At 43.2% G+C, this 288,358-nt stretch overlaps 2 protein-coding genes and 1 non-coding gene across 9 annotated transcripts; 1 reads left to right on the top strand and 2 right to left on the bottom strand.

Annotated features, from left to right (window-relative positions):
- The first annotated feature begins 65,487 nt into the window (after positions 1 to 65,487).
- On the top strand, positions 65,488 to 221,680 carry MYH10 (myosin heavy chain 10). Of its 6 annotated transcripts, none has more exons than XM_030800300.1 (43): positions 65,488 to 65,715; positions 72,904 to 73,279; positions 91,656 to 91,812; positions 107,443 to 107,470; positions 119,489 to 119,591; positions 120,212 to 120,241; positions 127,083 to 127,175; positions 142,835 to 142,898; positions 144,712 to 144,810; positions 146,571 to 146,714; positions 146,949 to 147,044; positions 148,694 to 148,812; positions 149,759 to 149,911; positions 153,048 to 153,221; positions 159,904 to 160,077; positions 160,334 to 160,448; positions 165,124 to 165,186; positions 174,484 to 174,677; positions 174,770 to 174,891; positions 176,792 to 176,861; positions 176,951 to 177,111; positions 181,802 to 181,910; positions 182,017 to 182,148; positions 183,032 to 183,238; positions 185,564 to 185,701; positions 186,830 to 186,953; positions 189,195 to 189,366; positions 190,839 to 191,051; positions 194,766 to 194,910; positions 196,255 to 196,461; positions 200,483 to 200,587; positions 201,837 to 201,989; positions 202,711 to 202,959; positions 203,227 to 203,439; positions 205,181 to 205,393; positions 208,140 to 208,301; positions 211,495 to 211,623; positions 214,382 to 214,470; positions 215,306 to 215,429; positions 215,513 to 215,721; positions 217,418 to 217,526; positions 218,814 to 218,986; positions 219,923 to 221,680. In XM_030800300.1, the coding sequence occupies exons 2-43, from the start codon at positions 72,935 to 72,937 to the stop codon at positions 220,065 to 220,067; spliced, it is 6,024 nt and encodes a 2,007-aa protein (XP_030656160.1). In that variant the 5' UTR covers positions 65,488 to 65,715; positions 72,904 to 72,934; the 3' UTR covers positions 220,068 to 221,680. The 6 variants fall into 6 exon arrangements, with proteins under 6 accessions (XP_030656160.1, XP_030656161.1, XP_030656163.1 ...); XM_030800301.1 differs by having other exon boundaries at positions 120,215 to 120,241; XM_030800303.1 differs by lacking the exon at positions 165,124 to 165,186.
- On the bottom strand, positions 184,505 to 184,566 carry LOC115831603. Its single transcript, XR_004027128.1, has one exon. It is a non-coding gene; the product is annotated as a U7 small nuclear RNA (small nuclear RNA).
- A 6,369-nt stretch (positions 221,681 to 228,049) lies between the features above and the next one.
- On the bottom strand, positions 228,050 to 261,051 carry NDEL1 (nudE neurodevelopment protein 1 like 1). 2 transcript variants are annotated; one of them, XM_003274661.3, is made up of 10 exons: positions 260,858 to 261,051; positions 252,148 to 252,245; positions 250,345 to 250,498; positions 249,307 to 249,455; positions 247,535 to 247,671; positions 245,268 to 245,441; positions 241,318 to 241,409; positions 236,059 to 236,210; positions 232,895 to 232,929; positions 228,050 to 229,281 (listed from the first exon to the last, which is right to left on the bottom strand). In XM_003274661.3, exons 2-10 carry the CDS (start codon positions 252,231 to 252,233, stop codon positions 229,274 to 229,276), a joined length of 987 nt encoding a protein of 328 aa, XP_003274709.2. In that variant the 5' UTR covers positions 252,234 to 252,245; positions 260,858 to 261,051; the 3' UTR covers positions 228,050 to 229,273. The 2 variants fall into 2 exon arrangements, with proteins under 2 accessions (XP_003274709.2, XP_003274708.2); XM_003274660.3 differs by lacking the exon at positions 232,895 to 232,929.
- Positions 261,052 to 288,358: the final 27,307 nt, after the last annotated feature.

Genomic DNA, 288,358 nt, shown 5'->3' on the forward strand with positions numbered 1-288,358 from the left:
CTCCCCCAGGCCTGCCGTCTCTCCCTGGTTCTCATTTGAACATCGTTTTTCTTCTTTTCTTCCCTTTTGCTAAATGTCCTTGCTTACGTGATGTGGCGTTGAGTATACATCTCCAGGCACATTCGTGTGTGTATATGTGTGCGTGCCTGTCCTGACCCATGCTCCGCGGTGGTGGGCTGAGCTGTGAGATAGGAGGCTGGGAGCTGGGAGTGGGGGGTGGTGACAGAGACCCAGTCCCTTTAACATCTCCTGGAAAAAGGCTCCATGCTCTGGCCCCTGTTTACCTCCAGCCTCACGTCTCTCCACACCCGGAGGCACTCAGCCCCATCTGGTCTCTCTCCCCCGCTTTCTCTCCTCAGCCCGGGGTTTCCGGTTCTAATCCCCATCCATCATTAGGCTAACTACTGCTTGTTCTTTAAAATTCATCTCAAGTGTCGCCTCCTCCCAGAAGCTTCCTTGAGCCCTTGTGTCTGGCTGGATGCCCCATATGGCAGCGGTCCACTGCCTCATCCAGGACATGCTGCGTGAGAGCCAGGATCTGCTCTATCCTGGTCACCTTCCTCTGGCCTCCTGCACAATGTCTGGCCCAGAGTGGGTGCTCCCTGCAGGGTGGTGCACGCAGCCATGCATCAGGTGTGGATGCTGGGGACAGGGCAGAGCGGAAGGAAGGAAGGAAGAAAGTTTGGGGAGAGAAAAATGTGTGTGTGTGTGTGTGTGTGTGTTTAAACTGTATTCTATTTTGTTCCCCCAGATAAGCTATGTGGACTGAACTTTTTTCCTGGCAGGTTAAGGTTCAAGGGAATTTAAGGGATGTTGGGGGCCATTTGATCTTTGGGATTGGGGGTGGACAGAACCCCAGTGGAACTGTGCCCCCCACCTCCTACCCACATACATACTGGCGCCACACTAGGCTGCTTTCTGGAAAGAATGTGAGTTATCGCTCAGTTTCTAATCTTCCTGGTTTAAGGCCAGAGGCAAACACATTGGCAGCTCAGGCCCTCGCTAATTATCCTCCCCACCCCAAACAAACATTCGGGTGAACGGATGAAGGGATGGCAGCCCCGCCCCCGGCTCCCCGCTCCCCCGGTCAATCTCTGAGCCCCTTTGGTTTCCGGAGCAAAGGTGCAGGGCAGGAGGCTGGGAGAGAGGCTGGAAGGGGCTCGAGCCAGGCAGGCTGCATGCCCCAGGGGCTGACGCAATTGGGGAATTTGACTTCTTTTTATCACATATATCATTTTGCCATATATGGTCACCGAGAGCTACTGGCAGCGAGGCCCAGGTCCAGATGGTGGGCTCCTAGAGTGAAATGAGCTACATACCAGCCCAGAACAAACAGACCATCGCTCACTCCGCTGGACAGGTGGGTGGGCCAAGGGAGGGGTTATATATAGTTCTGGTCACATTCCTTCACTCATGCATCTTGGCCCCCAATTCACAAACAATCTCCATTTCTGGCCCTTTTTACTGAACTTGCTAATTGCTATTCTTCTATAACCAAGGGAATGAAAAAAATCCCAGAAGGAATGTGGGGGTAGAGACACGCAGGCCCTCCTGTCCCTGCCTTGATCTGCAGCCCTTCCGCCCCTCCCCCACCTTCGCCTTCTTCCCTGGCAGGTCCCTGAAGTCTTTCTCCTCCTCACCACCCCCAGAGGGGCCTCCACTGCTGACTCTCCTCCTTTCTCCCCTCGCCAATGCCCCCGCTCTTTCCTGCACTCCTCCAGCCCAGGTGAGCTGCCGAGGTGCAGACCAGCCCCTGAAGCTGAGCAAGACTCCAAGAAGTGTGGAGTCACCGCAGACAACATCCCCCAGCTCCCAGAACCTTTCCTTGTCAATGGTTAGAGGCTCACCCTTCCCAGCTGCCCCGACCAAGCAAGAGATGCTCTCTCCAGCCTTCCCAGGGTGCAGTCGCACCTGGCCTGAAGGTAGCAAAAATGGCGACACAGGAAGCCAGCTCTTGAGATGTTAAGAGACTCAGATAAATATTGGGGATCCCCAGAAACCCCACCAGAAACTCTCCTCTGAATCCCTGGGCCATCTCCCACCCACTGTCAGGACTTTACTTTCTATTTCTAGTCTGAGGCAGTCAGGATTTCCCAGACTTACATCTCCAGCCCAGACCCTCCCCTGAGCGCCAAACTTACTCATCAGAGGTGACACTGTTGACCCACCAGGGCGGCGGTGCAAGCCTCAAATATAAACCAATTGGACAGGGTTTAGAGTAGTTCTTGAGTGGTAGGGGCAAGCTTGGGGATGCTCGCAGGAGCAGCTGCACCTCTGACGTCCCAGGCAAGGTAGGCCACCAGCCTCTCCCAAGATGTCCTGAAACCATCCTCAGAGAAACCACACTCTGGGCAACATACGGCTTTAGTGACCGCTGTCTTCTAATTCACTCCACATAAGAGGAATGGTTCTTCCAGCATTGCACTCCCTGTCCCTCTAGCACAGGGGGACTCAACCCCCACTACACAGGAGAAACGCAAGGGAGCTTTTCAGTAAGACTGGTGTCTGAGCCGAGTCCAGAAATTCTTATGTCTTGATCTCAGGCAAGGATGTAACACGTATCCCAGGTGATTCTGGTGTGTGCAGACCAGACTGACTCTTTCTGGATTGTCTGACCTGAGACCACCAGCTCCTGATTCCCCAACCTGGGGCATCCTCCAGTCTCCTAAGTAAACCCACTGGCCAGAGTGCTAAAAGGGTCTCTTGTTGGAGGATTAAGATGAGCCTTGGCCTGGGAGTTGGAACCCTAACTCCTGCCTGGCTCTGTCCTGAATGACCAGGGGCCCTGCTATTCATGCTTCTGATTTCTTTTTCTTCTTTTGAGATGGAGTCTCATACTATTGCCCAGGCTGGAGTGCAGTGGCACAATCTCAGCTCAGTGCAACGTCCGCCTCCTGGGCTCAAATGATTCTCCTACCTCAGCCTCCTGAGTAGCTGAGATTACAGGTGACCACCACCATGCCTGGCTAATTTTTGTATTTTCAGTAGAGGCAAGGTTTCACCATATTGGCCAGGCTGGTCTCAAACTCCTGACCTCAGGTGATCCACCCACCTCAGCCTCCCAAAGTGCTGGGATTACAGGCATGAGCCACTGCGCCCAGCCTATAATTTCTTAAAACCCAGGTTCTCTTCAACCACAAAATCAGGAGGTAGAGAAGTTTAATAAAGATCAAATATAATCGTTTATATAATAGTTATACTGCTGAACAACTGCTGTGCGCTGAACCATGCTTGGCAAGAAAGACATGTTATTTCCTTTGGTTCTGTTACTCTGCCCACTTTAAAGATAAAAGAACTGAGGCTCAGAAAGGCTAAATCCCTTGGCCAAGGTCCCACAACTACTATGTGAGGAAGCTGGAATGCAATCCCAGAACTTGCCTGCATAAGCAACACCATTGCCTTCCATACCACTCAACTATGAAGAGACTCACTGCCATTTGTCTTTTTCTGGGAGGTCAAGGCTAAACCTGGCAAGACAACTCCAAGAGGGCACTTCAGGTGGTGCAGAGAAACGCCCTCAGCGCAATCCTTGATTTGGCACAAGCAACGTGGTGTTCCTCTTGTCCCCATTGTGGGCCACCCAGAAGTGGGTTTCCATGCATGCTCCTTCGTTTAATAAGAGCACAAAATTGCCGTTGGTCCAAAGATTAGGTGGGGAACGCACAGGGAAAGAGGCCAGCAACTACTCTCTGTTCAGCAGGAAGGAAAAATAGAAAAGGAGGATGGCTGAGTGAACAGTGGAGTGTCTCCAACCCAGAAAGCAAGCAGCGTGTGGGTTCAAGCCTCTGCCCATCTCACCATTCCACTTTCTACATTCTTTTGAGCAGAATCAGAAGGAAGAGGAATTTGAGCTTAGAAGAGGGGTGAGGCCGGGTGTAGTGGCTCACGCCTGTAATCCCAGCACTTTGGGAGGCCGAGGCGGGTGGATCACTTGAGGTCAGGAGTTCGAGACCAGCCTGGCCAACATGGTGAAACCCCATTTCTACCAAAAAATACAAAAATTAGCTGGGCATGGTGGCAGGCGCCTGTAATCCCAGCTACTCAGGAGGCTCAGACAGGAGAATTGCTTGAACCTGGGAGGCGGAGGTTGCAGTGAGCTGACATCGCACGACTGCACTCCAGCCTGGGCGACGAGTGAAACTCTGTCTCAAAATAAAAAAAAAAGAAGAGGGATGACAATGAGGCGAGTGTCTTTAGAGGAGTGAAGGTAGAAGGAGCATGAATCAGAAAGCTGGGGTGTGGGAACAGAGGTTGGCAAATCCAGGAAAAGCCAAGAGGCCAGGTGAGAGAGTCCAGAGAGAGGATTTTGCCCCTGTGCGTTCTCTGTCGACAGTACTTAATGGAATTGGGCTTGAGAGATTGGAGTTCAAGAGGCTGCTGATGTCTGCTGAGGCATCTGGCCTGGATGTAGGGAAAGCTGCCACCAGTGGGACTTTTGTCACAGCGCTGGGACAGTCCAACTGCAGTTAGAGCATGTGTTACTATAAAATTATATTTCTATAAGATAGAATATAAAGTATAAATATAGAACATAAAATAACTTAGAAAATATAAAATTATAGTTATATAGCATACGATTATGTATTATCCCTTTCCTGTCATCCTCTTTATTAAACATATACACATATAGTCAATCCTTAATTTAAAAGTCAAGAAAACCAAGTTTGGAAAGCAATAACTTTTTAAGACAAAATAGAAACCAGTTCCTAGCTACCTTGGGGCTCCTTTTTCACTCAGGCCAGATTAGAATGATTCTTGCTCTTCTCGCTGATGATTTCTTTTCTTTTCTGTTCTTTTCTTCTTTTTTTTTTTTCCCCCTGAGACAAGGTCTCGCTCACTCAGTCTTCCAGGCTGGAGGGCAGTGGGTCTATCACAGCTTACTGCAGCCTCAACCTCCTGGACTCAAGCGATCCTCCCACCCCAAACTCTTGAGTAGCTGGGACTACAGGCGCGAGCAATGGTACCAGGCTCATTTTTGTATTATTTTGTAGAGACAGGGTTTTGCCATGTGGTCCAGGTTAGTCCCAAACTCCTGGACTCAAGTGATCTGCTCGCCTTGGCCTCCCAAGGTGCTGGGATTACAGGTGTGAGCCACCACACCCCGCCTCCCTGATGTATTTCAGTAAGAGACACCTTGTCTTTTTGTTTCACCTTCTTGCTTTGAAGACGCCACACTCCCCTCTCCCCTGCAAGGAATTTGTACAAGGCTCAGCTCCACAGCTGCTCTTGGAATTCACACTCCTGACGTTCCAACTGAGCGCTCCCATGCTGCACCACCCACGGAGCGGATGGAGGGGAGGTCTGAGCTAGGTTTGCAGGTGGGTAAGTCGCCCCACTCTGGTACCAACACCCAGTGTCACTATATTACAGAGGATGTGAAGCATCCGCAGCAAACTGCCTCTCTGGCTCTAGTTTTCCACTGCACTCCCAGGGGCAAGAAGCAGGCAAGGAGGAAAAGTTTGTATAAAGTTTCTTGATCCAATCAGGGACGCCCCGAAGGAACTAAGAACTCACCAAAAGGAAGGGCTGACAAGGCCTGGGGGAGTCTGGATCAGGAAAACTAGACTTGGGAGGAGTTCAGGTCTTCAAATCCCTATGGATGATGTCATTGTTTTAAAATGTTTTTATTATTGAAATGTTCAAACATACACAAAAGTAAATAGTACTAAGAGCCTCCTCATACCTGTCATCCCAGTTTTCACAATTATCAACCCTATGTTCTTGCTTCATCATTTCCTCTCACATGCTTCTTTTTTTTATAAGATTTTTTTTATTCTCTCTCTGTATTTATTTGTTTTGTTTTGAGATGGAGTATCGCTCTGTCACCCAAACTGTAGTGCAGTGGTGCGATCTCGGCTCACTACAAAGTCTGCATCCCGGGTTCAAGTGATTCTCCTGCCTCAGCCTCCCAAGTAGCTGGGACTACAGGTGAGCGTCGCCACACCCGACTAATTTTTTTTTTTTTTTTGAGACGGAGTCTCGCTCTGTTGCCAGGCTGGAGGGCAGTGGCACGATCTCGGCTCACTGAAACCTCCGCCTCCCAGGTTCAAGGATTCTCCTGCCTCAGCCTCCCAAGTAGCTGGGACTACAGGCTCCCGCCACCACGCCCGGCTAATTTTTGTATTTTTAGTAGAGACGGGGTTTCACCATGTTGGCCAGGCTGGCCTTGAACTCCTGACCTCAGGTGATCCACCCGCCTCAGCCTCCCAAAGTGCTGGGATTACAGGCGTGAGCCACTAAGCCCAGCAAATTTCAGATGTATTATTTCACCCATAAATTCATCAGTATTTCGTTCTAACAGATAAGGAATTTGTTTTTCAATCACTGTGCCAATATCATATCCAACAAAAATAATTCCTTCATATCAAATAATCTGTGTTCCATTTTCCCTAAGTGTCTCAAAAATGCCCATTTTTGGTCTGTTCAGATTGGGACCCAAATAAGGTTTACACTCTGCATTTGGTTGACACATCTCAAGTCTTTTGATTTATGACAGTTTCCACCTCCCTGCTCCATATATTTCATGGCATTCATTTGTCGAGGAAACTGGGTCATTTGTCCTGTAGAATTAGTCACATTGGCTGACTGTATCCCCATGGGGTCTCTTCTGTTCTTCAAAGATAAGGCCGTGTGTTAAAATACCTGGGATATTCTCAACTCTGCACATCAGGATCACCTGGGAAGATCTTAAACATTTCAGAATTCCTGACCCTTCCCCCCATGATTCTGATTCCTCAAATCTAGGGTAGAGCCCAGGAGTGTATTTTTTTTAAGCTGCCCAAGCAATTCTGATGTGCATACCCCAACTGAGAACCACGGACCTTGAGCATCAGGCTTTTCTCAAAAGGGCTACTGGTTATCCAGAAACAATAATAATAATATAAAAGAGGAGAAGGAAGTGGAGGAATGGGAAAAAGAGGGGTTGTAGACAAATACTTAGTACCAAGCACTAATTTAGATTAGGATGACTTAGATTGGGATGGTGTTACTGTGAGAAAAATAAGGGATTCAATTTATGGGTTTATAAATTTAGACAAAGCCAGGCACAGTGGCTGACACCTGTAATCCCAGCACTTTGAGAGGCCAAGGCAGGAGTTCGAGACAAGCCTGAGTAACATGGTAAAACTCTGTTTCTACAAAAAATTAGCAGGGCATGGTGCAGTCCCAGCTACTCGGGAGGCTGAGGTGGGAGAATCACCTGCGCCCGGGAAGTTGGGGCTGCAGTGAGCGGTGGTTGCGCCACTGCACTCCAGCCTAGACAACAGGAGTGAGACCCTGTCAATAAATAAATTTAGACTAAGAAACAAAAACCCTGCATATAAAAATGCTATAGACTTCTAGTCCAAGACCTAAGCTGTTTTAACTCCTTATTCTCCCAAGCAAATATAATTGAGAGATTCCAGATCATTGGTGGGAATCAGACCCTCCACCCAGAATGGGAGTCTGCCCTCCCAAAGGCCCTTTGGTCCCCTCATCTTTCCTATCTTTCCTGGTGTTCTCAATGCCCTCCCTTGAAGATGGATCCACTTAGTAGTAGAGATCAACTTCATCCTTTGTAAGTCTACCTGTGAACAACAGAAAGACAGAAATGAAAAATAATGCCAAATAAGTTTAAAAACTTTGTTACATTTTGCACATAGGAAAAATCCCTTATTTAGCATATGAAGAAAGCCATATTCTACTAGAATTAAAAGAAAAATAGTATCTTTCTGTCATCATAAATAAATGTATAACAGGTATTTAAAGAATATCAATTTGAGGCCGGGTGCGGTGGCTCACGCCTGCAATCCCAGCACTTTGGGAGGCCGAGATGGGCAGATCACGAGGTCAGAAGATCAAGACCATCCTGGCTAACATGGTGAAACCCCATCTCTATTAAAAATACAAAAAATTAGCTGGGCATGGTGGCGGGTGCCTGTAGTCCCAGCTACTCGGGAGGCTGAGGCAGGAGAATGGCTTGAACCCGGGAGGCGGAGCTTGCAGTGAGCCAAGATTAGCCACTGTACTCCAGCCTGGGTGACAGAGCAAGACTCTATCTCAAAAAAACAAACAAAAAAAGAATATCAATTTGAAAAGATATCCTTTCTGGCTGCTACATTTCTCACTATTCACCAGATGTTTAATATTTAATAAATATTAAACAAGATTTAAATTGGAAACCCAATAAATTTGACTCATTAAAATATAATTTAGATAATACAGATTGAAAAGATACCATAAACAAAATTAAGTCAAAAGCAACAGGTTAGGAGGAAATATTGGCCAGATATTTGACACATGTTTTTTCCAAAAAAAAATTAAAATCTCCCGTAAATTAGTAAGAAAAATACAAGTAACTGAGTAGGGGGAAAAAAGGACAAAATGCACCAACAAATAATTAACAGAAAAAGATTTCCACCTTGAAAAGAAACAAAACAGGATCAATTGCAGTAGTAATCAAAGGAGTACAAATTAAAACAACAATAAGTTTTTTTTGGGGGGGATGGGGACGGAGTCTTGCTCTGTCACCAGGCTGGAGTGCAAGTGGCAGTCTCAGCTCTCTGCAGCCTCCACCTCCAGGGTTCAAGTGATTCTCCTGCTTCAGCCTCCCAAATAGCTGGGACTGCAGGTGCACGCCACCGCGCCCAGCTAATTTTTGCATTTTTAGCAGAGACGGGGGTCTCACCATGTTGACCAGGCTGGTCTCAAACTCCTGGCCTCTGGTGATCCACCCACCTCAGCTTCCCAAAGTGTTCGGATTACAGGCGTGAGCCACCACGCCTGGCCAGATACTTTTTTTTTTTTTTTTAAGAGATGGGACCTCACTATGTCACCCGCGGTGGAATGCAGTGGCACCATCATAACTCCTGCAGCCTTGAACTTCTGTGCTCAAGCAATTCTCCCGCCTCAGCATCCTGAGGAGCTGGGACTACAGGTGCTAGCCACTGTGCCCGCCAAGATACAATGTTTTAAATTCATAAATTGGATTAAAAGTTAAACTAGTTAATAACATGTTGGCAAGAGTATGAGGAGGTGGATTCTCTTGTATGCTACTTGTGGAAGTATAAACTGGTCAGACTGCAGGTCAATTTGACAGAATCTTTCAAAATTTTAAATGCCTACAACCTTTGATTCAGCCCTTCCACTTCTAGTACCTAATCTGAAGAAACAGTAGCACGTATGGCCAAAGAGCCTTTTACAAAGGTCTTTCATTTATTAATTTAGTCAGTGAACATTTATTGAGTGCCTACATGTGCCAGACACAATTTTAGGCACAGCAGGAACAGGACAGAAAAAGGTTTTGCTTGGAAGAAGTTGAAGTTCTAATGGAAGGAAACAGAACAGTAAACGAACAATCCAACAAACAAAAGATGAAATCAGATAAAGTTAGGCAGTAATAAGTGTTATGATAAAATAGTTAATACAGAATAATAATGAAGAAAAATTGGAACCCACTTAAATGTCCCTCAAGTGGGAAATAGTTTTAAATTAAAATGTCTATATTATGGAATATTATGTTATATTTTAAAAGGAAGAGATAAGTCTACATGTATTGACATGGTGAGCTCTCCAACACATAAATTTAGGTTTAAAAAATGCACAACAGAGCGAGACTCCGTCTCAAAAAAAAAAAAAAATGCACAAAACCAGCTGGGCACAGTGGTTCATGCCTATAATCCCAGCACTTTGGGACACTGAAGTGGGAGAATTGCTTGAGCCCAAGAGTTTGAGACCAGCCTGGGCAACAGAGGGAGATGACTGCTTGAGCCCAAGAGTTCAAGACCAGCCTGGGCAACATGGGGAGACCCTCATCTCTATGAAATTAAAATTAAAAAATTAAAAAACTAGCTGAGGCTACAGGTGCACACCACCTCAGGAGACTGAGGTGGGAGAATCGCTTGAGCCTTGAAGGTTGAGGCTGCAGTGGGCAGTGATGGCACCACTCCACCAGCCTGGGGTGACAGAATGAGATTCTGTCTCAAAAAAGAAAAAGGCCGGGCTCAGTGGCTCATGCCTGTAATCCTGGCACGTTGGGAGGCTGAGCTGGGCAGATCCTCTGAGGTCAGGAGTTCGAGACCAGCCTGGCCAACATAGTGAAACCTCGTCTCTACTAAAAATACAAAAATTAGCCAGGCATGGTGGTGCACACCTGTAATCCCAGCTACTTGGGAGGCTGAGGCAGGAGACTCACTTGAATCTGGGAGGCGGAGGTTGCAGTGAGCCGAGATCATACCACTGCACTCTTGCCTGGACAACAGAGCAAGACTCTGTCTCAAAAAAGGAAGGAAGGGAGGGAGGGAGGGAGGGCAAAACATAAAAACTTGTAATTTAGTATGTAGAATTTAATCCCCTTTAGGTAAAGAAAAAGTACCAAATCATAGACAGCTACATGTATGTACAGAAGTGAAAAGCTCTAGAAGAATACACAGCACATGGCTAACAGTGATCATTTCTAGACAGGGCTTAGAATGTAAAGGGAAGTCAAGGGGAATTTTTCTTTTTCTGCATGCTTTGAATGTTTTTTACAATAAGAATATTTTTATAAATGCCTCGCAAATTAAAAAGAACAAAATAACTGTTAAAGAACATAGAAGAGCATGGAAAGCTTCCCAATTCAATTTACAAAACTAGCATAACCCTGATATTGAAACCTGACAATGTTAGCACAAATGAAGGAGACTAGAGATCAATTTCACTCATGAATATGGATGGAGAATTCCTATGCAGAACATTAGCAAATGGAATCCAGCAGTATATTTAAAAAAAACCATGACTAAGCAGGGTTTATTCCAGAATCACAAGGATGGATGAATATCAGGAAATCTAGTAATACAATTTATCGAGACCATCAGTACTGCCCTTGGATCTGGGCAGCAGGGCCCACCACTCTGGCTCTCCTCCTGCATCCAAAGGGTAAAGAATTCTTCAGGACCAAAGGAGGGGAGGAGAGGTGGGGAGGGGGTGGGGGAGAGGGGAGAGGAGAGGGGAGGGGAGGGGATGGGAGGGAGGAGATGGCGAGGGAGAGGGGGTGGGAGGGGAGAGTGGGGAGAGGAGGGAAGGGAAGGGAGTGGAGAAGAGGGGAGGGGAAAGGAGGGGAGGGGTAAAGAGGAAAGGGGAGGAAAGGGGAAGGGAGAGGACAGGAGGACAGGGGAGGGGAGGGGGGAGGAGAGGAGAGGGCAGAGGAGGGGAGGGGAAGGGAGGGGGAGGAGAGGGGAGGGCAGAGGAGGAAAGGGGAGGGAAGGGGGGCAGAGGAAAGGAGAGGGAAGGGGAGAGAGAGGGGAGAAGGGAGGGGAGGAACTTGTTCTGTGTTTCTCCTCCCTTTTAGACCACACTTCTGGTACCAGGACCCCAGAATTATCTGTCCAAATGGCCTCAGGCCCATTTCCAGGGCTTACAGGGGACTGTTGCCTTATTCCATCCCTCAAGGGTGACTCTTACAGCAGAGTAGTACCCACCCCTAGGCCTGAGGGGTGGCCAAGGTGAAGCTGGTAGTAGGGATGGAGGTGCAGGAATATGGAGGCTAGACTTGTGGGCTGGGTGTCCGTAGCTGTGCACAGGAGGCCCCTTGTGGTACCGGATATTGCAAAGGGTAGGAAGAGAAGGGTGGAGGGCTGCAGCCAGAGGTCAGTGATGGCAGGCTCTCTCTGCGCTTCCATATTCTAGCATGATTTTTCAAGAAGCATGAGAATTCTGAATTCAAACCTGGCCTCTCAGGTTGTTATGAAGGTGAATACCATGGTAAGAAACAAGAACCTATTTTATTTAACAGTTTGATGCCTTGGTTTACAATTTCTAAATATTTAGAAAGATAGCAAGACAGGCCTCCGTTTGTACTGTTGGCCTGGAGCCCACAGTCATTAAGGGCAGCCAAACAATAATAGAACCCAGGAGATGGCCGGGTGGTGGCCCATACCTGTAATCCCAGAACTTTGGTAGGCTGAGGTGAGTGGATCACCTGAGGTCAGGAGTTCGAGACCAGCCTGACCAATATGGTCAGCCTGACCCCATCTCTACTAAAAATACAAAAATTAGCTGGGTGTGGTGGCACACGCCTGTAGTCCCAGCTACTCAGGAGGCTGAGGAAGGAGAATCACTTGAACCCGGGAGGCCAAGGTTACAGTGAGCCAAGATCACACCACTGCACTCCAGCCTGGGTGACAGAGAGAGACTCCATCTAAAAAATAAAATAAAAAATTAACTAAAATTTAGAAAAATAATGGAACCCAGGAGAAAAAAGCATGAAGGTAACCCAAATAGAAAAGACACTGGGGAGATGAATTGAGAGGAAGGAGACAGTGTAGGAGGGAGGATAAAAATGGGGACATTCTAAAACGCCATCACTAGCTACTGGAGGTGTGCTTGCCAATGCCTTCCCTTGGCCAAGTGGGGTGAGAAATGCCAGTGTAAGGAGGGGTGAAGAGGGGACCCTATAAATTGTGAAACTTTGAGGCAGCAAGAGTGGGGACTGTCAGCTAAGAGTTGGAAGCAATTTTTTATCTCTAGAAATAGAAATGTCAATTTATACTTAAGGCCAACCATTTCTATCATTGTTTGTTTTGACAAAATTCACTAGAATTGAATCTTTCTTGCTCAGCGATGAAGCAGGTACCCATCTATTGTTCTTAATTTTTTTTGAGACACAGTCTTGCTCTGTTGCCCAGGCTGGAGTGCACTGGCAGGATCTCGGCTCACTGCAAGCTCTGCCTCCCGGGTTCATGCTATTCTCCTGCCTCAGCCTCCCAAGTACCTGGGACTAGCCTGCCACCACGCCCAGCTAATTTTCTGTATTTTTTAGTAAAGACAGGGTTTCACCGTGTTAGCCAGGATGGTCTCGATCTCCTGACTTTGTGATCCACCTGCCTTGGCCTCCCAAAGTGCTGGGATTACAAGCATGAGCCACTGCGCCCAGCCCTATTGTTCTTAAAGAAATTGAGACACCACCACAACCCAAATGCATTTGTTAGTTATTGTGGTTTCTTCGGGTCAGTCTCTGTGTCTGCTGAGTCAAAGTGTGTCTAAGAATGTGCCATTACTCTGCCTTTTACTACAGAAACATGGTTTTGTGTTTATTTTTAAAGCAAGATTTGATTTCCAGAGATGAAAATCCCAGGGACAAAGCAGGAGACTTCTAAATGGTCTTCTATCTTTAACCTTGCCCTAACTCCATAATTTTTTATTTTCTACACGGAATGTGTAGAAAAATATCTTTTTCTCCTGAACCATTTGAAAGTAAGTTGTTGATATGATGCCCCATCACCTGTGAATACTTTAGTATTTAAATTCCTACAAGGAAACCCCCACAGATGCACAGTGCAATCAACAAGATCAGGAAATTAACACTGATACATTTTACCTTTCAAGTGTCCCGATAATGTCCTTTATAGCAAAAGGATCCACTTCATAATCATATGTTGCCTTCATTCTCTTTCAATCTGGATCGTTTCTCAGTCTTTTCGTAGCCTTCAAGACCAGAAAGATTACAGGCCAATGATCAGACGAAGTCTTGCTCTGTTGCCCAGGCTGGAGTGCAGTTGCACAATGTTGGCTCACTGCAGCCTCTGCCTCCCAGGTTCAAGTGATTCTCATGCCTCAGCCTCCCAAGTAGCTGAGACTACAAGCAGGCACCACCACGCCCAGCTAATTTTTGTATTTTCAGTAGAGACGGGGTTTCACCATGTTGGCCAGGCTGGTCTCGAACTCCTGAGCTCAGGTGATCCACCTGCCTCGGCCTCCCAAAATGCTGGGATTACAGGGGTTAGGAACCATGCCCAGGCATAGGCATGCTATGATATTTCCTCAGGATTAGATTCAGCTTACAAATCTTTGGCGGGAATATCACAGGAGTGACATATGACCTTATTGCATCTATCGAGCGGCACATAATTCCAATTTGTCCCATTACTGATGACATTAACATTAATCGTTTTACTAATGTTGTGTCTGCCAGGGTTCTCCTTGGCAAAATTCCTCTTTTTCCCTTTCTAACAAATGAGATTTTGTGGGGAAGCACTTGAAGACTATGCAAATGTCTTATTCTTTTATCAAATTTTCAATTTATTCATTTTTTGATTTATAGTTTTCTATTTTGTTACTATTCAACTTCCCATGCTTTTTCTGGAACCATGTGAATGTATTCACTATTTTAAGAAATTAATTTCTAAGAAGAAAGGACCTGAAGTCTAAAAGCTCCACTGATCATACGTGTTCACTGAATGCATCCTTTTCTTTTGGCAAGGTTTAGGGTATGTATGACCCAACGTACCCGGGGGGTGTGTGTGGTGGTGGAAGTGGGAGAGAGTGGAGTGTTAGCAACCCCTGTGGGTCACAGGACTGGGAGTGGGGAGGGGTATTTTGCCGGATGGAAATGGGCGACTATTACCAAAAGCAGGAAGAATGGAACCTGGACATCAAAGACAAACAGTGTCGGCCAGGCATGGGTGGCTCACACCTGTAATCCCAGCACTTTGGGAGGCCGAGGCGGGAGAATCCCTTAAGCCCAGGAGTTACAGTCCAGCCTAGGCAGGCAAGACTCCATTTTTAACAACAACAACAACAACAAAAAATTTAAATTTAGCCAGTCACAGTGGTGCACCTGTAATCCCAGCTACTCAGGAGGCTGAAGTGGGAGGATTTCTTGAGCCCTGGAGTTCGAGGTGGCAGTGAACCATGATTGTGCCACTGCACTCCAGCCTGGGCGACAGAGTGAGACCTTCTCTCAAAAAATAATTAATTAATTAAAAAGATAATTAATGCCAAGAAGAGTTCCCAAAGTGCATCGCTCCCAAGGGTTCCACAGGTGCACACTTGTGGAGAAATAGGAACACTTTTAAACTGTTGGTGGGAATGTAAACTAGTTCAACCATTGTGGAAGACAGTGTGGCGATTCCTCAAGGATCTAGAACTAGAAATACCATTTGACCCAGCAATCCCATTACTGGGCATATACCCAAAGGATTATAAATCATTCTACGATAAAGAGACATGCACATGTATGTTTATTGCAGCACTATTCACAATAACAAAGACTTGGAACCAACCCAAGTGTCCATCAGTGATAGACTGGATTAAGAAAATGTGACATATATGCACCATGGAATACTATGCAGCCATAAAAAAGGATGAGTTCATGTCCTTTGCAGGGACATGGATGAAGCTGGCAATCATCATTCTCAGCAAACTATCACAAGATCAGAAAACCAAACACCGCATGTTCTCACTCATAAGTGGGAGTTGAACAATGAGAACACATGGACACAGGGAGGGGAACATCACACACTGGGGACTGTGGGGGGTGGGGGGCTAGGGGAGAGATAACATTAGGAGAAATACCTAATGTAGGTGACAGGTTGATGGGTGCAGCAAACTACCACGGCACGTGTATACCTATGTAACAAAACTGCATGTTCTGTACATGTAACCCAAAACTTAAAGTATAATAAAAAAAAATTTAAATAAATAAAATAAAGTTGGGTTGAATTATATTTTAAAAAAAGAAGAAGAAAAGAAAAAGGAAACACAAAAAACAGGCTATGACCAGATGGCATTCAGAGTCTACTGTTGGAAAATGGGAAATTTTGGGGCCAGGTGTGGTGGCTTACGCCTGTATCCCAGCGCTTTGGGAGGCCAAGGCGGGCGGATCATGAGGTCAGGAGATCAAGACCATCCTGACTAACACGGTGAAACCCCGTCTCTACTAAAAACACAAAAAATTAGCCGGGCGTGGTGGCGGGCGCCTGTAGTCCCAGCTACTTGGGAGGCTGAGGCAGGAGAATGGCATGAACCTGGGAGGCAGAGCTTGCAGTGAGCCGAGATCGCACCACTGCACTCCAGCCTGGGCGGCAGAGCGAGACTGTCTCAAAAAAAAAGAAAAAGAGACGAGAAGAGAAAAGAAAATGGGGTATCTATTGGAATGGAAATGGTGCCCAAAAGTAAAGGAATGAGCCCGAAAACTGGTGGGCAATCACGGGGACAGTGAGGTCCCTGCTTGCTGGCATGTAGCGTTGGAAGCCAGACCCGTTTCCATGGACTACTTCTCCCAAAAACAATTTCTCTTGGTAAGAGACTTTAGATGCTAGCAGGCCTTCCCAGAGGTGGACATCAGCCCAGCATCTGGACTTTGGCAGCAATACTGGTATGGAGAAAGTTGTCGGCCATTGCTGAACTCTTTATAGACTCCATTTTTTAAATGCAGGAAGTATCTGCCAAATTACTCGAATTATGCTTAATGCCACTCATTCTATTTCTCTCCCCCAGGCTTTTCTCTCTCCACCTCACAGCCACAGATCTATGGGGTCTGCTTATCATTCCTGCATGCACGGGATATTTTAGGAAACTGTTTGTATGTTGGCAGCTGTCCCTGGCCTGACCAGAGCACACCTCCGCAGACAGACATATTCTGCAGATTTTGAACAAAGCAAATATGTTGATTTTGGCGTAGGTTAGCCCCAACTTATCAGACTATATCGCTTGGTCGACTATGAGAAAATATCCAGGGAAAACACATTTTATGACTTTAATTGTTGTTATAGGTGCTTTCAAAAAATAAATCTGTGACCCATAATATATTTAAGTGAAAGAACTCACATCTGGTTCCGATTAGCTCTGGAGTCTGTTGGCTGACTTAGCACGGGAGCCTTTTCTGGAAGTCAACTCTGTGTCTAGGGATTTTGTTTTCACCCAAAGAGGCACAGTGAAGACCTTGTTTCAGCACAAAGGCATTAACTGTTAGTGTGACCCCTTGTGAACGTGGAAATGCTAACCAAAGACCTCAAAGTCAGAATCTTGTCCTGGAGGCCTGAGACAGGCAAGTCTAGAGGCAAGGGCGGAACGGATGAGAGAGAACGTTCCAGCTCAACTGACTTGGCATTGAACGTTGCCATTTTAGTCTCCATTCACAAGGAGGACCAGTAGAAGCTTTGCTACAGACAGTGACACCTCTCACCCTCATTCTGAGTAAGAGGACAAAATCAATAATAAATACAGAGGTTTATCTCATTTTCATTATGAGCAAAGTGGTACAACCTGTAACAGACACCCTGGAACCTCTCACTTTCTTCTCACAAGATGGTAAGAGCTGTAATCATGGCTCTCATGTAATAAACACATCAGCATGTCTCACTTTCTTTCTGGGGAATATGGCAGGATTCATCATAAAAATGGGTGAAATGAAGCCAACACAGCCGGTAGCTACACTGCAGCCCATAGATTCTGAGTATTCTACAAAGCAATGTGTAGAATGAGATGCCTTTGACCTGAATTCTCGGGATTTTAAAATCTGCTGACAGTAGCAGTTTCTGGCTAGCAGGGGCATCATAGCTCTTCGTGGATCCCTCTCTGGAGGCAAGAAGAAGATGGCTACAACCTCCAGTTCCTCCCTTTCCCACTCACATTCTCCCCGTAGATGATGGAAGCAGTGAAACTAACCCACCCCAGAGCCATGTAGGAAAATAGCATTCTGGCCTTCTCCTGGGACAGGAGTGGATCTGTTTTGGGGTGGCCTCTTCTCGCTTCTCCATCTAGATGGCCCTCCATCCCCTAATTACACCCTGAACTCCAAGAGCTCCATCCTTGTTCAGCTGCACCACGTTGCCTCTCAAAGGAGACAGAGACCAATTTTTACCAGGTACACCTCTGAACAGAGCGAGGTAAGAAGATCCTTGAACAAACCTAACTTCACAGGGGAAGGACAGTTTCTTTGCCCAATTGCATGCATATATACATGTAATAGACTTCAGCCTTCAAAAAGTCTTTGACAAGTGGTGCCATGTAAGGCTCCATGAATCATTGGATGGTTGGTGGCTTTTTGTCACAGGTAGGAAGCTACCTTAGTGGCAAGGATAAATGGGTGCTTCTCTGGATGGAAACGTATGAATAATAATCTTTCAAATAGCCAATGGGCCGGGCACAGTACTTATGCCTATAATCCTAGCACTTTGGGAGGCCGAGAGGCCAGGAGTTCGAGACCAGCCTGGCCAAGAGACGGTGAAATCCCATCTCTACTAAAAACTGGTGGGGCATGCCTGTAATCCCAGCTACTCGGGAGGCTGAGACAGGAGACTCGCTGGAACCCAGGAGGCAGAGGTTGCAGTGAGCTGAGATGGCGCCACTGCACTCTAGCCTGGGTGACAGACAGAGGCTTTGTCTCAAAAAATAAAACAAAATAAAATAGCCAATGATTATTGAGCTTTTATTATGTGCAAGGCATTGCTCTAAGCACATTACAAGTATTAGCTCATCTTAGGCTCACCACAGCCCTCTAAGGGAGGTAATATTATGATACCAATTTTACAGATGAGGAAACAGTTACAAAGAGTATAAGTGACTTGACTAAGCTAGCTCTAGAACAATCGTTGGTGACATTACAATAATTCATTTTGATTTTATAGTAAAATTTCATAGTAAATATGGTAAAATTGTGATGTTTGTGAATGACACAAAAATACTTACAAGTATTGAAAAGTCCATGAGAATAAATTGCAGAAAGACGCTGTTAGGTCCCTGGTCACATTTTTGGCTCTGTCTGCCTTCAGTCTCCCAACAATTCTAACCCTGCGTCATCCTTCAACAATGTCTCCTCCTTCCCAAGCCCTAAGCAGCCATCCTTTATTCAGGCCTTTACTGTGTCTGCCTTGAACTTGTCTGATGGCCTCTTAACTAGTCTCTTGGCTTCCTATCACCTCCACACCCCAATTCAGTTAACACATCACTGCCAGATTAAATGAACACAGTACAGCTCTGTCCTAGGCAAAGCCTGCAGGTACCTACATTCAAGGTTGTAGCTAACTTTTCTAGTGTGACTTGAGTTATGCTCTTTGATTCAATACATTTTTGTTGAGTGACTATCTTGAGCCAAAGCGCTATTGGTAGGTTCTGGAAATTCAAAATGGAAAGGACACAGTACTTGTCCTCAAATTGTTTATCATAGTGAGAAGTCACCCTTATAAATAAACAAATGTAAAATAACAAGATAATTGTTGCAACATAGGAATGGACAATGAAAGTGGGAGAAGCACCCACATCTGTCCAGAGGCATCAGAAAGGGCTTCACAGAGAAAGGGAGCTTTGAGCTAAGAGGACAAGTGGAATTTCCTAGTGGACCAGCCTGGGGAGTGAGGGCACAGTAAGGAGCATGCCCTGGTGTGTGCTGGTGGAAAAGCAAGTGGCTAAGTCTAGTTAGAGTGCAGAGTTTGATGGAAAGTGCAGGAAGTTGGGGAAACAGGTGACAAATAACAGCCCTTCATGAGTTGATTTATTGTATGGATGCAATTCCAACTCCTAACTATGGAATTATTTTAAAGTTTGGAAACATAAGTGTGAGAATTGCCCATGATTTTTTAAAAAAATGAATAAGAAAGAAATAAAAAAATTTGCTCTTCTAAACATTAAAATATGTTGTAAAATTATCATAGTTGAAACTGTGTGGTCCTGGTGAGGATTAGGAAGATAGATAAAGAAAGAGTAGGAAGTACAGAAATGGATCCAAGTATATATTACTAGACTTATGAATAGTAAACGTAGCATCTCAAATCAGGATCAAAGTGATGAATTATTCAAAAGATGATATTGAAACAATTACATGAACTCTTTTGAACAATGTTAGATTCCCTGCCCTTCTGCATGGTTCATGAAATAAATTCTAGATCAGCTCTGTCCAGTAGAAGTAGAATTTTCTGTGAAGGTGGAGATATTCTACACCTGTGCTTCTCAACATGGCAGCCACTAGCCACAAATGGCTACTGAGCATTTGAAATGGAGCTAGTACACTGAGGAGCCACACTTTTTAATTTGAATTGCTTGAAATTTAAATTTACATAGCCATTAGGGCACAGCATGGTTCTAGATGAACTAACAGTACTAATCTATGAAAGAAAAGAAAAATGCTAGAATGAAATATAAGTAAATATTTATATAATCTTGGGGTGAAGGTCTTTAGTATAATATCAAAAGCAGACATCACAAAAGAAGAGATTGCTCTGACCAACTAAAAATGTAAAATTTCAGAAGACATGAAAGTCAATGTTAAAAGTCAGAAAAAAAATTTACCTCATGTAGGACAGAATTTATATTTATATAAATGATTTATATTTTATATAAAATTACAAATTAATAAATTAATTATAAGTTAACACAATCTTAAATTAATATTGTAAATTAACAAAAGGAAGCCTTAGAAAAATAAACAAAGGACAGGAATAAAAATGTCACAAAAGGGTCGGGCGTGGTGGCTCATGCCTGTAATCCTAGCACTTTGGGAGGCCAAGGTGGGTGAATCACCTGAGGTCAGGAGTCTGAGACTAGCCTGACCAGCATGGTGAAACCCCATCTCTAATAAAAATACAAAATTAGCCAGGTGTGGTGCTGCATGCCTGTAATCCCAGCTACGCGGGAGGCTGAGGCATGAGAATCACTTGAATCCGGGAGGCGGAGGTTTCAATGAGCCGAGACTGCACCACTGCACTCCAGCCTGGGCAACAAGAGCGAAACTCAGTCTCAAAAAAAAAAAAAAAAAAAGAATATCACAAAAAAAGAAATACAATTGTCCAATATATATGAAAAAAACTTCAACCTCACCACTAATCACAAATTCACCAATCAGAACAACAATGAGGTAATTCTTTGAACTGGTGTTGCCTTTAAAAATGTTGCTACAGGCCGGGTGTGGTGGCAAGTGCCTGTAGTCCCGCCACTCGGAAGGCTGAGGCAGGAGAATTACTTGAACCTAGAAGGTAGAGGTTGCAGTGAGCTGAGATTGCGCCATTGAACTACAGCCTGGGTGACAGAGACAGATCTCTGAAAAAAAAAGAAAGAAGAAAGAAAGAGAGAGAGAAAGGAAGGAAGGGAGGGAGGGAAAGAAAAGAAAAGAAAAGAAAAGAAAAAAAAGAGAAGAAAAGATCAAATTACAGGCCAGGCATGTGGGTCATGCCACCAGCCTGGGCAAAATGGTGAGATCCCATCTGTACAAAAAATACAAAAATTAGCAGGGCATGGTGGCACGTGCCTGTAGTCCCAGCTACTTGGGGGAACTGAGGAAGGAGGATTGCTTGAACCTGGGAGGTTGAGGCTGCAGCGGGCAGAGATCCTGCCACTGTACTCCATCCAGCCTGGGTGACAAAGTGAGACCCTGTCTCCAAAAAAAAAAGGGTCAAATTACACATTCTTAGATCAAATTTCAGGTGTTCTTATATCCCTCATGTATATCTTACATGAAAACTCACAAATTAAGACCTCCGATGTAGACTGTATGATGGCCATAATCTGGGTCCCATCTCAGGTTACCTGGCTTTCTTTGTGGCAAATGGGAGCCACGTGAAGTTGAGAGAAGTCCAGAGAGCTCAAGGAAATCATGATCACCTCCGTTCCCTGAGCATTTGTTTAGTTGTATGCCAAGCACTTTGCACACAGCATCTTGTTTAATTATCATGACAACCTAGTAAAGTAGATACTCTTCTCCCCATTTGAATAGTGGGAAGAAGATTCTGTCCACTTTACAAATGCGCAAGCAGGTCTAGAGGGATTCAACAATACCATCGCGCAGCCAGAAAGCCAAGGTTTGAAGTCAGATCTGCGACTCCAAGCTGTGCTCCTGTTGCTGGCAAGGACTCCGGGGCCACGGGGAGCATTGAGGCCCCCCCTTGAGGTGAACCTGTGGCCTGTAAGACCTTCTGATGAGGCGCAGCAACCCTCACCAGGCAGGGAGACAGGCAGACAACTCTGGGGCCACAATAAGAGGATTGCTTCAGTGCCCCCTTCCTGGGACCCGAAGCAAAGAAAATCGATGTGTTTGTAAGTAGGGAGGCTGGGTTTTAACTAGTCTGAAAAGACTAGTTTTTTTGGAGCTGAGACAGGGTAGAGCTCTCAGAAAAGGAATTTGGGGAATTGAGTGTCCTCAGACTTTTCCATCTGCTCTTTCACAAGGACCTGCCAAGTGACAACGGAATGCTGTGTGTGTGCCCGGCCTTGTCTGGGTCATCCGTCTCATGCGTTGGGCTGGGGTGGCAGGTTCTCCCGCCGGGAGGGTGGGGGTAAGCTCCTTGGGAAGGGAGAGCTTGGCTGTCAGCTTCCTCCTGCGGCATAGTTCGAGCCTGAGATGGTCTGACTGCTACTCAGACGGAAATGGGGTGGGCGGGGCAAAAGCCAAACACCATTTGGTCTCCATCAACGCTCAGAAAGCAAGTTGGATCAACACTGCAGTCGGTTAGGTCTATAGTGAGGGAGACAGGCGGGACATTTTCCAGAGTGGTTGGACCTGCTTGCAATGAACAGGACAGGGGCAGGAGAGCCCTGAGAAGTGGTCTCCGCTGGGCAGGGAAGGATGGAATGATGTAGGATGTGCTGGGACAGAGAGAGGAGCATAGAAATCAGTTCTTACTTTAAAAATTAGACCTGCCTCTTCCCTCAAAGAAATGAACATTGGGCTTTTGTTTGTGTTTTTAAAGCCTTTGGAAAAAAGTAGCCGTGTGAACTTGGACAGTCACGCAGGCTCTGTTGAGACTCAGCTGTCTTATCCGTGGGGCAAGGAGCTGAGCCAGAAGGTGTTCTGTTGAGGTCCTTTTTAGTGTGAAGGTCAGGGGTACTCACTCTTCCTCCAAGATAAGATTCCTTGGGATGTTTGTTTAAAACATTCCCAAGTTCTGCCCCAGACTTATTCATTCAGAATCTCCAGGAGGCAGGCCTGGGAGTCTGTATCTTAATCTGCACCCTGGATGAGTCTTACGTTGTCAGGGGTGTATTACATTCTTACGTCAGGAAAAGTCAGGGATTGCTTGTCGGTGACAGGATATCTCTGAGCTTCCCTAGCCCTGTTTTGGAGAAAGGAGGAGAAAAGGGAGACTGGAGCTTGGAGCACTAACCTTTAAGGGGGCCTATGATCCCTGAGTCCTTCTGTCCCCTTTGCTGTTCCCAGCAACCCCAGAGCTCTGAGGCTCTTCTATGAACTTGCTTTGCTTACACCTGGACACCCAGAAGGAGCATCAGGGGATCAGCGTTGGGTTTGGGGAGGCACAGCCCAGGACAGGGTTTAGAAAACCGGGGTTTTGGTGTGGCTCTACCACTGATCTTGGCAGAGCAGCTTTACGGTACTTTGGGTTAAGGCTTGACTTTCCTGGGCCACAGTTTCTTCATCAATAAAATGGACATGATTAATGCCTAACCCATTCACTGTCCGATAGCCAATAAAGATTCTGGAGGTCTAACTGTTAGGGACTGTCTTTTTGGCCAGCGGGAAGTATTCAGTGAGGTATTAGCGGAGGAAATGCCTTGAGCAGTATGAAGCTCTTTATCAGCATTTCCCAAGGGGACGCACCGTGGATGTGGGCTGTTAATCATGTTCCACAAAAATAAAAAGGGCTCTGTGTTCTGTTGAGGAAATGCTTGATTAAATTGAATTAAATAGTCTTTGATTTAGGACTGCTCTGGGTCTTTTATTGAATGTGCACTGTGACTTGCCAGGGCAAGTGTGTGTGTGTGTGTGTGTGTGTGTGTGTGTGTGTGTGAGAGTGTGTGTGTAGGAAAATGTAATCAGACCTCCCCAGACTTGCTTGTTTGGTGATACCATTAATTAGTGAAACACTTCTCTTTTTGTCCTCCTTTTAAAAATTCTGGTAAAATAATATATAACACAAAGTTTACCATTCCGGGGGCATTAAGTATCTTCACACTGCAACAGTGTGCAATCATCACTATCATCCATCTTCACAGCTTTTTCATCTTTCCAAACTGAAACTCTGTATCCATTAAACAGTAACTCCCCATTCCCTGATCTCCTGGCTCCTAGCAAGCACCATTCTACTTTCTGTCTCTATGCATTTGACTACTCTAGCTACCTCATATAAGCAGAATTGTGTAATATTTGTGCGGATGTTGCACTTATTTCACTTAGCATAATGTCCTCAAGCTTCATCTATGTTGCACCAAGTGTCAGAATATCCTTCCTATTAAGGCTGAATAATTGTAGGGCCATATGTATATGCTACATTTTATCTATCCACTTATCCATTGGTGGAGATTAGGGTTGTTTCTTCCTTTTGGCCATTGTGAATCATGATGTTGTGAACAGGGGACCATACATATCTGTTCGAGTCCCCACTTCGATTCAGAAGGGAAATTGCTGGATGATGGAGCATCTCCTGGGCTAGTGTTTTGTGGAGCAAACTTTGGAAAGATTGCTCTCGGCTGGGCGCAGTGGCTCAAGCCTGTAATCCCAGCACTTTGGGAGGCCAAGGCGGGTGGATCACGAGGTCAGGAAATCAAGACCACGGTGAAACCCCATCTCTACTAAAAATACAAAGAATTAGCCAGGCGCGGTGGCGGGCACCTGTAATCCCAGCTACTCAGGAGGCTGAGGCAGAAGAATGGCATGAACCCAGGAGGCAGAGCTTGCAGTGAGCCAAGATTGCACCACTGCACTCCAGCCTGGGCGACAGAGCAAGACTCTGTCTCAAAAAAAAAAAAAAAAAAGATTGCTCTCTATAAGTCTAGGGGAGGACTACTATTAAGTGAGAACATTACTGAATTTTCCAGGGTTGTTCCTGCCCTGGATGATGCAGTGGGAAAGCATGCTGGATTAGGAGTGAGGACTCAAATTCCTCCCTGAGCTCTGCGGGCCTTGGTTTCTGCAATGGTTAAATAACTATGACAAACTGGATGATCTTTTGAAATCTAGGATTCTTTGACCTATTGTGGTTCCCCTCCCACAGGCATCAGGGTGGTGGGTGAGGGTGAGGGCGGCAGGAGGAAGAAGTCTGGGAAGGAGACATTAGCTTGAGACGAGAGATGACTTAATGTCTTCATCCTTCGACCTCGACGTTTTAATTGTTTAACCTACAGTTGACTCTTGAACAACAAGGATTTGAACTGTGCAGGTCCACTATATACGTGGATTTTCTTCCACCTCTGAGACGGCAAGACCAACCCCTCCTCTTCCTCTTCCTCCTCAGCCTCCTCAACGTGAAGGTGATGAGGATGAAGAGCCTTATTATGATCTACTTCCACTTAAGGAGTAGTAAATATATTTTATCTTCCTTATGATTTTTTTCTTTCTTTTTTTTTCTTTTTTTTCTTTTTCTTTTTGAAATAGAGTATAGCTCTGTTGGCCAGGCTGGAGTGCCGTGGCGTGATCTTGGTTCACCACAACCTCCGCCTCCTGGGTTAGAGCGATTCTTTTGCCTTAGCCTCCGGAGTAGCTGGGACTACAGGCATATGCCACTGTGCCTGGCCCCTTATGATTTTCTTATTAACATTTTATTTTCTGTGGCTTACTTTATTGGGTTTTCGGGGTTTTTTTGTTTTTTGTTTTTTTGAGACAGGGTCTGTCGCCCAGGCTGGAGTGCAGTGGCACAATCTTAGCTCACTGCAACCTCCTTCTCCTGGGTTCAAGCGATTTTCCTGCCTCAGCCCCCCAAGTAGCTGAGATTACAGGTGCACACCACCACACCTGGCTAATTTTTGTATTTTTAGATGGGTTTTCACCATGTTGGCCAGGCTGGTCTTGAACTCCTGACCTCAAGTGATCCACCCACCTCGGCCTCCCAAAGTGCTGGGATTACAGGCATGAGCCACCACACCCAGCCCTTGGCTTACTTTAATATATATATATGTGTGTATATATATATATATTTTTTTTTTAATTTTTCCCGGAGATGGGGTCTCACTCTGTCACCCAGGCTGGAGTGCAGTGGTGTGATCTTGGCTCACTGCAACCTCTGCCTCCAAGGTTAAAGCAATTCTTCTGCCTCAGCCTCCCGAGTAGCTGGTACTACAGGTGCATGCCACCAAGCCTGGCTAATATTTTTTATTTTTAGTAGAGACAGGGTTTCACCATGTTGGCCAGGCTGGTCTCAAACTCCTGACCTCGTGATCCACCTGCCTCAGCCTCCCAAAGTGCTGGGATTACAGGCGTGAGCCACCGCGCCCATTCAGCTTACTTCATTGTAAGAATACAACATATAATACATATAATACACAAAATATGTGTTAATTGTTTATGTGATTAGCATGGCTTCCAGTCAACAGAAGGCTACTAGTAAAGTTTGAGGAAGTAAAAATAAATTGTACATGGATTTTCAGCTGCGTAGGGGTCGGCGCCTCTAACCCGCCCCACAGCCTTTGTTGTTCGGAGGTCAGTTGTATTTTCTTTTATGAGGGAAAGCCATATTTTGCTCTTTCCTCACCTTTGTGCTTCGGGATCCAAACACTTCTTGGACAGTTCTCTCTCAGTTGTTCTTTCGCCTCTAGAGCTGGTATCATAGTTGTGAACTTCTCCTCTTTTGACCTTCCCCTCCGCAATCAGTCTAACAGCTACTGGGAAAGAACGAGCTGCTGTGTCTTCTCTTCTACTTTTCTCGGCTTAGCCTGGCTTTCCTTTTCTTCCACTGTTAGAAACACACACAAAAAAGAAGAGTCCCATGTGTTTGTCTCCAGACCATGAGGGTGAACCTCAGGAATGACGCTTTCCTCTAGGAGTTAAGTACTTTTCCTCTTCAAAAGTAAAGTCTTCCCTCTCCCAATAGGAATCTCTGGCTGCTGCTTGAATTTTAAATATAATAACCAGGTTTATACATTAAGCAAGCTTTGCCTGGTTCCCTCAGCAACAGCTCGAACTTGGATAGTTTGCCATAATGTGTTCTAAAGGAACTTGTGCATTTCATTATAATAACATCCCACTTATTCAGAAGGGAAGAAATCTTAACCTTTCAGAAAGACGGAAAGCTAAAATTAGGCCATGAACCAAAACAAAACCCTTTAAGCCTCTCGAATAACCTTCACAATGTCCTGCTCTAAAGACAAGAGCAGCCAGGTGCGGTGGCTCATGCCTGTAATCCCAGCACTTTGGGAGGCTGAGGCGGGCGGATCACGATGTCAGGAGTTCAAGACCAGCCTGGCCAAGATGGTGAAACCCCGTCTGTACTAAAAAACTACAAAAATTAGCCAGGCGTGGTGGTGCACGCCTGTAATCCCAGCTACTCGGGAGGCTGAGGCAGAATGATTGCTTGAACCCAGGCAGCAGAGGTTGCAGTGAGCCGAGATTGCACTACTGCACTCCAGCCTGGGGACAGAGAAAGACTGTCTCAAAAAAAAAAAAAAAAAAAAAGACAGCTTTACTTGCAAGAAAAAGTCTTTAGGCCCTGTAATTCTGTTTACTCTTTTTTTTTTTTTTTTAACACATCCTTCTCCACAGTGAATAAAAAATAGGGAGGGGCTGCTAGAAGTGACACAGTTAGCACAGTGTCAACGCATATGGTAGCCTGAAGACAAAGGAGACAGAAAAGCTTAAAAAAAAAAAAAAGCATAGATCTGTACCGTGACAGTTTTGACAGATTTCCAATCAAAATGGATAAAATAAAGAAAGTATTGGGTTTATAGAGATAAGCTTCAGTTATCCAGAAAGCTCATTGTTTTTTGAAGAATTCAGCGCCACCAGAGCTGTCCAAGGGAAGCATCACTGTGTTTTGAACCAAAAAATCTAGCAAGGCATTCATACAAAGATTTCCAATCTATTCATTGGATGAATCCCCAGTGGTATGTATGGCAGTGGGGCAGCTGGTGAGATCTTGGCTAAGACTGAAGCCCTGGATTTTATGAAAGTTCGATGATTTTGTGTAGGAAAAACTGATATATTAAATGCACAGCAGTCCTTATGTTTAGGCATAGGCGGGGACTTTAGCCTGTAGGCAACTTGCAGTGTTGATTTAGGGAAAATACTTTAATGGGCCTTTGATTCTATAAAGATAAAGTCAACATCCAGTTATGGAATGGGGACTGCTCTGTTCTGCCTAATAACAGAAATGATTATCTTTCCTGAGGGCGGAGCTGTAGGACGGCCCTATTTCTAAAACTATTGTTTCTTCTGGGGAGATGTGTAATGCAGTCTTGTCCAAGACTGGGAGCAGTGAGCAGAAGATGCAGAAAAAACTGCTAGGGCCAAATCTCTGCCCCCAGACTGACAGAGGTCCCCTAAGGCAGCAGGTTGATGACAGCCTGAAGCAACCTGACTCACCTGCTGACGTTTACCCAGACCCAGTTATTCAAGAACAACTGTGCAAATGGGGAAGGGGAATGCGGAAATGTAAAGCAGCACCACTCTTATGGAAAACTGTATGGCAGTTTCTCGAAAAACTAAAAATAGTCCGGGCACGGTGGCTCACGCCTGCAATCCCAGCACTTTGGGAGGCCGAGGCGGGTGGATCACCTGAGGCCAGGAGTTCGAGACCAGCCTAACCAACATGATGAAACCCCATCTCTACTAAAAATACAAAATTAGCCAGGCGTGGTGGTGTGTGCCTGTAATCCCAGCTACTCAGGAGCCTGAGGCAGGAGAATCACTTGAACCCAGAGGCAGAGGTTGTGGTGAGCCAAGATCGCACCATTGCACTCCAGCCTGGGTAACAAGAGTGAAACTGTCTCAAAAAAAAAAAAAAAAAAAAAAGAAAAAGAAAAACTAAAAATAGAATAAGCATATGATGTAGAATAACCATATGATACAGCAATCCAACTTCTGATTATTTACCCAAAAGATTTTTCAAAGAGATGTCTGCACTCCCTTGTTATCACTGTAGCCCTAGGGATTCACAGCAGCCAAATTACAGAATCAACATAAGTGTCCATCAACAGATGAATGAATAAAGAAAATGTGGTATATAGACACAATGGAATGTTATTCAGTCTTTAAAAAGAAGGAAATTCTGTCATTTGTGACAACAGGGATCAAAGTAAAGAACATCCTAATAAGCGAAATAAGCCAGGCACTGAAAGACAAATACCACATGTTCTCACTTACATGTAGACTCTAAGACAATGGAACTTGTAGAAGCAGAGAGTAGAATGGTGGTTACAGAGGCTGGGGATGGGAGAAATGGAGAGAAGATGGTGAAAGGTACAAAAATCTTAGAAGGAATACTTTTTTTTTGAGATCTATTGCACAGCATGGTGAATATAGATAATAATAGTGTATTGTATATTTCAAAATTGCTAAGAGAGTACATTTCAAATATTCTCATCACAGAAATGAAAAGCATTTGAAGTGATGAATATGTTAATTAACTTGATTTAATTCATCTGCATTATATTCATAAATCATAGCATCACCTTGTGCTCCATAAATATATACAATTATAAATTGTCAATTTACAATAAAATAAAAAAGAACAACAATGCAAGATAGACTTCGGGAAATGTGCTGATCCCAGAGTATTGTTCTCATGCCATTAGGAGGGAAAGGACAAGACCACATTCTTGGGCTGGGGGTTCCCCTGAAAGGAATGGCTATTTCATGATCAGTCATCCTGGGGCCAGAATTAGGGACTTGGAAGGAGCCTTGGACTCTTGGAGGGGAAACCTGCTCCCTGTTCTTGGAGCTTTGAGGGTTGAAAAGACAGGAGGGAGGGTTTCTCCAGGACTCCCTTGTTATGGGAAATAAGTTGGATTCCGCAACAGAGGACATGTCAGAGACTACAGACAGACACCCAGAAGAGGCAGGGTTGCCAGATAAAATGCTGGGTGCCCAGTTACATTTGCATTTCAGATAAACAACGAATAATATTATAGTGTAACTATGTTCCAAATATTGCCTGGGACATACTTACAGTAAAAAAATTATTCATGGCCGGGTGTGGTGGCTCACGCCTGTAATCCCAGTACTTTGGGAGGCCGAGACAGGCAGATCACAAGGTCAGGAGTTCGAGACCAGCCTGGTCAACATGGTGAAACCCCGTGTCTACTAAAAATACAAAAATTAGTTGGGCATGGTGGCAGGCGCCTGTAATCCCAGCTAATTGGGAGGCTGAGGCAGGAGAATCATTAGAACTTGGGAGGCAGAGGTTGCAGTGAGCTGAGATTGCACCTTTGCACTCCAGCCTGGGCGACAGGGCGAGACTCCATCTCAAAAAAAAAAATTAATTAAATAAAATAAATTACTCATTGCTCATCTGAAATTCAACTTTAAGTGGGAGTCCTGTATTTTTATTTGCTAAATCTGGCAACCCTAAGGAAAGGACCTCTGTAAAGACCCTCCATTCTGTCCTTTCTGTCACCTTGGCTTTTCTTTAGTCCCCTTATGTGGCAAAGTCAGCCCTAGCCTTGCTGGGAACACTCGAGGGAGGGTGTCTGTGCCCCATGCTTGGGGTGAAGCCATACTGGAGAGAGGGCAGCTACTGCCAGAGGAGTCAGACTTCACACTGAGGAGGGGTCCTTGGTGAGAAGAGGGTGGGGAAGTGACGCAGAATCACAGAGGTGATGAGGGTGGAGTGGGGATCTCGGTGGATTTGTAGCTCTGATGAGCATTTCTGCTAGTGTACTAGAAGACTTGTGGAGGAGAACCTGGTAAAATTGTGTGTTCAAGGGGACTGGGGCCCTTGGCTACTGTGACTTTGACAGCAAATGGCAGTGTGACCTCATAGCTGATGAAGTCTGGGCACTTGGGTTAGGGACATTTCTAAGCAACAGCCTCCTTTTTTTTTTTTTTTTGTGATCGATGTAGTCTCGCTGTGTCACCCAGTCTGGAGTGCAGTGGCGCAATCTCACTGCAACCCCCGCCTCCCAGGTTCAAGCGATTCTCCTGCCTCAGCCTCCTGAGTAGCTGGGATTACAGTTGCATGCCACCACGCCCGGCTAATTTTTGCATTTTTAGTAGAGACGGGGGTTTCACCATGTTGGTCAGGCTGGTCTCGAACTCCTGACCTTGTGATCTGCCTGCCTTGGCCTCCCAAAGTGCTGGGATTACAGGTGTGAGCCACCACGCCCAGCCAGTAATGGCCTCCTTTAACCTCCAAGTTATCATCACAGGATGTTAACATCCAAATTTTCCTGTTGTCTCCATTTCAGATGAGGTCCCAAGCTGAGAACATAAAATGTTAGATGCCCACATGGCCTAAAGAACAGCTCTAAACCATCTATGCAGAGTTCACTTAAGAATGATCCAAAAAGGCCAGCGTGGGGACTCTTTGAGTATCAGCCTCTGGAGGCTATATAGGCGCTGCTAAGAACTTCACTCAGAGATCAGAAAGGGAACGATTCCCCCAAGTACTGGGATGGGGCACACAGGGCAGTGGGGGATGCTCTTTCTGTCCTCAAGCCAAAGAAGCATACCTTCAAGTGCTTAGAGAGCCTGGCCTGTGTGCTCTGGGAGGCCTCACCCTGGAGCCTGCTAGGCCTAGAAAATAAAGGTGAAGCAGCTCAGAGCAGCTGCCCAGAACGTGCTGCACTTGCATTGAGTGGCAGGTCACAGATGAGGGCCTTTCCCATGGGCCCTGTGCACCTGTAGAAGGTGGCTGTACTTAAGTTATCTTGAAAAAAGAGCCCCCCCCCCACACACACACACACCCTATGATGAATCTGAAAGGAATTATGGTGAACGTAAGAAACCAGACAAATCAATGATGCCAGAAAGCAAATTAGTGCTGCCTGAAGATGGGGGAAGGGCAGGAGGGAGGAAATACTAAGGGCCGTGAAGAAACTTTTGAGAGCGACAAAAGTATTCTCTATCTTGATTATGGTTCACGGGTCTCTTCAAAAGTCAAAAATTACCAAGCAGTGCACCTGAATTATGTGCAGTTTATTGTATGCCAACTGTATCTCAATAGAGCTGTTTCACAAAAAAAGGACTGCCTTTGAAAGGTTTTTGTGCCAGGAGAAAGAGGTTGGATGTGGAAGATGGAGTGGAGGAAAGGAAGATCAGAAGTGGTTAGCCACGCCAGGCGTGGTGGCTCAAGCCTGTAATCCCAGCACTTTGGGAGGCCAAGGTGGGTGGATCACAAGCACAAGAGATTGAGACCATCCTGGCCAACCTGGTAAAACCCCGTCTCTACTAAAAATACAAAAATTAGCTGCGCATGGTGGCATGTGCCTGTGGGTCCCAGCTACTTGGGAGACTGAGATCTCGGCTCACTGCAACCTCCGTCTCCCGGGTTCAAGCAATTCTCTTGCCTCAGCTTCCTGAGTAGCTGGGATTACAGTCATGCGCCGCCACACCCAGCTGATTTTTGTATTTTTAGTAGAGACAGGGTTTCACTATGTTGGCCAGGCTGGTCTCGATCTCCTGACCTCGTGATCCACCCACCTCGGCCTCCCAAAGTGCTGGGGTTACAGGCATGAGCCACCACGCCTGGCCACCTGTTGTTTTCTTACACAGAGTCATCTACCTGGTCTCCTCTGCCTACCGAGAAGCAAATGCTCTGCCAGTTATTCTTAATTACCTCCATGGGAAATGAAGAAAAACGGCACGCAGGGAGAGACTGTCAGCTAAAGAAGTTTTGAAGGAAAACAACAGACACTTTCGGAGGCAATTAGTCAAGTGGTTGAGAGTACGGACTCTGAAGCCAGGCTGCCCAGATGTGAATCCTAGTTCTCCCACTTCCTGGTTGGATGAGATTCTTTAAATTGCACAATCTCTGCCTTGGTTCCTTCATTTGTTAAACGGTGATAATGATAATAGCTCATGCTAAGTTGTTCTGTGATAACAAACAACTCCAAACACTCGGTGGCTTACAGGAACAAAGATGTATTTCTTGCTTATATCACATATCCATTGCAGGCTGGCTTTAGCCTTCCCCTCTGGAACCAGACTGAAGGAGGAGCCCTTATCTACATCATTGCTGGTGTTAGGGCAGCAGGAAGAGTGGTTGATGGTGGATCCATGAAACGGCTCTTTAGGTTTCTTCTTGAAAATGATGTAGGTGTCTTCTGTCTACATTTCCTTGGCAAAACAGTTACATGGCTAAGCTTGATGTCAACATGGTAGGGAGGTGTAATCCTCCCACAAAGAAGTACAGAGAACATATGGGACAATAATATAGTCTATCTCAGTACCTAGCTATGTAAAGCACTTAAAAATTGCACCTGAGTGAGCCATGCAAGTGCTATATAAGGGCTAATTAATACTTCTTTTCCATTTGAATTTCTTTCGTCGTTTTCCTAAGGAGGCTGGTTGCACTCAGACCCTGATTTAGAAACAGTCCCCACTTTGGGAACTACCCAATTTGGCAGGAACCACCAAAACACCCAGGAGAAATTCTAACTAAGAAGTAGTTGGAACCTGGACCTCAAAACCTGATTTAAGGGTCTTGCTGAGACATTTTAATGAGGAGGAATATATAATTTGTTTTCCTGGGCCGGTCTCTGGAACTGTCTCCCTGAAAGACAGGCATCAAGGTAATGGATGATCATGTCTCAGCTATTTCAGGATGGCTAGGCCTGTAAAGCTCAGCCTCTGCAAAGTTATTCTTAACTCGCTTGTCTCCAGGCAGACAGCAGTAGCTCCTTCTGTTAAATGCTTAGATCATGGATGGAGCAAGCCCAGGCTCTGGGCCAGCGACCCTGTTTCCTGGCCAACAACTTTTCCATGAAGCTCTATGGGGACCCAGACTACCCCATGGCGGGCCTAACACAGAATTTCTTCCATTTGTGTATTTAGTTTTGAGTTTCCAACAGGGCAGTCAGAGAGTGGGACTGGGGTTGTCACCAGAGCAGAGGGAATGGGGATTGTTCCACCATCCCTGACCCTTGAGGCCAGAGCGGCCAATGAACAGGGCCACTCTTGGGTCTCCAAGACTCTTCTTAGCCCTTTAGAGCATTTCAAAGCTGTCCCATCTAAAGGATGCAAGAGACCAAAACGCCAGCTATTGTAAGTGGGGAACTAAAGCAGGTGAGCTGTATTTTAGTTCTTACTAGGGCAGCTTTCATTTTATTCTAATGGCTTGCAAATCATTTCAGAATGTACCATACAGCTAATCTCTCCCTCACCTTATGTTGTTTCTCCTTATCAGTTCAATTTTAAAAAGGAAACATTTATAGATTATTGTCTTTTTCTTTCCCTTTCTTTCTTTCTTTCTTTTTCTTCCTTTCTTCCTTTTTCCTTTCTTTCTTTCTTTCTTTCTTCTTTCTTTCGTTCATTCTTTCTTTTTTTTGAGACAGTCTCATTCGGTCACCCAGGCTGGAGGGCAGTGGCATGATCATAGCTCACTGCAGCCTTAAACTCCTTGGCTCAAATAATCTCCCAACCTCAGCCTCCCCAGTAGCTGAGACTATGGGGCTACCCCCACACTCAGCTAATTTTTTATAAAAAAAATTGTGTAGAGACAGTGTTTTGCTATGTTGATCAGGCTGGTCTTGAATTCCTGGCCTCAAATGATCTTCCCACCTCAGCCTCCCAAAGTGCTGGAATTACAGGCGTGAGCCACCATGCCCAGCTTATAGATTATTTTCTGATGAGTAACACAGGTACTGACCAAGGGCTTCGGACCATACAGACAAGGTTTGAGTTCAAGTCCTGTCCCTCACAAGCTCTAAATTAGTAAGTTCACAAGTATCTCTACCGCAGGGACAAAGGTGATGCAGCTGCAGCAGAGACTGGGAGCATCAGACATTCATGCCATAGGTAGGTGATGGAGACTTCCTGGAGAATGTGGCAAATTGAGCTGGGTTTCAAAGGATGATGTTGTGGGTTGAATTGTGTACCTCAAATAGATTTGGGGTCCTAACCCCTGGTACCTGTGAATGTGATCTTACTTGGAAATAGGGTCTTTGTAGATATAACCATGTTAAGATGGAAGTCATACTGGATTAAGGTACGTCCTAAACCAGTGACTGGTGTCCTTTTTTTTTTTTTTTGACTGGTGTCCTTATAAGAGGGAAATTTGGACCCAGACACGGGGAAATGCCACATAACAACAAAGGCAGAGATTGGAGTGATGTGTCTACCAGCCAAGGAGTGCCAAGGATTTCCGGCAGCCACCAGAAACTAGAGAGAGGCGATGATGAGTCCTTCCCTAGAGCCTTCAGAGAGAGCATGGCCCTGCTGACACCCTGATTTCAGACTTACAGCTTCCAGAATTGTGAAAGAATACATTTTGGTTGGTACAAGCCACCCAGTTTGTGGTCATTTTTTAATGGCAGCCCTAAGGAGCTAATATAGATGGCTAGGACTTAGAGGTAGAGGGAAGGACTCTGTAGACAGCTATGGTAAGCAAATCTAACAACTCTTGAAAGCATACAGCGTCTTTGGGGAATAAATAGTAATTTGATGTGACTGGAGCAAAGGAGGTGGAAAGAATTCAGAAAGAGCCAAATATAGTGGAAGATGATGATAGAAATATAGGCTAGACGGCTGGACACGGTGGTTCACACCTGTAATCTCAACACATTGAGAGGCCAAGGCTAGAGAACTGCTTGAGCCCAGGAGTTTGAGACCAGCCTGGGTAACATGGCAAAACCCTGTCTCTACTAAAAATACAAAAATTATCCAGGCATCGTGGCGCACACCTGTAGTCCTAGCTACTTGGGAGGTTGAGGTGAGAGGATGGCTTGAGCCTGGAGGCAGAGGTTTCAGTGAGCCAAAATTGTGCCACTGCACTCCAACCTGGGCAACAGAGGGAGACCCTGTCTCAGAGAAGAAAGAGAGAGGGAGGGAGAGAGAGAGAGAGGAAGGAAGGAAGGAAGGAAGGAAGGAAGGAAGGAAGGAAGGAAGGAAGGAAGGGGAGGAAGGAAGGAAGGAGAGAGGAAAGGAAGGAAAGAAAAGGAGAGAAAGAAAAAGAGAGAGAGAAAGGGAGGGAGGGAGGAAGGAAGGAAGGAAAGAAAGAGAGGAAGGGAGGGAGGAAGGAAAGAAGCAAGGGATGAAGGAAGGAAGGGAGGGAGGGAGGGCGGGCAGGCGGGCAGGCAGGCAGGCAGGCAGGCAGGCTGAAACCATCAGTGCCAGGCTGGAGAGACTGGCTTTTATCCAGTCATGTTTTTGCATGTCTCAGTGGACAGACAGGAGCCCTTTATTCTGTCTCTGATTTGCTCTTCCTTGCCAATCATGCCTTGCTGTCATCAGAGGTCTGAACAGTGCTTGAGATACATACTTTTCATTATTCGGGGTAAGACTTTGCCATCCCAGCATGACTTTGAGTTTCTTTTTGTCCTTCTCACTGGTTTAGGCCCCAGTAAGGTTAGATGATGCTGGGCTTAGAGCCACAGGATGGATGACTTAAAGGTAGGGACAAGGTCTCATTTGCCTTTGAATCCTCAGCACATAGCATAGTGTAGGTGACATGTATTATTCAGGACTTCCGCTGTAAGTAAGAGAAACATAATTTTGCTTAAGCAAGGAGGAAATTCATTGGTTCACAAAATGAGGGGGAAAAAGGAAAGGGTGTATTTGTTTCCTAGAGCTGCATTGCTGGTGTTTGTGAAATGATCACAAACACGTGTGGTTTAAAACAACAGAAACTTACTCTCTTACAGTTCTGGAGGCCAGAGGTCTGAAACCAAGATGACAGCAAGGTTGGCTCCTTCTGAAGGCACTTGGGGAGGTTCTGTTCCATGCCCTTCTCTTAGCTTTGGGTGTTGCCAGCAATCCTGGGCCTTCCTTGACTTGTAAATGCATCACTCCAATCTCTGCCTTCATCGTCAGCTGAGGCTCTCCCTGTGTGCCTGTCTCTGCGTTTCTTCTCTTCTTATAAGGACAGCTGTCATCATGGATTAGAGCCCACCCTAATGAAGTATGACATCATCTTAAGTTGATTACATCTGCAGACACCCTACGTCCAAATCAAGGCACATTCACAGGTACCTGAGGTCAGGACTTCAACATATTTTTTTGGGAATACAATTCAACCCACAACAGAGGGATAGCTGGTTTCAGGTATGGCTGGTTTCAGAGACTCAAGCAATATCATCAAGGCTCTGTCTCTTTAATGTTCAGATAGGCTCTCTGCCTTTATGGCCACTAGCAGCCCAATGATATATGTATATGGTGATGATACACTTGGGCTTGGACAGGAGTGGCAGTAAACAGCTCTTGTATTTCATGCTTGTGGAGGCCAAGAGGGATAATGAATCAGGAAAGATGAGAACAAGGCATGCTTGGTGATCAAGAGCAAATCAGAGACAGATTAAAAACAGTCTAGATAAGACAGACAGGGGATGGGGTGGTGCCAGTGGAATAGAGCTATTATGTCCAGGTGCCCTGGACAACTTGTTACCTGGTTGAGTGGGACAATTCACTGTAAAGGGTTTGATAAAGAATAGGTGCCCAATGCCAGGCTTGAGAAAAGCACTGTTTTTATGTAGAGCTTGGTACCTCCTGCCAGGATTGGTGGGCTGGGATCTGCTGTTTTCCCGAAGTGACTTCCACTCCCCATTTCTTTGGTGATAGCACCATCCTTTTCCTTTAGGGTAATCCCCTCCACCACCACTGCCTCCACCTCCAGCTCCGGCTCCTGGGATCTCCAGATAGCACAGGACTGGGCCATCAGGAGACTCCATCCCCTTGACCACAGTGACCGGCTCAGGGAAAGGGCTCCTGTCTGTCTAGCGAGTGCTAATCCCTAGACTTTTTCTGGAACTACTGGGGAAGAGAAGTGCTCTTTTCTGCGAGGAGGTTGTTAAACTGGTAGGATGTAAGTGTGAGGCCGCTCGGAACCATCTGTGCCACCACATGGGAGAGACTGCCTGTAAAGGAAATCAAGACAGAAAAGAGCAGAGCCGAGAAACGCAGAGAGAGAACCTGAGGCTCAGGGACATGGTTTGAGCAAATGCATGTGGCCAGGCCTGAAACAATGTCTTCCCAGGCACCTTGCAGAATTCACATGAGCCACTGGATTCCCTTCTCTGCTTTAGCTACAGCAAGAGTCCAGATTCCACAGGCCTGCTTCTCAAAGGCACCTCAGCCTTTGGTTGGGATGGACCCCAGAGGGTTAAATGTAGCCCCGGTGCCCGGCACATCCAAGGAGTTGGGGCAGGAGGTTGTAAGGAGTTCCACTTTCTCCCCTTTCCCTCAAGTGTTTTGTTAAGAAGAAAGCAGAGGCTGGGTCAGTGGTCCCTTGAGTTGCTCTGGTCTTCCCCCAGGTTCTACGAGTGGGGACCACTCTTTCTCTGAATTTCTTGGCCTGCTGTGGCTAATACTGAGTCATAAGCAGTCACGTCAGCCACCTTTGCTAAAAATAGTCTTTATTTAATTCCAGGTGGATACCTTGCATTTAGCTCTTCTTGCTTTCACATCTCATTTGATCTTTACAACAACCATGTAAGAGAGGCAAGACCGATATTATCATTATTGTTATTTCCACCAACATACAGATGAGGAAACTGAACTGACAGTTTAACGGTGCATGACTACAGCGTGATTGCTGCTGAGCCATAACCACAAAGTGAGACTGGGCCCCATTTGTTCATCTATCCACCTATTCATCCAAAAAATATTTATTAAGGGTCTACAAGAGCCAAACTCTTTGCTAGTTTCCTTTTTTTTTTTCTTTTTTGAGATGAAGTCTGGCTCTGTCACGCAGGCTGGAGTGCAGTGGCGCGATCTTGGCTCACTGCAAGCTCTGTCTCCTGGGTTCACATTCTCCTGCCTCAGCCCCCTGAGTAGCTGGGACTACAGGCACCTGCCACCACGCCTGGCTAATTTTTTTGTATTTTTAGTAGAGACGGAGTTTCACCATGTTGGCCAGGATGGTCTCGATCTCCTGACCTTGCGGTCCACCTACCTTGGCCTCCCAAAGTGCTGGGATTACAGGTGTGAGACACCGTGCCTGGCCACTAGTTTCAATAATGAGTTTAAAATAAGTAAATAAGATGTGAATCTTACCTTCAAGGATTTCACGCTCTCTGAGGAATGATAAAGACATGTTTCCAAATTATAATGTTAAAAAGGAAGGAAAGGGTATGTTTTATGAAAGGCCTTGGTAAAATGCTGTGGAAATTCAGGAGAAAGAGATTATTTCAACCTGTGGGGATTGACATTCGTGGACATCTTTGGAAAGCAAGTAGAATTTGGATGTACATGAATGAGTGAAGTGGATTCCAGGAAGAGGGAAAGCATGAACAAAAACAAAACCATGGGGGGTCAAATGGATAAGCCAAAATCTGGACTTAGCTCAAGCACAAGTCATGTGAGAGAAGGATAGGAGAGCTTGCAAAATTGCGTTCAGAGATCCATAAGGCCGAGCTAAAGAGATTGGGCTGTATTCTGTTGATGATAACTTTTTTTTTTTTTTAAGCAGTAACTCCTTCATGGAAACTAACCTATGCCGTGCAGAGGGTAGTTAGAAGGATAGGAGACTGAATGTAGGGATCAGTTTTCCAGGCAAGAAGTTATAAGGTCCAGGGTAGGGTAATGTTCTGGTTATTTATTGCTGTATTAACATATCACCCCCAAAACTTAAGGACTCAAAATGGAAACTTTTTTTTTTTATTTTAGAGACAGGATCTTGCTCTATCATGCAGGCTGGAGTGCATTGCCTGATCATAGCTCACTGTAACCTTGAACTCCTGGACTCAAGCAATCCCCCACCTCAGCCTCTCAAGTAGCTAGATTACAGGTGTGCACCACCACAGCCAGCTAACTTTTTACTTCTTGTAGAGATGGGGTCTCTCTATTTTGTACAGGCTGGTCTCAAACTCCTGGCCTCAAGCAATCAGTCCACCTCAGCCTGCCTAAGTGCTGGGGTTAGAGGCTTGAGCCACTGTGCCCCGCCAACAACAGTTTTATTATATCTCACAACTGTGTGGATCAGGAATTTGGGTAGGGCTCAGCTGGGTGATTCTTCTGTTCCATATAGCATTATCTGGAGTCACTCAGTGGTATTCAGCTGGTAGGCTGGAAGGCCCAAGATAGCTTCCCTCACATGCCTGGCTTCTTGAAAGAAATGGCTGGAAGGCTGACCTCAGTTGATTTCTTCTCTTTCTCCATGTAGTTCCAGGGTCTTTCTAGCTGTCTAGAGCTCTAAGAGTGAGGGTTTGAGAGAGGAAGTGGAAATTGCTGATCTCTTAAGTCCTAGGCCTGTAGAGTGACACAGCATCATTTCTATCATATGTATTGGTTCAACTAGTTACAGAGCCCACCCAGATTCAAGGGGATTGGGACACACAGTCACTTTTCAATGGGAGCATTGTCAAAAATTTGTGACTGTCTTTCTTTCACCACAGGTAATAATGGGAATGGACAGAGGATAACAGGCAGGTGAATTATAAGGGAAAAGTCACAGGACTTGGCAACTGCTTGGAGTCATTCAGTCAGGAAAGATTTATTGAGCATTTACGATGTCAGGCAATGTTATAGACACTGAAGACACAGCAGTGAACAAAACAGATAAAAACCCCTGGCCCTGTGGAGTTCGTATGCTAGTAGATTGGAGAGTGAAAGGAGGCAACTGACATTTCCAGTGTCTGTTCCTGGCAGCACAGTGTGGCCATTGTCAAATATAGGGACCTAGGGAGGCCAATCCGAATTTAGGTTTGATAACATAACCAAGAAACTAAGTGCTCAATTCTACTAGCACTTGGGTTGAAATCACAACCACAGTAACAGCCCTCCAACTCCAAGCCATTGAGGAAATCCAGGATTTTGCTTCCAACCACAGGCAGCGCCTATGAGATTACAAAGAGAAAGACAGACACTTTAAAAACCTCATAGATTTCCGGCCTTCCTTGGGCTGGAAAAGCATGTGGAATCATGTAAATCCACAGTTTCACCAATTTTTAATTCATGAGCAATCTTGTTTCAACAATAATTCTACCCCTTCCAGATAATTTTGAATAAATCCCAGACATCATATTATCTTAAATATTTCTGTATGTATCTCTAGAAAAGGACTTAAAAAAATAACCACAAGGTCAGGCGTGGAACACTTGAGCCCAGGAGTTCGAGACTAACCTGGGCAACATGGCGAAACCCCATTTCTGCAAAAAATACAAAAATTGGCCGGGCATGGTGGCACGTGACTGTAGTCCCCACTGCTTGGGAGGCTGAGGTGGGAGGATCACTTGAGCCTAGGAGGCGTAGGTCACAGTGAGCCAAGATCATGCCACTGCACTCCAGCCTGGGTAACAGAGTGAGACCTTGTCTTAAAAAATAATAATAAATAACTAACCACCATATCATTATCACACCTGAAAAGTTAACTTTAATCAATTTCTTAATATCATATATTAAACCAATATTCAAATTTTCCCAATATATGGTTTGTTTGAATCAAGTGCCAAAAAAGGTTCATACATTATGTTTGCTGATAAGTATTTCATCCCTTGTGCTTAATCTTGATCTGTAGGTCTCTCTTCCATTTCTCTGTCTCCTTTCCTTTTACAGTGGCCCCCCTCTTACCTGCTGGGGATAAGTTTCAAGACCTCCAGTGGATGCCTGATAACACAGATAATATTAACCCCTATATCTGCCATGTTTTTTTCCTATACATACATACCTCTAAAATAGTTTAACTTATAAATTAGGCACAGTAAGAGATTAACAACAATAAGAAATGATAAAATAAAATAATTAGAACAATAGACTGAAATGAGAGTTATGTGAATATGGTCTCTGTCTCTCTCTTTACAAATATCTTGTTGTACTATATATACCTTTTTTGGGACCATGGTTGACCATGGGTAACTGAAACCTCAGAAACCAAAACTGAGGATAAGAAGGTACTATTGTAATTTCCTTGTAGTTTTTTTGAGACAGAGTCTCACTCTGTCGCCCATCCTGGAGTGCAGTGGCGCGATCTCGGTGCACTGCAACCTCCGTCTCCCAGGTTCAAGCGATTCTCCTGCCTGAGCCTCCCTAGTAGCTGGGATTACAGAAATGCACCACCACGCCCAGCTAATTTTTTTGTATTTTTAGTAGAGACAGGGTTTCACTATGTTGACCAGGCTGGTCTTGAACTCCTGACCTCAAATGATCCGCCTGCCTCGGCCTGCCAAAAGGCTGGGATTACAGGCGTGAGCCACCGCACCCAGCCCCCTTGTAGTTTATTGTTGAAGAAATCAGGTTGTCCTATAAAATTTTCCACAGCCTGAATTTTTCGAGATTGCTATCCTATGGTGATGTTTAACACGTTTCTCTGTCCTCTGCATTGCTGGTAAATTGGTAGTGAGATCCAGAAGCTGAATCCGACTTAGGTTTCTTAGCAAGAATAGCTCAGAGGTGGGATTGCGTATTTCCACCAGGAGTCACATGGCAGGTTGGTTTCCTTCTTGTGACGTTAACGTCCATTGACAATTTTTGTTAAAATGCAGTATTTTCAGGGGTTGTAGAACAATGATGTTCCAATTCTATAATTCCTTTGTCATTTTTCAGCTGCAATACTTATATAAAGAGAAACTTCTCTCTCCTCAACTATTTGGCCGTCTGAGATAACAGTCATACAAGAAAGGCAAGATAAATGCTGGATTTTTTTTTTGCCTCTATTTACCTGTTTTCAAAATGATAACATCGTTCCCTTGCCCTTTTCAAAGTTAACCAATGAGTTAGATTGTTTCTTTTTGTCATTAAAAACCCATGTATTTAAACATATTTAATATGTTTCAGCTCATTGTCCTTATTATCATTGATACATTGTGCCTCCCACCTTTGGTGGCCGGTGGGAGCTTCTTCAAGTTAGTGCCTGAGTTCTTTTGTCACAACATAGTAGTTTTCGATATTTTATTTCCTTGCTGTCTGTCATGACAAGATGTTCCAAGCTCATTTTGTATATTTCCCACCTCAGACTGGACCTAGGCATTTCTCCAAGGAGTCTTGGTTTCATTGGTGGGAATTAATATGTCTAGACCACAATTAGTAGCCACGAGGTTGCTCATTGTTTCTAGGCCTTTTCAGTGGGCAGGGCTAGGAAATACTAATTTTCTTTTTTTTTTTTTTTTGAGACAGAGTCTCGCTCTGTCACCCAGGCTGGAGTGCAGTGGTGCGATCTCAGCTCACTGCAACCTCCATCCCCCGGGTTCAAGCGATTCTCCTGCCTCAGCCTCCTGAGTAGCCGGGATTACAGGCACACACCACCACACCCAGCTAACTTTTGTATTTTTAGTAGAGACGGGGTTTCACCATGTTGGTCAGGCTGGTCTTGAACTCCTGACCTTGTGATCTGCCCGCCTCGAGTGCTGGGATTACAGACATGAGCCACTGCGTCCAGCCGGAAATACTTTCTTTTTAATGACAAAATATTATCACCAGTTCATACTGAAACTTCCAGTTCAATTCAGTACCATCAAATTTTGACTTAACTTCATCTGTCTTGCATATATGCCTGCTTTCTCTGACACTGAAAAATCCTGGTTCTTGACAATATAACAGAATTACTTATCTCTTTTATCTCACCGTATGTGGTCTCAGAATAACATTACCACCAACAATATGATTACTGAAAATAGGTCACCATTTTTTTCTTTCTTTCTTTTTTTGGACAGTTCTTTTTGTCCTTAGGATATAGCCCACTAGGAATGTACACTCAAGTTTCTATGCTTTCAAGTCACTTGGAATCATTTTTCTCTGTATGGTTATGCTTCACATTAGATAAAGAGTTATGTTCATTTTTTTATTTGCTTTAGATTTTTAATTACTCTCTTTTAAAACTTTACATTTCTTATATAAATTATTTACGTGGTTCTAAAGTCCTATCTACAAAACAAGGTATATTGAGAGAAGCTCAGCTTTTATCCTTGTCTCTCTATCCTATTCCCTCTCTTTCCCTATAGATAACTTTTTAAAAATTATGGCTTATCTTTTGTAACATATACATATATAAATATATATAGTCATATGTCACTTAATCACAGGATATGTTCTAAGCAATTTTGTCATTGTGTGAACACCACGAAGTGTACTGACACAAACCTAGATGGCAGAGCCTACTATACACCTAAGCTAGGTGGTATAGCCTACTGCTCCTAGGATAAAAACCCCTACAGCATGTTACAGTACTGAATACTGGAGCCCACGGTAACACAATGGTTAGTATTTGTGTATCTAAACACAGAAAAGCTACAGTAAAAATACAGTATGCAATCTTATGGGACCACCATCGTATATGTGGTGCATTGTTTACTGAGTCATCATTACATGGCGCATGACTGTATATACACACATCTCCTTTCTTAAATTCTATACACACTTTTTCCCATCTTGCTCTTTTCGTTGGAGATGACTCCAGAACAGAACTTCCCCAGGAACCTGACAAACGGGGCTTCTACCCTAAGTCCCTGCTTAGAGGGCCCCACATATCACAAACACAAACGAGACTCTTATTAGAAAGCTCACAGGTGCCTTGGACTCTAGGTAACCGGCATTCAGCACTGGCTCAGTGAGATGCAGGCCCCAAACATCCTCTTTCATAACGAACACCATTCAGGCCCCAGGGAAACCCCATCTCTACTAAAAATACAAAAATTAGCTGGCTGTGGTGGTGCACGCCTGTAGTCTCAGCTACTTGGGAGGCTGAGGCAGGAGAATCACTTGAACTTGGGAGGCGGAGGTTGCAATGAGCTGAGATCGCGCCACTTCACTCCAGCCTGGGCGACAGAGCAAGACTCCGTCTCAAAAAAAAAAAAAAAAAAAAAGATAAACGACATTATCTAATCCTTTCCCCTAATGCAAATGCAGTTGATTATTACATAACAACATATAGCTCCCCAGGAATGTCGAATGTGTCTGCTGTTCTCTCGCCTTGCCAAGAATATGTTGTAAAACTTGTGAGGTTTCACCAATCTGATAGGTTAGAAATAGTATATGTGTCATTTTAATGTTTCATTATTCTAATTATGAGTGAGGTTGAGCTTGTGTGTGTGTGTGTGTGTGTGTGTGTGCGATTAGGACCATTTTCATTTCTTTTTCTGTGAATTATCTATTCATACCTCTAGCCCATTTTCCTGGGGTATTACTGGGTTGTTTTCGTCTCCTCCATTTTTAGGAGTTTCTCATAAACAACAACATGAACTCTTTGTCTGTGAACACCTGGTTCTTTCTCTGTGCTAGACTCCAGATTCGATTTAGGGAATTCAACAAAATATAAGGCATCACCCATGCTCTCAAACATAAGGCATCACCCATGCTCTCAAACTTTAAATGTTAAATGTTAAATATAAGGCATCACCCATGCTCTCAAACTTTAAATGTTACACAACAACAAGAGAGATACATAACTTCATGAAACAATAAGAAAGGAGAGGTCTCAGATGAGAACATAATTTGTGAACAAAATTAGTTGTTTTAACCCAGAAGTTCAGAAAAAGGGAGTTTTCAGGCTACGGTGCCTGGAAGATCTTATGAAGGTGGAAGTGGATCTAAGCTGGATTATGAGGAACAAATTGGAAACATAGGAGGGAAGGTTGGAAGGTGAGGATGCCACCCCTGGCGGGGACAGTCATGAAGCTGGGTGGAGGAGTATGGTCTTATTGGGTAGGCATAGGAGGAGGAGAATGACGCATGCTAAGATATCAAATGAGAGGATGCAGGACACGGCCCTAGGGGCCAGAGGACGTTACACCAACGACTCCAAAGCTTCCCTCTGCCAGCAGGTGAAGTGAGCCCTACACCCTCCCCACGCACCCCAACACTATCTGAGGGTGGGAAACAGAAGGGATGCAAAAAGAGGGACTCTCTTGAGTATTTATCTTAAGGAGAATGAGCGCTACCTAAACGGGCTAAGAAATGATCAGATCAGACAGATTCTTTTTTTTTTTTTTTTTTGAGATGGAGTGTTTTTGTTTTGTTTGTTTGTTTGTTTGTTTTGTTTTTTTATGGAGTTTCACTCTTGTTGCCCAGGCTCTGGAGTGCAATGGCGTGACTTCGGCTCACTGCAACCTCCGCCTCCTGGGTTCAAGTGATTCTCCTGCCTCAGCCTCCTGAGTAGTTGGGATTACAGGTGTGTGCCACCACACCCAGCTAATTTTTTATATTTTTTGTAGAGACATGGTTTCACCATGTTGGCCAGGCTGGTCTCGAACTCCTGACCTCAAGTAATCTGCCTGCCTCAGCCTCTCAAAGTCCTGGGATTACAGGCGTGAGCCACCGCACCTGGCCTGGACAGAGATTCTAATTATATTAGCCACTTAGCTCATTCCACCCTGATCACATGTGAGTGAAGGGGATGGGGGCTGAGGAAGAAGCCAGATGAGTTATAGACAAAGTAAAACGTTCATGTTGGTCTACCCATCTCAGTTATAGTTTGAGCTAACATTTTTGACCCTGCCGTATAAGACTGTAAGGGGCAGAATGTGTCCCCCCACCCCAAGTTCACATGTTGAAACCCTGATCCTCCAATGTGACGGTAAATGATTGGTCCCTTTATAAAAGGGACCCCAGAGAGCTCTCCTGCCCTCTTTCTGCCATGTGAGGATACACAGAGAAGTTGCCAGTCTGCAACCTGGAAGAGGGCCCTCACCAGAACCTGACCAAGCTGTCACCTTCATCCTGGACTTCCAGACTTAGAAACTGTGAGAAATAAATATCCGGAATTCTATTGTAGTAGCCCTAACTGACTAAGACAAATACCTGTCTCATAGGGCTGCTGGAAGGATGACATGGGCTAACACATATAAGGTGCTTAGCACCTGCCTGGCACATAATAATGCTACACAAGTGTAAGCTATTATTATTAGGTGATCGAAAAATAGTTGCTGAGGGAGTGAGCAAATAACTAAGTCAAAGCATGAAAGACTGACCAGTTGGCGACTGTCCTTGGTAGAAAAAGCTTGAGGGTCAGACAAGCCTAGTGTCCCTCACGCCCCTGCTGAGAGCCACAACCCTTCCCTGCCTGCACCCTCACTTGCCCTAGCAGGAGCCAGTGCTGGTCTGGCACACAGATTCTTTGGCTGTGTCTCTTGGACAATTATAACTGAGGAATTCAGCTTATTTTGGGTGAAATCCCTGGAAGTCCAACTTGCGATCTCAATCTGGGCAATGCAGCCACATTTTCCAATGAGTAACTCCCTCCAATATAACTCCTGGCAGACGATGCTATCGGTCGCTGAGAGAATGTGCCGTCATACGTGGGAAATAGTAAGACCACTGCGTGGGGCTTGACTCATCTGTCAGAGACGGGGTATTTTGAAATCTTGACCTCATTTGCAAACATGTGTTTGCACATACCTTTTGTCAGATGCAACTTTTCCATTCCCAATTTAGCTCCTCCAAATTTTCCCTGAAATGAAAGATGTGACAATGAAGAGAGATAAAGAAACTTTTAATAGGTCTTGATCCAGGTATGTTCTGGGAGAATTCATCTGTCTCTAACTTCCTGTTGACCCCAGAGCCAGGTCTAGGGAGACAGAGGAGGCAAGCACCAAAAATGTTAACAACTACCACTTACTGTAAGCATTACCTGTGGGCCAGGCACCGTGCTAACCACTGTACGTACAGAGATTCCTTCACGTACATCATGACGCTAGCGACCCAGAGAGTTTAAGTAGCTTGCTCAATGTCACGAGCTGAAATGTGAATTCGGGCTGCCTGTCTCCAAAGCGTCTTTGTTTAACCACTTCGGTAGACACTATCTGGATACTACCTTGCTTTATGACATCAGCCAAGAGCCTCTGGCCTTCTGGTTGGAAACATGGAAAACGTTTTCAGCCTTTTTTTTTTTTTTTTTTTGAGATAGAGTTTTGCTCTTGTTGCCCAGGCTGGAGTGTAATGGCACAATCTTGGCTCACCACAACCTCTGCCTCCCAGATTCAAGGGATTCTTCTGCCTCAGCCTCCCGAGTAGCTGGGATTACAGGCATGCACCACCAGGCCCGGCTAATTTTGTATTTTTAGTAGAGACAGGGTTTCTCCATGTTGGTCAGGCTGGTCTCGAACTCCAGACTGCAGGTGATCTGCCTGCCTCAGCCTCCCAAAGTGCTGGAATTACAGGCGTGAGCCACCGCGCCCAGCCAAGTTTTTGGCATTTTTATAGGCTGTCAGGCATTGTGGGGAAGAGAAGCTAACAGTAGGTCTCTGTGATTTGTAAATAGACACTTCGGGGGGAAGAGTGGGCAGCCTTCTGTTTAATCTCCCAAAGTCTTCTGCGTCTGGCTCCCCCATCATCCTGACACTCAATGTCCTCCTCTCCACACTCTGTCTGAACTGAACATAAGCCCCATGCCCCCAGGTTCTTTCCCATCACTCCCCAAGCCCCCACTGAAACACACCAGCATCTTCTGAATTCTAGCGATCTTTACTGGAATGCTCTGTATTATTTTTCCAGCGTGTGAAACAGTGCTTCCCGCATGGTAGGTGCACCATAAAATTGCCACGACTGGCAATGAGGACACAGAGAGAGCTGTGGATGGGGAGCGGGCACGTGGCTTAGGGCTGAGTCCGAGCTCTGCCTTGACTTGCTGTGTCATCTGGTGCAAGTCTCCAGCTTGGTACCTCACCCATGAAATGATGTCTAGGTGGCATCTTTGGCCTCTTCCATCTGTAGAGGTCTGGATTCTGTGATGCCACAGGCTCATCTGAAGGGCATACTCCAGCTCTGCTGTCCTTTTGAGAAGGCTGGGTTCCTAGGCAGAACCTCTGTGTCTCCAGCCTGCAGCCAACTTTCATATACCGGGGATGGAAAATAGTGCTATTATTAGTGGGCTCACAACTGTCAATGTGTTAAATGGAAGGAAATTGGAAAATCTCATTTCATGAGCACATTTAAGGACAAAGCAGGAACCACTATGTCCTGATGTGCCCAAAACTGCACAACTAACTATTAAATTTGGGGCGGCTGGGCACAGTGGCTCACGCCTGTAATCCCAGCACTTTGGGAGGCTGAGGCGGGCGAATCACGAGGTCAGGAGATAGAGACCATCCTGGCTAACACGGTGAAACCCCGTCTCCACTAAAAATACAAAAAAAAAAAAAAAAAATAGCCACGCATGCTGGCGGACGCCTGTAGTCCCAGCTACTTGGGAGGCTGAGGCAGGAGAATGATGTGAACCTGGAAGGCGGAGCTTGCAGTGAGCCGAGATCGTGCCACTGCACTCCAGCCTGGGTTACAGAGCAAGACTCCGTCTCAAAAAAAAGAAAAAATGGGGGGCATAAAATGTACGGAAATGAGGGCCTTTTCTTGAGCTCCCCAGTGGTGTTTCTCACACCCAAAAGGTGAGGCTGGGCCAGAACCAAAGGGAAGGCTTCTCAGCACAGTGCACCCAACAGCCCCTAAGGATGGCTTCCCAAACACCTGTGGCCAGGCTCCTTCCAACAAGGAAATTAGCTAACTTGACTAGCAAATCTATCCCCTCACTCTGTGTTAGTCAGGGTTCTCTTAGGAGGACAGAACTAATCGGAACAGAACAGGGCTCTCTTAGAGGGACAGAACTAACATACATCCTGTTAGTTTATTAAGTATTCACTTACACGATCACAAGGTCCCACAATAGGCCATCTGCAAGCTAAGGAGCAAGGAGAGTCAGCCCGAGTCCCAAAACTGAAGAACTTGTAGTCCCATGTTCGAGGGCAGGAAGCATCCAGCATGGGAGAAAGATGTAGGCTGGGAGGCTAGGCCCGTCTCACTGTCTCACGTTTTTCTCCCTGCTTTATATTTACCGGTGACTGATTAGATGGTGCCCACCCGAGTAAGGGTGGGTCTGCCTTCCCCAGCCCACTGACTCAAATGTTAATCTCCTTTGGCAACACCCTCACAGACACACCCAGGATCAATATTGCATCCTTCAATCCAATCAAGTTGACACCCAGTATTAACCATCACACACTCCCAAGTGACAGATACCATACGGTAACTCTCATTGTTATGATTCAAGCCAAAAGAGTCACTTGGATGATGGGAGGTTTGCGGCAGATAGATGGGCAGTGCCACAGTAAACCCATGGGGAAGGGTTTCTGGGCTGATGGGGCCTTGCAACACCCCCAAGACCAGTGATGGAAGCGGCCACATGCTCTGCCAAGACACCAGATCTGCCCTCATGTAGAAAATTGTCGAGAGAGCCCACAGTCATCCCAAGGTGCCTATAAGATGCCATTTGCCCTGGCAGGTCTAATGTTTGCTGCACAATTGGGTCAAGAAACTTGGGGTGCTGAGGATATCAAGGACTTAGACTAGCCTAATGCAAAGTCCAGTGTGGTGTTCCAGCCGCTGCCACCGATGCCTCACAATTACCCTAAGATTTTCAGCAGCTGCACAAATCTGAAAACGGCCCCTTGATTCTGCTCCCTAGAAGAAAAGATGTATGGCCAGGCACAGTGGCTCACATCTGTAATCCCAGCACTTTGGGAGGCAGAGGCAAGCGGGTCACCTGAGGTCAGGAGTTTGAGACCAGTCTGGCCAACATGGTGAAACCCCATCTCTACTAAAAATACCAAAAAATTAGCCATGTGCCATGGCATGCTCCTGTACTCTCAGCTACCTGGGAGCCTGAGGCAGGAGAATCACTTGAACCCAGGAGCTGGAGGTTGCAGTGAGCTGAGAATGTGCCACTGCACTGCAGCCTGGGTGACAGAGACCCATCACCAAAACAACAACAGCAACAACAAAACAGCTCAAAGTTCACCTCTGCCCTGAAGCTTCTCTGAACACTTTAGCCAAAATCTTTTTGAATTCAATAGTAAATATCAGCTCAATTCGTGATCCCAAATCTGCCTCAAGTACATTTGCAGCCTCATCTCGTCCCTCCAATGGATAATCCTGAAAACTGGATCAAGCCGAATTCCTTGAACATACCCCATGCTTTCCCATTACTTAGATTTTGATCAGGATACTTTCTCTGCCCAGGGCCTCTCTGATGTCTCCACCTGTTGAAATTCTGTCCATTCTTGGATGCTTTATCCACCAAAAAGTCCTTCTCCACCAGGAAGTCTTTATTTACCTCGACTCCCATCACACCTGCAGCCCAACCAAAAGTGATCCTGTTCTTTTAATCTCAAAAACAGTATGTTTTAGTGTTGGTGGAAAACAATCACTGAGCACTTTTGTTTTGTTTTTAATTGAGACTCCATCTCAAAAGAAAAGAAAAGAAAAGATATAAAGAAACAAACTGGAAAAGCTAATATGAGCCAGGAGCAGGTTTTAAAAAGCAGGTGGTTGATTACACAATTATTAACATGAATCAATCACCCAATCAGTCGAATTTGACTGTGCAACAAACATTTTTTGAGAACTTAAAATGGATGCAACATTATGTGAGGTGCTATGGGGGATACAAACTTTGGCAAAGTATGCTTTTCACTTTAAGATAATCCAGAAGAAGGCCAGGCGCGGTGGCTCCCGCCTGTAATCCCAGCACTTTGGGAGGCTGAGGTGGGCGGATTACCTGAGGTCAGGAGTTCAAGATCAGCCTGACCAACATGGTGAAACCCTGTCTCTACTGAAAATGCAAAAATTAGCTGGGCCTGGTGGCGCATGCCTGTAATCCCAGCTACTCGGGAGGCTGAGGCAGGAGAATCGCTTGAACCCGGGAAGTGGAGGTTACAGTGAGCCAAGATCGCACCACTGCACTCCAGCCTGGGCAACAGAGTGGGACTCTGTCTCAAAAAATAATAAGCATCATCATCATCATCATCATCATCATCATCATCATCTAGAAGAAAACATCTTATTTACAAATAACGTGAACACCAGAAAGATTGTAAGTGTTATATGAAAGGGAACGAGTCAGGAATTTAACCTGGGTTCATGAGCCTTCCCTCCAAAATCAACTATAACATTGCACGTGCAAACACATGTGCAAATGGGAAGGAGAGTGAGGGTCCATCGTTCCCATGCGATTCTCAAAGTGGTCACTGGGTATTAAATGAAATAAGGCAAGCACAGTAAGACAATACTGTAAATCTCATTTATTTGTGGAATCTGAAAAAAGCTGATCTTATCGAAGTACAGGGTGGAATAGTGGTTACCAGAGACTAGGGAAGTTAGAGGAGAGGGGATGATGGAGAAAGATTGGTCCAACAAGTACAAAATTGCAGTTCTATAGGAGGAGTAAGTTCTGTAGCACAGAAGGATGACTATGGTAAATGATATCATATTAAATAGTATATATTTCAAAATAAGTAGAGAGGATTCTGAATGTTCTCATCACAGAGAAATGATACATGTTTGAGATGATGAATATGCTAAATACCATGATTTGATCATTACACAATGTATACATGCATGGAATCATCAAACTGTATCCCATAAATATATATCATTATTATGGGTCAATTAAAAACAAAACAAAAGGGCTCAGTGATTGTTTTCCACCAACACTAAAACATACTGTTTTAGAAATTAAAAGAACAGGATCACATTTGGTTGGGCTGCAGGTGTGTTGGGAGTAGAGGTAGAGAAAGACTTCCTGGTGGAGGAGGACTTTTTGGTAGATAAGCCTCCAAGAATGGATAGAATTTCAATAGATGGAGACATCAGAGAGGCCCTGGCAGAGAAAGTATTGTGATCAAAATCTAAGTAACAAGAAAGCGTGGGTTATGTTCAAGGAACTGGGTTTAATCCAGTTTTCAGGATTATCCATGAGAGGGGAGAGATGAGGCTGCAAATGTACTTGAGGCAGATTTGGGATCACGAATTGAGCCGATATTTACTATTGAATTCAAAAAAATTTTGGCTAAAGTATTCAGAGAAGCTTCAGGGCGGAGGTGAACTTTGAGCTCAGTTTTGTTGTTGCTGTTGCTGTTGTTATGGTGATGAATCTCACCCTGTCACCCAGGCTGGAATGCAGCAGCGTGATCTTGGCTCACTGCATCCTCTGCCTCCTGGGCTCAAATGATCCTCCCACCTCAGCCTCCTGAGTAGCTGAGACTGCAGGCACCTGCCACCACGTGCAATCAATTTTTGTTTTTTGTTTTTCTGTAGAGACAGAGTTTCGCCATGTTGTCCAGGCTGGTCCAGAACCCCTGGGCTCAAGTGCTGGGATTACAGACGTGAGTCACCATGCCCAGCTGGGGTTCAGTCTTGATGGGTGGGGAGGACCAGGCCTGGTGAATTTGCGGACAAAGGGCCCTCCAGCAGGAAATAGTACAAACAGAGCAGGTAGGATGGCCAGAAAGAAGCAAAGAAGATGACAACACCAATTGGAGGTGATAACTGGGAGAAACATCTGTGTTGAAGGATGAGACATGAATTGAGAAGGTGGGGTGACACTAGATTATGGAGGATTGTAACATTCAAGCTGAAAAATTTCTTATTTTCTCCAGGATCTCATTTTTCCCCACTAGGATTCGGCACTCCCAGTAAAAATCGTATCAACCAAAGTAATTTTTGAGGTTTCTTTTATAGAGAATTTCCAATATATCCAAAAATAAAGAGAGAGCGGTGTACTCATTACTCAACTTCAACAATTCATGAACAAACTTCTTTCTATACCCTATCCCATAGTATTTCGAAGCAAATCCCAGACACCATATTATTTCGTCTGTAATTTTATAGTACACATCTCTAAAGGAAAAGGATCCTTTATTTTTACATAACGATGATAGCATTACCATACATTTAAAAATTAACAGTACTTTATTAATATCATCTAATATCCAGTCTGCATTCAAATTTCTGATTGTTTCATAAATTACTTGTTTTCCATTGTTTCATAAACTGTTTGTTTGTCTGAATCAGGCTCCAGAAAAGCTTCACACATTGCAATTGGTTGATGTATCTTTTAAGTATCTTTTAATCTATAGCATTGGCCCATCTCTTCGTTGTTGTTTCCTTTACTTGCAATTTATTGGTTGAAGAAGCCAGGCTGTTTGTCCTGTGACGCTTTCTACATGCTGGATTTCGCCAATTGCATTCCTCTGGTATGGTTTAACATGTTCTTCTGTCCTCTGTATTTTCTGTAAATTAGTAGATTCAGAGGCTTAATAAGATTCAAGTTTGAGCACTTAAGAATAGCTAGATATGGCCAGGTGTGATAGCTCATGTCTGTAATCCCAGCACTTTGGGAGGCTTAAGTGAGTGGATGGCTTGAGCCCAGGAACTCGAGACCAGCCTGGGCAACATGACACAACCTCATTTCTACAAAAAAATACAAAAAATTGGCCAGGTGTGGTGGTGCATGCCTTTAGTCCCAGCTACCCAGGAGGCTGAGGTGGGAAGATCACCTGAGCCCAGGAGATTGAGGCTGCAGTGAGCCGAGATTGCGTCATTGTACTCCAGCGTGGGTGACAGAGTAAGATTGTTTAAAAAATAAAAAAGAAAAGAAAAGAACAGCCTTCTAAGAGCCCAATGGTAGGCCAAGTCTTTGCATGCATTGTCTTATTTAATCCTTAAAACAATCTCATTCTGTCTGTGCTATCATCATTGCCATTCTACAGATGAGGAAACTAAGGTCTTGAGATGTCATATGGCTTGTCTAAGGACACAGTTGTAAATGGTGGAGCCAATTTAATTGATTGCTGAGTCCAGATGTTTACCTCCTGTATTAGACTGTTCTCATGTGCTAATAAAGACATACCCAAGACTGAGTACTTTATAAAGGAAAGAGGTTTAATGGACTCAGTTCCCCATGGCTGGGGAGGCCTCACAATCATGGCAGAAGGCAAAGGAGGAGCAAAGGCACGTCTTACATGGTGGCAGGCAAGAGAGGTTATGCAGGGAAACTCCCATTTATAAAACCATCAGATCTCGTGAGACTTATTCACTACCACAAGAACAGTATGGGGGAAACTGCCTCCATGATTCAATTATCTCCACCTGGCCCCACCCTTGATGCATGGGGATTACTACAATTCAAGGTGAGATTTTAGTGGGGACACAGCCAAATCATATCACCCCCCATGCCGTCCATCCTACCTGCAGCAGCAGATTGCCACCTGCCTGCAGTCAAGGCACATCATGAATATCATGATTATCCCTTATCCCTTCCAATTTACCTTGTTTAGATATGCAGAGTAAATGCTGCTAAGCATGTACAGGTATCTGCATGTCTATCAGAGTGGATCTTTCTTCATAAGGGCTGTTGGTATGGTCTATTTGGGTGTACAACTTCTAATTAGCAGTCTTTCTGTATTACATTTTTTCTTTACTTTTTATAAGAACTTCGATAGGCTTAGATTATTTCCTCTGCAGTTATGTATTGTTCCTGTATCATTTAAAACTCCAAGCAAGGAGCAACACTCGTTAATATATATCTATAGAAAATAACAAAAGAGCACTACACACTTACTTTGAAAGGCAAAAGCTATGTACAAGTCCTTTCCAAATAGTAATGATAACGATAAGGAATATAATAGCAATAATAAAGAGTGACACTATTGACTGCTAGTTTGTGACAAGATATCTACAAATGCCTCTGTGCTAAAACCTTTACAAGTGTTAGTTTATTGTATTTTACCCTACAGCAACCTTATAAAGTAGGTCTTTTCCTTCCTTCCTTCCTTCTTTCCCTTTCTTTCTTTCTCTCTCTCTCCCTTCCTTCCTTCCTTCCTTTCCTTTCCTTCCTTTCCTTCCTTTCCTTCCTTTCCTTCCTTTCCTTCCTTTCCTTCCTTTCTTCCTTCCTTCCTTCCTTCCTTCCTTTCTTTCTTTTTTTTCTTTCAACACAGGGTTTTGCTTTGTTGCCCAGGTTAGAGCACAGTGGCTGGATCATAGCTCACTGCAGCCTCAACCTCCTGGGCTCCAGCGATCCTCCCACCTCAGCCCCCCAAATAGCTGGGGCTATAGGCACCCAACACCAAACCTGGCTAATTTTTAAATTCTTTGTAGAGATGGGGTGTCTCTATTTTGCTCAGGCTGGGCTCAAGTGATCCTCCCACTTTGGCTTCTGGGCTCAAGTGATCCTCCCACTTTGGCCTCCCAAAGTCCTGGGATAACAGGTGTGAGCCACTGTGCCCAGCCTGAAGTAAGTATTGTTATCCGTGTTTTTCAGACAAGTAAATGGAAGCTCAGACAGGTTAAGGAACTTTCCCAGTATCACAAAGGATGTTTTAAAGCTTTTGATAAAAATATCTTTCAAGAATACAACTGATTCGGATTTTGCAAACAACTTCCAATGAGATGCCCACATACTTTATTGCCTGAAGAATAATAACTATTTTCCACAAATCCAGGACAATATCTTGATTTCCTCTAATGCTCGATGTGTAGGACTGACCAGAAAGGAAGCAAACCAGCCCTGGCTCCTTAAAAATGAGGTGGCAGCAATGTTGTATCATGTGACAACAATCAGGCTTGATGTCAACCTTGGGCCCTCTGTACCAACAAATGCACCACATTCCCTCCAGGTCTGATCCATCAGGGAACAGAGACCAACAACACTATATTATTTTCTAACCACTGATCTACTAACCAGACTTCAGGCTTCTCAAGCTATTCGCCTCCTGTGACCTGTTCTTCTTTCCATCAGGATGGAAAGGATAATGACAAGGGTCCTCTGATAAGCTTTCCTATTTTTTGTTATTTGCTAACACTAAAACCAGTAATTCTTACCACTTTGTCAACATTTTTCTCTCTTTTTGTTAATATTTCCTCCTTTACGTTACTTCTTCCTCTCATTTCTCTTTTCTTCTGTCCCTCAAATATTGACTGAAGCAAACAATGCTAGAAGCTTGGGAGTTCCCTGGTGTACATAGGGTTTGGTGTCAGATTTAGGAATCTCCAGGATCACTTCCTACTTTCTTTTGTGCAGCAGGTATTACATACCTTAACCAAACTCTATTACTTCCCACCATTTCCTGATATCACTTTTCCTTGCCTTTGCCATGCTTTGGTTCCTTCCATGCTTGCCTTTTGCAGCCCATCATCCTTAACTGTTGTCATCCTGCTCATCTTTCAGACTCAGCTACAACACTATCTCTTCCCCAAAGCTGAAAGGGATCTCCTCATCCATCCATCCACCCATCCACCTATCCTGTCAACCTACCATCCAGCTCTTCTTCTTTCCATCCATCCATCCATCATCTATCCATTCTTCTTTCCTTCCATCCCTCCATACTGCCATCAATCCTGCCGTCCATCCATCCTTCTTTCTATCCATCCATCCATCCATCCATTTATTCTTCTTTCCTTCATCCATCCATATTGCCATCAATCCTGCCATCCATCCATCTATCCATCCATTCTTCTTTCCTTCATCCATTCATCCTGCCATCCATCCATTCCTCCATTCATCCATCCATCCATCCATCCATCCATCCATCCATTTCTCCCATCCACCTATCCATACATTCATCCATCCATCCTGTCATCTTTTTATCCAATAAACATTTATTGAGCATCTACTATGTGTAAGCACTAAGTTAGTTCCTGGGGATACAAGCTGGCCCTTCCTGCCAGGAGTTTACAGTCTAGCACTGTGTTGTCCTATGTGGTAGCCACCAGCCACATGTAGCTGTTGAGCACTTACAATGTGGTTAGTATGAATTGACATGTGCTGTAAACCTAAAACATACATCAGATTTTGAATACTTAGCATGAAAAAAAGAAAGTGAACTATCCTAATAATCATTGTTTTCATTGACTACATGGTGAAATGTAACATTCTATATGTATTTGGTTATATATGATTACAATTAATGTGAATGGTGTCTTTTTACTTTTTAAATGTCTCTACCGGAAAATTTTAAATTATGTCTGTAGCGTGATTGGTGGCTCACATTCTCTCTCTATTGGACAGTGCTGGTTTTTAATGAGGACACAGGGATAGAGGGTAAAAAGGGTAAGGATTTTTAATAGGTGTTTTAATCCATTTAACAGGATATGGGGAGGGACTGTTTTTAGTCCAGGAGGCCATGAGAAGAAAGAGGAAGGGAATCAAGTTACAATGTGTCAAGTATTGTGCCAGGCACTAAAAATATCCTTATGCACTATGGTAGGCACTTTAGTATCTTCACACATTGGCTTGGCACTTTAAATATCTCGCTTAATCCTGACAATGGCAATCACCGCAATCTGACCACGTCTTTCCACCCGTTGGCCCCTCCTTAGTCCAAGTCACCATCCTCTCTGAGCTGGGCTATCTGCTGCTGCAACCTGTTAACTGGCCTCCTCCGACTCACTTCAATCCATTCATCCACCTTAGGGCCAGAATGAGCCTTCTAAAACACAAACCTGGTCATGTTACTCCCCCAGTTGAAACTCTCCCACAGATCCCCCATTGAGCTCTGGATAAAATCTCCCGTTGAGCTCTGGATAAAATCTAAGTTCCACATCATGGTTTACATATACAGCCGGCCTGCCTACCCTCTCTGTTCCATATCTCCCTCTACCTCCATGCTTCTTCTCTTTGTTCTAGCTACTCTCAACTTCTTCCTGGGCTTGGAAAGCCCCACATTCTTTTGTCTCTGTGTTGTTCTCTCTGACAGAATTTTCCTCTTTGTCTGGTTAACATTTTATTCTTCAGATTATATATATATAATTATACATATGGTTTTTTTTTTAATTTTTGAGACGGAGTCTCGCTTTGTCGCCAGGCTGGAGTGTAGTGATGTCATCTTGGCTCACTGCAACCTCCACCTCCCAGGTTCAAGCGATTCTCCTGCCTCAGCCTCCCGAGTAGCTGGGACTACAGGCACACGCCACAACTCCCAGCTAATTTTTGTATTTCTAGTAGAGATGGGTTTCACCATGTTGGCCAGGATGGTCTCTATCTCTTGACCTCGTGATCTGCCCACCTCAGCCTCCCAAAGTGCCGGGGTTACAGGCATGAGCCACTGCATCCGGCCCAGATAATATTTTTAATATTACTTTCTCTAATAAGAATTTTTGGAACCCCCACCATTCCGAGTTAAGTGGCCCTCTTGACTCGACCGTGGATCTTGCAACGTTTTCCATAATGTAGCACTGGTGGTACTATATTGTATTCTCGCAGCCTTTTTGGATGAGAGGCATCTATGAGAACCTGCTAAAAGCTAGATCTTCTCTCCAGAAAAAAGAGCACATGATAAATTTTGCACAGAATTTCAGAGGTTTCATAGAACTCTGAAAACCCTCTGGGTTTCTGGGCACTCCAGATTTAGAACTTTTGCTCGACTGCAACTATCTGCCTATTTGTTTACTTTTCCTGCTAGACTTTATGCTCTTCGAGGGAAGGACCATGTCTACGTTATTACAGGTATTTCCTCAGTACCTGGCCCAGCCCATAGACACAAGAGATACTCAATAACTATTTGTCACAGGTATGGCTTGACTAAGATGCTAGGGGGATAGGATTATCATGCCTTCATTTTCCTTTTCCTTATTATTATTATTAACTAATTAATTATTTTTGAGACAGAGTCTCGCTCTGTCACCCAGGCTGGAGTGCAGTGGCATGATCATGGCTCACTGCGACCTCCCTGTCTGGGTTCAAGCGATTCTTCCGTCTCAGCCCCGCGAGTATCTGGGATTACAGGCACGTGCCACCACACTCAGCTAATTTTTTTGTATTTTTAATAGAGATAGGCATTCGCCATGTTGGCCAGGCTGGTCTAGAACTCCTGACCTCAGGTGAGCCACCTGCCTCGGCCTCCTAAAGTGCTGGGATTACAGGTGTGAGCCGCTGCGCCTGGCTTATTATTTTTTTATTTCAGTGGGTTTTGAGGTACAGGTGGTTTTTGCTTACATAATGAGTTCTTTAGTGGTGAATTCTGAGATTTTAGTGCACTCGTCACCCGAGCAGTGTACACTATACTCAATATGTAGTCTTTTCTCCCTCACCCTCCTCCCATCCTGCCCCCATCATCCCGGAAGTCCACTATGTCACTCTCTATGTCTATGCATCCTCATAGCTTAGCTCCCACTTATAAGTGAGAAAATGCAGTATTTGGTTTTCCATTCCTGAGTTACTTCATTTAGCATAATGCATGCCTTCATTTTTCTAAACCAAATTAAATCTGACTTAGCCAAATCCTACACGATTGACGAGAAATGTTAAATTAGCAATTTTCAGGAACCTCTTCTCCTGGGTTTTTTCAGATCTCCAGAGCTTAAGTGCCTCAAGAACATTCTGGAAGTTTCTTTTTTTTCTCAACTCATTGAAGCCTGTGTTTTTACCATCACTCCTTCTGCTCAAGATAATCAGAGTTGAGCACTGATCTTTCTCACTGGTCTAGTGTTACTGTCCTGGGTGGGCTGTGAGATGACCATCACTGTAGTCCACGCCCTGAGGTTCTGCTGCTTCCAGGAATCATGTTCAAAGGGTATCCCTGTCTACACTTCTAGACACCCCAAACCTCCCACGGCCTTACCACCATCAAAGGAACAATTCTTCAACTCAAAAACACTACCCTTCTTATCTCTCTGGGATGATCTCACATGAAGCCCTCCAACAGGTATGGCAGAGACTGAAAACTCAAATAAATACCTAAAAAGATGGGGCAAATAATGTTAATGAGCATAGTGGGTCAGCTTTAAGAGATAACAGGGGCTGGGCACGGTGGCTCGCGCCTATAATCCTAGAACTTTGGGAGGCTGAGGCAGGTGGATCATCTGAGCTCAGGAGTTCAAGACCAGCCTGGCCAACATGGTGAAACCCTGTCTCCACTAAAAATACAAAACTTAGCCAGGTGTGGTGGCACATGCCTGTAATCCCAGCTACTTGGGAGGGTGAGGCATGAGAATCGCTTGAACCCAGGAGGTGGAGGTTGCAGTGAGCCAAGATAGCATCACTGCACTCCAGCCTGGGCAACAGAGCGAGACTCCATCTCAAAAACAAACAAACAACAACAAAAAAAACAGACAGCAGGGAGCGGCAGTGACCGAGGCACTCTGGGAAGCACATACTTTGTCTAAAAATGAGCAGCAGCCAAGGCATCAACAAATTGTTGCTTGAATTTCCATACCTTCCAATTTTTCAAGGGAAGCTAGAAATCTGGATGTTCACGTGATAGCTCTTTTTTTCTTTATTTTTCAAATATTACCTTATTAAGGTATATTTTGCATATTCATATAATTTGCAGTGTATAATAATTTTTTAAATAAATTTACCACATTCTGCAACCATCACCATAAATCAGTTCATCAACTCAGTCAGATCTCTCATGTACATTCACCCTGCTGACCCTCCTCCCCAGCCCCAGTCCTCACCAAAGGCAAATATTCTATTTTCTCTACAGCTTTTTTTTTTTTCTCCTTTTTTTTTGAGACGGAGGTTTGCTCTGTCACCCAGGCTGGAGTGCAATGGCACGATCTCAGCTCACTGCAACCTCCACCTCCCAGGTTCAAGCGATTCTCCTGTCTCAGCCTCCTGAGTAGCTGGGATTACAGGCATGCGCCAGCACACCTGGCTAATTTTTGTATTTTTAGTAGAGACGGGGATTCACCATGTTGTCCAGGCTGGTCTTGAACTCCTGACCTCATGATCCACCCACCTCAGCCTCCCAAAGTGTTGGGATTACAGGCATGAGCCACCGCGCCCGGCCTGCAGCTTTGCTTTTTATGGGCATTTCATATAAATTGGATGATTCAATATGTGGTCTCTTGTGTCCGGCTTCCTTCACTGCGCATGATATTTTCAAGGTTTACCTATGTTTTTGCATGTACTCATAGTTTGTTCCTTTTTATTGTTGAATGATATTCCATTGTATGGATAGATCACTTTTGACTATTCACCATGCTGATGGACCATTCTGTTGTTTTCATCTTTTGGTTATTATGAATAATGCTGCTATAAACATTTGTGTGCAAGTCTTTGTGTCCATATATGTCTTCCTTCTTTTTTGGTAGACACCTAAGGGTAGAAATGTGGGATTATATGGTGAATTTATGTTTAATTTTTTTTTTTTTTTTTTTGAGACAGAATCTTGCTGTGTTACCCAGGCTGGAGTGCAGTGGCACGAGCTCGGCCCACTGCAACCTCCGCCTCCCGGATTCAAGCGATTCTCCTGCCTCAGCCTCCCGAGTAGCTGGGATTACAGGCTCCTGCCACCACGCCCAGCTAATTTTTGTATTTTTAGTAGAGACGGGGTTTCAGCATGTTGTCCAGGCTGGTCTCAAACTCCTGACCTCAAGTGATCCACTCGCCTTGATAGCTCTTTTTTTCTTTATGTTTCAAATATTACCTTATTAAGGTATATTTTGCATATTCATATAATTTGCAGTGTATAATAATTTTTTAAATAAATTTACCAAGTTCTGCAACCATCACCATAAATCAGTTCATCAACTCAATCAGATCTCTCATGTACATTCACCGTGCTGACCCTCCTCCCCAGCCCCAGTCCTCACCACAGGCAAATATTCTATTTTCTGTCTCTACAGTTTTTTTTTTTTTTTTTTTTGAGACGGGTTTTCAGCATGTTGTCTAGGCTGGTCTCAAACTCCTGACCTCAGGTGATCCACCCGCCTCGACCTCCCAAAGTGCTTAGATTACAGGCGTAATCCACTGCCCCCGGCCTTATGTTTAACTTTTTAAAAAAACTGTGGTCAAAAACACAGAATACATTTAACTTTTTAAGAAACCACCAAACTATTTTACAAAGTGGCTGAACCATTTTCCATTCCTGCCAGCAGTGGCCTAAGATTGCTGTCTCTCTGCATCCTCAACAACATTTGTTATTGTCCATCTTTTTTATTATAGTTATTCCAGTAAATGTGAAGTGGGATCTCATAGTGTTTTGTTGTTGTTGTTTTGTTGTTGTTTGTTTTTGAGAAAGAAAATAAAATTTTTTTTTCTTTTTGAGACGGAGTCTCGCTCTGTCGCCCAGGCTGGAGTGCAGTCGCGCAATCTTGGTTCACTGCACCTCCATCTCCTGGGTTCAAGTGATTCTCCTGCCGCAGCCTCCTGAGTAGCTGGACTTGCAGATGCCCACCATGACACCCGGCTATTTTTTGCATTTTCGGTAGAGATGGGGTTTCACCATGTTGGTCAGGCTGGTCTCGAACTCCTGACCTCAAGTGATCCACCCACCTCAGCCTCCCAAAGTGCTGGGATTACAGGCATGAGCCACCACGCCTGGCCCTTCATTGTAGTTTTGATTTGCATTTCCCTAATGGCTAATGATGTGGGATAGTGCTTGGTTTTTAAATGTTGGAATTCATTCAATTTTTTTTAAAAAAATGCTGTATATCAGTCCTGTACAGACGGAACAAAACAAGTTCAGGGGCTGGAACTGCCCTGAGGGAACAAATGTGGACTTCTGACCTAGACCCTGCAAAACAATGGTCTGTGAACTTTTTCTTTTGGAGATAAAAGCAGCCTAGACCGACAGCAAAAATTACTAGAGAGAGAGAGGAGAAAGATTCCTCAGTCTTCTGTAATAAACATGTACACTAGAAAAAGGGACAATTTTCAATCTATAATGCCACGTTTTGTTTACAGGAAATTATGTTACATCTTCATGAATGAGTCTTTTAGGTATACATTTATATCACCTTTTTAGAGATGAGGTTAAGCAATTTGTGAAAGGCAAAGTTGGATTCAAAGCCAGGTCTATCTGCTTCTAAATCCTGTGCTTTCTTCATCAAGATGGCAGCAAATTCTGAGATGAAACTACACGGGTGAAACTGGAGGCAGAGAAGGCTGCCTGGGATGGATGACAGCTAGGTGTTGGGAGAAAAAGAAAGGAAAGAATCAAAGAGATTTCAAGAGCGGTTCCATTCACAAAGAGAAGTTGGGAAGAAAGAGTTTGAGTGGTGGGAAAGGGTGATAGAAGAAAATAGGTTTGGTATCTTCTGCTTTTGCAGTCCCCCTCTCATCCAGGCAGTTGGAAATGTAGGGCCCAAGTGCCAAAGAGCCACCAGGAGAGAGATACATTTGGGAATATTCTCTTTATTATTAATTTCTCATCAAGACTAATGTCTTTATGGTGTTTCCTTCTGGTGAACTTCCTGCCCTCCTCTTCTGATGGTCCATTGAGTTTGTGTTAAAATTATGCGAAAGTTGGCCGGGCGCGGTGGCTCATGCCTGTAATCCCAGCATTTTCAGGGGCCGAGTCGGGCGGATCACGAGGTCAAGAGATCGAAGCCAACATCCTGGCCAACATGGTGAAACCCTGTCTCTACTAAAAATACAAAAATTAGCTGGCTGTCGTGGCGCGCGCCTGTAGTCCCAGTTACTAGGGAGGCTGAGGCAGGAGAATCACTTGAACCCGGGAGGCGAAGGTTGCAGTGAGCTGAGAACGTGCCACTTCACTCCAGCCTGGTAACAGAGCGAGACTCCATCTCAAAAAAAAAAAAAAATTTATATATATATATATATACACACACACACACACACATATATACGCAAAAGTTTTTAAATTATGAAAAACTGACTCTGTGGCTTACAGGGTTATTCGCGAGTGGATGCACTAAGCATAGAACATTGCACTGAGAAATGACTTCGGTGACTGACAGTGGAGACTCAGGCCTCAGAGAGGGAGTCTTTGGTCTTCTCTAAACACATTTTAAAATTCATTAGAGGAATATCATTCATATATTTTGGAAAGTTAATTTGTACTCCATGTGCAGACTGCATTAGAAGGACAGACCTCTTCACAGAGCCAAGTCACAAGACACCTGGACACGGGGTAGTACCCCAGCAGGCAGGTGGGGGTGGGGGACCAGATGCAGCAGGACAAAGGACAAAACATAGCCTGGTTCGGACTTCCCCAGGAAGGACTCTGCACTCAGCTGCCCTCGAGCCTCTTCTGAATTCCACTAACCCTTCCTTAGCACTTCCTGCCTTGTTTTGTTTTTTGCTTAATTCACTTTTTGCCAGACGAGACGTTTCCTAGGCTTAGGCAAACACACCACATGTATTAAAATGCTCCCATAGCCTACATTAATAACTGATTAATAACTGCATCTTGCTGTAAATTTTTATGATCTTGACTTTCAGGTTTTGTATAAATAACTCATTTTGTTCATGTGATTTGGACTTTATTTATGTATAATTATGCAAGAGTTTTGTTGCAGTTGCCTAGATTCTGCAGACATTTCATTAAATTTTATTTACTTTGATTTTTCCAGTTTCCTTATTTTGGGGCCACTATTTTTCAGTCTCCAACGTTTTCATAGGCCCTAGGGGATATGACAGCGCTACAGGAATCCAGCCTTATAGTCCTAAGAACCTCTCATAGCCCCTCTCATGTAGGGAGCTCTGATGAATGAATGAAGGAGCGATTGAACGAGTGAATGAATGAGGTGAATAAAGTTTCTTCCAAGTTTTCTCTCCAAGGTCGGTTCTTTCTCATTCTTCTGGAATCTCAGCCTTGCCTGGAGGCTGGGCAGGAGAGCCTCTCGCCCCCCTAACACCAAAACTGCGACCTTGGAGGACCGTGTCCTGCGCCCGGCAGAGTCCGCCTGGGGCTGGGGTCGGGACAGTGGCCGCAGCGTGGAGCGCAGCCGGGGCCGGGGCAAACCCTGTGCGCATGGGCGGAGCAGCACCCTCCCCCGCGTTCCTTCCCCCACTGCAGGTGAGTCGCAGCGCCGCGGCCCCCACCCCGTGCAGCCCCGGGGGTGACGTCAGGCCTCTGGACCGCGCTCCGCCCCGCCCCTGCAGGCAGCGCTGAGGGCCCGCGACTCCGCTGTAGAACCCCGTCCCTCTGCGGTAGATGCCGGCTGCCGCAAGCAGAAGGGGCGACGAGGCACTCGAATGTGCTGCGGCGGCGGCGGCTGCACGACGCCAGGACGAGGAGTCTGCAGTCAGAGCGCCAGCCTCCTGCCGCAGCCCACCTGCCCCGCGGCCCGCACAGCCAGAGTCAGCGCAGCTCGCCGGCCGCCGCGGGGTCCGCACCCGCCGCCTCGCGGGATCGCCGGGCTCCCAGCCAGCCTCAGCTGTCCATCTACGCACTAGCCAACCAATCGCGCGCCACTGTCCCGGCCGCACCTCCCGGAGCCTATGACGGGCGTAAGAGTCAGCCTATGAGATTGGGGCCTCGGTGGCCTGGGCTGGGAGCGGGAGCCAATGAGCGTCATTCCAGGTGGGTGGAGGGAGCCGGACTCGGGAAGGTAGCTTCGTTCGGGTTGCTAACGTCTTCCCTTGGAGATGGGCGCGCAAACCAACCAGTGGGTCTGGGGGCGGCGGTGATGGGCGTGGAGCTAGCCCAATGAGGGTGGGAGTGGGTGGGGCAGCCCCGAGCAGCAGTGCTAAAGGAGCCCGGCGGAGGCAGCGGTGGGTTTGGGACTGAGGCGCTGGATCTGTGGTCGCGGCTGGGGACGTGCGCTCGCGCCACCATCTTCGGCTGAAGGTGAGAGGTGCAGCTACCCGGGTCCGAGTGCGCGGCCCAGGGCTGGGGGACAGTTTGTGGAGGGAGGAATGGCTCCTGGGCTGAGGGGTCCCGGGCGGCTCTGGAGGGCAGGAACGGGGAACCGAAGCGGGAGCTGGGGAAGACAGAGGGGCTTCTGAGCTGTAGGGTTTGTGCTGCGGGGACCTTAGGTTAGTTTGAGCAGGGTCCTGGGCTGGGGGCACTGGGACCCCAGTGGGTGGAGATGGAGAGACTCCCGGAGGAGCGGGGAATGAGGTCCTTGTGAAACCCCTGCGGGGGTCAGGGCCTGGGTGTGCAGGAGGGCGACCCCTGGGGGGCTGGAGGGATGGAGATCTGGGGGTGGGGACGTGAGGACCAGGTTCTCGGTGGGTGGGATCCCTGGGGGCGCGAGGTCGAGGGGCTAGTGCCCCGGCGGAGGTCTCGGCGTGCCCCGCGAGCCAGTGTCTGCCTCCCAGGAAGGGAGGAGATTCTAGCGGGGCTGGAAAGCGCAGTCCCGGCGGTGGGGTGGGGGGGCGCTGGACAGGAAGGGCCCCTGCGTGGGTTGCTGGGTGGGTTAGACCCGGCCGGACCGGGTCCCCCGCAGCGCCAGAGGGGTTCACCAAGGGCTTGGAAGGCGGGCGGCGCGCGCCCGACCCGTGGGTGGAGGGACAGGAGGGCATTGGCTCTGCGCGGCCGGGGAAGCGCGCGGCGGGTGAGGGGCTCGGGAGCCGGCCGCGGGCGTGGGGAGGGTCGGTCTCCGCCGGCGCTGGGGAAGGAGCGCGGGAGGGGGGCGTCCTGCCTCGCCCTCCGTGGAGCGCCTAGGCCGGGGGTGGACGCCCGGCGAGGCCCAGGCGGTTTGGGGGGGCGAGGCGGGAAATGTGGCGGAGCGCGCTGCAGCAGGACGGCCGGGGGGAGGGTCAGCACTCGCCTCGGGATCCCTTTATTGTGTAAGCGAGCTGGGAATGGCTCGCCGCAGTCTCTTCATTGCCTTCTGCAGTTGGGGGTCACACCCTGCTCCCATAAAATCGGACTGGAATTGGGTCGGAGGGAAGTTGAAGCCGCGGAGTCCTGGCATTTGCGGGGGCTTTGTGGGCCTGTGGTGGGCGGATGCGGCCCTGGGAAGCGGGAGGCCCCCAGCCAGGCCTGTTTGGAACTAGGGCCTTAGGAAGGAGGTTGGCGACTCGGCGGGTCAGACCCGGGCTGGTGAGGTTTGGATAACGTGGCCTCTGCCTACAGCCGTTATCTCTGTTTCTTTAGGGCCTCTGCAGCTCCCTTCAAGATCACTGCGGTGGATGGAAGGGGGTGGGGTGGGCTGGGGTGGGGTAGGGGAAAGCAGGCGGGGTAGATGCAGACTGCAGATGAAACAAAGACTGCTGTTTTCGCTGAATAATGTAATACCAAACATAATACTTTGGCTTTGCTGAGATTTTGTTTTTTAACGTTGAAACTGAGGATTCTTTGAGTCAGGTTTAATTATTCTTGATAGTATCTCACTCTGGAAAACTTTATAATCTATTGTTTTATCTCCTTCATCAAACTGCCTTTATTAATTATTCTTTGAGTCCCTTGCTTTTGATGTTTAAGTATGCCCTGTCTGTCTCGGGTTCTGGAAAAGTGGCCATTTTATGCATCTCCTTACTTCTGCATCTTAAATTCAGTTCTTCCCCGTCCTTATCTGGAGAAAGCATATGGTGTAATTGTGCGATATAGCACGAGCTTTGGCAGCAGAAGGATGTGACCTCTGAGAGCCTGGCTTTTCATTTGGGCTCCATAGGGAAATCATTATAACGAAGGCAGCTGGGATGGAAGGTGAGCTGGAGGAAATCTTGAAGGGCACGTTGTAGGGTGGAAGACTATCCTTCAGCGGTTTATATACTTTGTTATCACATGTGAGGAATTAAAGTTCCTGGTGTTGGATCCTAGTTTTGGAAATATTAAACACAGTATAGAGATATTAATTGGGAGGTGGGGCAGGCCATAAGTAGCAAGGCCTTTTGCGTTTGGTTTGTGTTTGTGATCATTGCGTTGAGCAGGATTTTGATAAATTAGCAGACTCGTCCAGCCCTGTCATGTAAGTGACCTCAATGGTAGCAATACACAAATTGGGACAGTTCTGTTTTAGCTCATCTGTTATAGATGGATGCTCTGTCATGGATAATTTATCCATCCTTCTTGTTTGCCTTTCTATATGCAGGCCGTTCATAAAATTGAATTGTTTGCCTCTGTCCACACTAATAGTAGGTGCTGGGAGAGGTTTGAAAAGTTTGCTGGGTGACATTTCATTGGAAGTGAAAAATGACCTGGGGGTGGAGCCCCAGGGGTGTGTGTGTCAAACCACTGAAAGGGATGGGAACTTCAGCTCTGTAGGGGGCTAATTCATACACAGATAAATGATTTAATTATAATTAGGCAGCAATTTAAAATGACACTAATAACCCTCAGACCATCTTTAGGTCCGCTAACAAAAAGATTCCTGTTTGTCCTTATTTCCCCTAAGTTATGGGTGTCTTTTTCTATAAAATATATAAAACCTTTGCCAGATGATTCATTGGTTAAGCCTGTACTTTTTAAGCCATAATTGATTGGGTTTTTATTTAGTAGAAAGGTAGTATATAGCATTGTACACTACACACCCTTCAAAATTTCCTCCATGTTACCTTCCATCATTGTAGCGTGTACTCTGGAGCTGAACTCTGAGTTTAATCCCAGCTCTGCTACTTGTTAGCTGTGTGACCTTGGGCTGGTTATTGGCTTTCTCTATACCTCAGATTCCTCATCTGTAAAATGGAGATATTAATAGTGCCTACCTCTTAGGGCTGTTGTGAGGATTAAGAGTTGATATATGTAAACTGCTTAGAATAGTGCCTGGCCATAATTAGTGATATATGACAATGGTATCTGCTGTTTTAAAAATCATAGCGTTGTCCTTTCTGCAAAGCAAAGCACTGGTGAGTGGTGCACTGTTAAACACCAGTATTATCCACATTGGGTACCAAATGTATGATGGAGTGAAATAAATGTATTTGACAATCACAAGTGAAGAATTAAACTGAACAAAATATCTCCAATGGTCTCATGAACTCTATCAGTTAAACAATAATATGAACACTTAACAGCTGCAAAGCAGGGTAGGGTAAGAAGAAAGTCAGGAGAACAGTACAAAATGTTAGGAGAAGGAAAAGGATTAAATTGCCACATTGACCTGAAAAGAACTTCTGAAAGGATGGCATTTGGGTCAGGAGTTGAAGGAATAATAGCTTTTGGGTTGTAGAGAAGTTGAATTTCACTATGAGGGTTGGGACCATTCACATAAATATTGATCAATAGGTACAGATCCCCTGTTATATACCAGGGACTAGACAAAATGCTCAAGATACAGCGTGGAACAGACGACTATCCTCATAGTGTTTAGTTGTAGAAGAGACTGAAAAAGTGAAAGTCATTGGTGATCCTACTGCCCAGTAAAGACCCAATGAATATTTGTTCCATTTAAAAAAAAAATACACACGTGTATGTAGTTTTCCCCACAAAATTGGGAACATGCTGTGTAATTACACTTTTGTGTTCTATTGGGTTTTTTTAAAATACTAAATTACAAGCATTTCCCCATCTAGAAAAAGTACTGATAAATGTAAGATGTCCCAATTTGATAAAATAATTTTAAGATATATAATCTACTGCTTCTAGACCTGTTCTAGAAGTTATTTGTTAAATTATTCTAATTTATAGTCACCTGCTAAATTTAAGCATCTAATTACATGTCCAGTATAAAATTTAAGAAGTGTGTGCATGTCTACAGACAGCAAGACGGTTTCCTAAGTGCTCTGTAGGATATGCAGTTTACACCGGATAAGAATAGTAAGAGAAACTTGTTATATTTTGTTATAGTTGAATATTTTCTTTTAATAGATTCTACCCTTCTGAAAGGTGGAATGTGTATCCTATTATTTGTTCTCAAATTTGCCTATGATGTTTCCCACCTTGAAGCCATGACTCCTTTCTTCTTTTTTAAGTTTTTTATTTTACTTATTATTATTATTATTATCATTATTATTATTTTGAGACAGAGTCTCATTCTGTTGCCCAGGCTGGAGTGCAGTGGTGTGATTTCGGCTCACTACAACCTCTGCCTCCTGGGCTCAAGTGATCTTCCTGCCTCACCCTCCTGAAGAACTGGGACTACAGGCCTGTGCCACCAAGCCCAGCTAATTTTTTGTATTTTTTGTAGAGACAGGGTTTCGCCATGTTGCCCAGGCTGGTCTTGAACACCTGGACTCGAGCAATCTACTTGCCTCGCCCTCCCAAAGCGCTGGGATTACAGGCTTGAGCCACCCCACCTGGCCTCCTTTCTGTTTACCAGTGTGCAACGTTTCAGTTGGAAAGAGACGACTTGTTAATAGTGTTATTAGACCAGTCCCTAGAGGTAATGGGTTTTTAAAACTATTATGCAGAATGTACGCATACCTATGAATGTTTTCTGTATTGCCCTCTCCAAAGAGGATGTCTTAGAAGACTAATGCAAGTTTAGGTATAAAATGTGTTAGCAATTTTATTTGTATAGAAGTTTTAACAACATTAATCACATTTTGTGATTTTTTTTTTGTTTCATCTTATTTTGCGATTTTTGTTTTATCCAAATCTATAACCTTTAAGACATCAACATGTTATTTAAATTGTTATGAATTAGTCTAGAATTTGGTTTTCAACCTCTTTTTCTACTCTAACATACCTGCTGGTAGCAGTGGCGCACCATGGCAACCACAGAACTTTGGAGCAATGGTTGTCAAATGTGTCCTGGGACCAGCAGTGGCAGCAGCATCTGGGAACTTGTTAGAAATGCAAATTCTGAGGCTCAGGCTGGGCGCGGTGGCTCACGCTTGTAATCCCAGCACTTTGGGAGGCTGAGGCGGGTGGATCACCTGAGGTCAGGAGTTCAAGACCAGCCTGGCCAACATGGTGAAACCCCGTCTCTACTAAAAATACAAAAATTAGCTGGTCATGGTGCAGGCGCCTGTAATCCCAGCTACTTGGGAGGCTGAGGCAGAAGAATCACTTGAACCCTGGAGGTGGAGGTTGCAGTGAGCTGAGATTGCACCCACTGCACTCCAGCCTGGGCAACAGGGTGAAACTCCGTCTCAAAAAAAAAAAAAAAAAGTTCTCAGGCTCTACCCTATACCTACTGAATCAGGGACTCTGGGATAGAGCCCAGCAATCTGTATTTTAATAAAACCTCTAGGTGCTGCAAATGCATGCCAGAATTTGACAGCCGCTACTATAGAAGATGAGTGTTTGTAATACATTACATTGCAACAAGTAATTTCTGAAGAATCTTAGCTATTTGGTTCTAGTAAATTATTTTTTTAAATTTATTTTTGTTTGTTTTTTTTTTTTTTGAGATGGAGTCTTGCTCTGTCACCCAGCCTGGAGTGCAGTGGCACAATCTTGGGTCACTGCAACCTCCGCCTCCCAGGTTCAAGCAATTCTCCTGCCTCAGCCTCCTGAGTGGCTGGGATTACAGGCACCCACCACCACGCCTGGCTAATTTTTTGGTATTTTTGGTGGAGATGGGGTTTCATCATGTTGGCCAGGCTGGTCTCGAACTTCTGACCTCAGGTGATCCACCCATCTTGGCCTCCCAAAGTGCTAGGATTGTAGGCATGAGCTACCGTGCCCAGCTGGTTCTAGTAAATTATTATTAGGGGTTAAAGGGCTAGAATGTGTAACCACTATCAGTGATTAATCTTTTAGGATACAGGCAGAGCCCTTTAGAATCTAGAGAACGTTATAGCACATATACACACACGCTAAGTGCATAATATTTTTATACCATTTCAGGGATTTTGTTGAAGTTGAGATTAGCTGATGGACTCAAGAACCTCTTAACAACTTTAGACTACTTTATGATTTCCTCTTGCCTACAAAGAACCCCTAGCATTTTTGGCTAGGGGAGTGGAGTGAACGGAGGGGAGAAGTGGGGATTTGATAGAGCAAGAGTAGGTACTCAGTTGGCTTCTTCTGTTGGTTTGAATGAAGTCATGGAAGCCATGCCTATTAAATTTATAATAACCTGGAATTTGGAGTAGCAGCAAAAATGTTTAAGTTGGTAACAAATCCCAAAAAGATCCTGTCAGGCAATCATGATGAGTCACATCAGAAAGATGATGGATGTAAAATCCTGTCATTTGGTCCGGAAAGCCAATGCACAAGTAGAGGAGGGGACATAGCTTAGCCACAAAGTGATGGAGCTTCCTCTCCTAGCCCTTTGTGAGCCAGTGGTAAATGGGTGCTAAATAAACCAATTAGTTCTTGAGATACATTAATTGTAAATGTCACAAAACCAGTACTTTCCTCAATGTGGCCAAGATTGTTGATGGTTCCTTTTTCTTCTGCACTGGTCAGACCATATCTGGGCTATGATGTTTGCTTCTGGGCCATACACTTCAGAGGGAAGACAAGCATGTTGGAGTCTGTTTAGGCGAGACATCCGGCAGGGGAAGGTGTCTTGGTGAATGAGGGGTGGAGGAGCTGCAGGGTGGGAATGGAGGCCTGAACAGCTACCATGACATATTCAAAAGGCTGCTATGTGAAGCCAAGTTATGCTTGTCTTTTGTGGTCCCAGTTGATCACATTAAGACCTCATGGGGCCATAGAAAAGCTAGAGGGAGACTGATTTGGGTTATTCATAAGAAGAACTTTAAGTCTGTTATCTGAGGGTAGAATGGGAGGCATATTTTAGATTCTTTAGATTCTTTACTCTTCTGACAATCCTGTGTTTTTGTAGCTGTTTCCTTGGGGTCATATTAATTCCGGTACCATTTCATGAACCTTTTATTACCCATCTTTGTTTTCTTTTTTTTTCCCTTCTTAACTCCCTGTTTAATTGTGGTGAGGGTGAAAGAGGAGATAAAGAAAAAAAAGGGTCAACCTGTAACTTTGCCTTTTCTTTTTTTTTTTTTTTTTCTTTTGCCCTCAGTAACTGAGGGCAAACCCATCAGACAACCAGAGCCATAATTTGTGGTCACCCCTGAAATTTACCTTGGAAACTCAGTATGAATGTGAAGAGGTATACCCCAGCTCCTTAACACAGAGTTAATGCTTAATCTAAGATTTTAAGTTTCTTAGAAAAGAAAAACGTGTACATTCTTTTACGTTTCTTAAACATCTAATTTTGCCCTCCTCCTCTTCTCTTAGAGGCGATTGCTCTTGGATCCTTCCATTTACAATGGCGCAGAGAACTGGACTCGAGGATCCAGAGAGGTATCTCTTCGTGGACAGGGCTGTCATCTACAACCCTGCCACTCAAGCTGATTGGACAGCTAAAAAGCTAGTGTGGATTCCATCAGAACGCCATGGTTTTGAGGCAGCTAGTATCAAAGAAGAACGGGGAGATGAAGTTATGGTGGAGTTGGCAGAGAATGGAAAGAAAGCAATGGTCAACAAAGATGATATTCAGAAGATGAACCCACCTAAGTTTTCCAAGGTGGAGGATATGGCAGAATTGACATGCTTGAATGAAGCTTCCGTTTTACATAATCTGAAGGATCGCTACTATTCAGGACTAATCTATGTAAGTATTTCTTCCAAATAACCATGTGAAGTGGTAGCTAGGAATTAATGTAAATTATACATCTTGTCATAATCAAATGAGAATGTGGAATACCCAAACTCTCTGTTTAACATTTCTATTTCTATTTAAGATAGAAAGATTTGTTGCTTGCTTACCCATGTCTTGCTTTTCTTTGAATCTTAACACATTAAGTTTAAATAATACAGGCTGCAATTACATATAATAAAATGGCATTTGGAGACTTTTGTAGTGGTGTTCTGGAGCATAATAATGTGGGAGAGAGCATGTAACAGGAAGACCAGAAGGTTTAATAAGGTAAAGAGAGTTGCATTAATAGGATGCAGACAGCAAAATGATAGAAATCAAGTGCATACCCAAGAGAGTAAAGTGGAAGGGCTGTAAGCTTAGAAATTTCTGTGGACAGCATGAACAGCTTCACTGGATGTAGGGAAGTAGGAAAGATGAATGCTGAGGTTTTTAAGAGGAAACAATTAGGGTAAGATTGAGGCTGGCTGGGGTCGTCTTGTGGTTAGCAGCTGACATGAATGTTGGAGTCACCGACTATGTCACTGACCATATAGAAGAAGTTATTGAAAATCATAAGGGATAATGTAGAGAGGAAAAATGTAAGCCAGATACTAAAAAAAAAATCTAAAATGACAAAATAGGTTTGAGGGAATGGTAGACAGGGGTGGCAATGATTTGAAGAAGGTGGCATGTATGGGACTTAAACTGATGATGAAGGGTAGTAGGGAGAAAAGTTGATGGTCGTGGTTTGAAACTGGAAAAGGGTTGTTGAATTTTACGCAAGGAGTGTGCTACTGAAGGTCGTGAATAATTCAAAACTTCAGTAAATCAGAGCTAGTTTTCCCACAGAATTAGTTTAAGGAATATTTATTAAGCACCCCCTGTGCTCTAGGTGCTGGGGATAGTACAGTGAAGAAGACAGGGCAGGTCTCTCTGCCTTTGTGAAATGTCCAATAAGGAAATGAAATAGGGCTATGGAGAGAGTAAGTAGGAGAATGGCTTTCCACAGCGGGTCAGTTAAGGGCTGTTTGTGAAGGTAGCATTCGAGCTGGAGTCTGACTGGTGGGAGGCAGCTAGCCATGAGAAAAGCTGAGAAAAGAATGATTCATTCATGACCTTTGCCAGAGTAGTTTCAGCCAAGCCTGATAGATCTCCCTTATTTTCCTATGAGATAGGAGAGTAAGAGGCCACAGGGTTGGAACAGTGGCTTGAGGAGAATGAGGGCTTAGGAACAACCCTTTTCCAATTTCAGACTAAGCCAGGGATAAGGAAGTGACTGGAGAGTGGTGTTGAGAGTCCAGCTGAGACTGAATAACCACGCATAGGGCGACCACAATTTTGTCTGGCTATGTGATTTTGCCAGACCATGGGATTGCCCCAGGTCTGTAAGTGTGGGGAGCTTTGGATTTCCATGGCTCCCACATTGAGAGGGGATTCAGTGGCCGTCTTTGGAGTCCTGGCTTGGTAGGAATGGGAGTCTGGGTGGGAGGGGCTGATGGATCAAGGCCTGGAGGTTTTCAGAATATTGATGAACAGGGATCATGGGGTGAAGGAGTGAGAAAACTGCAAAATTAGGAGGTTGTGGTCAGATTGTAATGTCGACGTGTAAGATTTGAGAGGTGGATCAGTTTCAGATGAAGCCCATTGCAATAAATTGTGCAGGCATGGAAATGTCATGTCACCATCGAAAGCTGTGCAGTGTGAAGAGAAGCCAGGCTGCCTTTCTGCCAGCCTTCACCTTGATTTCCCACACTGGCAGCTGGAGGTAGCTGCAAAGGGAGCTAAGTAGAAAAGGAATGAAAGAAAGGACAGTTTTTTTGTTGTTTTTTTTGTTTTTGTTTTGCAGCCATTCCACATAATTCAGAGATTTTACAGTTATCTCTTACTGAGTTTGTTGGATTTTTTTCCAACTTAACTCATGGACAACCTGAGTGAACTTCTGAGTTTCTTTTCAAAGCACAGCCTCCTTCTGCAGGAGAATTTGAGTTTTTCTCAAAGTCTCAAGGTCACACAGAGGTGGGGGTTTGGGAGGATCATATCTTCAATTAGTTGGGTGGAGAAAGGGTTCTTACCTAAGGTTCTAGTTGGAGAACTTGACTCCAAAGAAGTCTGTCTCATTAAGAAGATGGGGTTGGGGAGAGCCATGCTAGCATTGTGATAAATATGTATTGGGCTTTGGAATTAACCAGCCAGTTGAGATGATCAGTTGAGGTGTAATAATATAGATACTAGAATAATTTGGGTAGGACCTTTTTTGAACATATTTCTATAGATAAGATATAACATAAATTTCTTTAAATAAATTAGCCTGCTAACAGGTTTAGTTATTTTCTTTTCTTACCTTTTCTTTGGATTTATTCTGTCTGACCCCGAATTTCTCAGGTCATTAATTTTCATCTTCTTTCCTAAATGTCTTCTCTAATACTGTTTTAGCTCACATCACAGGTTTCTATATGTAGTATTTATTCTTCAGTTCTAAATATTTTCTAATTTCTACGATGATTCCTTTAGTGAACCATTTAAAAGTGTATTTGTAAAATTTCAAAATGTTGATTTTTAATTATCTTTTTATTATTGATTTTTAAAATAATTACATCTCAATCACAGAATATTGTTCATATAGGAGACTTTTTTGTGTAGTATATTGTCAGCTTTTATGAGTGGTCTGTATGTGTTTGCAAAGAATGTGTATTCTGTTATTGTTGGATATAGGGTTCTATATATGGCCATTAGATTAAGCTTTTTAATGTATTGTTTGTATTTTCCATAGCCTTGCTCCTTTTTGTCTGCTTGATTTGTCAGTTACTGAGAAAAGTGTGTGAAAAATCTCCTGTTGTGTTTTTTTTTTTTTTTTTTTTTTTTTTTTGAGACGGAGTCTTGCTCTGTCACCCAGGCTGGAGTGCAGTGGCACAATCTCGGCTCACTGCAAGCTCCGCCTCCTGGGTTCACGCCATTCTCCTGCCTCAGCTTCTCCGAGTAGCTGGGACTACAGGCGCCCGCCACCTCGCCCGGCTAATTTTTTGTATTTTTAGTAGAGACGGGGTTTCACTGTGGTCTCGATCTCCTGACCTCGTGATCCGCCCGCCTCGGCCTCCCAAAGTGCTGGGAATACAAGCGTGAGCCACCGCGCCCGGCCTCTCCCATTGTGTTTTATCAACGAATTATGCGTCCCTAAATGACAGTTTAGTTTTGCCTGTTTTTGATTTTGTTTTTTTTTTTGAGACAGAGTCTTGCTCTGTCGCCCAGGCTGGAGTGTAGTGGTGCGATCTCGGCTCACCGCAACCTCTGCCTCCCGGTTCAAGTAATTCTCCTGCCTCAGCCTCCCTATTAGCTAGGATTACAGGCTCAAGCTACCACACCCAGATAATTTTTTGTATTTTTAGTAGAGACGGAGTTTCACCATGTTGGCCAGGCTGGTCTTGAACTCCTGACCTCAAGTGATCCACCCGCCTTGGCCTCCCAAAGTGCTGGGATTACAGGCATGAGCCACCGTGCCCGGCCTAGTTTTGCCTGTTTTTGAATTTTTATATAAATGAATCTCATAGTGTGTAGCCTTTTGTGTCTTTTGTTGTTGTTGGCTTAGGATTACATTTTTAAGATTTATTCTTATTGTTTTACGTTGATGTAACCCAGTAGTTCCCAAAGTGTGGTCTGGACCCCCTAGGATTTCCCTGAGACCCTCTCAGGGGAGCACACAAGGTCAAAACTATTTTTATAATAATACGAATATGTCATCGGCCCTTTTTACTGTTGACATTTGTAGTGATGGTGCAAAAGCAATGATGAATAAAACTCCTGACACCTTATCATGAATAAAGGCAGTGTACTAGTACTAAACTGTACTAGCACCATTTTATTCTTTACTGCCACTTATTGGCAGTTTAAAAAAAATGCAGTTTCGCTCAAGAATGTCCTTGGTAAACCAGGAAAAATAATTGATTTTATTAAATCTCAACCTTTGGGAACACATCTTTTTAATATTCAGTGTGACGAGATGGTAAATATGCCTAAAGGACTTTTGATGCATATCAATGTATGATGGTTGCCTTGAGGACGAGCATGTGGGTAGTTATTTGAGTTGCAAGCTAAACTTGCTACTTTTTAAGTAGAACAGTATTTTCATTTGATAGAGTGGCTGATAAACTATGGTTACTCACACAGAGGTATTTGGCAGACATTTTCTTGAAAATGAACAAAACGAGCCTGTCACTTCAAAGAAAACAACCGACTGTATTTGTTGCCAATGATAAAATTTGAGTTTTTCTGTGAAAATGAGAATTTTAGGAAACTTGTATCTACCACCATGAACTCGACAGCATGTCAATACTTAAAAACCTTTCTGATACAATAATGGTGATGATGATTAAGTGGGTTTTTTGATGTCATATAGTAAAATGTCATCATTTGAAAGACTTGCATAATTTAATGAGCCAGTGTTCTCCAAATGATGTGTGTGTGGTGTTATGAAATCATGCATGGGTAAAAAGACTTATTCAATAAGCAAGGTAAACCATAGATTTTGATGCAGTGGAATATGAGAAGTTCACTGATAGGGTTTGAGATGCTACATTGCATCTAATTTTTAAGAAATTATCACTTGTTGGCTGGTCGCAGTGACTAACACCTGTAATCCCAGCACTTTGGGAGGCTGAGGCAGGCGGATCACCAGAGGTCAGGAGTTCGAGACCAGCCTGACCAACATGGGGAAACCCTGTCTCTACTAAAAATACAAAATTAGCCAGGCATGGTGGCGCACGCCTGTAGTCCCAGCTACATGGGAGGCTGAGGCAGGACAACCCAGGAGACAGAGGTTGCAGTGAGCCGAGATCGTGCCATTGCCCTCCAGCCTGGGCAACAAGAGCGAAATTCTGTCTCAAAAAGAAAAAAAAAAAAAAGAAATTATCACATGTTAAGTTTTAGTAGTATCAAAGATAAATATCCACGATTATCTGAAAAGACTGTTAAACCGTTCCTGTCTTTTCCAACTAAATATCTGTAAGTGTGCTTTTCTTCATATGCTTCATCCAAAACAACATATTACAATAGACTGAATACAGAAACAGACATGAAAATTGAGTTGTTTTCGATTAAGCCAGACAATAAAGGTTTTGCAAGAATATAAAACAGTGCCATTCTTCTCACTTTTGTTTTGGAAAATGAAAAGTTAATTTCATAAGAAATGTTATTAATGTTAACATGTAATGTATTTATTGTTTTAGAATGAATACATATTTGTAAAACTTTATATTTTATATGAAACAAAAGGTCTTAATAATTTGTAAGAGTGCAAAAAGGCTGTGAAATTTTAAAAGTTTGAGTAGTTTATTCATTTTTGTTGGAATATAGTATTCCATCATAATATTTTTGACCCAATGAATTTATCTACCTACTCCACTGTTTTGTACATTGTTTTCTTCTGTCTTGGTAATATTATGATCATTGCTTCAATGAACAGCCATATACATGTATTTGGTGCACAGTAAGCATGCCTTTCTGTAAGGTGTGTAACTAGGAGTGGAATTCCTGGATGATAGGATATGCATAACTGTAAGTCATATCTTCAGCTTTTCTAGATAATATCTGATTTAGTTAGAGTTCCAGAAGGAAACAGAAGGCTGTTAAACCAGCTATTTGAGAGTTTAATAAAGGGTAGATTTACAAATAATGTGGGTAGGGTTTAAAAAATAAATGAGGACTAGTGCAGTATCTCAGCACCAGTGATGGCTGAGAGCCCTTGAAACATCTTGATCTTTAAAGAAGCCTTAGCAAAGAGCTGTTGCCTCAACTCAGAGAGGTATCTGTATGAAGAAGGCTACCTGATAGGAATTGCCTTCCTTAGAGGCATGAAAGGCAGCTCATGGTGGGGAGAGAACCTAGGGAATAAATATCCTGACCTTCTCTTGTCACCCTTAGTCTCCTGCTGATGTCTCCCATTGGTTGAACTCAGTTTGAAGCCAGAGGGGAAGGGAATTTGATGATTCTTTTCTTAGGGTCAGCCTCAATTCTATCTGGAATTGAATATTGTGTATGGTGTGAGGTTGGGACAAGATTCTTTTTTTTTTTTTCCATATGTCTAGCCAGTTAACCCAGTGCCATTTACTAAAACATAATCCTTTTCTCCACTGCTCTGAAGGGGCATCTTAGTCATAAATCAGGGTTCATAAGTATAAGTTTTTGACTCTGTTGTATTTCCTGGGTCCATGTGCCTATCTTTCAGCTAATACCACATTTTCTTAATTATTACAGCTTTATAATGTGTCTTGGTATTTAGTGTGGTAAATCCTCTCCTTTTGTTTTTTAGGATTGTTTTGGCTGTTAAGTTCTTAGCATTTCAATATAATTTTAGAATCTGCTTGTTAGTTTTTCATTTACACACACAGCCTTGTTGAAATTTTGATTGGGATCTTATTGATTCTGTAGATCAGTTTGGGGGAGAAATTAGATCTTTATAATATTTTATCTTTAATTCCTGGGTAAACTCATTTAGTTCTTAATTTTTATTAATATTGTTTTACAGTTTTCTTTGTAGAGGCCATGTACATCTTTTGTTATTTATTTTTGGGTATTTTACTTTATTTGAATATTATTTAAATGGTGTTTAAATTTTTCCCTTATTCATATGGTATATAGATAATATGTACATAATTGTTACCATTATGTAGAAATACTGTATTTTTTACAATTAATTTTTGTATATTGACTTTATCTTCAGTGACCTAAGTTTACTTATTGGTTATAATAGTTTAGCCGAAAATTCTGTTGGATTTTCTATGAGCACATATGTTGTCCACAAATAATGAGTTTTATTTTTTAATAAATCTTATACTTTTTTTTTTTTTTGGAGACAAAGTTTTGCTCTGTCACCCAGGCTGGAGTGGAGTGGGATACTCGTGGCTTACTATGGCCTCAACCTCCGGGGCTCAAGCAATCCTCCCACCTCAGCCTCCCGAGTAGCAGGGACCACAGGCACGTACCACCATGCCTGGCTGATTTTTGTATTTTTGTAGAGACAAAGTTTCGCCATGTTGCCCAGGCTAGTCTCGAACTACCGGGCAAAAGCAATCCACCTGCCTTGGCCTCCCAAAGTGTTGGGATTATAGGCGTGAGCCACCATGCCCAGCCAGTTCACACACATTTCTTTTACTTGCTTTATTGCACTATCTAGAATTTTCAGTACAATGTTTTTTGAACAGAAGTGATAATCAGAGGCATCCTTGTATCATTCCTGATCTCAGAGGGAAAGCTTTCAACATTTCATCATTAAAAATGATATTTGCTGTAGTTGATGTTTTTTTAAATATTGATTCTTTATCAGATTAAGGGAGATTTTCTTGTATTCCTGAGTGGGTGATTTTTTTATCCTGAATGGATGATTTGTTAAAAATTAATGAATGTTAATTTATCAAATGTTTTTCCATTTAATGAGATGATAATATGATTTTTCTTCTTATTTTGTTATTGTGGAGAATTATGCATATTTTTGAGTGTTAAATTAACCTTGCAAGGACCAAATATTCTTTATATATACACAAAGAGAGAGATTCCTAGATTCTGTTTGCTAGTATTTTGTTTAGGATTTTTGCATCTACATTCATCAGTGAGATTAACTTAAAATTTTCCTTTCTTATAATATCTTTGTCATATTTTGCTATAAAGATTATGCTGGTTATATCAAATGAATTGAGAAATGTTTCATCTTTGTTCTCTGAAGAGTTTGGATAGGATTGATGTTATTTCTTTTTAAAGTAATGATAGAGTTTTCTTTGTGGGGAAGTTTTTCTATAATAGATACAGAACTTTTCAGATTTTTATTTGTATCAGTTTTTCTTTTCTTTTTTTTTTTTGGAGTCAGGGTCTCACTGTGTCACCCAGGCTGGATTGCAGTGGTGCAGTCATAGCTCATGCAGCCTTGAAGTCCTGGGCTCATGTGATCATCCTGCCTTATCCTCCCGAGTAGCTGGGACCACGCCCGGCTAATTTCTGTATTTTTTATAAAGATGAGATTTCACCATGTTGGCCAGTCTTGTCTCAAAACGCTGAACTCAAGCAATTCACCCACCTTGACCTCCCAAAGTGTTGGGATTAAAGGCGTGAGCCACTGCTCTTGGCCTTGTGTCAGTTTTGATAATTATGTTTGTCTAGGAATTTATCTGTTTCATCTAAATGTTCAAATTTATTGGTATAAGTTGTTCATAATATGCTTATTTTCTGTAGGATTTATAGTCATGTTTTCTTTTATTCCTGATACTGATAATTTATTTGTATTACCCATTTTTAAAATGAGTATCACCAGAGGCTTATCAATTTTTTTATTCTTTGCAAATAATAGACTTTTGACTTTGTTGGTCCTCTCTATGTGTGCTTTAAAAGCCATAAATTTCATTCTAAGTACTGCTGTAGCTGTATTCTACAGGTTTTAATATGTTGCATTTTTATTATCATTCAGTTGAAATTAATGAGGATGTTTTCTTTGACTCTGTGGGTAATTTAGAAGTGAATTGCTTAGGCTGGGCACAGTGGCTCATGCCTGTAATCCTAACACTTTGGGAGGCCAAAGTGGATGAATGACTTGAGGCCAGTGTCGAGACCAGCCTGGCCAAAATGGTGAAACCCCGTCTCTACTAAAAATACAAAAATTAGCCAGGTGTGGTGGCGCATGCCTGTGGTCCCAGCTACTCGGGAGGCTGAGGATGGAGAATCGCCTGAACCAGGAAGGCAGAGGCTGCAGTAAGCCGAGATCGCGCCACTGCACTCCAGCTTGAACAACAGAGCGAGAATCCATCTCAAAAAAAAAAAAAAAAAGTGAATTGCTTACTTTCTAAATCTAGGGGATCTTCAGGTTTATTTTATTATTTCTAATAGATTCCCCCCTTGGTCAAAGAACATGCCCTGAATAATTTCAATTCTTTTATATTTGTTAGAGTTGCTTTATGGTTCGTTATGTGATTAATTTGGTAAAGGGTTATTATGCACTTGAAAAATACATATACTTTATTATCTGTTGTTTCAGTTACTGTGAAAATCCCTTCCTTTTTAGTTCTGTCCATTTTTGCTGTGTACATGCTGAAGCTATTATCACATATATACAGATGCAGAAATATGATGTCTTTCTGGCAAATCATGGAATGTTCATTTTTAGTGATGTTGTTTTCTTGCAAAGTGGATTGTTGTTTTCTTGCACAGTCTGATATTTGCATTAGCTTTTTTTTTTGTATTAGTGTTTGTGTGGTTAATTGCTTTCTTACTTTCAGCTTTTCTGTGCCTGTGCATTTCAAATATGTCTCTTATAAACTGCTTATGGTGGTTATTTTTGTCCCAAATCTGACAATATTTTTTAGCTGGAATATTTAGTTTATGTACATGTGATGTAATGACTGTTACATTTTAGCTTAAATCTGTCCTCTGATTCATTGCTTTCTTTTTATCCTACCTGCTCTGTTTATTTTTTAATATTTTTTTCCATTGGTTATAATTTTTATTATTCTGTCTTTTCACCTCTTGTTAGCTATCCATTTTTGCTATTCTCTTAGCTATTCTTTTAGTGGTTACATATTCTAACATGGATCCTTGACCTGTTAGACATGTGGAGCTCTTACTCTTTTGTAGATCATGATAGGTAGGGCCTGAGAACACCTGAACAGATTTATTTCCTCTTCCTTCCTAATTTACATGCTCTTGTTGTTTAATTCTCTCTGTATTTTAAAACCCACAAGACACATATTACATTTTAATACTGTCGATATTCATTTAGTTTTATCCATTACTTTTTTTTTTTCCACATCTTTTAGCTTCCGTTCTTTTAGAAAGGGCCTCTTTTATCTGAAGTATCTACTCGTCCTTTATTTTTGAAGTTTTTTTGGTTTTTGCTGGATTTGGAATTCAGAGCCGGCGGTTGTTTTCTTTTAACATTGTGAAAATGCCATTGCATCGGGTTCTGCCTTTCGTCTTTTTCTGTTGAGAATTCAGCTTGTAGTTTGATTGTTGTTCCCTTGAAGGTCATCGGTTTTCCTTTTCCCACCCTGGCCACTGGCTGTCTCTAAAATTTTCTCTGTCTTTGGATTTCAGCACTTTTACTATGATGGGCTTAGGTAAAGTTTTATTTTGTATATAGTGGGTCCTCCTTGTCTTCAAGGGCTACATTCTAAGATCCCCAGTGGATGCCTGAAACCACAAATGGTACTGAACCGTATATATATGATGTTTTTTCCTATACATACATACATACCTATGATAATTTTTTTTTTTTTTTTTTTTTTTTTTTTTGAGACAACAGAGTCTCCCTCTGTAGCCCAGGCTGGAGTGCAACGGTGCGATCTCAGCTCACTGCAGCATCCACCTGCCAGTTCAAGGGATTCCACTGCCTCAGCCTCCTGAGTAGCTAGGATTACAGGTGTGCGCCACCACACCTGGCTAATTTTGGTATTTTTAGTAGAGATGGGGTTTCACCGTGTTGGTCAGGCTGGTCTTGAACTCCTGACCTCGTGATCTGCCCGCCTCGGCCTCCCAAAGTGCTGGGATTACAGGTGTGAGCCACTGTGCCTGGCCATACCTATGATAAAATTTAATTTACAATTAGGCATGGTGGGAGATTAACAACAATAACTACTAATAAAATAGAGCAATTAAAACAATATACTTAATAAAAGTTATGTAAGTGTGGTTTCTCTCCCTCCTTCAGAATATCTTATTGTACTCTTCTTGTGATGCTTTGATGAATTTCTTTTTCCTAGTTCACCAATTCACAGATAGAAGATTGATTCTTACCATAGATCCTAGCAGCCTCAGCATATGATTTTCTCCTTATTAAGTTGAAAACTTACCATATCACTTAAAGGAAGCACTTTGTGGCTTCTCTTTGGCATATCAGAATTGCCAGCATCACTACTCTTGTGCTTGGGGCTATTCTTAAGTAATATAAAGGTGACTTGAACACAATTGATCTGAGATCTGAGAGGGCTACCGAGTGAGTAACAGCATGATGATGCTGGACGAAGGGATAATTCACGGTCTGTGCACGAAGGAACAGAATTGTGCCAGGTTTCATCACACTACTCAGAATACTGCACAATTTAAAATGTATGAACTGTTTATTTCTGGAGTTTTTCAACAAATATTTTTGAACCACAGTTGATTGTGGACAACAAACTGCGGAAAGTGAAACCACAGATAAGGGGCACTATTGCATTCAGCTTGGAGATTGTAGTGGTTTTGACTCTGTAGCTTGATGGCTTTTGTTGGTCCGGGAAAATTCTTAGCCATTATCTCTTCAGATACTTCTTCTGCCTCATTCTCTTTTTTCTCCTTCTTGGACTCACATACTTCACATGCTCCAGATCGTTTCACCTCGTCCTATCTGGCTCTCACATTCCTCTACATTTTTATCCTTGTTTTTCCCCCATGGATCACTCTGGCTGTTTGCTTCTGATTAAAATGTCATGTAACTAATTCTTTCTTCAGCTGTATCTAGCTTGCTGTTTAACACATGAATTCTTAATTGTAGTTACTGGTTTTCTTTTTTTGTTTTGTTTTTCAGTTTTAGAATTTTCATTTGGGTTTTTCCTTTAATAGTTAACAGTTCTCTGTCAGAATTCTCAGTCATGTCTTTAATTACTTGAACATATTGTAACCCAGGGCAATAATACAAGTCAATAAAAATAGACACACAGAGGTTCCAGATATTATCTTGGATTTCAGCCACAACTTGTTGCCTCATATGCCCAGTTATTGTGTACGAGGAATTGTGAAAATAGTTTGAGACTCTGGCTGGCATTAAACTTATTCTAGAGTTTTGCTTTGGGCAGACAGGCTTAGGGAAACTAGGACATGTAGTCCATGCAGGAGTTGACATCTGTTCCAACTGGGCTTCACGCTATGTGAGGGCTGGTCTGTTTCTCATATAGTCTTAACTCTTAGGGTGTAGCCATCAGGGTCCCAGCTGAAAGCTTGGGGTATTTACCACCCCCACACCAACCACTTCCTGGGTAGACTGGAATGTTTTAATTTTTGTTCTTTTAGACTTTTGTACTGCTGAAAGCTCTGCTTAGCATCTTCTCAGCAACAGGTTTTGGGATGCATAACTATTATCTATCTAAGAAAGAAATAATAATTCTCTAATCATCAAATATTCAGTTACTTTTCGTATTTTCCTTATGTCTCATAAATAATCTCATAAATAGTTGGTCTATTCAATTCAGTATCCAAACAAGGTTGACATATTGAGATTGGTTGCTTAGTCTGTTTTGTGTTGCTACAACAAAATAACACAGATTATATGATTTATAAACAAGAGAAGTTTATTTGGCTTATGGTTCTAGAGGCCGGGAAGTCCAAGGTCAAGGGGCTGCATCTGGTGAGGGCCTTCTTGTGGCGTCATTCCATGGGAGAAGGTGGAAGGGCAAAAAGAGCATGCTCAAGAGAGAGCAAGAGATAGAATTTATAGCCTCAAGCCCCTTTATAATTGGCATTAATCCATTGATGAAGGTGGAGCCCTCATTGTCTAAGCACCTCTCATTAGGCCTCACCTCCCAACATTGTTGTATTGGGGATTAAATTTCCAGCACATGCTTTTGTGGGGACACAGTCAAAGCATAGCAATTGTTACATCACTTTTAGTCTCTTTCTCTCTCCTCTTTATTTTTATTTTTATTTATTTATTTTTTTTGCTTCTGGAGATAGGGGGTCTCACTATATTGCCCAGGCTAGTCTTGAACTCCTGAGCTCAAGTGATCTTCCCACTGTGGCTTCCCAAAGTGCTGGGGTTACAAGCATGAGCTACCATGCCCAGCCACTTCCCCCAACCCTTTTTTTTTTTTTTTTTTTTTTCACACCATAGGATTGCAATCAACAAAATCCAGAATTTCTGGATTTTGTTTATTGCAATCCTATGGTGCTCCCTATAAACTGGAAGGAGAAAAATCCATAAATTGGATCCAGGGGCTTAAACGGATTCAGATTCAGGAGACACTTAATGCCCCATTGTCTCTCACTTTATGATGTTGAGATTGATCAGTAGTGAGTCATTTTAGGTTTTGCCAGCCTGGTTTGTGCATAAGGAGTGGCCTCATCTGCCAGTCACCTAATAATTTTAATGGTGATGGACATTGTGCAGATCCACTGTGGCACTGGGAGCTGCAAAATGGTGAGTCTAGTGCCATTATTCCTTCTGCGTTTATTAGCTTAGTGAATTTCTTTTAATTCAATGTATGTTCCTCACACAAAGTTTTCTCAAGTTTTTTTTTTTTTACAGAGTTTTTTTGCTATTTTCTCTCAAAGAAGCAATAGCAACTAATGTTAGTTATCCTTCCTCTGCCCTCTATGTATTATTATTACTGATAAGTTTTGCCTTTGTAACGTCGTTTTCTTTTATTATTTTACCATTGTTCTATTTTTCTTTAAGAAGGATGCTCTCTTAGAATAAATGTCTGCTCTTATCACTTGATTTCCTGAGGTGTCCATTCTGCTCTTTATTTTCTCCACGGTGGATTTTAATTTTACTTTTTCAGATGATTCTTTACAGTCTTTTCTGGCCCTGGTCATATGCATTTCTGTCCTAATATATAGACTCTATGTTATACTACATTCTGTTGCAGATATAAATCTATCTCCTAAAGTTTTCTTTTAGTTATTTTATAGATAATTTCCACAGGTAATTTATTTCTGAATCCTCTGAATGATGATCTTTTCTTATTTTTTTATTTATATTTTAAATATTTATTTATTTTATTATTATTATACTTTAAGTTTTAGGGTACATGTGCACAACGTGCAGGTTTGTTACATGTGTATACATGTGCCATGTTGGTGTGCTGCACCCATTAACTCGTCATTTAGCATTAGGTATATCTCCTAATGCTATCCCTCCCCCCTCCCCCTGATCTTTTCTTATTATATAGGGTTTTTTTCAAAATTTGCATGTGCATTTTAACTAGGTGCAGTGTTTGCAGGTGGTATGGGTGAATTATTCTTTCCTGTCTCCCTTTCCTTCTGGATGGTCGTCTGATTTCTTCTGAGAGCTACAGTTGGGATGTAGGGTTACATGATATTCCCAGTTCAATCCCTGTTCCTAGCAGGAGACTATTGTATCTCTGCTCCATTGCGTTGACATTTGCACCAGCCTCCACTTCCTGTTTCTCTAATCCTTTGAACCTATGAAACAATGCATATACATAGCCCTGCTTTCTTAAACAGAGGACTGGCACTTCCAGGCTGAGTAAAATTTCCCAATCGGCCAGGCGCAGTGGCTCACGCCTGTAATCCCAGCACTTTGGGAGGCCGAGGCGGGCGGATCACGAGGTCAGGAGATGGAGACCATCCTGGCTAACACAATGAAACCCCGTCTCTACTAAAAATACAAAAAAGTTAGCGGGGTGTGGTGGCAGGCGCCTGTAGTCCCAGCTACTCGGGAGGCTGAGGCAGGAGAATGGCGTGAACCCGGGAGGTGGAGCTTGCAGTGAGCCGAGATTGCTCCACTGCACTCCAGCCTGGGTGACAGAGAGAGACTCCGTCTCAAAAAAAAAAAAAAAAAAAAAATTTCCCAATCGTAGACAGAGGAAGATGGGCATTCCAGGCAGAGTGATCAGCATAAGTGGGAGCCTGGAGGCATAAAGCAGCATAGTGTGCTTGAAAATTTGTAAATGTTTCCAACTGCAAATAATTTTGTATGTCTCCCTTAGGTAAAGTATACAGTAGTGTTATTATGCAAACTTATCTTTCAAGCCTTTGCAGCTCTTCAGGATTTTCCTAAGGCTCTGGCAATCCAATATTTCCAGCTGCCCAAGAGGCATCCTGCTTGGCTCACCCACCATACCACAGTGTCAGTAAGTTAAAGGGATTCGTTATCTTTTCCCACAAATCAGTTATTTTTCCATCCATGAATAATGTTTCTGTAAGGCCTGGGGACCTTGGAGTCCCCTTTGACTTCAGTCTTTAATGGCTTTTCTGTGTTGAAAGTTTCTGTGCACTGTGAAGTCTCCAGCCTTCTCTGTTTTGTGTTGCCTTTTCTCTCACCTAGGCCCTGTTGTGCCAGGACCATTGAGCACTCTCCACGTGAGTTCCTGCTTCTCACCTTTTGCCCCTTCAATGTGTTCTCCGTATGGCTGCCAGATTTATACTTTGTCTAAAATGCTTATTTCATCCAATCACTTTTCTCTCCTGAACCTTCAATCCATAGATGACAAAATCTAAATTGTTCAGTTTGTCTTTCTAGGCCCTTATCGCTCACATTCCATGATGGTACAAACTATTTTTGCTATGCTGGTCTTCTCACACTGCCTCGAGTATATCCTGCCACTGTAAGAGTTTTGTGCTTTTACTACTTTAATAGGAATTACTTTATCTCTCCTTTTGACCCCATAGTCTTTAAAAAGAACATCAAAGACCATTTGGGTCTGAATTTTTTACTTCATTCTACACTCTCTGACAAGGTGGTCATGACTTTCAGTGCCTGGGGTTTGTTGTGTTCTGCCCCAGGGCTTTCTGTTATTTATAATACCAGTTCGTCTTTCTCTTTCTCTTTTTGGTGCTTTGCATTGTAGCTTGTTTAGTGTGCATCTATTTGTCTTCATGCCCAGAGTGTATGTTTCTTAAAGAAGCTTAGTATCTTGTGTGTGTATTCAAATACTTACTAAAGTTCATTTGAACTTTAAGGTCTCCAGAATAATTATTTTAACAACATATTGCCTTCCTACCATGTGCCTGGGGGAAGACAGAACTGGTGCAGTATCAATTCAGTGATTAGTTTATACAAGAGCTCAATACTTGAGCTAATTTTTTAGGTAGTTAGAAGTTAGCTCCTTAAGCACTTTAATAATGTTCCCTCTTAAGCATTGATCACTGCTCCATTTTGGCAGGCATGGGATACTGATGATTAGTTAACCTTTTATATTTTTGATGACGAACTCATATCTGTGAGACTTTCTCTTATTGTAGTCCTCAGGTAAGTGCCTAACGCATGGTAGGCACACATGTTGGAATTACTTCTGATTAAATGTGTCAGTTATTATCTGTTACAATGCCATACATGCTGTGGGACACTAAACTGAATTTGTGTATTTTCGCTTTCTTGGAGCTTTTTTCTTTTCTAGTCTCTAATTATATGCCTCTTATAAAATTGAAGAGTAGCTTCATGATAGACTGTGATCTAATTTTTGAATGAAAAAGTGAGGTTGGGTGTACAAAAATTCATCAATGTATGGTTGCGATTTGTTAATGTTATATAAACTCAGTAAAAAGGTATTGAGGTTGCCTCTCCTTGTTTTTCTCACCCTTAATAAAGCCTTTATTTTTATTGTTCCTCATTGCCTTTTTGTCCTGTGGGCAGCAAAGAAATACGGGAGTAGATAGACAAGAGACTTGATTGGGAGAAAGTGCAAGGTGATGGTCTGGGAAGCCCAAGGGCCAGCCAGGGTTTCCCAGGTCTGTACCTTGCAAACAAGAAGGCCAAGAGTCTGAAAACTTGAAGAGTCTGTAGTAATTACTGTAGTCTCAGGCAAAGAACGAACAGATAACCTCCTGGTCTGCTCAGTAGTAAGGCTTTAGCAAACAGCCCAAATCTGAATTTAGGATAGGGGCCCTTTGCCCCTTCTAAACTGCGAACCTGAGTAGGAAGTGCATTCCACATCTGAGCCTGCAATTGTGAGTTCAGGAAAATACAAGGAGGGCAGCTAGAGAGACAGTTCTGATCACTTGAAATTTTTTGGCAGGCTTTCATTCTCTTGGTTTAGCATTAGTAAACAGAGTAGTCTCTGGAGGGCTTTCTGGTGGCAATTGCTGGGGTTTTCAGCTCTTAAGAACACGACTGTTAGTTGGAATCCCTCTTAGTGTTCCCTGGGGAAGCTGGCCATGCAGTACCAATTCTCCAGCCTTTTTTCATGTCCTCTTGCTTTTAGATTTTGGTCTACCCAAATCATCTTAAATAAAAGGTCTATTTCATAATGCAACTGAGTGCCCTTCCAGATGCCTTCAGTCCCTTAGAGGGTTAGAGCATCTGTCAGCGGTTCTGACTGCTCTTGTTTTTCCATAGTGTCCAGAATCAGTTTTGTAGAATATTCTCAGAAGTCATTCTGTCTACATTTAAAAAACCCGCAAGTCATAAGCATTCATAGGGTCAGTTCTGTGTATTATAGTATTATAGTATCGATGATTATAGTATTGATCAGGAAAAGTTTGTATTTTCTAGCCTAGCAGCTTTAATTTACTGAAGATCCCAAGGAGCTTTTGTTTATTTGGCTTATGTTTATTGATATTTACTGTATTTTGTAATTAAAATACATTTTAAAATCTTTATTAATTCATTTAAAAAGAATAGTAGTAAATCATGACAAGTTAACATAAGTAAATACATTTTTAAGAAAAAAAAACCCTGTATTTTCCAAAACAAAAAAAAGTTACACAGATGAAAACTCTTACATTTGTGCAAATCTCTTTAGTATTAACCAAACATAGCTAGAATCTCATATCTACTTTTGCATTCTGTTTTTTTATATGTCATTTTGGGTAAGGCATATGAAGAAAATCCAGCCATAGAGATATTTAGTTGGAAAAAAAGAAGAGTGTTTTTTTTGTTTTTTGGTTTTTTGTTTTGTTTTGTTTTTGAGATGGAGTCTCACTTTCTTGCCCAGGCTGGAGTACAGTGATGCGATCTAGGCTCACTGCAACCTCTGCCCCCTGGGGTTCAGGCGATTCTCCTGCCTCAGCTTCCTGAATAGCTGGGATTACAGGTGCCTGCCACTGTGCCCGGCTAATTATTGTATTTTTAGTAGAGACAGAGTTTTACCATCTTGGCCAGGCTAGTCTTGAACTCCTGACCTTGTGATCCACCCACCTCAACCTCTCAAAGTGCTGGGATTACAGGCGTGAGCCACCGTGCCCAGCCAAGAAGAGTATTTTAATACCCTTTTTAGATAATTGTGGATATTCTTCTTTGATACTGTACCCAAACTGGACAAATGCTGTTTTCTTAAAGATTAATTGCAATGTGGAATCTGAAACTGCATTAACGAGCTTTTCATAGCTTGTGTACTTGCAAGAGAATGAATGTAAAAAAGTAAATAACATATTGATTGTACCTTATGATAGCCCTGTGAAGTCCGGGAGCTCTCATTATTTCTACTTCATGGATGAGGAAATTGAGTGCAGCAGAGTGCCACTTAATAAGCTATCTGTGGGAGAACTAGTTGTGGTTCATAGTACTAAATTGCCCATCATAGGCTCAGTTTAATTTGGGGGATGGATTATCCAAAAGGTAAAGATCTCCTGCTTAAATGACTCTGTGGTTTCTGTCTCCTGATTGGACCCTGACTGATAAATGCAGAGGTTTTTTTTTTAATACTCTATTTTATTTTTATTCTAGACTTATTCTGGACTCTTCTGTGTAGTTATAAACCCTTACAAGAATCTTCCAATTTACTCTGAGAATATTATTGAAATGTACAGAGGGAAGAAGCGTCATGAGATGCCTCCACACATCTATGCTATATCTGAATCTGCTTACAGATGCATGCTTCAAGGTAATTGGAAATATTTGAATACTAAATGCTCAGAATTTCTTAAATGTAATTTACTGTTTTTTAATGTCTCAATGTATTCTACAAAAGTTTTTAATATTATTTTTTTAAATTAATAAAAAAGTAATGTTTATTGTAGAAAAAATTGAGTTTTTAAGATGAAAACAGACAACGTGGCCGTTTTCTGTAAGTATAATAAGTATGTTTGTTGCTCTAACACAATACCTCATAAATTTGTATGTTACAAAGCATCTAGTTTTCATATACATTTGATTCCCACCACAAGCCGGTCTGACCAAAGCTCATTATATTAGGTTTTAAAACCAATAGGAAGAATAATAGGAAAGGTAGATGCTTCACTGGGGAAAGAAAAATTATAAAATATTATTTGTGATTTAAATGCATGTAAAAGGTGACAATAAAAGTTAAAAAGCATGTGTTAAGTTGGTTGATTTTGATTGTATTCCTTTGGATCAGAATGAATATAAATTTGAGGAGTCATTCATTTGAACCCTGGCTTTAGACACAGTGATTTATGGAGGGACATTTTTAAAAGACCAGAATGTAGTGGTTTTGAATGCAATTAATATTATTGCTCTACAAGACTTCATTTAAACATGGGAGTTCCTGGTGCTACGTGAAAACCCAATCTTCTGTAATAACTCTCCCTCTCTCTCCTTTTTAATGTGTTTTTTGTTACTAAATTCTGTAAGTTTTAATAAAAAACATAAGGTTCTTATAAAATCGTTCCACAATCTTCAGAAAACAGGCTGTGCTGCACCCACTTTTCGTCAAATTGCAGGTCATGGCAAGTCCTTTTTGGTGATTAGGTCTGAAGGATAGTGTGAAGGAATTAATAAAGTACAATACCCATGTCCTACTTCTAGTTTTTGTTTGGATACTTATTATATACCAGATCTTCCAGGGCAAACAGGAGATGCTTCAAGACTAGAATAGTGTCATACAGAAGTTGGTAAGGACAGTTTTGTAATTTAAAAATGAGCTTAGGCTTTTAAAGAAAGATTAAATTTAATAATCTTTTTTTTTGGAGTTCAATACAATTTCTTAGTATTCTTAGGGAATACTAAGAAATGGCTAGGACTGTGAAAAATTGCTGTTAGAGATGGAGAATGAAGAATCATCCACTCTTTTTGTTTTTGGTTCTGTCTCTGTTAAGAAGAATGATCTTTAGATGCAGAAGAGTGTTTGTATTAGTGAGCAAACTGTGCCATATGTGGGAGAAGAAATTGAAGAAAATGCCCTCCTTTTCGGATTAAGCCCATATTGTTCCTCATTTAAACAGATAGATCTTCCAGTTGAGATTGTTGACCCTCTGGTCTTTGATGTATTCTATAGAAGGGGAGTTTCCAGAAAGCTAGGGACAGCCTCATATGTATCATTCTAATTTTTAAAAAGGAGAACTTTAAACCAATCCTTGAGCTTTAAATATGTTAAGAGAACAGTCTGAAAACAATGTGAATATATTGATTAGTAACTGATTAATGACTGAGGTTGGCCAGGTCTATCAGGATGTGCACCAAAGGGTGTATGCCACCTTTTAACATTTTTATCAGCATACTTGAAGAGGTGGAATGCATTCCTATAAAATTTGTCAATGGCATGAAACTGGGAGCGATAATAATACATTTGATGAAAAGAAACAGGATTTAAAAATCTCTTGACAGGTTGAATGAGGGGTTGAATCTAACATAATAGTTAACGGGGATAAACATTATATCCCATTAATGGGTTCCCAGACCAGCTGTATGGATACAGTATGAGGAAGAATAGTTGGCTCTGTGGCTTTGCTGGTGAAAACTCCTCTTTAGTAAACAGAATGAGGAAGATATGAGGCAGATGTGGCTTATCAGCATATCATATCATTTTTAGTGCTAGAGTAAACATTTATTGAAAATTACTGTGTGCCAAGCACTGGGTAAAGGCTTTGTTATTATTTAGTGCATGACAAGCTTGTAAAGTAAATAGAATTACTATCCCTATTTTACTAAGGCGCAAGAAAATTAAATAAATAACTTGACCAACAAAGTGTATATAGTGAAAAATACAAGCTAGGATTCAAAACCAGGCAGTGTGACACATTCTTATCTGCAATAATAAACTTCCATGTGAAAGTTAAAAGGAATTAGTTGATAGTTTTGATTACATAAAAATTTAAAAGTTTGATACAGAAAATGAAAACAACCCACTCTAAACAATTTCCCTTTGTATTTGATTTTGTAAGTAGGGGGACACCTGCTGATCTACTACACGACATAATTGAGGGGGCATCTGCTGGGCTAGTCAGACGTTAGCATATGCAGCATTGCTGGTAAAGCTCACACCAGCTACCAATGCCAATCAATCTAGGTCTTCAATTACAAATGTGAATGGATAGCTCAGTGTCACTGGACCTAAGAAGACAATCAGTAGCCTGACCAAGGACCATGTGGAGAATTCAGAGCATGTGGCCCCACTGATCTGTCATTTTAGATTCAATTCCCCATCCAAGCTGCCAAGAGCTTTTAAGATTCTGTTTCTTGGCCGGGCCCAGTGGCTCACGCCTATAATCCCAGCACTTTGGGAGGCTGAGGCTGGTGGATCACGAGGTCAGGAGATCAAGATCGTCCTGGCTAACACGGTGAAACCCCGTCTGTATTAAAAAAAAAAAAATACAAAAAATTAGCCGGGCGTGGCAGCACACGCCTGTAGTCCCAGCTACTCGGGAGGCTGAGGCAGGAGAATGGTGTGAACCCGGGAGGCGCAGCTTGCAGTAAGCCGAGATCGCGCTACTGCAGTCCGGCCTGGGCGAAAGAGACTCCATCTCAAAAAAAAAAAAAAAAAAAAGATTCTGTTTCTTTCATCAAATGTATTTATCATCCTTCCTAGTTTCATATCATGCACAAGCTTTTTGGTCACACATCCCACATCTTTAAGTGTATTAATGAAAAATATTCAAAAGTTTTTGCTTTTTATGTGAAAAAGCAGGAAGCTAGCTTAATTTTTTTAATTGGATTTTAGGGGATACTGTGTCAAAATGCAGTTGTGTGCGTGGCACATAGTAGTTGCTTAATAAATATTTGTTGAATGAATGAATGAAAGCAGAGTTCTTAGACGTAAACTTGATTGCAAAAAATCACACATTCATTAAAAGCATGGAATGGTAGATTAGACACAATTGGAAACGAAAGCAGATTTGAAGACTAGAATGGAGACCAAAAAGAATCAGATGGTGCTTATGAGAGAAGGAGTAGGAAACATGGAATGTATTTGTAGACTCTTTTCATAGGTTCCATGAAAAAAGTGATATTTTGAAAAAGGTCACCTGAACTAAAGACACGCTCAGGTCTTCAGATAAAAGTGCTGGGTGGAAATAGTGAAAGGAGACATGCCTCGTCTTGTGTACCTTGGTGGATAGGGCAACATGACGTGCTGTCCATGGAAAGGGAGTCAGTAGCATCAGGCTTCTCATTTGCAATACTGTGTGTTAGGAACTGAATTCAGGAACACTGAGGCCTCTACCTTGCACATAATCATCTGAGCTCACCTAGGAGTACCCACAGTGAGGCTCACCACCTTGTGGCTTGTCTTCCTTTGTTCCTGACGCCTCACCAACCCAGTTCCACCCCAGCTAGCTTCCATTCAGCAGCAGGCAACCAACACTGCTACCAACCCCTGTTGACCTGGATATGTGGAAAGGAAAGTTTTGCTTGCTGTAACAATACCTGCAGGGGCCACTTTTTTAGGCCACCATGAAAATTTAAGACCTGAGAGTCCACCATCTTCATGGAATCCTGGAATGAAATTCACTGTGTTTCCAGTCATGTTTTCATTTCCATAATATTCCCTTTTCATTTTTGCCTTAGGTAACTCCCACTCTCTGATGTGCAAACTTTCTCTATGTTTAGTATCTTCCGTGAATATTTTCTTTTCCTTCAAGCTTTAACTGAGACTTGGCTTTCCCCCACATATGGGGTATGAGTCCATTTAGTGAAGAGTGCTCCATCACTCAAATCCTATGCACTGGGAGATAGGGTTAGTGTCCTTACTAACACTGTGTCTATGTGTCTGCTAAACCATTACTCCTTTACTGCCTTGGAAAAGCCGCACCTCTGTCACCACTCATTACTTTCAGAGCTCTCCTCACTCCATGATGGACCCCAGCACGTTGTTTCCTTTCTGCCTCAAGCCTTGCCATTGCGCTGTGTTACTTCATAGTTTTTAATGAACGGTCAAGTCCCTTGATCGTAAGATCCTTCATATGAATTCCTCCATGTCTCACTTATGCCACCAACATCTATGGTGATGCTCTAGACTTTGCCATCTTTTAGAATTAACTGATTTTTCAGATAATGTTTCAGAAGTTCTATTGCAGCATCCTTCCATATTGGTAGTCCAATCAAGAAGTCTCCTAAATGTGTTCTTTGACTTAATGTGGATCCCCAGCCCATTACTTGTTCTACTTTCCCCCTATATGTTAACAACACCCTTCACTTTCTTCCTTGTATAATTTAGATTTCATGGCCATCTTCTACCTATTTCCTAAACCCCTCCCTTGTCCCATTGTTCATTGGTTATTTTTGTTTGGTAAAACTCACGCTGGATGAATCAAGAGATTTGTCTCTTTTAATGCTGTTACTTGGGTTGCTGAGACTTCTGGAGTTATGCTCACACAATGGAACAGACAAATACCACTGTAATTTCCTGACCGTGAGCCCTGATTCTACACTCAACTCTTGCTAATCCTACCTTGGTTCTCCCACTCTCCATAATGACTATTTCAAACCTCTGCAGGCTCCAGATCTCTGGGTCCCTCCTTGCCTCTCTAATCCCTGGCTGATGGCTTGTTTCCCATTCCACAGAGGCACTGAAGAGAAACTGCCCCAGCTTGATGAACAGATCATTCTCTCTTGTGTCTACTCCTGTCAAAGGCTGGTCTTACCTAGTCCTTCACCTCTGATGCTGATCACATCCTCTTAACCTTCTTAAGAATCTCATGGTGTTGATTATTCTGGGTTGTGACTGTATCTTCTGCTTCTCTTTTTATAGGCTCCTAACATTAGCATTAAATTTTCCCTATTAGCTAAAGTTTTACCCGTTACTTTAAATAAGAAAGTTAGTTCTTTCCACCTTCCTTTTACAGCCAGATTTTTCAAACCAGTGTTGCAGATGGGTAGGCAGATATGGTTGCTGGCAGGAGCTTGTGAAAATGAAGCAGGGTTTCAGCTGAGAGTGAGGAGGAGGGAGGATTGGAGGTTTAAGATAGAAACAGTGTGCTGTAGTCATCTAGGAGAGACAGATAATACTTACATATACATCACTGACATTGCATCAAATATTTAAAACAGTTGCTATTGGAAATGTAAGGAGAATGTGAACCGCAGTTATAGAGGGAGTTTTAATATTCTCTCAGAATTTGACATATTAGGTAGGGAAAAAAAGAATATTAAAGAATGTGATTTAATACAACTTAGCAAGCTTATATGGAAAAATCTGTGTATGCAAGCAGAAAGCACATTTGCAAACGTGGTGTCAATTCCATATAGCAGGCCACCGATAAAAATCTCAGTTCCTGAAAGAAGACATCACAGGCTACATTCTCTGACCACAGTGCAATAAGACAAGATATTAGCAATAAAAAGATTTCCAAATGGGTTAGTGTTTGTGGGATTGTGTTTAATGAGTATGAATGTTTTGTTATTAATCACTCATCTATATGGCTTTTGGTAAAAGAGGAAATCAAAACTTACAGATTCTTTAGAAATCACTATAACAGGCTGGGCACCATGGCTCACGCCTGTAATCTCAGGACTTTGGGAGGCCAAGGCGGGCAGATCACTTGAGCTCAGGAGTTCAAGACCAGCCTGGTCAACATGGTGAATCCCCAGCTCTACAAAAAATTAAAAAATTAGCCGGATGTGGTGCCATGCTCCTATAGTCCTAGCTACTCAGGAGGCTGAGGTGGGAAGATTGCTTGAGCCTGGGAGGTGGAGGTTGCAGTGAACTGAGATCATGCCACTGCATTCCAGCCTGGGCAACAGAGCCAGACCCCGTCTCAAAAAAAAAAAAGGGTACAAAATGCCACATATAAAAATTTTGTGAGTTATGGCAAAAGCCACTTTTAAGAAACAGTTCATGGCTCTAAATGTTTTCATTAGCAAAGAAAGATTTATAGACAAAGTAAATTTTTACTCAGCAAAATAGATAATAGACAGTTTTTTGCTAATTTATTGAGCTGTACATTGCTTTTTTTCTGTGTGTCATTTCATAATAAAAAAGGTACTTAAAAGTACAACAATGAAATGAACCAAAACAAGAGAGAAAATGTAGGAAGAGATAAGTGGATTGGAACAAAGAACATTTTCTCCTAGAACTGGTAAGTACAGCTAAGAGCTGGTCCCACGAAAAGACAGACTAGACAAATGTTTGGCAAGTGTGATCAAGAAGACAGAACTACCAGAAATGACAAAGAGTATATAGAACACCATAAGCAAAGACAAAATTGACTCAAAATAAGGTGGAAAACTTAACCAGAACATTGTCCATGGGAGAAATAGAAGAGATTGTTGAAGATCTATCTTTATGTCTTCAAGACACAAGGCCCAAACAATTTTAGTGGTCAGGTCTGTCAAATCTTAAGGACTAGGGTGGCATGCGCCTGTAGTCCCAGCTACCCCGGAGGCTGAGGCAGGAGAATGGCATGAACCCGGGAGGCAGAGCTTGCAGTGAGCTGAGATCACGCCCACAGCACTCCAGCCTGGGTGACAGGGCGAGACTCCATCTCAAAAAAAAAAAAAAACATCTTAAGGACTAGGTACTTCCTATGTAATCTAAATGGGTTAGACCATTAAACAATGCAGAGTAGGCCAGGCACAGTGGGTCACGCCTGTAATCTCAGCACTTTGGGAGGCTGAGGCGGGTTGGTCATGAGGTCAGGAGTTTGAGACCAGCCTGGCCCACATAGTGAAACCCCGTCTACTAAAAATACAAAAAAAAAATTAGCCAGGCCTGGTGGCGGGCACCTGTAATCCCAGCTACTTGGGAGGCTGAGACAAGGAGAATCCCTTGAACCTGGGAGGCAGAGGTTGCAGCGAGCTGAGATTGCACCACTGCACTCTAGCCCAGGCGACAGTGAGAGACTCCATCTCAAAAAAAAAAAAAAAAAAAAAAGAGTAACCTATATAGCATCAAGATCAGAATTTGTCAAAGAAATTTGAATACTTAAATTATGTTTTACTTTTTAATTAAGGCAACCTATAAAGATAGTTTTAAAATACACAAATACACAGTAGAGTAAGACAAAACTGGAGATACCCTAACTATTCTGGATTCCCTCTTTAGGAATTTCTTCTTACATATGTACATATATAAGTAAGTATATAAGTATATAAATAATTATTAATAAGTAAGAAGCCTATGATATTCTTTTTCTTTCTTTCCTTCTCTTTCTTTCCTTCTCTTTCTTTCCTTTCTTCTCCTTTCTTTTCTTTCTTTCTTGTCTTTCTATCTTTAGACTTCCTATTATGGAAGAAGAGATTTTATACTCATCTAAACCCTCCCCATATCTTCCTGATAGAAGTTCAATCAACATTTTGCATTTTAACATTCAACATTTAAATTATTATCCTATGATTACATTTCCTTTCTTATATAATTTGTTTTCTTTGTGGTTAGTATTTTTCCCATTTTGGGGACTAGGGTAGTTTTGCAATCACCTACATTAATTTGAACCACAAATCCTCTTTCAGTAGACACAAGTGCATCAAGTAATTTCTCAGGGTCTTTCCCCCTTGAAGGCACACCTCCCAAAGCCTGTTATCCTCCTCCAGTTCGTGCTTGTTTCTTTAGACTTGCCTTTGCCCTTACATAATCTAGAAATTCCTTTTGCTTCTTTCCTTGGTTGTGTTAATTTATGGATCTCATATGCTGTTAAAATTTTTGGATAGAGGATAACCTCTGGTAGCTTCCTGAGAAACACTGGAAACAACCAATTATTATATCAATAAGTAATTAATTAGAGGATGGCTCATCCATATAGTGAAATGCCAAGCAGCCACCTTGAAAAGATGTTAGACCTACTGAGTGATCTTGTGAGGGTAATAGGTAGACTTACTCCCCCTGCCTCCTACTCCCCCTCCCTTTTAAGAATAAGCATTTTAAGAATAAGGTTGATACACATCAAAATGTGAACCTTGAGAAAGCAAGTTGAAGGACCTTGAAACTGGATACAAGTTTCCTACATTAGGAGAAATAAAAGCAAGGAAAACAAACCATTCTTGAAACATCAAGAAGGCTTTAAAAAGTCAGAAAATGGGCCAGGCGCAGTGGCTTACACCTGTAATCCCAGCACTTTGGGAGGCTAAGGCAGGTGGATCACCTGAGGTCAGGAGTCGAGACCAGCCTAGCCGACGTGTGAAACCCCCGTCTCTACTCAAAATAGAAAAGAATTAGCTGGGCGTGGTGACTCATGCCGGTAATCCCAGCTGCTCGGGAGGCTGAGGCATGAGAATCACTTGAACCCAGGAGTTGGAGATTTCGGTGAGCCAAGATCGCACCACTGCACTCCAGCTTGGGTAACAGAGCGAGATTCTGTCTCAAAAAAAAGATAAGAAAATATGTAACACCAAATATAGCACTTATAACAATAAACATAAGTACTTTTAACACCCCTGTAAATAAAAGAGAGTCTAATACACTCATATGCCATTTACAAGAAAAAACGTCTCAAAGTAGCAAAATAAATAAAAGTACAAGACTGGGCAGATACCTCAGCCAAATGCATACACAAAGAAAGCATAGTCTAAAGTCACTTCAGCCTAAAGTAGACCTCAAAGCCCAAACAGGGACAAGAGCATTATTTTATGTCAGGAAAAGGAACATTTAATAATGTTTTATAGTTGTCTTGGATCTATGTATTGAATCTTCTGATGTAGAGATATAGACAGTAGGAACTATCCCTCCTCACCCACCCTGTGAAGCTGTAAGATATGGTAAGACCCTTGCATTGACACCGTTAAACAACTGTTCTTGGGCGGGGCGCGGTGGCTCATGCCTATAATCCCAGCACTTTGGGAGGCCAAGGCGGGCAGATCACCTGAGGTCAGGAGTTCTAGACCAGCCTGACCAATCTGGAGAAACCCGTCTCTACTAAAAATACAAAATTAGCTGGGAGTGGTGGTGCATACCTGTAATCCCAGCTACTCGGGAGGCTGAGGCAGGAGAATTGCTTGAACCCAGGAGGCGGAGGTTGCGGTGAGCCAAGATCGCGCCATTGCACTGCAGCCTGGGTGACAAGAGCGAAACTCTGTCTCAAAAAAAAGAACTGTTCTTGTTGGGAGACAGCATACAAATAAAGACAATATTGAGTAGTATGAGGAAAACGAAAAGAGGGTGAGGGCACACAGACTGAAGGGATTAGGGAGAGTGAAATGGCGATTTCATAGGGCGATTAGTTTAAAAATGTCCAAAAATCATTAGCTTTCTTATGAATCACCCATTATCCTTTACTGTAGCCAAAAATAAATAAATGCTAGGAATAAACACTAGTGCTGCCATTTCGAGAATGTCCTATAGTCATCCACACTTTAACCTTTTGAGTGTGGCTTCTTTTTTTTAGCACAGTACGTTTGAGATTGATTGACCAGTAGTTCACTCTTTTTTAGTGCTGAGTAATAGTCCATTATATGCATATTCCGTGGTTTATTCACTCACTACGTAAAGAACATTTAGATTGTTTTCAGTTTTTGGCAATTAAGGCACTGTACAGTTGGCCCTCTGTATTCGTGGGTCCCACATTTGCAGATTCAACCAACTGTGGATTGGGGAAAATAATGGATGGTTGCGCCTGTACTGAAGATGTACAGACAGACTTTTGTTCTTTTCATTACTCCCTAAACAATACACTATAGCAACTATTTACATATCCCTAAACAATATACTATAGCAACTATTTACTATTATAAGTAATCTAGACAGGACTTAAGGTATTAATATATGGGAGGATGTGTGTAGGGTATATGCAGATACTCTGCCATTTTATGTAAGGGACTTGAGTATCCATGGATTTTTTTATGTGCTGTGGGTTGGGGTTGTCGTGGAATCAATCCCCCACAGATAACGGGGGTCAACATTTGTATACAAGCTTTTGTATGAGCATAAGTTTTCATTTCATTTGAGTCAATACCTAGGAGTAAGATCGCTGGGTCATATGGTAGATGTGTGTTTAACTTTATAAGAAATTACCAAACTATTTTCCAAAGTGGCTGTGCCATTTTGCATTTCTACCAGCAATAGATGAATTCCAGGTGTTCGCCATCCTTGTTAGCCCTTGGTGTTGTCCATCTTTATTAAATTGCAGTCTTTCTAATAGACGAGTAGTAGCATCTCACTGTAGTTTTAAGTTGCATTTTCCTAACGCATCTTTTGATGTGCTTATTTTGCATCTGTATATCTTTGGTGAAATGTCCAAATCTTATTATCATCTTTAAAAATTTGATAATTTTCTGATTTTTCAATTTTGAGAGTTCTTTGTCCTTTCTAGATATAAGTCTTTTATTGGATAAGTGATTTGCAATTTTTTTCCTCCCAGTCTGTGACCTATTTTGGTTTAATTTTTGTATATGGTGCAAAGTATGGGTAGAGAGTCATCGTTTTGCTTATGGATATTCAATTGTTCTAGCACTGTTTGTTGAAACAACTATTTCTCGATTGAATTGCCTTTGTACCTTTGTGGAAAATCAACAAAGGTCTATTCCAGGACTCTCTGTTCCTTTGATCTATATGTCTTTCCTTTTGCCAGTATCACATTGGCTTAGTTACAGTAGCTTTATAGTAAACCTTGAAATCAGGCAGTGTGAGTCTTCCACCACTGTTCTTTTTAAAAATTCTTTATTTTGGTTCCTTTGTCTTTCCATAGGTATAAATTTTAGAAATCAGTTTGTCGCTTTTTGCCCAAAAAATCCTGCTAACATTTTGATTGGATTGCACTGAATCTATAGATCAGCTGAGGCCGAATTAACAGCAATATTGAGTCTTCCAATCCATGAACACAGTTTGTCTCTCTATAGGTCTTCTTTGACTTCTTTCATTAGTGTTTTGTAATTTTCAGCATACAGAGATGTTGCATATACGTTGTTAGATTTATAACCAAGTATATCATATACCTTGGTATAACTAAACATTTCATGTTTTTTAGTTTTAATGGAACTTTTAAAATTTCAATTTCAAATTGTTCATTATTAATATATAGAAATAGGATATTTAAAATATACATTGACTTTTTTTGCAACCTTGCTAGACCCACTTAGTCTGAAAGGGTTTTTTTGTTTGTTTGTTTTTGTGTATTGTAGATTGTTTGGGATTTTCTATCTCCTCTGCAAATACAGACATTGCTATTTCCTCCTTTTCAATCTGTGCTTTTGATTTTGTTTTCTTACTCTGTAGCGTTGAATAGGAGTGGTGAGAACAAATATCCTTCCTGACCTTAGAGGGATAGCATTCAGTTTTTCACTATTAAAAGATGATATTAACTATAGGGTTGTTTGTGACTGCCCTTTATCAGGTTGAAGTTCCCTTGTATTTCTAGTTTGCTGAGTTTTTAAAAATCATCAGTGGATGTTAAGTTTTGTCAGACTCTTTTTTACATCTATTCAGATGGTCAAAGGGTGTTTCTTCTTTAAGTCTGTTGATGTGATGAATTGGATTATTCACCTTTGAGATGTTGAACTAGCCTTGCACTGCCAGGACAGACACCATTTGTTCTTTCTGTGCATCATCTTTATATATATATATATATATATTGCTGGATTTGATTTACTAACATTTTGTTAAGAATTTTTGAGCATTTGTTTATGAGTGATATTTATATGTGGTTTTCTTTCATTGCAATGTCTTTTTTTTTTTTTTTTCTGATTTCATTATCAGGGTAAGGTTTATCTCTTAGAATGGATTGAGAAATGCTTCTTCCTCTTCAGTTTTCTAAAGAGTTTATATAGAATTGGTATTATTTATTCCCTACCTGTTTTGTAGAATTTTCTAATAGAGCTATGATTTCTTTGTGAGAAGATTTTTAATTACAATTTCATTTTCTTTAATAGATAGAAGGCTATGCAGGTAACCATTTCTTCTTGAGTGAGTTTTAGTGGTTATGTCTTTTAAATAATTTAACCTTTTCATCTTAGTTGTTAAATATCTTGTCATAAAGTCATTCTTAATATTTTCTTATTATCTTTCTAATATCTGTGGGTTCTTAATGATACTACTTTTTAAAAATTCCAGATATTGGCAATTTGTGTCCTTTTCTCCTTTTTCCTGATTACTTCAGCTAGAGGTTTGTCAATACCATTGATCTTCTCAAAGAAGGAACATTTGGTTTCATTGATTTTTTTTTTTCTTTTTTCTGTTTTCCATTTCATTGATTTCTTTATCATTTCCTTTCTTCTCCTTACTTTGGATTTAATTTGCTCTTTTCTAGTTTTTATTTAGGTAAGAGCCCAGATCATTGATTCGAAAACTTTCTCATGTTGAGAAAATGATTTGATTCAACATGGATTTATTGCACACCTACTTATGTGATTTTTAGAAGGTGCTTTGGAAAATACTGAGCTATCAAATGAGTCCCTACTGTTTAGAAGGCTAGTTGCATTTTCGAAAGTGAGTTTTTTCCCCTTGAATAACACCGTAAGGCTCTGTTTGGTTACCTGTATAGGGTTTTAGAGTATAAAGATCATTGGAAACTGTCGTAGTGCTGCAGTTGATCCTTGAAGGGTAGAGCAGATTCAGTGAAGCAGAGGTGGGGAGTTGATCACAGAGTTGGAGAGAATCTGGGAGGTTGGCAAGCCCATCCCCCGTGTACTGAAGCCCAAAGTTAATACAAGATCAGACAGACAGATAACAAAAATAGATGGGTCTGGCTAGAAGAGAGTTGGTTTTTTGTTGTTGTTGTTTGATAGGGGGTGGGATAGCAAGAAGCATGGGGGAATGAAGTCTGCAGCAGGTTGTAGTGTAGGTCTCAAATTTTAGACAATGATGATAGCAGGTACAGACGCAGGAAGAACACCATTTTGAATGAATTACGAGGCAATTCGATTTGGGTTAATTTTTGTGTGCTTTGATTTCTTTAATGTGTAAACTGCTTTCGAAAAGCCATAAACAACTTGGTATAGTGGAGTTCTATGGAAATTGCTAAGACCAGGAAAATTCGGGGGTCTGAAGATTCATACTGAGAGTGAATAAGCAAAGACTTGGTAAAATCATGGTTTATAGGTGAAGAACCAGCCAGCAAGGAATAAATGCCTCATTTATAGATACATAGTTTGTGGCGGAGCTAGAACTAGAAAAGATTCCAGGCCCCATTATTTTGCCAGTGCCCACACGGCACCTAGCACTGGGTTTCTCTCAGCAGACCTCTATTAAAGCTAGCTATGGCTCACCAAGGCTGTTAATGCTGAGAATAAAGAAGTAAGACAGTCTCGGATCTCAAGCAATGCATTCTAGTGGGCAGTCAACTGCAGTATTGTTTGTCTGATTCTAAAATACACTTAAAAGAAGGCAACATTGGCCGGGTGCAGTGGCTCATGCCTGTAATCCCAGCACTTTGGGAGGCCGAGGTGGGTGCATCACAAGGTCAGAAGATCGAGACCATCCTGGCTAACATGGTGAAACCCCGTCTCTACTAAAAATACAAAAAATCAGCCGGGCGTGGTGGCGGGCACCTGTAGTCCCAGCTACTCAGGAGGCTGAGGCAGGAGAATGGCGTGAACCCAGGAGGTGGAGCTTGCAGTGAGCCGAGATCGCACCACTGCACTCCAGCCTGGGCAATAGAGCGAGACTCTGTCTCAAAAAAAAAACAAAAACAAACAAACAAAAAGAAGGCGACATTGAGAAACCTGAGGGAGAGTCTGGGAAGGTATTCCTAGAGGAGGTGAAGCTTGATTGAGGCCAAAGGGACACGCAGGAGATATCCCAGTGGTTCTGTGTCTAGGAAGAGTATGTTGGAAGAAAGGATATAGTGTGACCTCTGTGTAAGTAAATGAATAAAGGAGGCAGACATCGACTATATACTATGAATATTGGCTGTGGCAGCCAGAAGGAAGAATAACACCGGGTTATGAGCTATTAGAATGAAATTAGGGCCAGGTGCCATGGCTCACACCTGTAATCCCAACACTGTGGGAGGCTGAGGCAGGTGGATCCCTTAAGCCTAGGGGTTCAAGACCAGCCTGAGCAACATGGCAAAACCCTGTCTCTACAAAGATACAAAAATTAGCCAGGCATGGTGGCACCTGCCTGTGGTCCCAGCTACTCAGGAGGCCGAGGTGGGAGGATTACTTGAGCCCAGGAGACGGAGGTTGCAGTGAGCTGAGATCATGCCACTGCACTCCAGCCTGGGCAACAGAGCGAGACTCTGTCTGAAAAAAGAAAAAGAAAAAAGAAATTAGGCTTGAGGGGCAGGACAGTACTATGTTCTTTGTAAATCTCAGTTTATACATAGAATATATGAATGGATTTGTTTAATAATATTATGTAAAAAAGAATATGACATAGTGAACGGAGCACTTATTTCTCTTTCATGGAAGTTATTTATGCCTAACTGCTGTGAAATCCTCCTTAGGCACCCGAGGCATCCACCAGAGGAAAAACAAGCACAGCATAGCAAGCAGCAAAAAAGCTACTTGGGCCAGGCCCTGTGAGCTCAGTTCCTTTCTAGGCAATGACAAACTTGTTTCATATTGTTGAGAACACACACAGGTGCCAGAGGCAGACAGCCCTGGGTCCGCATCCCGGCAACCTTGCCCTCTCGTAGCCGTGTCACTTGGGAGGATTACCCAGCCTCCCTGAGGAACAGTTTCTCGTCTGTGAAATAGGGATAATAATACTCATCAGTGAATAGAAATTCTCCATCCTCTACTGGTAATTTTGTCCATGGGCTAGATATGGGTTTGATTTTCACCTTTTTATTTGAAAATTTTAGTTAGATCCTTAAACTATTAATCACTTTAAAATCATGTTAGATTCTTTTGTTATATTTGGCATATAAAACATGTTGACTTGAGACAGCGTTTATAGATGTTTATCCTCCTTCAACTTTCTTTCCACTCAGTGTTTAATACTTTTTTCCCTCCTTTAAGATGACATTAGCAATGATTCCTCTCTGGTTGTGGGTATTCTTGAAGCTGTTCTGAAAGGCCGTGGTTTCCAAATCTGGCCAGGTGTCAGAATCACCTGGGGAGCTTATTTAAAGAAGGGTTTTTAATCCCCATCTCCCAGAGTTGAATGATTTAGTGAGGTGGAATGCCAGGAAATACATTTTTATAAAACTTCCCGGTTGAATTTGTATGCGGCAGGGTTTGAGAATCAAGGTTAATTAGGCATATAAAGTCATCCAGGCAAACGATGTGTGGAATAAGCCTGAGTTACTGTTATTTACCCCCAGAGACTCTGGCATAATAATAGGAGATAATGAAGGGGTTTGATTAGATTTAGGACCATATTATGGGGTTGGAGGCATTAACTTGGCTTGAGAGGAGTAGTTACTAATATTTTATAGGCTATTACTGCAACTTTATTATATCAAATATTTTAAAACCAGGCAAATGGTCACTTTCTTTTTTTTGTTTGTTTTGTTCTGTTTTATAGATCGTGAGGACCAGTCAATTCTTTGCACGTAAGTAAATGTTGAATGTTCAGATTTGTTTTTGATTTTCTTGGAAAGTGGAGCAATTATTTTTGTCTGGGGGGAGGGGAGAAGTAGAGCAGTAATTTTTAAGAGTTTGATGTAAACCTTGTAGTTATTTTAAGACTAAGATTATGTAAGTTGCTTAAATTTGGTGTTAATGGTTGGTTGTCAGTCTGGGCTTTTCACACATTTTATAATGTTAACCTGTGAAACTTACATCTTTAGTTCATATGTCAAAGTGTAGGCCTACTGGACGTTTCAGTAATTTATTCTTTTTACTCAATAAGCATTTACTGATTATCAAGTGCCTACTGTACTGTGTGCTCAGTGTTAAACATTCACAGCAGAATAAAACAATATCCACAACAGGATACAATTAGATTTGCACGTTAGAAAGATTACTTTGGCAGCAGTGTGGAAAACGGAGTGGAGGAAGAGTTGAAACAAGAGGACCAGTTAGGAGGCTATTCAGTTATCTAGGCAAGAGATGGTGTGGACTTCAGGTATAGAAGTAGTTATGAACCTAGAGAGCAGTGGTTGCATTTAAGCAGTGTTCAGTTTAGGAGGCAGACTTACCAAGACTTGGTGATTTACATGCATAAGAAAAAGAAGCTAAGAGAGAAGGTATTGTTGCTGAAATCTCCTGACATGGGAACATGGGAGGAAGAACAGGTTTGAAGTGGATGATAATGAGTTTGGTTTAGGACACATTGCATTTGAGGTCCTTATGGCTCATGTAAGTGGAGCTGTCATTGGGCTCTTGGATATATGGGTTTGGAGCTCAGGAGAGTGAGATCTGTGCTAGAAATGCAGATCTGAAGAGTCAGTGGCATGGAAAGTGATAGAAGCCATGCCAATGAATGAGATTACCTTAGAAGAATGTGTTGAGAGAAAGCAGAGTGTGGAATCCTGAGGAAAACCTACACTCAAGGGTCAGGCAGAGGAGGAAGAACCACAAAGAAGGCTAAAATGACCCATCATAGGGGCATGAGGAGGCAAGAAGGTGTGGTGGCACAGCAGTCAAGGGGAGAGAGGCATTTTGGGACAGAGGGATGGGTCAGCACTTCAGATTGAGTGGATGAGATGAGCAGCAGCGTGCCCATTGGACCCAGCAATAGAGAGTGGAGGGTGCTGGAGTAGACTGGGGATAGTGAAGAGGTAGAAGCCAGGTGGCAGTTGAAGCATGAAGGGGAGGTAAAAATGTTAAAAATAAAATACAATTTTTAGAAAACTCAAGTATGAACCTACTGCTTTCAGATAGTTTGGGAAGGTGGAGAGTAGTTGAGTGGTGGTAAGAGATCAATAGGATTTTTGTTTTTGGTGTTTTTAGTGTGGGCAAGATTCAGTGCTGATGAGAGGAAGATAACATTTTGGGAGTGGCTGGGATGGGGGCAGGAAGGAGAATTGAGAGAGCAAGGAGGGCAGTGAGGTGCAGAGCACAGGGGTTGGGTGTCTGAGTACAGTGAGGTCCTAATGAGGGGCGTGACTCTTCTCCAGTGACGGGGCCAAGGAGGCAGATGAGTACCAATGCGGGTAAGTAGGGGTGGGGAGCTGTGAATGGCGAAAATTCTAATCTAATGGTTTCTCTTTTCTGTGAAGTAGAAGACTTGGTATTTAATAAGAAAGGGAAGGAGTGGCAGGATAGGTTTGAGGAGATGAGAGTTAGTCAGCTTTGTTATATGAATTTTTTGCTAGCATTGTTTAGCCTTGAGGAGTTATATAAATTAGCTTTTCCTGAACAACAAATCACCCTGCAACTTGGTGGCTCAAATCAGCACGGTTCTACAGGTTTCCCAGCAGTGGGATTGGGCTCAGCTGGGTGGTTCTGCCAATCTGGGCCAGGCTCAGCTTTCTCACTGGAGGCTCACTCCTGCATCTGCAGACAACTGTGGGATGGCTGGCTGACTATTGGTGGGGGTGCCTTGGTTTCTTCTCCACTTGGCGTCTCTTTCTTCGGCAGTCTAGCCCTGGCTTTTAACGTGGTAGCAGCGTTCAACAGCAGCAAGAGGGCAAGCTCCAGTGTGTAAGCATTGTTCAAGTTTCTGCTTGTGTCACGTTCTGCTGTCCCATTCCCAAGCAAGACATGGCAAGGCATGGCATGAGTCAGGTGGGAAACATCATAAAGTGAGGCATTGAAACAATTGGAGCCATTACTTTAGTTGATCCACCATGGATATGTTGGAATACAACCAAAACCAGGTAGAGACTTGTACCTTCTCTTAGATGAAGTGGTTTGATGAAGACTTTTGGGAACGTCTGAAAGCAGGAAGCACTTAGGGAGGGAATGACTTGCTGTTTGACAGAACAAAAGTTCGTGAGTACTAATTTTGTTACCCAAAGTGACCATTACAGACACTAGCACTTATAATTAGATGATCGACACCATTTTAGTTTGTACTTTGTCACCAATTAATAGACTTGGATTTATGAGGTAAGTCTTCTAGCACCTGGGTTTATCTCTTCTTGGGTACAAAGTGGCAGTCATCAAGTACATGTTTATTTTCTTCCATTCTTTTTTAAATTGCTTTTTCCATTTTATTATGAATATTTTCAGACATAAAGCACAGTTGAAAGAATTTTGCAGTGAACACCCATGTGTCTACCACCCAGATTCTACTGTTAATATTTCACTATACTTGCTTTATCCTATCTGTCATCCATCAATCCTTCTTATACTGTTTATGTTGGGAGGAAAACTTTTCCTCTTGCAACTTGGGTTCAGAGTTTGGGAACCTGCAAATTAACTGATAATAGATTAACAGATAAAAGATAAGACTTATTTACACAAGTGTACTCAGTGTTGAGTATCTTGTGGAATTATAGAAATAAAAGGCGTATATCCTCTCCTTGACAAAAGAGTCCCATGAAGTTTAAGGCTTCAGTGGGAAAGTATGGAGGGTTCTCTTGGTCTATTTGATGCTAATGAACAGCTGGGTTCACACTGTTCAGTGCTAAAGGGCACGCTTTTCTCAATCTGGGAATCTCCCTTGGAGGGGTCAGTGGCAGCTGCATATACTGGGGGTCCTGCTAAAGTTTAGATGATGTTTCCTTATGTGGCTGCTGAGATGTTTTCAGTTTAAAGTGATTTTCATACCGCTTTACTGGGCTATTAATCCCTTCATTTGATGCATTTCAAGTTCAATTGTAGATAGACATCAGTACACTGTCCTCTGAGTACTTAAGCATATAGCGTTAACTGAAGCCCAGTATTTTCATCTTTTTCTTTTGAAACAAAATTTACTTAGAATTAAATGTACAAACCTTAAGTATTCATTTCCTAAGTCCTTGTATAACCTGAACCGTTATCCAGATGTAGACAGTAATACCATCACCCCAGAAAGTTCCTTGTCCTGTCCCCCCTGTACATACCTACCTCTACCTCTCTCAGCCTCGTTATAGTTTAAAATTTTTTAGATACCACTGATATTTAGTAACAGCTTTTCATGTTCGTATCTATTATAAAGTTACATTGTGCCCTGAAAAATATGAAAAAGTGAAACAATGTATCTTAGATTTAAGAAAATATGATATGTTCCATGGTGCCTTTGAGGATCCACCAAATACAGTACTCCAAGTGTGTGTAACCGGGGTCTTCATAAACTTAGTCCACCACCAAGCTAATTAAGCTTTCTGCATAAGATAACTATTTAGGGGCAATCACTCTGTGATTCTCCCCATGCCCATGTTAAATAAATTTGTATGCCTTTTCTCTTATTAAAAATAACTATTTAGTCAACTTCACAAACTTTCCATATGTAGCGCTATATATATATATATATCGACCAAAAGAAAATACAGGCCAGGCGTGGTGGCTCACGCCTGTAATCTCAGCACTTTGGGAGGCCAAGGTGGGCAGATCACTGGAGGCTGGAAGTTCGCAACCAGCCTTACCAACATAGAGAAACCCCGTCTCTACTAAAAATATAAAATTGGCCGGGCATGGTGGCACATGCCTATAATCTCAGCTACTTGGGAGGCTGAGGCAGGAGAATCATTTGAACCCAGGAGGCAGAGGTTGTGGTGAGCTGAGATTGCGCCATTGCACCCCAGCCTGGGCAATAAGGGTGAAATTCTGTCTCAAAACAAATAAATAAATACAACTGGATGCAACATGGTTTTATTATTACTTCTTAATCAGTATTAAGTAGTTTGATAGCATCTCCTTAAGCTGTTGAGAAAGAAAGCCTTTTTATGTGAGGAGTGTAAGCTCCTTTAAATTATCAGGCCCAGAGAGGCATTGGAATGAAACAACAGTTTCACTCCCTCCTTGAACTAGATAATTACCTCTTAAAGCCACCTGTTAAGTGTGCTCTGGACTAACTGATGTCAAGTAGCCAAAAAATGCCATACATTAGACACTATAACTCACCCCCTATGGTTCAGAAATGTGTATCCAATCACTAATCAATGTTATCTCTGTAAACCAGTGAGAATTCCTGTCACACAGCTTTGTATCAGCCCACTCCTTGTTCCCTCTTTCCTTTAAGAACTGCTTGTAACAAAGGCCCAAGGCAAGTTGAAGTGTGTCCTGGGCAGCTGGCTTCAACCTTGGCCCAAATACACTTTCTATATTAATTTTGCCTCAGCATCTTCCTTTAGGTCAACATTTCACTTTTTCAGTCATTTATTCTGTAATTTACTTTTCTCCCAAAAGGATAAACTTCTTAATTTACACTCTGGCCTTATCTGCCCATAGTTCCCCAGGTAACCTTTTGTTTCTGCAGACTCAGGCCAGGCCTTGTGAGCTCCCACTTGCAAGCCGCCTGTTTAATGATTATTTATCTGAGTACCCTAGTATTCTCGTGTGTGGTGAAGACACTCAGCCTGCATGCATCCTCTCAGGAGAGAATAATCTTTCACATTTGCACCCCCATAGAACTGGAGGTGAAATCCTGCTACAGTGTAATCCTCATGTTGATTTTCCTTCTCATCAGAAATTAAAATTCACAAAGCAGTCACCCTTGAGGAGGAAATTACTCTGTTCTCTTAAACCCCCCCTTTTAAAGAATACTCTGTTTAAATTTTATGACTCTAACTGCCTTAGGCAAGTTGGTTTTCTCCTTTTGAGTAAATTTGGGTATAATGTAAAAGTTATAAAATAATGGTTGTCTCACAATGGCCTATTAAGATGTGACAATCAATGTTTTTGTAAAGGAATCTTATCTTTTATATACAAATATTACGTTAAGTAATGATGGCCAAGCCAGCCAGCCAGAATTGAGAACAGTTGATTCCCGCTAGAAATAACATACCTTAAAAGTTTTAAGGCAACTAAATTGATAGAATTGATTAAACAGCAAAGGCAACAGTGTAATGTAGTTGACAAAACATCCTGTGGTCAGCTAGAACTCTGGTGTCTTTCTTCTCCCAGCTCTGCCATGAACTATGTGATTCTGGATCAGATTGTCAGCCTCTCTAAACCCTATTTCTAAACCTATTTCTAAACCCTATTTCTGTATGAGATCTAAACCCTATTTCTGTATGAGAATAACTTTTTAGGGGGCAATAACTCTGTGATTCTCCCCACGCTCATGTTAAATGAATTTGTGTGCTTTTCTCTTGTTAAAAAAAAGAGAGTAATTATTTAGTTAACTATTTAGTCAATTTGCTTTTCTAATGACTCTATTTTAGATGTCCTCAAGTCCTAAAACTTTGGGAATTATTAGATGGCTATAGTTGTGTGTCTCACTTTCGATGATATCTATGTTATGAAAGAAAAAGAAGTATCAAATCAACTTGTAAATAGAAATTTAAAATGTTCTAGGCAGATATGCAAGGGAAGTGAACATATCTTTGGAAGTGTTCTCTCCGTTAATCTTTGCAATACCTCTGTTATGTCCATTTACTGTCACATTATCCAAGACCTGATGAGCTAGTGCCGGTGCGATAGGGGAGACTTGAGCCCAAGCCTAGTCTTGATCACAAAATCTCTGCTCTTCCCAGTAAGCTGCTTTCTAAAGAGAGTTTGGAAACTGTAGGAAGTCATCTACTAGTGTTATATGTTTGTATAGGTATCGATAATACAGGGGGTAATATGTATCTGGTGTTTTTCAAATTGAGGTTATCTAAAACAGAACTTCAAGCAGAGGGTGATTTTGAAGCTAGGCTGAATTCAGTGTTACCAATATCCAGACAAAATAAAATACCAATATTTTTACCAATAAAGATCTGAAAAAGGGGTTTCTCATTGGGGAAATCCCCATGGTCCAGAAGGCATTCAGAGGTCTCAGAATTGGTCATGTATTAATGATCTGCGTCACTGCTTCTTTAGGCTGTTGTTTTTTATGTTTTTGTTTTGGATTGCACATCCCTTTGAGAAGCCAAAGCTGTAGACCTATTGAGGAAACGCAAACATGTTCATGTTTAGAAACTCCTGATCTTTTGTGTCCGAATGTACTTCAACAGATACAGGACAACCCCAGCTAGAAGCCTCCTTGCTTTGTTCTTGTTAGCTTTGTTCTTCTGCCACTCTCTTTGAAGGATTTCTTCTCCAAAAGAGCACGATGCTGGGACTGCAGCCTTTCCCCTTAACCATAGTCCTGTCTTAGACCAGCAGTGAAACAACCAGCCACTTAAAGTGTAAGACTGCTTCACCATTACATCTCATTTTGTTGATGGAAATGAGGTCAGATTCCCTTTGTCCTCCCTCTTTGAGGTCTTGGCCTGTTGTTCACTTTTCTGAGGATTCTCCTAACTAATTTTCTTAGAAGTCTGCTGAGCTTTCTTTTTGGCTTTCTTCCCTCTGCTTTTGTTCAAGCTGCTTTTAGTTACCTCCTCTGTTTCCATCTGGGACAGATGTGCCATTTCTCATTGTTTCATTTTGTTTTTTCTATTTTTCCGACATTTATACTCCTTTGATCCTGCCACCTCCTTCATTAAAATCAGATTTTAAAAATTTCCATTACCATCTTCATCATCATCATCATTGATCATTATCATAAATATTGGTATCACCACTACCATTTATTGAGAGCCTTTTGGCCAGAATAGTGCTAGGCCCTTTCCCACATTATCCCAGTCCTATGAAGTCTCATTATAAAGGCATATAAACTGAGCCTCAGAGAACTGAGTGACTTGCCTAAAGCTCCATAGCTAGGGAGTGGCAGAAGGATTTGAATCTAGGCAGGTCATTTTGATTCTGTAGCTCAGGTTCTTAACCTCTGTCCTAACTATTGATTCATAAAGTTTAGTAATTCAAATCACCTCATGTATAGTAGATGAATATTTGAGTGGACAATAATGGATAATGTTTACTGAATGCCACCTATATGCTTTAGTTGAGCTGTATTTTTTCTTCAACAACCCTATGCATTAGGAGCTATTATCCCAATTTTATAGTGGGCAATATAAGATCCATAATCTATCCTCTTGGGAGCTCAACAGTAAGATTTTGAATGTATCTATCTTTGAAGCCACATTTTCTCCAGCAGAGTTACCTTAGACCCGAAATATGTAAAATGTAGCAAGGCCGGGCGCAGTGGCTCACGCTTGTAATCCTAGCACTTTGGGAGGCCGAGGCGGGCGGATCACAAGGTCAGGAGATCGAGACCACGGTGAAACCCCATCTCTACTAAAAAATACAAAAAATTAGCTGGGCGTGGTGGCGGGCGCCTGTAGTCCCAGCTGCTCGGAGAGGCTGAGGCAGGAGAATGGCGTGAACCTGGGAGGTGGAGCTTGCAGTGAGCCGAGATTGCGCCACTGCACTCCAGCCTGGGCAACAGAGCAAGACTCCGTCTCAAAAAAAAAAAAAAATGTAGCAGAGTTCATAAGCAATTGTTGAAGTATGGCTGCGTAAGTGTGACAGGCAGGAAAAAATGCTTTAAGGACACATTGAAGCATGTCCATTGAGGGGGTTAGCTGGGAAACCACAGAGACAAACCAGGCTGGAAAGTAACAATCATAACTATATTTGAGACAAGTCATCATCAGTCTAAAAAAGAGGCCCATTTCTTGTTGTGATAAGAAATTATCTTTTTGAAACCAACAACCAACATCACGATTAATATGGAAACACTCAGTATTTCGAATGCTGTTAAGAACAAAACAGAGAGACCACTGTCATAGCTATTAAGAAATTACACTTGAATAAAACCCAGATTCTTTACCATGACCTCTGGAGTCCATGGCACCCCTCCCCTTCCTGCGCCATCTGTCTCTCTCGCCACTCCCTCCCTGATTGTTATTTATATCAAATCCTGGCACCTGGCCATCAGTCCCTGGACTATGCTAAGCTCTTTTCTGCTTTGGGGTCTTTGCATGTACCTCTCCATCTTCCTGAACACATTCCCCAGCTCTTCACTTGCCAGTTCTTGCTCATCTTTCAAGAGCCTCTCCCCTGACCTTCATATCTAGAGAAGGGGCTGTCCTTCCTTCTCTTTTTCCTTTTAGTGTCTTTGGCAGCATTCCTTATATCCTTGTAATCTAATAATCTTATCTGTTCTTATTTATTTTATGTCTGTTCTTCTAGCCTTGTGCCCCACAAGGACATGGACTATATTCACACTCTGTCCCTCGCACTCAGAAGAATGCCTGACACACAGAAGTTGATTTGCAAATGTTTGCTGAAAGAATAAGTGATTGAATGAATGAATAGAAACTATTTTCTTATCTATGTACCAAGAGTAGCCAGGTAGAAAATATAATGGTGATGAAAAGAGATTGATAGGAACAAAAATTATTAAAAAGAGCCTAGAAATAAACTTTAAAAATATGTAGGACCTACATTCATTCATTGACTCAGCAGCCTATATCAAGCACTTAACTCTGCTAGGCACTATGAGTTTAAGGATAAATAAGGCAAACATGATCCTTGCTTGTTTTGAACTTAGAAAAATACAAAACTTATACCTGGGAGACACAGGGATGAAGACATCATTTCTCCTAAAAAAAAAAAAAAAAAAATAAGATGAATATTGATACCATTTAACTCAAAATTCTACCTATCGTTTTTTATTTGGGAGGCAGGGAGATGGGGAAGAGATAACAGAAAAAAACTATTTGAAGTTTATCTAAAAAAATAAACCTCAGAGTCTACTTGATTTCTTTTTACTCTTTTCAAAAAGAAGGATGATGGTGGGTGCTCTGGTTAGTCACGTTTCAGAACCACTGAATATGGTGCTGGCTTGGAAATAAGCCACATGTATGGGGAATAAGAATAAGATAAAGATAACTTTTTTTTTTTTGAGATGAAGTCTCGCTCTGTTGCCCAGGCTTGAGTGCAGTGGCAACATCTTGGCTTACTGCAACCTCCATTTCTCAGGTTCAAGCAATTCTCCTGCCTCAACCTCCCGAGTAGCTGGGATTACAGGCGCCTGCCACCATGCCTGTCTAAAAGATAACATTTTATATCACCTGAGAATGAATGTCTTTGTCAGTCATTGATATTGGGAGGTGGGCTGAATCATCCAGGGGAAACAATTAGATTAAATTCTTACCTGAAATCATAAAATTTTTTTCAGATTGAAGATTCAGCTGTAAAAAGTGAAACTATCAAAGTTGTAAAAGAAATCCAACAGATGGATTTAATAATACAGATGATATAAAAATCAGAGTACAGATTGATGTAATCTTGGTTGCCAGAAAGGCCTCTTTTAGCATGAATAGTGGGCAGAAACCTTAAAATAAAAGTTTGGTAGATTGGAGTACCTAAGATTCAAACACTTGTGGGTGGCAAATCAGAAGGGAACTAATGTTACGATAACATGAGGGGTGGTTAATAAGCTTCACATAGGAAATAGTCTTATAAACCATTAAGTGGGTTATATCTAGAATTATCAGCTCTTGGAGCTAGAAAGGATCTAATCCAATGCCTGCATTTTACAGATTTCGGATACTGAGGCCCAGAGAAGAAAATTTCTTTACTGAGGCCAACAGTTGGTCACTAGGGTTCCTTCACCCAGTCTTCCCTGCGGTTGAGTTTGTGGTTATCTGGGTGCAGAGTTAAGAAGATAATGCAACCAGTAATTTTTCAGTAAACTACCAAAAAATTTAAGTTTTGGACACTTCAAATAGTACATTTTTTTTTTTTTTTAGACAGGGTCTTGCTCTGTTTCCCAGGCTGGGGTGCAGTGGCACAATCACAGCTCACTGCAGCCTCAACTTCCCAGGCTCAAGAGATCCTCCCACCTCAGCCTCCTGAGTAGCTGGGACTACAGGTGGGAGCCACCACACCCAGCTAATTTGTTGTTTTCTTTGTAGATAGGGGTCTCATTATGCTGCCTTGGCTGATCTTGAACTCCTGGGCTAAAGCGATTCTCCGGCCTTGGCCTCCCAAAGTCCCAGCATGAGCCACTGTGGCCGGCCCAGATAGTGCAATTCTAGGTACAATTCCAAGAAAGAGTCCAGCTTTGTTAGAAAAATTAGATTTTCAATCCAAGGATTAAATGCTTAGAGGATTATTCGTTGGCAATGTATATAATAACATTTTTGAGTTCGGGGTGTTTTTTTAAAAGAAAAATTAATTAGATATTGAAATTTTTATTATAATCCAAATTGAGAATTTTGTTGACTGTGAAGTTAGGTTTGCTTTGATCATGTCTTAGGGGAGCTTCAGTGTTTGAGCAGAGGCCGTAATTCAGGTCTCGCTGTGTGCGTAGCAGCTTGTCTGAATTTCAAGCCTAGTACAAAGTAGAAATGAAAACTTTTGAAATGTGCCAGCCTTGCTTGTAAATATGAATCATTTAAAATGGTGGCATTTGTCCTCATTCACACAACAAAATTCATAGTATTTACTCATTTTGACAACAAGTTATGTCTGCCTATGTGTCAACACTGGGAAAAGTTACAAGGATTAAAAAGAAACAAAACAGAGGCTTGGGCAGGTGGATCACTTGAGGTCAGGAGTTTGAGACCAGCCTAGCTAACATGGCTAGACCCTGTCTCTACTAAAAATACAAAAACTTAGCCAGGCATGGTGGCGCACCCCTATGGTCCCAGCTATTTGGGAGGCTGAGGCAGGAGAACTGTTTGAACCCAGGAGGCAGAGGTTGTAATGAGCCGAGATCACGCCACTGCGCTCTAGTCTGGGCAACAGAGCAAGACTGTCTCAAAAAAAAAAAAAAAAAAAAAAGACAGAAAGAAAGAAACAAAACACAAATAAATAAATAAATGAGGCTATAGCCCCTGCCATCAGGAACCCAGCCTATGAGGCCAGCAAATAATGGGAAGATCCTTAACAAGGGTGAATGAGGCACAACATTGGCACCAGGAAGCGAATTGTCACTAGCCTGCTCTGAGAGGGGGATCTGAGAAGGCTTGCAGTGGCTTTGAAGATGAGTATCAATACCAGCAGGCATCTCAGTTCTTTCAGCTCTTTCAGATTAAATCATAATTAATTTAATTGTTTTAGGGATTCTCTGTTTGCAGTGCTGGATATGTTTATGGTACTGAGGAGTTTTCTTCGTGAATGTTCTAATAAATTTCACTTCTCTGGTAGAACCCCCCCACCCCCAAGGGAAAAAAGAATGTCGTGAACATTTTCTTGTGTCCTCTTACTGGCATCTATCAAGAAATATTTGGGTTGCCTGGGCGCAGTGGCTCAGGCCTGTAATCCCAGTGCTTTAAAAGGCCGAGGTGAGCAGATCACTTGAGGCCAGGAGTTCGAGACCAGCCTGGCCAACATGGCAAAACCCCATCTCTACTAAAAGTATAAGAATTAGCCGGGCATGGTGGTGTGTGCATGTAATCCCAGCTACTTAGGAGGCCGAGGCACAAAAATTCTTTGAAGCCTGGAGGCAGAGGTTGCAGTGAGCCAAGATCACGCCGCTGCACTCCAGCCCGGGCAACAGAGTGAGACTCTGTCTCAAAGAAAAAAAAGAATTATTTGGGTTTATTATTTAATACCTCTTACAAGAATAATTTTCTAACTACTGCTGATAGTTATTTTTTCTATTCTCTTTTTATTTTTATTAATAATTGTTCCAATACAATTTAATTTTATCAGTTGTAATTTTGGAATGCATGTGCTGTGCTTTCGTTAAAGCAGCCTATATTAATTCTTTCTTTCAGGGGTGAGTCAGGTGCTGGGAAGACAGAAAATACAAAGAAAGTTATTCAGTACCTTGCCCATGTTGCTTCTTCACATAAAGGAAGAAAGGACCATAATATTCCTGTAAGTTTCTGCTCTGTTGTTTTTTAAATCATCTTCTTATTCTTTTATAATTTCAGAAACAAAAATAAGGAAGCCAGTCTACTCTCCACACTGCTATAACTGACAGCTCCCTTGTCTCCACCCGCTCCCCGCCACCTACCCAGCAACGCTTTTTTCCACCCCAGAGGCTAGGATACAAGGAAATTGCTGTTAAAGAGGCTTTCTGACAGGGCAAACTGGAATTATGGCTATGGCTTGATGCCTAATTTCTTGCAAAGATTTGCTGAGAATCGTTCAGCAGTGCTTATGAAGACTTATTTTCCACCAAAAGAAGATGCTCGCCTATTTTCAGCAGTTCTTTCTGAACTTGCAGTAGCCTCTTGCTACTACCCACAGCGGCTTGAGGGGACGGTAGAGATATGGGAAGAAGTGATGATAGAAAAAGGGCAAGAATAGAAATGTCAGTTCTCCTTAATTTTTAGACATGCAGAAGTGGTAGTTAATACAGCCTGAGAGAACGCCAGCCAACCCAGCTTCCACAGTTTTCAACTGCACATTGGCTTGGTGCTTTGGAAATGGCTTACTGCTAGGCAAAGACTCAAACTTGCTAACATTTGCATTTGTCTGTTTGTAATGAACAGCAGGAATCGCCTAAACCAGTGAAACACCAGGCAAGTGCTCTTCTTTATGCTTCTTAGTCTTGAGTGTTTGCACTAATTTCTGTCTGTAGATTGAGTCTCTGCTAGAATCAAATGCCACTAGTTCTAAGTGAAATCTGTCATTAAAAAATTTTAATTTTGAAAATTTATTGCTTAGAGCCTTATTCTTTCTTGAGAAGCGCATGCCGTTTTGCTTTAAATTTGTTTTCTCGATAAATTTTAATATTTATTTGCCCTTTTATCATGACATTGAACTGCATGTTTATGAAGCCTATAAATTATGGTTTCATATGTCATTTACTAGGTGGAATTATTTTAATACTTACCAGACACATGGAAACCTAGCTTTGTGCCCCCCCAACTACATTTTGAATTTGGGGCTGCCCCTTTAAAAGTTGTACCTTTGGAGCTAACGAATTTCTGATCTGTTAAAGTTTTATGGCATGGCATAGTTTATGCCTGTATGTGTTTTAAACCAAAGGCCCAATTATATTTAATATATAAAATAAATTAGAGCTGGGCACAGTGGTACACACCTATAGTCCCAGCTGTTTGGGAGGCTGAGACAGAAGGCCTGAGCCCAGGTATTTGAGGCTGCAGTGAGCTATGATCACACAACTTTGCTCCAGCCTGGGCAACAGAGCAAGACCTCATCCTATAAATAAGTAAAGTAAAATCAATTACAATTTTCTTTATGCTGGGCAAGTAGTGGAAGACTGTTATTCTTCCTAGTTATCAGATGCCTGCCTTTTAGCTCCATAGACCATAGCAGTGAACAAACCAAGAATCGTAGCATGACCTCCATTTCTCACTACCTGGGAGGAGAAGGAGGGCAGACCTGAGCCAGATACCTTGGATAGAGTAGGACATCTATACTTGGATTTAATCCTTTCCCTAGCATTGGAATGGTTTTGGTTGGTCTTCCACAAACATAATGATACAAAGCTGATATAAAGCAAGAAACAATAATATTGAGTTATAGAAATGATCTGTTAATATAAAGAAATAATCGTAAATATCTAAGGAATTGTCATAGACACTGAGATTTTAAGATATCTTTCTTAAGATTCTTAAGAGATTGCCAGCCACCCAAGCTGTACTGTACCTGTGAAGGCCTATGATGTCCTTTTGCTCCTTTAGCTGCAGAATAGACCAGTGATACAAATGAAGAGGGTAAATGAAATAATCTTTATCCTGTAGGATGTTTAAAAGCTTCTTTGCCAATTAAAGAAGGAAAATCTGGACCAGAAACCAGGTTTTCTTTATGCTTTAGAGGTACTTGCTAAATGTCATTTTAATATGTACTTGTGTTGCTATTGAAATAGTGTTAAGCAGTTAATACACAGATTTAGGTTTTCCAAATTCCCTATGGAACACATAAATCATTGTCGTTAACATTTCGTTTCGATGTCATTTTAAACTACAGAGTGGATCCCTGTTGTATGTGAGTAGCATGCCTACCCCCACTTAGATTTTACTTTGAGTCAAATCAATCCCTGGCAAGCACGTTCTCCCAAAGAAGGCAGCAGCTTCTTTGGGCCATGCTTCCCGGTCATTGCCGATTTGCATGTCATACTGCATGTGTCCACTGTGCACACAATCTTCAATGCTGCTTTTCCCAGGTTGATTTTAATGGTAGTTAAGCAGTAGGTATGCTGATGTCTTTAGAAATATTAGAATACTCGTTCTCAATTTTTCTTCCCCAACACAACTGAGGAACATGAAATACTTAACAAGCACGGTAGGGAATGGTCACACCCTGGAAGGGTCCCGTCAAGAAGTTACTTCTCCCCCTGCTGGGTGTCCCTGTCTGCTACTTCTTCACCCCACTTGAATGATTGCCTTGAAGTTATAGTTACAATGTGAAAAGTCTGTACTTTCCAAGGTCACAGTTTCTTTTGGTTGATTTGATACCACTGGTTTGTGATTTTACATTGAACTTTATAAGCAAAAGTTAAATTCCAAGGAACCATGTGTATACATCGGTAGTATGAATTGTAAACCCAAAGGGGAGGGCATTTCTAGGCCCCTGATTTTGTCAGTCCTTTATTTATTTGCTTGTTTATCTACTCATTCTTTTTTTGAAACAATTTAAATGAGATATAATTCACATACCATTCAATGTACCCATTGGAAGTGTACAATTTAGTGTTTTTAGTATATTCACATTATGCAATTATTGTCATAATCAATTTTAGAACATTTTCCTCACCCCAAAAGAAACTCCATACCCATTAGCAGTCACCTGCCATTTCCCCCTAGCTCCTGGCAAGCACTAATCTACTTTCTGTCTCTATGTATTTGCCTATTCTGGACATTTCATGTGAATGGAATCATATAATATGTGGTCCTCCCTGATGGTTCTTTCTTTTAGCATAATATATTCAAGGTTCATCCAGATTCTAGCACATATAAGTACTTCATTCCTTTTTATGGCCAAATAATATTCCATAATATTAAATATGTGTCACGTTCTGTTTATCCATTCATCAGTGAATGGATATGGATTTTTTTCTACTTTTTGGCCATTGTAATTAATGCTGCTATGAATACTCATGTACAAGTTATGGTGAGAACATATGTTTTCATTTTTCTTAGGTAGATACCTAGAGGTAAAATTGCTGGGTCATATGGTAATTCTGTTAAACATTTTTAAAGAGACTGTACCATTTGACATTCCCACCAGGAACATGTGAGAGTTCCAGTTTCTCCATATCCTCATCAGCACTTGGCATTATCTGTGTTTTTATTAAAGCCATCCTAGTGAGCGGTGTGGTCAGTCTTTTATGTTTACCTTTTAAATTTAATCTTCATTTTCGAAATATGAACAAATATAAGCAAATCAGTTTTCAAAATTAAAGTGACCATACTTAAGTAAACTTGAAATAAACATTTATTTATGAACTTTTGGTGTACTTTTTATAACAAAATTAAAGGTCTTATTTGGCTATATCCCCTTAGTATCCACCAAGCTGCAAGTACAGCTTCTGTGTGCCCTCTTTCCTCATGAGAGGTTGTTCTTAGAGACCCTCAAAGTCTAGCACAGAGTTCACAAAGCCTCAACACAGTGCAGTTTCAGAGCAGATTTGAAAATGATTAAGTTCTAAAACTTGACCGTCACCTACAAATGATACCTTCAAGCCACCCCACTTGTCTCCCTGTGTTTCCAGTCATCTTCAGGACGACTTTGTATCTGGTTTAAACTGTGCTGAACTAAGACAGAAAGGTGATAGATAGCAAGTAGCAAGTAATGAGAGCCTGCCAGTTGAGATTAGAGTCTGGTTTTCAATATGTGATTGGTTGCTGCTGCCTGCTTTTAACCTTCCTGCAGCTCTGCCCTGCCAGGCCTGCAAGGTACACACCGATCTCAACCTAAGTCCCCTTGCTGGCTGAACTGGACTTTTGAAAGAGGTATATATTTTTAACCATTTCGAACTCATGCTATATCATATAGCAAATGTATATGATATACTATGTGATAAACCCAGGAGTATAATTTTCACTATGACTGGTAAACTTTGAAAGCAGTATATAACTCTAAATATTTAGAACTTTAAAAATCATTTCAATAGCTAAGGCTGCTTGTTTTCTACATTCCAAAATAACATAGAATAGAAACGAGGGACATTGCCCATCCAGTTTTAAAGGAAAAGTGAATAGTCACTGCCCCCTGATGGTTTACAAATGCCTTCATAATTTGGTTGAGATCTGTTAGCACCATTTATCTAATTATGAAATTGTTCAACGCAGAAATTATCTCATGTTAATTTCTGTATGTTAAGATAATTGGCTTTGTACCAGGTTTTTGGGGATTCATTTGGGGAGTTTTTGAGATCGTTACTCAGTCTCACCAGTGTCCACAAATCCATTAGTAGGAGTGATACCATGACACAATGTAGTGGGACCAACAACAGGGACGGAGGAGTGCCTGAGTCCACCATTACCATGGTGACTCTGAGGACCCATAAATCTTCTTGCTGCCTTTGGCTCACCACCATCCCCTCCCCAAATACTTCTAGAATTCCAGGTTCCAACCTTTTGGCTTCCCTGGACCACACTGGAAGAAGAAAAATTGTCTTGAGCTACACATAAAATACACTAACGATAGCTGATGAGCTATTTAAAAAAAAAAGGGTTTGTGCATAATTTTCATGATATCCACCATCACAGATAAGCAAAAAATGTCCTCACATTTAAAGAGCTGGACACCCGTGGAACCTCTGATAATACATTCATTCAGCAAAACATTTGCCAAGCATCATTTTGACCTGATACTGACTGAGTTAGGCACAGGGGATACAACCAGGTTATTTGAAGCCAATACAAGAAGAGTAGAATCAGTGGATCTCTCTCTCTCTCTCTCTCTCTCTCACACACACACACACGGGAAAAGAAAAGAACCAATGAAAAATTTGACTCAAATAATCCTTTTAGCCATATCTAAGTAATATTAAAGTAAGATATGCATTACTGGTTTTATGTACAAGTTAGGAAAACCCTTTAAAGATGGACAATCAAAGTCTTTTTCTTATGATTTGGTAGGATGGTGTGTGATTTTAAGGACTCCAAGGTCTAGCAGTAGATATTTAGTATTAAGGTAATGCCCCACTTACCAGAATGCCAGTGTTTTTCCAAGTTTCCACATTCTCATCACATAGATTGAATTAGGTTTAAAAAAAAAAAAAAAAAAAAAAAAAAGGCTTTTAGAGACCCAAACAGTTAATGCAAAGTGAGTATACCAAGGGCTTTACAAAATATTGGTCATAGGAATGCTGATGGAACTGACTGCCGACCCCGGCGGGGTGGAGGAAGGCAGTCTATTCTATCTCCAAATAATGACTGGCATTTTTAATTTTAATTTTTTTTTTTGGAGATGGAGTCTCTCGCTCTGTCTCCCAGGCTGGAGTGCAGTGGCGCGATCTCGGCTCACTGCAACCTCGGCCTCCTGGGTTCAAGCGATTCTCCTGCCTCAGGCACCCACCACCATACCTGGCTAATTTTTTTGTATTTTTAGTAGAGATGGGGTTTCACCGTGTTAGCCAGGATGGTCTCGATCTCCTGACCTCGTGATCCGCCCGCCTTGGCCTCGAAAAGTGCTGGGATTACAGGCGTGAGCCACCGCGCCCGGCCCCTGACTGGTATTTTTAACAATGGCTCTCAGTCATCAAAGTTGTTCAGGATATCATGCTTAAGACAGTTTGGCAGCATGTAATGGTTTAGAAAAATTGACAGCACGAGACCATCCTGGCTAACACGGTGAAACCCCGTCTCTACTAAAAATACAAAAAGCCAGGCGTGGTGGCAGGTGCCTGTAGTCCAAGCTGCTCGGGAGGCTGAGGCAGGAGAATGGCGTGAACCCAGGAGGCGGAGTTTGCAGTGAGCCGAGATCGCGCCACTGCACTCCAGCCTGAGCAAGTGAGATTCCGTCTCAAAAAAAAAAAAAAAGAAAAAGAAAGAAAGATAGAAAAATTTACAGGAAAAATAGTCTGGTAAGGGTTTTGAAGTGAGGAAACCAGAAGATTTGTTGTACAGGGAGGAAACTGTCTAACACCAAGAAAATGAACTGATGCCATGTAATGACATCCACATAGCTTGAGGTTCTCGACAAGACTGGTTCCTGACTGGCTTCAGCTGAACACAGTTATAGATTGTAGTTAAGACCGGTGAACATGCGGACAGTCCAGATCGTGCTGTAACGGATGTAGGCGGACCAGGTCCCCTTCCTGTGTAATGTGCCTCAGGAACACTTACCCACCCTTTCAGCTGAGTGACAGTCCACACCAGGGTGGCGTGACAGAACTGTACAGATGACATATATTTGTTCTTTTTTTTTTTTTTTTTTGAATTTGATGGTGATGGAATGCATCACATACCAAATGCCACTAATTTAAAAGCCTTATGTGAGGTTCTTTATATTCATCTTTTTGCTTAGAGTATCGCATTTCCTAGTGGCTTTTATTTAGTTAGTTTTTCTTTAGGTCTAAAATACTGTGGGTATTTTAAAATATAGGGGTAAGATTTATGTTTGGAAAAAGCAGATTTAAGTCATAAAATATAATTCTGAAATTACATTCCAGAAACACAACATCACTTCTGGTGCTTTTCGTGGCCAGAAATGGCATCATGCTTTCTCATACAGCTTTCTATTGTGTTTCATGATTAAAGTACATATTAATATATTTCCGCCTTTTGTTTGTAAAATCTGTTTTATAGCCTAATTTACATATAAGTAAAGACACTGACTAAAGCAGACATTTTACCAAATGCTCTCTACTTAGCCTTTTAAATCTGAGCAGGTTAGCAGCATCAGTGTCTTTACCATCCTCTGAAAGTGGAGGTGAAGACATTGCCCTGTCTATGTGATAGAGATAGTATATGAAACTCCTTGGAAAACTGGAAAGTGCTACATCAATACAGTGGTAACTGTTAAATTAACTGCCTTAAAGTTTTCAAATAAGGCAGAGTTGAAATAAACAGAAGTATTAATATGTTCTTAATTGAAGTGTTGTGCAAATTTCATTTCATGAAAGCCAATCTGTTTTATTTTCGAAATTCTCTGCCTGATTTATGTGCCCCATGCTTAAGTTGATCTTCTCTGTTCAGCGTGACATTTTCTTCTCCTTGTGATCACTTTATAGATGCTAATTTTTTCCTTTAGTAGACTCCATTATCATAACCAGGATTAAGAAGCCAACAGAAGTTGCTGGATGGCAGACAGAATGAAAGGATTGAGGAAAAGATGCAGTTTCTTTTTTAGAAATTTTTTCCCTGATGACACGAGTAAAGACATTAGATTAACGTACATCTGCTTTTATTTGTGTGTGTGTGTGTGTGTGTGTGTAATGTCTTTTAGGGGGAACTTGAACGGCAGCTTTTGCAAGCAAATCCAATTCTGGAATCATTTGGAAATGCGAAGACTGTGAAAAATGATAACTCATCTCGTTTTGTAAGTTTCAAAGCACCGGAAGCTTTTATTTCCTTCGATTTCTAGTTAAATGTCTACTGTGATTAAGCAAATGAATTACTTTTCTTCCTAGATTTTAAGAAGCTAATAGATGTAGTTCTGTAGACATAATACAAGCTCACATGTAATTTTAAATTTTCTAGTAGTCACATTTGAAAAGAAAAAAGGTAATGTGTAAGTAACTTTAATCATTTTATCATACAGAAATGTATAACTCTATGTCTTATTTTATGGATATGTAATTTAACCTCTCTGAGCTTATTTATCTTTGACTGGTCAATAACACCTGTCAGTGGAATTGGAGTAGAGACTAAATGGTGTGCACGTTGAGCGCTTAGCCCGGCACTAGGCATAGTAAACATTCACCGCATTAGATGTGGTAAACTGACCTTTTCCTACCTTGCTATTTTCTGTGGGATTTGGACTTCAGAATAATTTGTCACTACTATGACTCCTCTTTAAAAAAAAAATTTTTTTTTGAGACAGGGTCTTGCTGTGTCACCCAGCCTGGAGTGCAGTGGCACAGTCATAGCTCACTGCAGCCACAAACTCCTGGTCTCAAGGCCTCCTCCTGCCTCAGTCTCCCAAGGAGCCGGGACTACAGGCTCACACTACTTCACCAGGCTAATTTAAAATAACAACTTTTTTTTTTTTTTAGAGATTAGGGTCTCACTACGTTGTCCAGTTCTTTGGGAGGCTGAGGCAAGAGGATCACTGGAAGCCTCAGCCTCCCAAAGTACTGGGATTACAGTAGTGAGCCACCACACCCAGCCTAAAAATTCTTCTTAGCTATTCAACTTGAAAGCTTTACTTTCCTCCTCAGTTTGACTAGCTATACCTGTTCACCTGAGAATGTTATCCTAAGTGATGGCCAGGTCTCTGTTACTTCAGGGACACTGCCTCTCTCCACCCCAGTTGCTCAGCTTCAACATCGTCACAGCAAATCTTCTCTAAACCCATATTCAACACAATGGACATTCCTCCATTAAGTCTTTTGCCCTGGATTATGGTCATCAAGTTTCAGAAACCCCTTCCACTGTTAGATTGAAGAAGGATTTCATTGTTCAATTATTTCCACTTAAGTTGTTCAAATTAATTCTTCCCTTTTTTTTCTCCTTGCTCTGAAGTATTGGTAAAAGTCAAGAAAGCCAGAGTAAAAGAGACCTCAGTTCTAACAGTTCATTGATGGATAATTTGGGGGATCTAGTGTCATTGTGACATGCTTTTTAAAACTGAGATAACATCATGGTCTGCACATTAATTTTCCGATGGCGTGGTTGCTATGATTAGCGGAAGCGACCAGATTCGGGATCACAGAGGACCCAGCAAACACAAGGGCAACCAGAAAGCCCTCTGGATTAGTTCACTAGGGCTGTGATATAAAAGCGCCACAGACTGGGAGCAGCATAAACAACAGAAATGTACTTTTCCACAATTCCGGAGGCTAGAAGTCTGAAGCAAGGTGTTGGCAGGATTGGTTTCTTCTGTGGCCTCTCGTAACTGAACCCAAGTTCAGCTGCGTGCCACTTGAAAGCCACCCACGAGAGATCAGAGTTGGTGGGAGGAAAAGCAGGTTTATTTGGAGAGCCAGCAAACAAAGATGGTGGACTAGCATCCCAGAGGACCCTCAAGTCAGAACACATTTTAGGCTGTTTTTATGTTAAGGCAGGGGGAAGGGGAGAGGGTTGGGATGAAGAGGTAACTGACCACCACAGACGTCTGGGCGCCGGCAAGGGTCCGAGGAGGTTGGGAATATCCTTGTCCTTTGTCAAGTCACAGTCCTCTCATAAATCTTTAACAAAACATAGTTGTTCACACACTTCTCCTTTAATCTCAGAGTTAGTTTTAAAAACTACCTGATTGCTGTTTTTGCATATTATCTCAGTGCTCTAAAAGTATCCTTGCCCATGTGCAGGAATGGGTAAAGGCCCCTTAAACAAAAATGGAGTTAGTTATGTTAGTTCTCTTGCTGATTCACTGTATACTCTTTCTTTGGCTTACAGATGGTTGTATTCTTCCTGTGTCTTCACATGGCCTTCCCTCTGTGTGTGTCTGTGTCCTAATCTCTTCTTATAAGGACACCAATCATATTGAAGTAGGGTACACCCTAATGGCCCTTTTTTAATGTAATGACTTCTTTAAAGACCCTCTTCCTAATTACAGTTCCATCATGAGGTCCTGGGGGTTAGGACTTCAACACAGGAATTTGTGCAGGGACGCATTTCAGCCCATAGCACCTTCAGAGATAGTTTCAGTACAAGACGCTTTCCAAGTTATGTAAGAAATAGGGATGTATTTTCTTGGAATATTGTTTATTCCCAGTAAGATAAAATTTGAAGATTCACTTAATCCAAGTTCATTTAGTAATTAATTTAGCTTTTTATGTGCGAAGTGGGATAACAAATGTGCCTGTGTCAGTAGGAGGCATGCCTGTGACTTGACTTCTGGGTTTAGAAACTATCTGAGGAAACTGCATTCCTTCAGACTTTCCATCATTCTCCTGGATCATCCCCATTGAGCCTGAGCCACAACTAAATTTGAAATTTTCCTACTGAAATGCCCTGTGTTTAGTGGCTATATCACAGGAAAGAAGGAACAGTGAGCTGCCAGCTTTGGTATGTGAATCTCCATCAAGATCTTCAAGGACTTCTTTGTGGAAAATCGTTTATCTTACCACAGAAATCAAGTTACTAATCTATTCTGTTTCCGCCCCCAGCCCTAAAACCATGCCCTAAATTCAAGAGAGACAGTTTTGGTGCTCATTGGCCCATCTTTTTCCTGGAAAAGATAAATTGCTACTAAGCCGTCATTTGTGTCCTTGGGTGAAGAATGTAGTGATTCTGTTAGGAAGTGTAAGGATTTATCTCCCTGCCAGGGTGTGTTTCAACTCATTATTTTAGTGTTTGGGACAGATATAATTCTGTATTAGTTATCAATTGCTACGTAACAAATGATCCTAAAACCTGGTGGCTTCAGGCATCGATTATCTCACAGTTTCTGTGTGTCAGAAAGTCAGTAGCAGCTTAGCTGGGTGACTCTGGCCCAGGGTCTCTTAGGAGGTTGTCACTGAGATGTTGGCTACAGCTGTAGTCATCTGAAGGCCTACTGAGATGGGAAGGTCTCCTTCAAATCTTCCTCAGGTAGCTCTTGGTGGGAAGTCCCTATCCTACATGGCTCTTGGCTGGAGGCCTCGGTTCCTGACCTTGGAGGCAGCCTCTCCATAGGGCTCCTTGAATGTCGCCATGACGTGGCAGCCAGCTTCTCCTAGAGCAAGTGATCCAAGAGAAAGACAGAAGTTACACACCCTGCCTTGGAAATCACATGCCTTCCTCTATTGTCTTCTGTTGGTCATACAAACCAACCCTGATACTGTGTGGGAGGGGACTGTGAATACCAGAGGTGGGGCTCATTGAGGTGGTCTTGGCTATCATGGCTACCATGAATCCTTACAGCAATTTCCATCATTGATGTATGTAGGGTTTTAACCTGTAACTGGAGTGGCTCTAGGTCAGTGGTTCTTGATTGGAGGCTCCCCAAGGGACGTTGGCAGTGTCTGGAGACATTTTTCTTTGTTTACCTGGGAGAATAGGTAGTGGTGTGCCACTGGCATCTAGTTGGTAGAGGCCAGGGATGCTGCTAAAAATCATCCAATGCATGGCACAGTCCCCACCGCTTAGAATTTTTGAGCCCAAAATATCAGTTATGCTAAGATCGAGAAACCCTGCTCTAGATCGTTCCTTTAAATTATAGTCTAAATTAAGGTAATTATTTTCTGAAATTTATTTGCAAAGTAATACATGAGTCTATTTAATGCTTGTTATTTATACATCCTATTCCGAAGGTTGACAATCAAGTCTGATAGAAACCTGTTTTACATTCTGCTGGTAGGAAGAATTAGGTTGTTTTCTAGCCACCTGGAAGCAGCACACAGGAAAGGAGCAAGAATCAGCCATTGAATCCAAATGTTCAACAAACGCTATTTCAGCTGAAGTACCACTTTCCAAAGTGCCTGCACTATTAGATAATAAGTACATTCTAATATAGTAAAAGCTGATTTGTTTTTAGTAGAAAAAAGATTTTCTATTAAGGTATTGTTCTTAGACGTAGCTTTCAATTCGACCAAGAAACAGAGGTATGTTTAAATTGTTTACTTTGGGCTTTAATTCTTAGAAAGTCAACTTTTACTGATACGTGTTTTTTTTAGTAATAGTTTATTGCTATGTGCTGTTATCATAAGGTGTTACCTACACAGTACTAAAACAAGTAGTTGATCTCAGTAGCTCCATTAAAAATAATTAGGTCCATTGGTTAAATAATGTTCAGTTAAAATTCCCCTTTAGTATTTCTCTATGGGTGTTGGCTCTTGGGGTTTGAAAGAAACCATTGTAGACTCATTTTTAAATTCGGTTCTGTGTAATTTTGATGTTTGATTTGTTATTTAGTTCTTTTAATTATTAAGCACCTATTCTTTGCCAGCCACTGTGCAGCTTAATTGATATCTCCAAGTGGATGTCAATAGATTCTTCAAGTTTTAACATATTCCAAATGAAAATTTTTCCTTTCCTTTCAAAATTTGTTGCTTTTTGTCTTACGTCAATAAATGGTATTATCAAATCACCCAGTTGCTTAAACTTAAAACAAAATAAAAACAATAGCAAAACCTAGGAAGACAAAATACCTAGGAATCAGCCTTTTTCTCATGGCCCACATACAGGCCAGCAGTGAATCCTGTTGGTTAAACATCCAGAAGGTGTTTCAAATCTGTCCACATTTCTTCTCCTAACTAGCTAGTTAGTCTAAAACCATATCTGAGGAGATTTCTTCTATTATTCTCTATCACAGTATCCTATTTATTTCCCTCATGGCACCTATTGCAAACTGTAACAATTACTTTGCGTATTTATTATCCTTCCTAGTAGAATGTCTAAGATCTTTGTCAGTAGGGACTTTGTAGCTTTGGTTCCTAGCATAGTGCCCCACAGGTGTATTTATGGATTTTAAGGAATTCATTTACTGAAAATGTGGCAGACACTACAAAGTGCCATATTCTCTTCTAGGCCCTGGGAATATACCAGTGGTCAAAACTAAGGTTCCCTAGCCCTGTAGAGCACAATTTCATATTGGTGTTAACTTTAATATGTTTTCAACGGCATGTCATGATGTTGTTGAGCTCAGGGAAGGTAGTACATGTGCTAGATCCTCTGAGAATATGCATGTCCCCATTTTAGAAGCATGGGTAGAGAACATGAGGGAGGCAGTGGCTCCGTGGGCCGGCCAGGCCTTGAGTTGAGATCAGTGTCATACCAAGAGTAATATGATGTTAAAAAATGAGTTGTGTATACAGTGAAATTTCATGCAGTCATATTTATAAGCTGCATGCTTACAGTGAAAATATTTGAGGCTGTAAACTCCATAAGCTTTAGAATCCATTTGGTTCCATTTCTTTGATGTGATATAGACGACTAATTTCCTGAAGAATATCTTTTCTTTCAAAGATACTAGCATATGGTTTATATTAAAGGGATTCTTTCTTTAGGAGAGCATTACCCTTAAGAAAATAATCATTCACAGTTAGTCCAGTTCTCTGTTTATGGAGAAGTAAAATGCATTCCAGATGGAGGAGATTTATGTAAAAAGAATCTCTCATAATGAAACTTTAAAAACAGGGACTTCAATTTCAAAATGATTGTTTGGATCAGCAGATACATCTTCCCTCACAGAGTTTTAGTTATAATCACTTTCTCTATTTCCACAAATCCTTTTTTTCTTTTCCTTTATTCTCTTTCTCTTTTTTTTTTTTTTTTTTTACAAGTTGACTTAAGCCAGGTTGGCAATTTCCACCTATTATGTACCTTTTGGTGGATAAGTATCCTCCAGCAGTTAAAGCTAGGTAAGGGCTCTAGGCATCCTCCTTACAGTTTGGCGACCAGGTTATAATGAAAGCATGTCGGGATTCTGCACCCTCGCATCTATTTATCAGCAGGCAGTTGCTGAAAACAGTTTTGTAAGTTGCATGCAGCCCAGCTCTGTTTAATTTCTCTAACCAAACCTTTACCTGAAAGATTTACTGAGGCAAATGTGACAGTATCAGTGACAGAATATGGTCTGCACCAGGCAACCAGCATCTTCCAGATCACTGGCTGCACACAGCCATTCAGTATCAAGCTCTAGGAGCACCCCCAACAATACAGCCTCCTGGACTTGCTGGAGTCTCAACACCTGTTCCCTTGACCCCGGATTGGGAAGGGTCTATATATATCTTTCTTTGTTTTTATTTATTTATTTATCTTTTTTTTAAGGCTCTATTTGAAGTTAATATATATCTCTTTCTAATCAGTCCATGGCTTAATGCCACTCATGTTACCCTAGTGATTTCTAATATCCATTATGCTAAGTAATGAGGCCACTTAGTGCATGTGAAAACTCATTTTACTAACAACAAAGCTTCTGGTTTGGTTTGGAGATTAAGATAACTAAAGCATTTAAGGTAGCCATCTGGCCTTTGGATTAAGTGCTAGCTCATTACTCCTAGAATGGATTTTCTCATTTCGGGCAAATAGCTAACACACATGCATAGCACCCTATCTGTGCTGATGTGTTTTAATGCATACTACAGATCATGTAATAACTTAAGATACTAAATTAAGAAGGGGGGAAATATGTTCAGAATATGAAACAAACCTGCATTGCCCCTAAATTAAGTTGCTAACTAATAACTAATCTAGTTTTAATTACTAGAGATACATTATAATCACCCCAGAAAAGGTTCCAGAAATTGATGTCAATTCCGAACAAACAAAATTTTTGAAACTAATTAAGATAATTTTCTTTTTATTTTATTCATGGTATCAAAATATCAAATATCCAGGTTTCCCTATTAAACATTTTGAGTGAAATCCTTAACAAGTTATATTTGATTATATATGAGAGAATTCTAGTTGTCTTTGCTGTTGAGAGCTCTCACGGTACACGTGTCATTTCGCTTGTTTCTGGATTGGTATACAACATGCGTTATCATCAAAATGTGTAGCTGTAATTAATACATGAGGTGCTTGTCATGTTTTGGGGGTTTTCCATGCTTTTGTTTTTACTGGTGAAATTCTGATTAAGTACCATAATCTGACCTTTGTGCAAATTAGTTATGGAGTGGGCATTTTCAGCACAGATTTCTTCACATAATGTTTAAAAGATAGAGTTCCCACTTAAAAGTAAAACTCGTGTTTTCCAATTTAGTCTAGACGTGTGTTTCAATAAAAATGTTAATTCTGAAAGTATTTATTATAGATGTGAGGAGAAAGCTTTTTTAACTGACAGATCTTATTCTCTCCCCTTGGCCTGCCCCCAAGGAAGAAAGAAAAGTCACCTTTGCTTATCTGGCCAAGTGGCCAACACTCAAGTGACGTCAGGTCCCATGGCCTGCATCTTACCTGATTTGCCAGGGTATCCAACATGAAGCGGAATAATTTAAGTCCTAGATCACTTGGGGATATTCAGTAAAGTTTTTCATTTTTGCTTCTGAAATTTCACTTTGTCAAGTTGTCAAAGTGCTTGGCTATGTCTTGTAAAATACCTGAGTATGAATGTCATTTAGCTAGAAAGTTGATAATTTTCAGCTTCATAAGGTTTTTGTTCTGTTGAAGTGTTTTTAAAATAGAATATATTTTAGTGCTTTGGCTTATAACCGAGATTTATTGGTTACCAAATATGTTTTCAGAAATACCGTTCTCTTTTGCTTTCTTCCACACTGCAGGCCCTGTCTCCTTCATCATTGTTCTCCATGCATCTTTTCTTTCACTGCTCTTTGCTTGGCCCTTTGCATCTAGCTGGAAGATATTTCACTGGCACTCACTATCATGGCTAGTGCCACCATGGACCCTAGGTGTGAAAAGGACACCAAGCTAGGGAACTGATGAGGAATAGAGTGTTGCATGTTGGTGACTTTGCTTATTTATCTAAGTAAGTGACCACATGTCTGAATTATTTTGGAACATTTCTCTATAGGTCACCTGTTCAGAGGCCCCAGATCTTTTTTTTTTTTTTAAGTACAATTTCCATTTTATTTTTCTCCAGAGAATAGTCTGTCTTCAGTCTTTAAGAATTCAGCTCCTTACATGGGCTTTGGTGGGAGACGTGGGGCAGCACCCGCAGGTCTAAATCGGGGTGGGGGTGTTCAGTCCTTGCAGGCTCCACGAGATCGATTCCTGACTACTTTGCTGTGAATTGCACAACTTAACACAGTAATGTAGCTTCACATACAGCTTGGGAAGCACATAGGCATCGAAGACGCTCGCTTCAGAATGCCCCTGACTGCTGCGGCCTCCACTATGTTTTGAATGATGAATTTCTTAATGGCCTTGTCCTTTGGCATGCATCGGGCGCAGTTAGTGCAGCAAATAGGCTGCACGTGGCCGCGGCCGTTTTTGGCACGACCTGTGTTCCTTCTTTTCTTTGTCATCTTGGAGGCACGGACCGGAGAAAGGAGAGGCCCCAAATCTTAACTTTCTCCCATTTCTCCTTTGTTTGTTTTTGTTACTGAGTTTTTATTTTATAATCCTAAGCTTAACTGCAATCCAGCTTGATGTCGAGGGGAATAAGGAAACCAAAGAACTGCAGTGAGACCACAAAGATTACAGGATATTGTGAGCAAGTGGGATGGAGGGATGCTCTCCTGAGCTACAGAAGGAATGATCAGGTGGTTAAGATCAAACATAAGCAGATTGATTAGAGTTGTCCGCAGTTGGCAATGGTGATCTTCTTGCCAGTCTCACCATTCCTGGACCCAGAGCACTCCATGGCTTCCATGATATTCACGCCCTCTTTCACTTTGCCAAAGACCTCGTGCTTGCCATCCAGCCACTCAATCTTGGCCACACAGGTAAAAAACGCAACCATTTGTGTTGGTCCAGCATGTGCCATGGACAAGATGCCAGGACCTGTGTGCTTCAGGATGAAGTTCTCATCATCAAATTTCTCCCGGTAGATGGACTGGCACTATTATGGTGTGTGAAGTCAGCACCCTGGCAGATAAAATAAACCTTGGAATAATTCTGTGAAAGCAGGAACCCTTATAACCAAATCCTTTTCCTCCAGTGTTCAGCGCACTGAAGTTTTCCACTGTTTTTGGAACTTTGTTGGCAAACAGCTCGAAGGAGCTGCGTGGGCCCAAGGAGTTACCATCAACAATGATGTGAAAAGAACACAGTGGCGTTGACCATGGCTAGAGGCAGGTGGCTTCAGGTGGCAGTGATGACTCCAAAGCCCCATTTCTCCTTTGAACCTAACTTCCTTTCCTATTTTAATGTCCCATGAAGGTAGGGAAAAATAAATTCACTAAATATACAGTGAATAATATTTAAGTTTAGATTTTACAGTTGCTAGAATTCAAAGTTATCTGTGTATTAATGTTGTCATATTGCCCAAATAAAGAATTTGTTTTGTTTGATGAATTTTGAACTTCTAATTTATTCTAGGTGGTAAAGAAAAAAAAAGGAAATAGTATTTGGAGTTGAAAGCTTAAACATCATGTTGATATGTATACTTAATAAAGAAGTTAAACATATATGTTGGTGAAAGCTAAAAGTTTTTATTACTGGATATAAAGAATTTTTTTAGTGAAATGTTTCCTTAAAATAAGAACTAGGTGATACCATATGATTTTGATTAATCCTTCTGCAGCATTAAAATGAGAAGTTTGAGAACGCATTTGCCCGGGCAGTCATGTTGGCCGTGTGTCGGCAGCTTTGTAGTAATAACGTTGCCTTTTGACTACTGTCTCTTAAAATAGCAATATTTTTATTAACTCAATGAGGTATTGTATAGATAATATAGCTGTTTAAAATTTGTGGAGAATTTTAACCGTCAGTATAACATCAGGACCCAATTTCAGTTTCTTTTTTGAACAGTTCTAACTATTCATAGGATTGATAGCTTTTTAACTTAAATCTTTCTTAGGGGTCTTCCAAAAAACAAAGACAAAATGTACTTATTTTTTAGATAGAATGAAGTTCATTCTCTCTTGTAATTACATATGGGTCCATTGAAGCATTTTATAAATCTAAGATACATTATGGAGTATTAGTGATCTTATTTGTTTCTGTATCTTGAAATAGTTTGCTGTTTCGTCATCTTAGAAATTGGTTCATTATTAACTCATTTGTTCTCAACTATGCTAAAAAAAGAATAAAATAATAAGAATAATGGGATTGCCTAGAAGGATGCTACAGTAATATCTATTGCATCATCTTTTAATTTACTTATTATAGCACCTCAAATATTGCATTGTCTTTCAAGTAGGTATGAAAGACAACTAGAGAAACCATCTTTGTAAGTTATTTTTAGCTTTTATGAACATAGTTGAGAAATCAAAAGTTTTCAATTTTTACTCATAATGTCAATGAGAAGGAAATTGACAGAAAAACATTTCACAAACATTGGATGAACCAGAGGATGAATACAAAGAGACAGATAGCATGGTAGACTGTAAAGATGATGATGAAATCAATTCTATAAAGAGAGTCTCAGATTGAGTCTCCAGGTGATAGCCTAGAATTTTCTCAAACTCAAGAATTGTATGTATTTCTAAGGGCAAAAAAGAAACATGACATTAGCATCCGGGTGGTCATTCTGTAGGAAGAATTTCCTTAGTATTTTGCAACAAGATTAAAGAATACTGTTATTTCATCTATTTGCTAAAATAACAGTATTCTTTAATCTTGTATGATATTTCTGTACCAATATATACCTGGATAAGTTTCATAAGCGGACAAATGCAAAAAGCAGGTGTGTATATGAAAATTGTTAGAGGGAAATAATATAAAATGAGAAAAGTCATTGGGTTGACCATTCTAACTGATGCTTACAAATCTAAAGATGAAAATGTTTTATAATTACAGAGCAAAAAAGATCTTTCTCTTGTCAACAAAATATGAGCTATCAGAATTTTATATATTCAACTATTGCATTCTGACAATGCAAGGGCAATAATAAGTAAGAGCCTACTGGCAGAAGAGAGAAGGGTGCCTACAGTTGCTACCTAGAATAGCTATTAACCCAGAATGTTGTATCTCTTCAACATAGTAGATGTTACAACTTAGAAGTTGAAATTAGATGGCAATGTGCCAAGGACTCCTACTCTTTGTACTGTTTTGGGGTTTTTTTTTGCTTTTTTTTGTTTGTTTTTTTCAAGTGAACTTAAGCACAGAACCTCTCTTTGAAATACCATTTAGCTTGAAGCAGTTAATGTACATGGTAAACACTAAGATTGGTAGGCTCAGCTGGCACTGTTTCTGTGAAGCCTTCTCTCCTCCTTTCTTTATGTTCCCATAGCACCTCTGTGCTATGCGTGGAAATGCACAGACCACATTGTTCTTTAGGTGTTAAAAAAGCACAGCCTCAGTGTTCATCTTAAGTTTGGGGAGCATTAGGTCAGCATCTCTTCATGCCAATAATTACATTATTTGTGTAAAGCGCTTATTTGTTTAGCCTATCTCAAAAGAAGGGAAAATTTTTCTCCTATTAAAACAAAAATCCAAACAAAACTTTCTCTCCACACCATAAAACAAAACTAACCAAACAAATTGTCAGTTTTATTATGCGACTCTTAATTAACAAGGTCTCTATAGAAGAAAAATACTAAATGCTCACCACTGATAGTCAAGCAGCCTCGTAATGATGGATTTGCATTGTGGTCTCCAGGGGAATTTAAATTATTACCTCAGTAAATTTGATGGCATAAAATCAGTGTCTAGGCTAGAGCGCATTGCAGGTTTGGTGACTAACACCATCCTAACTCCTAAAGAAATCCTAAATTCGTATCTTCTATTACATTGTCAACTTTCACTGTCATGTGTGTTAGACTCATGTCCAGAGTAATACTGTTTTTGCCATTTGTTTTCATAACTTATGTAGCATAAGTGTTTTTTTGTTCATGACTTTATAAGATGTAGTAAGAGCCTATTTGTCACAAAATGCCTTTGCTTCTTACTCCAACTCCCTCTTGAACACTCCGTGGTTTAGTGGCACTGGGAGCCGGCCCTTCATGGAATGCACCTTTGTTATGATGACGACATGGTGCCTGAGTTTATCAAGCTTATCATGTATTTCTTAGTGCAAAGCAGTGCTGTCAAATAACGTGAAATAGAATATGTACATTTTGGTGGGGGCAGAGTTAGGATACTTGGCAATGGTGAAAGAGAACCAGGAGGACTGCTAAAGGAGCTCCTTGACACACACCTGAGATAGAACTTAATCCTGCAGCTGATCACAGTTTGTTCCTCCTCAAGCAGGAAGTCAGTATATTCCCAGGGCTCTTCCCCCACACTCCCCACACAGATTCCCTTTCACTTTGTTTGCTAGCTTGGTTTGGGTTTTTTTTTTAATAGGAAAATGGGATGAGTTCTTAATGAATGCTCATAATATTAAGCAAAAATATAATGGATTATTCATTTTAGAAAGTGATTCCTCTTTTTTTAAAATCAACTATTGAGGTGTAATTTGCATACAATAAAATATAGCTGAGAAACTTCTTTAGTAGGTAGCATCCCAAACTGACTACTCATTTTTTTAATATAAGGTAAATATTAATACACTGGAAAAGTAACACTTTGGGAAGGGTGAGAAGGGCCCTAAAGTAGTAAGTAAAAGGATGGGCAAGCTGCCTGGCGCCGTAAGCAGAAGAGTGTAAATCTAACAGCTTTCACTTTAATAGGGAAGCATATTTAACTTAATATGTTTATAGTAAATACACAGAATTGAATTATTATTATTATTATTACGTTATAGAATGCTTCACAGATCTGAATGTCATCCTTGCACAACGGGCCATGCTCATCTGTGTAAAACAGATGTTGAGTTATATTTTTAAAATTGGCCTTTATCTAGGAGTTCCTAAGATCTCCCTTGTTTTTGAAATGTTGGCATACAATAAAATTCACCCTTTTCAGTGTACAGGTCAGTGCGTTTAGAGAAATGTGTACATAGTGTAGTGAGCATCATGCTCTAGAGGAAGAATGTTTCCCTTACTCCAGAAAGGTTTCTTTTGCCTTTGTGTCATCAGTTCCCTCCTGCCCCTGCCCCTGAAACCACTGATCTGTTTCTGTCCCTAGAGTTTTCAGTAACATCTGGCATGACAAGTACATGGAATCATATAGTATGTAGTGCTTTATGTCTAGTTTCTTTCACACAGCAGAATGCTTTTTAGATCCATCCACGTTGTTGGGTGTGTCCCTGGTTGTCATCGCTCAGTAGTGTTCCATTGTGTGAATATACCATGATTTCTTTATCCATTCACCAGTTGGTGGACATTTGGGTTGTTTTCAGTTTGGGGCTATTAAGAATAAAGTGGCTGGGAACATTCATGTACAAGTCCATGTGGATGCATGCATTCCTTTCTCATGGGTGAAACCCCGCCCAGGAGTGGAATTGCTGGGTCATAGAATAATCTGTGTTTGATGCCATGAGAAACCGGCAAACTGGCTATACTGTCTCACCAGGGTTGTCTGATAGTTCTAGTTGTTCTGTATCTTTGCTAGTCTTTCTTAAAACGTGTAGCCACTCTAGTGGGTATATAGTGGTGTCTCATCGTGGCTGTTTTTACTTAGATTTCCCTAATAACTAATGATAGTGTACATCTTTTCATATACTTATTGGACATTCACGTATCTTTTGTGATGAAGTGTCTATTCAAATCACTTACCCAGTTTTCTTATTGGGTCGTTTGTCCTACTATTGAAATATAAGGGTTCTTCGTATATTCTGGCAACAAGCCTTTTATCACATGTGTTTCCCAAATATTATCTCCCAGTCTGTGGCTTCTCTTCATTTTCTTTATGGTATCTTTTGAAGAATAAAAGTTTTAAATTTTGATGAAATCCAGTTTACCAGTTTTTTATTTTATGGTTCATGCTTTTTGCTTTCTGTCTAGGAAATCCTTGTTAATTTAAAGTCATGAAGATTTTCTCCTGTTTTCTTTGAGAAGTTTTATAGTTTTAGCCCATATATTTAGGTATGTGGTCTGCTTTGAGTTAAGTTTTATATGTAGTGTAAGGTAAAAGTCTAGGTTCCTTTAATTTTGTTTTGTTTCATTTTGCATATTTTTCAAGCACCATTTGTTGAAAAGTCTGTCCTTTCCTATTAAATTACCTTGACACCTTTGTTGAAATGAATTAACTTACATACATTATCAATTCCTGGACTCTCTTCTGTTTCACCAATCTGTATCTCTGTCTTTACACCAATACCACACTGTCCTAGTACATTTATAGCTTTTTGAAATCAAGTAGTGTGATTCCCCCAGCCCTGGTCTTCTTTCTCAGAATTGTTGTGATTATTCTAAGTCCTTTTCCATTTCCCAATAAACTTGGGACAGCTCGTCAGTTTCCTCAAAGGAAGCCCTCCAATCCCTTGACTGTTTATATGATGAATAATAGTGGTATGTTTACTAGTGTCAGTCCTTCTTAGCAGTCCTAGAATAAACCATTCTTGATCATTATGTTTGTTTTGCAAAATGTTTACATATTTAATTTTTTTTTTCTTGTTCCTTTTTTTTTCTTTTTTGAGACAGAGTCTCACTCTGTCGCCAGGCTGGAGTGCAGTGGTGCGATCTTGGCTGACTGCAACCTCCGCCTCCCGGGTTCAAGCGATTCTCCTTATATATATTTTTATAAGTAAGATATAACCATACCATATTTGCTTTTATTTTCCTTTGAGATGGAGTCTCGCTCTGTCACCCAGGCTGGAGTGCAGGGGCGCGATCTCAGTTCACTGCAACCTTCGCCTCCTGGGTTCAAGTGACTGTCCAGCCTCCGCCTCCCGAGTAGCTGGGATTACAGGCATGTGCCGCCATGCCCAGCTAAATTTTTTTGTATTTTTAGTAGAGACGGGGTTTCACCGTATTGGCCAGGCTGGTCTTGAACTCCTGACCTTAGGAGGTCCACCTGCCTCGGCCTCCCAAAGTGCTGGGATTACAGGCGTGAGTCAGCACGCCCAGCTTGCTGTCCTTGTAATATCTTTACCAGATTGGGTACTCAGTGTTATAACAACTTTATAAAATGAATGATGAAATAATCACTATTTTTCTCTTTCCCTAAAACAGTTATATATAATAAAGAAATCAAATATTCCTTAGAAATTTGTAAAATTGTTTCATAAGACTAATCCAGCATTTTTAAAGAAATAATTCTGTTTTACTATTTTTTATTTTTGTGGGTTAAGTTTTCTGGGTTTTTTTTTTCTTGAATGGATTTCTATTTTTCTAGGAAATCATTTATATTATTCAGATTTTTAAATCTACCATTATAGTGCTGGATAGAGTGGTCCTTTAAAACTATTAAAACCTCTCATATTTCAGATTATTTAGAAGAGCTTTTAAAAACTTCTGAATGACTGGGATCTCACTACTTTCCTTTTGTTAATAATTTCTAATTTTATTATGTTATAATCCAGGAAAATAGCCTATTCTATTGCTACTTTTTTGAAATGTATCACAGCCTGTTTTCTTCTTTTTTCTTTTTGTTTGAGGCAATATGTAAGATCCATTATTGTAACTAATTCATGGATACTTGTTGTCTTCTTAGTTTATTATAGTGTTCATATCCAGTATGTACTTACTTATTTTCAATTTTCTCTTTTTAATTTATTTTCAGGGCAAATTTATTCGGATCAACTTTGATGTAACTGGCTATATCGTTGGGGCCAACATTGAAACATGTATCCTTTTTCATAAATGTATAATCCAAAATAAAGAATGATTTAGTCTTCCTACAACCCCATGGCAACCATCTGTGATATCACTCCCAAAATCCAAATGATAAAACTTGAGCCCAGAGATAGTGTGCCTTGTTCAAATACTTTCGACTAGTGAATATTAACTCCAAGTTGTTTTGTTGTTTGTAAAACCAGGCCATAACTTATTCACATGGCTGGGGAAGTGGAGAGTGCCACAGTGCTTGTGTGGTATAGGACATTCAGATGAATGCAGTTGCCCTCCCCCTATTGCTGTTAGCCCACTTTTTACCATCTACTTCTGATATTAGAAGGATGAGCATGTACTCATTGAAATCATCCTTAATAAGATTACAGAGTTAAAGTAGTCTCAATTAGTGTTAAGTAGAATAAAGCTGGAGGAAAAAAATAAAATGTCAAATACATAGAATAGTCCTAAGAAATGTCACCTGCATAGAATGGCCGTAAGAAGGTTTATATATGTGTATGCACATACATACCTAGATAAAACACATTTGATTAGAGATGTAATAAAATAGAAATGATTCTGAATGATAGTGTGCCAATTAGAAAGATACATAGATGACAATTTTCGGGTACTTGTTAGAATAATCTCCAGTGATAGAAATACATTGTTTCTATCCTTCGAGGGATAGACCATGATTTTCTGGTTAAGAACAGTATTTTATGCCTCCAAATAGACTCACAGTCAGCAAAATCTGGAAATACTTGAAAATGACAGGAGAATGAATCTGCAGTTCAGCCTTCTTCATATAGGTGTGTCAGAGCATGATTTATATGAGTGTGTCTTTCACCAGACGTGGAGGATGTGTGGGATAGTCTGACTTAAAATTCAGACTATCTGACACATACAGAATTAATTCACTTTGGTGGCCCCAGGGAAGGTTTACCTCAAGTGAGGCAATCATCTTCAAAAGCTGTGATACACGTTCTCTGAGATGCCAGTGTGACTGTCAACCCATAGGCACTCTGGGAGCATCAAGAACTGTGGATCTGAGCCCCAGATAAGATACACAGCTGGGTGTGCAGTGGTCTGAAATGCAGGAGCTGCTGGGGACTGTGCCACCTGCCCCCTGGGAAGCCCAGGCAGGGTGGGTAGCAGCAGGCGTAGGTACTGGCTGCACTGGTTCTTCAGAGCAGCAGAGGAAAGACTAGTGCTTAATCTCATCATAGCTGTCAAGGCATTCGGGAAAGTTACATGCGCTGCTGAATGTGAAGGGGCGAGTGCCTCTCATGTAGGAGGCTTTCAATAGGGTAGCATTGTGGGCACTCTCAGCATGCATTTTGGAGTCAAGCCAACTTTTTGATTCCTAACTGTACCACTTATTAGCTAAATTATTTTGACTAATTTCCTTGTACCATGGCTTCCTTATTTATAAAATTGTGTTAATCTGGTATTATAGAGCTTCTCCTGCCTTAAACAACTGTACTTCATTTTTAATAGCTTCTTACAGTTCCTTGTATAGGTGGTATTCTTTGAATGTAATCCAAGTTAGGCAAGGATGGGGTAGAGCGGAGCTGAGTGAGGGAAGCACGTATAATCTTTAAGTTCCTTCCCAGACCAATGATTCTGGAAGATCAGTGAGGAACGTAAGTTGCATCTATTTTCTTTTTACACAGATGGAAGATGGTCATTTAGAATAGTTCATTGCAGGATAGTTTATGTATATCAGAGAAAGAAGATGTTTTATGATTTAAATTTGCAGACACTGAAAGAGGGCCTTTATTTATTTAAGAATTATATTAAATAATTTAATTCTTAACCGTCTTTGCTCAGACCTTCTGGAAAAGTCTCGTGCTGTTCGTCAAGCAAAAGATGAACGTACTTTTCATATCTTTTACCAGTTGTTATCTGGAGCAGGAGAACACCTAAAGTGTAAGTTACAAAGGTTTTTACTATTTTATATTTGCTGGAATATCCCTTTTAATATTTTTTTGAGAAAAAACAATTTTGGGAAACAGTTTTTTACACACAAAACACCAAATTTCCAGCTGGTTAAATCATGAAAATCAAAATGATATTGAACTTCCATGCCATGGGGTAAGTACTTTATTTTAAGCAGCAGGTATTGTAGATAATATAATCTTTTGTACTTTTATTTCTTTTTAAAAATTTTTAAATTAGAAGACAAATGATGTGTATTTTACAACTCTGATTCAACATTTTGAAATATGAAAGTAAGGGAAAAGAAATTTACCTAATGAAATTAAGTAGAATAAATATTTTTATTTCTAGATTTACAACTGAATATATGTTACTGCTTCCACTAGTACTAGAAAGAGCCTGTGGTGGATATTGATTGATTGATTGATTGAATGTCATGAATCATAAGGACTAGAAATTTAGAGTTGGGCAGGTACAAAGGAGAGCTCAGGTCTGGGTCAGAATTTTGCTGAGTTAGAAATATATTGAGGGAGAGGGGAAGACGCATAACTTTCTCATCTCTTCTGATTCTCAAATTTAGTGTTTCTGCATGATTATTATATATATTATCTAGGTATCAAAATAGACACATATATAGTAAAACTTTTCTCATCTGGCGTCTAGGCTTTTGCTAACCACAGACATCTGTGAAACCTTTGAACCCAAAAATTAATCAGAGAAACACCTGCAAGGGAAAAATCAAGCAACAGAAAAATAGAGTTATTGCCAACGAGAGACTGAAAATTCAAGATTATGCAGTATGTAACACTGAAGAGAAGAAAATGCTCAGGCTTTCAGACTGGCAGTAACTGCAATAGGAGTAAATTCTTTAAAATGATCAAAGTGTTGAAAGAAATAGAAAAAGAAAGCAGCAGGCAGTACCCTGTAGAAGTTAAATGTGATGTAGACAAGAATAAGGGGACAGGGTGACCTGCAGAAATTCTCTGCAGGAGAGCAAGAGAGCCAGTCACAAAGAAAGCTGGGAGCACACTTGCATATCTGTTATAAGGATAAATAGCCCTGCTATTTTGAGCACTCCTGAGAAATATTCTTTGGCTCTCAAGAATGCATTTGTCAAAAGAGTAAGTTCTCTTTAATTCATGGCTCCTACAATACAAGTAGTCAGTGTGGGTACCTGCGCCACATCACATCATCACTCTAAAGGCAGGTTAACCACCAAGGAAGCTGGCTTGGAGAAAGTGTTTCAGGGCCTTTGCTGGGCTCGGGACTTGCTTGGTCCACGTCACCGTATCTTTAGCTTATGTCCATGGTAGTTTTCATATTCACTTCATAGTGTTTGCTGCAAACTACTTGCTAAGATAGGAATATAGAATATGGGTTTAAAAGCTTTCCTTCAAAAAAGAGGGCTAAAATATTTAAATCTGAAAACAATAAAGTTTTGTCATCTGGAAAATTGACATCATTTCCCAGATAACCAATTTCAAATAGAATATTGTACAAACTGCCATCCCCGAAACTCCTGTTAAGGTTTTAGCATTGTTAACATCATCATTTTCCTTCGTTGGTACAGATAATTAAAAAATGTATGTTTGTGTATTTACATGAATATATAAAGAAAAAAACATTTTGCTGTCAATGGGTTACATGGTGACCACTGCTCTCCTGTGACATTGGCACAGTTTGAATGCAGGTATGGCTTAGTTGTCTTCATGAGTATTTATTAAATTTTCTTCCATTATATTTCCTTTTAGCTGATTTGCTTCTTGAAGGATTTAATAACTACAGGTTTCTCTCCAATGGCTATATTCCTATTCCGGGACAGCAAGACAAAGATAACTTCCAGGAGACCATGGAAGCAATGCACATAATGGGCTTCTCCCATGAAGAGATTCTGTGTATGTGTGATTTCTCTAAGATTCTGGTACTCACTTTGCTGAGACTTACACATTTGGGGTAAATCACCTAAACTAGAAAATGATTGGGAAACTAATGAATTGTATGAAATCCTGAAAAGACATATCTTACTGAAAAGTTCTGTATAGCTAATTTGTAGCACAAAATAAATGAGAATATGTCTCCGCTACATTTTGAGGCAATATTAATTTTTTTTTCTTTTTATCAATATGAAGCAATGCTTAAAGTAGTATCTTCAGTGCTACAGTTTGGAAATATTTCTTTCAAAAAGGAGAGAAATACTGATCAAGCTTCCATGCCAGAAAATACAGGTAAACTGATGAATACTGACTTTATTTCTGTTTCGATGGCTTGTTGTGCTCTCCAAGAAGGTGTTACAATGCAAGCGTAAAAGCACCTCTGAAGCATTTCCGAAGGGACCCTCGAGTAGAGTGACAACCTCATGTGCTTACACGAGGGTCCCTCTGATTCTATAAATGAGGACGGGGACAGGGTGTAGGATGAAAAGTAGCAGTGGTCTCTGCTTTAGCATGGTGGAGCCCTTGGCAATTGAGGGAGGAGAGCTCAGCCACAGGAGGCCACACGCTTCCCTGAGAGGGAGCTGCAGCTGCTGAGTTCCAGCCAGTGTGCACCTTGCCAGGATTACAGGCCCAGTATTGCCAAATATAAGTGACTTTTCAAATAAAAATGGAAACCTAGATTTTAATAGGAAATATTCCCATTTTTAAATGTTGAAAATGGTTTTAAATTTGCATTGGTCAGGAACAAAAGTTTTTTATCCAAATATATATATATATATAATGTATCATTAAATATATATTTAATATAAATATATAAATATAATATGGATATAAATTATATATTAAATATATGTATATATAATATACATATATATTATATATATATATCAGTTTGCTTCAGATGGTCTGGAGAGAAAAAGTGAGGAATCTCTATATTGCCTTGACTGCTTGATTATTCCAACAAGTTAGTTATCTTGCTTCATGGAGGCATCCGCAATCCACTGTGGCAGGTGAAGGCTGACATAAAGTCACATTATCTGCCCTTGAAATAATCCTTTTTTGTAACCAATTTGAGGCTTGATAACAATTTAATTCTGTGTGGCTCTTCTAAGGGGTCTGCCTCTCCTGCTGCTTCTTGGTCACCATTTCCTGGCCAAGCTGTGGCACCGCCTCTTAGGGCTGTTAATTTCCAGGGCCATTCATCTGTCATTCAATCAAAGTAGTTTGATTGGCGGTTGGGCCTCCATCCTCCGTATGGCTTTTCCATGGTTAAATAGACTTAAAATGGAGCCATCTAAAATGCAGTGTAAGGCGTATATTAGTATAGCTTGGCTTTGAAATTTTTTAATGACCCATAAATAGAAGAGGATCAGGTCACTCTTATAAAGGTAAGGAGGCTGGGCATGGTGGCCATGTAGTCCCAGCTACTCGGGAGGCTGAAGCAGGAGGATGGCTTGAGCCCAGGAGTTCTAGGCTGTCATGTGCTATGTCCATCAGTTGTCTACACTATGTTCAGCATCAGTATGGTAGCCTCCCAGCAGTAGGGGACCACTAGATTGCCTAGGGAGGAGTGAACCAGCCCAAGTTGAAAATGGAGGTCAAAACTCCCATGCTGATCAGTAGTGAGATCACGCCTGTGAATAGCCACTACACTCCGTCCTGGCCAACATAGTGAGAACCTGCCTCTAACAAAACTGAATAAATAGGCAAGGCAGTCAAATGCTGACTAGCCATCTCCTGTAGCCTAAAAATGAGTGTGTATTAATTTGAAAGGGTGGAAGGTATTTTTCATTAGTCCTAAAACTTGTCTGATCTTAAGACTTTTATTTATTTCTTAATACAATTTAATTATTACTAAGGTTTTTCCAGTGTTTATTGAATATATTGTGAGTAGATTATAAGTAAAAAATGTAGAATTTAGGAGACTTTTTACACTTCAGTTGCACAGAAACTCTGCCATCTTCTTGGGATGAATGTGATGGAGTTTACTCGGGCCATCCTGACTCCCCGGATCAAGGTCGGCCGAGACTATGTGCAAAAAGCCCAGACCAAAGAACAAGTAGGTTTCATGTTCATTCTTATTACTGATATGTTTGAATGATAAGCCATGGCCATTTGGCCTTCTGATTGACATGTAACAAACTGAATCAACACAAACTGTCTTACATGGGTGTTTTTAGGTACTAATTGAGTATTTTTTTTTTAGTATATTTACTTTTTCATTTTCAAAAAAAATTTAAAAGGGGCTGGGTGCAGTGGCTCACACCTGTAATCCCGGCATTTTGGGAGGCTGAGGTGGATGGATCACCTGACGTCAGGAGTTTGAGACCAGCCTGACCAGTATGGTGAAACCCTATCACTACTAAAAACACAAAAATTAGCCGGGCGTGGTAGTGTGCGCCTGTAGTCCCAGCTACTCAGAAGGCTGAGACAGGAGAATTGCTTGAACCCAGGAGGCGGAGGTTGTAGTGAGCCAAGATTGCACCACAGCACTCCAGCCTGGGCAACAGAACGAGACTCCATATCAAAAAAAAAAAAAAAAATTTTTTTTAAAGGTGATTTTTAAAAAAAAAGTAAATGTCAAATTATAATCTCTAGTTTTCCCCAGGTAGATAGATAATCCAGTAGACAAATGTGCATACTTCGGGAATCAGACCAGCAGAAGGGCCCCTGCTGCCTTGTCCCTGTGCTGGGTGGTACAGCAGAGAGAAAGTGCCAGCTAACTGAGCTGAATCTGGGCGGACAGTGCTGCCCAGGACCCAGGCGCATGGGGAGGAGCTTATTTTTATTAGTCATCTTTACTCATCCCCCAAATTCATTATTCCCAGTGTTCATTTAATTCTTCTAATATTGCCTTCTATTGATGTGTAAAATTGAGACATGATTAAGCAGTGAATGCCATCTCAGGTTTTTTGAGTGCCGTGTAACATTAAATTCCATAAAACAGCTATTTATGCTTTGTTAGATTGTTTCCAGAATAAAAGGTTGTTGTGATTTAATTACAGGCAGATTTTGCAGTAGAAGCATTGGCAAAAGCTACCTATGAGCGGCTCTTTCGCTGGCTCGTTCATCGCATCAATAAAGCTCTGGATAGGACCAAACGTCAGGGAGCATCTTTCATTGGAATCCTGGATATTGCTGGATTTGAAATTTTTGAGGTATTCTTCCCCCTCTTCCTCTTGCTCTTCCTTCTTTTTGTTTGTTCTTTTAACAAATATTAAGGCTCACCGTGTGCCCAGTACATACCAGGCACCAGGGATATAGTCCCTGCCATTCTAGTAGAGTCAAACAATAAATAGCAAATAACCAGCGAATCCACAGGTCTGTGAGAATGCAGTGAAAGGGTGCTGTGATAGAACTGGGAGGCCAGCTTGAGATAGCTGTTCAGGGAAGGTACCTCTGCAGCGGCAACAGTGAGGCTTACTTGAAGGATGAGAAGCTGACAGCCTCAGTCTGTTTCCCGGCATAATGAGAGTAATTCCAGTGGTCCTGTATGGGACAGAACTTATCAAATGTTCAAAGGGGCTAGAAAGCCAGTGTGACTGGATATAGCTGACCAGAGGGAGAGAGGAGTTGGAAACGTGGAATAGAGTTTGGGGCCAAGTCGAGAGGCCGTCAAGGGGGCCACCGTAGTAGAACACAAGCAAGATGACGGGGGCTTGACTGGGGAATCAGGAGAGGAGCAAAGTGAGAGGGAGGCGCCTGGACAGGCAGTGATCTGTGTACTGCAGATATAACCAGGGTTTAACAATAGATTTCACTGTTGATCTGACTAGATTTGTCCAAACACTTACTCATCATCAAGGCAGAAAAGGTTCACAGTCACACACCTGCTACGGTTTTGCAGGGAAATGCATAAAATTTGGGACATCTAAAAATTTATATCTTTATTTCCATAAATATAGATGTAAACTATGTAAATATAGTAAGGCACAAATATTAAGTGCTTTTTGTGTGTTGCTTTAGCCACTATTGGGTATTGAATTGTCTTATTTTAAAATGAACTCCTTTAAAATTATAAGTCTATCCTCATAAATACTGAACCCGCTACTGCCACTCTAAGAGATTGTTTTAAGGTGTATTATTTGTAAATAAATTGAGAAATCACGAGAAGTGGCTGGGTACAAATTGCATTAAAAAAATCTGTCACTTTCCTCTACATAAATGATCAGAAGATATAGTGAAAGTAAAGATCCTCATTTCCAACTGCAACAGACAAAACACCTAAAAATAAATTTTAAAAGAAATGGGCAAGATTTAAATGAAGGCAACTTTACAGTGCTGCTGCAAAAAAGAAAAGAAGATTTGAACAAGTGAAGAGACACACCCTGTTCTCGATGGGAAAAGGTTACATTTATGTAGATGGTAAAAATGCTAGTGTTATTTGTCATGAGAAAAGAAAAGAAAAAGCCTAAATGTCCACTGTTAGGAAATTGGTTCAAATTCTTATGATAGCTCCATACAGTGGAATACTACGCATCCATTATGAAGAATGGGCTGGCTTTATACACTAAGGAAAGATCCCACAACGTAACAAGATACATTAAGTTAAAAAAAATCAAGGTCACATACATACACACATTTCTCAGTGCATAGAATATTTCTGGAAAGATCACAAAAATAGGAGATACTGGTTGATTATAGGGAGAACAAGTAAGTTTCATTGAAGTGAAACTGGTGCAATTCTTTGTACACTTTGAATTTTATACCATGCATTATTGATTTAAAAACCAATTAAAATTATAACTGGTAGTTTAAATATGGAAGACAAGTAGAAATTCATTTTTAAAAACACCATTCTTGGCCGGGCATGGTGGCTCACGCCTGTAATCCCAACACTTTGGGAGGCCGAGGCAAGTGGATCACAAGGTCAGAAGTTCAAGACCAGAGTGTCCAAGACGGTGAAATCCCGTCTCTACTAAAAATATGAAAATTAGCTGGGCGTGGTGGCAGATGCCTGTAATCTCAGCTCCTCTGGAGGCTGAGGCAGAGAATTGCTTGAACCTGGGAGGCGGAGGTTGCAGTGAGCCAAGATTGTGCCACTGTACTCCAGCCTGGACAAGAGAACGAGACTCCTAAAAAAAAAAGAAAAAAACACCATTCTTTGTAATGGCCCAGGCTAAATAGAGCAATAGGATGTCATCATCCTGAGGCAAAGCAAAGTTCACCTACATGAACATGAATAAGCAGAATCCGGCAGTCTGTAAATATGAGGCTTGTCCTGTGTGCCAGAAATACAGTGTTGAGCAAGGCAAGCACTGCCCCTGCCCTCCTTGCATGACCTCATTCTGAAATAGTGAATTTAACAGCTCCTGGAGAATGGAAAAGATTGGAGTGGCTTTTTCAGACTGTAAATCAACTCCTTGGAGATGGGTTAAATCCTCTTTAATTGAAAATCACTTTTTATAATGGAAGAGGTTATTTATGGGCACATGCAGCTTGTGTGAACAGTATAGAAGCAGGAAAGAGGTTGAGCACTTCTAGTGTATAGGATGATTAAGAAAATTATACCTACTAATTCACCCATCTATGCATTCGCCCAGTCGATTTTTCTCTTAAAAAATGGGCAGAGTTCACAGAGAAGGAACAGAAATGACAATAACATATGAAAAATGCCTAAATTCACTTTATGAGGGCAGTCCAGTATCACTTTTGATATTGCAAAGGTCAAACATTTGATAAGGGAAGGGAATGCTTAGAGAAGCGATAGAGAGCCTCATACTAAGCGCATTCCATGTGCCAGGCCTGGCCGAGCTCTCAACAGTTCCGTGCAGTAAAGATGATTCTTTTCCTACCTCACCTTAGAGCCCACAGCCTGAGTGACAGTGGAGTGGGACAGAACCAGATGCATTTTCCACCCCAGCTCAGAAGTGCGCCCACCATCTTGTTCGCCTTCCTTTGCCTCTGGTTTTTCCAAGACTTTGTTTTTCTTCTTTTTCTTACTGTCTCATTTATTTATAGTCCTTAACCATTCATTAATAAGAACTGAATTGTTTTACTTGCAGAGCATTCAGTTAGCATATTAAGTTTATTATCTTTTCATTTTAGCAGTTCAGTAATGCAGCCATAGACAGTATGTTCTTTCTCTTTACCTTTTCAAAAAGGTTGTGTGTGAGAGAGGGACTGGGAGACCACCCCCCTTGGTTTAGTCACTGTCATTAGATAGACGCAATCATGTACTTCTTACCTAATTAGTAATTTTTAATGAAAAATTTTTTTGTAACTACATGACTAATTCTTCCCGTTTTCCCTCTGCCTCCCCATGTTTGGAAAATTACTCTTTGACATTTGTAGCTGAACTCCTTTGAACAACTTTGCATCAACTACACCAATGAGAAGCTGCAGCAGCTGTTCAACCACACCATGTTTATCCTGGAACAAGAGGAATACCAGCGCGAAGGCATCGAGTGGAACTTCATCGATTTCGGGCTGGATCTGCAGCCATGCATCGACCTGATAGAGAGACCTGTAAGAGTGCTCACTTGCTCGCTGTCTTTCATTTTCCACTCAAGCAGTGACCTTAAGTGGCATAACCCAAGACAGAAATTACCCAGTCTATTCAGTGGTGAAATAATTTTCTGATCTAAATTTTCTAGGAAGGTGATACTCTGATAAAATAGCTACAGAATTTAAAAGTCAGTAGCATGCCAGTAAAACCCTTCTTTAGCTCTCCTCGCAGCTTGATTCCTGTCCTTGCCTGCATGGGTATACTGGATAGTGGGCTCTGGCCCGCACAGACTGCAGATGGCCCTGTGTGCTGGCATTTGCGTGTACCTCTCAAAGGATGTGGAGCTCCACCTGACACTTTATTTAGCTGAGAACAAGACGTGTCATGTAAATCCATATCGCAGATAACTAAAGTTTGGCCTTTTAAAGTACAAAGTTTTTATTTTGCTAGATTTTTTTTTTTAATGTGAAGTTTTTGTTCTCAGGGAAGTCTTGTCAGATGTATTTTTAGTGGCAATCTTAGAAAGCATCAGAAACTCTTTTCTTGGTGGTTTAATGTTCTGTAAAAATACATAGAACTCATTCACGTTCAAGCTTCAAGTGTGTAACTCATTCACTTTTGGAACTCGACTCCATGTGATCTCAAGCAGGTATTGACAGTCTGGTTCTGTACTCCTTATCAGTTAGCTTTTGCTCAACAAGGTATCAGCTTCATTTATTTTATTTTGCTGTCTGCCAAAATATAAGAAAAACTAAAACATGATTAAGTACTGACATCTGTAATGTGGAGAAAGCTCTAACACTAGTTAAGTAGGTATGTTTGAATAACGCAGAGTTTTCTCCTAGGAGGTGCAGCAGGCTTTGAAGCAGTTCTGGTTCTTGCTGCTCAGTCTCTGGTTACCACTTGTGTTCTTCATGTTTGAAGGTGTTGGAGGTCTAATGGCTAGAGATCGTGGATGGTACAGTACCCACAGTCAGAGCAGTGGCACATCGAGAAGAGGAAGAACCTAGAAGGCATTCACCCTATTAGAGATGTAGTTCCAGCACGTTAGAAATTTGAGTTTAAGGAAAGCAATGGATAATTTTCATTTGGCTTTTATAATACATAAGAAATCATTTTACCTTTCAAGGCATGTTTAGAGCAAAAATCTTAAATTACTTATAGTTGTGAGGATAGTTGCTTCTTTGTAGCTTATAGGGTCATTTAGAGGTGGCATGCTTGTAGTGACTTCCAGGTAACTTGTGCATACACAAGCACATGAACACACTTCATTACATTACTTCACTGCTTTGTTGCCTAAATAATTGTTTGGGCATTTGTGTAAATAAAGGAAGGGAGTATTTCACATTAGTACTGTTGATGACTACATGATATGTTTTTTGAGATGCTCATTATATGCATCCATATGACACTGGAAGTCCTACATTTTAAGAATATAATGATTATGTACCTGCAGTTTTATTTTAGGATGGACAAGAACCCATAAAATTTGCTAGGTCAGTATCTTTATAGGAATAATTATGCCGAAAGTCTTCCAAATGGAAAATTACCTGTCTTAATTTTTAAAATGTTTTTAGAGTGTTTTTAAATCTAATGGTTTGTGACCTTTAAACGAGTCTTAGAAATATTAATTCTTCTTAATGTTACTTAATTGCATTTCTTTTGCTTTATCCTCTAGGACAAAATATATACCATTTTTTCATATATTTTTTTAATCTCACACAATTATTGTACTCTAAAGGTGAAAATCATGGGGTAAAGTAATTAAACATTTCAACCCTAATAACTAACTCCAAGCAAAAGTAGGTGAGGTAGAAGGCCAGGTGCCGTGGCTCCCGCCTGTAATCCCAGCACTTTGGGAGGCTGAGGCAGGCGGATCACTTGAGTCAGGTCAGGAGTTCGAGACCAGTCTGGCCAACATGGTGAAACCCCATCTCTACTAAAAATATAAAATATTAGCCAGCTGTGGTAGCATGTGCCTGTAGTCTCGGCTACTCAGGAGGCTGAGACACGAGAATCACTTAAACCCAGGAGGCAGAGGTTGCAGTGAGCCGAGATTGCACCACTGCACTCCAGTCTAGGCGACAGCGTGAGACCCTGTTTTCAAAAAAAATCATAATAAGTGAAGTAGAAAGGGTTTGATGTTTACGTTTTTAATTATTTTCCAGGCCTTATATGTAAATATTGTGGTGGTAGAATCAGATCCAGATAGCAATTTATTGGACCAGGTGTGGTGGCTCATGCCTGTAATCCCAGTGCTTTGGAAAACTGAGGCAAGAGGATCACTTAAGACCAGGAGTTCGGGACCAGCCTGGGCAACATAGTAAGACTACATCTCTACAAGAAAGTTTTAAAATCAGCCAGTCATGGTGTCATGTGCCTGTAGTACCAGCTACTCAGGAGGCTGAGGCAGGAGGATCCTTTGAGGCCCTGAGTTGGAGGCTACAGTGATCTGGTCATACCACTGCATTCCAGCCTGAGTGACAGAGTGAGACCCCCGTCTCAAAAAAAATAATAATAAAAGAATTTATTAAATCCTCAATTATGGCTTGGAAATGCAGATTGGGAGTGCCATGGGGATATGAGATAGTATATAGCATGGCGTTGGTCCTCAAGAACCTGATCTTGAAGCCAGAAAACAGAACACAACATAGTGGTGAGTTCATTGGTTCCTGGGTACGACTCTAAGTGATGCCCTGTGAATTCAGAAAAAGGCAAAGGCCACACAGTAGGTTGGCAGTGTTGTGGAAGGTGTTACAGGTGTGGATGCTGTGCAGGGAGCATTCCAGGGATGAGTTTTATGGTCAGAAATTAGCAGGTGAACAGCATGTTGAAAGTTGGTTTTAGGGAAGTTGTTTGGCGAGTGTCCTAGTCTGTTTTCCGTTACTATAACTGAGTAACTAAGACAGAGTAATTTATAAAGAAAAGAAATTGATTTCTTGTAGTCTCTAGGCTGGGAAGTCCCAGGTCTAGGGGCTGCATTGGAGTAGGGTATTCTTGCTGGTGGGGACTCTCAACAGAGTCCTGAGGTGGCACAGGGCATCACATGGCGGGCGGGGCTCATAAGAAATGGCCAAACTGGCTTTTTATGACAGACCTGCTCTCATGATAACTAACCCACCTCCTCAACAACCCACTGATCCGTGAATGAATGAATCCATTTACTAGGAAAGACCCCCCTTGACCCAGTTACCTCCCAAAGGTCTTATCTCAACACTGCTGCATTAGGAACCAGGTTTCCAACATGTGAACTTTTGGGGAACACATTGAAACCACAGCAGCCAGGGTATTCAGAAAGTATTGGAGCTGAGAAGTCATCATGTTCCTAGTCACCAGTTATGCCCAGACACTGACGGGCAATGAGCAGAACTAGGTAACTCGTTCCTTCTTTCCTTCCTATACTCTTTGTACTGGCGCTTCTAGGCTCCTCCTTCAGCCTTTAGAGTGGACCCTTTATTCCCTGCCTAAATAGTCCTAATTTAAAGGAGAGATAGCTCAGAAAGGGGAGGGAAGGAATTCAAGATTTAATGCTGACTCACTCTTTACCTCAATTTGAGGATTATTCTACTTATTCATAGAAATATCTGATTAAAAAAATAAAAACATGGCCAGATGCAGTGGCTCACGCCTGTAATCCCAACACTTTGGGAGGCCGAGGTGGGCAGATCACTTGAGGTCAGGAGTTCGAGACCAGCCTGACCAACATGGTGAAACTCCATCTGTACTAAAAATACAAAAAGAAATTAGCCAGGCATGGTGGCGGGTGTCTGTAATCCCAGCTACTCAGGAGGCTGAGGCAGGAGGATCGCTTGAAGCCGGGAGGTGGAGGTTGCAGTGAGCCAAGATCACGTGACCGCACTCCAGCCTAGGGGACAAGAGCGAGACTCCATCTCAAAAAATAATAATAATAAATAAAAACATAACATTTTGTAAACCCCATGAGAGTTTATGATGATGGGGAATTTAATGACAGCCTGTGGAATGACATGGGATAATGATCCCATTGATGTTACTTGCAAAATGGAGAGTGAAAACAATACTTTCTAGAAGGAAAATGCCGTAAAAACATCCTCTGTGGTGGCACCTGACAGGCCCGTGCCAGGCTTAGCTCATCTCACATAATCCCAGCCCCTGCCTCGCCAGACTGTGGGCTGGTGGCAGGCAAGCCTCTGAGTTCACAAGCTTTCACAAAACCTATGACCAATATTCAGAAACACAGGCTTCTTTTTTTTTTTTTTAATTATACTTTAAGTTTTAGGGTACATGTGCACAATGTGCAGGTTTGTTACATATGTATACATGTGCCATGTTGGTGTGCTGCACCCATTAACTCGTCATTTAGCATTAGGTATATCTCCTAATGCTATCCCTCCCCCCTCCCCCCACCCCACAACAGTCCCCGAAGTGTGATGTTCCCCTTCCTGTGTCCATGTGTTCTCATCGTTCAAGTCCCACCTTATGAGTGAGAACATGCGGTGTTTGGTTTTTTGTCCTTGTGATAGTTTACTGAGAATCATGATTTCCAGTTTCATCCATGTCCCTACAAAGGACATGAACTCATCATTTTTTATGGCTGCATAGTATTCCATTGTGTATATGTGCCACATTTTCTTAATCCAGTCTATCGTTGTTGGACATTTGGGTTGGTTCCAAGTCTTTGCTATTGTGAATAGTGCTGCAATAAACATACATGTGCATGTGTCTTTATAGCAGCATGATTTATAGTCCTTTGGGTATATACCCAGTAATGGGATGGCTGGGTCAAATGGTATTTCTAGTTCTAGATCCCTGAGGAATCGCCACACTGACTTCCACAATGGTTGAACTAGTTTACAGTCCCACCAACAGTGTAAAAGCAGAAACACAGGCTTCTAAGCTTACAGCTCTTGGAAATACCCAGTTCAGAGAAGGAATGATAATAGAGATCTTGACATTGAAGGATGAAGTGGAAAAAATAAAAAAGAGACACAGTAATGATATTCATAATCATGCTGTCACCAAGTCATTTAGAAAAAATACAAATTTTATTTGAGATACTGTGTCAGAATTTAGGAAAATTCTCATTAAAAGTGGTTAAGAATGTAAAAGAGTAAAAGGAGGATGTTTCTGTTATATTAATATTAATGTGGAACTTCCTTTCTCACAGTTGTGTGATTGGGGTGGATTGAGTTACCTGCCACTCTGAGCTCCTCTAAAGTGACCTAATCCCAGTTGCCTCAGATGACTGTCTTCTTTTTAGCTGATCTGAAACCCTGACAATTCTTTCAGGTGGAGGAGCCCTGGGGTAAGGGTCTCTATTGCAGAAGGGTTCCCTCAGCTTCCACCCGCTGGCATTCAGATCACCCATCCCTTTCTCTGACCACATTATTACACTATTTCTTTTATATTTAACCATAGCCTCTAGCTACTTTTAAAAACAGCATTTGTGTGTATTGCCAACTCTTTGCCAGTAAATATGAAGGCTTTGTGAGTTGATGAGAACTGATCTTAGAGGCTTATTTAAAAAGCTGATTTCATGACTGTGCCCTAGAACTGCTATGAGTTCAGTTTTGTATCACACACTTGTTGCAGTGTGGCAATACATGATGACCCAGAAGCACTAGAAAATAGACCATCACTATTTAAAATCTTATTTAGCTTTCATGTGTCATTTACCTCCAAAAAGGAAGTCACTCCAGACAATGGTGAGCTCTAGGCCTTTTTAAAAATTGAGACATAATTCACAAACCATGAAATCCACCCTTTTAAAACTACAATTCAGTGGTGTTTGTAGTATATTCACAAAGTTGTGGAACCATTACCACTACTTAATCCTGCCACGTTTTCATCACCCCAGAAAGAAACCTCATACCCATTAGTGGTCACTCCACATTGTCTTCCCTCAACCCCTGGCCACCACTAATCTACTCTCTGTCTCTATGGATTCATCTAGCACTTTTTTTTTTTTTTTTTTGAGATGGAGTCTTGCTCTGTTGCCCAGGCTGGAGTGCAGTGGCACCATCTTGGCTCACTGCAACCTCCGCCTCCCAGGTTCGCTGGTCTCAAACCCCTGACCTCGTGATTCACCCGCCTCAACCTCCCAAAGTGCTACTTTTTTTCAATGAAGTAATAATTGAATCACATAAAATGGGTTGTCAAGTGCCTGTTAAAACAAATATATAAAGTAATTGATGACTGACTTAGTTTATCGATTTCCATATACTCTACTTAATGATAGTTTAAAATATTTCCCCAAATATAAAGTGATACATTTAATTTAAAAATTACTTAAACAGAAACTTAAACTGATTAGGATATAAAATGTCTGAAGCATTCTCGTTAGTTGAGGTGTTATAATGATTTCTCCAGCCAGTCACTGAATATAAACATTCAATTTCATCTCTCCACTTCCCACTGCGTTTCTGGCTTATTTGCCACTTTTGTGGGGCCATCTGCTTCGAATTCATTTACTTGCAATTTACATACAGTATTTATAAGTTTGAGATAAGTTACTCCTGTTTTCTTGTTAGTACTTATTTAGCAGTTTGAGGTGTCAGTGTTTGAATTATAAACTTGTTATGGCTTAGACATTCCTTTCCATCCTAGCAATTTGTTTTCCATGGATCTTCATAAAATTAATTGTTTTAGAAGTTTAAGTGCCAAACTCAGTAGTATTAAAGTGGCATGCAAAACTTGTGAATTCTTATTGCCTGTCATTATCAGGCGAACCCTCCTGGTGTACTGGCCCTTTTGGATGAAGAATGCTGGTTCCCTAAAGCCACAGATAAAACCTTTGTTGAAAAACTGGTTCAAGAGCAAGGTTCCCACTCCAAGTTTCAGAAACCTCGACAACTAAAAGACAAAGCTGATTTTTGCATTATACATTATGCAGGGAAGGTAAGAGCTCTTATGTTGAATAACTGGATTAAAATGGCTGTGTTTGAAATTTTGCTACATTTTTATGAAGGTGTAACAAAGGTGCTGATAAACATTTATAAACAAATACAGTATATATTACAAACACATTGTCTTTCAGACAGTCCATTTTGGGGACTGTTGTATAAAAGTTTCTGGTTGAGGCTTAAAGTGTTTTTGTTTCTGCGTTTGGGTTTGTGTTCTCCATTTCACCACTTTTGGCTTTGATGCGGGATAGGTGGACTATAAGGCAGATGAGTGGCTGATGAAGAACATGGACCCCCTGAATGACAACGTGGCCACCCTTTTGCACCAGTCATCAGACAGATTTGTGGCAGAGCTTTGGAAAGACGGTAAGAAAGCACTTATCTTTGTAATTATGCTTGGCTGGAATATTTTATAATTAAGGTTTATAGATGGTTCTTTTACATATATATGGATATATATACTTCCTACTTTAAAATCTTTCTTTCCCTAGAGCAGGGCTGCCGTTATATCGGAATTTATCCGTTTTAAGAATACTTGGGTTAAGAAATGAATACAGAGACATCTACCTTCTTGGTCAGATGTTGTAGGGAGTACAGAAACATGCTAGGCCCGGAGCCACAAAGACGTACACATATGACTTAGGCCACCGCAGTCCCAATTCAGTTGTAATCCAGGAACACTGGGACACAAAACCCGAGAAGGCCTGCTCATTCCATTTTCCCTGTGTCAGGCCTGCTGAGCTACGTCCTTCCTCACCACCCGCCCCCGCCGACACCCGGTGGCTGGTGGATAAACTCAAATTGCCTGCATACAGATCAGTTGCTTTTCTTTCCATCAGTCCTCATAGTTATTTTGTTATATGAACCTCAGTTGAAGAATTTTGGTGATTTTTATTGTAGACTAGAAGATTTTACTAGTATCAGAAAATCAAAATGTCTCTGTGTCTCTATGCATTGTAGGAACCAGTATCTTCTCCTAGAGCTCAGCTCTCCTGCTACATTTCATCCTGGCTCTATTCCACCTCTTTGCCTGGCTTCAGGCCATGCAGGACCTTAGCCCTGGAACTACCCCTGCCTAGACCTTGACCCTGAGGCCAGACCTGTTCAGTAACCTGGCTCACATCTGCTTTTTCTATAGCATCTTAAGCCTTGTAATCTGTCTTCTCAGAGGTAGAGGGAAAGGAATGGAAGCAGAGAAGAAGGGGGCTAAGGGCAATTGGGGCCAAAGGAAAGAGACAGGAATTGAAGAAGGGACACAGAGAAAGTGAGCAGGGGGAATGTGACCCTCTAAAAGATCATTTTAAGAATGACTGTGTCCATCAGATCAAGTCAGTGTGAGGGAGCTGCAGGGGGGGGATGCACTGAACATAGGCACGCATGCATCCTGGGAGCAGACTGTGGGCCTGAGACATCGCAAAGAGGGGAGGGACCTGGGGGAAAGACAAGCTTTCCAACAAGTAAAACAGAAGCCTTTAATCTTTGTACCTTTAGGTGAAAGTCTTCAACTGACTACTGAGTGCACAGTGTCACTTCCAGTCGAGGGATGCTGTATGAGGACTGGGAAGAGAAGCAGGGAGCTGCAGTAGAACTTACCGTATCCTCAGAGTTGAGCTCCTCTTCACCTTGTCGATAGGCAATGTTAAGAGTGGGATATGAAAAACTGAGATGAGAACAGAAAAAGACCTCTGAGCTCAGGTTGTTGTTACAGGGTCTACAGTGCTAGAAAGGCCAGTGCTGGTGAGTTGGAAATGTGAATGGGAAATATGTGAGGAAGAAGAGGGAGGAATAATGTTGCAGTCGTAAGCATTTGCATTCCTTCAGGAATCACTTTAGCTGTGACAGTTTTGGGACTTGTGTAGGTTACAAAGTCTCCTAATGTTCAGCTTCTCCTCCAGATACCCTTGTAAGGTCTTAGAACACAGCAGAGGGAGTGAGATCAATATGCAAAGTGGATCTGTGATAAGTGGCCATGGGAATGGTACAATGAGTTTTTAGGGATGTGCAACAGAGGAAGGGACTACCTTTTTCTGGGGCCCTAAGGGAAAAATGTCATGATGAGAGGATGCAATTTTCCTTGTCCTTAAAGAATAATGATTTGTTAAGTAAACAGTGAAAGCTAACATCTCCTGAGCACCTACTAAGTGCCACACAGTGTTTTCAGCACTAATTTATGAGCATTTATGGGCTGGTTACGCCTTAAACGTTTGCGGGTAAGAAGGTTTACGTGAACTAACTCCAGGAGTGAGTGTCTGGGGTGGCATTTGTAGAAATGAAGTTGGCAGGAGAAGAAGTACAGAATGATCACAGTGGAGAGGTGGAAAATCATAGCTCAGGAGGAGTGTTCCATCTGGCTTTAGAGAGGGCTGGGGGCAGAGAAGAGTGAGCAGGAAATGAGGCCGGGCTGGTAGGTTCAGGCTAGACTGGAGAGTCCTCATGTCCCATCTCTAGTGGAATTCGGACTTGAGACTGTGCTGAATAAATAGCATCAGTAGGTTTGTGACCTTAGGTAGTGACCCATTCTGAACTCGAAGAAGTGAAACAGGCAGTGTGTTTTGGGTAGATTGGAGTGAAAGATCCTGGAAGTGGGGAGTTGAGTATGGGGCGACTGAAGATGACAGTGGGCGTGGAGATGATGCCTGGGAAACAGGAACAGAGGAAATGGGGAGTTTTTCCTGGTTTTTGAAAACCAGCCTCAAAAACTGGTTTTCTCTTCATTTTGAAGGAAAACAGGTATTGGAACCACTGACATAAGCATGAAAATTAGGTCCTTTATTACACATTTATTCTGACACTATGAACCCTTTTTTAGTCCTTGTCTTATATTCCTTAACCAAAAATGGTGTTGGAAACATCTGTTCAGCACTTGACCCATTCGTATAATACTACATACCTAATTATGTGCTTCCCATGGTAATAATCTGTGAGCTAGATCTGGAAGCAATGAGAGACCTGTCCCCTGCCTCCCAAGAGCTAGTAATCCAGTTGAGAAACCAGGATATACACAGATGCAATAATAGAACTGAGCTAGTCTTTTTCTTGGCTCCCAGCTTCCTACTTCCTCCTTCCATTCTTCTTTAACTTCAGGTCTCACCATCCCCAGATACTGGAGAAGGCTTTGGCAACAATAGGTCAGAAGCTGTAGGTACATAACATTTGGTGGGCAAGGGTGGAGGTGGGAGGCTGGGATGTCATACAAATTACAGATCACAGATGCTATTACAGGTAGGACCCTGTCTGGAGACTCCTTACCTGCACTTTTGTGTCTTCCATTTAAGAGATACAGGAAAGTTATTGATTTGATTACAGAAATGCTTAGAGGAAACGCTAAGCCTTGCTGAGCTCCTTCAGCCCTGGCGTGAGCCCCGTTTGTCTGTACTTAGTCCACAGCTCTGACTCACAGATGCCATGTTTGCACAGCCGTATTTATGGCCCTTGTCTTTCTAAAGATATGCCAATGGAAGTGCATTTGGCCATTCTTGTCAAAATAAGCCAAGGGATATCTTATCTACCCCAGGTTTGCTTTGGCTCTGCTAGCCTCTGCTCTGGAATCCTCCTACGTGTTTGCTCTCCTGATAATGCTGCTCTTAGCAGGAGGTGCTGTTGCTCTTCAGCTTAGGCGGACAGTCAGTTTCATCTGAGTGACAGAGAAGATCTCAGAGGCCACTCACTGTTGGGAGGCGCTGTTCTTCAGGGTGAGGAGCAGGCAGAGAAGCAGTACATGTTTGTCCAATTTTGAGGACAGTTTGTTTCATATGGAAAGTAGTGGCAGGCACAGAAGTTTAAAGAGGGTTCTAAGGTGGAGGATTTATCACTGCTCACTCTGGATATAGAGATCTCAGGATAAGGGGAGCACTTTTTCTCTAGAAAAATAACCCTGGAAAAACATTATTTTCCTCTTTTTAGAGCCACTTAAATCCAAAAGCAGAAAATGACAAGTTGAACATGAATAGAGAATATATGATATATGAATATAGTTTGCCTGTGAAGGTACAACACCTAGAGTATGAAACATTTTGTGTTAAAATAGAGTTTATGGCTGGGCACGGTGGCTCATGCCTGTAATCCCAGCAGTTTGGGAGGCTGAGCCGGGAGGATCACTTGACCCCAGGAGTTTAAGACCAGCCTGGGCAACACAGCGAGACCCTGTCTCAACTAAAAAAAAATAAAAAGAAAGAAAAAGAAAAAAAATAGAGTTTGTGTTAGAGTTTTAGAGTTTTCTCAAGGCCAAACCAGGAGAAATAAGATTTATTGGTGGCAGCCCTGCCCTAGAGATTTGTAACGCCCTACTCTTTGCTAAAAGATGTTGCTTGGGGATCTCTTTACCAGCTGCAAAGGACTTCTTGGCACTTCTTAAAGTTTATATTGAGGAAAAAAAAAAATCCTAAAGTTTGCATTTTCATGTCAACGTACCTCCTAGGATATTTTCATGAGTAACAGTATGATCAATAAGTATAATCTCGCTTATAATTCAAAATTATTTTAACATTTTGCTACAACAGAACTTGAATTTTGTTTTCCTTAATGGTAGTTATCTGTTGTATAATAATTTGTATTCAAATTATTTTTCGGAAATTATATTTCCGAAAATCTGTATTGGAAGTAAAATTACACAGCAGCGTAATTTTTGACAGTAAACGCCATTGATATTTACATTCGCCATAGTGCTGTGACTTCACTGCATTCATGCCCTAAGCTACTAACGATAAGATATTTTTATGATAGACAACTCAAATAGTGCCTTATTCCTCTTAAATGTCATCTTGCATTTACATGGGCTAATCATTTGACATTGATATCATATAATGCTCACACCAGGAGTTGGGAATGTGCTCTTTTGATTTAGCATTAATCTATTTTATAAAGAACTTTATCCAAATGTGCAAATTCTCTAAACAGTCATGTTTGCATGGGATCTGCCTTGGACTAGCTCCTTTTGTAGCCCGATTTCAAAGTTGACTTGTGCTGTCGAATGTCTTTCACACTAACTGAAGTGTTTGTGTATTTGCTCTTCTGTCCTGTTTTTGCTGTTTCTCTGCTTTAGAGATTCAGAATATTCAGAGAGCTTCTTTCTATGACAGTGTTTCTGGTCTTCATGAGCCACCAGGTGAATGTATAAAGCCTGTAGGTCTTCCAAAACAGAAGGGTTTTAAGCCCACAGGAAAAACGTGTGGGGGGACTGGCAGGGTGGCTGGGGAGGGCACTGGGGGGCTGGGGTGGGCTTTGGGTTTCTGTTTTTGTTTTGCTCATAGGCCTGCATGAACCTTTCATTTCATGCTCAGTTTTATTATACTTCAAGGCAAATGTTTGAGTGCATAAGCAATTTAATTGCTACTGCCTACACATTGCTTCTTATTTTATGCATAGCACTTATAGCACCGCATATTAAAAGGTATGCCACTACCTTTTCCAATAGTGCCATTGTGATACACCGTCCTCTAAGGAAATTGTTAAGAACTGATCTGCTAAATGACATCTCCTTTGCTTTTGAGTCACCTTTAAATTTTCAACTCTAAGGAATTCCAAGGAGGAGTTTTTCTCTTTTATTTAAGACACATTTTGTAGACAAATAATTACATATCTACCTCAGGTGTGTTGGTCTCATCATTATACCTTTTGTTTGGAATTTGTGTGCATATCTGGCTACTTGGCCTTTTCTTTTCAACCAGAGGTCCTGAAACTATCTACAAGGCCTGATATGTGCAAGTTGAGACTAAAATAGAGTGGAATGTTGTCAGAATTATACATTGAACCTTAAATTGAGCTCCAAATGTTTGGGCTTTGTGATCTGAATCCTTAGCCCTGTGTTAAAATACAGCCTAACTACAGCTACAGAGTCTCCCAAAAGCCCAATATAAAATGAAGCCCACCCAGCCTTCCAAATGTTTAGTGAAACTGGCAAGTAGCAAAACTCAAAGATAAATTTATCTTATGAAATTTCCTTTATGATTTTTGGAACACGATAATGCTGAGATCCAAATCCATCTCAAAAGTTGTATTTAAAATGTTAAAGGACCATGCCTATTTTAATCCAACTCAAAATTCCTGCCATAACTCTAGTTCACATACTATGAAAGAAGTAGATTGCAAGTATGGAGTGGGAGGAGATAAAAGATTACGCTAGAGACAGCATAAGCAGGAATGAAAATTCTACAGAACTCCAAAGGAAGAGATCTCTAAATTCAGTCCTCTTTGGCGTTGGGGAATGCTGACAGTGTTGAAATGGACGGGGGAAGCTTGGAGGTAGTTTTCAGGTATAACCTGGGACTTGTGCTTTATTAAAGGTTAGTGCTTGATCTTTTGGACTTTCTTCTAAAGTGAGTGCCCTCTTTAGATGAATTCCCTTTGGATTTCTAACCTCATAAGAGAATTCCAGGCTGTGAGCTCTTTGAGGGCAGGGCCAGTGCCTGGCTTTGCTCACTGTCATTTCTTCAACACCTGGCACAGAGGAGGCAAAACATCACTAAGTCGCTGAGAGAGAGCTGATGGATGGATAGGGGGTGGCGACCCCACACCCAATTTTCAGCCCCAGCAGCTTTGCCTACCATTCCCATCGTGACCACCTAAAGCACAGACACTCTTTCCTGTGGGACCATGATCTTTGGGGTATGTACACCAGGCATTTTGCTGTACCAGCAGCATCCAGCACAGAGCCGCTCTTAGATGACTTCATGCTAATGAATGAGCAGCGGGGAGGCTCATTCCCCTCACTGTACCCTCACCTTGGCACTGAAAATGTTCCTGGTTCTGTCTCTCTCTGTGAGGTGTCCTTTGGTTGAGTTACTCAGCTGAACCAAGTACCAAGGATCTCAATCTCTACTTCTCCTTGGAAGTCCATCCATCTACCAAGGCCAGATATGTTCTTTGAGATTGTGGGTAATATTTTACAGCAAAATCGTTTTCTCTTTAATGTGTTTATGGATTCAAGACCACCACCCCAGAGAGGGCTAAGGGATTTTAAAATGAAAATGTAGGACTTTAATATTTCCAGTGATTTCTTGGAAGACAATGGATGAAGGAGTTTCTAGGGATCCAAATTGTGATTGCCTGTGATGTGCTGACATGTGGTAAGCATCTCTCTAAAGCAGGTGACACAAAGCTAATAGTACCCATGTGCTTAAGTACATGCGTAATGATGGGAAAATATCATTATGAAGAGCATGCAGGCTTCTGGGACTGGAATAAAGAGAGATTTGCAGAAAAATCACAGGACAAGTACAGAAGAGAAAGGAACAGGGGAGAATAGGATTCCTAGAGGCAAATACGGAGGTCATACAAGTTTCTGCTATAAAGTCAAGGACTGTCTTCTTACAAGTATATTTTGAAAGTCTGGACTTCAGAGATAAACCAGTAGTGGAAGATGCAAGCAGAGTGAACCAGCGAAAAGGGGTTCTAACCGGAAAGCTACAGGCAGGGCTTTTGGACTAAAGGGGTAATGGGTAATAGGGTAATTGAGACTATCAAAGGCTTTAGACCTGATCCAAATCATGTTGGAGGGACAATTATGTATCATTTTCACTAATGCTAGTTTATACCTGCACCTGCAATTTCCTTCATAGAACAGCACCAGTTAGGCTCTGTGAACCTCCATGTGTGCTAGATTGCAGCTGACAGGTCCGGAAGAGTGTACTACCAGAGCAAAAATCGGGGAAAACCTGAGAAGTCCAGGTAGAGTCAAGTATCATGACTGATAAGATGGTACCCATTTAATCTCCATATAGATTATATCCATTGATCATAACCTCCATCTCAAGTCCCATTTTAGAATCTGGTTTAGGTCTGACATAGTTTACATGTTTAAATTGTTCTCGCTTTTAATGGATGAAGGTTATGTTATTGTTGCAGTATATGCTACTCCTTCCTATTTTTTGATCTTGAGTGTTAGCAATAGTTGGAAACTCACCGAGGAGAAGCAGCGCTTGGGTACTGCAGCTTGAGTTCCTGAGGGCAAGTGCGGACAGCAACATTTAGTTCTCAGGGTTATTGTGAGTATCAACTGAGGCGACGTGAACCTGAATGCATGGCACACGGGGAGTGCCTGAATGTGTGGTGTTGCAGAGCTGCCGTTGCCGTGGCTGCATCTGCAGCAGCTGCTGCTGTAATTACAGAACAACAGGGAAACCCGATAAATGTTTATTTCCTTGGCTTTACTTAACGTAAGTCTAGTATCGCTCATAGTGTCCCAAGGTGCAGCTAACAGGCAGTGGTGCCAGGCTGCCCAGTCTCAGCATGAGTTGGGGACATGGGACCCCACGAGGGGAGAAAGCGAGCACAGAGCACAGTGGAAGCTGCGGGCAAAGAGGGGCTTCCTGTCCGCCCAGCGCCTTAGATGGCCGAAACGGATAGGAAGGTAGATGGAGATAAGGGAGACATTCAGGTTTGGCTTGAGACTAGTGCTTGGGATAAAGAAGATTGCTTTCTCCTTAAATCACATGCTTCCTCTCAACCTCTCAACTTCCTGGGGTTTTTCTAAAAATTTCCAAATGCTAGAATAATTAGCAGATCGGTTCTAGCAGCTAGTTATGTAACCACTGTAAACTTGTTATTACAGTACCATGTAACAGGGATATTACGGAGACAGACTGATGTTAAGATTGTTTCTGCGAATTCATAATAGTTAAATATATTTGTTTCCAAATTGTTTTTAACAGTGACATGAGGGTGGAATTGTCTTTCCCTATTTAAATGAGCATTGAGAACCTGCTCCATGCCTCACACAGTGCCGGGCACTGGAGACCTTTCATAAGGAGTCATCAGCACCTGGCTGTTGAAATTAACATTAAATAGGTTTCTTCCCCCTTTTTTGGTTTCCAGCTACATTAACTACAATGAATTTCTGAAGATCTAGCTTAAATACTTAAAAGTAAATTTAGTAACACTAGTATTTTGGCCCATGCACAGATTTGAAAAACATAAAAATCTTATGGACCCGTCTCCTAGATTATCCCCTAGAAGGGCCAGTTAAGGATTCTGGCACCAGCCGATGCCATTCCTTCTATGAAACTGTTGATGGCAGTTTCATGATGAGATAGACAACACGTTGCATTTTCTGTCTTAAACTGCGAATATGTCCTCACAGATTTCAGTCTGGAACTCATCTAATTTCCAACTGTTTAAATAAATTGTTATAGATAAGTAAATTAGGTGTTAGTATAAAATACTTTTCAGGCTTCTAGAACCAAGTAATAAATTTAAATGCCCACCAGCGATCCTAACCAGGCTCTCCTGACATCTCAGATAGAAGAATTTACAGTGCAAGAATAAACAAAGCCAATCTTTACCCTGAAACTGTGGCTGGAGGAAAGGCACTTTGAGATTTAGAAGCAATATTAGGTCTTCCAGTGAGGCGCGCTGCCTATTTCAAGGTGCTGCTGGAGTCTTCTCTGCATTTCCTTCCTTTCTCTGGTTTCTGCTTTGATCAACAAGAAAATACTCTTAAAATAGAGGTTCTTCAGGTCTTGTTTGTTGAGTGAAATCATACATTATTAGTGTGGCTCAAATCATCTAATGAATTTCCCAAAGTGTTTCTCTTTTACCCACAAGATAATTTTGTTGGTGGAATCTAACCCTGAGTTTAAAATGTTGAATTAAAAACGGCCGGGCGTGGTGGCTCACGCCTGTAATCCCAGCACTTTGAGAGGCCGAGGCGGGCAGATCACAAGGTCAGGAGTTCGAGACCAGCCTGGCCAATATGGTAAAACCCCATCTCTGCTAAAAATACAAAAATTAGCCAGGCATGGTGGCAGGCACCTGTAGTCCCAGCTACTCCGAAGGATGAGGCAGGAGAATTGCTTGAACCCAGGAGGCAGAGGTTGCTGTGAGCCAAGATTGTGCCACTACACTCCAGCCTGGGTGACAGAGCAAGACTCCATCTCAAAAAAACAAAAAACAAGAACTGAAAGTCTAAAGCATTATTTTTTTTTAATCTGAATATTTAGCTTTGGATTGTCCTTATTAAAATTAAATTTGAAAATCAGGAATATTATGACTATTTATTTGTTACTATATTTTTTAAAAAACCACACACACAATACTGACAGCAGATTGTGTTTAAGAACTGCCCGTGCAGGCTAAAGTACTGCACAACCAGTGTAACTGAATCCTTCCAGAGTAACATGGTGCTCTTCCTCTCTTGTTGTGGTCGTAATTTGTTCTTCCAGTAAACTTTCTGTAAGTTCACTTAGCAGATACTTATTAAATAGCTACTGTGTGCCCGGCACCAGGTACCGGCCAACATTTGGGGCTGGGAGATTGTCTCTGCTGATGGTTGGGGGGCCAGAGACACCATAGGCACAGCTTTCGGGGCCCTGAGTATGTGAGATGCTGGAAAAATGTTCCCTGGGGAAGCTCAGTCCAGTGAGAAGATGCACAGAAACAGTGTGGAAGTTCTGTCCCAGGGATTTGAAGCCTAGAGAAGGGAGTGGCCTATTTAGTTTTGGAGGCAGGGTGAAAACTGAGCGTAAGAAGAGTTCCCTGAGGTAGCTGGTAAAGGAATGGAGACTTAAAAGTATTTAAGAGTTTGCCAAGATGACTGGAGTGGGCTGGGCATTCCAGGCAGAGAGAAAAGGATGGAATGTGAAGTCATTGTGTCTTTGGGAAAATGCAACTAGTTTGTACAGTTGGCCTTTAGGGGCATGTGTGAAAGGGACAAGAGAGGTGCCTTCATTGAGCACTTGAATGTTTTTCAGGCTCACAACTCTGAAGCGTGGTCTCCTTAGCTCCGTTTTAGGAGGAGGAAATTGAGGCTTGGAGAAGTTGGGTCACTTGCCCCAAAATCACCCAGCTCATGAGTGTGGTGTGTCTGACTCTGAGTGGAGGCCATCGCTGTGCAGTACTACTGAGCTGAGTTATTTGGACAATATCCGACAGGCTGTGGGAGAAACTCAAAGATGTTAATACTTAGTTTTGTCTTTTAGAAATGGCTGCTACACTACACAGGGACAAAAGGTGTAAATGAAGGAACCATGTAGCACTGCAGGTAGAGGATGAAATGGGGCAGAAGTGCAGGATCCAGGTCAGAAGCAGGAGCCCAGCAAGGGCAGGGGAGAGGAGGGTGGATTGACGACATCTTAACCTTTGGCTTGACCACTTTTGGTCAGTGGTTCCATTGGATAGGAAACCCAGGAGGAAGAACAGGACAGAGGGTGAGTCCATGCTTGATTTTAAGACATGGGCTTTGTCCCCTCTCTATATCCTTCTTTTTTTTTTTTTTTGAGACACAGTCTCACTCTGTTGCCCAGGGTGGAGTGCAGTGGCACGATTTCAGCTCACTGCGACCTCCGTTTCCTGAGTTCAGGCAATTCTCCTGCCTCAGCCTCAGCAATTCTCCTGCCTCAGCCTTCCGAGTAGCTGGAACTACAGGTGTGCACCACCACGCACAGCTAATTTTTGTATTTGTTGTACTTTTAGTAGAGACAGGGTTTCACCATGTCAGCCAGGCTGGTCTCAAACTCCTGACCTCAGGTGATCCTCCCACCTCAGCCTCCTAAAATACTGGGATTACAGGCGTGAGCCACTGTGCTCAACCTTCGTTCCTCTTTAACTCCTCCTCCTCTGCTGAGCTCCTTGGAGATGGTCTTAGGCCCTCCATCTCTTTCTGGTCTCCCCTAGATAAAAGTTGACAACTCCCAAATTTACCTTTCTAGTTCAGACCTCTCTTCCTAGCAGCAGACTGGAATTTTCCTCCTGTCACTTGACATCTCTCTTCCACTTCGAAGTCCCCCAGGCATCCCAGACTTACTTAGAGTTTGGATCTTGTCTTCCTATCCACAAAACCCACTTCCCTCCTTGTCTTCCCTACCAGCCACTAGGTTGCTCAAGCCAGAATCCTGGCAGTTATTCTTGAAATGCTCCTCTGCCTCACTTTGCATATCAAGTTCATCCAAGAGCAAGTCAGTCCTCCCACTGAAATACCTCTTGAATCTTCCTTCTCAATCCGTCTTCGTAATCTCACTAGCTCCAGCTGCCCTCATTGCCTAGACCCTGGACTCCTGGAAGGGTCACCTGTCTGGCCTCCCCACTTCCACTTCTCCCTCCCCCTTCCCCGGGCCATTCTGCAGGCAGCAGCCAGTGCGAGTGTCATAAGCTCCTCCTCATACTGGTGCCTCCTCCTCCGTGCTGGCCTTCCTTCGCTTCTTCCTGCCCCTGGTCTTTCACATATGCTGATTGCACCGACTGGAGTGGTCATCTTCCCACAGGCCCATTCTTAATTTTGGGGTATTATATGGCATTTCCCCAGAGAGATCTCTAACCACTCATTTCTCCTATAGCATCCTGTTGTTTTCTTTGAATGCATTTCTCACTCTTTTTAATTACAAACATATTTAATGTTTATATAATTTATCCACTGATGTGTATATATCAAGCATGTTGGTGCCAGACATCATGCAGGGAGCAGGGATGCAACATTGAGTCAAAGCAGACATGCTAGGATTGAACAAGCATTTGTAGAAGGCAGAGGCACCTTTGTGACATCTGAGTGGAGAGTAGAATACAGGTGTTTGGCAGCTGGCTCTGGGTGGTCAGGTATATCTAGTTAGAGTCATAGCTGAGATCACCTGGGTTGGGAATATGGCTTGAGAAAAGCAGAGGGCCAATGTCAGCACTTGTATTGTGCCTTATTCTAGAAGGGTTGCAGATGAATTGATTTGGGATCCCAGGTGAGTGCCATGGGGTACAGGAAAAGCAGAAGAGAAATCATCAAGAAACATGGGACTGAAGTAGCGAGAGGGAAGTGGGGTACAGGAGGAGTTGGGGCTCCTAAAAAAGCCAGGAGTGGAGAGTTTTTAGGATGGTGCTGTGACATCACCAGGTAAACGTACCGGGGTCAAGAAAAACAAGCACCGGCTGGTGTCTATTCATTTAGCAATTGACCAGTCATTGCCTGAGTAGTGTTGGGCAGGAGAGGAAGAGGACTGGCCATAAGCCAGTTGGCTACACACTGGGAAGTTAGTGGGAGAGGAAATGGTGTAGCAAGGGTGTGAACTACTCAAGAAAGAAGCGTGGCTCTGACAAGAGAAGTGGGAAGATACAGGGTCAAGGGAAGATCAGTATTTTATGGGGCCTGCAGAAGTGGGTTTGTGCTGCTTTCTGCTGGGGCAAGTGAAGAGGGGGAGAGGTTGAAGGCACAGGAAAGAATGGTGGTCTCTGAGGCAGACAGTCTCCAATGCACAAGCAAAAGAGGTAGCTCTGACCCACACCCTTGAATCTGGTAGCTTTGCTTGGAAGCAGTTGTAGTATAGTGTGCCTGCATGGGCCTGGAAATTAAACAGCTTTTACCTGCCCTTCTCCCAGCTTCCACTGAAGACCTGCATAACTTGAGCAGTTCACTTTTACCTCCCGGGGTCATGGTTCTCTTCTGTTAGAAACCTCACTGGAAATTGATAATGGAATGAGATCTTGCACATAAAGCTCTTCACACAGTGTCAGGTCACCATATGCTTCTGTCGTAGGAAACAAATGAAAGAAATGAGGTGTCCATTAGGGTTGAGGAGGGCATTAAAAAGGGCAGTTCAGTTGATAATTCTGATTGATTTTAAAGTATTTGAGTAATGTATTTCATTCATTTAACTTCTTTTCAATAAGAGGATATGTACATTATGCACCAAATGTTTTGCTTGTGGCTGGTGTCCTGTTTATGGTCTCATCATTAGACGTACTAGGTCTTTGTGGATAATATAAAAATATCAGTTGCTCTAACAAGGGAATGTCTGACAAGTTTAGCCATTGAACACTTAGGAAGCTTAGGCATTTATCCTTTTCAGAAGAGTCCTTCCTATTTTGTGTTCTTGCCCTTTAATAAGTGTTATTCATGTTTTGAGAAGAGAGCTGAAGCTTACACATTGCTAAAAATCTGAACTCCTGTAATCTAATCTTCCTGCATTTGTTCCTAAAACTTGAATGACTTTTCTCACTGAATATCTAATGACTAATAAGAGAGAATTCTGGTCCCTAGTCCCTGAGGTTATTTGTTAAGTGGATTTGTACAATCAGATATTCTTATATATGTTTTTATGAGCCATTTCCTATTTGGAGGCCTTTCACAGTATCAGTCTGTATGTATCAATAATGCCAGCCAATGAGTTTTCATTTACCAAATAATTGTAAATGTAACAGGCAGAATGTTATCCAAGACAGTGAATTCCTGAAACTAGCGCAGCGGAAGGCATCTGCTGGTGTGTGTTGGTGTGGAGCTGTCAAAGCACTACAGTATCCTGCCATATAAGTGTGTGGCTGTTAGTTCCCGGCTTGTGCAGTGCCTAAGTATGCTGACTGCCTTACCTATATGGCATCTCCTGTCATTTGTTCCACAAAGCTTGTGCTGCTGCACTTTCACTGTGTCTTTTCTTTCCCTGCTAATGAGTGAGGTTTGGCTTATATTTGTTTTCTCCTTTCTTCTCCCCAGTGGACCGTATCGTGGGTCTGGATCAAGTCACTGGTATGACTGAGACAGCTTTTGGCTCCGCATATAAAACCAAGAAGGGCATGTTTCGTACCGTTGGGCAACTCTACAAAGAATCTCTCACCAAGCTGATGGCAACTCTCCGAAACACCAACCCTAACTTTGTTCGTTGCATCATTCCAAATCATGAGAAGAGGGTATGTGCTGGGCAAAACATATGCTAGTATTTAAAACTGATCTAGGTCAGGTGCTAAAGATTAAACCATGAAACTATTGTTTGCTTGATTAGGCTGGAAAATTGGATCCACACCTAGTCCTAGATCAGCTTCGCTGTAATGGTGTCCTGGAAGGGATCCGAATCTGTCGCCAGGGCTTCCCTAACCGAATAGTTTTCCAGGAATTCAGACAGAGGTATTGCTAACTTTTACTTTTTTTCCTTATGTATCAAAGTTTATCTTAATATGAATTAAAACAGTGATATAATAAGGAAATATTTTTCCTTGTCCCCTACATAGTTTGTTTTCTTATATAGCAAACATATAGTGAGGTACTGGAAAAGGGACAACCCTTACTACCTTGATTATTGGTAGGAAGATTGCGTGCCTACTTTATAAAAAGGCAGTGTGCTAGGAACTGCTATGGGTGCTGCAAAGAAACATGCCATGTTTTCAGGGCCCTGAAGTTAGCTTTGAGATAAACATAGAAAGCTGAAAGCTTACGGTTTACTCATTCAGACAGTTCTACCTGGGATTCAAACATAATTATTTTTATTTTTATTTATTTATTATTTTTGAGACGGAGTCTTCACTCTATCACCCAGGCTGGAGTGCAGTGGCGCCATCTCGGCTCACTGCAACCTCCGCCTCCCAGGTTCAAGCGATTCTCCTGCCTCAGTCTCCTGAGTTGCTGGGACTACAGGCATGTGCCACCATGCCCGGCTAATTTTTTGTACTTTTAGTAGACACAGGGTTTCACCTAGTTAGCCAGGATGGTCTCGATCTCCTGACCTCGTGATCCCGCCTCAGCCTCCCAAAGTGCTGGGATTACAGGCCAAACATAATTATTTTTAAAACTGATTTTTTAAATAGATGAGTAATGTATGTTCCTTTTAGGAAAATTGGAAGATACAAGAGAAGTAAAAAAGTAAATAAAAATCATCGAGGAGTGATTCCTAAAAACGTGTTGGAGTACTTCTTTCCATCTTTTCTCAATGAATATATCTATATGTGTGTGTATGTATTTTTTTCCAATGTATGTGTGTACATGTGCACACACGTGTGCAATTACAGTCTTTTAGCTAACATAGGGAAAGGAGTAGATAGAAAAGGATTAAGAAAAAACAAAAGGGAAAAGATCTATCAACTTGCAGTGGAAATGGATACAAACATATGATGAGAAAGAGTTATTTTTAACTTTTATTTGGTAATTTTTTGAATACTTCAGTTTGCCTTTTTTCTTCTTTTTTCTGGAAATCAGATTTCAAAGTAGACACCATTTGTTGTTCCATGAAATAAATAGTGCGGCCAGGTCAAAGAATGGTCTTTGTGCCCTTTCTCCCACTGTTCCAGATAGAATCACCTTGAGAAGCTTTTCCAGTCCATGTGTGTCTTCAGGAAAGCCATCATTGTGATCCCATTGTATGATGAAGTCTGGTAGATTTTCATTTTTTATTGTTAGGAGAAAAAGGGAGTATAATTGGCATCCAAGATACAAAGTTGATTGATGTAGCCAGGATTCCTTTTTTAATATAGCCAGTATCTTTTATTTTTCTGATTGAGGTATGGACTGTATACAGTGAGGTACACAGATTTTAAATGTGCAGCTCAGTGAACACATGTACGTGTATACACCCAGACCAACGTCATGTCACATGTCACCCTGGTATTTTCTGATGTTCTGAACAGAAGCCTATGAACACAGCTCTTACAGCCCTTCCTGTTATCTAATAAATGCCACAAATTGATAGTGACTTAAAGTACAGAAAGCCAGATTCTCTTTTGCATCTTGAGGATATGAACATTTTATGGGAAATGAAGAAAAATGAAAGGTTTCTAAACACCATGCTTTTGATTTTTCTCTGCCACAACCTCCTACACCTACTTTTTGACCTGAAAGAACTAACCTCATTTTTACTTATGAGAAATAAAGTAGATCTACAGAAAACATCAGATTATCACCAGTTCATTTCTTTACTCTTAATTTAACATGTATTACCCAACATTTTATTGCCTCTTAGAGCAAAACGCACAGTTAGTAGATACACATTGTTCACAAATTTCTACAAAATATTTCTTGGAATATTTTCTTACAGATATGAGATCCTAACTCCAAATGCTATTCCTAAAGGTTTTATGGATGGCAAACAGGCCTGTGAACGAATGGTAAGGTTTTTTTGATTTTTTCTGGTTTGTAGATTTAATCTAATCTTTCTTGTAGTTAAAAAAAAGTAAATGAACTCTTTCTCTCTTAGATCCGGGCTTTAGAATTGGACCCAAACTTGTACAGAATTGGACAGAGCAAGATATTTTTCAGAGCTGGAGTTCTGGCACACTTAGAGGAAGAAAGAGATTTAAAAATCACCGATATCATTATCTTCTTCCAGGCCGTTTGCAGAGGTTACCTAGCCAGAAAGTAAGTGGGTATTCACGAATTATTCGTTCACTGAGGATGTGCTTGTGCTAAATAAGCATTGCGTTTTGGGCTAGGGATGCAAGTATGTATGAGACATAGTCTGTCCTTATGGAAATTGCTTTATAGTGGCAGAGATAGGTAAATACATGAACATTCTAAGTAATAGGATGCTGCAATAAGAAAATACACAAGGAGGCTGGGCATGGTGGCTCAGGCCTGTAATCCCAGCACTTTGGGAGGCTGAAGTGGGCAGATCACTTGAGCTCAGGAGTTCGAGACTAGCCAGGGCAACATGGCAAAACCCCATCCCTACTAAAAATACAAAAATTAGCCAGGCTTGGTAGCATGCGCCTGTAGTCCCAGCTACCTGGGGGAGCTGAGGCAGGAGGATCTCTTGAACCCGGGAGGTCAAAGCTGCAATAGGCCAAGATGGCACAACTGCATGCCAGCCTGGGTGACAAAGTGAGACCCTATCTCAAACACACACACACACACACACACACACACACACACACACACAAGGGGCCAAGGGGTTTGGGGTCCTGCTTCAGCTCAAGTCCTCAAAGAATGCTTCTCTGTGGCTGAAACCTCAAGGGTAAGAAGGCTGGCCCTGTGAAGGGAGGAGAGAGAAGCTTTTCAGTAAGGGAACTACAGCAGCATCCTGACAAGAGTCTGGCAGCATTTGAGAAGGTGACACAGTCCAGTGTGGCTGCAGCAGGATGGGTGAGAGGGAGCAGGGAGCAAGGTGAGAGAAGAGGCTTGAGAATCAGACGCTGGACAGGGGTTAGGAGTGCAGTGAGGGGAATCTATACTGTCAAAGCCGCCTGGCTGCAGTGTGCAGAATCCATTGAGATGGGCCAAGAGTAGAACTGGGAGGGCCAGTTGGGAAGCTGTCTTAGTGATTCAGGTACAAGATGATGGTGCCTGGACCCAAGAAGGTGGTGTTGGAGAATGAGAGAAAAGTTGTTAAATTTGAGATAGAGTTCAAAGGACTTAGAACTGATTTGGATTTAGAAGGTAATACTGGTATTTACTTCTTTCTACTGAACACTTAGGGTTTGGGAGTGAGAGAAGTTGAGAGAGGCTGAATAGTTTGCCATCCAGACAGTTTTGAGCAAACAGAATCTGAACACCTGGACTGGAAGTCAGCACTCTGCAATAATGTCCTCTACATGTGGGTTGGAAATCAGCTCTGGTTCCTGGGCAGTCTCCTTGCCCAGACAGTGGTCAAAAGGGCTTTAAATGGAAGAAGGTAAAGGCAATACTTGTGGGTTTTTGCCTATAAAATAGAATACGGAGTAAAAAGAGTAGCTTGGAAAGTTGAAGACAAATAGATAATATCTTCCAGTTGATACTAAGAAACATTTGGCAAAAAAGAGTAAAAGACTTGGGTTTTTATTTTATTTTATTTTATTTTGAGACGGAGTCTCGCTCTGTCACCCAGGCTGGAGTGCAGAGGCGTGATCTCGGCTCACAGCAAGCTCCGCCTCCCAGGTTCATGCCATTCTCCTGCCTTAGCCTGCCGGGTAGCTGGGACTACAGGCGCCTGCCATCACGCCCGGCTAATTTTTTGTATTTTTTTTAGTAGAGACGGGGTTTCACCGTGTTAGCCAGGATGGTCTCAATCCCCTGACCTCGTGATCCACCCACCTCAGCCTCCCAAAGTGCTGAGATTACAGGCGTGAGCCACTGCGCCCAGCCGGGTTTTTATATACTAATGTTTAGATACTATATAAATAATAAAGTGAACCTGTTGATAGCAAAGACCCTCCTCACTGTATCCAATGAACTGCAGAATGCCTAACATAGCATAAGAAGTGAGCAATGGCAGGTGCCAGGCTAACTTCATAGTTAGCAAAAAACTTGATACCTGCCAGAAACATGCTACAACTATCAAAAGTGCAGGAAATGAAGTATACAGATATACTTTGTGCAGCTTTTTCATTGATCTAAACCTTGCTTGCAAAATTTTCAAGATAGAAAGTTAAAAACAAAGATATTTCACTTGCATTATTTCATCTTAAGGACTTAAAGCTAACAAATCCATGTAATCGTATATGTAAACCAGCATGCCTTTGCCTTTGCGGCCCCTGCCCCTAAATATTTTAGTCACGCTATGCATATGGTAGGCTAGAACTTAAAATTAGGATAAATCAAAAAAAGAAGATAACCTATTCAAAAGAACCAGATTGTACTGTGGAAAAAGACAGAATAGTGCTTACAATAGTCAAAAAAATAGGTATCTTTACAGAAATCCATGAACTTGAGCTTGAAGCACCCTGGAGGACATTGGGATATGGATAAAAAGAGGGAAGGAGCTAAAGTGATTTTGAACACTTTCGAAGTTCACTTTCCAAACACTTGGAGATAAGTTGATGTCACAGCTCCCTCATGAAAACCTGGAGGACAGTGCCTGACACACAGGTGTAATAGCAATCAGCCGACCACTGCGGAGAAGGAAACCAGCTGCCACATTCCACTAAACAAAGTGCCCAGCATGTTTCTGACTCATCATTTGACAGTTTTATCTCCCAGAGGACCAAAGAAGCAACTAGGGCAGTAGTTTTTAATAAGAAGATTGGGTGAATTTTTACAGCATTCCTGAAGGCAATTGCGAGAATTGGAAGGTGGATGCTTAATAGATTCAAAAGTCATTTTTGAAACTTTTGTTTTTGTAGTAGAAACTCTTGGAATTAAGACTTGGCCAATCCCGGCCAGGCATGGTGGCTCACACCTGTAATTCCAGCACTTGTGGAGGCTGAGGTGGGGGGATCACTTGAGGTCAGGAGTTCAAGACCAGCCTGGCCAACATGGCGAAACCCTGTCTCTACTAAAAATACAAAAAATTAGCAAGGCATGGTGGTGCACACCTGTAGTCCCAGCTTCTCGGGAGGCTGCGGCACGAGAGGGAGGCTGAGGCACGAGAATTGCTTGAGCCCAAGAGGCAGAGGTTGCAGTGAGCCAAGATTGCACCACTGCACTCCAGCCTGGGCGACAGAGCAAGACTCTATCTGAAAAAAAAAAAAAAAAAAAAAAAAAAAAAAGACTTGGCTAATTCTTTTTGGCTGGTAGGAATAAGTTAGAAGGTTTTGTAAGGAGCAAGAATAAAAACAGTTATGAAGCAGTGGGCTCGGAAAATTCTAACCAGCAAGGAGGAATTCGTTGGCAGTATTGCAGTTGTGGGATTCTTGCGAGGAAATGTGACAGGTAGGTAATTTCTGCTCTAAAACAGCAACTGTCTGTCTTTTCTTAAGACACTCCCACTCCTGATACCGCTGTTTGCTGGAGTGAATGAATAACTCGAAGTGTTTTTCTTATTTTTTCCATCGCCTTCAATTGCTTCTCTTTTCCCAGGAAGTCCTATAGCTACCCCTGCAAGCCATTATAAAAGGACTCCAGAGAAACAATTACAGATTATTTCTAGGAAATACCCAGTTAATAGTTAATTTACTCAACAAACACATCCTCAGGAGGCCTGGAGTCTGTCAGTCACTTGGTTTTGCCAACAAAAATGCCTGGGCCATGATCCCTGCTCCTGAGGAACTCAGAGTCTAGGTGGGAGCACAGCCGTGTGAGTGGACTGTCGGAGTGGAGCATCAGCACTGTTAGTGGGGCCCAGGAGACTCGGAGGCTATTCTGGTGCTCTGGAATCCAAGGATGAGATGTCCAGTAGTGGGTAGTGCCCAGAGGAGTGCAGCGCGCAAGGCACTTGGATTTGGTTGAGGAAAAGCCGCTAAGTTCTGAGTCTGGGAGTCCTTTGTCAAGATCTAAAATGCAGCTTCGGTAGCGCGGTGGGGTAGAAAGCCGACTGTTGGAAGACAGGAAGTCAGTAATAGGAACGTTTGCCTGTGGACCCCGAGAGTTTCATAAGGAGTAGAAAAATATCAGTTGTCTGTCAAAGGAACGGCAAGGTAATGAGCTTCATTTGGCCCTGGGGGTTGTTTTTGGCAGGGGGGTGTTGAGGGTTTCTGTGTTCCTGAAGGAGAGTGAGAAATTGAAAATAGCAGAGTGAAGGCGAATGGGAACTGGGTCTCAGACCCTGCTGTGGGGCTGAGGTGGTGGCAGGGTGTAGTGGGAAGCCCAGGATGGTCATGAGGAGGTGAGGGCTCCACAGATCCAGAGTCATCTCCAGGCCCTGGAGGAGGCCGGGCCATAAATGAGAGACATTGACAACCCCATTGTAGCTTTTGAGTGCTGCACTCCATTGTGGCAAAGTGGAGGGAAGGAGGAGAAAAATTACCTTGGGGATTGGGGAGAAATGTTTCTTCTGTGACATATCAAAAGGAAAACAAGAGAGTAGCTCCTAAAGGCACGATAAAGAGCAGCAGCACAGAGAAAACGGGCCCTTCTATCTGCAGTCTTCATTGCCTCAGGAAAATCGGTTTCTTAGTGTGCGCAGTGTGGGTATATGGCTGAGTGGCAGCAGGAGAATGTGCAGGGCAGCATCCGTGAAGAAAGTCAGTGCAGGAACTGGTGCCAGGGGCCTGAGGTGGGCTGAGCAGGCCAACAAGCCAGTGTGGCTTCAAGCGGCCAGAATGGCTTCCTTGTGCGTTTCACCCAGGACTTGATCGATGCATCCATTCCCTATCCTAGACAAAGAAGAACACGGGCCTTTAGAAATGCTTCTTATGACAACAGCCATTCAAGCACTTTTTTCTTTACATCATAAGTTTTTCTTATTGTTCTTCAGGGCCTTTGCCAAGAAGCAGCAGCAACTGAGTGCCTTAAAGGTCTTGCAGCGGAACTGTGCCGCGTACCTGAAATTACGGCACTGGCAGTGGTGGCGAGTCTTCACAAAGGTGAGCTTGGCTCACTTCTTTCCAGATCCCTTTCAAATAGCAGAGTCTGATCAGGAAAAACCCGTAGGAAAGAGCTGGAATGAGAAACTGCTTAATTTTGTCATAGGTGAAGCCGCTTCTACAAGTGACTCGCCAGGAGGAAGAACTTCAGGCCAAAGATGAAGAGCTGTTGAAGGTGAAGGAGAAGCAGACGAAGGTGGAAGGAGAGCTGGAGGAGATGGAGCGGAAGCACCAGCAGGTGTGTGCAGTGACCTTGTAACTCACACTTGGCCCTGAATCCCTATGAGATCTTGCACTGATAGCAACCCCCACACATTTCATTATGAATAATAGCTATACCCACCATATCATCTTATTTTATGTGAGGCCTTTTCACTCATTTCCAAATTGTATACATTTTGCCAATAGAGTTAACAGATACATTCTGCCTTGCATTTTAGATTTGTAGAAGTTAAAATCAACCTTACCTCTTGCATCTTTGCTTTTGTTATTCTTGCTGTCAAGCATGTACTTAACACCTGTTTTCGATGAGGCTCCCAGTACTGTCACCTTCCTGTGTCTGTTTATGAGGGGAAATAGAAAAATAGTCAAAGGACAAGATGCTTGAGTAGAGGTCACCACCTGTACTTCTCTAGCAGCAGTGGTCTTGAATGTGTATCCCTCTTCTGGGAAGTTTTCTTCATGGACAAAGCTGAGGCTCAGGAGATGTTTGTTGTGGCAATAATAGAATTATAGTGTTCAAGGCCAAAAATATTAACAATAATGGCCAAGGATATCACTTACTACCAAACAGGCATTAGTAATCACCATGGACTTTATGGCATTTGAATAATATTTTCACTCTCCTATTTATCTGTCCCTTGTAAATTACCTTCATAGATGAACTATAATGAATTTAATATGTATTATTCACAGTAACTTGAGACAACAGGAACAACCAAAATATTTTCATCTCACTTATTTTGCTATAGACAAAAACGTATTTGAAAGTTCTTCCCATGATGTTATATGTTTTTATCTCCCAGTTTCTTGGATATGCATTGACCATTGAAATCACAGTGAATATATACTATGTACGTATGTAATAGGGGCAAATCACAGACACTTTATTGTGATTGCAGCTTTTAGAAGAGAAGAATATCCTTGCAGAACAACTACAAGCAGAGACTGAGCTCTTTGCAGAAGCAGAAGAGATGAGGGCAAGACTTGCTGCTAAAAAGCAGGAATTAGAAGAGATTCTACATGACTTGGAGTCTAGGGTTGAAGAAGAAGAAGAAAGAAACCAAATCCTCCAAAATGAAAAGAAAAAAATGCAAGCACATATTCAGGTATGTATAATAATTTTTACTTAGAAGCATATTTTGGATTTTCAAGTGGATCTGTTGAATAAACAGAAGTTAAGTGTTTGGATTCTGAAGTCTACAGAGAAGCAAAAGGGTTCTGGGTTATCAGAAGCCACCCTTAGAAAGATGACCATCATTTGAAACACACCTATAATAGATTTTCTTTGAATACAGATTTGTCATTTTGAATAGGAATCTTTTTTTATGTTCTAAGTGGCGTCTTACAGTTTGCAAAGAGATTCACAGTCGCAAACCTCCCAGGATCTGTAGCATTCTGTAGAAGACCTAACTTGTTCTTCATGTTGTCAGTGATTCTGTTGCTCACTCCATTCATTAGATGGACATCTACTATGTGGTTTGGCTAATAAGAAACGCTCAGCACTGACATTAGGAGGTGGCCAACAGTCAGAATGAGAATTTTTAAAAATTAGCCCTTCCCTGGTACTTAACTTTCTTTTTGAAATACAGGCTGTACTCATGAGGCACAATTTTTGGATTCTGATCGAAACAGACAAATGTGCCTTTTAAATGGTCTTTATATTTTAGAGGTACAGCCTGAAGGTTTTACAAGTGAAATATGATGTCTGGGATTTGCTTCAAAATAACCCAGGGGGAGAAGGGAGCAGGTGGAGGCACACATGAAATGGAATTGACTATGAGTTGATGCTTGTTAAGGTCAGGGTGATGCTTCTGTGTGGGGCTCATTATTCTGGTCTGTGTGCTTATATGTGTGTTTGAAATTTTTACAAGAAAACACTCATTTTTTGCCATGGTTTCATTCTAAAATTAACAATGAGTAAATTATTTAGCCAGAGTTACTCTTGAACATTTCCTTAAGTTGGCCATGTGTTGATTTGTACAACCCTAGTTTTGGTTTTTTGGGGTTTGTTTGTTTTTGTTTTTTTGTTCTGTTTTTGAGACGGAGTCTCACTTTGTTGCCCAGGCTGGAGTGCAATGGCGCAATCTCGGCTCACTGCAACCTCCACCTCCTGGGTTCAAGTGATTCCCTTGCCTCAGCCTCCCCAGTAGCTGGGATTACAGGCGCCTGCTACCACGCCCAGCTAATTTTTGTATTTTTAGTAGAGATGAGGTTTCACCATGTTGGCCAGGCTGGTCTCGAACTCTTGACCTCAGGTGATCCACCCACCTCGGCCCTCCAAAGTGCTAGGACTACAGGCGTGAGCCACTGTGCCTGGCCTGGGTTTTTTTTTGTTTTAACTTTTTTTTTTTCTTTCTTTTTTTGGAGGGGGTGGGAGCTTCCCACCAGAAACCAGAAAGCCTGCTAGACAAATTCTAAAAGAGCTGTAACACTTTATTTTTCTTTTAATTTTTACGCGTGTGTGTGTATATGTCTGTATATATGGGGTACATGAGATGTTTTGATACAGGCATGCAGTGTGTAATAATCACCTCATATAAAATGGGGTAATCTATCTGTGATCCTGTGTAGTAGCATGTTTATCATAAACAGTAATGTAGAGTATAAAGATCTGCACGTTCTAATAAAAATACATGTAAACTCTATACTCCCGCCCAGTTTGATGAGGTGCTTCTGCTATGAAAGGTGCACTTGAACTGAGACAGCTCATTTCTCACGACCTGTACTATTTAAATTGTTGTTTTCATGTTCTCTTTCTCTCCTCTTTGGCCAAACGTGTATATAGTTGGATTCAGCTAAATTAAATACACATTTGATGAGTGCTACTACATTATTCATGTTTGCCTGAACTTATCACTATATGTCTTTTTATATAAATCACATCTGTGACAATTTCCTGAAATTGCTGGTTGAAAGGAAAGGCTCATTTTCAAAGCTACGTTTTACCATGTTGGCTTCTAGAAGGATTGACCCAGTTTGTACTTTAGCCTGTAGCAGATACAAATGTCTATTTCACATAACTGCATGTCATATTTTTTTAAATATCTTTGGCATTTTGAGAATCAAAAATCAGTATCTAGGCTGAGGCGGATGGATCATGAGGTCAGGAGATCAAGACCATCCTGGCTAACACGGTGAAACCCCGTCTCTACTAAAAAAAAAAAAATCAAAAAATTAGCCAGGCGTGATGGCGGGCACCTGTAGTCCCAGCCACTCGGGAGGCTGAGGCAGGAGAATGGCGTGAACCCAGGAGGTGAAGGTTGCAGTGAGCCGAAGTGGCACCACTGCACTTCAGCCTGGGCAACAGAGCGAGACTCCGTCTCAAAAAAAAAAAAAAAAATTACTATCTCATTGTAATGCATTCCTGTGCACAAAGAATGTGTGGTCAAATCTCGAGAAAGTGGCGATACTGACTGTGTGTTCTTCACAAGGACCTGGAAGAGCAGCTGGACGAGGAGGAAGGGGCTCGGCAAAAGCTGCAGCTGGAAAAAGTGACAGCAGAGGCCAAAATCAAGAAAATGGAAGAGGAGATTCTGCTTCTCGAGGACCAAAATTCCAAGTTTATCAAAGTAAGAGACTGTTCCCACAAAAAGCTGATTTTAGTTACAGAAAATATTTATATAATATTATGTTGATACACTCATTGAAAGTGACCTCAAACAGAAAATTCTCAAGATTTTAGGTTCATTTACTGAATTTTCTCTGTAAGTCTCTACTTGTGTAGATTTCTAAAGACACAGGCACCACTGAATTTTTTAAACCTTATCAAATATCCTGATAATCTTTTAGACTTTCAGCATGTGCATTTTGTGCATAATGGTCACTCAGTGATGACTTGTTTCCATCTGTGCAAGCACTAATTCGTCCACCATTGGCTGTGGGACTCTGAATACCAGGCAGCTGGGCCAAGCTCCCGGGGTGGGCACCAAGACGTGTAAGCCTTCCTGCCCTTTTGGAGTACAGTTGTGTGTTGTTTAACGATGAGGACACATTCTGGGAAATGCATCGTGAAGTTATTTTATCCTCGTACAAACATCATAGAGTGTATTGACACAAACTAGATGGTAGAGCCTGCTATACATAACCTAGACTAGACGGTGTGGCCGATTGCTTCTAGGCCACACACTTGTACAGCATGTTACTGTCCTGAATACTGTAGGCAGTTGGAACACAGTGCTAATAAGTACTTGTGTATCTAAACATATCTAAACAAAAGTCCAGTAAAAATATGGATAGAAAAGGTACGGTAAACATGATAGAAAAGATTTAAAATGGCACTCACCATGAATGCAGCTTGCAGGACTGGAAGCTGCTCTGGGTGAGTCAGTGAGTAAGCGCTGAGTGAATGTGAAGGCCTAGGACATTGCTGTACATGACTGCAGACTTTTATCAACATGGCACACTGAGGCTGCAGTACATTTATTTTAAAAATAGAGTAATTGCACTGTGGTGTTATGACAGCTCTGATGAAGTTTTCAGCTCCATGATCATCTTAGGAGACCAGTGTTGTGTATCCGGTTCATCATCGTCTAAAACATCGTTCTGCAGCACGTGACTGTGTACAGTCTGCTGGGGGAGGCAGTGCCGATAGTACTTGTTTTCTCTTGAGTCAAAGACAGTTGACCTTTATGAGGAATACAGAACCCAAGTGGTCAGTTTGAGTGGCTTTTCTGAAGCAGTCAATTTTTCCTGTCCAGGAAAAGAAACTCATGGAAGATCGCATTGCTGAGTGTTCCTCTCAGCTGGCCGAAGAGGAAGAAAAGGCAAAAAACTTGGCCAAAATCAGGAATAAGCAAGAAGTGATGATCTCAGATTTAGAAGGTTAGTGTTTGGGGCTAGAGAAATCAAAGACTACATGTGAGTGTTTAGCTTTTACTGTAATCAGAACATGCAAAAATAAAAAATACACATGATGATTACTAACAATAAGGACCTTCAGTTTGGGTTGACTTATTAAAATAGGTCCCTTGGTTGGGCGTGGTGTCTCAGGCCTGTAATCCTAGCACTTTGGGAGGCTGAGGCAGGAGGATCTCATGAGGCCAGGAGTTTAAGACCAGCCTGGGCAGCATAGTGAGACCCCACCTCTACAAAAAATTTACAAATTAGCCTGGCGTAATGGTGCGCATCTATATTCCCAGCTTCTTGGAAGCTGAGGCAGCAGGATTGCTTGTGCCCAGGAGCTCACCATAGTGAGCTGTGATCGTGCGACTGCACTCCAGCCTGGGTGACAGAGGCAGCAGGATTGCTTGCGCCCAGGAGCTCACCATAGTGAGCTGTGATCGTGCGACTGCACTCCAGCCTGGGTGACAGAGGCAGCAGGATTGCTTGTGCCCAGGAGCTCACCATAGTGAGCTGTGATCGTGCGACTGCACTCCAGCCTGGGTGACAGAGGCAGCAGAATTGCTTGCGCCCAGGAGCTCACTGTAGTGAGCTATGATCATGCCACCACACTACAGCCTGGGTAACACAGCAAGACCCTGTCTTTAAAAAATAATAAAAAGGGCTCTTAAGGTTATTTTATGTTGCCTTGAAATGATGATAAAATGGTTTTCCTTTTTCTTTTTCTTTTTTTTTTTAAGACGGAGTTTCACTCTTGTTGCCCAGGCTGGAGTACAGTGGCGCAATCTTGGCTCACTGCAACCTCCACCTCCTGGGTTCAAGCGATTCTCTTGCCTCAGCCTCCCAAGTAGCTGGGATTACAGGCATGTGCCACCACATCTGGCTAATTTTGTATTTTTAATAGAGATGGGGTTTCACCATGTTGGTCAGGCTGGTCTCAAACTCCTGACCTTAGGTAATCCACCCACCTTGGCCTCCCAAAGCGCTGGGATTACAAACATGAGCCACGGCGCCAGTCCTGGTTTTCCTTTTTTAACTTTGATACTGTGGTAAAAGATACTGCCCTTTGGTGGGCATGGTCGGGGTTAAATTGTTTGGGTCCTACAGACCATTGTGTTTAATCTAAAGCTGCATTAAAGTGCCCAGATTTTACCTCACAAAGGGACTGGCCAGTGACATAAAAGCTGGCAGATACAGAGAAGACACTGCTGAGGGCCAAGCCGCAGTGTAGTATCAGGAAATCCTAGGACATTACAGCTTCTGCAAAAGAAATAAGAAAAGAGGATGGAAGTTGGAAAGAGCAGCTAGAGACTGGTACCATCACCAGGGGGAGGGAGCTCTGTGCAGGCGCCTGCAGGCAGGTGCCCACTCTTTGATAATGTGTGCATTTATGATAGGAAGATGACAGGGTTGGCTTTTTAAAAATATTTGGGGTTTTGTTTGTTTGTTTGTTTGTTTTAGTATAAACAAAAGAGGGAATGTCAGTATGAAATTACTTTCATAAACCATTTGTACTAGTATATGATTCTTCTGCTGAGGAAGTACCCATAAGCACATGTGCTTTTTTACTCACCTGTTTGATCAGCCTGTGACACTCGGTCTCATCCTCTCAGCAAATTGGTTCCTGGTGGAGAACACAAAGGCATACAGGTCGTTGCGAGGAAATAAATCATTCAGTGAAATAGATCACTAGGGCTAACTGAGAGATCGCTGCAGAATTTTAGAGGGGCGGATGGAAAAGAGGCCTGGCCCTCTCTGCCCACTCTTCTGTCTCCTCTCTCCCAGTACTCGAGGACGGCAGTTTTCTTGGTTCAGAATAGGGGTTCCCATGGAAAAGGGAATGGGGTGACAGGCAGCTACGATTGCTGCCCCAGCACCTGCTGAGCCACTTTGCAAACCTGGGCACAGCGATGGGTTTGACGTGAGAGGATTCCAGGTCCCTTCGGCTCTCACAGTGTGGTCTCACCTCCCATGAAAGGACATTCTTAGGACACTCAACTTCTTCCTTAAAATTCCCTCCCCACACTAATTTATCTCCCCTCCAGATCTCGGTGGGTTTGAAATGACTGAGCAGTTGGCATCAGGGCATGACCATGTCATCAGGGCAGTGACAAGCTTTTGAATAAAATGGCTTATTTTCAACTTGGATCAGTCTGAATTTTAGTTTATTCCTGTGGTGAGTCACTCGGTGTGTTGAAGAGCTTCTTATGTCTTGCCTTAAAGAACGCTTAAAGAAGGAAGAAAAGACTCGTCAGGAACTGGAAAAGGCCAAAAGAAAACTCGACGGGGAGACGACCGACCTGCAGGACCAGATCGCAGAGCTGCAGGCGCAGATTGACGAGCTCAAGCTACAGCTGGCCAAGAAGGAGGAGGAGCTGCAGGGCGCGCTGGCCAGGTCTGCGGCCCCGCAGCTGCGCTGCACGGGAGCCCCTGGGGCTGAGTTTCAGCAGACTTTGTTATGTTCGGGAGCATCCAAAAACCCTGGGAGAGTGAGATGGGGTTTACTTGCTGTTCGATGTGGCCTGAGAAAGTGAAAAGCCCAGGCGTACAGAATTTGTGTCAGGGCAGCAAGAAAGTCTCATAAACCATCTCAGTATTTATACTTTAAAATGACAAATTATATTATGAAACCCTTGGAAGTTCACACCAGAACAAATTATTTCAGTATAACAAATGTTTTGGTCTCTGTACATTACAGAATAACTGTAGTATGTTTTTTTGTTTTGTTTTGTTTTTATTTATTTATTTATTTATTTTGACATGGAGTCTCACTCTGTCACCCAGGCTGGAGTGCAGTGGTGCAATCTCGACTCACTGCAACCTCCACCTCCCGGGTTCAAGCAGTTCTTATGCCTCAGCCTCCCGAACAGCTGGGATTACATGTGTGCACTACCACAATGGCTAATTTTTGTATTTTTAGTAGAGATGGGGTTTCACCATGTTGGTCAGGCTAGTCCCAAACTCCTAACCCCAAGTGATCCACCCACCTTGGCCTCCCAAAGTGCTGGGATTACAGGCATGAGCCACCATGCCCGGCCTATAGTATGTTTTAGAACTTGAAGAGAAATCACTTTTCAGAAATTATATTTCTCCACTGACAGCATGATTCAATAAGCAGTTCTAAACCATTCAGTTTAGAATGCCAATCAGATGTAATAAATGTATTTATGTCTAATGTTTCATTTCTTTATAAAGAATAACTGTTTGGCTACATGGTTGTAATACTTGGAGTTTATAATGTGTTACAATCAAAATCTTAAAAGAAAAATTTCCCTTACCTCAAACGTCCCAACTATTCCCAATCAGAAAAATCTTCCAACATTTTAAACCACAGACATAAACAAAAAGATGCCCTATGGAAGAGCGGCACCTGGAGGGTGTGAGGATGAGAGCCTCTTTCTTCCACTGTGTTCTCGGAGCATCCCTGGTTTGGCTGGGTTCCGGTGTGATGAGGAGGTCACTCCTTCATAGTTAGAAGCAGATTTTTAACTATAACAGCCTTCGACTTCAGAGAAAATGTTTTCAGCCTTTGAGTTCAGAGAAAATGTTTTCATATTCTAAGGGCTAAAGTAAGGGTGTCCTACCTTTTAATGGAGAAGCATGGTCGTTTGGAAAGGGCGCTGGGCTGGAATCTAGTTCTGGCTCTGCCATTACCATTAGCTTTGGGGCCTTCAGCAAGTCCTCTACCCGAGGCCCTCCTCCTGCCCTAGCAGGTGCTGAGCATCTGCACCAGCCTCAGGCCCCAGGAGGAGGGATGTGGGACTGGGGTCTCCTTGTGGAGAGGTGCTCGGGGGTTGGGGCTCGCCTGAGAAACAGGCCACCCGGGTGCCGTCTCTGAGTGCCTCTTGTGTCTGGGTGTTTTAACAGAGGTGACGATGAAACACTCCATAAGAACAATGCCCTTAAAGTTGTGCGAGAGCTACAAGCCCAAATTGCGGAACTTCAGGAAGACTTTGAATCCGAGAAGGCTTCACGGAACAAGGCCGAAAAGCAGAAAAGGGACTTGAGTGAGGAACTGGAAGCTCTGAAAACAGAGCTGGAGGACACGCTGGACACCACAGCAGCCCAGCAGGAACTACGGTGAGTGTGGGAGAGGAAGCAGGGCCCGAGCGCTCGCCAACCTCTCCACCGAGCCTGTGCAGAAATGCCTGGTGTGCTTGCTGTCTTTGGGAGGTGGTGTGCTTTTCCTCATGATGGCAGGTGGAACGGTGATTAAATGGTAATGGTTAGAAACAGACCAGCCTATGGGTAGAAATACCTGTGCAGGGGTGGGCGGGTAAACCAACAGACTGAGGGACACAGAGTGAGATGGATGTGATCAGAAAAGCTGTGGTCAGTGATGGATGTCTAGGGAGAGACAGTGACAACTACACAGAGTGGGGGGCAGCGAAAAGATATTTATAGATAGGACCAGAGGGAGAAGGGTAAACACAGGAATAGGAGGAGATACCCAGGAGGCCAGGCACATATGCTGGCAGTGCCAGGTGGTGTGAACGGTATAGGTAACCAGCTGAAAAGGGAAAGGTGCCTTCACAAGGGTGAGAAGAAGGCTGGTGCAGGCACTGGGACAGAGTGTGCAGTGGGCAGAGGCATATGCAGCATCACGAGCCAGCAGCCGGGGTGGGCATGAAAAAGGTGACAAGCATAGGTGAACATGGTCAGAGAAGGCTCCCGGGTAGAAAGCTGCAGCGTGGCAGCCCGCGAGTCGCAGGAGAGCCTTAGCAGTGAGCCGGTACGCAGGCCTGGTGCTGGCCTGCGACTCCCACGGACTCATAGGTGTCGTCACTGTGGAGAGCAGTGTGGGGGGTATGCCAGCTTGCTGTCCTGGCAGAGGCCATCTGCTCCCTCCCAGACTCACACTGCCAAGTACCTCAGGGCCACCCCAGGAGTCCCAGCCAGAAGGGAACCCTCGCACCTTGGCTGGCTGCAGGCGCACCTGCTGGCTCTTCCAGGGTGTGAATGATGGAAAGAATAGCCCCTCACCCTGGGGAGTTGCTGAGGCCTGGAATAAAGCAAGAAGGACGGAGGGAATTGTTTATGAATGCAAGTGTGGCCAGAGAGGCAGAAAATGACCCACAGCAACCAGGAGGGAAATGGGTTGTGGTGAAAACCAGCGCGTTTCCCCAGAGGACAAGGATGTCATCAGCTGGGTCCACCCAGCAGCTGGAAACCTGGGCACTTGGTCGTGGAAAGAATGACATCATGGTATCCACAGAGCAGGCCAGCTCAGTAGAACAGCGAGACTGAGGTCAGATGGTGGGTGTGGGGAGGCTCTGCGTGCTGGAGAACAGAGGGGTGAGCCTTGGAATGTTTGCCATGATCCCGGCCATGAATATATACGGCTACAGCAGCCGGACAGAGGTTGGTTGGTTTTTGTCTTCAGCTTTTTCCCAGAGAGAGGAAAAACCCCATCTGAGCCAGGCATGGTTCGAGGCTTCCTACCCGACTTTTTTATTTTATTTTATTTTTTATTTTTTATTTTTTTGAGATGGAGTTTCGCTCTTGTTGCCCAGGCCAGAGCGTGATGGTGCTATCTTGGCTCACTGCAACCTCCACCTCCTGGGTTCAAACGATTCTCCTGCCTCAGCCTCCTGAGTAGCTGGGATTACAGCATGCGCCACCACTCCCGGCTAATTTTGTATTTTTTAGTAGAGACGGGGGTTTCTTCATGTTGGTCAGGCTGGTCGCGAACTCCCAACCTCAGGTGATCCGCCCGCCTTGGCCTCCCAAAGTGCTGGGATTACAGGCATGAGCCACAGCGCCCAGCCCTTACCCCACTTGAGCAGAGTAACTGCTTTTAGTAGTTTAAGTCCTGGACTTCTCTTTGACATATCTGCTTTTATAAAATCTAGAAACCACTGAACTAGACTTGGCTGAACTCTCCACTCCCAGCTGGGCTTTTAACTGCAATAGAAAATAAGGTTCTGATCATTTTTCCATCCAACCCTTGCAAAAAAACAAAGTGCGCATATTTATGAAAACCATGCCTACGCTCAGCTGTAGCATTCACTGATTCTGTTTTGCCTGCAGCTCAGACGTGTCCTCCATTCTTGCTAGGGACCCTTAGAGAACGCAAACCACCCCACCTGGGCCCTGGTTCTTCCCATGATTAGTATAAAGTAACAGTCCTCCGTAAATCATCTACTATTCTGCAGACTCACTGGCATTTTCACTCTCTTAAGGTCTTTTGATGAAAAACTAAAAGAAATTGGGTTGTTCAGCCTGGAGAAGAGAAGGTGAAGGTTTCCTTTGACCATTGGATTCAAGTAGGGATGAGGAACACACACACACACAGTTTTCCCAAAAGACAGTGTGCTGCCAGTAGGAGAGATTTCCCTGGAGTCTGATCAGTGAAGCACTGGCCACTAGGGTCAGCTGAAATGATCTTGATGGGAGCCTGCAGAGGACAGGACCAGAGCAGCACATCTTTGACCTCTGGCTGAGCTAGGCTGGACCACAAAGAATCCTCAGTGATTCCTTCTGGCTGGGCTACATGCAACCATGGAGTTGGCAGCCACCAGGCCGTTCTCTTGGCACAGGGATCTCTCAGCCAGCCCCTGCGTCTTGTGACTCCATGAGAAGAGAGGAAAAGAGAGGTGAAGAGAGGGATAATGTGTCCACACGGGAATCAGTGTGTGAATCACTGTTCTAAGTTGTGGCATGTTATAAAGTATAGAGCAAGTTTGCTAGCGATGTGCTTCAGGATTAGTGTGAGGTTGTAGCTAATTCAACGAGGCTAGTATAGGTCTTAGCAGGAGCGCTGTTTACCTGACTGGCTTCAGTCTTCATCAAGCTCATGCTTAAACATGGTGCTCAGATGAACAAATTTAGACTGACTCGCCACGGGGAGTAAGATTTCCAGAAAGTGAGTAACTCTGGTTATTCAAGTTACCCTGTATTCATTACAGCCAATTTTAAAAATATTAGACAGCCATGGAAAGATATTTAATGCTAATGTGATCTTCATACCGTAAAGTGCAGGTTAGATAAAACCACAGTTTATGTCAGAATATTCCAATTCTATGCCCATGGACCTGCTGTGTTCTCATATCAAACATCAGAGACCCTTTCTGAACCCTTCGAGCTGCCTTTTAATTTTCCTGCCCCTCCAAAAGATAATGCCCTCCTCCCCAACCTTAAGCCATTTCCTGGTAGAGTTTTGGGAGGATGTTAGTTAATTGCGGCTTCTTCACATGAATGCTAAGAGTCTTGCATTGTTACACTGCAACGTCCTGATTCATTTGGCCTTTGCCACCCCTTCACTTTTGAAAATCTCTGGGAGAGACTCCCTTTTTCCAGTTTTATTCAAGTCTGTTGGGGCTATGGCAGGCAGTTTGGCAACTTGTGTTAACCAATTCCTGACCTCCGGTGAAACCAGACTGCCCAGAACAATTTGAAGACCCCTAGGGATGTCACCCTTTGTCTTGATAAGCCAGACATGACATGGAAGTTGCACTGGTTTTTTGTTTTGTTTTGTTTTTTTAAGATAGGGTCTCACTCGCCCACGCTGGCGTGCAGTGGCGCAATCATAGCTGGTTATAGCCTCAACCTCCCAGGCTCGAGTGATCCACCTTAGCCTCCCAAATTGCCAGGATCACAGGCACTACTCAGCTCTCTAGGAGGGTTTCTGATATCATAGTAATAGACCTGCCAGCCTACTGGAAATAGCACATCAAATATTTATTAAAGGAATTTATGTAATATTTAAAACAAAAACAGTACTTTTTCAAAAAGAAAATGTGTTTTTAATCAGTCAACTAATTCTGATCTCTCTTAAAAAATATCCTTCTCTAGTACAAAACGTGAACAAGAAGTGGCAGAGCTGAAGAAGGCTCTTGAGGAGGAAACTAAGAACCATGAAGCCCAAATCCAAGACATGAGACAAAGACACGCAACAGCCCTGGAGGAGCTCTCAGAGCAGCTGGAACAGGCCAAGCGGGTAAGGGAGACCCTGCCGTGTGCTGTGGCCTGGAGAAAGTCGCCGTCAGACCCACTCCCATCCTATGTGCCCGTTCTGTTCAGTCATGTATTGATTAGGCTCCAGCCTCTGTACGTCGTTGAGTGGGCTGCTGGGTACCCAGTTGCCAAGGCAGGAGCAGCTTTCTGAAAACACACTGTCTCCTTATGAAGAAAAGCCAGATGCAGGTGCATGGATCCAGCCGCCATCTCAAACCACACAGTCCTCCCCAGTGTCTCCTCCACTAAATCCTTCTCCCAGTGGCTTCACTCAAAACCCCAAATGGTTTGAAAGTCATTCTTCCCTTACTTGTCTGATGCCAGTAAGTCACAAGTCCTGCCGATGTTCCCCTTCAGGGTTTCCTGACATTCATCTCTCCCTTCTTGTCCTTCCCTGCCTGTGATCTCACCTCAGCCACCACACACAGTGTTGGCTTTCATTCATTGTTCCCGCTTCTGTATCTCAGACACAGGCTTTCTGTTCTCCTGAAACTACTTCATGTGCCCTGTGACTCACACCACCCTCCTGTGCAGACTGGCCTCCATGACTTCCCATAATCATCCTTGCCTTTGTAACTTGGTTCTTGCTCCGGTTTCCCCATCTTTCTGTTCTTTGCCTAGCCACATGCCACCTTTTAATTTAGACAATGACAGTATTAACATTTACGGAACATTTACGTTTGTGTCAGCTACTGTGCTAAGTACCCTACATGAATTGCCTTCCTTAATCTGTGTTACAACCCTGTGGCATAGTCTCCTATAATTCCCATTTAAAAGACAAGGAAACTGAGGCCCAGCTGTGTTAGGTAATTAAGCCAGGGTCACACAGCTGGTTCATGGAAAGGCAGCTTGAAGCCAGACAGTCTGGCCCAGATTCCCATGTGACCACCTTACTGCACCCAATCTTGTCCCTGAAGCAAGATGTCATTGGAGATACATCCTGTTGTGGCCACCCCTGCACCAAGGGGGCTTGCTCATGTTAGTAAGTGTAAAACAATTCTTTACACTAACAACACTTGTTTTATACAGAGGACAGTGTGAGTGATTACCCTGCAGACAGGACACACCTGGCATGGACAAGGCTAATTACTTAGCACAGTGAGCCCCTAAATATCTGCATCTGCTCCTCGGAGCAATATGTACGCGTGTGTTCCTTACATAGAAATCCTCACACTCAGAGAACAGCAAACATTTTCATTCATTCATTCAGCAGATGTTGACTACAGACTCACTGTGTGTTAGGCACAATTCTGCAGACTCAAAAAGCAGTCCTCTGTATGGAGTTTTAGAAAATAACGAGTGAATTGTTTTCCCTGCCATCTCCTAGTTCAAAGCAAATCTAGAGAAGAACAAGCAGGGCCTGGAGACAGATAACAAGGAGCTGGCGTGTGAGGTGAAGGTCCTGCAGCAGGTCAAGGCTGAGTCTGAGCACAAGAGGAAGAAGCTCGACGCGCAGGTCCAGGAGCTCCATGCCAAGGTCTCCGAAGGCGACAGGCTCAGGGTGGAGCTGGCGGAGAAAGCAAGTAAGCTGCAGGTAAGCCAGAAACCTCCACTGTACACACATCCCACTGTAGCATGACCCTAATTTACCACTGCATCCTCTGTGCAATAAGAGACCCATGGCCAGTGTGCTATGCAATACCTGAAAATCGCTATCCAGTAAATACAACGAGTCTTACGTGTCCCTAGTGTCTATTACTTTGATGAAGTTAAGTAATATTTATTTTAAGAAGAAGACAGCATGAATTGGACTTGATCAGTTCCACTTTGAATTGTATTTATAGTTGCTTGAACAGTTTTAAGCACTTCAGCTTCTCCATTAGTCCAGTAAATAAGAGAATAGGAACAATGGGCCAAAAAAATTATACTTCACATTGGCAAAGATTTGCGAGAGTTTTATTTTTTACAATTTTACTGCTGGTATAAATTAGTGCAACCTTTTTTTTTTTTTTTGAGACACTCTTGCTCTGTCGCCCAGGCTAGAGTGCAATGGCGCAATCTCTGCTCACTGCACCCTCCATCTCCCGGGTTCACGCTATTCTCTTGCCTCAGTCTCCCGAGTAGCTGGGACTACAGGCACCCACCACCATGTCCAGCTAATTTTTTGAATTTTTAGTACAGACGGGGTTTCACCACGTTAGCCAGGATGATCTCGATCTCCTGACCGCGTGATCTGCCCCCCTCAGCCTCCCAAAGTGCTGAGATTACAGGCTTGAGCCACCGTGCCCGGCCTAACCTTTCCTAAAGGACAGTTTGGCAGTCTTAGATCACGAGCCTTAAAACTAGGAGTATCCTTAGATCCTAAAAATCCATGTCTAGTCATTTATCCTAGGGAATTAACTAAGGATGTACACACAGAGTCAACTTCAAGAATGTTCGTTGCAGAAGTGTGTACAAAAGTATATACAGTCAGCCCTTGGTATCCACTGGGGGATTGCATCCAGGACCTTCTGCAGATACCACAATCCGCTAATGCTGGAGTCCTTAATAAAAATGGCATAGTATGGGGCCAGGCGTGGTAGCTCACACCTATAATCCCAGCACTTTGGGAAGCCGAGGCGGGTGGATCACCTGAGGTCAGGAGTTTGAGACCAGCCTGGCCAACATGGTGAAACCCTGTCTCTACTAAAAAATACAAAAAAATTGGCCAGGTGTGGTGGTGCACACCTGTAATCCCAGCTACTCGGGAGGCTGAGGCAGGAGAATCACTTGAATCCAGGGAGGTGGAGATTGCAGTGAGCTGAGATCACGCCACTGCACTCCAGCCTGGACAACAGAACAAGACTCTGTCTCAAAAGAAAAAAAAAAGGCATAGTATTTGCATATATGCACATCCTCCCATATACTATAAATCATCTCTAGATTACTTATTATAATACCTAAGACGGTGTACGTGCTATGTAAAAAGTTGTTACACTGTATGTTTTAGGAAATAACGACTCAAAAAAGTCATGTTTTAAGGAAATAACCCAAAAGAGTCATGAATTGTACATGGTCAGTGCACATGCAGGGGTTTTTTCTGAATTTTTTTTTTTTTTTTTTTTTTTTTTGAGACGGAGTCTCACTGTCGCCCAGGCTGGAGTGCAGTGGCACGATCTCAGCTCACTGCAAGCTCCACCTCCTAGGTTCATGCTATTCTCCTACCTCAGTCTCCCGAGTAGCTGGGACTACAGGCGCCCACCGCCACGCCCAGCTAATTTTTTGTATTTTTAGTAGAGACGGGGTTTCACCGTGTTAGCCAGGCTGGTCTCGATCTCCTGACCTCATGATCCGCCCACCTCGGCCTTCCAAAGTGATGGGATTACAGGCATGAGCTACGGCGCCCAGCCCTTTTCTGAATATTTTTAATACATGGTTGGTTGGATCCACAGATGGAACCTATGGATAGGAAGGGCTGTGTGTAGTTGGAAACAACTTTAGTGTTTAATACGGACTTCTATGCAACCAGCAAAAACAATATAGTCAATGAGTCCTTACTGGCAAGAAAAGATGTACATCGTATATTGCCACATTGAAAAAGCATTACAGAGCTGTGCTGTGTCAGAGGCCTGAGACCACACTACAGTACATGATTCTCCAGGACTCTAGAACTCAGCAGAGAGGCCTGCTCGTGGCAAAGATTTATTACAGTGAAAAGATACAAAGCAAAATCAGTAAAAGGAAAGGGAACGAGGGCTGAGGTCCTGAGGAAACCAGGAACAAGCTTCCAGGAGTCCTCTCCCAGCGGAGTCACACAGGACATGCTTCATTCCTCCAGCAGTGAGTCCTGACAGCATGCGTGAAGTGTTGTCTTCCAAGAAGCTCATTACAGACTCAGTGCCCAGGGTTTTTATTAGGGGCTGGTTACATAGGCACCTCTTGCCTAGCATAAACCCAAATTGCAGACTCCCAGAAGAAACGCAGGTGTTCAACACAGACCATATTGTTTACACGGACAGTTTAGAGAAAAGCCACCCTTATCGTTTAGGAAACAGTGGGAACTCTTGATAAATTCAAGTTCCCACACACCAGCCAAAGGTCAGCATCACAAGCAGGCCTTTCGAAGGAGGGCGGTCCTGGCCTGCCATGTTAACGTGTAGATACTGAAATACTGTGTGTGTGCTCTCACACATCTGGAAAGCTGTTCCTGAAAGAGAAAATCTCTGAAACTGCATTATGAACTCCGCCTACAGCGGGGAAGGGAGGGGAGTGACAGTTCCTTGTCCCCTGTGCCACACCAGGCATATGCTAGGCTCCCATGTACGTTGTTCCCCATTTAATCCTCAGTCAACCCCTCTGGTAGGTGAGGAACCTGAGGCTCAAAGAAGCTAAGGCTCTTGCCCCCTCTGGTGACTCACCTGGCGAATTCTAGAGCTGGTGCTGAAGGCAGGAGTCCCTCTTGACTTTGGAGCCCTTCCCCACCACACTGTTCCCAAGACTGATGAAGTGTGAGCTCTGCGAAGGATGTTGCTAACAAGAGTGAAGATGGAAGCGTTACAGCCTGTGCTCCGTTGTGGCTGTGCCACCGTCCACTTTCCCTTGGCCGGTGTGACAAGGACAAGTGAGAACCCATGGCGCCCTGCTTCCCCTCTGCGTCCCTCTGCTTCTTCCCAGCACCCACTGTCGTCAAAAATTATAAAGCATCTTATACCATGAAGATTTGTTTGGAAAATATTTTAGAAATATCATTAATTGGGAAGAAAAAAATACTATTAATTAAATCTGACCATAAGAAGTAGCTTAAATATTCATGACGAATATATAATACCAGTTTTTTGAAACCTAAAAGAACTTCCAGCCGGGTGTGGTGGCTCACATCTGTCATCCCAGCACTTTGGGAGGCCGGGGCAGGCAGATCACGAGGTCAGGAGTTCGAGACCAGCCTGGCCAACATGGTGAAACCTCGTCTCTACTAAAGATACAAATAGCCGGGCACGGTAGCACGCGCCTGTAGTCCCAGCCACTCGGGAGGCTGAGGCAGGAGAATCGCCTGAACCTAGGAGGCAGAGGTTGCAGTGAGCCAAGATTGCACCACTGCACTCCAGCCAGGGCGACAGGGCAAGACTCTGTCTCAAAAAACAAAAACAAAAAAAAACTCTTTTATCCCTTTTATAGAAGCTTCAAGTTCTAAAAGAGTGTGAATTATACTTTCCTCCCAAAGCATATGGTTAACGCATCTTCATGTGAAGGAGGACCAAAATCAAGCACCTGCTGGCCTTTCAGCCTCCCCACAGAGGATACAGTCACTCTTTCAAAGGCTTTGCTTTAATTTTTGTCTCTTCATGATAAAAATAGAAGAAGGTAGGAAACCAGTTAGGAGACCCCTCCGCCCCCTGTCCTTTCCATGGGTAGAGACTATTAAGGTGGCCAGGGAGGCAGGTTCTGGTACCTACTTATTTGAGCTCCGTTTGAAGGCAACAGACTCTTGGCGGTGAGTCTTCCTTAACTGAATGGGTAGTTTCAGGTTCACACTCCCCCCGAGTTCTTCTCTATTTGTGTTCTGTTTAAAAGCTGTGTTTCTAGACCCTTTCTGCTCGCTTACTATTGAGTTGAATTTAATCTTTTGCTCCTTACAGAATGAGCTAGATAATGTCTCCACCCTTCTGGAAGAAGCAGAGAAGAAGGGTATTAAATTTGCCAAGGACGCAGCTAGTCTTGAGTCTCAACTACAGGATACACAGGTATTCCCCGGGGAGCAAGGGGTCTTTACAATAACTAACATTTCTGTAATATATAAGCTGGTGAAATATGCTGGCCCCAGAATTGCCTTCTGTGTCACCTCTTACTAGTTTTATGTCACACTTTTATTTGGAGCCAGCTTTGCTACTCAGGATTTCTCCCTGGAAGCTCAGTGTCTTGATGTAGAGCCCCTGGGGTTCCTGTGTCTGGCAGGCATGTGGGTGGCCTCGGAGGCAGCTCCAGCTGCCATTCACGGCTGCTGCCTGGGCTGTGGTTGGCCCAAGCCATGGTCCTCCTGCACACAGTGTCTTGCTGGCCACTTCCAGTAAGGTTGTTTCCTTATGGTTGGAATTTCATTGTGCTGACCTGTGAGAAACAGTCCATTTTGTAAAAGGGTGAGTTGAGGCTTATCAGACTAAGACCTGTATTGCATCATCCGTTAGGGATGTTTTTAAGTCATCTACAGGTTACTTGAAAATAATGTAGCACTTTATTCTTGGAGTTTTACAGCTTAGTTTTGTTAAATTTATAAACATTTATGAGTGTTTATTTGCCAGGCTTTAGGCTAGGTGCTGGGGATTAGAAAAAAATCTCAGACAGGCCGAAAGTGGAATAATTAGGCAGTTGGGGACAAATTCATTTTAACTGAAGCATACTCCATGCATGACAAGGTGCGGCCTGGTGAGTGAGACTAGAGGAGGCCAGAGCCATGGCCCAGAAATTCTGCTCCATACAACTAATGCCTCTGAAGATTTTCCAGTCTGGAAGTAACAGGAAAAACATGTTTGTGCTTACATTTTAGAAGTCAATCTGGCAGGAAACATAAAGGACAGATAACTGAGGGGCTGCCTAAGACGGGAGAGGTGATCCTACTGCGAAGGGCCGAGGGCCTGAACTAAGATGGGGCAGGGGGTGGAGAGGAAGGGATTCCAGGTGTGACTGAGGAGAGGCGGGGTGTGGTGGGGGACACAGGAGGGGAGGCCTCGGGGATGCCTGGAGGCTCCAGCCTGGGCCCCTGGGTGGACGGCGCCGCCACTCATTTTTCAGAGATGAGTCTGAAGCAGTGTCGGTGTGAAGAGCTTTTACAAAGTTATCGTGTGTGTTTTTAAATCATCTGTGTTTGTTAATGTCACTGGGCGTTCTCATGCACTGAGGCTGTTATTTTTTTATGACATGAATTCTTTAATACAGGTGTATTTGTTTTGGTGATAAATATAACCGAAGTGTTGCCCTTTTAAACAAAATACACAGGAGCTTCTTCAGGAGGAGACACGCCAGAAACTAAACCTGAGCAGTCGGATCCGGCAGCTGGAAGAGGAGAAGAACAGTCTTCAGGAGCAGCAGGAGGAGGAGGAGGAGGCCAGGAAGAACCTGGAGAAGCAAGTGCTGGCCCTGCAGTCCCAGGTGTGTGTCCTCTTTAGGAAGACGCGGTGGCCTCGATGTGTGTCTTCAGCAGCTCCTGGCCCTGCTGTGCTGGCCTGTCTCAACTCCATTTGGGACAGTTAATTAGGTTGTACTAAATTAAGCCCATTAAATGGTTTTTCTTTGACCCAGCCACATGCTGGTTATAATGCTAGAAGCCCTTAAAATAAGGACCTAGGACTGTGTCAACAATGAAAAGTTTCAATCCAGTCATCATTTTATAGACTATTAGCTAAGAAATTAAGTGACAGTCTAAGATTCATTTGTTTTAAAATCACAGTATTGATTTTTCTTCTCTGAAAATGTTAAAAACAAAAGGTTTTTTCTTTTTTCTTCAAATGCAAAAACCAATTGAGGTTTTTTTTGTTTTGTTTTGTTTTTTTTGAGACAGAGTCTCACTCTATCGCCCAGGCTGGAGTGCAGTGGTGTGATCTCAGCTCACTGCAACCTCCGCCTCCTGGGCTCAAGTGATCCTCCCACCTCAGCCTCCCCAGTAGCTGAGACTACAGACAGGTGATTTTTGTATTTTTAGTAGAGATGAGGTTTCACTATGTTGGCCTGGCTGGTCTCGAACTCCTGACCTCAAGTGATCCTCCCGCCTCGCCCTCCCAGAGTGCTGGGATTACAGGCGTAAGCCACCATGCCCAGCCCCAATTGAGTACATTAATACTAATCTTTCTGTTTGTCCTTACACAAAACCTAGTTGGCTGATACCAAGAAGAAAGTAGATGACGACCTGGGAACAATTGAAAGTCTGGAAGAAGCCAAGAAGAAGCTTCTGAAGGACGTGGAGGCCCTGAGCCAGCGCCTGGAGGAGAAGGCACTGGCGTATGACAAACTGGAGAAGACCAAGAACCGCCTGCAACAAGAGCTGGACGACCTCACGGTGGACCTGGACCACCAGCGCCAGGTCGCCTCCAACTTGGAGAAGAAGCAGAAGAAGTTTGACCAGGTGGGTTGGCCACGTGTCATTTCCTCCTGGCAGAGCTCTTGCTTTTGTTCGTTTGGTTTAAAATAATCTTATTTAAAGGCAATTAAATGTGATACATATTTGTATCAAAATTGGAAAAAGGGGGAAAGCAAAAAAAAAAAAAAAAAAGGAAATACAAGAACACCATAATCTAGTGGCAGCACTCTAGCGATAAATCAGCCACATGGTGGAAGAGAAAAGTTGATGTCACTTTCGGTTTTTCATATTCCCCCATCCCCTTCTGCACAGCTGTTAGCAGAAGAGAAGAGCATCTCTGCTCGCTATGCCGAAGAGCGGGACCGGGCCGAAGCCGAGGCCAGAGAGAAAGAAACCAAAGCCCTGTCACTGGCCCGGGCCCTCGAGGAAGCCCTGGAAGCCAAGGAGGAGTTTGAGAGGCAGAACAAGCAGCTCCGAGCAGACATGGAAGACCTCATGAGCTCCAAAGATGATGTGGGGAAGAACGTAAGTCGCCTGGTGGGCTCCACACTTCCGCACGGGAGAGTATCCCAGGGGCCTGGGCCTTCACATGGGAGCAGGCGACTCCAGGGGAGCCTGAAGGACCTGGGAATGCACAGCCCAGCAGCAAAGCCATCTAGGAGTGTTTTGGCCTGTGCATGTGTAGGGGGTTCAAGGCTTCTGGGACCGATGTGAGGTTTTCTGCAGTCTCCCCCCAGCACTGGCTGGAGGTGAACATGTTTCTTCTTGTCCTTTCACTGCCCTCCGTGCTCCAGCCTGCATCCTGGCAGGAGGGCCTTTCAACAAAAGGTTTCATGGTTCTGCCGTCACAGGTAGTTATCAAACATGAGGTGAATGGGGACCTGGAGAGGAGGAGGAGGGAATGGCAGCTCCCTCTGACCTGGTTCTTCCCAGGGAAGCCCCACTGTTTTCTTTGAGAGCTTCGGTAGCTTTGGGGGCTTATCCACAGCTTGGAAGCTTCTGTGGCACAGTTTCTCTTTCCATTGCATACATCTTCCCCAAGAGCTGCCATGATATTTATTTACCCTACGTCTCTCCCTTAGTGCATGGTGTGTTGAAGATAGCAAGACAAACCCAGGCCTGGTATCAAAGGCAAGGTTCCCTGGGTCCTCCACAGGCTTCCATTCTGACCATGGGAAGCCACTTAAGCTTTTGAAGCCTAAGTTTCCTTATCTGCCAGATGGACATTATACTTGCCCAATTTCATGAAGTTACTCCATCTGCTTTGAAAAGCACACAAAGTCCTGTAAACAGGCAGGGTCTCATTTTCATGGGCTATGGGCCATCTGGCCACATCATAAGTCAGCGAAGGTGGTCCCACCTTTCTGCTGGGTCTCCTACAACTTGACGCCCAGGGACTAGCCCCATGGACAAGAAGAGGCCACTGAAGGTAGAAGTGGCCATGGTTACACAGTGAAATGTGGAGAGAGAACTCTACAGTTGATTTCATGTTCGTTTTCTGTAGCATCAGCACTCACATGTTGATCCCACAAACATGTCTTTTGTGCCACTGAGCAGCCGACACTGTAGAAACGGGCCTTCCTCCTGTCCTAAGATTCCCCACGCCTGTCCCCGTGAGAACTGCGGTGGTCCTGGACCCCAGACGGGGTGCACAGCAGCACCAAGGCCTCCCTCCAAAGGCTGCTGCGAGGATCAAAGGGCACAGGAGGTGGAGCTCTCAGCACAGTGCTTGGCGCAGAGAATGAGGGAAATGGTGCTGGGGGCATCTTTGTCCAGAGAAAGATCAAGGCCTGCGTACTGTGCCCTGCTTCTTAGGCCTAAGCCACCCTAATAATCAACAGTTTCCACATGTGCTTTCCAATACGAACGATCTTTTCTACAGCAGGAAGAGGTGTACTGTTGTACTTGTTCCTCACAGACAGCAGGCAAGGAGTCAGTCAACAGACAGGTTCCCTGACATGGCTGTTTCCTTTGTTCTTTGGCTCACTGAAGAGCTCTCAGCTTAAAGGTCATCAGATGAGGATGACCAGAGAACACGTGTGAATAAAGAAATCCGCACTGTAGTTCTGAACTGCATACACTGAAATGGAGAATAGCAGCAGCCTTCGGGGGAGAGGGAAGGATGTGTGTGCATGTGGCAGGGGGCCGGCCCAGGGGGACCAAAGTGGCCAGCATGCCACGAGTGGGCCTGTAAAACAGGAAGACTGCTGTTCTTCACACGTGCCTCCACTGCGGTCAACTCTTTCCTGATGCTTCGGTGGTTTAGGTTCACGAACTTGAAAAATCCAAACGGGCCCTGGAGCAGCAGGTGGAGGAAATGAGGACCCAGCTGGAGGAGCTGGAAGACGAGCTCCAGGCCACGGAAGATGCCAAGCTTCGTCTGGAGGTCAACATGCAGGCCATGAAGGCGCAGTTCGAGAGGGACCTGCAAACCAGGGATGAGCAGAATGAAGAGAAGAAGCGGCTGCTGATCAAACAGGTAGGGCAGAGGGACCGGCCTCCGCAACAAGGGGTGCAGGCTCTGAAAGCCCAGCTCTGGGTCAGTATCCTGTTCATGCGTGTTAGAACACATCTGAGTAAACACAGAGTGACACATAGAGTAAAATGAATGTATTTGGTCATTTGAGAATTTTATTATTTAAATTTTATTGTAATTAGTTTAGGTTTTTCCATTTCTCAGACAGTATCATTGCTGCTTACAAGCCAGACACTTATCAGTTAGAAAGCCCTCAGTGGACTCCCAAAGGAATCCGTGGTTAGGTTCAAGTTCCTTGTCTCAGAACATGGGTGTAGGAAAGAATTAATGCATCCCAGACATGGTGATTCGGCAGATGTCTGCGGTTCAGATCCCAAGTCCTAATAATGAGATCACTCTTCAAAAGGAAAAAGAGCAGATATTTAAATTTGTCCTTTTATAAAGCTGCTATCCATGTATAAGTTGTATACTTTTCTGAATGAAGACACTTTGCTGCATGTATCTTAAATTTCTAGTCTAAAATACTTTAAAAATGAATTGTGGATATTTTGCCAGTCCCTTGCAGTTCATGGCAATAAGTTTTGGATTTGGGGTGTGTGTGTGTGTGTGTGTGTGTGTGTGTGTGTGTGTGTGTTTTGAGATGGAGTCTCACTCTGTCACCCAGGATGGAGTATAGTGGCACGATCTTGGCTCACTGCAACCTCTGCCTCCCAGGTTGAAGTGATTCTCCTGTCTCAGCCTCCCAAGTAGCTGGGACTACAGACACACGCCACCATGCCCAGCTAATTTTTGTATTTTTAGTAGAGACGGGATTTGATCATGTTGGCCAGGCTGGTCTCAAACTCCTGGACTCAGGTGATCTGCCTGCCTTGGCCTCGCAAAGTGCTGGGATTACAGGCATGAGCCACCATGCCTGGCCAGATTTGGAATTACTGAATTTTGCTTTATTTTGTTATTTTGACTCCACTAATTATTGGTCATTTATTGCTGGATAAGAAATTACCCCAAACTTAACAAATTAGTGCAAACTGTGACAACATTTTTGTCACAGTTTCTGTGGGTGAGGAACTGGGAAGCGGTTGAGTCAGTGGTTCTGGTACAGTCAGGACCTCGGCCCTGGCTGCATCATCCGAAGGCCTGACCGGGGCTGGAGGAGTGTGCCAAACTGGCTCACACACATGGTGTCAGCAGGAGGCCTCAGCAGCTCGCCACATGGGCCTCCTGAGTGTCCTGGAGGGAGCTTCAGGAGAGTGAGAGATCCAAAAGAAAGCAAGCAAGGAGGAAGCTTCCGGGCCTTTTATGAACTAATCTCCCAAGTCTCATGTGATCACTTGTTTATTGTGTTTATTAGAAGCAAGTCACTAAGTCTGGCCCACATTCAAGAGGAGATTATGCTCCAACTCTTTAAGATGGGGAGTATTAAAGAATTTGTAGAAATTTTTTTAAACCACCACACTTTGAAATTCATGTAAGTGGCTCTACATTAGGAGCCTCCTGCTATCCTGTGCCTTGAGGTACAGCCCCAGGTCTCGGCAGAACACAGCAAGCAGATGACGAGCACCTCTGCACTATGCGGAAGCAGCTGCCCTGCTCCTCCCCTCCCATGCCAACCCCAGCCGAGAAGCAGCAGAGCGGCCTTGTTTCTCTCCTTTGGAGAGGACCAGTGGAGCCACCACTCGTCAAGCCTTGGTGCCTCCATACCAGCTCCCACACCAGCCATCATCCTCTTTGCAGGAAGCGGAAGCTCTGTGAAGGCAGGGACCTTTCCTTGCTCACCTGAGCCTCCAGCTGCTACAGCACTACATAGGGTGCAGGTATTTATTAAGGTATTTATGACCTATACCTTAATAAATACATGATGAAACATTCATTTATGGCTAAGTGGAAGAAGCAGGACAGGTTGGGAAGACCATGTCAAGGCAATGACACACGGTCCCTGTGGACTTATGGGCTGATAAGGTTTGGAGCTCAACAGCTGTGTGTCTGGTCCTCGTCATTGGTGACAGAGGCGTTAGGATTTGGTTTAAGGACTCCAGAGCACCTTCTTCTGAGCATCCCTCACACAGTGTGAGCATAGTTCCCCATCCCTACTGTACACTAGGAGGCTCACTGAGTGAAGAGTGCCGCAGAGTGAGTGAGTGGCTGACAGGTGTGTCCCCCTCGGTTTCCAGCCCACATCTTACTCGTCCTCACTCTCCCATCTGCCTGCTCCAGAGCAGGCCTTCATTTTGTCCCTCCTCCATTGGACAGCTTTGACTGCTCCCCGCTTTCCTGCTGATCAAAGGCAGTTTCTGCCTGGTTCTGACGCCCCTGTAACATGGCCGTGCCCCATGTCCTCACAGCTCTAGGAAACAGGCATGCCCGCTTAGTCCTCTGCACCTCTTAGCAACCACCCCATACCCGCTCTGTGCCTACCCCAGCCTTCATTACATGCTTACCGCATTGTCTTGGGTTTTTCCATCTTGGCTTCATCTACACCCTGAGCTCAGGTCACTGGCTGCCTTCTCGCATGCCCTCGTAGCAGTCAGTGGGACGGTTTGTACTAGGTGGTGGTGTTTAAAGACCCCTTTGACAAAATTCAGCTACTGTGGTTTTCTGTTGATAGTAACTGTTTGGTAACAGAGACCTCTACAGAGTAACAGAAGTTTCCACTCACCCGAGTCACCAGAGCCCCCACTTGAGGACAGTCTGCCTGTTCTGTGAGCAGATACTTGGATGTAACCCAGCATAACCCGATGTTGTCCATTAGGTGCGGGAGCTCGAGGCAGAGCTGGAGGATGAGAGGAAACAGCGGGCACTTGCTGTGGCTTCAAAGAAAAAGATGGAGATAGACCTGAAGGACCTCGAAGCCCAAATCGAGGCTGCGAACAAAGCTCGGGATGAGGTGATTAAGCAGCTCCGCAAGCTCCAGGTATGTGCCGCCGCCCATGGAGTCTCTGGATGGCATCACGTGGCCCCACTGAGAGCCAGCACCATGTGACCTGTGTGGCTTTTACAGAGTCCAGCAGTGAAGCTGGGGGGGACAGCACTGCAGCGCCACCCTGGGGACACAGCACTTGCTGTCAGCGCGGCCGGGGGAAAGGCAGCAGGCCATAAAGACAGTGCTTGTGTGTCCACTGTGTCCTCAGGAGATACCTGAATGCAGTTAGCAACACAGCTGGGGTGGAGGCACCATGCAGGGCTCCTGTGGCCCTAAGAGCCTGTGGCGATGCTTAAAACCCACCCTTCCTCACCTCGAGAGGAGGGTCATGTTGACCCACCCCTTAGTGCTGTGGCTTTTGTGATCTCTTTGGTCTGTTGTAATCGTCACTTTTTCTACCCAGACGATGTGCCAGTTTTTACTACCACAGTGACAAGAAGTGATCTCTGCAAGAGTTCACAGTGTGAGCAGGCAGGCAGTGGGCCCCCACCTATAGTATGAATGGCAGCAACTTCTCAGGGGAACTGGTCTGTTAATGATGAAAACTTTTCCTTTGACCTTGTTGATACCACATCTTGAAAATTTAACAAAATATAACGAAGAAATTTTTATGTACAAAGATCTTTAGCAGAAGTATTATTCTTTATGATAGCAAAAATGGAAACCCCCTAAATGTCAACGGACTGCTAACCACCTAAGTGATTGGGTGTGTGGGGAATGATGGCCGGACTTAAATGAATAAAGGAAAATACCGTGTAGGGCAGTTAGGCTTGTAACTCCACACACGTGTGTGTATACATTTTCACAGACAGACATGCAGGCAGACATACTATACCTGGAGAAAAGTCTGGAAGGAAAGTCATCTCTGGACAATGGGTTGGTAGGAACTTACTTGTTTCCATATGCTTTTTTTTTTTTTTGAAGCTAAATATAAAGAGGGTTTTTTTTCTTTTTTCTTTTTTGCAGAGATAGAGTCTCACTCTGCTACCCAGGGTGGAGTACAGTGGTGCAGTCGTGGCTCACTGCAGCCTGGGCTCAAGATTTTATTAGCCAATTACAAAAGTTATTATGCTAATTAATTACAAAGAATATAAATTATAATACTGTGATTTTATTTAGCAGCTTTATTGAAATATAGTTCACATACCGTACAATTCGCCAATTTAGTGTTTTCAGTGTTTTTTAGTTTATTCATAGGCTTATTCAGCCATCACCACTATCAAATTTGGGGCATTTTAGTCCCTCCTAAAAGAATCCTCTACCCATTGGCTGTCACTCCCCATTCCCTGTATCCCTGCTGCATCCAGCGTTAACTACTAATCTTTCAGTCTCTATAAATTTGCCTTTGTTCCATATTTCATATCAGTGGAATCATACAATATGTGGCCTTTTGTGACTGGTTTTCCACTTAGCATGATGTTTTCAAAGTTTATCCATGTAGCTGCATGAATAGGCACCACACTCCTTTTTATTACTGAATAACACTCTACTGTGTGGATACATCTACCACATTTTATTCATCTGTCCCCCGGTTGGACATTTGGGTTGTTTCCATTTTTTTGACTTCTGAATGATGCCTCTATGAACATTCATATGCATTTGTGTGGATATGTGCTTTCCGTTTTCTCAGAAATATACCTAGGAGTGGAATTGAGCTGGGTTATAGGGTACCTCTGTGTTTAACTTTGAGGAACTGCCAAACTGTTTCCCACAGTGACTGCAGTTTTACATTCCTACCAGCTATGTATGAGGGTTCCAATTTCTCCACATCTTGTCAACACTTGTTATTGTCCATCTTTTGATTGTAACCATCTTAGTGGGTGTGCAGTGACATTTCATTGTGGCTTTTATTTTTATTTCTCTAATGACTAATGAGGTTAAACAGCTGTCTTTTAATTATTGAGTTTAAACAATTCTGTATTCTGGATATAAATTCTTTATGAGATAAATGATTTTCCACACCTGCCTTAGCTTGTTAATTTCTGCCACCCAAAAAAAAAAAAGTCAGCTTGGGTTTTGATTGTTTATTGTGTTGATGTGTAGATCAATCTGGAGAGTATTGCTATTTTAACAATATTAAGTCTTCTGGTCTACAAACATGGATAATCTTTCCATTTATTTAGATCTTTTTTTTCAGTGATGTTTTGTAGTTCTTGGTATACAAGTCTTTCACTTCTTTTTTTCTTTATACCTAAGTTTGTATTCTTTTGATGCTATTATAAATGTAATTGCTTTATTTTGAATGTTCATAGTTGGTGTATAGAAATATAATTGATGTTTGTATGTTGACCTTGTATCCCGCAATCTTGCTAAACTCATCTATTAGTTCTTGTGGACTTTTCTTTTACTGTCCGTATTACCAGCAGTTCTAATTCTTTCAGTGTCTTCCTTAAGATTTTCTATATACAAGATCAGATCATCTACAAATTAAACTAGTTTTACTTCTTCCTTTCCAATCTGGATATCTTCTATTTCTTTGTCTTTCCTAATTAATTACCATGGCTAGAATCTCTATTGCAGTGTTAAGTAGAAGTGGCAAGATTGGACATCCTTGTCTTGTTGCTCATCTTTTAGAGGGAAAGCATTCGGTCACTGATCCTTAAGTATGATATTGGCTGTCAGTTTTTCATTGATGCCCTTAATCAGAGTTGAAGAAATTTCCTTCTGTTCATAGCTTGAGTATTTTTATATTGAAAGGGTATTAGATTTTGTCAAGTGCTTCTTCAGCATTTATTGTGATGATCATATGGTTACATTAATTCATTTTTGGTTGTCAAACCAACCTTGCAATTCTCCGATAGATCCCGCTTGGTCATGGTGTATAATCCTTTTTACATGTTGCCAGATTCAGTTTGCTACTATTTTGTTGAAGATTTTTGCATTTGTATTCATAAGGGATTTCATTTTGATCTGTAGTTTTCTTATGATATCCTTGTCATTCCCATATACTTTTATATGTATAATGACTGTATATTACTTTTATAATCTAGAAAAAAAATATCATGTTTACAAGCTAAGGATGGGGCCAGGCACAGCGGCTCTCACCTGTAATCAGGAGGAATGCTTGAGGCCTTGAGTTTGAGACCAGCCTGGGTAACATAGCCAGGGCTCAACTCTAAAAATAATTTTTTTTAACTAAAACAAAGAATGTAAACCACCCCACAACCTTCTTATTTAATCTTAGGCTCAGATGAAGGATTACCAACGTGAATTAGAAGAAGCTCGTGCATCCAGAGATGAGATTTTTGCTCAATCCAAAGAGAGTGAAAAGAAATTGAAGAGTCTGGAAGCAGAAATCCTTCAATTGCAGGAGGTTGGTTTGTTACTTATTCATCCATTTGTTCAACAAATATATTTGCCCTTGAAATTTCTCCAAGATCAAAAAAAATTTAATATCTTTGTAGCCCACTGTAATGTCAGTATGCATTTTTGTTGTTTTATTTATTTTTTGGTTTTTAAGTATCCATTTTTAATATGGTCCTCAACCTTCTTGTTGCTTCAGTTTGGAAACAAAGTGATCACTTCGACACTGCTCATATGTATTCCTCTACCTGGCAAAAGGCAAAGGAGCTGATGAGTAGCTTTTCAGGCCACCTTCTTGGCCTGTTCCCCTGTGCAGGAAAGGGAAGCGTTTATAAGCACGAGGACTGTGTAACTCCAACCTTGGTGATGCAAAATTGCCTTGTTTTTACACAGAAGCACTACTCATGTGATAACTTAAAAGGAGAGAAGTTTGTTTCATTGAATTCCTGTTATTCCTTCATTTATCTTTTTTGTAAGTTCTCATGAAGCAGAGACTGATAAAGTGTTGCATATAGGAATTGTAACAGTGCAAGGCACATTTAAATATACATATTACCGTATAAATGATGGATAATCAAAATTTCTTCAAACCTGAAAAGTTAAATGTTATTATCAGTTAATATGAAAAAACTCCCAATACAAACACCTACAAATATTGGATAAAATATTAGCAAAGGCAGAGTTGAGCTTGCAAGAAAGGAGGACGGCTCTCTAGGTGTCAGGAATGAACAAGGAACTCAAAACCAGATCAGGAAACACCGAGCAGACCCTGAGAGAGAACCTGAGAGCCAGCTTCAAGAGGTTTTCATCCTGCTGTCCTCTATCTCACCATTTTTTGCTCCTTTTTTTTCTGACTTCTTGAGTTGGACACTTAGCCCATCAGCTTTCAAGCTTCTTGTCTAGTATGTTTATAAAAGACTGTAAATACCTCTCTGAGATCTGTTTTCATCATGTTCCACAAATTTTGACGTGGAGTAGTTTCATTGCCATGTAATTCTAAATTTTTCTAATTTCTATTACGGTTTCTTCTTCATCCTGTGAATAATTTAAGCTTGCAGTTTAAATTTCCAAATGTATGGCATGTGCTTGTTTTTTAAGTTGATTTCTAGTTTTATCACATTGTGGTCAGAGAATGCTGAGAAAGAGCTCTGAGACCTAGAGTTAGTTTTTATAAGTGTCCGTGTGTACTTAAAAATGATGCGTGTTCATCAATGAAGTAGATGTGTAAGCTCTATGTATCCATCGTGGAGTTGATTGGTGAGATCCCCAAATGCTCATTTCCCCAAAGGCCATGTGGCTGTTGGAGCCTGCCTCCTAGAGAGCGCTCCCAGGCCATTACCCAAGTGTCCAAGCGGCATTCTCTGTACCCAAGTGTCCAAGCGGCATTCTCTGTACCACACTGTTTTTTCTGAAAGTGTTTCTTTCAGACTCTCAGGCAAGGCCTGACTCACACTGCATTAGGGAGAAGAGACTGAGCTGGAAAGCTGGCCCTGCCCTTTCCCCTATTTCTGACACTTTTCCTTCCCTCAAACACCTCTGTTCATCTGGCTTAGAGGCCCCAGGGTCCCTTCCTTTCTCCCTTGGGTCCCTCAGTCTGCCTAGAGCCCCCCCAGCTAGTGGACAGTGAGTGTTTCATAGGCCCAAGAAGACAAAACACCAGAGGCCAGATGGTAGAGCTGTCTGGAGTCAGTGGCCCTGGGATCAGGTCTGGAACATTCCGTCTGCTGCCTTTTTCCTTCCTGACTCTCACCCTGCCCTGTGTGCCAGGATGTCCTAGAACCCAGGCCTGTCAGAGGACCTTCAGCCTACACTCATGTAAGGCAGGTGCACGTGCTGGAGCAGACAGAGGAGCTCCCGTGCAGCCCTGCTCCTAAGACACCTTCAAGGTGTGCTCTTGCCAAGGTGGCATCTTTCAGAAGCGACAGCTGGTGGGAAGAGCCTTGGACAGGGAGTTGGAACCCTGACTTTTTGCTGCTGACTAACCTTGGGAGTTTGGGCCAATATCTTCATCCAGGTGGGCCTCAGTTCCCTCATTTATAAGATAAATGCACCCTTGACTCCTTTCTATGGCAAATCATCTTTCCAAAGAAGTTTGTGGAAAAGCAGCCATCAGGCAGTTCCTCCCGTGGGCTGGCAGGCACAGGGCTGTCCCCATTGTCCTGCCCAGTCCTCTGAGAGCCCCCTGTGGAGCCACAGTCCTCTTCAGGAAAGAGGCCTTGCCCACCTCAGAGGTCCAGCTCTGCAAACACTTGAGGCCCTGTGGAGGCGCCCACCTGCCTCCTCTCCATGGGAGCGTTGATCCTCGTTGCAGCACTGCTGCCTGGAACCACAGGGGTCTGTGCAGCCAGCGTCCTTGATCTCAAACTGTTTATGTGAAAGATACTTCAGGGCCATAAGTTGGTATGGCTCATGTTTCTTAGGGTTCAGGGTTTGTAGAAAGTTCGTGCTCAGTTTATATTAAGAAGCACCAGCTTTCCAAGAAGGGCAGGAACATAGCCACCTCTTACGTTGGAGGTGACAGCAAAGCCCTTATGGCAATGAAGACTTCCCTCTGGACATTTTTGTGTCAGATGCTGACACCGCACACCACCTGGCTGGCCTGCGCCGAGCAGATTTTCTTGCCAGTTTAATTTCTCAAATCTAAGTGACAGCTTGAGGTGCAAGTAAACAGTGACAGGAACACGGTTGCTGTAGCTCCAGGCACTGTCAGATTCCACAGGTGAGGAAACTATTCACAGCCAAAGCTTAACGCAGTCTCCACTGCTTAGGAACTTGCCTCATCTGAGCGAGCCCGCCGACATGCCGAGCAGGAGAGAGATGAACTGGCGGACGAGATTGCCAACAGCGCCTCTGGCAAGTGAGTCTCCCGTGGCCGGGGGTGGGTTCTTTGCCTTCAGGCATGCGCACTGCTGAGAAGGCTGGAGGTGTCCACGCACCTGGCATCAGCGGGTGGATTGCTCCTCCCTCACTGGGCCTGGGCTGCCTCAGCCATGGTACCCCATGCCAGACCTGCTGAGCCTTGCATACTGCAGGTGGGAGCCGTGGGGTGCACTAACGGGCCACTGCACCCGTGCCAGTCCTGCTGAGCCCTGCACACTGCAGGTGGGAGCTGTGGGGTGCACCAACGGGCACTGCAGGCCTTCATTTTCCAGCTAGCTTTGGCGAGCAGGTTCCTCAGATAGGACCTTTCTCTGAATTCATTTTTTCGTTAAAAGTCATTATGTTTTTTTCCAGTTCAGTTGATTTCTCCACTTAATTACTGAACTGAAGGTCCATCACGTGCCTTTTTGAGCATGCCATCGTGAGTAGTTAGAATTTGATTGTCAGTGCATTGGAAACCACTGAAGAGTTTCAGCAGGGGGAAGGCTGGGGTCGTGCTTGCGTTTTGAAAGCGACTCTGGCTGCTGTCTGTGGAGAACAGCTGGAGAGAGGCAGGCAGGGCAGCGGGAGGCCACCCCAGCAGTCCAGGTGAAAGATGACAGGCCTGCATCTGGGTGGTGGCAGCAGGGGAGGGTGTTTGGAAGTGTCATCAGTGGGACCTACTGATGGATTCGGGGATGGGTGCAGGGGAAAGAAAAATTCAGGCTGGCTGCTCAGGTTTCCAGCAACAGGGTGGGTGGAAGAGCCTTCCCTGAGGCTCCCGTGCTGTGCTGAGCTGCGATTGAACCGTCCCCTCCTCCTCTCCCTGCCAGGTCCGCGCTGCTGGATGAGAAGCGGCGTCTGGAAGCTCGGATCGCACAGCTGGAGGAGGAGCTGGAAGAGGAGCAGAGCAACATGGAGCTGCTCAACGACCGCTTCCGCAAGACCACGCTACAGGTGGCCCATGCAGGAGCCCGTCACCCAGGGAGGGCTGTGCCACCCCTCAGGCACAAGTGACTAAACTCCTCTCTCCTCTCTAGGTGGACACACTGAACGCCGAGCTAGCAGCCGAGCGCAGCGCCGCCCAGAAGAGCGACAACGCGCGCCAGCAACTGGAGCGGCAGAACAAGGAGCTGAAGGCCAAGCTGCAGGAGCTCGAGGGTGCTGTCAAGTCCAAGTTCAAGGCCACCATCTCAGCCCTGGAGGCCAAGATTGGGCAGCTGGAGGAGCAGCTTGAGCAGGAAGCCAAGTAAGAGGTTTCTGGTGCCGTAAACCAAAACTTAGCAACTAGACTCAGTCAGAGACAAAACAGGCCTGTCCCCTTCGGGAAGGGCTCCCCACCGCGCGGGCAGAGAACACATATAACCAGAGTGGGAGAGAGAAGGTGGTGTGAGCTGTGAGAGAAGAGCTGCGAGTGTTCAGAGGCTGGGAGGACAGACGGCCTCTGAACAGTCAGGGAAGGCTGGGCTTTAGGACTCAGCTCAGGGCTCACCATGCGGCACCCCCTGATTTCCGAGGCACCCTGAGTTTGCATCTCCTACCCAAAGTCGATTTCCCAAGCGTGTGGCATCCCATGAAATGCTAGTTTGCTGCTAGAGAACAAATGCAGTATGACACAAATCAGAGCCTTTCTTCTCCCCATAGGAAGGGATTGCTTAACAGCTTTCATACTGTTGTATTAAAGCATTCTGAAATTGATGAGAAATTGTACCGTACAGCTGCTGGCAGGCAGGCATTTACAAAGCTATTAGGTCATAGTCCCCAGAGCCAGGGCAGACCTTCAGATTCACCCTCTTGCTGGGGAGCTTGGAGCCCAGAAATGCAGGACTTGTGGCCAGAACCCTGCATCCTCCCCAGCCCCTCATGCCAGGACTTCCCACTCCACTCTTGGACTCCAGTGGGTTGAATCAAACAATTAAGGGTTTGTTTCTAGTTGGAATTAACATAACTCACCCTTTCAGCTGACTCCATCCCTATCTACTTTCGCATAATATTTGTTAAGGAAGAAAATAACTTTTTCTGTCTTCCATGGAGTCCTCCAGATAAGTTACCTCTCCTTCATATGGGGCGATGTAGACCCATCTAGAAACATGGATTTGTTTCACCTCTAACCAAAGAGGGAGTGTAGGGGCTTTGTTTTTTGGTTTTTTTCAATGTGAGCTGCCAAAGCCCTACATCACAGTAGGTAATTAGTAAATTCTCAAGTGAAAGAATCACTTAATAAATTGGGTTGTTTCTCAGGCTAAAAGTTCAGGTGATTAAACTAAGTATGGCATCTTCAAAAGTCTATGTTAAGTATAACTGACAGGTAGATTGTATGTAACATTTGCTGTTAAGAAGATCACTGTGTACAGACCAGGTGCGCTGGCTCGCGGCTGTAATCCCAGCACTTTGGGAGGCCAAGGCGGGCAGATCACCTGAGGTGAGGAGTTCGAGACCAGCCTGGCCAACGTGGTAAAACCCCATCTCTACTAAAAATACACAAATTAGCCGGGCATGGTGGTACACACCTGTAGTCCCAGCTACTCAGGAGGCCGAGGCAGGAGAATCGCTTGAACCCAGGAGGTGGAGGTTGCAGCGAGCAGAGATGGCGCCACTGCACTCCAGCCTGGGTGACAGAGCAAGACTGCATCTCAAAAACAAACAAAAAAAGTAAGATAATTGAGTACAGTGATGAATACCTGTGTACAGTAATTAACACCTACACATGCAGGAATAATGCACTTTTTCTACCTTTCGCTATTGAGGAATCCATTAAAGGCAATTCTGATTTTGACCAGAAGGAAAGGTTTCAGCACCACATTAGTCGTGATATTCTGGACAGAGAGGTCCATAATGCCCCCACCATGTGTCATCTTCCCAAAGAAAAAGGACTTTAAAAAATATTTTTTCCCACACAAAATGTCATTTCAAGAATTTCAAAACTACTGTGACCACTTTCACAGGGAACGAGCAGCCGCCAACAAATTAGTCCGTCGCACTGAGAAGAAGCTGAAAGAAATCTTCATGCAGGTGGAGGATGAGCGTCGACACGCAGATCAGTATAAAGAGCAGGTGCGTGGGGAAATGCCTCCCTGGGAAGTGCGTGAGCAAAGGAACTGGTGGAGAATGAGGTGGTGGCACAACTGACCAGTGGACTTCAGGGGCCTCCCGATTCTGATGTTTCAGCTAACATGGGCTGTTCCATGTTCCTGGTGGGCACTCCCAGTACCCGAGACACAGGAGGGCGGGGAGAGCAGGTCAGGAAGCAAGTTCAGTGAGGCCTGGACTGAACTGTAAAGCTCCTTCTTTCTCCACTAGAATGTGCACTTTGTGAGTACAGGGATTTCTGCCCATTTTGCTCCCTGTTACCTCCCTAATGCCTAGTATAGTTCCTGGATATTGCTGGCAGTCATGAGATACTGGCTGGGTGTAGGGTAGACGCAGGAGATACTGAATAGAAAGTGAAGGGAAGACAAAGGTAACTGCACGCTGCACCTGAGTGAGCTTCAGCGTCTGCATCCAGGCCCCCTTTTCTAAGAACACAGGGGATGTTCCACAGGACTTTGAACTGTGGGTCAGGCCTGCCCTGATTGCAGCATGGGCAGCTGTACCCTCCTTCCCGCTCCCTGCCCTCTGCCTGGTGAGACTTCACACTGCAGACACTGGCCAGAAAGGTGGATGGATCTGATTTCACTGCCTTTGGCCCAAACCCTCCCCAACTTCATTCATTCAGTCAGGCAACCTGGCCTTCCCTTCCCACCCCCACCCTTGGGGCCTCGCAACACGGAGCACAGTTGAGGGTGGTGTGCGCTGGACCCACGAGGCACTGACCAGTGCCTGTGTGGCTCAGGAATGAAGGGTCCAAAAGGGAGGCTCTTAGTTCTGTGGCATGTCATCCCAGGGTGGCTTTCTGCTTGAATCCGAGTCTAATATCTGAGATGCCCATCCTTGAAAGGAGGTATAAAGATGCATTGTACAATCTCCCGGCCTGGGGACTGTCCCGCATTGCTGGTTCCTCCACATTTTGCAAGAATAGCAATTCCCTTTCAGTCCCCTAGGTCACGTGTGTGAAGATAGTAAACTCTGTCATTTTTCTGCAGAAAACTCACTGGTAAAAACGGAGTCTTGAGTACTTTTTCGTTTCTTTTGGCCTAGTGTGCTTTGTAGATGCTGGCTTTGCTGAGAGCGGCAGGCCGGTTACAGAGCCTCCGACCAGCCCCCAGGCATGCATGTACATCCGTGTACACGCGTGCTCACAAGGGTAACAGGCAGAGCCCCACACTGCCACGCTCAGGGTGCAGAGAGGCCGACACTGGATTCACCAGTTTGGTTTGTTTTGGTTCATGTACCCTCCCCAAGATGGAGAAGGCCAACACTCGGATGAAGCAGCTTAAACGCCAGCTGGAGGAAGCAGAAGAAGAAGCGACGCGTGCCAACGCATCTCGGCGTAAACTTCAGCGGGAACTGGATGATGCCACCGAGGCCAACGAGGGCCTGAGCCGCGAGGTCAGCACCCTGAAGAACCGGCTGAGGTGAGCAGGCATGCGGCCCTGAGCTGACAGGCAGCTGCTTTGCAGGTTAGCTTAGGCTCGGGGCGCAGCTGGTCAGAGGAAGTTTACTTAGATCCATACCCAGTGACCCATTCTTTCTCCTGAACCACTTCATTTAAGATTTCTGACCTTTATAGTCATCCTTGGGGAGAATAAAAGAGGAGCAGGCCCCACTCATTGCCAGTCACTAGAGGACCACACTAATCCACCACACCAGGCTGGAGCTAGGTCAGGCGTCCATCCCCGTCCAGACATCCATTTGCGAGGTGAGCTCCCAGCCTCTGTTGAAAAGCAGGGCAGGAGCTCCTCCTGGGACCTGGTGCCATCAGCCCCCCTCAGCACTGTCCTCCTCACCACACTGGATCTGCTGTGTACCAGTGAGAGGGCGGAGCGTGGGAGAGCTACAGCTGACATCTCTGCCCCAGAAGACCAGGTCAGCAGAGGTTTCAGCAAATCTGGCCGATGGGCAGATTTGGTGCATACCCTGCTTTTATACAGCCACCAAGCTAAGAATGGTTTCTACATTTTTAAATGGTTATAAAAACAAAGAATGTGCAACAGAGTCCCTATGTGGCCCACAAATTCTCAATAAAGTATTTGCTATCTGGCTGATGCCCTGGTTAGCAGGTAGAGCTTGGCCTTAATCCGTCTTCCTTACCATTTCCATCACAGACAGTCCTAGGCTGAATCAAGTCCTCCCCAGTTCTCCGAGGACCCTGCTTCACGTACTCTGCAGGCAGGGTTGTGGGAGAGGCAGCAAAGCACACAGTCTTTCCCCATCGTACTGCCGCCCCCACAAGGTCGTGTCCAAGGAAGGGGTGCAAGGGGAAGGTTCCATGGCATTGAGTGTTTGAACATATTGACAGCCACGTGCTCTTGTCTGTTTACCCACACACATCCACTTCCTGTCCTCTCCAGGCGGGGTGGCCCCATCAGCTTCTCTTCCAGCCGATCTGGCCGGCGCCAGCTGCACATTGAAGGAGCTTCCCTGGAGCTCTCCGACGATGACACGGAAAGTAAGACCAGTGATGTCAATGAGACGCAGCCACCCCAGTCAGAGTAAAGTCGCAGGAAGCCAGAGGAGGCAATACAGTGGGACACTTAGGAACGCACCCGGTGCCAGCCTGCCTTGAGGCCTCCTGCAGATTTCAGAAATTGGCAAGCTACGGGATTCCTTCCTGAAAGATCAACTGTGTCTTAAGGCTCTCCAGCCTACGCATACTGTATCCTGCTTCAGACTTAGGTACAATTGCTCCCCTTTTTATATATAGACACACACAGGACACACATATTAAACAGATTGTTTCATCATTGCATCTATTTTCCATATAGCCATCAAGAGACCATTTTATAAAACATGGTAAGAACCCTTTTTAAAACAAACTCCAGGCCCTTGGTTGTGGGTCGCTGGGTTATTGGGGCAGCGCCATGGTCGTCGCTCAGTCGCTCTGCATGCTCTCTGTCATACAGACAGGTAACCTAGTTCTGTGTTCACGTGGCCCCCGACTCCTCAGCCACATCAAGTCTCCTAAACCATTGTGGACTCTAAACTGCACTTGTATCTCTCATTTCCTTCAAATAATGATCAACACTATTTCAGTGAGCAAACTGTGAAAGGGGCTTTGGAAAGAGTAGGAGGGGTGGGCTGGATTGGAAGCAACACCCATTTGGGGTTACCATGCCCATCCCCCAAGGGGGGCCCTGCCCCTTGAGTCGATGGTGTCCCGCATCTACTCATGTGAACTGTCCTTGGCCAGGGCTGATCTGTGCATAGAAGGGATAGTGGCCACACTGCAGCTGAGGCCCCGGGTGGCAGCCGTGGGTCATGTAGACTTCCAGATGGCCTCCCGAACCGCCTGGCTCTGCCGGCGCCCTCCTCATGTCAGGAGCAAGCAGCCGTGGAGCCCTAAGCTGAGCTGGTGGAAGGCCCTCCCTCAGCAGCCAGGCCCGCACGCTGACCTTGCAAATTCAGCCGCTGCTTTGAGCCCAAAATGGGAATATTGGTTTTGTGTCCAAGGCTTGTTCCAAGTTTGTCAATGAGGTTTATGGAGCCTCCAGAACAGATGCCATCTTCCTGAATGTTGACATGCCAGTGGGTGTGACTCCTTCATTTTTCCTTCTCCCTTCCCTTTGGACAGTGTTACAGTGAACACTTAGCATCCTGTTTTTGGTTGATAGTTAAGCAAACTGACATTACGGAAAGTGCCTTAGACACTACAGTACTAAGACAATGTTGAATATATCATTCACCTCTATAACAATTTAATGTATTCAGTTTTGACTGTGCTTCATATCATGTACCTCTCTAGTCAAAGTGGTATTACAAACATTCAGTGACAATGAATCAGTGTTAATTCTAAATCCTTGATCCTCTGCAATGTGCTTGAAAACACAAACCTTTTGGGTTAAAAGCTTTAACATCTGTTAGGAAGAATTTGTCCTGTGGGTTCGGAATCTTGGATTTTCCCCCTTTATGAACTGTACTGGCTGTTGACCACCAGACACCTGACCGCAAATATCTTTTCTTGTATTCCCATATTTCTAGACAATGATTTTTGTAAGACAATAAATTTATTCATTATAGATATTTGCGCCTGCTCTGTTTACTTGGAGAAAAAAGCACCCGTGGAGAATAAAGAGACCTCAATAAACAAGAATAATCATGTGAACATGGAATCTGTTTTCTCACCTTCTGTTCTCGATTTCCCATCTGTGATCTGACTGGAGGCTGGGTGCTACACACAGACTTCAAATGATAGCGCCAGGCCCTTTTCGCGAGGGCGCCGTCTCCCAGGTCAAACGACAGAATAATTCTCAGGCCAGTCCTGGCTCCAACTCTTGTTCCTGCCAGTGCCTTGAGGGGTGCACATGCACTAGGAAGGGAAAGACCACCCAAAGGCAGGAGCTGGCCCAGCTGTCAAGGGAGTGATTTTGGAGGGCTCTGGTCACCAGCCAATGAGGCTCACTGCTGGGTTAGGACATTTTCAGGGGTCCAAGACATTTCAGGCCGCATTTTCAGGCAGACACGCATTGAAGATGATGCTTTTGGAGGATTCAGTGATGAGGCCTAGGGCAGCACAGAATCACACAGAGAATGCTGATTTCTTGTTCCATAATATTCTCGGGTTAGGCTGGTTTTGGGGGTAAGGGATCTATGACTAGGCTTCTTGGCAGCAGTGGAAACGTGTGAAGTGGGCCAAAGTGCCCTCTTCCTCCTGTGCCACTACCATAGGAGAGGAAAGGTGAGTCACAGGTATGGTGCTTCAGCAGGGTTCCACCCCCACATCCAGTATCTTATCCAAGAGTGTGTGCAATTTAGAGGCTTGTTTTTCTCAAAAAGTAAGAACTCTGGGCTGGGCGCAGTGCTCAAGCCTGTAATCCCAGCAATTTAGGAGGCCAAAGCAGGTGGATCATTTGAGGTCAGAAGTTCGAATCCAGCCTGGCCAACATGGTGAAACCCCGTCTCTACTAAAAATACAAAAACGAGCCAGGTGTGGTGGTGCACACCTGTAGTCCCAGCTACTTGGGGGGCTGAGGCATGAAAATCACTTGAACCCGGGAGGTGGAGGCTGCAGTAAGCCGAGATCACACCACTGCACTCCAGCCTGGGTGACGGAGGAGGGAGACTCCGTCTCAAAAAAAAAAAAAAAAAAAAAAAAGAATTCTTCCCTACTGGCTGGTCTGACTGGTGTTCACGTCACAGTTTCCCAACTACTCAGCATGCCAGGAGAAACATCTGTGTGGACCAATTCCAGGCCCTGATTCTGTAAAGATACTATTTAATAACTAAAAGGGACCCTTCTTGACTGACCCAACACTCCAGACCTAATGAAGGGTAGTTTATACAACCTTTGTTGGGCATTCAGAGCACAAGGAAGACAGTTTATGGCAGCTGGGCTTTGAGTGTATCAGAAGGTCAAGCTGGTCAGCTTCTACCCAGCAGCAGTGTGGTTCCCGGTGAGGAGGAACTCAGGCAAGACTTGGGAGAGGCTTGCTCTTTCGTCGAGCCTGGGTCTAGACGACATGAGGTGGTGCCGGGGCTTCGTTTAGGGCCGTAAGCGCTCTGCCCTTGCTGCATCATAGATGTCGGTTTTTGTGGTTGTTTTTATTTATTTATTTTCTTTAATGCAGCCATTCCAAGGGACTATTTTAAACTGCTTCAGAGGGATAACAACTTTTTCTTTTTCCCCCAAGACAGAGTCGCACTCTGTCTCCCAGGCTGGAGCACACTGGCATGCTCTCAGCTCACTTCAACCTCCACCTCCGGGTTCACACCATTCTCTGCCTCAGCCTCCCGAGTAGCTGGGATTACAGGCACCCGCCACCAGGCCTGGCTAATTTTTGTATTTTTTTTTTTGTAGAAACAGGGTTTCAGCCGGACACGGTGGCTCACGCTTGTAATCCCAGCACTTTGGGAGGCCGAGGCGGGCGGATCACGAGGTCAGGAGATCGAGACCACAGTGAAACCCCGTCTCCACTAAAAATACAAAAAAATTAGCCGGGCGTGGTGGCGGGCACCTGTAGTCCCAGCTACTCGGAGAGGCTGAGGCAGGAGAATGGCGTGAACCCGGGAGGCGGAGCTTGCAGTGAGCCGAGATCGCGCCACTGCACTCCAGCCTGGGCGACAGAGCGAGACTCCGTCTCAAAAGAAACGGGGTTTCACCATGTTGGACAGGCTGGTTTTGAACTCCTGGCCTCATGTGATTCCTCCTGCCTTGGCCTCCCTCCCAAAGTGCTGGGATTACAGGTGTGAGCCACCATGCCCAGCTGATAACACCTATTTCTAGCCTGCTGGCTTGAGGGGACCCTTCCAATTCCTGATGGCATCAAGCTATAGATTTGTCACATCATTGTGTCACCAATTTTTCCTGTCCCAGGAAACCTCAGCTAAGATGAACTGTGGGCCGTAAGGCCAAGCTGTTCTGCTAGCCAGCCCTTCCTATGGCTCTGGGTGTGACTGACCCAGGGCCCTTTTCCCCAGAGGCCGGTGCTGCTGACGGACAGACATGTCCATGTCAAGACTGGAGAAGAGAGCTTTCTGTCGCCAAACCACACTTTCCTGCTCTTCCTTCATCCCCCCAGAAAAGAGAAAAGCCAGAACAGGCTCCAGGTTGGAATCATTAGGAAGTAGTGGTGACTCCTCTCCCTAGAGTTCCAGCCAGGTCTCCCCTTGCGAGGCCCCACCCACACAGGCTTCCCAGTCTCCGGGAGGGACGCAAGAAAGCACCGCTCCCTTTCCACCTTTCCTCCCTTTCCACCTTTCCTCCCTTTCCACCTTTCCTCCCTTTCCTCCCTTTCCACATCCGCACCAAGAGCTTTCCCAGATGTTGAGTGTTTGCCAAAATGCCGTCCTGAGCCAGCTGTCAGGACCAGACAGAGAAGTCCACTTCCTTTTGTAGGCACCTGCCATTTGGGAATCCAGCAGATTGTGAAGTACCTCATTCTTGTTGGGAATCTTATATGAAGCTATTGAAAGGGTGTAAGTCTATCATGCTACTGCTTTTTCAGAGACATTCACTGTAGCTACAGTGCCTGTAAACTGGGCAGAAAGTGTGGCCCCAGCCTTCAACCCCTACTGAGACTAGGCAGCCCAGTAACAGGCTCCATTCCAGCTGACTGGATGTCACAAAGCCTTATTCGAGAGGTAACGTGACATAACCTACAAACTGGGTCTCACAGATCCCCATGCAGAGCGCTGCCTCTCCGAAGTATGTGCCATACTGCACAGGTGCCAAGGCACCCCCGGCTTCACGTGGGCCACATCTCCTGTATCTCACAATCACTGTCAGTAGGCGCAGCTGTGATGGTGTCATTGCCCGACTCCTGGCAAGATCGATAAAGCACAGCATCAAAATTTGCAGAATGGGAAATACAAAATTAGCCGGGCATGGCGGCACATGCCTGTAATCCCAGCTACTTGGGAGGCTGAGGCAGGAGAATCGCTTGAACCTGGGAGGCAGAGGTTGCAGTGAGCCAAGATCATGCCATTGCACTCCAGCCTGGGCATCAAGAGCGAAAATCTGTCTCAAAAACAACAACAACAACAAAAAACCTTGCAGAATGAGCATCAGCAGTTTAGAAGGAAATTCTGGAACCTCACTGGAACCTGCTTTTCAGGAATGCTGTTTCACCAACACATACCATGAGACAGGGCACAACACTGTTACGGTCGGGGAGGGGGCAGAGCTGGCTACAGGGCCCTCCCTAAAGCTGTGGCTCCACCCAGCATGCCCCCCCTCTCCCAGAAGTGCCAGATTCCACCTTGGCTCTCAGGAGACGCGCACTAGTGGCGTCTCTGGGGCAGCTGCCAAGAAAGGCGGAGTCAGCATGCGCAGCGGGCACAGGAGGAAGGCTACGTGAACCGATTCCTCCTGCTGCAAAGGCTGTGCCGGCCCCGCCACTCGTCATTTCCAAGCCTTCAAAATCTGCTCCTCTCCCGAGGCACAGGACAGAGCATGGGAGTCAAGGCCAGTGAGGCGTCAAGTTTGGAAAGGCACAGCAGAAAAAGACTGGGCTCGTGCCCAAGCCTGGCTTCACCATGAATTAGCCGTGCAAGCTCAGGCAACTCAAACCCGGGCCCATTGTCCTTTCTGCCACCTGAGGTCAGAGCACTGTGTCCTGTCCTCAGGTCACCTCTGTATAGTTCTTGCAGGCCTCACTGTGACTCAAGGTCCCAGCTTTGGCTCCTGGGTCTCAGCTGCGTTGGTCAGGGGTCATTTCTGGTCACTCTGGGCTGAAGGAAGTGGAGTGCTGGCTACTACTTCTTGTAAGAGGACATTTGGGAGCGAGGGATGGGACTGAGCGGCTGAAATGAAAACACCTGGAGGCAAGAGGCTGTCCACCACCCAGGAGATCAGCCCCACCAGCAGGGAGGAATGGCACCCAGATGCGGCTCAAGGAGGGCTCATTCCCGGGGTTTCATGGAGAGCCACGCGAAACCAGGTACGCGGCAGCTCCAGGAAGAAAACCCACACAGAGGCACTCTTTAGCTAGACAGGCAAACAGTACATAGCAGCATTCATGCCAGGTGGCAGCAGATGCTCTCTCTGACCATGTCCAAAGTAGCATCTTACACCCCACGGTCCAAACAGAAAGCAGGAGATGAGGTCCAGGGAGTCAGCTGCTTTCCTCACAGGGGGTCATTTGCCAAGAGCTGCTACAAGCACAAAAAAAAAGTCACTAAGGCTGGCCACGGTGGCTCATGCCTGTAATCCCAGAACTTTGGGAGGCCGAGGCGGGTGGATTACCTGAGGTCAAGAGTTCAAGACCAGCCTGAACAACATGGTGAAACCCTGCCTCTACTAAAAATACAAAAAAAAAAAAAAAATTAGCCGGGCATGGCGGCAGGCACCTGTAGTACCAGCTGCTTAGGAGGCTGAGTCAGGAGAATCACTGGAACCTGGGAGGTGGAGGTTGCAGTGAGCCAAGATCACGCCACTGCACTCCAGCCTGGGCGACAGAGCGAGACTCCATCTCAAAAAAAAAGTCACTAAAGTTGGTATATAACCCCCCACTGCTAAATTAGACTAGCTAAGAAAAATTTTTTTTTAATTTTTAAAGTGAAAGTCTCTTCCCAAAGGGATCAGAAATAAGCCCAAGAGCACACTGCTACCCCTCCAGGGGCCTGGCCCAGGCTCTTCTGGACCCAGTGCAGTGGTGACATGCAGTGGATGACATGTGGGCCCCTGTAGCCAGGGCCCTTCCTCCAGCTATCAACTGAGTGACCAGCAATTGGCAGCAGAGTCTGGATAAGAGAAGCCCAGGGTGTTCAGATGCAAAGGAAGTGAGAAAGCATTTGGGGAGCCAGGGACGAAGATTCAGGGCTCCAAACATCATTTGTGCTTTACTGTGAAAGCCCTGCTTGCTGTGTTTTAGTTGGGGTTCCTACGTAAATAAAGAGGTCGGCTAAACGTTGAAACCTCTCATCTAATCCAATCCTTCCAATGAGGGCTGGGAAAGAAGCTGGAAGTTGCTGCACATCAACAAGAGGCTTAGGATTGTCCTCTCAGCCACTGCAGCTCAGCCGAGCACAGCACACACCCACTGCGAGTGTCCCTGGAGATTCAGCTCAGGACAAAATCTCCAGGAACTAACAGCAGATATTCCTGTCTATAGATTAATAGAGAAATGTGTGACAATGGATCCTACTTAATAGTTCTTATTCACTCAGGGTTTTTGTGGTTTTTTTTTGAGACAGGGTCTAGGTCTGTCACCCAGGCTGGAGTGCAGTGGCATGATCTCCGCTCACTGCAACCTCCACCTCCCAGGTTCAAGCGATTCTCCTGCCTCAGGCTCCCAAGTAGCTGGGAATACAGGCGCCCGCCACCATGCCTAATTTTTGTATTTTTAGTAGACACGAGGTTTCACCGTGTTGGTCAGGCTGGTCTCGAACTCCTGACCTTGGGATCCGCCCACCTCGGCCTCCCAAAGTCTCTTAGGGTTTTGATTCACATCGTTCTCATTTACTTATAGTTTTAAAACTATAAAATATACTGTTTCTGTTGTTATAAGCAAACAGTGCTCAGAATCTGATGCATTCACACAGACCCCCAGTTTACACGTTCTTCAACGTGTCTTCCTACCAAATATCTGACACCTTCTCTCACTTGCTAGCATTAACCTGAGGGATGAGGAGAAGTGCCAGTTCGAAGCGACTTCTAATCCCAGAATGACAACATCTGTCATGAATGGCAGCACAGCTGCAGGACCAGCTCCCGGATCCATCCCAGTTACTCTGGGACTTTGTGAACTTCCGCCCTCAACATCCTGGTCCTTCCTTTCAGATTTTCACATGGGGCCCAGGCCATTCTCAAACTGCTCCTGGAAATCATAGCCAAGCCCAGAAGCCAGTGCCAAGAAACAGCATGAGGACACCCGCTCCGCACATAAGACATCTCCAGAGGCCGCCTGATCTCTGTCCCATTCCACAGCTGCTGTCCGTCCGTCACGTGTCCCATGTCAGAGCAGCAATGACGTTGGAACCTGGCTTTACGCACCCCAGCTCTCCTCTCACAGGATGGCAGAGACTGAATAAAGCAACGTCAATCCTTTTTTTCTGTGAAATTTATTGTTTCCACATTAAAAGACTTTTTTTGAGGGGAAGTATTTTTTGTAACCACATGATGATCCTATACAGCTGCCCAGAGGAGGACGCCATCAGAGTCATTAACATGCCATACGAGTTCTGAATAAATAAAAGCTACAAAGCCCAAGTTATATACAAATATCTCAGGCAATAATGTTTACAAACCTATGTACAATAAAACAAATGTAAACAGTAAATGCAGCATGAGAGTAATCAAAGGATGCACAGGGACAGCCGCCGCTGTTCAGTCCACCCCAGAGCTGGCACCGGCCCGCCCTGGAACCAGCCACTCACCCTTCCTAACACAACGGGACGGCCCTTGGAAGAGAAAACAAAAACGCTCCAAAGATGTCGTTGAACTGAAGGACGGGAAGGCTGGCGAGAGGCTGCCCGCCTCCGTCACCCCGAGTCTGAGGCGCACGGGGGAGGAGACAGCACAGAGGCTCGGCCTGTGTGTACCCCGTCCCAGAGGCTCCTGCCACGTGGGGCTCAGACAGGCATTGTGCTGCTCTGGGAGGCAAGTCCATGGAATGGTAGCTGCTTAAGTAAAATCAGAAGGTGCAGAAAATGTTCCCTAATTCAGTAACCTTCCTGACTCTGCCAGAAACAGGCCCAAACTGTGAGGGGCGGAGTTGGGGGACACATGATCATGAGCACTGGAGATGCCTGGGTGGGAGCTCACGAGGGCACACATTGAGCTGATTTGGGGGAGAACTTCTAGAAGATTTGCAATGTCCTAAACACAACTAAATCCTATCAGTACAGCAGAGTGGGGGCTATGAGGCAGGTGTGATGAATGGGTACTTCTGCATCCAGTGACCAAGTAATACACGTATGTATCCCCTTGCGACCCACGAAAGTGCAATCATGTGAAACCAACGGCACTACGGCGAGAAGAGAAAATAGCCAGTATTGATATCGCGCAGAGTTCCGGGGCTGGGCAGGGCCCAGCAGCCGCCACTGCATGCAGCCTGCCCTCTGCCAGCCGTGCGGAGGCAGACGGAGGGGCACAGGGCTGGGCCCAGGCACCGAGGGGTGAGGCGTGGGTGTCCTGGGTTGTTGGAGGAGGGCAGGAGCCCCCACCTGGAGGCTGGGCACTCACACACTGAGAGGCAGCATACCCGGCGCTGACGACGGACGCGAGGAGCCCAGACCAGGAGGAGGAGGAGCGGGGTCAAAGCCGTTTACTGCCCTGTGGGAGCAACCAGAGCACAGAAGGGAAGAAAGGGGAAAAGAAAAACAAACTCATTTAAAATCACTCACACACAATAGTAAATTCATCTGCTTTCTAAAATTATTCCTCGCCCGCAGTAGGGTTCTGATGGCCCAAGGGGCACTTGGCTGCCTGGAAAGCACCAGCTGGTTGGAGAATTGAGCCTTTGGGAATCCTGGGGAACCAGGACCATGTGACCTGTTTGGCAACTGCCGCACACTGGCCACGGAAGCCACAGTCCTGATTCTTTCTGCCCATAGAGCAGGTCTAAATGCCTGGCAATAGGGAACTAGTTAAATAAATAATGGTACAACTAAACAATAAGATATTGCACAGCCATTAAAAACACATTCCACAAGTTTTTTAATAGCATGGGAAAATATTCAGAATGTAACTAACACTAAGTGGAAAAAGATGCAGGTTACCAAACTGTAGATTCAATGATATGAAAGAAAAAAAAAGCAAATAGTATATATTCTAGATTCTAGACTATAGCCCCTTAGACAGACATTACTATCCACGTAGCTAAATCCACAAAGCAGGGGCGGAGGGGGAGTGTGTATAAATAAATGTATATATACACACATTATATATATGCACACACATATATATATACACACATCAACATATATGTACATAGGATCATATATATCATAGAAAGAAAATTTAAGAATCGTTACTTTTCTTCCCTCTGGGCTGTGGGTGAATTTTGTTTACTACTTTATCCTTTTTTAATCAGTTTCCAAATCTCCTTACATTTTCCAAATATAATGTATTAATACATGAATATCTTAATAGGGTGGAGAAAAATAACTTTTTAAAAATTGTTTAGCAAGCAATGCCAGATGAGTAGGCTTTTCGATGCACTCGTGTGCAGACAGCCCAGCCCAACCCAATAGCCTGCAGCCAGGACCCAGCACCCGGAGCCCAGCGACACAGGGAGCCCCCCAGCGTCCCCCTCACGCACCCAGAGCCCAGCGATGCAAGGAGCGCCCCCAGCATCCCCTTCACGCACCCGTGCAGTGCAGCCACAGGAAGCAGCGAGAGGGGGAGGGAGCGTGCAGCCTGGAACCTCTCTCAGGAGCCACTTCAGCCTTTCCACCTTGAAAAGCTTCCCAGGAAAATTTGTCCCACTAGCAATTTGGGAGATAAAGCCAACTACAACAAGGGGCCACACTGCACCACACCTGCCCACTGCTGCCCCCACCTACTCATCAGAGGGCTCCAGGGAGCTGAATACAGACTCATGGAGAGAGGTTCTCCTTAAAAAAAAAAAAAAAAAAAAAAAAAAAAAAAAAAAATTGCCGACACACACTCCCCGCAGAGACAGCTGTTTCGTACACTGACAGGGCGAGGATGACCTCACAGAGAAACAGGCACGCAGAGACTCGACAAACAGACCCTGCCTACTTGGAAGAAACGAAGTTCACGTCTAAAGAAACTAAACTCAGAGTACATGTGTGGAGTTTAAATTCCAACCACGCATACAGAGACCAAGAGCCCCAGGACAAAGGCTCTGACAAATGTCACTTCTCCCTGCTGCACACTGTCCTACTTCGACGACAAACAGCCGGATTGTCTCTTTCCTCACTGGGTTAGGAGAGGTCTGATTTTTGAGCTTCAACACATTTGCAAGTTTGAAACCATCCTTCCCACTCTCCCAAGGTCACAGGCCTGTGCCTCTTCTGCGGCCAAGGCCATATCCTATTTGCCACGGTAGCCCTCATATAATAGGCTCCATCTGTCTGGCTAGTCCCAGAGTCCCTGACACCTGCTTCTCCTAGCAACTTCAGGGATAACCAGGCAGGCTCCACAAATGGCCGCAGCTCTCAGCACGTGTGAACCTCAGATTCCCGGCCTGACACATCACAGTGGCAGGCAAGCCCCCAAACCTGTACTGCAGACAGCCTCCAGAACCCGGCAGAAAGGGAGCACTGTTGGATGCCAAGAAGAATCTGGCACCTGGGACACAGGGGTATGCAAAAGCAGCAACTAGGAGATGGCTCCTCAAGCAGGTTGAGGATGGGATTCTGGCATTTTCAAGTGAGATAGACCGTAAGGAACAACAGGGTCATCCCACTGTTCCACTGCCAAGGCAACCAAAGCAAGAGAAGCTCCAGCCATTAGCCTAGGCTCGCCTAAGAAGCCATTGATGGGGAAGTCAGGCCCACAGCTGCCCACAGTCCTGCCCAGGCCAGGACCCTTTTCTAGTCTCCTCCTGGTCAGAAGCCACCTAGCAGCCCTCAGAAGCAACCACTTCGGCACTCCAATGCAGGCCGGCTCTAATGAGAAAAGTCAGTGGTGCAGCCCAGACTATAAAGAGAGAACCAGTAAATTTCTATATGGACAGAAGTGGAACGCTTAATGTGAAGGTGGGTAGAGTAGAGACAGAACATCAATCCACCAGGGTCTCACCTAGTGCCTCTCTCCTGAGTCAAAAAGTAGAAAGTTAAAGAACAGAGAGAGAAGAAAGCTGGCCTTCTAGATGGGATGACAGGTCTGGTGAAGTCCCTTCGGAGGCCTGCAAAGCTGTGCACGGGGAAAAGATTTTCAAGAGAAGAGACTCTCTATATGCAACAGATTCAGTTTCAGGCAGCAGCAAAGAGCCACAGGGCAATGTCCCAGTGGACAAGACAGGACTCAAGGAAGAGAGATGGGGCGGGCTTGAAGATACAGATCTGGGAATCATATATGTAAAAAAAGGTTCCAGAGCTATAAAATTTCATGATCTTACCACCAAAGACTAGTTAAGGAGACTGAAATATAGAGAATCCAGCTAAGAAAAAGTGCTAAGGTCAGTTGTAAAATGTCAGCGGAAGAAGTGAAAAGGGGGAAGAGCCGAGGCACACGTAGAAGCTACTCAGGACAATAAATCTAAAGCAGCTGAGATGAAGGATGGAAACATTAACTCTGTCAAAGCAGCAAAGATGAGGACACTGGAGAGGGCAGGAGGGTGGGCCCAAGCTATCCAGAAGAGCCTGCAGGCAGGCGCACGCCACACCTGAGTCTCCTATTTCAGTGGATGAATGTGAGCTCAGAGCAGCTCCAGCCTGCTCCAGTTCTCAGCCCAGGCTCTGCAAACTGCAAAGCAGTTCTGAAATGTAAGGCAGATCTTACACACGTCCCCATCTACCATTCCATTTTAACTGGGGACTCCATGCGTGAGCACAGAGGTGAGGGAGTGCTCACGCTGGTGCCTGATTTGAGAAAACAGAAGCAACTGGGTAACGGGAAGAACCCCAGTCCCAGGAAGACAGTCAAAGGTGATCCCAGCGCCTGACAGTGACCCCAAACCCCCATCACCAGACTCTGAAATCAACACTACAGCACCCTAGCCCATCTCAGGCGTGCCACCTGGCATGCTACTCCCAGCCACCCCAGGACCACTGCAACTAATTTGTTCTTGTTTCTCACGGCTGAACTAATAACGGCATACAGTCAAGTCGAACAGGAAAGCTCACTGCTGGGCTGCGAGTTGGTTAAAGCTGAGCCAGCCCCATGCAGTTAGTAGAACCAGATTGTTAACGTGTCTTCCAGCACACACCAGCATTAAGAAAGAATGAAAAAGAGCACAGCAAACAAATTCAGTTACCCATGAACAACGTGGGAAATATGACTTTTTCTTGCCTAATAAAAGAAAGGAAAACATATTATACAGTAATACAAATACTATTTCCACACCATGCCCTAAAATTAGTCCATGCCCACCTACACACAGCCCAAAAGAACTCAGAGCGGCTTACAAAAATAGAGCATGTGTTACCTAAGAAACTACATAAAGTTATGGGAAAAAAAGAGTGTTTTTGAGAGAATCCAAGTGATCACACTCCACATGAAATGTGTGTCCTTTCAGATGGTGAGACAAAGGGTGGCCATGGCACCTGGGAAGCAGGCACGGCAGCCCATGTTTCAGGAACTGGCAGAAGTGCTCACAGACTAGACAAAATCCTGATTCCAAGAAGCCCTCAAGTGCAGACTTTACAAAATACTTTTGAATCCCACAGAGCAATATGCCCAGTTAAGGTATATTGTTTTATGTGAGAATGCTTCACTGCATCTAAAGTTTCAGCGGGTGGGAGGGTGAACACATGTACACCCACACACATGCACACAAACCTACTTTGATGACGTCTCTCCCCCAAACAATCCTGCCACAGGTTTCCAGCGGCACTAGTGAGCCATCGCCACGGTGCTACGGACTCCTCAGGAGTGAGAGGGAGGGCAGGCAGGTTCTGCAGCGGACGGCTTTTTCAAATGGAGTGCTTTTCTCATGCCGAAACTACAAGCCATACTTCTCCACTTCTATACAGACAGGCTTTTGTTTTTTTAACCTGCCAGAGTGTATAATGGACCTGGGAACTGGGATATCCTGCCCTTCCTTTTGCGGCTGCTACACAACATCTTGGTTTTCATCTGGTCAACAGGTCGGCAGAAGAAAAGCCAGAGGTAAAAAGCCAGATAGGCCAGAAGCCGGAATCGAAGCAAAGCGGCGAGAAAGTGAAAACACAGCAAAACCCACAAAAGAGTTATCCTCAGGAATACAGCAACTAGAAAGATAACTCCAGCAACAGTAGGTTAATATTTCAGTGCACATACACAATCCATTTATCATATAAGCTAAACATTCACACAACAGCCAGCCCACAAAAGCATATTTCTTAATAGAAAAGGCACAATGTAAAATGTCTATCATTTAAAACCAAAACTAAGTATCTGCAACTGTTCCGATTGGGAAGCACAGCACGTTTCCGGGTTCAGCTCAGGAAGTAAAGCCTACACTTACATCTCGGATGCTCTCAAGGGGCAGGGGTGCAGTCAGTGTGCCCAAGGCCCGTTCCTGGCTTCAGCTCACCCTGAGGTCTCCACATCTCCCTGAGAGCAGGTTCACCTCTTGGCAACCCCTGCCCTGGTGCTCTGTCTCGGGAGGCAAGTGGCAGGCAGGAGTAGTGACCCTGAACAGGCAGTGTCATCCTTCCCTCCTCGTGACTGTCCTTAAAGGCTTCCACACGCACAGGCACCTGTCCAACCTATCCATTTATGGTTCACACCTGCTCTCATGTAAGGCACCTGAGGCCCATCAAGAAATATGATTCCAAGGAGAGACTAATGACTACTCTAGTAGCAGGTCATTATGAGCTGCAGGAAAAAATAATTAGGCACTGCTTCCGACATTTACGAAGACCACCCTAAAAGTTCTCCATATCCTTCAGGGGAAACAGCTACTGTCATGTAAAACCATCCAGTCATTCCATTTATCATTCCAGTTTAAAAAACAAGGGCTGCCTCAAGTCTGCCTGAAACTCCCAAGCCTGAGGAAAATCAATTTTATATTTACTCCACCTGAGGAAACCCAATGGTTAGAATAAAGTTCTGATTTCAGCTGGGCGCGGCGGCAATCCCAGCACTTTGGGAGGCTGAGGCAGGAGGATCACTTGAGCCCAGGAGTTTGAGACCAGCCTAGGCAACAGAGTGAGACCCCATCTCTTCAAAAGAAAAAAAAAATTATTTAAAAAAAGTTTTTAAGAAAGAATAAAGTTCTAATTTGTATAGTGATGTTTTAGAATGTGCTTTTAATACAAAATCCTTAATGAAATGTATGTACTCCAGGGTAAAATTAGGGACAGAGATCAACCCAAACACACTCCACTACAAGGATAAGAGCCTACTCAGAGTGCACTGTGTGTCGAATCTGCTCCTTTATACATGTGCCATAATTACGGAGGACGGCAGAAAATACCAGCTGCTTTCAGAAATTGTGAACGTTTCTAGAGTTGTGCCTGCTCTGCTTTCACAGAAAAACAAGCAAGAATTACCTCTATGACTCAAGCAGAGACAGTGGCCAAGGATCATGGGTGCCTGTTGGCTGTTTCAATAACAACTACCTTAGGCAACACCATGCATCCCAGGCCACAGGTCCTAATAGTGACCTATATTAAGGCATACTTGTACAACCATGTATTACCATGTAGTATTTAAAAATAAATAAGTAAATTGAGGTAGAATAATATACATGACATGGAAAGATAATGGCAATAGAAGTCATGATAGGCACACTGCAAAGCAATATTTAAAGTATAATCCCATAACTGTGTTACAAACAACTTAGAGCAGATGCATAAAAATATGATTTGACATGCCTTGGAGTAACTGTAAGGAATGCAGAAACAGTGTGAAGGCAGGAAACCATGACTTTTTAGTTCATATACTTCTATACTAACTGAAATTTTTTGCATTAAGGATGCTTCAACCTTGACAATTTTATTTCAATCTTCAAAAAAGCCTTAACTTTATACAAAAGTTGTATCTCCTAAACTGTATTTGATCCAGTGCCTAAGTACTTCAGGGCTTTATATTTCTCTAAAATTCTCACAGGGGATGTCTGTTGCAGAGTTTGCATATATTTAATTGTGATGCTCTCTTCCACCCCGAAAAAATATTTGCAAGTCTGCCAGCCTGTAAGCACCTGGAGAACAGGGACCTTATCACAGTCATTTTGACTCACCAGAGCCTCACACTGCTGCCTTTCAAGAGTCTGCTTCCCAGGACAGAAGCCTCAGATTCAGGGTTCCTGGGGCGACAGACTCCATGGGGACTAGAGGACAACAATAGACGTCATGTCCCCTAAGATTAGAATGATAACAGGCTTCAGGCAGGTTTGCCAAGCTGAGTTTACCTTTTCAAGGCTTCATTATGCTCACTTAATAATCTGTCACTTTACCACCCAAAAAATTATCACTTAAAACATTCAGGACTTACCCTTTGTCGAAGAAAGATGTATGCCCTGATCGAGAGAACTTTGTGCCGTTGCCATTCAGCACCCCACAGTTAACATTCCCTGAAATATAGGATTTTCGTGATGCTTGGTCTTTTGCAAAATTCCTGCAAGCTGCTAATTTGGATTCTAAAGCCTACGAAACAGAAGAAGGAATGATATGGTTGTCAAAACAGTAGCTGCACATAAAAATTTGCATTTCAAACCATTTCTATTTCAAGCCTCAAAACTTACTCATCTCAGTTGATAATGGTGGTTAGTTCAGCCATAATCCATCAACTTTCTAATAAAAAGGGGAAATACTTATGTTATGCTCCCTTTCTAATGACCTCAGAATATTTTATTTTTTCCTCTTAGTGTTACTGAAGGAAATACATATAATCTTCCCCTTACAACTAAAAAAAGTGTGGCACGGGAGGTGGAACAGCAGATCCCAGGTCTCCTGACCTATCCATTGCTCGTTTCTAAGCTGTAGACTGTTGGTGTTGGGGGGCAGGGTGTGTTTTGGGAGCAAGCACTATTAAAAAACCCAAAAATATCACTTGAGAATTTTTTTGGGGGCAGCCAATTCTTTCTCTAGGTTCTTCATTTTTTCTACTGCATGAGAATGGATGAGAACATTCACAACACTTTACATGAAATTAAAAGCTATTTTATTTCTGACCGCACTCTGTAAAATGTTTAACTGATACCCTTTGTCTGTAATTAAATAATTCACCCGCAAATGACACTGGTGTTTTAGCATTTACCTCTAAATTGGGCACCCTTGTTTTGCACCTGTCACCACAACACCTGGCGAGCACCAGGCTCTACCAACACAGATGACATGAAGAGATCAGGCGTTTCTCATGTATTTCCACACAATCAGACATCACCAATTGTCTCTTTCCCATAAACACTTTGCCCAAATCAAACCCCTCCTTCTCCAAAAAGAAAAATACTATCCATGGCAAAAAATATATATACACAATTCATCTCTATTATCCACGACAGTAAAGGACTGGGAATGCACAGCTAAATTAAATCCACAGGTAACATATACTTCACTTTGAGAATCCATTTGGACCTCCTCCCCCCACATTTCAATAACAGCTATTCGGAAACAGCAACAACGGTTGGGCACAGTGGCTCATTCCTGTAATCCCAGCACTTTAGGAGGCCAAGGCAGGTGGATCACTTGAGGCCATGAGTTCCAGACCAGCCTGGCCAACATGGTAAAACCCTGTCTCTACTAAAGAAAAAATAAAAAAATTAGCTGGGGTGGTGGCATGCACCTGTAATCCCAGCTACACAGGAGGCTAAGGCACAAGAATCACTGGAACCCAGGAAGCAGAGATTGCCGTGAGCCTTGATAGCACCACTGTACTCCAGCCTGGGTGACAGAGTCAGACTCTGTCTCAAAAAAAAAGAAACAGCAACAAAAACAGACAAACTTTTTTCTTCTCCTTCTTTCCTATGACAAAAGTACAATGACCTACTAAAATGACAACAGAAAAAAGAGAGGTAATGACCTTGTAGAACAAACTCTGAATAAGCATAATTCAGCAATAATTCAGCAGCTTATTGAAACTACACACACACAGTAGAAATCGAGAGCCATTCAATTCCTATATTCAAGACACACGTTCATTCAAATATATATTAAGTATCTATCACACAGCAGGCACAACTTATGTCTGAGACATCAGTGAGACATCCAAGCACGAGCACCAGGTCTTTTGAGGGGGGAAAGGGTGGTCTAGAGATTAAGATTTGAAAGACATCCACACCCAGGGGTGGATGAAACTATGGCTGTGATTAAGATCAGAAAACCAAGGACAGAACTCTGAGTAAAACCAGTATCGAAAGGGTGAGCAGACGAAGACCCAACAAGATGACTAAGAGGAATGGAAAGAAAGTTGGGAGCAGCCACGAAACAGCATCAGAGAAGCAGAGAAAAGAGGGCATTAACAAAAAAAAAAGGTCAGTGTTGAATGCTTCAAGTAAAATTAGGACAGAACAGCATCCACTGGATTTGACAGCACTGAGATCACCAGTGAGCAGTTTTAGCAGCATGAGCAGGGGACAGAGCCCAGGCTAAAGTGTCTGGGGAGTGAGCATGCAGTCAAAATGCTAACAATAAACGGGGACACACTTTCAAGAAGCTTTAAAGTATGTAATATGTACCACATAAGTATTACATATATTTATATGGATAATATTTAATACAGAAATATCAAAGTATACATGTATAATACATAACATATAATGTGTAATACATAAACATTACACATAAATATTAACGCATATATAGTAAAAGGCTGAAGATACAGGAGAAATAAAGATTTAAGGGTTGGAAGAAATGAGATCCAAAGCACAGATGGACAAAATTAGCCACGGGCAGGAATCTGCACTTTTACCACTGGGACAAAAAGGAGGAATGGCTACAAATAGAGGTAATAATAGGAGGGTAATAACAGAAGATGAGAAAAGAAATCAAAGAAGCTTAAAACAAATGGCCTTGATTTTCTCCGTGAAGGGCATGCAAGAGTGGAGAAGGGCTTCCAGTTCAAGTCAGTGGACAAAGTCGTGTAAAGAGGCATAAATGAAATATTCATAAAAGCCAACAAGGGCTGGTGGAGAGCAGCAGACCCAAAGTGTTGATGACTTCTGGAGGTCGTTATTGTGATAACTCTTAGAAGACAGATTGTCAGCTGAATGTGTAAACCATACAAGGATGCCAAATTCAACTTTCATGCACCACTTCTGAATAAATTAAAGTACTAAAGCAAAACAAACAAGGAACAAAGACAGACAACAACGTGCGGTGAGGAACAGGCAGAACTAACCCAAGAGTAAAATGGAGAGAAATGCAAGGGCGACAACAATGCAGCAGCCCTCGAAGCCCATCAGGGCATCCCGCAAAGAGTGTGAAGAAGCAGCTAGAAGATCCGAGAGTAAAGAAAGGTGTAGGTTTCTTCTACTCAAAAGAAAGAAGGGGAAACAGAAATGCTAGGAAAAGAAAGCAGCATACAGTCAGCTACAATAGGAAATATTTAAAAACCCAGTATGATTTTGAGTAAATTACAGTTAAAGAACAAAATTCTCAAAACACATTTGTTGAGTGGCACAAATATAAAGACCCACCTGAAAGTCCAGCATCTCCTCCGTGATTACACAGTAAATAACACATATATGTTCATTGTTACAAATGCTGTTTGACTACTTTTCCATTTTTAGAACCAACCAACAGAGAGCTCACACAGCTAGTAGAGGGCTCAGAAAAGGAAAGCGGAGTGGGAGTGTGGTTGGGAAGAAAGGGAGAGAACAGAGAGTTAAGATATAGTCTAATACTGGCCAGACATGGTGGCTCATGCCTGTAATCCCAGCATTTTGGGAGGCCAAGGCAGGCAGATCGCCTGAAGTCAGGAGTTCGAGATCAGCGTGGCCAACATGGTGAAACCCCGTCTCTACTAAAAATACAAAAATTAGCCAGGCGTGGTGGCACGTGCCTGTAATCCCAGCTACTCAGGAGGCTGACGCAGGAGAATCACTTGAACCTGGGAAGCAGAGGTTGCAGTGAGCTGAGATAGTGCCACTGCACTCCAGCCTTGGCAACAAAGCGAGACTCCGTTCTCAAAAAAAAAAAAAAAAAGATATAACCTAATACATTCAGAAACAAAAGTTTAAGAAGCTTAAAGTAATTTTTTTAAAAGAACAAAAAATAAAAATAAAAATCTCTTTGCTTAAAGTTGAGTAAATCAAGATAAAACAGAAAAATAAGCACACGATTTCAAGTTATAAATACTCCAACATAGAGGATTTTTAAAATGGTTATCTTGGGAGTGAAGAAAGATTACTCTATGTACTATAGGGAATGACCTGTGCACTTTACTTTGTATTTTAACCTTAAAATGCAGGTTTAATCTGATGGTTAGAAAATAACCCCTATGATGAGTTGAAACAGGCAAATATAGGACCTGTGTCTTGGCCTCCCATTTCTGCTTTAGATAAAGTATAATGCAATTTCTATATTTTTTAGAAAGTGTCACACACGAAAATAAGTGAAGGGGGTAGTAGATAGTGGGAAATGGCAAGGGTTGATTACTGAAAGGAGAGGTAAAAGTCACTAAGGGAAATAGGAATGGGAGCTAATGCTAGAAATGCTGACTTGATAGTGGCATAAATCCACAAGGTTCTGCAATTGTTTCCAGTAATTCAGACTGCAGATCTCCTTTGTGGCCAGAGAGACCATGAAGTCAACAGTGACAAAGTAAGAGATGTGTGAGATCACAGATGAATAGAAAGGAAGTGAAAGCAAGAGATGACTGATAAAAACAAACACACTAAAAAATGGGGTAATACTCTTGATGAGGTTAAAGAGTAGGTATGATACAGAGTAAAACACTGATTGAGCAGAAAAACGGGTTTAGTTTTTTTGTTTTTTTTGTTTTGTTTTGTTTTGAGATGGAGTCTTGCTGTCTGTTGCCCAGGCTGGAGTACAATGGCGCGATCTTGGCTCACTGCAACCTCCGCCTCCTGGGTTCAGGCAATTCTCTTGCCTCAACCTCCCAAGTAGCTGGGATTACAGGCACCTGCCACCACGCCCGACTAATTTTTATATTTTTAGTAGAGACGGGGTTTCACCATGTTGGCCAGGCTGGTCTTGAACTCCTGACCTCAGGTGATCCACCTGCCTCAGCCTCCCAAAGTCCTGGGATTACAGGCATGAGCCGCCACGTCTGGCTGGGTTTAGTATTTCAGAAGCGAAACTGTTCTGGAATACAAGGCTCACACCAAGGAGAAGGCACTGAAGTTGAGGTGGCCAAGGAAATAAGGTGGGCAAGACTAAGAGTAGAGAGTAATGCCATGAGCCAAATGTTAAAGTCCCACAAACACAAGACAAGGGAATGACCAGGAAGACGGCAGACAGCAGCAAAGACCATGATGAAGGTGGTAGAAGACACACAGCAGGCCTTAGACAAAGTCTTCTAGACAAGGACAGAGGCATCGTGCTGTTGAAACAGGAATGGGGAACAGAAAGAATGCCCTGGTGGGAACCTGAGAGCTCAAGGTACAGGCTCTTCTGCAGGGGCATCATGAAGTGACTAGCCAGAGGCTAGTCAATGGATGCTTTTGCTTCTGAGCTTGGTGATAGCCTTTACCACAGGAAAGTATCCTTTCTTTCTTCCCTCACTTCAAATTAAGAAATAATTCAATACCTTGTCAGTGGAAACACCTAGTGATAAATAATTGAAACTTACCCCTACTTTCCGTAAGAGATCCCCCACGATGTTTAGGGCTGATATCCTAGCAGAGGGAGTTAGTGGACTGGTACCAAAACCATTTGGTATAGCTAGAGAAAAATAAAAGCTGAGTGATTACACTTGCAGTTCCCTTTACATTTGGGTTTTGTTGCTGATGTTACAAAGCAGTATAACAACACAATATCAACAAACTACTTCAAACTATGTAAAGTATAGATACCATAAATAGGCTAAACCACTCTCCAATTGGTGGATATTTACATTATATCAAATTTTTCGCCATTACAAATAATGCTACAAGGACATACACTCTTAACCATCTAGACAAGTATTTCTGGAAAAGAGATTCCTAAAAATAGAACTGCTGGGTCAGAGCACATGCCGATTTTTTTCACCTTAACAGACACTGCCAAAATGCTCTCTAAAAAGCCTGTGCTAATATCAGCAATCTACGTGGTGGTGCCCTCGATAATATTAGATATTATCTTTTTTTTTTTTTTGACAATTTGACAGTCACGTTGTTTTAGTTTCTATTTCCATAGTAACTAGTCATTCGAATCTCTTCTGAAAATCAGTCTTTGTACATTTCTCTACTGGTTTTGTCTTTCCTGTAATCAATCTGTAGGAACTCTATACATTCTGGATATTCACCCTTTCTCTTATAGACATTCTATCTCTCAGTATGACATTCATCTTGTAAACACTGTGTTTTGGTAGGAGAACCTTTGGCTTTTCCATCTTAATGTCATAATGTTTCCCATACTTTCTCCTAGTATTTTTCTAATTTTTTTACATTTAGATCATTTAATTCACCTAGAAATTATAGTTGTCTATAAGATACATATCTAAATTTTTTCCTCCAAATGCAGAGACAATTGTCCTAGTATCATTTAGGGAAAACTCATCTCATCTGAAATAGCACTATAACTATAAACTAAATTCCCTAAATATGTGAATATATTTCAGTTCCATTGAACTATTAGCCTATTCTATCAGAAGTATGCTACTTTAATTATCATAATTTAAAATATATTTTGAGATCTCAAAAGGCAAAGATCCTTCTTGTTATAGCCCATTTCAAACTTTTCTCAGCTGTTCTTGCACATTTACTATTCCAGAATAATTTTATTATCAACATATCAATTTTTTAAATCCTGTTAGGATTTTTATTAGAAGTTGAAATTATAGATTGACTTGGGGAGAATGTATCCGATATTGTAAGAAAATTAAGTCTTCCCATTCAGAATCATAGTATTTACCATGATATTTACCCGTATCTTCTTCCACACTCAGTAAGGTTTTCAGTCGTGCACATTTCTTAATTTTTAAGAGATAATATGACATCATGATTAAGGGCTCTTGAGCTGAACTACTGTATACAAATCCAGTTCAGCCACTGGGTAAGTTACCCATATGTAAAAGGGGGCAAATAACAACTACCTCATCATAAAGTTGTTGTGAAGTTTAAATTAATGTACTTTAAAAATGCACGTAGTAAGTACTCAATAAAGGTTAGCTATTACTTTTTATGTTTGTTTTCCACAGAGTGCTAATCAGCAACAAAAATACTTGTGTGGGTTTTTTTGTTGTTTATTATCCTTCTTCTCCTCTAGAATATAATCTCATTGAAGGTAGGGGCTTTGTCTTAACACACTATGCTCCCAGCATCCAGAATAATGCATGACACATAACAGGTGCTCAACGTGATATAAAAAACTGCTGTAGGGATTTCTAGATCTCATTTTTCCCTATTCAAGTTTTATATTTTAGGTGTTATTAAATCTGTGCTTTTATGGTAAGTTGCTTTAAATGCTTTTTAGAAACAAACATTGTAGGCTAGGCATGGTGGCTCACGCCTGTACTCTCAGCACTTTGGGAGGCTGAGGTGGGTGGATCACTTGAGGTCAGGAGTTTGAGACTGGCCTGACCAACATAGTGAAACCCCATTTCTACTAAAAATACAAAATTAGCTGGGTGTGGTGGCACACACCTGTAATCCCAGCTACTTGGGAGGCCGAGGCAGGAGAATCGCTTGAACCTGGGAGGTGGAAGTTGCAATGAGCCGAGATCGCACCATTGCACTCTAGCCTGGGCAAAAAAAGCAAAACTCTGTCAAAAAAAAAAAAAGAAAAGAAAAGAAAGAAGGAAGGAGGGAGGGAGGGATGAAACAAAGAAAGAGAGGGAGAGAAAGAGAGAAAGAAAGAAAGAAAGAAAGAAAGAAAGAAAGAAAGAAAACAAACATTGTAAAAAGTAAAATACAATTAAAGACAGACCACTTCAGAAAGATCAGCTCTAAGATCTTACCGATTTCTCTGACCACCTGCTGCTGCTCACAACTCTGTGCTTTCTTGTAATGAAATTACAGTGATCTAGTACACAGCAGCTTTTAGGTTAGCCAGTGAAAATTCATGCTATTGGTTCCAGCCTAAAAACCTATCTATTAAGCAAATATTACTGCCATAGGGTTGGCACATCTCATGCTGTGCCAGAGCAGGCTCCATGTCCTTTTGACTCCCCGAGTCCCTGAATGAAAACTCTAACAGGCTATTAAAAAAACTGTGCACCACCTGTGGGTGTCACCTCACCTGAGGCTTTTCACTATTCTGATTCGTCTTCAACTAAAGGATTTTCAGATCGGCATAATTCTAATCAGTAACATAAAAGCAAAACTTTGTTAGTCCTCAGATGTAATTGTGAAATCTTCAAATATACAAGCAGCTCTTCTGAAAAACTGACCGTGAGGGCTCCTGATGACTGCTAATAATCTATTGCCTGCCCTTTGTCCTCAGCAGTAAACCTAGCGCAATTAGAAACACCTTACAACCATATAGCACCTTCACATACCTTATCTGATATCATCTCATAACAAGGCAAAGACAAGTTGAATTACCTACTCAAGGGTTACTGAGCACTTGAAATGTGGTTAATGTGACCAAGAAACTGAATTTTATATTTTATTTCATTTTAATATAAATTTAAATAGCCACATGGGCTGGTGACTATTGAGTAGCGCAGACAGAGAGAGCTCACTGTACTAGTTGCCCACACAGCATTCTAAAAGATAAAACCCTGTATTTTAAAAAGGGTGGGATGACAGCTTCAACATAGGGTGGAAAAAAAAAGCATGGGGGGATGAGAGTAGCTGAAATATGAACTGCAAGCTGCAAAATCTAAACAAATCTCAATTGAGAGCTTTAAGATTCCATTTTAAGGTTCTATCTAGTGGCTACTAGGTGGTTTTTCTGCTTATCTGGATTTAAAAAAACACACTGGCTGATGGCAATGTGAGTATTCTGTATGTGCCAATCACCAATTACTCCAAACAATGCTTTTGAAAAAGGCAGCTCCTGAAGCATGTAACAGAATGGGCATGTCCGTCCAAGCCGGTCTTACATGAGTCTGAAAGATAACTTAATGATTCTCTGTACATTCTATGTAGAAAGGCCTCAGGTCTCCCATGATATGGAAAGTGGCAAAAGGAAGAAATAAAACTGTGTTTAAATATGATCCCCAAATTTGCATGTGACAAAGAGATGTGCACAAACACACACAAGCACACAATAGAAAAAAAACTCAAAATGTTAATGGTGGGTGCCTGTAAGTAGTAAGATAACATGATTTTTATTTCCTTTTTTTTCTGTGTTTTTAAAATTTTCTACCTAAACATACTGCTGTAATTGCAAAATCTATTGCTATCATCAAAAAATAAACTTTCCTTAAAAATCTTTAACTTTTAAAAATCTCATCTTAAATGTAACCATCATTTCACTGTTTCCTATGTATTAGTGGCCTAGGAAAACAATTCCTTCTTCTGTTTCACATAGCGCTAGACTTCACCAACTTTTAAACTAAAATTACTCTTTAAACCTTAGCTACCGCCTTCAGCAACAAACCCCCGTAAGCTGATCATCTAACACATCGCCTCAAAAAGAAAAGACATTACAAACCTTTCGGTGAAGGAAAAGTGTTCTCCGTTCCTTTACCAACAGGGGTAGCTGGCAAAGAAAGTGATGCTTGGACAGCGGAGTCCATCTTTTCACAGTCTAGAGTTGGAGAGCTAGGAGCCGACTTTCTAGTTACTTCCTGTTGTCTTTCCCGAACTGCTAGTTCTTGCCTTAAATCTGTAAAATATTGCAAATAAGGGCAGGAATACTCACTAGAGGGAGCAAATATATCAAGAAAAGTACATCTAAAATGTCATAAAGGTCTTCTTCCTAAATTACTATTTCTGAAAAATGAATTTCCTATTTAATTATAACTTTTATTTCTAGGGGAATAAAAATGGCAAAACTACTGTCTAAATGATCTTTGAGAATTTAAAAATGCTATATAACCTGAGAGAAGTTACTTATGCTCATATGCAAAAAGAAACAGTGCAGGGTCCACAGTACAATTCACACAAAAGTAAATATTCTTCACCAACTTATTTGCTTTTATTTTCAAATGATGTAGTTTTGGGGTTATTGCAAAATCAACTAAGTGCATTTTTGTAATTTTAAATGGGCTGGCATTAACTATTATCACTATGAAATATTTGGTTTTAGAAAAGAAGTATTCAGAACGGTTTAAATTTTTCTCATCCTTTCAAATATTGAGGTTTTTTTTTCTTTTTTGAGACGGAGTCTTGCTCTGTCGCCCAGGCTAGAGTGCAGTGACGCAATCTCAGCTCACTGCAACCTCTACCTCCTGGGTTCAAGCGATTCTCCTGCCTCAGCCTCCCAAATAGCTGGGATTACAGGCACCCGCCACCACACCCAGCTAATTTTTTTTTGTATTTTTAGTAGAGACAGGGTTTCACCATGTTGGTCAGGCTGGTCTCGAACTCCTAACCTCAAATGATCCACCTGCCTCAGCCTCCCAAAGTGCTGAAATTACAGGCGTGAGCCACCACACCCAGCCAATGTCGAGTTTTTAACCCAAAATTAATGTTATCTTTTCCAATTATGCAATTTAACCTACAGAATATTTGCTTGTGTTAAAAAAGGAACAAAGTCATCCCCCTTTTGGGTATGTATCCAAAAGAATTCAAAACAGGATCTCAAAGAGATATTTGCACACCCATGTTCACAGCGGTATCATTCACAATAGCAAGAGATGGGAGCAACTTGATGGCCATCCACAGATGAACAGATAAAGAAAATGAATATATACAATGGAATATTATTCAGCCTTAAAAAAGAAGGAAATTTTGTCACATACTACACATGGATAAACCTTGAGGACATTATGCTAAGTGCAATAAACCAGTCACAAATACTGCATAATCTCCCTTATATGAGGTATCTAAAGTAGCTGAACTCATAGAAAGTAGAACTGTGGTTGCCAGGGGCTGAAGGGAAGGGAAAATGGGTAGTCGCTATTCAATAGGTATAGTTTCAGTTTTGCAAGATGAAAAAGTTCTAAAAATTTGTTTACACAACAATTTGACTATACTTAACACTACTGGACTGTACACTTTAAAATGATTAAGAAGCCAGGCACAGTGGCTCACACTCGTAATCTCAACATTTTGGGAGACAGAACCAGAAGGATCATTTAAGGCCAAGGGTTCAAGACCAGCCTGGCCAACATACTGAGACCGTCTCCACAAAAAAAATTTTTTCTTAATAAGCCGGATGGGGCCAGGCGCGGTGGCTCACGTCTGTAATCCCAGCACTTTGGGAGGCCAGGGCAGCTGGATCACGAGGTCAGGAGTTCGAGATCAGCCTGGCCAATATGGTGAAACCCCGTCTCTACTAAAAATACAAAAATCAGCTGGGCGTGGTGGCAGGCGCCCATAATCCTGGCTACTCGAGAGGCTGAGGTGGGAGAATCGTTTGAACCCGGGAGGCGGAGTTTGCAGTGAACTGAGATTGCACCATTGCACTCCAGCCTGGGTGACAGTGCAAGACTATGTCTCCAAAAAAAGTTGACTCTAAGCTTCTTCTGGCATAGGGACAGTAAGGTAAGGGAGGATAAATACAGTTGTCCCTCAGTATACATGGGGATTGGTTCCAGGACCCCCACCTACACCAAAATTGGTGCATACTGAAGTCCCACAGTCAGCCCGTATATATGAAAAGTCAGCCCTCCATATAGAGGGTTCTGAATGCCATGAATACTGTATTTTCAATCCGTGTTTGGTTGAAAAAAAAATCAGAGTATAAGTGGGCCCACACAATTCAAACCCATGTTGTTCAAGGGTCAATTGTGTTCTTTAAGTTATAAATTTTACCTCTTGCTTCATCCTTTAACCTCTGTACAGAGACCAACAAAGATTCCTTTTCATCGAGTTCACTTTCTAAAAATGCATTTCGTTCAATGGCCTGATTTAGCCTTTGTTCAAAGTCTTCCAGTGAAACTATTGTTGCCCTAAAAAGAAAAATTAGAGTACATGAATTAAACACATAACATGTGCAAACAGATAGTACAAAAGGAAACTGTCAGTTTATCTCGCGACATCTCCTGACCAAGCCAGCCCGGCCCCATTCAAAGAAGATGATCTTGCCCCTTCCCGACCACTGCTGGCACGTAGTGTCTCTATCAGTTGGGCAATACATGCAATATATTCTCTTAAATTCCCATCTATTCCTTAATGTTCCCTACAGAAAGGCTATTTGTTACACTATTTATATCTCCACTGTGTTTTGAACACAATACAATCAAGTTTACACATTTTCGGAAAGACAACTTTTCAAAACTTGTAATATATGTAAGAGTTTGTTTAAAACGTTAAGTCCCAAGTCAGGGAACCTAAGTCCGATTCACACGGATCCTAGAACTAAATCAAAAGGAATACCCGAACTTTCCACACCTAAGTAACAAAAGGACCAGAGGCTATTTATTCCCTTTGCTTTCTGCAACCATCCAGACATTTGCATAGGGTGTCACTTTGTAACTTCACTTCAGCCTCTGATTGGTTATCCTCCGCAACCAATCTGGCTGCTGCCTCCCCTATGCCCTGGAGCAGCAGCTTGCCCACTTTTTTTTACTAGGTTATTAACATAGTGAATGTACATATCTGTCACCCCCAAGGGTAGTGACCAGACTAGCTCCGCATCTCTAAGTTCAGCATCATGTCAGTCACTTAAGACCCACTGGATAAATACTGAGGAAGGAAATACCAGGAAACAATTATAAAGTAATAGGAACTAAGTTTGGAATGGTTAAGAAACAACTAATTAAAGATGCATAAAGTTTGGCAACAGTGATAGCAAGCCACTGCAGGTTGTTCAGAAAATCTGAACTGATCAACATTTTAAGAAAATTCATCAGTCAGTATTAAAAGAGAATAAAAAGGAATAGAAATATAAAGATGTATCAGCTAGAGGATAACTACAGAATCCAGGTATAAGATGTGAGGATCTACAGGAAGTATGGAAGTGTTAAGAGCACCGAGGGAAGACGGAGGAACGCATGAGACAGCTTAAAAAATAAATAAATAAATACACAAAACCTAGGCTGGGTGCAGTGGCTCATGCCTATAATCCCAGCACTTTGGGAGGCCAAGGCGGGCAGATCACTTGATGCCAGGAATTCAAGATGCCAGCCTGGCCAACATGGCAAAACCCCGTCTCTACTAAAAATATAAAAATTAGCTGGGTGTGGTGGCACACGCCTATAACCCTAGCTGCTTGGAAGGCTGAGGCACAAGAATCGCTTGAACCTGGGAGGCAGAGGTTGCAGTGAGCCGAGATCATGCCACTGCACTCCAGACTGGGCAACAATGCAAGACCCCGTCTCAAAAAAACAAAACAAAACAAAACCAACAGGATCAACCAAGTATATGAAAGAAGGAAAAAAGAAAAATTGAAAGAGAAAAGCTTTGAAGGACATTATCTGGGAGATGAGGATTTGGGGTTCCTTTCCATCCGATGAGTTACAGGTGACGTGAAACACCAACAGGAAATGTTCTGGGACTAAGATCTAGGGGAAGAGCCTAATAAAGATTTTAATCACTAATTACCAAGGTGGTTTTTTTCTAACAAAACGCAGTCATTTGTTTACCTTTTGGCTCGCTCCAGGTCATCGTTGGCTTGCTCCAGCTCTCTCACATACTTATGCAACTGCTCCTTAATGGCCCGAGTCTGACTTAAATCATCTTCTAACACTGAGACCTGCTTATAGCTCTGTGCATATTGATGCTCTAGCTTCTCCTGAGGGCATCAGTATAGGAAAGTACATGTCATTAATATACAGTCCTCTTTAATAAAGAGGTAACTCAAGTTAAAAGGGTGGGGGGGAGCCCAAGGAATTTACCCACACTCTTGTAACAATTACTTTAAAAACAACTAAATGACACATTCATTCTAAGTGCCTAAACTCATGTTAAATTTTGTCAACCATTCTCCTCTCAGAAAGAAACCCAATAACAATCCCTCTGAAAAAAAGTACTATAAAAAACCCTTGCTTCAAAATCCCCAAGCTTGTTGAGGAAACCTCTGGGTTTTCAGGCTAAATGCGGCCCAGGGTAAGCACAGAGTTCAAATTCCCTACCTTTTACCTGCCCATCCAACCTTCCCAGAACCCACTCGCTCCCCAGACACTAAACACTCTCAAGCATGTGGCTACAGTAGATGGTGAAGGGCAGAGAAAGGGGTGAATCCTTTTGCTCCTGAAAATTCCTTTGTAGAAGGGAAATTTTTAACCCTAACTAAACTCCAAAACTGAAAGGGCTATGAACAATAATGAAATAAATGCATATTCCCTATCAATATAATTGTAAACATACTGCAGAATGAGGCAACCTATCTGTCAAAACAAATAATCAGGCAGCTTTTGAAAATTATAGGAACTATAATATAATATAGCTAGGAACATTATAGCCAGAAAAGTGACAACTACAAAGTTTCTAAGTGAACTCCTAAACTCTGAACCACCTTTTCCCCTGGTTCCGTGAAAGAAAACATTTTATTCAAAAATTCACTTTAAGCATTTTTTTCAAACTATTTTTTGTCGCCTGCTGCTCGTAAGCACCTGAAAAACATATTTCTCATTTTAATAAAACCCAACACATTAGACCCCAGTGTCTACTGCTGCAATTACCTTTAATGCCTCCACTTCATATTTCAGTCTTTGGTTATCAGCCTGCAAGTCTCTGTTTCTTTGTTCAGCCTGTACTAATTGTGCCTCCAACTCTGCTTCTAATTCTCTGCTTCCTTCCTGGAATTCAACTAGCTCATCCCGGGCTTCCTGGAAGCTAATCAGAAACAAAGTGGGAAAGACGAGTTACACTAAGAACCACAAGGATTGTCTTGGAGGTGATTATATAGCAATTCGATAATTTTTGCTTGAATGCTAATGCTCTCATAAAATATACTAAAGACAATCTGTTTTGCATCTCTTAATATATTCAGGGTTCAATGAAAATGACAAGCCCAAAAAGGAGCCACAAGTCAGTGATTACAATATTTATGAAAAGTAAGGCTACGTAGCTCAATACCATTAGCTTCTTCCACCACAGAACTCAGATGCGAGAAAAATGCATTTTTACTTTCATTAAAGTAACAAATTTGGCATTTCCTTCTACCATATTCAACAGAAATCACAGGTATTTTCACATCACAATAGAACTGTTGCATATATCTCTAAATATATTTATTCTCATGACTATTTCAAAATTAGGCAGTTATTACATTCACTTCTGTATGTTTTTTTATTTAATGCATTAATAGAGAAGTACATATTACTATGCCATAAATTAGTTTAATATTTAGATAACTTTTTTCAATATAATTTATTTTCTTTGTAATTCTATTATTCTATGCATTTAAAAATACTATGCTGAGGAGTCCATAGGCTACCCCAGCCCATTAAGACAACTATGACACAGAAAAAGATTAAGAACCCGGGCCGGGAGCGGTGGCTCATGCCTGTAATCCCAGCACTTTGGGAGGCTGAGGCGGGCAGATCACGAGTTCAGGAGATCAAGAGCATCCTGGCTAACACAGTGAAACCCCGTCTCTACTAAAAATACAAAAAATTAGCCAGGTGTAGTGGCGGGCGCCTGTAGTCCCAGCTACCCAGGAGGCTGAGGCAGGAGAATGGCGTGAACCTGGGAGGCGGAGCTTGCAGTGAGCCGAGATTATGCAACTGCACTCTAGCCTGGGTGACAGAGTGAGACTCCATCTCAAAAAAAAAAAAAGAACCCTGCCATAGATGCACACCTTTCATATCCACTGGCACAATAAAATAACTGACTTCGGTGATAATAATGAAAGGGCAGTAAAAGGTTTGATAAGACTTAGTAAACTCTGTTAACCAAAATAGGAAAATGTATCAATATTTTATTTCGCAAGATCTCATTTTTAAAAAAGAAATTTGAGACAAGTTTTGGTGCTTAAAAGGTTGTTACCTGAAAGTTCTCCCAACCAAATAACTGAAATTTTATAAAACATTCCATACCCCTGAAGCTTCTCCCCCTCCCTCAAAGCTTTGCTGGCTCCAGACACTGATCATGCTTGCCTGAGGAGAACGTAAAGTCTGTTCTATGGAGCCCTAGACAGCTTATCAGAATCTCCAAATGACCAAACTGATGAGGCAGAATCAGTGCACGTAAAGCAGGCCAAAGATGGCCCCACCTACTAAAAAGCATAGAAGAGGCAATGATCAGAAGAAATCATAAATGATAGTTTTCCTACTATTTTAATAATTTGAACAATATAAAGACTTATGGCATGTTATACTATTTAAATACAACCCATGTGGTGACTGTTTGTAGAATCTCAATCCTAGAATCCTAAATCTGCAATTCCAAATTTAGCTTCATGTTAAAAAGAAAAATGCACAAACAAGACATGGTGTATTCCAAACGCCCTCCCCTACTTTCAGTGTGCTTTCCAACATTACCTTTGCTTGTACTTCAAGGAAAGTTCCTTCCAATAAGCAGTTTCCTCCTTTAAACTTGAAAAATCTGGTATATCTTCACCATCCATGATCAAGAAAGCCTGGGAAATATTAAAGACAAGCTGTTAACAACTTAGAGAACAGACAAATCTAAGCAAAAGCATAAAATCTGGGACAACACTGAACTGCAGCATTTTGGAGGGAATAAAACATGAGAGATTCCAGTGGTTAACTCTCTTCAAACTCAGGCACATCAATCACTCCACTGCTCCACTCTCAGGGACCACCAATATTGTGAATGAGATCATGACAAAGGTCCTTTGATACAAAGCGACAGGAGGCACTTTTGGTTGCAGCATAGGTGCTGGGTGACTTGGGCCCACAGAATCATCCTGCACACAGAGTTGCAGCAGTTGGTTTAAGGCCACGTGGTCTTCTGGGAATCGGGAGACAGAAACAAGCTTATTGTCAGAGATGCTGCTACCGCATGCATGCTGCCCTTCCCAGGTATACAACTGATTCAAAACATCTGCTTGGAACATTTTATGCCAGGTGACCCTACTAGAAAATCAGGCACCACATTCCCAATAATTTACTATTATCAAATCTCTAAAAACTTCCTGTTAATCATCTTTTAAGGCCAAAGCTTCCTTCCAAAAGTCCACTAATCTCCAACTTCAATGATCTCTCTCTCATCCTGGTTCTTCTCCCAAGGCATTCAGAGACGGGAAAAAAAGAGATGTAATTAACTAACATTTGGACTAGCTACCTAAAACTCCCAACTGATCGTCAGGCCCACTCTAGAGGCATGCCTACCATTTCCTAGCACCTCCTCCCCACGCATCCCACTCTATATTCTGGCAGTATTGTTCGTCTCCACGGAAATCTTTTATTCTGGCAGTATTGTTTGAAACTGTCTTAACACACCATGCTCTTTCAGGTCTGGAAAACTACTCCAGGTTTTCTCTACCTGGAGTGGCTCCCCTAAATAGGAAAACTTCTATTTATCCTTAAAACCTAATTGTCACCTTTTCCAGAGAGGTTTTCTTGCCCTCAACTGGACAGCATTAAAATCTCTTGCATTCTTTGCTACCTCTGTACCCCACACATGCTTTCACTGATATAATTACCACAGGACAATGCATTTGCTTACACCTTTGTGTTGCCTGTTAGGCTGGCTAACTTATTTCCGTCTCAGCCCAATGCCTGCACAATAGTGGATACTCAATAATATTTACTGAATTAAACCATAATTGATTCAACCTATTCCATACTAGGCAGCAAGAACTCAAGACCAGCTTTAAAAGTAAATTAATAGGCTGGGTGTGGTGGCTCATGCCTGTAATCCCAGCACTTTGGGAGGCTGAGGCAGGCAGATCATGAGGCCAGGAGATCGAGACCATCCTGGCTAACACGGTGAAACCCCGTCTCTACTAAAAATACAAAAAATCAGCCGAGCATGGTGGCAGGCACCTGTAGTCCCACCTACTCGGGAGGCTGAGGCAGGAGAATGGTGTGAACCCGGGAGGCAGAGCTTGCAGTGAGCCAAGATTGCGCCACTGCACTCCAGCCTGGGGGACAGAGCGAGACTCCGTCTAAAAATAAAAATAAAAATAAAAATAAATTAATAAAAACCTGGAGATGCAGAGAACTTGGAGTTTATCTAGCACAGGAAGGTTTAGCAAAAAAAAAAAAAAAAAAAAAAAAAACAACTTTTTAAAGGAATGAACGGTTAAATGTCTCCACATCATCAAACATAGAACACAGTGGAAGTTCAATAAATATTTGAATTGAGGCTGGACACGGTGGCTTATGCCTGTAATCCCAACACATGGGGAGGCTGAGGTAGGAGGATTGCTTGAGCCCAGAAGCAGTGAGGCTGAAGTAAGCCATGATTTTGAGGCTGCAGTGAGCCACGACTGTGCCACTGCCCTCCAGCCTGGGCAACACAGCAAGACCCTGTCTTGAAAATAAATAAATACATATGTGAACGGATTTATAATCATCCTTTCAATATTCCCTCTTGACTTTCAAAGTACCACTTTATTAACATCTGAATTCCTACTTCAGGAATGGAGTAAGCAAAAAGATGTGTGGGTAGTTTACTTCCACCTCACAATGTATCACCATATATTAAATCAATATTAGAAAACTTATCATTATCAATTAGACAAAATTATTAATCCAATACATGGGCAGCCACATTCAGTCACTGACATAGGCTCAGTACAGGCTCCACATCAAAGAATAGGGAGTTGATGGGATTTATGGGGAAGAACCTTAGAGATAACCACTGCACACTAGCTACCTCAAATCATCATTATCTGGCCCTGAAATATAAATGGACAACCAAGAGCCATCTGATGAGTAAGAAAACCCAGTAGCATGAATAAGAAAATTTTAGGACCTACTGAACTGAGAGGAAACAGACAATTCAGGAAATGAGATTTTTTCTTATACAAGAACTCAGAAGGTACTAGACAAAGACTTAAAAAAAAAGGTCAGGAGGGCTACCTCCTACACACTTCCTGAGACAAGTACAAAAGAAGGGAGAAAACCATGACCTGGACAGCACGGGATGCAGGAAACAGGGGCTCCAACCTAGGGCTGCAATGAAAAGTCCCAGGATGAAGCCTAGTCCATCAGGCCCATAGAATGCTTCAGATGGATGACACCAAGAAAAATAAGGAATCCCATAGAACAGATAGCATAGAGTACGAGTGAGAAGCTAGATATATTTGAGGTTGTGGTGAAGACATGTTACTCTACTGTCACTAAGAAAAAGAGCAATTTAAAAGCTCAGGAAAATAAAAAAAGCAATAGAAGAAAGTCCTGATCCTTATATAAAGCATTTTGTAAGTTAATGATTTCAAGTCTAAAACTTGTAATGTATTGATTTTATCTTATTTGAAGCAACTGGGATAAGTTCCATAACTTTATAGCCACCGATGAACTTCCTGTTTTTGTCTTAGCTTTGCCCTGAGTCCCATGTGCTGCTCTCTTGGAAGGTTCCAGGATTTGGCGAACAAACTTGTATTCTCCTTTATGTCCCCTCTGGTTTTGTAGACTTTGATGATAATACCTCTCAGCCTTGCTCTTCCCAAAGTGATTATTTCTTGCCTTTTTAGCCTATAATGATTTGGCAGCCATCTCAGTCCCTTAAATATTTTGTCATGCTTTGTATTGCCCCTAGATTACCCATCTGCCTTTCTGGGGCTGAGTGCCTAGTGCTGCTTCTGTACTGAACATTTTATTCACTGGTCGGATCATTTTTCCTTTGAGTTTTCAGTACTCTTTCTGTTACTGTGCAGCATTTGATGATATGCTAATAGTGTGGCCCATGAACCAGCATCATTATGAAAGTTCCTAATGACTGTTAGATACCTTCCTTGGCAGTTAACATTTTTTTGAAGGTGTTTGAATGTGGAGCCAATTCTTCTACGAAAAGAGTTAGGATTGTTTTGAATCTGTAAATGTTATTCAGGAGTCCACTTCAAAGCATTTCCATGTGGGGGTATTTTTTGTTGGTTTTGACCCATTTATATAGTATCAGAGGATGTACTAGCAGTTAATGCTTTGAAGAGCGCCTAGTTAAGTAGTAATCCCTGAGGAATAGCATTGTTTACCCCTCTGGATGTACTGCGAGTATCCATTTGTCTCTGACTTTTGGTTCTTGAACAGGGACATATTCTTTTTTTTTTTTTTTTTTTTTTTTTTGAGACGGAGTCTCGCTCTGTCACCCAGGCTGGAGTGCAGTGGCGCAATCTCGGCTCACTGCAAGCTCCACCTCCCGGGTTCACGCCATTCTCCTGCCTCAGCCTCTCCGAGTAGCTGGGACTACAGGCGCCCGCCACCACACCCGGCTAAATTTTTTGTATTTTTAGTAGAGACGGGGTTTCACCGTGGTCTCGATCTCCTGACCTCGTGATCCGCCCGCCTCGGCCTCCCAAAGTGCTGGGATTACAAGCGTGAGCCACCGCGCCCGGCCAGGGACATATTCTTAATACAACACCAACTTTTCCATGAGTGTCCCAATAACTCAGGTTTTAAATAGGCTTTTGCATGAAACTTTTTGAGAATCTAGTTCTAGCCCTTGCATCCTCTTTGTCCAACTACTTACATTCAGTGTCAAATAATTATAGCAAAATTATTTTACTTAACACACATTCTTTATTTTTTTTTTTTTTTTTTTTTTTTTTTTTGAGATGGAGTCTCACTCTGTTGCCCAGGCTGGAGTGCAGTGGCACAATCCTAGTTCACTGCAACCTCTGACTCCTGGGTTCAAGCAATTCTGCCTCGGCCTCCTAAGTAGCTGGGATTACAGGCACCCACCACCATACCTGGCTAACTTTTGTATTTTTAGTAGAGATGGGGTTTCACCATGTTGGCCAGGCTGGTCTCGAACTCCTGACCTCATGATCTGCCCTCCTCGGCCTCCCAAAGTGCTGGGATTACAGGTGTGAGCCACCGTGCCTGGCCACATTCTTTATTTTCTTGCTGAATCTTATGTGAATTGAATGTTGACCACCACTTTTCTAATCAATAGGCTATTTTCATAACCCGCTTACTGGCCCCTCTAACAGTATTATAACACTATGTTGGATATCATTTACTAAAAGGACCATCATCTCTTCCAGATCAAACCAATTTAAAACATTCAACCAAGAATAAGTCATAGGAGCAGCACAGCATAGTGGTTAAGAGCCCAGATCGTGACGCCAAACTGCTCAAGTTTGAAGTCAGACCTGGAAGTTCAAACTCACTACTGATGCATCTACTCACTACTTGGGTGACCTTGGGCAAGTGACTTAATGACTCCGTGCTCCATTTCCTCACCTGTGAAATGGGGATAATCATTAAAATGAGCTTATGAAGTGAGCTAATATTTGTAAAGTACTTAGGACAGAACCTGGCACATAGTAAAAACATAAATGTTCATCAAGCTATTAAAAATTGGTAGTTCAATAGCGGACCTTTCAAATATGACCACAAAGTAAACAGGCTTCAAAATTTAAAACATGCAAATGATTCTTTAAAATTGATCATTTCAGGAAGCTATATGCATATTCCAGTGATATCACCATTGCTGAAAAACATTTCCAAAACTTCTTTTTTGGAATAGGCTTTATGAGCCACATTAAGAACAAAGCAGGCCAGGTGCGGTGGCTCATGCCTATAATCCTAGCACTTTGGGAGGCTGAGGCAGGCGGATCACTTGAGGTTAGGAGTTCAAGACCAGCCTGGCCAACATGGTGAAACCTCGTCTCTACTGAAAATATGATTAAAAAAAAAAAAAAAAAAAATTAGCTGGGTGTGGTGGCCGGCACCTGTAATCCCAGCTACTCAGGAGGCTGAGGCAGGAGAATCGCTCAAACCAGGGAGGAGGAGGTTGCAGTGAGCCGAGATTGGCCACTGCACTCCAGCCTGGGTGACAGGGCAAGATTCTATCTCAAATAAAAGAAAAAAAAAAATGGCCGGGCACGGTGGCTCACGCCTGTAATCCCAGCACTTTGGGAGGCCGAGGCGGGCGGATCGCGAGGTCAGGAGACTGAGACCATCCTGGCTAACATGGTGAAACCCCGTCTCTACTAAAAGCACAAAAAACTAGCCAGGCGTGGTGGCGGGCACCTGCAGTCCCAGCTACTCGGGAGGCTGAGGCAGGAGAATGGCGTGAAGCCGGGAGGCGGAGCTTGCAGTGAGCCGAGATCGCGCCACTGCACTCCAGCCTAGGTGACAGAGCGAGACTCTGTCGCAAAAAAAAAAAAAAAAAAAAAAGAACAAAGCAAAAACTTCTTACTTTGTGGACACACCTCATCTTTATTGCTTCCTAACTGGTATTATCCAGCTCTATTGCCCTACTTTTACCCATCAGATTTACTCTTTTTAAAAATCAGATTCTGGCCAGGCATGGTCACTCACGCATATTAATCCCAGCACTTGGGAGGCTGAGGTGGGAATGTCACTTGAGCCTGGAAGTTCAAAGCCAGCCTGGACAACATGCTGAAACCCCATCTCTAACAAAAATACAAAAATGAGCTGGGTGTGGTGGCATGCACCTGTGGTCCCAGCTACTCGTGAGACTGTGGTGGGAGGATCGCTTGAGTCCAGGAAGTTGAGGCTGCAGTAAGCTGTAATCACTCCACTGCGCTCCAGCCTGGGTGACAAAATGAGACCTGTCTCCAAAAAAATAAAAATAAAAATCAGATTATTTACAAATAATAAAATTTGCTACCACTGCAGATACTCAAACGACAGTTTCAGGGGCTGTTTTACAGTCTGTTCAGTTTGCTTCAAGTTACACTGGGAGGATGTGTTCACTGTTATTTCAAGCTATGTAACTAGAGATACTCAGGCTATAGAAAGTTAGCTAATATAGAAATACTGCTAAAACAATGCTCTAATGGTACATCCACAATTTTCTGAAGCTAGAATGAAGATAGGTAATTATGTATTATTGGCAGGGCACGGTGGCTCACGCCTGTAATCCCAGCACTTTGGGAGGCTGAGGCGGGCGGATCACGAGGTGAGGATTTCGAGACCAGCCTGACCCACATGGTGAATCCCTATCTCTACTAAAAATACAAAAATAGCAGGGCGTCGTGGCATGCACCCGTAATCCCAGCTACTCAGGAGGCTGAGGCAGGAGAATCACTTGAACCCAGGAGGTGGAGGTTGCAGTGAGCCGAGATCATGCCACTGCACTCCAGCCTGGGAAACAAAGGGAGACTCCGTCAAAAAAAAAAAAAAAAATTATTATTCTCTGCCCGCCCCCACCCCATCTTTCTTTAATACCAGATCTCAATATGGACAGAGTCTCAAAAGCATGACAATTTTTACGTAAAGCATTATCATACTGTGTATGACCTTCAGAAATCTAGCAGCAATCAACTCATTTGAGTTTAAAACGGCCTGTCCAAAATGCCTTTTATTTACAAGGAAATTACTCTTTGTACAACGGTAAGAAAATCTACTTTCAATGATATTGTTTCTGGTTAACAGTTCTAAAAGGGACTAATGACATTGGAAGAGTTCTTTCAGAACTCACTGTTGGTAATACATGCCTTTTTACTGAAATTCTACTACTCTCAAAGGTGACATTTACAGAATTTTTAACTCTTCAAAGTTGATCTTAAACACGGTCTCTCTTTGATTCTATCAGACTTCTTTTTTACTTTATGGAGTGCTCAGAAACTTACGTCAGAAGTAATTTTAAGCTTTAGTAACCAAATTTATCTCAGCATGGTTTAAAATGAAAATAAAGTTGTTTTGCAGATGTCATGAAAGCAAGATCTAAGTTTTACTACGGTTCCTACTTATTTTAAGCTCCTTATCCAACTTCAATTTATTTAATTTTAAAAAATCAAAAGAACTACAGCTTCAGAAGATTTAGCAATTTCTATCTGGATGAAGTCAACCTCTAACCAGGGCTGGCCAAAGGTTTTGTTTCTCATGCATTCTAATTTTAAGTAACAATAATTTTCATAATAATTCAGAAGAAATACTTCACTTGGTTTCCCTTTACTTCTCTTCAGCCCATGACTTAACGCTGCATCGTGCCCATCAACTTCATGATTTAGCAAAGCCATTACACTATCTTTTAAGCACATTAACAGCAACACAATTTATCAGACAAAATAATTAACCAGCAACTCCTGAACAAGCTTCACAGTAAGATTTTTCTCATGACTGAGCAGCAGTTTTTATCCTAGGTGAGTTTGCTCAAAAATAATTAAGTAATCTACCAGCTTCTGGCATATCTTTGGCAAGTCACATTTTCTGCCTTGTTTTCTAGCTGAGAAAGGTATAAAAATCCCACGAAAAGAAACCAGAACTCCGAGCCTAGAAATGTAAATTATGATCCAAGCTAAGCCACTCGCCAGTTGGTTGAACCTAAGTATAAATTAATTACCCCCATCTCAGCTCCATTTCTCCATCGAAATGGCGATAACATAATCAGTTGCAACCACAAGGTGATGCGGTTCGAAAGAGGAAGAAGAGTGTTCTGAAACGTGTAAAGGTGCTACGTAAATAGAATGTAATAATCAGTAGTGACAGAACTCTCACCTCCTTTGCAAAACTTAAAGGGTCATCTCATGGCTTACAGCAAGAAAAGAGTCGAGCACAGGTAACCCGAGCCCGTTGGTGACACTTTCCCGAACTCCAGGGGGAGGATGATTAGCAGTTCCAGGCGGGAGTCAGGAGAATGCCAATCCGAGCCCAACGTGGGCTGCTCGCGCTCTCGCCCCCCATGGGAGAGAGGCACTAAGAGATCAAAATGCAACCCCGCTCCAAACCACCCTCGCAAATGAAGGAATTTCGGGGAAGGGGTAGGAGGAGGCGGGCTGGGCGCGCCGCTGCCACCTCCGACTGGGCCACTCCTTGCGCCGCCAGCGCCCCAGCCCACGGTGCCACGTCCCGGCCTCCGTCACCGCCAGCCCTCACCCCACCCGGAACGGGGCACATCCTCCGGAGGCCACCGGGATCGTTCCCTTGCAGGCGCCCCTGGAGGTTCACACGTCGGACCAGGGAAGGGAGGGGACAGTTAGAGCGGTTGGAACAGTTGCCCCCGCGCTGGCCGCCCCAGAACCCGGCCCGGCCCGCCCCGGCGGAGCCTCAGACACGGACCCGGGCCGGGAAGGCTCCCCAAGGGCAGGCCTCGGCGCCGCCGGCCCAGCGCAGCCCCTTAGGGAGCGGCCCCGCGCTGCAGGCTCACCCCCAATGTGTCAAAAGCGCATGTTCGCCGCCGCTCGACCGACGTCTCCGCTCCGCTGGCCTGGCCAGGCCCGCCCAGCCGCTCGGCTCAGCTCCCCTCCGCAGCCCCGAGCTCCACTCCGCGTACCTCCGCGCCCGGCTCCTCCCCGACACGTCAGGGGCTGCCTGGGTGTCCGAGGCCATTCTGTGACGCACGGGGGCGGGGCTCGGAGCATGCGCGACAGCGCACGGGTATGCGGGGCGGGGTGGGGCGGGGCTGGTGCCACAAGGGGCGGGCCAGAGCCCGGCGCGCTGACGTCAAGCTGACGGCGTCCTCTTGCGCAGGCGCTCCTGGACTGCGACCGGCTGGTTTTGGCTTGTGCAGTTCCCTGAAACTGCTATTCGGGAGAGTGGTGCCAAGAGGGATGGGAACCTTCCTTCAGTTTTCCTGCCAGCAAGGCCCTTCATGTGTCCGTGTGTCTGTGTTCCCGTTTATAAAATGAATCTCGGCTCATAGTTCACCTCCGAGTCCATTCCCCCTGCCCGAACACCCAATGGAACACCAGGAGCATTCAAAGCATCACTCTCACAAAGCTCTGTGTTTTTACAGCACTTCCACTGCTTACATTTCGTATTTGTTCTCATCTTCCTCCAGTAGAATTCTAAGTTCTATGAGAGCAAGAACCTCTTATGCCTTGCTCATCCCAACAGATAACTTGGTTCTAGGCAAAGTGGATGCTCAAATATTTGATGAATGAATGAATGGATTCGTGGCACAAAGGGGATTTTATATTTGCCCATTTATATATTGTATATATCTGAGCATATATTCATTTTTGTATACATGCGTGTACGTGTGTGTATGGGTGTGACTTTCTCCACTCCAGGTCCCTTAAGAAATGGAGTCATATATATATACGTATATATACCTCTTACAATCCATCTTGATTTTTTTTTTTTTTTTGAGGTGGAGTTTCGCTCTTGTTGCCCAGGCTGGAGTGCAGTGGCGCGATCTCAGCTCACTGCAACCTCCGCCTCCCAGGTTCAAGCGATTCTCCTGCCTCAGCCTCCCTAGTAACTGGGATTACAGGCGCCTGTCACTACGTCCGGCTAATTTTTGTATTTTTAGTAGAGACGGGGTTTCACCATGTTGGCCAGGCTGGTCTCGAACTCCCGACCTCGTGATCCGCCGGCCCAGCCTCCCAAAGTGCTGGGATTACAGGCGTGAGCCACAGCGCCCGGCTCTATCTTGCATTATTAATGTTTATATATTTTTAGTACATAAACACACACATGTATGTGTGTGTGTGCGCGTGTGTATTCCCTAGCGGACTTGGAAGCAGGCTGGAGGGGATACTAGCTCAAAAAGGAGGGAAAGAGGGATAGGCAACTTACACAGGGAGTGGAAACTTAAAGGAAGAGACACATTTTAAACACAATTTTAAGAACTTTTGCTGTATAATGTACAAGGTAATCCTTTCTTTTCTTTTTAAGAGACGGGGTCTACTATGTTGCCCAGGCTGGTCAAGAACTCCTGACTTTGGCCAGGCGTTGCAGCACTTTGGAAGGCCGAGGCGGGCAAATCACCTGAGGCCAGGAGTTCCAGCCTGGCCAACATGGTGAAAGCCCGTCTCTACTAAAAGTACAAAAATTAGCCAGGCATGGTGGTGGGCACCTGTAATCCTAGCTACTTCGGAGGCTGAGGCAGGAGAATCGCTCGAACCCGGGAGGTGGAGGTTGCAGTGAGCACCACTGCACTCTAGCCTGGGCAACAGAGTGAGACTCTGTCTAAAAACAAACAAAACAAAACAAAAAAGAACTCCTGACTTCAGGTAATCTTCCCACCTCAGCCCCACAAAGTCCTGGGATTACAGGCGCCAGCCTCCATGCAGCACGCAATGTAATCCTTTCCACTTTCAGTGCTTTTAGGATTGGATTTGTGGGTGTGAACACAAAAATAATGTGTAAGACATGCCTCAAGGTGAAAACAAAGTGAGCCTAGGAGGCCCAGTTTATATTTTTGAGGGAGATGGACATAAACAGGAACAATGCAAGATGGATTGTAAGAGGTACCCAAATCAATAAAGATCAGAGAAGGGATTAATGGGGTTTGTGGGAAGGGTAACATATTACATATGCCTATCATGAATAATATTATGAATAATATGCATATTATGAAAAAACTGTGCATGGATTTCCAGGTTTTTTTTTTGCACAGGGCCAAGCATGGTGGCCCATACCTGTAATCCCAGCACTTTGGGAGGCTGAGGTAGACAGATCACTTGAGCCCAGAAGTTCGAGACCAGCCTGGGCAGCACAGTGAGACACCTGTCTCTAAAAAAATAAAATAAATGTTTGCACCAAAATAAATTTGTTCTAACTTGCTATAACATGTCTTAACAGGATCTAGCTTGAAGCACGAAATCAGTTTGAAGAGAGTCCCTATAAGAACATGTATTCTACAAAATTGAAGCAATAAAAAATACTAAATTTATGGTGAAGCCTGGGTGGAAAAATGGTGGAATCATTGATGCTTTATAAAAGTGTAAAAGGACAATGCCCCAAAATAAATCAGCAGTTTACAAATGGGTAATCCATTTTAAGAAGAAACATGACGATATTGAAGATGAAGCCCACAGCAGCAGACCCTCCACGTCAATTTGTGAGGAAAAAAGTAATCTTGTTCATGCGCTAATTGAAAAGGATCAATGATTAACAGCAGAAACAATAGCCAGCACCACAGATATCTCGACTGATTTGGCCTACACAATCCTGACTGAAAAATTAAAGTTGAGCTAACTTTCCACCCGATGGATGCCAAAACCATTGTGCCCAGGTCAGCTGCTGACAAGAACAGAGCTTTCAAAATTTCATACATTTTAAACAAGTGGGATCAAGATCCTGAAGCTTTTTTTTTTTTTTTGAAGAATTATAACCAAAAATGAAACTTGGCTTTACCAGTACAATCCTGAAGACAAAGCAGTGGCTACCAAGAGATGCAAGTGGTCCAGTCAAAGCAAAGTGAACCAGTCAAGAGCAAAAATCATGGCAACCATTTTGTGGGTTGTTCAAGGCGTTTTGCTTATTGACTTTCTGGAGAGCTAAAGAATAATAACATGTGCTTATTATGGAGTGTTTTGAGAAGATTAGCCAAAGCTTTAGTGGAAAAATGCCCAGGAAACCTTCACCAGAGAGACCTTTCCACCACCATAAAGTTGCTGCTCATTTCTCTCACCAAACAAGGGCAATTTTGCAAGAGTTTTAGTGGAAAATCACTAGACATCACCTTATAGTCCCAATTTGGCTCCTTCTGAAGACTTTTTGTTTCCTAATATTAAAAAATCTTTAGGCCGGGCACGGTGGCTCACGCCTGTAATGCCAGCACTTTGGGAGGCTGAGGTGGGTGGATCACAAGGTCAGGAGATCAAGACCATCCTGGCTAACACGGTGAAAACCTGTCTCTACTAAAAATACAAAAAATTAGCTGGGTATGGTGGCGGGCACCTGTAGTCCCAGCTACTTAGGAGACTGAGGCAGGAGAATGGTGTGAACCTGGGAGGCGGAGCTTGCAGTGAGCCGAGATTGCACCACTGCACTCCAGCTTGGGCAACAGAGCAAGACTCTGTCTTGAAAAAATATATATATATATATATTTTGTATATACAAAATATTTTTTATATACAAAATATATATTATATTAATATATATTTTATATATAAATATACATTTTATATATAAATATATTATATATTTATATATAATATATATCATATTATATCATATATAATATATGATATATTTTATATATATAAAGATATATATATGTCTTTAAAGGGAACCCATTTTTCTTCAGTTAATAATGTAAAAAAGACTGCATTAACATGTTTAAAATCCCCAGATCCTCAATTCTTTAGGGATGTACTAAATAAATGGCTGATACCATGGTTACAAAAGTATCCTGACCTTGGCTGGGCACAGTGGCTCACACCTGTAATCTCAGCACTTTGGGAGACCTGTGGCGGGCAGATCACTTGAGGCCAGGAATTCAAGACTAGCCTGGCCAACATAGTGAAACCCCATCTCTACTAAAAATATAGAAAAATTAGCTGAATGTGATGGCATGTGCCTGTAATCCCAGCTACTCTGGTGGCTGAAGCTTGAGAACCGCTTGAACCTGGGAGGTGGAAGTTGCAGTGAGCCAAGATCATGCCACTGGGTGACAGAGCAAGCCTGTTTCAAAAAAAAAAAAAATTATCTTGACCTTGATGGAGCTTATGTTGAGAAATAAGGTTTATATTTTTTAATTTTATCTTTTAATTCCATTTTTCTATGAACTTTCCTAAGTTCTCTTGTATGCACTGGCAATTGTGCTAAACGCTTGGTCTGCTGAATTTCATCCTCACAGTACTCCCATGAGATAGGTACTGTTATTCCCATTTTTTAAATGAGGAAACAGACGCAGCAAGATGAAGTTCCCAAAGTCTCTCAACTAGAAAGATGAGGCCTCAAGCCTCAAACCCACCCTGTTCAGATTGTCTAACTCTCCAGAAAACACACTATTAACAACTATTGTATTGCTACTCAAGAAGGGGAGTATTAGCAATTACTACCACGTATTGGGCTAGAGCACTGCGCTGTGTGCTTTACATGCTTTCCCTCCCTCAGTCCTCACAGTGAGCCTGTGAGGCTGTAATTATTGCTTCCATTTTACATATTGTAAACTGAGACCCAGAGGAGCTAGGGCTTAAACTCAAGTAGGTCTTACTTCAAGGCCAAGTGACCTGGGACAATGAACTCATACAGCTCTGGGGCTCTGCTTCCCTGGCTGAAGCTGTGCTCTGGCTGATGAGATCACAGACAGGGAGGGGATGAATGAAGGCCTTCCTGTGGACCTGGTGCCAAGACAAAACAGTCCTATCCCAAGAGGAAATAAATTAATAAGGGCTGCGGCTCTGTCCCTGCCTCCTGGCTGAGGTGCTGGGAAACGCACTGAGTCATCTAATGGCAGGCCAGGCCCCTCGGAAAATGTTGGCTTCATCTTCCAAGCTGCCACCCCTCCCACACACCCTGGACCCAGAACTGATGTTTGTCAGGACTGGACTATTGGCCTTATCTTAATGAACGGGCTTTGCCTGGCAGGATTCTTAGAGGTGCCAAAGGGCCCAAACTGATCGAATTCCTTCCTCCTCGTGGTTGAGCTTTCTCCCTGGGAGATGGGCCCAGGAGCTGGGCATGGCAATTAACCATCAGCTACCTTTGCCCCAGCCCCTGCTTCCGATATACCAAATCCAGAAAAAATAAAGTGGAAAGGAAGATGGAAATCAGCCCCGAAAGGGAACAGAAGTTATAAAACCAGCCTTGTGGCGGTAAAAAGGTGAGTGAGGGCTGCCCCAGCCTCTGGCTTTATAAATCATTAGGAAGGGGTTTGCCGAGGCATGGGTCCCAGTACAAGGTCTTTCTTGGACTAAGCCAAAGAGGTTAATGTCACGGTCCCTGAGAGCATGCATGAGGATCCCAAGATCTCTCCTGTCACAAACTCTGAGATTCAGGAAACAGAGGCCAGATTCCACCACTGGGAGGGGTGGAGGTTGACCAGCTACCCTAAGGGAGATCTGGGTACAAGCCTGAACCCTAGCTAGTAAAGATTCTGGACTTCGGCCACATCACACACACATCACACACAGAAGTTGATGTAATGCACACAGGCCCACTGTGGAAATTCTGACGACATGGGGCATACTTTACTGAATCAGGTGAGCAAGACATCTGAAAATCAGCTTCAGCCTAATCTCTCTCTATTCCTTTGGCCAGCATTTTTTGCTAATCTCTAAGGGTATAGATCTAGCTGGGCAAGGGACACCCACTGACTGGCCAGTTGCTAATGGTCTGGCAGATATGTCCACCAGATGTCCCACCACCACCTCCAGCTCTACATGCCGAAACCCCAAACAGATTTTCCTTTGCCCCAACAGAAATTTCCAAAACAATTTTCATGTTTCTGCCAATGGTGCCATCATTCCAGTCAGTGAGGCAAAAGGCACTCATCAAATCCCCCTAATCATTTCCCACCCCAGCTTGCATCTCACTCATGTGGTCACCAAAGCCCAAAGACTTTCCCTTCCTAAATTCAAGTAAATCTATTCATTTTTCAGTACTTTCTCCCACGTCGCCCATAATCCAGTTTCTTAGTTGTCTCTCCCTCCCTCCCCAAACTTCTCTCCCTCGAATTTCTTCTTGTTTCAGCCCAGCAGTCCACACATAACCATAAGAATAATTTGTCTAAAATCCCACTGTATATAGAGCATCCCTGGCTCCAAAACTTGTTTTGGCATCTTGTTACCTTTGTGATAAGGAACAAAGTAGTCTCATACTCAGGGCCCTCCCAAAGCAACTCCAGCCCACTTCTACGGTCTATATCCTATGGATCACCTATCTAGGTCTGGCCAGACCCTCCAGCATGGTCCCCCGAATAGATGATTCCCATCCTCTATGGGCCTATCTTGTTGACTTCCACTGCCCTTTACACTACAGCTGCTCCCCAGGCTTGGCCAACCCACCTTCTCCTCTGCCTTTTCAAGTCTCACTCATATGCTAGCTCCTCCAGGAAGCTTTCCCTGGTACTCAGAGTCCCAAAGTGAGCACCCCTTCCTCTGAGCCCACATGGAGCTCTACACAGTTCACAAGAGACTTATTAAACATGGGCTTTTGGTCACAGAGATGTCCAATCTCCCCCGAGAAACCAAAACTCACTGAGTGTAGGGACAGTGTTGATTGTCTTAATATAACCCCAGCAACAGGCACTTAGCAAACACTCATTTAATATGCTTCAACGAAAGTGAAAGAATGAACCAATGGTCTGGTGGCTATAACTTCAAAGGAAAGACTGACAGAACATTCTGGAAAATACCCCAAATCCTGAAAAAAAATCACCATAGACAGAGATTTTCGCTGGTATGAAAGGCTGAACTTAGATGATATAGGTTACAAAGGAACTAAGATTTGGGCCATAGGCAACTATGCCTTTTCTCTAGCCTAAATCTTAAACCCAGGCCATAGCGTCTATAATCCCCAAAGCAATATCCTTTGCTATTGTGATTAAATAATATTAATAATAATGTGTTTTTAAAATCTTAAAAATAGGCCGGGCGCGGTGGCTCATGCCTATAATCCCAGCACTTTGAGAGGCCGAGGCGGGCAGATCACAAGGTCAGGAGATCAAGACCATCCTGGCTAACACGGTGAAACCCTGTCTCTACTAAAAATACAAAAAATTAGCCTGGCATGGTGGTGGGAGCCTGTAGTCCCAGCTACTGGAGAGGCTGAGGCAGGAGAATGGCGTGAACCCAGGAGGCGGAGCTTGCAGTGAGCGGAGATCGTGCCACTGCAGTCTGGCCTGGGTGAAAGAGCGAGACTCCGTCTCAAAAAAAAAAAAAGAAATCTTAAAAATATACACTTGGGGCCAGGCATAGGGGCTCACGCCTGTAATCCCAGCACTCTGGGAGGCCAGAGTGGGCAGATCACGAGGTCAGGAGTTCGAGACCAGCCTGGCCAGTATGTTGAAACCCCATGTCTACTAAAAATACAAAAAGTAGCCAGGTGTGGTGGCACATGCCTGTAATCCCAGCTACTCAGGAGGCTGAGGCAAGAGAATCGCTTAAACCCAGGAGGCGGAGGTTGCGGTGAGCCAAGGTCGCACCACTGCACTCCAGCCTGGGTGACAGAGTGAGACTCTGTCTCGGAAAAAAAAAATACACACACACACGCACACACACACACACACACACACATACACACACACACACACACACACACACATACACACCACCACACATACACACACACACACCACGCGCGCACACACACACACACACACACACTTGAGCCTTGAGGCGAGAAGTGGTTTTATATAGAGAGAAAAGTCTTTCATTCATTAGCAAGGAGTTTAGTGCCTGCTGAGGACCAGGCACTGTTCTAAGCCATGGATATCCCACCACAACTTTAAAAAGCACCCCCAACCCCTACCCAATATAATTAGCTTATATTCTAAAGGGAAAATAGACAATAAGCAAATAGACTAATGTATTTCTGCCAGGTCATGAGAAATGCTTTAAAGAAAAACAACCAGAGCAAAGGATATAGTGTGGCAGGGCTGCTCCCTGAGTGAAAATAGGGCTTAATATTCACAGGATTCTCTTCCTCCGTAAAGTTGTCAAGGCCCTTAAAACCAAAGACTGCAATATAAGATGTACCCAAGATGTGAAATTTTAAAAGAACATAAAGGTGGGTGCAGATGCCTTAAATAGAGAAATGCATCTTAATTTTTCATCATAACATTTGTCACTGAATGGGCACTCAGTAAATATTGGTCGTATGAATGGCCTGCTGGGCGGTCCACAGAATGCCAGATCCTTCAACCAGGAGATGAATTTCCCCCTCCGAGACTTTGGGTGGTTTCATTGTTTGTTTGTTTTTTGTTTTTGTTTTGAGATGGAGTCTCGCTCTGTCGCCCAGGCTGGAGTGCAGTGGCGCGAGCTTGGCTCACTGTGACCTCTGCCTCCCAGGTTCAGGTGATTCTCCTGCCTCAGCCTCCTGCCCTCGAGTAGCTGGAACTATAGGCCTGCACCACCATACCCAGCTAATTTTTTGTATTTTTAGTAGAGACGGGGTGTCACCATGTTGGCCAGGCAGGTCTTGAACTCCTGGCCTCAAATGATCTGCCTGCCTTGGCCTCCCAAAGTCCTGGGATTACAGGCATGAAGCACCATGCCCAGCCTCCCTTCCAAGACTTTGAATGGTAACCAACTCATGTCTGATTCAAAAATGCTCCCTTACGGTTCGGTCCCTGACCCAGCCAGCCACAAACAGCCAGCCTGGGCTATTCCTATACCACCTTGAAGGGAAAGAAGGTTCTATTTGTTGTCTTTATTGCATCCTCATTAGCTTCTGGAGCAAACAGAGCTCACTGAACACTCAGAGCAGCTCAGACTCCCAAACCTCAGCTCTCCCATCAGTTTATCCCCACACTTTCAAACTCCAGTTGGCTGTAAGTCAACAGAAAGGCTGGAATTGGGTAGAGATGAATTTGCTATGCAGTGTCTTAGGTTCCAAGCCCCCTTCCCCTTCCTTCCCTTTCCACTGTGCCTGAGAATGCAGCCTGCTTCTGGCCCTTGGCCCCCTTGCCAGGAAGGTGCTTTGCCTTGTGCAGGCCACCAGGTATAGCCTGCTGAAAGGTGGCTTTTAGAAAAGAGAAAAATGAGAACAGTTTAGGTTGCAGCTGAAACAGGCCTTCCTATGAAGGTCCTGCCCTGGCTGATGGTACCTGGAAAGAAACAGACCTCATCCTTATCTGGTGGGGGGGTAAACTGAGGTTTCAAGAGCCTTTAATCCCCTATTGAGGTCTGTCTAGCCTTTTCTCCCCTGTTGATGGAACTTGATACCCTGCCATGCTCCCATGAATCTCTGGCTGGTCCTAATTTCTTCCCAGAAGGCTCCCGGAACTGTGGACTTCCTCCTGATCTGGTTTTCCTGACTTCCCCAAGCTTCAGTCTTCACTATCATCCTTGGCTCTCATCCCAGCCACTTGACAGCCACTACCCACACCCCAGAGTGGCAGCTGTCTCCCAAGAAAAGGATGGCATGACACTGTTAATTGCTCATTGGGTTAACACCTGGCAACCCCAAGGGCTGTTGACAGCACACCTCCATAAACAGTGTGACTGTCCCTGGGAAAAAATGATATGTGCTCACATACCTTTATACAGACAAGGTGGCACCAGGTTTACCTACTCCCAAACTAAACTGATGAAATGACGGGGCTGAAAAGAAATGGAGTGTTTCTTACCAGTCTAAACTTATTAAGCAATTTCAGCCCGATTCCCATTACCAGGTAAGCCAATGAGTCAAAGTTGCCAGAACCAAAAGATCATGCTTCCAACCATTCAACAAATATTTAATGAGGGCCTGGCCCTGTTCTAGATGCCTGGCATAGCACAATTAACAAAAGAAGCTAAATTCTTTCCTTCTTGGAGATTTTCTAAAAATGAAAAAACAAAAAGAAGGAAAATAGAAGGGAAACAGAAATAGACAGAGAGGCTGGGCTCAAAGGCTTACTCCCATAATCCCAACATTTTAGGAGGCTAAGGTGGGAGGATCACTTGAGGCCAGGAATTCAAAACCAGCCTGTGTAACATGGCGAGACCCATCTCCACGTAAATTTAAAAATTAGCTGGGCAAGGTGGCTTACATTTGTAATCCTAGCTATTCTGTAGCCTGAGGTGGGAGGATGGATGGAGGCCAGGGATTTGAGGCTGCAGTGAGCCATGAGTGTACCATGGGTTGGTTGCCTGGGTAACAGAGCAAGACCTTAACTCAAAAGAGAAAAAAGAAAAAAAAAAATAGACAAAGAACCCTGAGTGTGTCGGCAGTAACAAGTGCTAAGGAGAAGAAATTAGCCAAGGTTTTTTTAAATATTTTATATTTAAGGTAGCATCTAGGGCAGCGGCCATGACTTATTTATCTCTGGCCCCAATGCCTGGCATGTTATGGGCAGTTAGCATTTATTGAATGAATAAAAGCTTTCAATGATTTTTTTTTGTTTTGAGACAAGGTCTCACTCTGTCACCGAGGCTGGAGTGCAGTGGGTTCGCTCACAGTTTACTGCAGCCTCGACCTCCTGGGCTCAGGTGATCCCCCCACGTCAGCCTCTCAAGTACTTGGGACCACAGGCATGTGCCACCACACCCAGCTAATTTTTGTACTTTTTGTAGAGATGGGGTTTCACCATGTTGCCCAGGCTGGTCTCAAATTCCTAGGTTCAAGCGATCCTCCACCTCGGCCTCCCAAAGTGCTAGGATTACAGGCATGAGCCACTGCGCCTGGCCTCAAAGCACATTTTTAGTTTAGAACTCTAAAAAAGAACTTCCCTTTAGAAACAAGCAATAAGAAGCAATTGACAAAATTTTTAGGCCGGGCGCGGTGGCTCACGCCTGTAATCCCAGCACTTTGGGAGGCCGAGGCGGGCGGATCATGAGGTCAGGAGATAGAGACCATCCTGGCTAACACGGTGAAACCCTGTCTCTACTAAAAATGCAAAAAAAATTAGCCGGGCGTGGTGGCGGCCGGCGCCTGTAGCCCCAGCCACGCGGGAGGCTGAGGCAGGAGAACGGCGTGAACCCGAGAGGCGGAGCTTGCAGTGAGCCGAGATTGCGCCACTGCACTCCAGCGTGGGCGACAGAGCGAGACTCCGTTTCAAAAAAAAAAAAAATTTATTAAATGTAGGTGGCTAAGAAACATGTGAATCGTATCCTACCTTGATCCTGATCAAACACATTCAAAGTAGGACAGCAAAGAAGAGAGTCCATATTTCATCCAACAGGTATAAGAGATTCTAAAACATTAGACTACAAATGCATACAAGAGCACTGAGAAACTAGCACCCTCGTGAAAAGGGCTGAGGAGGATGTCACAGTTCTTGATACAGTTTAGCAGCCTGTATCAAACACTTACAAATGTGGAACCTCGGCTAGGCACGGGGGTTCACACCTGTAATCCCAGCACTGTGGCAGCAAGGCAAGAGGACTGCTTGAGTCCAGGAGTTCAAGACCAGCCTGAGCAAGACAGTGAGAGCCTGTCTCCACAAAAAAATGAAAAAGGAATAAAAACTTTATATTAAAAAAACAAAGGGCCGGGTGCGGTGGCTCAAACCTGTAATCCCAGCACTTTTGGAGGCCAAGGCGGGCAGATCACGAGGTCAGGAGATCGAGACCATACTGGCTAACATGGTGAAACCCCATCTCTACTAAAAATACAAAAAAAATTAGGCGGGGGTGGTGGCGGGCACCTGTCGTCCCAGCTACCTGGGAGGCTGAGGCAGGAGAATGGCGTGAACCCAGGAGGCGGAGCTTCCTGTGAGCCGAGATTGCGCCACTGCACTCCAGCCTGGGCGGCAGAGAGAGACTCTGTCTCAAAAAAAAAAGAAAAAAAAAAAAAGGTGCAACCTTTGTGATCCAGCGTTCTGCTTCTTGGAATTTACCTAAAGGGAAGTATTAAGGATGTGTGCAAATTGTCCAACGGGATGTTCATCAAAGCATTGTTTAGCAAAAAATTAGGAACAACGTGGACTAAAGGACTAATGAAGTGGAATGATGTGATAGCTACACAATATAATAGTATCCAAATGGTAACAACGTTACAGAAGAATATTAATAAGGAAAATGTCCACAATATGCAGTTAAATTAATCAAGCAGTTAACTCAACAATAGGTATGGGATCCCATCTTTGTAAAGTAGAAAAATATACCAGGCCAGGCACGGTGGCTCACGCTTGTAATCCCAGCACTTTGGGAGGCCGAGGCGGGCGGATCACGAGGTCAGGAGATCGAGACCACGGTGAAACCCCATCTCTACTAAAAATACAAAAAAATTAGCCGGGCGTGGTGGCGGGCGCCTGTAGTCCCAGCTACTCGGAGAGGCTGAGGCAGGAGAATGGCGTGAACCCGGGAGGTGGAGCTTGCAGTGAGCCGAGATTGCGCCACTGCACTCCAGCCTGGGCGACAGAGCGAGACTCTGTCTCAAAAAAAAAAAAAAAAAAAGAAAAGAAAAATATACCTACATTATACATTAGACAAAGAGTCTGGGGACAAAAACACCAAAATGAGGTGAGATCACAATCTAACCTCTCTCTCTCTCTCTCTCATCTGTTCTTCCTTCCTTTTTTCTTTGCTGTATTTTTATCAAAAATATCTTAAACGTGTAATTTTCTAAAGTTTAAAAAATAAGGATGCATCCAAACTTAACAAAGCAAGATAATTTCCTCAAAATTCTGTGTAAATTATGTAAACTATTTCCTAATCTTATGGATTTAGGATCTGTTAAAAAATTTTTTTAAAAGGCAGCCTTTCAGCCAAGTAACCCCAGTGGATACAAGAGTGACCTGAGCACTCGTGTCAGTAAAGCATCAATGGAAGGGTTCCCAATTCTGCAACACAGATCTTAGGAATTAATTCCCTTCTGCTATGACTCCCTAGTTAGTCCAACCTGATGTTACGTATGTTGTCATGTACAATTCCCTCCTTTTTTTTTGAGACAGAGTCTTGCTCTGTCACCCGGGTTGGAGTGGAGTGGCCTGATCTCGGCTCACTGCAACCTTCACCTCCTGTGTTCAAGCAATTCTCCTGCCTCAGCCTCCTGAATAGCTGGGATTACAGGAATGCACAACCATGCCTGGCTATTTTTTGTATTTTTAGTAGAGATGGGGTTTTGCCATGTTGATCAGGCTGGTCTCGAACGCCTGGCCTCAGGCAATCTGCCGGCCTCAGCCTCCCAAAGTGCTGGGATGATAGGCATGAGCCACCACACCCGGACTACACTTCCCTCTTGTGAACATATATGCTGGCTCTCCAGTGTAAGTTTCCACCCTACAATCTTTTCAATTTCGTACTTTCTAAACACCTACTAACTGACTACTAACGACATCTGAGACTTTGAGTGGTAGAATTACCTGGGATGTCAACTGTCACTAATCTGGAATGTTAAGGATTGCTTCTCTAGGGGGGTCACTTGTCTGGTGACCATTTTCTAAATAAGAAGAAAATAATACCCCAATCATTTAAAACTAAAACTTAATATGATAAAATAACAGTACGTGGGATCTCAGAAGAAATTTCACACTAGTTTTCATCCTTCCCTATATGATACAACACAAATCCAGATGTCTGCTTCGAAATTACAAGGGAGGCTGGGCGCGGTGGCTCACGCCTGTAAACCCAGCACTTTGGGAGGCTGAGGCGGGTGGATCACGAGGTCAGGAGTTCAAGATCAGCCAACATGATGAAACCCCGTCTCTACTAAAAATACAAAAATTAGCCGGGTGTGGTAGTGGGCGCCTGTAATCCCAGCTACTCAGGAGGCTGAGGCAGAGAATTGCTTGAACCTGGGAGACAGAGGTTGCAGTGAGCCAAGATCGCACCACTGCACTCCAGCCTGGGTGACAGAGCAAGACTCTGTCTCAAAAAAAAAGAAAAAGGAAAAAGAAAATTACAAGGCAGTTTTACGGCCTTTACATGGAAAACATTTTCCGCTGAAAATTAGGCGACGGGACTTCTTCACTCAGGAGTGCCTATGCTAACTATAGAGGTGGATTCTTACTCATAAACACTGAATTGCAGACCCGAAACATCCCAGGTTCCATGTTAATCACAGTAGAAATGCCCCCTCCAGGAGAGGGAAGCAGGCCAGGCAGAAGAGAAGACATTCACTGAAGTGCTGGGGACAAGATAAAGGGGAGGCAGGGGGCTGGGCATGGTGGCGGGCGCCTGTAATCCAGCTGTTTGGGAGGCTGAGGCAGAAGAATCACCTGAACCCAGGAGGCAGAGGTTGCAGTGAGCCGAGATCGCACCACTGCACTCCAGCCTGGGCAATAGAGCGAGACTCCATCAACAACAACAAAAAAAGGTGGGGGTGGAGGGGATAGGCAGGGGAGCCCTTTCCCAAGCACACTGCTGTTTCAACAATTTTCTAAAGATTATATGTTAACAGGATGGTTATTAACACCCCGATAAAAAGATATTAGAGGAAGTAGTTTGAAAGCAAGAGGCCCAGAGACATAGAGAAGAGGATCAAAGGACAGCAAGGTCCACCCTCCACCCCCAGCCATTGCAGGCACCACCTTTTCTCAGGGCTGCCACACTGGTGTGAGAACCCAGCCATGCCTCGTGTTATTCACCTTGGCCAAATCAGCGCCATCCCAGCTGATTTTGTTAAAGTGACTTCCCTTCTCTGGGTCTCAGTTTCTTCATCTGTAAAATGAGCAGGTTGAACCAGATGACACTGTTGACAGTGAGTGAGTCAGGACCCACCCTGACATCTAGCCAAGCACCATCCCGGTGGAGCAGAGAGCCCTTCCTCTCCTTGGCCAGTCTGCAGAACATGATGGCAGAGTCAGCCCTCTCCTGGGAGGGTGAGGGTAGTGACTAAGGATAGTCTTATTCTTGCCAACATTCCTTTCTATGCCCTAAGGAATTGCTGATCTTGCAGAATGAACCACTTCATGGGCATCTAAGGTCTGGTGTATTCGTTTCCTGTGGCTGCTGTAATTACCACAAGCCTGGTGGCTTAAAACAACAGATTTGTCTTCTTGCACTTCTGAAGGTCAGGAGTGTCTAAACCAATACTTAAAGAGCTAAAATCAAGGTTTCGGGCAGCGTTGGTTCCTCCTGAAAGCTCGGAGAGAGTCAGTTTCTTGCCTCCTCCAGCTCCTGGAGGCCACCAGCGCTCCTTGGCTTGCGGCTGCATTTGCTCCGTTAGCTGCTTCCATCATCATATGGCCTTTGATAAGCCTCTCTCTTTTAAGGACGCTTCTGATTACATTGACCTGACCCAGATAATCCCCCCATCTGAAAAGCCTTAATTTAATTATATATGTAAAGTCCCTTTTGCCATATAAGGTAACATACAGGTTCTGGGGATTAGGATGTGAACATTTTTGGGGGGCCTATTATTCTGCCTACCCCTTTCTGATCTTCCAGTTGTACCACCTGCACATTATTTGCTGTTTCTGCATATCATCTTTGACTATTTATTTGAATGTACTCACTTATTTAAAGATTAGCTTAAATCTTCCATTAACCTCATTTTAAACGATCATCTCTATGAAACTATAGAATTGATGCTAATCATATTTTCCCTAACGTTCCCTAAAATAAATACCTAACTGTTGAAATTTCAAATGTGCATCTCTTACCACTTAACATCAATCTGCCTGTCACCAGTAGTACACAGACCATCACTTAGGGAATAAAAATATAGTCCAGCCTACTGAATTTACAGAAAAGGGTAATTTGTCCAAGAATACACACCAGCAAAGAGCAAAACTTCGACTACACCCACAACTTCTGCTTCCTGTCTCCATGCTCATCAATGACAACTTGAAAGTACATCAGCTTTTCCTTAATAGCATCCCTAACATTGATGATTCATATAATCTAAGGCTTGGTTCCCCTCCTCTTACACTCATAGATATTTTATATTTGAAAAATGGGGCTTCCCTTTGCTTCCTCTGTCAACCAGCAGTCATACATCTGACTTATCTGTGTTAAACAGCAGCCTGTTTACTTGACCTACATCTGGACAGCGTCCAGGCCCCAGGGAAGAATAAGCTGAGAATGGAGGTCAGTGGCCAGTGGTGACTTTGTAGTTTGCCCTTTGGCATCTGTCCCAGATGCAAATTGAACTTTGAAACCACTTTTGAGAAGCCAAGAGTCCTTTCTGTACACAGAGTGTGGGATGATGTAATTGTCCTCTTCTTACATAACAATCAGCATGCAATTTTAAAAAATAGGTATCATTTATTGAATATTTAGTATGGGACAGGCCCTGTGTGAACTGTTTTATTTTTTATTTTGGGGGGGCAGCCTCTCGAACCAGAGCAGGCTCAGAGAACTTAACTCCCGTAAGGGCTTTACAAACACTCATTCACAACAATGCTATGAAGCAGCTATTCGTGTTCCCACTTTACAGATGAGGAAACCCAGTCCTAGAGAGGTTAAGCAACATCTCCAAGGTCACACAGCTAGTATGACAAGGTCAGCATTCATAGACCCTCAGACATAGAAGAGAACTTTGGAATAATCTGCCACATGAGAAAACCAGGGAAGTTGAGCAATCTGCCCAAGAACACATGAGACTGAGTTAGTGGCCGACTCAGGGACAGAATTCAGGTCTTCAGCTCTTAGACCAGTCTCTGTCTTTGGATCGTTCTCTCTGTTAAGCTATTATTTCTCGGGTTATCTGCTTCTTTTTTCTCCTCATTCCATCTCGCACTCCTTCATGGGTGCTTCTGGCCCTCGTCAGTTTCACTGTGATGCAAAGCTGGGGAGGTATCTAATGAGGGTCCCAGAATGACCCTTCCCGATCACTCCCTCTGACCCAGCAACAAGCATGGAAAGTGCTAGAAAATCTCTATGAGTCTGTATTCATTAAATTGGAATTAGTAATAATGTAACCTGAAAAGAATTAAAGTTTACCTTTATCCTTTTTCCCCCCAAAAAAGAGAATGCTAAGCAGATACATGGTGGAAACAGGATTAGATGGGGTCATGATCAAGAGAGGAACTTGTTAATCAAAATTTTAACCCAATAGGAACCTAAATGTGTGTCATTTAGAAGATTGGCTAAATAAATGATTGTATATACATACAAAGAAATACTGTATGGTCACTGGAAACGATGTCATAGAACAATGCATATGAGAACAAATTATGATTTCGTAAGTTGAAAGCATGACACAAAATAAAATTACTCCACTTTTCTTTTTATAAGTATATGCTCAGAAAAAAAGACTGGAATATATTTATATTTATAAGACTGGATATATTTATAAGTGGTGGTTATCTCTGAGTAATTCATGTTTTCTTTTTTGTGTTTATCAGTATTTTCCAAATTTTCTACAGCAAATACGCATTACTTTTATAATCTAAGGGAAGAAAATCATCAAAAACTTTAGATGAAGTCATTAAGAATCACTGTTTTCTCAAGTCTGCTCTGAGACTGCATATACAAGAAAATAAGGGATCAGGCCAGGTGTGGTGACTCACACCTGTAATCCCAGCACTTTGAGAGGCCCAGGCAGGAGGATTGTTAGAGACCAGGAGTTCAAGACCATCCAGGGCAACATGGCAAGACACTGCGTCTATACAAAATTTTAAAAAATAGCCAGGCATGGGGGTGTGTGCTTATAGTCTCAGCTACTTGGGAGGCTCTGGTGAGAGGATCACTTGAGTCTAGGAGGTTGATGCTGCAGTGAACCGTGATCACACCACTGCACTCCAGCCTGGGTGATAGAGTGAGACTTGGTGAAAAAAATAAAAAAGAAGAGAGAGAAAGAAAAAGAGAGAGAGAGGAAGAAAGAAAAGAAAAGAAAGAAAAAAGAAAGAAAGGAGAGAGGTAGGGAGGGAGGGAGGAGAGGGAGAGAAGGGAGGGAGGGAAGAAAGGAAGGAGGGAAGGAGAGAGAGAGAAAGAAAAGAGAGAGAGAGAAGAAGGAAGGAGGGAAGGAAGGAAGGAGCCATAAACTTTTTTATAGAGCTGGCCATACATTAATAATTTAATAGTCATCCTGCCCTAGTGGAAAAATGAGCAATGGACACAAATAGATGGCTCATAGAAGAGATATAAATGGCCAATAAACACCTAAGAAGACCCTCAGCTACATCATTAATAACTTTTAAACATAAATTAAAATGACATTGAGATATCTCCTTGCTTTTTGCTTATCAGATTAGCAAAATTTAAGACAAATGGTAATACCCAATGTTAGTAAAGTGTAAGGAAGCCCACTGTCTCCTGCCATGCTGGTCGTAGAGTGAAAAATGCAGTAACCATCTCAGTTACCATGATGGATTAAACACGTGTATCTTCACTTCCTCTTGAAATCCCACCAAAAAAAAAAAGACCGAACAAAAATTTTAAAAGGTATAAACCCACAGGGACAGAGGATAGGAGAGGAAACAACAGTGGACAAGGCATGTCAACAGGATTTTGGAAGCTGGAAAGTGGATGAGTAAGCGACAGCTGATGCGGTGGATCAGAAAAGGCTGAAAACTCAATGCCAACCAGAAGCAAGCAGTGCCGTGCCTCTAACTCCAGAAAGTCAGGAACTGGAGGTGCGGGCTACTTTGAAAAGCAAGGTAGGGTGGGGCTAAAAACAGGAAGATCTGTCGAAACATACGATGTGTTTACAAAGCATTTCGACACAGGCTTCACAGCCCAGGCAATCAACAAGCCAAGGCATCTCCTTCTCTCCCACCCCAGCAGGAGAAGAAGGTTTGCTTTCTGGAGGAACTAAACCAGAATAGCTCCAGATCTGGGGAGACTGGACACATCCGAGGGCAGGGTTAAGTCACTACATAAAGGGAAGAAGGATTTAGGAGAGGGGAAGTCTTTGAAGCTACATACAGAATGATGAGACCCCCTCGTGTCCCCTGATGGCCCCCCAGAATGTTAGCAGCCTGGCTTGTACCCTCCAGGCAGGAGATTGGAGCATTCTTCTGGGGCGGTTCCCAATCATATGGACTGGTGCCCCCGTTTGATCACCTTACACAGAGACCGAACAACCAGGGCCAGATACAGACACACGTACAGACACAGACACAAACACCCTCCAATCGGCTTCTAGTTCCTTGATCGTAAAAATGAACATTCAACAAGGAATCACCAAACATTTGAGGAAGCCTCCAGTGTGAAAGATAGAACAAAATAGCATAAAAGAAATTCAAGGGCTTCAATATAATCCATAGGTTCAGGAAAAGAAAAAGAAAAAAGAGGCTGGGCACAGTGGCTCATGCCTGTAATCCCAGCACTTTGGGAGGCCAAGGTGAGCAGATCTCTTGAGGTCAAAATATGAAAATTAGCCAGGCATGGTGGCATATGCCTGTAATCCCAGCTATTCGGGAGGCTGAGGCACAAGAATCACTTGAACCTGGGAGGCAGAGGTTGCAATGAGCCAAGACTGCACCGCTGTACTCCAGCCTGGGAGACAGAGCAAGAATCTGTCTCGAAAAAAAGAAAGAAAGAAAAAAGACAAAAAAAAAAAAGAGAGAGATTCAGCAGCAATAGACACAATGCAGGGAGCAGAAGTAAGCTGGAAAAAAATGTTTAATATCTTCAGAGAAATAAACAAGGCATTACATCATGAAACAAGAACACGGAGCCTCAAAAAAAGAAATGAGAACAAGAACCCTTTGTAAAAAACAATGGGGGTCGAAATTAAAATATTCATTTGAAGAGCATGACCATTAAATTGAGAAAATCTTCCAAAACAGGAGAACAAAAGATAGATCACGCAAATAGGAGATTAAAGGAAGAAAATGAGAAGATAAACCCCAAAGTCTAATATCCAAATAATAGGAGTTTCAGAAAGCAAGTACAAGGAAAATGAGGAGGAAGGAATTATTTTAAGATAATAATTCAAGAGATTTTTCCAGAATTGAATAACATGAAAACCCAGATTGAAAGGGTCTCCTGAGTATGCAGGACAATCGATGAAAACACACCCACAGATGAAATTTCAGAACCTAGGGATGACAAGACACCCCTAAAAACTTCCACAGACATAAAACCAGGACAAGTACAAAGGATCCTGAATCACAATAGCAGAAGACTTCAACAATAAACTGAAGCTTGAAAACAATGAACCATTGCCTTTAACATTCAGAGAAAAAAATCATTTCCAATGAGTATTCTAAATCAAGCCAGACCCTTCAACAAGTATAAGAATAGAATGAAGGCCTGTTTCCAGATAGTCAAAACCTATCAAAATTACCTCCTATCATTGGAAGATGCATGTCACCAAAACAGGGAAGAAAATAAAGCGGAAAATGTGAGATCCATACAAACAGACAAGTACTGTATGATTCTCCTCATATGGGGTAATTAGAAGAGTGAAATTCATAGAAACGGAAAGTAGAATGATGGTTGCCAGGGCCTGGGAGGGAGGGGAAAATGGGGATTCAGTGCTTAATGGGTACAGAGTTTCAGTTTGGGAAGATGAAGAAGTTCTGGAGATGGGTGGTGGTGATAGTAAGCACAACAATGTGAACGTACTTAATGCCACTGAACTGTACGCTTCAAAATGATTAAAATGGGCCAGGCGCGGTGGCTCATGCCTGTAATCCCAGCACTTTGGGAGGCCGAGACGGGTGGATCACAAGGTCAGGCGTTCGAGACCAGCCTGGCCATCATGGTGAAACCCTGTCTCTACTAAAAATACAAAAAATTAGCCGGACAGGGTGGCGGGCGCCTATAATCCCAGCTACTCAGGAGGCTGAGGCAGGAGAATCGCTTGAACCTGGGAGACAGAGGTTGCAGTGAACCGAGATGGCGCCATCGCACTCCAGCCCGGGCAACAGTGCGAGACTCCATCTATTTACCACAATAAAAAATGAAAAATGGGCAAGGCACATTAAAAATGGAAAATGGGTGGCTCACGCCTGTAATCCCAGCACTGGGAGACCAAGGCAGGAGGATAGCTTGAGCCCAGGAGTTCCAGAACAGCCTAGGCAACATGGTGAAGCCCTGTCTCTACAAAAAATACAAAAATCAGCCAAGTATGGCAGCACATGCCTGTAGGCCCAGTTACTCAGGAGGCTGAAGTAAGAGGATCACCTGAGCCCGGGGAGGTCGAGGCTGCAATGAGCTGTGATTATGCCACTGCACTCCAGCCTGGGCAACAGAGTGAGACTCTATCTCTAAATAAATGTTAAAACTATAAAGTGGCAAAAAAAAAAGTATACATATACATTAAAAAGTGGAAAAACCTCGTCTCTAAAAAAATGCAAAAAATTAGCCAAGTATGATGGCAGACACCTGTGGCCCCAGCTACTTGGGAGGCTGAGGTGGGAGGATGGCTTGAGCCTGGGAATTCAAGACTGTAGTAAGCCGTGATTGCACCACGGCACTCCAGCCTGGTCAACAGAGCAAGACCCCATCTCAAAAAAGAGAGAAAAGAAAAGAAAGAAAGAGAGAAAGAGAGAGGGAGAGAGAGAGACAGAAAGAGAGAGGGGGGATGGAGGGAGGGAGGGAGGGAGGAAGGAAGGAAGGCGGTATCCAAAAGAGAGAGGATTCACACAAGAAAGAGAAAAGGGAACCCCTAAGATGACAACATGCAGCAGTCCTGGGGAGAAACCAATCCAAGAGGGGGCAGTAGGATGAGACGCCAGGCAGATGTCTCTGAGGAATAAGAGAAAGAGACTGAGAGATAATCTAATGGATAATAGACACTGAAAGATAATCTAATCTTGTTTGATCATATTGCCAGGAATTTTATAGGTCTGTTGGAGAGGATCAGTGATATGTATCTAAAAACTAAGCAAATGAAAGCACAGTGGCTCAAGCCTGTAATCCCAGCTACTCGGGAGGCTGAGGTGGGAAGATCTCTTGAGGCCAGGTGTTTCAAACCAGGCTGGGCAACATAGCAAGACCCTGTCTCAAATAAATAAATAAGAATAGTATGGCATTTCTTTTTTTTTTTTTTGAGATAGAGTCTCGCTCTGTCGTCCAGGCTGGAGTGCAGTGGCGCGATCTCAGCTCACTGCCAGCTCCGCCTCCCAAGTTCACACCATTCTCCTACCTCAGCCTCCCGGGTAGCTAGGACTACAGACACCCACCACCACGCCCGGCTAATTTTTTGTATTTTTAGTAGAGACAGGGTTTCACCATGTTAGCCAGGATGGTCTCGATATCCTGACCTCATGATCCACCCGCCTCAGCCTCCCAAAGTGCTGGGATTACAGGCGTGAGCCACTGCGCCCGGCCATGGTATGACGTTTCTTAAGGGAATCTGGACAAATGAATGAAAACTAAATATATGTACATCCTTTCACCTAGCAATCCAACACCTAAGGATTTATTCTAAGGAAATAATAGTATGCAAAGATGTACATTCAATGATGTTTACTGTGGCACTGTTTATTATTATAGAAATAAATTGGAAACACCCTAAACACCCACCAGTAGGAGACTGGTTTAATAAATCATGGTACAGCCACACAATGGAATACTACACAGCTGTTAAAAAGGACAAGGTAGATAATTATGAATTAACAAGAGATGACACTCGAGAGATATTATTAAGTGAAAAAAAAGGTTAAAAGACAGTAAGTAGAATTTGACATAAAAATACTCACATAAAAGTCTAGATGTCTATATGCCAAAATATTAATCTTTAGAGATAGAATTATGCACTTTCAATGTCTCTGTATTGATTAAATTTTTATCAGATATTATATTATCAGGAAAAATCATCTAGTTCCATTTACAAAATGAAATAAAAGTAACCCAAACCCTGAAGAATACGATCATACAGTTTACAAAACGCCTTCACAATCATCGTTCTGCTTAAGTTTACAAACATACAAAAAAATAGAAATGTCTTACATTTTGTAGATGAGAAAACACGTTCAGAGGGAAGCAAATGGACCATGAGCAATGAAGTCAAGGTCCCAGGACGTGATCACAAGCCCCTAACTTGGTCAGCTCAGGACGTGATCGCAAGCCCCTAACTTGGTCAGCTCAGCATGACTTCAGTGCATCTCACTGACTGTCTCTGTCAGCTCCAGATAAACCTGTCAGAACCCTATGAACTCCCTCTGCAACCCAGAAAAATGCTACGTGGTCAGTTCAAGAAATAGGAAAACAAATCAAGGTGATCAGAATCTCAGGGGAAAGATGCGTGCAGATGATGTGGTTTCAGGAAGCCACCAAAGCCATCTCTTTATGTCACCCAACCCTCACGCCACGGGGACATAACCACTTTCCAAACGGACCTCAGCCTCTGACAATCCGCCTGCCTCATGGGCACAGAGGGTCCTCAGACATCAGAAGCCCCCCATCTGGCATCTCTCAGGCAAACCCTCATGTGGCCCAGACCTTCTCCAATCAGCCCTTTCCTCCCAATGTACCTGGTCCTGTGTCCCAGGCCTCAGCTGATCAGATCCACAGCATCATACGGGGCCCACGCTGAACTTGCTGACACAAAGTAGAAGTCAATAGGAAGAGTGAGAATCACCGTCCGACCAAAGATACGCAAGGACGGGAAATGGGTCAGAGCCAGGAAAGCTGGGGCCTGCTGCCCTGAAGTGAGGCAACCCTGCCCGCCTCGTCACTCAGCTGGGGTTGAGCAAGACTTCAGTGCTTCGGGAAGGAAAGAAGAAATTCAAGTTCTCAGCCAGGCCTTCAGCCTCCCCATCTCCCCTGCATGTGTAGTTTGGAAGCCACTGGTCTTCTGGACAGATGTCCCGTTCTCTCCTCCACTTTCCTGCCTTCATCCCCGTATTTGGAGGGTAAAGGCATGGGGAAGAGCTGTCACTACTTAAGTTGGGGAGACAGTGAATGCCAATGTTGTCTGTCTAAGTCCATAAGGGCCAAGCACATAACGTGGTACATAAGAGAATGAATTTGTCACATAGCCTCCACCTGCCACTTGTAGCTGTGAGAACCTGAAACCGGGCATGGTGGCTGACACCTGTAATCCCAGCATTTCAGGAGGTCGAGGCGGGAGGATCACCTAAGGTCAGGAGTTCAAGAACAGCCTGGCCAACATGGTGAAACTCTGTCTCTACTAAAAATACAAAAATTAGCCAGGCGTGGTGGCACACGCCTGTAATCCCACGTACTCGGGAGGCTGAGGCAGGAGAATCACTTGAACCCGGGAGGCGAAGGTTGCAGTGAGCCGAGATCGTGCCACAGCACTCCAGCTTGGGTGACAGAGCAAGACTCCATCTCAACAAAAAAAGAACTTGAGCAAGTTGCTCTGCTCTCTGAGTCTCATTTGCCCCATCTATAAATGGAAACAATGCTGGTACTGACCTCATAGTAATTGGCTCCACCCAAGTCCCTTTAGCTGTCAGTGGTTGTCCCCTTCCAGCCCTATCAGATCTGATTCACTCCTTATGTCTTTATTAGGTCAGACACCCTGGTCTAAAGAGTCCCCTGAACACTCTTGCCTCCACAGTGGCTGTAGGTCTCATGCGTCAATTAGTCTTACACTCTAGAAGAAGCACCATTGTTAAGAAGGGCTAGGAGGCCCTTCACTGATCATTCTTTTCCTTTTCCCAGGGTGATGTCTTTTCTCCCCAGGGTCAGCCGTGAAGGTAGGGGCTGTGTGGATTTGTCTCTGTATTGCCAGGAGCACTCATCAGAGCCCTGGAGGTTAAGTCCATAAATATTTGTGGACCTTAGAGGTACATAGAAACATCACCCCTATTTAAAGCCTGTGGGTAAACTTAGGGACCTGGGCTGAGGAATCCATAGCAGTGGGACTGAGGCTTTTACAGGATGTGGCAAAGCCATGCATGCAGGCAAGATCAGGGTGACCCTTGGCTCCTCTTAGCTCCTCTCGAAAGTCCCTAAAGCCCCTAAAGATGTGAAATAGGGGAGTGTGCGGAAAGCCGCTGCTTGATCTGCCTGGAAATCCTGCCCACCTGCATCTCCAGAAGGAAGCCTGCTTCCTGCTTAGCCTCAGCACACTTAAATCCCCCTCAAAAGCAGCTCTTGGGTTTGCCACCTGCTAATCAAGGCAACTGACCTCTTCCTGGCTCTCTGTCCTCACCTCCTGACACCCTTCTTCTCAGATGATGGATATCCTGATAACTGAGATGGCATCCTCTTCGCCCAAGGTGGAGTGCAGTGGTGCGATCTCAGCCCACTGCAACCTCCACCTCCCGGGTTCAAGCAATTCTCTGCCTCTGTCTCCTGAGTAGCTGTGATTACAGGCGCCCACCACCATACCTGGCTAATTTGTGTATTTTTAGTAGAGATGGGGTTTCACCATTTTGACCAGGTCTTGAACTCCTCACCTCATGATCCACCCACCTCAGCCTCCCAAAGTGCTGGGATTACAGATGTGAACCACTGCACCCAACCCAAGATGGCGCCTTCTTAAGGATTGACCCCCACCACTTGCTTCCTCCAATTTACCACCCTGCCAGGGTAACCTGCCTGACTCCATACTGCTGTTAGGGTGCCCCAAGCTTTGTTGAGGTTTACTATATGCTAGGCACTGTGCAAAGTTTTTTATGTACAATATCCTGCTTTAATTCTCAAGTAACTTTCTAAGGTAGAGGCTATTACTATTCCCATTTTACAGATGAGGAAACTGAGACCCAAAGAAGTCATGCAACTTGCCCAAGGTCGTGCCATGAGTGGGCTCACACTCTAACTTGTATTTCAGACATTTCTGTGAAATTGTATTCACTCTGGTAAACTCTTTGAGAGAAGAGCCTGGATTTGCTTCTCTCTCACCTCCCATATTGCATAGAGATGGAACCTTACACAGCATGTTCTAACAAATTTTAGAACTACTGGGCATGAGGCATCACCAGGGAGCTTGTTAGAAATGCAGAATCTCAGACCCCACCCCAGTTCTACTGAATCAGAATTTGCATTTTCACAAGAGAAGCGGGTGAGGGGTTTGCTCATCAAAGTTCGAGACCATACTGTTTTAAACTGAATTGAATGGATGGTGCTCTACAGACACCCACAAGCCAAACAAGCATAGGAAAACAAAGCAAAAATATCTACAGGGCTCTTGGTCTTGGGAACTGCACTTTCGGAGGAAGCACAGAGCAAAAAGTTAGGGCTGGGAGTTTCCCCATGCCTCACTCAGTTTCCACTTCCCGGTGCTCCAGCAAGATCTTGGCCCTGGGAGTCTGGATAGCAACGAGACGTCTTTAGAGCGCCATCTGCTGGCCGTGGTTAGGTATGTATCGCTCATTTCGGCTCCAGGCGTTCCCTCTCAAAGCTGCAGCTCAAGGTCTGAGCCTTCTGTAACGGATCCCTTGATTCTTTATTTCTGCCCCTTCGACATTCACCATTTACTATTCCTGTCGCTGGTTCTCCTTACTCTCTAAATGGCAATGATGCAGCACCCCCATGTTTGCTTAGCCCCTTGACCTTCTCAATTGAGTTCAGCTCATTAGGCATTTGTTGAGCTCCTACTGGGTGCAAAGCATTACGACTTTAACAGAACAGCCTTCTCACGAGCGTCAAAGCAAGTGGTCAGTAAATAAACCAGGCCCTTAGTGTTCTGACTCAGGGTAAAACCACAAAGATTTAATGCTGGTCCCTATAAGAAAGTGTTTGCAACATTCACATGCACATATTTCTTCTTCTTTTTTTTTTCGAGACGGAGTCTCGCTCTGTCACCCAGACTAGAGTGCAGTGGCGTGATCTCAGCTCACTGCAACCTCCATCTCCTGGATTCAAGCGATTCTCCTGCCTCAGCCTCCTGAGTAGCTGGGATTACAGGAGCACGCCACCACGCCCGGCTAATTTTTGTATTTTTAGTAAAGACGGGGTTTCACCATGTTGGTCAGGCTGATCTCGAACTCCTGACCTCATGATCTGCCCGCCTCGGCCTCCCAAAGTGCTGGGATTACAGGCATGAGCCATCATGCCTGGCCCACATGGGCATATTTCTATTTACCTGTATTTATATCTATTTTAAATCAATAAGAAAAGGAAAGCATCCAAATAACTAGGGAAAAGATACAGAAAAGTTCATAGCAGAAGAATGCGAATAGTCAAACATATTTTTAGGAAATTTACTTATTTTATCCGTTTCTTACCCTCTTTTGAAATAATCAGATTTTTAGAATTACTCCATTTCCCCATTAGCTTCTTTTTTTTTTTTTTTTTTTTTTAATGGAGTCTGGCACGACCTTGGCTCACTGCAACCTCTGCCTCCTGTTCAAGCTATTCACCTGCCTCAGCTTCCCGAGTAGCTGGGATTACCGGCACGCACAATCGTGCCTGGCTGATGTTTATATTTTTAGTAGAGATGGTGTTTTGCCACATTGGCCAGTATGGTCTCAAACTCCCAACCTCAAGTGGTCCTCCCATCTCAGCCTCCCAAAGTCCTGGGATTACAAGCATGAGCCACCATGCCCGGCCCCCATTAGCTTTTTAATTATGCATTCTTGTATTATTCTTTTAATGGTTACCTTAGAGATTATGACATTCATTATTAAATTAGT

This window comes from Nomascus leucogenys, chromosome 19 (assembly GCF_006542625.1).
Source record: "Nomascus leucogenys isolate Asia chromosome 19, Asia_NLE_v1, whole genome shotgun sequence".
Lineage (NCBI taxonomy): Eukaryota > Metazoa > Chordata > Mammalia > Primates > Hylobatidae > Nomascus > Nomascus leucogenys.

Coding starts and splice junctions, on each gene's coding strand:
- MYH10 (XM_030800300.1), top strand. CDS start 72,935: ATGGCGCAGAGAACTGGACTCGAGGATCCAGAGAGGTATCTCTTCGTG. Junction 146,715..146,948: donor CTCCCATGAAGAGATTCTGT/GTATGTGTGATT, acceptor ATCAATATGAAG/CAATGCTTAAAGTAGTATCT. Junction 185,702..186,829: donor AAAATTCCAAGTTTATCAAA/GTAAGAGACTGT, acceptor TTTCCTGTCCAG/GAAAAGAAACTCATGGAAGA.
- NDEL1 (XM_003274660.3), bottom strand. CDS start 252,233: ATGGATGGTGAAGATATACCAGATTTTTCAAGTTTAAAGGAGGAAACT. Junction 250,499..252,147: donor TCCTTGAAGTACAAGCAAAG/GTAATGTTGGAA, acceptor GTTTCTGATTAG/CTTCCAGGAAGCCCGGGATG. Junction 229,282..236,058: donor ACATCTTTCTTCGACAAAGG/GTAAGTCCTGAA, acceptor TTGCTCCCACAG/GGCAGTAAACGGCTTTGACC.